The sequence below is a fragment of the Idiotropiscis lumnitzeri genome, chromosome 4 (genome assembly GCF_059441095.1).
Source record: "Idiotropiscis lumnitzeri isolate Australia: NSW breed Sydney's pygmy pipehorse chromosome 4, RoL_Ilum_1.0, whole genome shotgun sequence".
NCBI classification, from domain to species: domain Eukaryota; kingdom Metazoa; phylum Chordata; class Actinopteri; order Syngnathiformes; family Syngnathidae; genus Idiotropiscis; species Idiotropiscis lumnitzeri.
Genome location: NC_142394.1, coordinates 28875405 through 29083618, shown reverse-complemented (window position 1 = coordinate 29083618; position 208214 = coordinate 28875405). Strand labels below are relative to the sequence as shown.

General features: G+C 44.4%; 8 protein-coding genes and 1 long non-coding RNA gene across 14 annotated transcripts; 5 read left to right on the top strand and 4 right to left on the bottom strand.

The window, feature by feature from the left end:
* Positions 1-2528: 2528 nt before the first annotated feature.
* LOC148339076 (pyruvate carboxylase, mitochondrial-like) lies at positions 2529-146362 on the bottom strand. The gene is made up of 27 exons (XM_088294800.1): positions 145963-146362; positions 139948-140084; positions 138045-138138; positions 137633-137723; positions 136206-136371; positions 135981-136126; positions 132360-132477; positions 130789-130856; positions 129757-129840; positions 118300-118418; positions 103456-103618; positions 74450-74632; positions 28394-28538; positions 28220-28309; positions 24831-25052; positions 21490-21646; positions 16957-17197; positions 16060-16227; positions 15622-15703; positions 12598-12755; positions 11322-11408; positions 9158-9337; positions 7753-7927; positions 6845-6918; positions 3837-3977; positions 3581-3682; positions 2529-2707 (listed from the first exon to the last, which is right to left on the bottom strand). The coding sequence occupies exons 2-27, from the start codon at positions 140081-140083 to the stop codon at positions 2558-2560; spliced, it is 3540 nt and encodes a 1179-aa protein (XP_088150926.1). The 5' UTR covers position 140084; positions 145963-146362; the 3' UTR covers positions 2529-2557.
* Positions 38093-64629, top strand: LOC148339077 (leucine-rich repeat and fibronectin type-III domain-containing protein 4). Its single transcript, XM_088293804.1, has 8 exons — positions 38093-38638; positions 39380-40066; positions 51187-51765; positions 51844-52006; positions 52224-52394; positions 52963-53124; positions 54401-55108; positions 63225-64629. The coding sequence occupies exons 3-8, from the start codon at positions 51213-51215 to the stop codon at positions 64534-64536; spliced, it is 3069 nt and encodes a 1022-aa protein (XP_088149930.1). The 5' UTR covers positions 38093-38638; positions 39380-40066; positions 51187-51212; the 3' UTR covers positions 64537-64629.
* A 1431-nt stretch (positions 146363-147793) lies between the features above and the next one.
* Positions 147794-155478, bottom strand: LOC148339075 (uncharacterized). 4 transcript variants are annotated; one of them, XM_088293984.1, is made up of 13 exons: positions 155338-155478; positions 153671-153777; positions 152430-153244; positions 152045-152142; positions 151788-151960; positions 150626-150765; positions 150442-150545; positions 150311-150371; positions 150002-150090; positions 149716-149847; positions 148884-148984; positions 148760-148806; positions 147794-148690 (listed from the first exon to the last, which is right to left on the bottom strand). In XM_088293984.1, exons 3-13 carry the CDS (start codon positions 153235-153237, stop codon positions 148464-148466), a joined length of 1980 nt encoding a protein of 659 aa, XP_088150110.1. In that variant the 5' UTR covers positions 153238-153244; positions 153671-153777; positions 155338-155478; the 3' UTR covers positions 147794-148463. The 4 variants fall into 4 exon arrangements, with proteins under 4 accessions (XP_088150110.1, XP_088150109.1, XP_088150111.1 ...); XM_088293983.1 differs by lacking the exon at positions 155338-155478 and adding an exon at positions 154755-154779; XM_088293985.1 differs by lacking the exon at positions 155338-155478 and adding an exon at positions 153893-154008.
* Positions 155479-155762: 284 nt separating this feature from the next.
* slc3a2a (solute carrier family 3 member 2a) lies at positions 155763-163639 on the bottom strand. Its single transcript, XM_088294277.1, has 11 exons — positions 163324-163639; positions 162199-162404; positions 161595-161779; positions 160843-161016; positions 159886-159980; positions 159652-159794; positions 158955-159064; positions 158681-158880; positions 157815-157895; positions 157516-157735; positions 155763-156352 (listed from the first exon to the last, which is right to left on the bottom strand). The coding sequence occupies exons 1-11, from the start codon at positions 163558-163560 to the stop codon at positions 156213-156215; spliced, it is 1791 nt and encodes a 596-aa protein (XP_088150403.1). The 5' UTR covers positions 163561-163639; the 3' UTR covers positions 155763-156212.
* Positions 163640-166251: 2612 nt separating this feature from the next.
* snx15 (sorting nexin 15) lies at positions 166252-170521 on the top strand. Its single transcript, XM_088294055.1, has 7 exons — positions 166252-166445; positions 166794-166956; positions 167141-167256; positions 167819-168080; positions 168314-168475; positions 168568-168762; positions 170159-170521. The coding sequence occupies exons 1-7, from the start codon at positions 166350-166352 to the stop codon at positions 170272-170274; spliced, it is 1110 nt and encodes a 369-aa protein (XP_088150181.1). The 5' UTR covers positions 166252-166349; the 3' UTR covers positions 170275-170521.
* Positions 170522-173678: 3157 nt separating this feature from the next.
* prox3 (prospero homeobox 3) lies at positions 173679-180473 on the top strand. Its single transcript, XM_088294755.1, has 6 exons — positions 173679-174440; positions 176288-177781; positions 178492-178598; positions 178909-179021; positions 179154-179259; positions 179363-180473. Coding segments are annotated over exons 1-6 (1995 nt in total). The 5' UTR covers positions 173679-174439; the 3' UTR covers positions 179537-180473.
* A 442-nt stretch (positions 180474-180915) lies between these two features.
* On the top strand, positions 180916-183820 carry tmem179ba (transmembrane protein 179Ba). Of its 3 annotated transcripts, none has more exons than XM_088294758.1 (6): positions 180916-181022; positions 181800-181926; positions 182959-183155; positions 183232-183369; positions 183441-183519; positions 183597-183820. In XM_088294758.1, exons 1-6 carry the CDS (start codon positions 180931-180933, stop codon positions 183786-183788), a joined length of 825 nt encoding a protein of 274 aa, XP_088150884.1. In that variant the 5' UTR covers positions 180916-180930; the 3' UTR covers positions 183789-183820. The 3 variants fall into 3 exon arrangements, with proteins under 3 accessions (XP_088150884.1, XP_088150883.1, XP_088150885.1); XM_088294757.1 differs by having other exon boundaries at positions 180918-181022; positions 181773-181926; XM_088294759.1 differs by having other exon boundaries at positions 180935-181038.
* A 708-nt stretch (positions 183821-184528) lies between these two features.
* LOC148339070 (uncharacterized) lies at positions 184529-185819 on the top strand. The gene is made up of 2 exons (XR_015842918.1): positions 184529-184796; positions 185508-185819. It is a non-coding gene; the product is annotated as an uncharacterized LOC148339070 (long non-coding RNA).
* A 932-nt stretch (positions 185820-186751) lies between these two features.
* On the bottom strand, positions 186752-202834 carry ppp1r14bb (protein phosphatase 1, regulatory (inhibitor) subunit 14Bb). The gene is made up of 4 exons (XM_088295035.1): positions 202178-202834; positions 190033-190116; positions 188787-188819; positions 186752-188709 (listed from the first exon to the last, which is right to left on the bottom strand). The coding sequence occupies exons 1-4, from the start codon at positions 202376-202378 to the stop codon at positions 188641-188643; spliced, it is 387 nt and encodes a 128-aa protein (XP_088151161.1). The 5' UTR covers positions 202379-202834; the 3' UTR covers positions 186752-188640.
* Between the last annotated feature and the right edge of the window lie 5380 nt (positions 202835-208214).

Below are 208214 nucleotides of genomic sequence, written 5' to 3'. Positions count from 1 at the left end.
TGGCGCGACAGGCGTGATTGATTCAGTGCGCTCCGTCGGGTGTTTAAGCAGATACCCTGCGAGGCTGCGGGGGCGCGTCGCGTTGTCATCCATCATGCGGCCGTGCGCGAATGTCCTGTCAGTCACGCGTACGGGGTGGAGCCGAGTCTACTACCCCCAAAAAAATCAGGAAAAAAAAGAACAACAAAAAAAAAACCCAGCAAGACTTGCAACCCGCATGAAAACAAATACACAAATCCTCGCTGAGGTTTGATCTGAGAAGGGTCTATTTCTCACTGGGAGTGGCGGGACGTGAATTTCACACGTCGGCCTTCAATGAAGTTCCGCTTATCATTTATGGCACCGTGGCTGGAGAAAGAATACAGAAAGATACTTACTGACGACTGAGCGAGTGTTGGACGACCGAGCTTCTCTCGAACGGTCCGTCTTGAAAATGGCCTCGCAAGTGCATCTGCAATTAAATCCACACTTTTCCCTCCTTCGGCAATTGTGGTTTAAAAAAGCAAGAATATATTTTAGATTTTCGAACGGTCGCCAGTTACGACTTTCGGGTGTGTTGATTCCGCATCGCGCTGCCCCCTCACGAGTGAGTATCCAATGACAAGACGCGTTCATCACGGCCCGACTGTCATCAACTCGCTATCTGATTGGCTATCGCAAGTGTCGATCAAATCTGAAAGCTCACTGGCTTTGACAGAAGAGACGCCCGCACGATTGTATCTGAAGGCCTCGGACGAAAAGTGCGTTCTACTGGGATTATGAAATCTGCCTGGCAACACGAGCGAGCTGAATTCTGATTGGATAAAAATTCCAACCTAAAAATACGACACTAATATGCAATATGACATCAATGTGAAGAATATGATCATGATTTCTTGATCGTGTAAGGCCAGCAGAGGAGGCCTTGATGAAGGCCTTGACCGCTCACTGGAAAGTTGTCATTAAAAAAAAAAAAAAAAAAAGAAAAAAATCAGAGCGCAAGGAGCAATGTCTGCTTTTTGGTGTCCAGGATCTAATTGACAGAAAACAATAATTTCCAAGTGAAAAATATTTAGTTTCTGCCTGAATATTGCAAATGATGTCATCTGCAATATTGTGTCATAAATGACGTTTTTTTCCCTCGTCTGGCTCCGTGACGGCATCTCAACAAACTCCACAGACACACCAAGAGCAGCCGTCGTTATTTCAACTTTATTTGTAAGTAGAGACAACAATTACAATTAGAGCGCTTGATATGTCATCACTTCCCCTTTTTTTTTTTTTTTTGTAGTGTTTTTCTTTTTCTTTTTGTGCTTCTTATCCGGAACAGGCTACACATCAGCACCTCAAGCAGCCAAATGTAAACTAACATTATTGCCAGTCAATTTGCCAAGGAGAGCGTAAACAAACATTTTGGTTGCTTGTCGATATACATTTCGATATGGGAAGATAAAAAAAACAAACAAACAAAACAAGACATATGACAGTAACTAACCAGTAGATGGCGTAACGTTAGAAGCAAACAATCTCTTTTGATGACCTGACGTGACGAGCGGAGGCTGGCGAGGATGAGCCGCGGCGGCGGTGAGAGCCAATCGTACGCCAGGACGACGACGAGGGGAGATTATGGCGGGGCAGAAAGAGGGCGGGGCCATTTGTGTTTTAATTGACCTTTGGCGCAGAGTTAATTCCTCGTTAGAAGTGGACAGATTTTTGCCTTTAGTGACGCAACAAAAGAATGCCTCCGTGTTTGTGAATATGTCATCTCGTTTAGGAGCCGTTTTTTTTATTTTTTATAATTTTGTTTTTAACCTCTGGAGGTGCAAGCTTGGCGGGAGCCGCTTGGAAATTTGCTGGCACACACAATTAGGCTAATGTATGCAAGGGCACACGTCGAAGAATCGGGAGACGCGCCGCCGCCGCCGCTGCCGCTGCCGCCGCTGCCGGGGGTCTCCCGAGTCTCTTATTAGTCCGGCTAATTTCACATCACTTGACGGAGTATTCATGAAGAAATGAATGAGCGGCGCTTCATGGGATCAAGAACACAGCGGGCCGGCCTGCCTCACGTCGGCGCGTCATCTCGTTTCCATTGCCGAGTAACGACCGCTCGCTGAGATTACTGATACAGTAACACGACTTTGGCCGCGATGACGAGCTGAAAGAAAGATCCAAACAACGAGTCCCGACTTCCCAACTGGATCACACATTCCCAGAATGCACTTGACATGAAAGACTAATGATGAGCGTCGTTTCCAGAGGACGCAAACGGATGACGTGAAGCGGCGGGTTATCTGAGCACATCATCGCTACGCTAAGAATTTTTCATTGCAAGGTCGTGTTGCATTTTTTTTTTTTTTTTTAAGACTAGTGATGGAATGTAGCTCAGGCAAAACTAGTCCTCATCCTGGAGAATGACTAACTAATCACTACTTCACATTGTCATATATTATTGTGCGTGTCTACTTGCTATCTGTAGATGCCCCCCCCCCCCAGAAAAAAAAAAAAAAGCCCCCACCTCGCTTGCGACAAACAATCCAGAAGCCCCAAGCCCCACCCACCGACCCGCCGCCCTCTCATTCTACTCCTCGATCTCCAAGATCAGGTCGTCGCCCTCCAGGGTGGCATCGGCCACGGCGTGCACCGCCTTGACGGTGCCGGACAGCGGCGAGTTGACCACCATCTCCATTTTCATGGCGGACAAGACGCACAGAGGCTGACCCTTTTGCACCTGCGGACGGACAAACGTGTCAGGCAGTGCTCACACTCTGTACTTAAATCAAATTACAGATGCTTGAGTCCCAAAAAAAAAAAAAAAAAAAAAAAAAACGACAAGCAAAAGTCCTGACTTTGCGTCTTGACATCATTATAAGTAAGAAATGTAATTATATAAAACTAAAAATACATTTTTACTCTCAATACCAGTTTTGACAACTTGTGTCGTTCTCAAAACAACAAGTGACACGCTGCCATTCCCTTGCTTTTCAATCTTTGTGCTAAAATAAATTCAACATGTGGTTACCGTGGTAACAGTGAAATAGTTTTATATCGTCTTAATATTTGTCCATCGTTGATGTTTGTACGGTTGCGACGATACAAGTGAGACGGACAAAGTCACGTTTTATCGTTTACTGGCGCCAAAATTTAGAACCGGACAAGAGGGAACATTTGTCAAGGAAACGATGGAAGTTATGGCTTTTGCAAAGTTCAGTAATGATGGAAAATGGAGGAAATCATGTTGTTTTGGCAAACACATCTTAATATTGTTGATGCTAATTATTATTTAAAAAAAGATTTCCTGCTTGCATAAATATTAAATAAATAAATAAACAAAAATAAAATAAAATAAAATAAAAATAAAATAAATACAACCAATTTTAATTTTTTCTTTAAAAAAAAAATAAAATAAATTAAAACTTCAGATTTGTGTCATGCCGTGTGTGGAAACTAAACGAGTCACGGTTAGCATTAGCAACATTAGCATGATCGTAAAAAAAAACGTTCATAAATTCTCAAGCATAGCACACATCCTGAAAAACAGACAGTAAGAAAATACTTTGTCCACTAAAAAAAAAAGAAAAAGGGGAGCGTGACGAAATCTGACCTTGTCGCCCACTTGCACTTTGACCTCCAGCACTTTTCCGGGCATGGGCGCGCCCACCTGACCCTTGATGGACTTCTGCGCCTTGGGATGGAACTTCATCTCCTGGCGGGCGCAAATTTCAGGCATCCATCATCGGAACAAATGTTGAAACAGGTGTGACGAGGAATAAACTGTCATCGCGCCGCTCGCTTGCCATTAATACACGTCTTCATTGTTTACGCGGAGCGATTCATCGTGCGTTCATCATTCATTGTACCTTCATGGCCACCGTGTCTTTCACCAGCACGGATCTCAGCTGCCCGTTCAGCTCAAAGAAGACTTCCCTCTGGCCGGCCTTGTTCAGGTCCCCCAGCGCCAGGGCCTTGATGTGCAGGATCTTGCCCCTCTCCAGCTCCACCTGCAGGACGAGGACGGAACATCAGATCGCTTCCATTTCGTGCCATGAATTCGTCCCGTCGTTGCCTCGAGCGTTCGCCTGCCAGGCTCATCAAGCCGACAGAGCAATTAAAGCGCGACATGTCACTGGCGTCAAGCGTCACGTTGGCGTGAGGGGCTTCGGCTTCGGTTTCAGTCGCCCCCTCCCCCCCTTCATTGTTATTCCACATTCGTGAGGCTCATTTGATTGCTTTTCTTTTCGACACAGTCAAGTGCAAACGAGCAAAAACCACCAGCTCGTAATTTCCCTTTCTTGCTTAAACAGTCAAGTAGCGTGGAATATTGCTCGTAAGATTCTTTTAATGCGTAACGCCGTGAGCAAAAGGCTCCTTTACCGCAGGAGCGTCCTCCAACGTCACGTGACGCTCTCATGGCGGTCGCTGACTCCAAAAACGGCTTTCACACTCGACTTCACGCCACCTTATTAATAACCTGCCTCGCAATGAGATCATGTGTGTGCGCTGGCGGCCGCAAATATGTCAAGTGACAGCACGTGCAACGTTGCAGTCCGTGTTTGAACTTCGCGTTTGTGTCAAGCACAATTAAAATGAGACTGAATCATCCGCACAAGGCCGGCCAAGGCGAGGTTTTTGTTAGCCGCACGTGTGGGTGAGTGACAGCAGCGTGCGTGCGTGCGTGCGTGCGTGCGCCCGAGACGCCGCCTTGAACACTTTTTGACGAGATTTGCAAGGGACTGAAAATGAAGTGTGAGACGACGCCAGAGGCTCCTCGGCTGTCTGCTTTCCCGACATGTCAACAAGTTGAGGATTTGTAAACTCGAACTGAGCGGATGCGCTCCATCGTTCAGACGTGCGCTCCGATTCAATTCATCCAAACTATTTGAAGTGCGTTCAGACATTTGGCAGCCAGCATGAAGATGGCGGGGCCGGCGCGGGCGTTTTAGAGCGCCTTGTTGTTTGCAGCGAGTGCACACAAGTCACTGCGAGAGAGGCGGAAGCACCGAAGGGGTGGAAGGAACGTAAAAATAAATAAATAAATACAAAAATAAAGACTGTCTGGTCACAGTGCACAGGTGTGGCGGCATTAGAGCGCCTCATTGTCATGCCAGTGAGATGCACTTCCATCCAGTAATACATTTTATATTTTAAAACGCTATGACTAGTGATAGACCGATTATCGGCCGGGCCAATTATCGGCGCCGATATTTGGCATTTTGCCGATTATCGGCATCAGCCTGTTTTTAACTTTCAAGGCCGATAAATTAAAAGCTGGTTTATTTTGGCTCGCTGCAGCACATTTCGCTCGCTCTCTCTCTCTCTCTGGTGTGCTGGTGGTCCTGCTTGCAGAAGCAGATTGGCCCGCCCACAGTGCCATCTGATTGGTTCCTCAAGTCATAAGTTGTCTATTTTCTAAGATCGAAAAAACGTTAACGTGTTGTAAATTGCTAAAGCTGTTTAATAAAAATGTGCTTAAAGGCAATTAAATTCAATAAATTTTGTAGTTGCTGTTTTTCAAAATATTGACACAATTTTCCCTCTTTTTTCAAGAAATGAACATCGCTACAAATATCGTTTATCTGCCTCTGTGACCACCAATAATCTGTATCGGCCCTGGGGAAAAAAAAAAAAAGCTTATCGGTCTATCACTAGTTCGACTAAAGTGTCAATTAAAAGTGATGATATCATTATTTACTTTTATTTACTTTGGTTATTTATTTATTTGTGTATTTATTTATTTATTTATTCATTCATTCATTTAATTTATTTATTTCTACAGGCTTTGTAGTGAATCCGTTTGGACGTCCCCCAAATAGCAACAAAGTCACAAAAGATGACACATGAGCTCATGCTGCGTTTTTGTAGGGCGTCGAAGTTGCAGAAAGACCATGAAAAGTGTTTGATTTGCTCTCCGGTAGCAGGACGATGAGCGCCTTTTCTTTCTTTTTTTTTTTTTCTTTCTTCGCAGCGCCATTCGTCTCCCCGGCCTCCTTTCACAGGCCATAAAGCAACGCTTGTGGAAAAAGCAAAAAGTTGTCACTTTTTGACACGCTCGCAGTCCGTCTCTCGCTCCTCGCTGCCGCTAATAGGGACGCGATCCGATGGGAATGCGCATCGTCATGACAACAAAAGGGGCTTGTTGCTTTCCCGCTGGCGATGAATGACTGATGGGGGGGGCGCAAAGACGCTCAAAAAGAAAAAACGGGGGAAAAAAAAACCCCCAAAAATCCTCGCGGATGTTTGAGTGGCATGTTAGCGGTTAGCGGTTTAGGTCAATAACAGATCTGAGCGATCGATGCGACTGTTGAATCTTTGATAACGCGGCAGCGGCGAAGTGCTGCTCCTCGGGTCCCGAGCAATAACAAAAAAAAATAATAAAATAAAAAATCAATTAACACCAACCCGGAGACCTTCTGCTGCCGTCAAGTGAAACGTGCTCGCCCTTGGCCGCGCACAATAGCTTGGCGTGCGCGCGCGCAACCCGTAATGAGAATATTGATATTGTCGAAAAAGCAGAAATTATTCATCAAGGCGGACGCCAACGCGTTCATTTCACATAAGACGACTAAATATTGCAGCAGGTGCAAAAAGGTAATGAAAGATGGATGACTGCCCGACTGCAATGAAGACATGAACTACTTTGGCAACATGAGCGGCGGCGGCGGCGGCGGCTGGGGGGGGGCGATGCCCTTTCCTCTTCGCCGCTAGCTCGTTGATGAAAAGCACTTGAGCGGCTCGACACATGAAAAGTATGCGCGGCGTCCTGCGGCTCGCCATTTATCGGCACACTCACACGTCGTCAAAGGACGTTTTGGTTACAAATAAATAACGAGCAATCCCGCTCGCTTCCGGTCGGCGTCTTGTGCGTTACCTCAAACTCCTCGGCGATCTTTGGTCCATCCAGGAAGAGCCTCGTGCTCAGACAGTCCACCGGGCCAAAGTTAGCTGCGACGGAGGAGGGATAACAGGAAATATGATGCGTGTGTTTGTGCGATCATGCGTGTCGGTGTGCAGGATGTGGACAGGGACATATGAGCGTAGTTCGTACCAAGGACTTGGATCGGGAAAAAAAAAAATTAGGATATAAATGTAGGGCTGAAGCTAAGAAATATTAAAAAAAAAAAATAATAGTGGTGTCAAGCGATTACATTTTTTTTAACTAATTAATCGCAAAAAAAAAAATTCCGTAATGAATTGCGATTAATCGCATATTTTCTACAACTATTTTTGTGAAGCCTTTAACAGTCATTTAGTTGAATAATATCTTGTAATAAATGAAAAATCACTAAACATGAAGTGACTGTTCTAATCGCCTTTTTCATCCTTGAATACGATCGAAATGGAATTTTTCTTTCTCCAAAATGATGCGGTGCATTTTATTATAAGCGATGTTGCCTTTCAAGGCCCAGTGGAAACTGGAAACCCAGAACGTGTTTTGTTCTGAGATGATATGCGGACAGAGGCCGGAGATTGATTTTAGTCCGGCCCGCGAATCGGTCCTCGTGCGTGTGATGAACCGACGGGGAACGGGGAACGAATTTTTTTTTTTAAATAAGGCCGGCGGGACGAGGCCGGAACGGTACCGAGATCGCAACCGGAGGGCAAAAAAGGGTCAGGTGCCCAGCTCTGACACTGTACGACACAAAATTCTTGGGTAAGTGTCGTTATCATTCTTGCAATTATCGTACAAATAATGAGAATTCCCGATCATTTGCCTTTTTATGAAGCTGTTCTTTAAAGACTTCAAGAATTTGTCAACGACGCGTCAGGCGAACCCACCGGTGAATTCTTTGAATTCCTGAAACACTTTGGGGTACATGGCCGCCGACATGACGTCTTCGGGCGTGATGTCTTCGCCGTACGCCGCCTGCAGCCCCTCCTCCAGGACCTTGAAGTCCATCGGCGGCAGCGAGGCGCCGGGGCGGCCGTCCACGCGAGGGAGCGACTTGAGGACCTGGACAAAAGCGGAAAGTCGGTCAAGTCGTCTTCGATGAAGGTTGAAAGAAGGGTGAGACGTGTTACACTCGCGGGGCTCGTGAGACTTTGACAAGTGTCAAGAGCTGCTAAAGTTCACAGCGTGCTTCTCGCCTTTCCCATAAAAGCTTTAACCTGCGTTTGACTTCGGGAGAGAGTCAAATTTCCCAAATTGAAACAAAGTCATCCGAGCCGTTTCTGGTTCCGTGTTGCTAAAAATAGACTCGGCGCACTGATGGCCGAGGCTTGAGGTGCGGCGCCAAGCAATTCGTCACGGCGCTTGGACCTCGCCACTTCAAAGATGGCCGCCCCGTTGAAGCCCCCCGCTCACTATTGACGCCGCGTCGTCGGGAGGTCGCCTCAACAAATGAAGACAAACGGCGTTCGCTCGCTCGCTTACGAATATGAAACAGCTCGTTGTCAACGACTTTTGTTCTCGCCGCTGGTCTGAAAAACGCCGCCGGCCGCTTTGCTCCTCTTGGGGGATGAATTTGCATGGAAAAAATAAATAAAATGAGGCCGTGTGATGTCATCGGCGAATGACCGCTCGCTAACTATTTCAGGCGTCGTTAAAGAAACATGACGTGTTCCGTGCTTGGCGTGCACAAACGGCCCACAGCTTGAGCGCGCGCGCTCGATGATATCAGCCTGGTGTGTGCGCCTCAGCGGTCCAAAGTTGTTTACGAACAAAACGAATCGTTTACAGGAGGGCCCGGACGAACATTGGATAATAGCTTTTAAAAACTTTTAAAATGGGCTTGAACACATTGCAACATAAAGAGAAAGATACTGCTCGATTAATCGGAATTTATTCTGCTAAATATCGGAATCTGCCGAAAAAGATAAATCAATAAATTAAAAAAAAAAAAAAAAAGGAGAATATAAATAAAAATAAATAAGCGCGCACACACACACACACCCACACACGCACAAACACTCACGAGCACGCACACTGACCTCCCCAACAGGTCCCGTAAGGACATAAAAACTAAAATCTGTGCTGTATTTCTTATACTTACATTTTAAGTGTTCAAATACATTTTCATATTTAAAAATTTTAATACATTTAAGGCATGTGGGAAGTGTAAAAAAAAAATGTTTTTCATCCATTTCATGATTTTTTTTTTTGGACATATTAGGGTCGGGCTGAAACATAAAAGGATTCGCTCAAGTGCGAGTGTACGCAAATTTACGGAAGAGCTGCGCTAACCTTGGTTCGAAAGGGCTCCGGGAATCCTCCGTGCGGTATCCCAACGTAGCCTTGCAGGAACTCCACCACCGACAGCGGGAAGGACAGCTCGTCGGCCCGCTCCTCCACCTCGGCGCGGGTCAGGTTGTTCTGCACCATGAACTGGGCCAGGTCGCCCACGATCTTGGAGGACGGCGTCACCTGAAGGACGCGGCGAGAGTTGAGCGTCATACGGCGGCGAGCTCTCGCTAAGCAAAACATTCATGAAAATCAAATGTGCGCCTTGATTATTTATGACGGCGGATCATGACGCTAAATGAGGCGCTCATTTGCATAATGGCCATGAGCGGAGTTGATGTGGACAACCCGAGAGACCGCCGCACGTTGCCGATGACGTGCTTCTTCACCCGCAGCCGCTTCGTGGGCCACCGAAGACGAGCAGTTGACGCAGCAACAAGAATAACATTTGCTTCGCGCGTCGGCGGAGAAACGAGAGGAAGACGGAAGATGTTTACTCGACGGAGGCAAGCGAAGGCTCGGGCTGACTTATTAAAACTCATTGATTGCTTTTTTTTTTTGTGAATAGAAATAAGGGAATCACTTCTGTTTTCTGTTTTGAACAGAACACCCGTTTACGGGGAGGCTCAAAGGATGTGGAGCGTCGGCTGAAATCTTCAGAGTGGCCATTACACGAGTCCCGGAAGTAAAAAAAAAATAAATAAAATTCAACACAACTAAAAGCCGACTGGAGCGTGACTGCTCGTCGTGGCAAGTCTGACTTCCTCCAATGTTATCAGCGTTTCCTCAGGCCAATCTTTGCTTGTTTATTGCAAAGTAAAAGGCCCATTGCCTTTTTGTTTTCTCATGCATCTTCAAGAATCATGACTTTCTCTCGCTCGGCTTACTAGCGGCATTTGTCATCACACTAAAACTTTCTTTTTGCATAGAGACCTATTCCTTCCAATATCGCAATCTTTTACTGGAATAATTCACATCTAAAATCATATACACACATTATATATATTATATTATATAGATATATAAATTATATATATAATATATATATATATATATATATATAAAGAGAGAGAGAGAGAGAGAGCGCGAGCGAGCGATGTGCCCCCCACCTTCAGGTCGACGTACATGAACTCCCTCATACCCGCTGATGTTCTCACACTTTTACGTCCACCTCTGCTAGGTGTTTCTGTTACGCTTCCTCTTCCTCCTCCTAAAACCCGTCTTGAGGATTGTGTCTTTCTCACTCCTTTGTGTGTGTGTGTGTGTGTGTGTGTGAGCGAGCACATAAACAACTCCCTCGCTTTTACAGTGTCAGGGGAGCCGGGCAGGCAAGCGGCAGCGGTGAAGAATGGTACCTGTCACCAAAGGAGGAGACAGCAGACAGAAGCGATAACGAGACACTGGGAGAGCGAGGCGAAGGGGGGGGGCGAGGGGGACGCCGGCAAGATTAGAGATACGAGCACAGACTCTAATCAAAATGAGGGAGAGACAGACATGTGAGTCGAGACCAAATGGAGGCGGCGCGCGAGCGCCAGAGGATGATGGAGTGAAGGAACGGGGGGGGGGGGGTGAATAAGAAAAAGGGGAACGGCAAAGATCGACAGCGACCGCGCACGTGCCGTCCTGAAGCCGCTACCAGAGTGCGCAACCTGAACACCATCTGTGTGTGGGCGGGGCCTCAAATTACACAAGCAACTCTTTCGTAAGGCGCTTCACCGAGTGAGCAGAAAGAAACGGAATTGAAAAAATGTTTGGCAATTGAAACTGGAGGCAATTTAAAGACTAAAAAAAAATGTTTTTGGCACCGTGACCAAGCTCGTGAGAAAATTCACTCGTACAAAAATGCCACTCAACACCGCATAACGCGACTAATGCTATTCGTTAGCCCGTCTATGGCATTTCGCATGTGTTAGCATCAATCGAGAGGATTTAAAGGCAAAATTGCGTTTGTTTTGAATTACTCAACGTCGGGACGCACAACTGCTGACATTTGATCTCATCTTCATGAACGTGCAGACAAACGTTCGCTGGATGAAGAAAAAGGAGGAAGGACACTCATGTCACATCCGCTCGGCAATTTTTTTTTTTTCTCGGCGGCTTGCAAGAAGGAAGGCGACGCGTAATTGAGCCTCGGCGATGTTGGCGGCGTTTCATCTCCTCGACTCACCTTAATGAGGTCTCCAAGTAGCTTGTTGGCTTCAGTGTAGGCCTTCTTCACCTCCTTGAACTTATTCCCCAGGCCCATGCTGTGCGCCTGCAGTCACACAACAACAACATCAACCGGCGGAGCGTGAGCAAGATGATTACTTGGAAATTCTGGGTCAACTTCTAAACGCTTCGCAGCCACTTACAAGGACGAGCCACAATATTAGGAACACCCACACTTCGGGTTTTTTTTCAATGGATATTTAGAGAACGCAGGCAAAACACAATTTTGTGGATCTGGACCGCAACACCGTGGACGGCTTGAAGCGGATTTCAAGTCATTAGGCGGTGGCGCTGTCCAGAGTGCTGAAATTGTTTTCTTAAGGTTGGAGTAGTCTTAAAAAATGTGATGAGGTTTCAAAAATATTTTTTACAATAAATCGTATTATGCGCAGTTAAAAAAAAAAAAAAAAAAGGAAAAAGAAAAAAAAACGTGAAAAATATTAAATAAAAACTGTAGAAAAATGAACGTTCAAAACCACATCGAGTTCCGTATTTTTCTGAACCATCACACGCGTCTCGTTGAAACATTTTTATACTTCTGACGCACGACTTTCTTTGGTGAAGTATTTTACGTGAAATAGTTTATTCTAATTGTAGCGTATGTTTATTTGATGGATTGACAAGATCAGACCAATCACGACAATTCGAGTTGAGACGTGCGTCTTTGCTCGCTTTTGTTGCCGTCAAACGACATCGAGCGTCGCTTCAAGCAAAAAAAAAGCAGGCCTCGAAAAAAAATGGAGGCAGGAACGAGTTGTGATGTCATGAAAACGCGGATGCCTGCTCGCGATTCTGATGCGCCTGAGAATGAGAACGCAAAAATTAATAGGAAGGAATTTGAATTCGACCACCAACTGAAAAGCCGTCATCCGATTTACGAGGTGCATTTTCAATTTTTGAGAAAATTCCAAGGATTGAAAAACGTGAAACGCAAATGAACTGCACCACTAGAGGGAGCCGGTGATGCAAGTTATTTCCTCTCGGATCTCATTCGATTGTGTAGGCGTGGTGAGAAGAAAAAAAAAAACGCTTTCTGTTGTTTGTGTGACACGTCAGCATGACTTCTGTTGGTCGAGCAAACTCGATTATTAGACGGTCGTAGCTCGACCTGCAGGACAGCCTGCGGTGCGGCCGGTGTTGACATCAGCTCCATTTCACAGGTCAGCTGTGAGACTAAAACGCCATTTCGCTTCATTGAGCTTGGGGGGGGGGGAAAGAGAATAGCCGCAAGGCACCTGGAAGTGAAGGTTGGTGTACTGTCCTCCGGGTATCTCGTTCTCGTACACGTCGGCGTTGCCGGACTTCATGGTGGCCGTGCAGTCGAACGGAGCGTAGAGGCCTCGAGCCACTTCCCAGTACTCGCTGTAGTCAAACACCTTCTCCAGAGCGATACCTGCCAGCGCGCGGCACAAGTTTCAAGTCAGCTTCAAACGGCCTCGCATTCGCATGATTCCCAAGACGGACGCAAGGCCGACTTTTCTCGCCTCGCGTCTAAAAGCTTAATGGCGCATTAAATGTTCAACGACGGAGCCGGAGGTGGAAGTCGGCGCCGCTTGTTGATTTGCGGCCGCTTGGTTCAACTCCTCGCCGCATCCGTCACGACGCCGACGCGCCGCCTTTCACGCGCACATCAGTCACAGTCGATCGAAGCGTTATTGGCGGCGCGGAGGACAACGCAAAACAAGGCACGTGTGCGCACAGCTTAAAAAAAAAAAAAAAAACCCTTCAGGTTATGTAAACAGAAGTATTTTTAATAATCTTTTGTGCCAATAACCACATCAAAAATCTCATTTAGGAAATTTCAGAGGGTGCATTGTGGATGCATATATTCTTTATCCTCGACGGATGTATTAACGTATGACTTTTATACTGCCCCCAGGTGGTCACACTGCACACAACAGAAAGAGCAGGACAAAGTCCATCGAATAGAAGCGAAAAAAAAAAATAATGTGGCCAAAAATGTGCAATTCTGTACAGTCCATTTCATGTCATTTTTTTTTTATACGAGTGCTATAAAGATTTTCATTTTATGGGAGGGAGCTCGAATAGATTAATGCTAATGCTATAGGAATCAAGTATTTTTAGTGTGTGGAGATTTATATTTTTCAAAGATAACGTTATAATATTTAAGTCCAAGTTTTACAAGCTACAAATTCATTCTCATAATATAACTGCTTTTATTCCGGAGAGGATGCCTTAAATCGTTGAAAAATATTCTCAAATAATAGATATGTAATTACACGCTCAGTGATTGAAGGCCTCTGAAGTGAAGATGTGTTCACCATAAAATTGTTTAGATTGAAAATTGCAGCCACGCCTCACCAAACAGTCAATTAAAAGCCATCTCAGTCCCCAGACCTCAACCCCACCGTGCAAATCTTGGATTTATTTATTTTTAAAATTGTAGTCATGTATTATTTACACCAGGTGTGGGCAAACTACGGCCCGGGGGCCACATGCGGCCCGTTAAACGTCTTAATCCGGCCCGCCGAACTTGGAAAAAAAATGAAATGAATAAACCTTTTTAATGTTTTATTTTCTAAATACTGTGGTTTTTCAAAGACATAGATATTGTTGGAATGTTTTTGTTCACTTTCATTTCAAATGAAATGTATTTTTTTTTTTTTTTTTTTTCACTCCGAAAAGGTGAGGTTCCCAAAACACTTTGTCCATCTGCTCCTTGTTCGGGCCCCTCTGTCACATTTTAGAACCCGCCAAGGTGGCCCGCCAATCAAAAAGTTTGCCCACCCCTGATTTAGACAAAAACGGAATGCATTAAAATGGAATGAACATCTTAACCAGGGATGCCAATAATTATGGAGGGCAGTACAAGTCTCATATTTCCGTGGCGATGTCGCAAGCTTTTCATTTGCTTAAATCTGAAGTAGGCTTGCCAATTGGTTAACATGTGTATGGATCCATCTTTTTTCTTTTTTTTTATGAAATGATCATGTTATTGCATTCCAACTTTTTCTCAATGTGTCACTGAGCTATTTGCACAAAACAGCCATACGAGATCTGGCAAGCGTACGCTTGACGCCGCATCATCAAATGGCAGCGGCCATTAATGAAATCATCTTCACGGTTAAGTAAGGAAGAGCAACAAATGGACACTTTGCCAAATAAATATGGCATCCCCAAAGTGTGCCAGCGTTTGAATGAGGAGACAAATGGATTAACGCTCACTTTTCACCACAAACACAAACACAAACAGTGACGGCGCGCTTGCCAAAAGGCTGCAGAGTGAAATGTGCATGGAAAGTGCTGTTGCTACGCCACTGAGGACGAGGAGGAGGAGGAGGACGAGACAACGTGAAAGCGGAAGCACAGCAGGCAGCAAAAGACTTATTAATGCGTGGGAGCCCAGATGGGGAAAATAACCCCAAAAAAAAAAGAAAAAAGAGGGGTGAGGAGGGTGATTTGAACAGTCTAAGGTCAGAAAGAGTGCGGAACATTTTTGAAGCAACCAAGGCTGCACTGTTTGGTAAGAATGAAAAGACGAGAGGCGGCAGGCCTTCAAAAGAAGAACGGAGAACCCAAAGTGATGCGCTTGAATGTGATAAAAGAAACGAGCTTCGGGAGAATAATCGCTCAAAAGTACGCAAAACAGACCGAAGACTAAGTAGATATTTATATATAAACATATATTATTCCTTTACAGAAAATTAAAAACATTTTAAATATAATTTTTTTTTTTTGTAAATAAGACATCGGGGTCATGTGTTCGATTCCGCCCCACGAGCTATGAAAACAATTTTCCAGTTCGTATCTCCGCAGTTTTCAATCTCAACATATTCCGCAATTATCTTCAAGCATTTGGAAACCAATCTCCCAATTCACGTCGCACGCTCTTCAACTCTACCGTGCGACGACAATCCAACTTTATTCAACGGCATCCGAGCACAACTTCAAATCCTTTCATTAATGAAGCCAGCCAACGTCTTTCTTATTGATTATTCTTTGGCTCCAGCTCCAGCTCACTCTTCCCTCGTTTCCTTCCCCTTCCTAATTGGCCGAATATCAGCGAGTCCAGCGCGCCGTCGCGTCGCGTCGCCGACTTCAATAACCAACATGCTGTCGTTTATCGATTGTACGTGAGGGGAAGGACGCTCTCAAAACGCAAATCACTTCTGGCCCCAACATGTTCCAGACCATTAAGAACAACCCTCAAAGATTTACATCTTCCACAACACAGCCGGCTTTTATTTATCCTTGAGGTACGCCCGCGCTTCCCTTTCGGGGGACAGAAACAAGCTCACCGGTGTCCAACTTGGTTCCTTTGGCGCAGGCCACGATCGCGCCCATGCTGGGTTGGGACGTCATGCCGGCCATCGAGTCAACCTGAGGGTGACGCGGACACAAAAAAAAAAAATGATTTCAACCCGAAAAACCATCAGTGGCAGCCAGACAATGCAAATAATCCACTTTACTTTCTGCCACTGAGGGAAAGTCGTATGGAAATATTCGGAGGCCCAAATTGCAAATAGCAGCGTCTCGGTTGAATGAATGCTTTGGAGAATCTTTTCTGATGTCATTTTGCAAACATGAGAAAAATGAGATTTGTTCAACGTTAATGGAATTATGCGCGGGCGCCTTTGCATCAAGATGGAAAGTGCACAAAAAGGCGACACGGGCTGCGTTTGGACTCTTTCGCTCATTCTCTTCGCTCTTACAAGGTCAACGCATGTCGTACTCACCGCCACGTCCACGATGTCCGCGCCGGCCTCCGCACACGCCAGCATGGCGGCCACGCCCGCGCCGGCCGTGTCGTGCGTGTGCACGTGAATGGGCACGTGTGGGAAGCGGTCCCTCAGAGCGCCGATGAGGAGCTTGCTGGACTCGGGCTTGAGCAGGCCGGCCATATCCTGCGATCCAAAGACAGCGAAATGAAATTGATTATTCACTTTTGGTAATTTACCATATACCAATAAACTCTGAAAAAAAAAAACATGCTGCCCAAAGCACACCACTCCCGACGTCTCTCTAACCAGCCATCTGATTGGCTGAGGCTGAAAGACTCCCAGAATGCATTGCAGCACTCTTTTTGGGTTATTTTTATTTCTTTATGGGAGATGATGCAGAGATATTTTGTGTTAATTGCATTTCTTTGTTTCATTGTTTGCTGTTGTGCTGTTCAGTGACCGTTTTGGTTTAGATTTAGAACGGTGACTCTGAGGAGTGTGGTGACGAGGGACATCCGTCCGCTGACGTTGTTGATTTGCTATGTTGTCACGAAAGCTCCCACAGCACCTGTGGGACTCCCGTTGATAAAGCTGCCGGTCTCTAAATGAGAGCTAGCATGCGCGAGCTAGCATGCGCGAGGTGCAATTGCGAGCTAGCATGCGCGAGCTAGCATGCGCGAGCTAGCATGCGCGAGCTAGCATGCGCGAGCTAGCATGCGCGAGCTAGCATGCGCGAAATAGCATGCGCGAGCTAGCATGCGCGAGCTAGCATGCGCGAGTTAGCATGCGTGAGCTAGCATGCGCGAGCTAGCATGCGCGAGCTAGTGCCCACAACTGCCGCTGTCCTTTTTAATACGCCGCATCTTTTGGCCGTGAAAATACGGAACTTCAATCCCAATCCCATTTCCAAACCTTGATGCAAAGGATGTGCGTCCCGGCTTTGACGAGCTCCTCGGCCAGTTCCAGATAGTAGCTGAGCGAGTACTTTTGTCTCATGGGGTCCGACACGTCGCCCGTGTACGAGATGGCGGCCTCCACGACGCCCCCCGCTGATCCGGCGGCTTCCATGCCCAGCAGCATGTTGGGCAGGTAGTTGAGGGAATCGAAAACGCGGAAGACGTCCATGCCGTTCTCTTTTGCCACCTCGCAGAACCTGGAAAGACGACGTTTGAATCAGGAGACAACGAAAAGGCTTTGCATTGTGTGATCAAATGAGAAAAGTGTCCTCCGTCCCGGCCGGTACGCCGAAACACATGATGACCGTAACAGGAACAACAAGCGCCTGAGAATAAGCGGTTAAGGGAGATAAGCCGGCCAGTGTCCGGCAACATCAACATCCAGCAGACCAGAGTCCAAAAACAGAGAACAGGCCGACAATAATTTCGGTCAGCTTGGAGTCTTTCACGGGAACTCTCCATGGGCATCAATTCTTCGAGCCGAGCCGTCAACTTCTCCACGTTTGGATTCCAATTCGCAAAATGTCTCAGAAATCACATTCAACTTGTGATTGGGTTCACTCGTCACCCGATTCTGAGTGTTGACCACACAAAACAGCCCATCAAACATGACCGGCATCTGCCTATTTCCGGTAAAACTGCCTATGTCTTCTGAACTTTGTGATGAATCAGGAAAGTGACAGCGGCAATCCACAAAATACCAGTTATCAGAATTCCAATAATGTATGCGTCTTTCACATCCTCCAAGGAAAGAATCAGGAGGCATACCATTTTCAACCTTGCCTGCAAGGTGAATTCTCACCGTATTTGTGAGGTGACAAAACTCAGAGACTCCAGCTGGACAAAAACGTTTCTGGGTTGACAATCGGCTTGATTTTAAATTAATGTCGTATTATTTAAGACTCACTTTTCATTGCAAAAACGACAATTATCACTTGACGCCATCTGTGCTAATCATTGATGAAACGGGACTCGGCGGGTCAAAACAAGGCACATGCCGGTCACGAACTTTTTATGCATTGCCATTATTATTTAAAAAAAAAAAAAAAGTTTGGTAGGCGCGCCCAAGTTGCCGCATCGCCCGATCTGCGCCAAGTATTGTACTTAATGTCCCGCCTTTGCCGAGCAGATCGCATTGGAGCAGTCCCGGATTGACAAGTCATTTGAGGGATTCACGGATCAATCTGGCTCTTGCCAGGTCATACCATCGTCCCCTTGGTCAAGGAATCCGAAAAAATAAATACATTCAAAATAAATAAATAAATAATAATAAATAAAAAAAATTAAAAAATGACAAATAAAATAAAATAAAATAAAAAAAAAATAAATAAAAATAAAACATAATAAAACATGATCAAATAAAATAAAACAAAACATAATAAAACCCGATAAATAAAATAAAATAACATAAAAATAAAATAAAGAGAGAGAGAGAGAGAGATTTAGTTTAAGGACCAGCTGAAACTATCAAGGTTCACAGCGAAGGCGTCAAATTCAAGATCAGATCTGGCTCACCACTTCTGGTCAAAAATTAGCATCCTGGCCCTTTGAGAAACAAGTTTAATTTGGTCCGAAACACAAGTCATTCATCTCAAGTCATTTCTCACCATTAAAATGAATGGAAATGCAATTAATCGGTTCCAGCCACCCTCCAAATGTGATTTTTTTGATTGTTTTTTTTCTCACTAGAAAACTACACAGTATTGTATGAAAAACAAAACACAGTAATAACATTTGTAAAATGTTCAACTGTAGGTCGGCTAACCATCTGAACGGGACATTGCGTCCATTAATTTCCACGGTCCTCCTACTGCGAGGAAGCCAACATGAACTAATCGTGGCCGGATGTGGTGACGTTTGCTGACGCCAAAGAAAGACAAACTATTCACGTTGCACTAGCCCAAAAAGATTTGAAGCAAACGTTTTCATTTGAAATGCCAATAAATTGGTTCCAATTTCGACAAAACACAAAGCAGCTGTCCTCAACGTGAACCCGAGCACGGCCTTCACATCGCCACTTTTTCCCGACTGGGCCGTTCGGAGCTACTTTCCATTGATGCCATTTCACAACCCGTCCCTTGAGCACACCGATAACTTTGATGTGGCCTGCAATGAAAACAAGTTTGACAGCCTTGATTTAGAGTTACCCAACACAGATTTGTCACCCGCATCCACGCGGCGAACAAGTGCCGGTGAATAGGCGTTGTTGTCACAGATAACAAGAGCGCACATGCGAGTCGGGATAAGCTGTTCAAATCCAGCCGTAAAAAGCCAGAGTGGGGAATCCGCGCCTTTATTGCGCTACCTGGAAATCCTAATCAGGTTTGTCAGCGCCTGACTGCAGCTGCTTTAACACAACATTTGCACAACCACCGCCATTGTCTCGCTCAACAAACACGCACGCACTTAGCAGCGGGCCACAAGGGGATTATTATCAGGCGCCGTGTCCAGTGTTTGCACAAGCGGCTGCTGCTGCTTGGCATCACAACACAAACACGCCGGCGTCCTAAATTTGCTTGTTATTATTCTTGCCTGCATCAAAAAGCCACTCAACTCCCCCCTCACCCCCCGCCCCCTCCTTCCCGAAGCGGCAGGAAGATCCTCATTAGCATCGGAGAACTTCGACCATGACCCAATGAAACGCACTTGAAATCAATTAGACGCCGCGGAATTACACTTTTATTCCATCGTGTCGATAGCGCCGCTTTGGGCCATTTCACTCGCAGCCTGCAGCAAAAAAAAAAAAAAAAAAAAGGAGAGAGAGAGAGACAGCGTGAAAACGAGGATGGGGGCAAATGGATCAAAGACATTCATCGTAATGGTCCCCATTTCCAATGGCAGCATAAAGAGAGCGATGAGAGACCAATGGAAGCATAAAAAAGGAGCTCAAAGAGCAGCGCTTAAGAAATCAGATTGCAAAGGGACGGACGGCCACAAAAGCATCCGAGAGGACAGGACGGCGTGTGTTTGGGCCTGCGATATTAGTCATAATGCCCCGACTAATTCCTGTGCGCCCAGCGTGTGTGCGTGGAGGGGGTCTTACACTTTGGAGTGTGTGTGCATGTGCAGGCATGAGTCACCCACGGCAAGGAGGTGACTAATCAATCTATTTGGGAAAGGGCTCCAGGCACAAACGCCGTTTATTATTTATGGCCACTCAAAAGCGTTACACGGGTGTCATTGTGTGGCAAGTGCGTGTGTGTGTGTGTGTGCAATGAATTTGAGCAAACTAATGCACGTATGATGGAGTGAAGACTGATGACTTCTTTTCAGGAACAATCGACTGCATTACATCGGTGACGATAAAATGAGGAGAAATGTCATCTCTTGATGAGACTGACATTTTTCACTCCATTCAAAACAAACTGTTCAGCTTCAGGATTTAAAGTCAGACAAGATAGGGATAGATTTCTTTTATTATCGCACAAAATGACGGATAACTTCCAGGTACGTCCAGCCAAAAGTCGGTATTATACTGCCCCCTGGTGGTCAGTGCCCACAAAGGAGGAGCGGTGCAATGTTTATTGAATTGAAGCAAAAAAAAAATGTGGCTTTAAAAAAAAAATAAATAAAAAAAATCTATGCAGATGCTAAGTGCGGCAAAATGGGTGGCGGCTGGGGGGGGGCACAATGACCTTGAGTATAATTACGTCAAGTTTCTATTAATCCTGAAATGGAAGAAATAGTCGGCCTTTTGATTTAAATGCAAAGCATTTCCCAATTATGAAAATTAGCCGCGACAACGATGCAATTGACCCCCCCCCATTCCAACAACTTCCCTCTGGCGCCCTCTTTTGGCGGATTGGTATCTCTGACAGACTTGACAGTGACGGCTAATCAATGAATCAATCAACATTTTTATTTGTATGTCGCTAGTCCGCAAAAGCATCTTAAATATTTGGTGGAGTTTCACCGTTTGTCGAATTTGGATCGGCCTCATGTATGATTTTATTCATGGTGAGAGCATTTTCATCTGACAGGAAAACTTTTTTTCAGCTATTAATAGTGTTAATTTCCCATTTCACTTTATATGTTAGGATTTTAATCCTAGTTGGATGTTGTTTTAGTTCAAATCGCCGAAGGGATCTTAACTCATTTGTTACCAGCCAAATTTAAAAAATTTGGATATTGGACGTCTTTAGCCGTCAATGGCAGTTAATGAGTTAATTAGTTGAAACTTTGCATCATCACTATTAGTAGGAAATTGCTCATTTTTTTTACACCATCTTTTTTGGGTGGAGTTTTGCAAACACGTTACAAAAACTTCCTCAAAATTCTCAAGGCACGATCGTAGTTGACAGTTATACAAGCGTGTCGCAAATAAAAACTAGTCTCCAATAAATGGCGACGGTTCTAAAAGCAGATTAACCATTCGGAATAATCCTGGCGCTCGTTAAAAGGCGCTGATGTACTTAATGGAGTAGCAATTCAGAACACACACACACCCACACACCCCCACACCCCCCCCCCCCCGCGCGGTGTGACTCACTTGAAGACGGCGTTGTCGGGGTAATTGGTGTAGCCCACGGCGTTGGCGCCCCTCAGCAGCATCTGGAAGGGGACATTTGGGATCAAAGCCCTCAACTCTTGGAGTCGCTTCCACGGGCACTCGGACAGGAAGCGCATGGCCACGTCGAAGGTGGCACCTGCGAGTACACACACGCAGATATCAAAGCAGTGCTTCTTAAATAGTGAGGCGGGCCCCCCTGGAGGGGGCGCGTGTGAACCTGGAGAACATGCTTTTTTTTCGCATGAAGTGTAATTGCACCTCCACTCCACTAGTTGGCAGTGGCGCTCTCCTTGTCAATTGTGCGCAGCGAGTATTAACTCGACACTGTAGGTTTGTTTTGCAACAAAAATGCGATTATTTAGAGTTGGGGCGGAGAGTGGATGGTGGTCGGAGGGCGCAAATTGTTTTCTTCTTGCTAGGGGGGGCGTAACAGAAAATAATTGAGAAGCATCGTATTAAAGGGATATTTGATTCAGTTCAACATGGGCATTTTTTTTAGTAGGTATGCATGTAAAAATGACAGAAGCACTAAAATTGGCGGTCTTTTTGAACTTTCTGTGTCGCGGAGTGACGTGCTTTTAGCCGGGGCCGCTTCATGAGCGTCAATGTCGAAAAGCGAGCTTCGCGACGACCCGGTTGTCGTACCTTGGTGAAAGGTTGGACTTTGAAAATATCCAGCGCCACCCAAGTGAGGATATGCAGTGCAGAAAATGGACGGAGAGACTTTGAAAAAATTTGAGCACCAAAGCTCCAACGAGGAGCCGAGAGTCGCCATACCGGACGCGTCATTTTCGGATGAGTGGTGTCGGCGTAGCCCCGGAGAGGCTTTGGTGGGAAAAAAAAAAGCTCGTGGATAAAATTGGAATATAAAACGATCTACGAACATCTCGGAATGCATTTGCGTATCTTGGAAAACAAGACATGTCAGAAATTGCACGTTCGATGCACATTTCCTCATTCCCTTTTAAGTCAAACCAAGGAAAGGCGTGGAAGGAGGAAAGTGGGCGTGGCCATATCCCTTATTTTTAGGGGGCGGTTTTCAAATGATTATTTAGTCACTGAAAAAAAAAAAATCTAATTGATAAAACAGAACAAAAGCGCGAATATATTTTATTCTGATAAAAGAAGACACAAATTGAATTTGTTATTGAAAAATGGACCGTCCCGGTTGGCTGATCTCTTCAAGTGTGACATTGCTAACATCTGACGAACAAGTAATAAGTAAAGATATGAACACATTCCATTTTCGTTTTGTCAACTTAAGGCCGCGAGTGTGAAATGTTCTCCGTGGAAGCGGGGGCGGCGGGACGAAGGGACAGAAAAAAAAAAAAAAAATGACGGCAATCTCCTCATTTCCCGTCGTGGATTAGACATTTATCATATACGCCAGAAATATTGAAGCCGTCGGTGGTTTTGTGCTGATCCAACACTGTCACCATTAAATCTCATTTGCAGCGTGCGTTTGGAAAATGGAGCGAGTCCACGGCGCTGCGGGAAGACCAGGAAAGCCCCGCAAGCTGCCTCCTCCGCTTTATCAATTGTTCACCGCGCCGCCCAAGTTGGATTTCAGCCGACGTCAGCTCGCTGGACTTTGAGAGGGACCGGTGCTGAGCCAAGGAGTTCATCCCAAACACGCTTAACTAGACGACGGCAACGAGGACGAGCGCACGATGGTGCAGCGAAACAGGAAATCATGTTTAAATGCGGCCCAACGATAACTCCAGCCGCGCCCGCATGCGCGAAGATCCATTGGAGCTGATAAAGGTTCAAATGGTTTTGCGGCGTGGGATAAGTGTCGCCATACGTTGTGTGACCCAAATCAAATGTCGTGTATCCTCCACGGTGTTGGGAGGAAAGCTATATCAGGAAGGGACTAATCCTCAAAGGGTTTTTGCAGCTTAATCTGCCCAATGATTCATTGTGCCTGCGAGCGGCTGGAACACGTGACGCCCCACAAAAAAAAAAAAAAAAAAAAAATGATGTGAGAGCACGCCGCCGAGACAATATGTCAAGATAACAAAGCGTCACCTCGCCAATGATTGACACCTCCGCGCCCCGGATGTGTTGAAAACGTAGTTGACTCACCAGCTGCTTCAACTGTTTCCCATTTTGCACTTTTAAGACGGACATTTTCAAATAAGAGAACGTTTAAAACATTCTGACTTTTATTACAAGGCCTGCAGGTGATTGGGTTTTAGAATTATGTCAACACAGAAATGACCAAATACAATAAGATATCATTTTTTTTTATATGAAAGAATAGAAGCGCTTTTTTCATCACAAAATCATTTCATTTCGATCTAATAAAAAAATAATAATGAAAAAAAAAATAAAAAAATCAGTAAATCAAATAATCAATAATTTTTCCATTTAACATACTGTGCACACTATTTAATAGTAGTAGTCGTATTTAGCGTGCATCTGTGAGTATGTACATAGATTATGTCATCACTACCTAATTAAAAAAAATATTAAAAAGTAATCACCAGTGTAATACGTTTTATATTTGATAAATTTTACAAACTATTTGCACACTATTCAATAGTAGTGGTAGTATTTAGTAGTGTGTGTGTAATCTGTGTGTACATTGATAGATAACATTATGGCTTTTACATTGAAATCATCTTGGTCATCTTTTGTGATCTGCTTTCTAGTAGATTTGCAGTGACAAACAATTTGATCGTAAGCAATTTGTAACGGCCCTAAAAATCCGTCATGTTCACGGGTTTCGGAATTCCAATGAGACACAATGGTCTTGTCCAAAAAAATGACCCAATTCTGCCATCTGCCGGCCATATTTTTATTTATTTGTTTTATTTTTAAACTTTCTAAAATTAATAATCAAACCAGAGCTGTCTGAGACTTTTCTTCACAAATTCCCTCTAAAATAAATAAATAAATAAATACATTTATCATTTGGCTTTTTCACGACAAAGGGTGCTGAAAGAATTTGCAATTAATTACGTTGGCATTGGACATAATAATTAGTATGCAAAGGATTTTTTTAATGCAGAATACAATTTGGGTAACCAATTAATCGACTGATTTAAAAAAAAAACAAAAAAAAAAACAATCATTTTATCCGAAATGCAATAACCAATTAAGATATGAATATAGCCAGAACATTTGGCTGTTTTAAAATACCTTGCCCGATATTTCTTACGACAGAGATTTTTTTTCTACCAACTATTATGAGTCGGAGAATGTTTGAACGTAATTATCTTTGTCTTATGTCATAATGTGTTAAAAAAAAATAAAAAAATTGCTGGTTTAAAAACAGCTCAATCGCCCTGATAATAATGAATAATTCATATACTTACCTCCCCAGTTCTCCAGGCTGAAAAGATTGTTGAAGTTATGACTGACAAACGGCGAGATTCTCTTCAAGTCGTGGGTGCGCACCCTGGTGGCCAGCAGGGACTGGTGCGCATCTCTGAAGGTGGTGTCCATCAGCAAAAGGCCCTGGTGGGCACGCACGGCCTTGGCGAAGCCCTCCGGACCGTCACGCAGCAGGACGTCGCGGAATCCCACCGGAGGATCTCCTACAGGTGCAAATAGAAGATGAAGGATGATTAACAACAGCGTTTATAAATGCTATAAGGTTAATTTTAATTTCTGGAAGCTCGTCTATGGCGTTTTGCACCGAATGTTAGCATTGGGCTAACAAACCAAAAATGAAAGATGAACTGAAACATTTGCGTGAATGTTGGTGTGGCTGAAATTATTTTGTGCTTTATATTATTTTTATCAATGCTAATTTTTGGAAGCCCGTCTATGGCGTTTCCCATTGTATGTTAGCATCAAGCTAACCGGCTTTTGAAAGATGAAATAAAATATTTGCTTGAATGTTGGTGTGTGCGCAATAGTCTCCCGTCTCTCTTGGTCTCTGCTGGAAAGCATCAATAAACAAGAGTTCACGGAAAAACAACAACCAAGCGTCTCGTCATAACCTCGTCACACTGAGGTACACGTCTGCCATCAAAGCGCAAACAACACATTTTGCTCCCGTGCTGATCCCACCAAGCCTCTGCCCGCCAATTAAACAGGAGCGCAACCAGAGGCTTACAAATATCGGTAACCCGAGTGAGATCAATCTGAGCTGGGGAGTGGACGCTCATCAATCAATTAGTCCAGTTAATGAGCTAGCGTCGATCCGCCTGCGCGCTCGCAGGCCCTCTCCTACTTCTCTTTTGGCTTTCTTTCCACTTGACCTTTTTCTCGGCGCAAAGCATATGAACTCCCGTGTAGCGGGACAAGCCAGTAATGAGCCGCGCGGGCTGGCCCAAACTTATCCAAAACAAATCAGGCAAATGATTTATGTGCATCGTCGCTGCATTTTTTTTCCAACGCCACGCAGCAAGCATTATGGCGCGGGCTTCGGCGTAAATAAAACAACAAGCAATAGAAGGTTACTTAGAGCGCGGCAACGCACATTATAAATCCATTTGTGTTGCGCGCCTACTGTGTGCATTACGATTACAGTAATCACACACCCGATGTATCCGACATGCACGGGGATGCGGTTAATTGTCCGTTTTATGACTTTCCATCAGGGGGAACTTTAGGACTGGAAGTTTACATTTTCTTGTCGACGACGTGGCGCTCTTTAAAATGTGCGTAGACAGTCTAGTTGCCGGGTCAGTTATTGCGTCTCATGTTTGCACCTGGCCGATGATTGCCTCTGTAGGCGGGCAGGATTATAGCCTACACCGGCCCAAAGCCGCTCTTGTCCTCTTTTTATAACCCCGCTCTCCTTCCACGTCCCTCGCCCTCCGCGGAGTGTGATAATACTGGACTAATCCTTTCTCCTCTCTCCCTCAATCCCTCCGTTGAATGAAAGAAAACGCACATTACAAATCTCATTACTCCGTTTTTTTTTGGGTGCATGCATGCCCACTGTCCTGCATACGTGCTCCCTGCAGGCCACGCCCCCTCCCCCCTCCCTCACACACATTTATTTCAAATATGAGAGCCCGCCACAATATTTGATGAGGACGCTCCTCGTACTGTACGTCATTTTTGTAGCAGCTTTTCAAAAATGCAGAGTCTCGCGTCCAGATGTTGGAAACTGGCGTGTCATTGTTTTGAATTTTAATCATGTTAAAATGATTATATCATACTTAAATTTTTTCATTTTGACTTTTTTGTGTTTTTAAATTCGATCAAGTTTTTATTGATTTTTTTTTGTTTTTGGAAAAATGCTTTATTTCATGGGTTTATTAATTATTTATGTATTAATTTATATTTTATTTTATTTATTATTTATTTGTTATAATTTTTTGTTATTTTATTTATTATTTATTTTTATAATTTTTTTATTATTCTATTTATTTGTATAGGTTTTATTAGTTTTAGTATTAGTTTTATATATTTTTTAAATATATGGAGTGCTTGTTTAGTGGAAGTAAAAAAAAAAAAAAAATGGACACTCAGGCTACGTTCACTGCAGGTCTTAATGCTCAAGCCGGATTTTAAGCTGTAATCGTTCACGTTCGATATTAATTGTGACCTCTGACCGTCAGATGTGTGCACCAAATGCGCCCTCAAAGTGACCCGCTGAAGAACAGATGACGTCATTCACGACGTCACAAACATCACGGAAGTAAACGGGGGCTCATCTTTTGATCATCTCACATCTGCAGAAGAGCGATGAGGGAGGAGGTAGAAATATTTTGGAGATCTCAGGCGAGGCTTTTCCATCTCATTTATTTCTACGAAAGAGGACGTGCACTTTGTGTTTCATTTTTCAAGTGGGATTAAATTCAAGTCAAGAGTGTTACTCAAAACAACTTTTGGAGTGCAGATGATTATCGGTAATCTCCCAGGCAGCCTCCCTCACCCGCATAAAGGAAATATTTTGCTTTTGTTGATGTTTTTCGGGAGCACACGTGCGACCTGACTGAAGTCACATCGCAAAACATCTCGGCGCACGTATGAAAGTGGCCCAGGTCGGATTTGAAATTTTTTAAAAAACGCAAGCCATTAATTAATCTGCACGACAATAAACAAAATAAACGAAAATAAAAGCAAATCAAGCATGAATTAATATGAAATAGTTTATTTATGTTTTGTGAACTTACAAACGTCTTTGACTTGCTGTCGAGACGTATTTTGACAAACCGAAATAAAATTCGGATGAACGCCGTTGTTCTAATTTGTGGTCGGCTCGACCCGGGCGCTTGTTTCCGTTCAATGAGCCGATCTCGTCTCGGGGTCATTTCTTTTTTTTCTCTCATAAAACTTCAAAGGCTTGTCTTTGAACTCATCGGCCGAGTAAATAAAATAGATCTTTGACGTCTTTAGCCGTCAATGGCAGTAAATGAGTTCATGGCAAGCGGTGCCGTCAGATTGGGTGAGTTATGCCTTGCGATGATTCATATTTTTTCCATCATTTGGCGGCGATGCTCATTTCTCACTCGCAAAAAAGCATTGAAAAAAAAAAAAAGAAAAAAAAAAGCCCACCGAGACCGAACGGGCAACGCGGGGCACTGATTCATCGATCCAAAGTCCACAGTGCACCGTGTTAAGAGCGTTTAGGGCAAATTCATAAACGAGCGAGGAGGCCAAAGAGTCCGACTCCCGGGATGGCGCGTGGCCGAATGCGCTTTGTGTTCGCGCGGCTCGCTCGTTAAGTCCGTCCTGCAGCACTTGAGGGATGCCAACAACTTTGGGCTCACAGTGTGAGATCTGGAAAAAGGCCCATACGTACCCATGGTGACGGGTGGAACGACCGGGTCAATAGAGGACGGTTTGGCCTTCACCGGGATGGGCGTGGTCGGTCCGTTCACCATCACGTGACCTTAAAATGCAGCAGACAGTTGGAAGGCGGCAGCAAATTAGACGGCCGAACAATTATGTGCGCGTTCTTTGCCCATCGCCTGACCCAGATAGTGCAGCAGCTTCTGCGCTCGGTTCTGCGTGGGCTTCAGGTTGAACAGTTCCTGGTTCTCGTCGATGAACTGCGTGTCCACGGTGGAGTGGAGGAATTGGTGGTTTGAGAACACATTTTGGAGGAACGGGATGTTGGTCTAGGATGGGGACAAACAAAGAGCAGTGAAACTGATGCCTTCAAAAATGTGCTGGCTAAAATATGGAGCTGAGGCAGAAAACTTTTTATGTCCAAATATGGTCAATTTGACATTTTTTTCCCCACAAATTGATATTATTGGCCTGATCTCATGTCATCTGTTATTTCTTCACATTATCAACTCATTTGATCGCAGCCATTTTCACTCGAGGAAACCCCTCATTCCCCGCGTTTTTCGGAATTTGGACTCATTCACACATCAACAGAATATTCTGTTCTAATGCTATAAAAACACGAAGCTATGACGCCAAAAAAAAAAAGGCGTAGACCCCGCCTCCCAAAGACGTATTTATACGTCTTTGGGAGGCGGGGTCTACGTTTTTGTATGTCTTATGGATTGGATGAGTTTAACTAAAGCGTGTAGAAAAAAGCTGCTCTTTGGGAGGTGTTCTGTGGGAGTTGAGCGGCATTATGTTGCCTCGAGATGTATTCATTTTATTTTTTTTTTTTGACAGTGTAAGCTTGTTATTTTTAATTAATTATTTTTCAAAGATAGCCATAATGCTTTGGTGCAGAAGAAACTGGTCAGCCACGAGGGTAATTTAACAAATGCAAACTCATCGTTTAATTTATTGATCCCTGGCAGCTTTTTTTTTGTCTGCTGGCCGACAACGCTTCCCCGTCAACTTTGTGTCTTTGAACGCAACCCACTGTGCGGTCTTGAAAAATAAGCCTCTGCTACTCTTGCAGGGAAACAAGCTTGGCTTTTATTGAGCACGCTCACAGAACTTGGTCCTCAACCAAGACCCCCTGAGGATTGGGTAAAAAGCCCCCCCTTTCACCGCCCCCCCCCTCTCCTCTCTTAGCCCACGCATGTGCCTCGGTGTCTTCCGCAGGCAGTCTATAGATAGATCGGGCTCACACACAACGCGGATACACGGACACATTGTGACAAAGCATGAATCGCGGCGGCCATTTAGCTCGCATTTTGAAACACCTGCAATGACTCGAGATAATTGCCTCGGCAGTCACTCAGGAATCCAATAATAAGCAGGTGCGGTAAACGTGACGCACGCACAACAAACGCAACTCATTAGCCGTCCCAAGAGAGCGCCACAGAGCAAAGAGATCAATCTGCTGAGGCATGTAAACGTACAAGACATCCCCCCCCCCCCCCATGCAGCCCAAATGAGACAGACGCAACACGCCGTTATATTCGGCGGCGAGGAAAAAAAAAAGGAACATAAGAAAGATTTCAGATCCGCGACACTTTATAGGAGCTCGCGAAAAGACCTCGTCGTTAAGAAAGTGAGACGAAACAAGTGGGCAAAAATGTGGATTTAGGGTGTATTCTTAGACGCGTGCTGCAGGACAGCCGAGGGATTCACGAGGCGGTGCGGCATGTCCAGCCTTGGGCGAGTGCAAGCTGTGGCGAAGGCGAAAAAAAAAGAAAGAATTGATGAACGCTTGGGCTGCAATATGACTCTCCTTCTCTTTTATAGGATAGCCGATAGTCGCGCTATTAGAATGGATGCCGCCCATGCAGATAGTCGTCTCCAAGGACAAACAGGCAACCTATGAAATATTGATTTGATCCACTTTTATTGCCTCACAAGTCCAGCCGCTTGCCACACACCAGCAAACTTTCCCGGACAAATGGGGAAAAGAGTTTTGCCAAATCATGAGCCAGGACTTTGATGGCCCAAAACGACTCGAGAGATAAACCCACAACATTAGGTACTAGTGGTAGACCCATATGTTTTTGTTTTTTTTCAGGGCCGATACCGATACCGATAACCGATATTTAACGCCGATATTCATTTGTTGAAAAAAGGGGCAAAATGGCGTCAAAATTAAAAAAAATTGCATCCCCAAAACTTGACTTAGTTTAATTACTATTAAGTACATGTTTATTACAAGATGTTAAAGCTTTTTTTTAGATCTTGGAAAATAGACAACTTAGTTTTAAAAGTGGAACAAAAAGTGCATGGAGCTCCCAGGCTCAGTTGCATTTCTTATAATTCAATGAAAACAAACATCTCTTTAAAGTTTACGACGACAAATTATTTTCTTTTAGTTGTGAGTTGTAGTAGACTGACATTTATTCAAATTTCCGCAAAGTCTGTTGCCTCGCGTAGTGCTTGTCACTCGAGGTGAAAAAGCAAACAGGCAGCTTACTGCTGATTGGCTGCTCCCCACTGCACAAGGAACCAATCAGAAGATGCTGTGGGCGGGCCAATCTGCTGCTGCAGGCAGGGTCACTAGCACAGCAGAGAGAGAGAGAGAGCGAGCGAAATGTGCTGCAGCGAGCCAAAATAAACCAGATTTGAATTTATCTGCCTTGAAAGTTAAAAAAAAAAAAAAAGGTGCCAATCAAATATCGGCCCTGATAATCGGCCCGGCCGATAATCACCATTCTATCACTATTAGGTACACCTACATGAAACAGAGGAGCTCAAACGTATTCAATATGTACAATAACGGTATTTAAAAAAAAAAAAAAAAAACTTTAATTAAGCACAAAGCTTGAGGCGGCTCCTGTGTTGGCTTTAATGAGATGGGGCGCAGATGTAGCTAATGTTGTGAAATATGAATGGAGACAAATAACACAAGCTGCTGCTATTAACGAGTAAAATGAATACACGGAGCCGTGTCCTTTTGCACTCTGCTGTATCAGATCAATGTGTTCATTAGCTGGCTGCTTGGCATGCCTGGCGGTACAATGCGCGCACGCACACGCACTTGCTCCCGCTCCCTCCTATTTTACACAACATCACACACACACTCACCTCCCCTCCACACACACACACACGCGCCCTCGTCCGTGATTTGGAGGCGCTGTTACATTCGTTTGGATACGGCTCTCAGAGTTATGCCGACTGCATGCAAATGACACACACACGCACGCACGCACGCAAACACACACACACACCCAGGCTAGCAAACGTCTTTTAGTCACTCAATCCCAGAAGACGACATGTACTTGTGAGTGGCCTCGTGTTTGCTTTGTGTCATCAAAGAAGGTTGCCGCATTGCCTCTCGCTGCTCGGCGCTCCCGTCGCCGTCGGCTTTTGCGTCGACGAGGGCGGCGGCGCAAAGTTCAACTCCTTGTATTGATACACAAATTGGTAAAAAAACAACCAGTAAGAGACAAAAGGTGTCGTTGACAAAGGGCCAATCTTTTGCTCCCTGGGGGGGGTTTCAGGAGCATTGCTGAAACTACAGCGGAATATCAAGCTCCGGAATTCGTAACATTTCGACACAACGGATGCCGCTTTTTGATTTTCAATTGATTGTACAACTTGAAACTGATAAGCTCTAATTTTGTAGACGTTGGCGCAAATGCAGGCGGATCCTGATTTGGCGCCAATTTGGCAGACCGCCAGAAAGTTGATTTCAACCTTAGCCTGCAGCAAAACACAATTGATTTCATTCATAAATATGTGAGCAGTGGGCAACAAGCCATCCAAATCATTGGAACCTTTTTTTTTTTTTTTTTCCACCATTCTACTCACGGAGCGGCACAGCTCAGGCACACGGACGATTGGGCCCTCGGGGGGGCGGTCTCCAAGAAATCCAAGAAGCGAGTCCAGTACACGGCATTTAAAGCGAATGGAAGGAGCAACTTTGATTGGCTAAGATTGAAGTCGGCTGTGAGCCACAGCGGCGCACACGTCCCTCTTGCAGATCCGTCGTCCCAATATTGAGTGATATATGCGCAGCTCAGGAATGATGCGTAACACTCCATAACAATGAAGTGATGCGAACGTACATTTGCTTTACAGTGCTAATGCTAATTTAGCATTGCTAACGCTGCTATTTCCTTGCATTTTCTATAACCACACATGTTAGTGAGGAGCATGTTCTTGGGAACATTTTGCAGGATTAGCTTCATCTATAAAAATAAATTAATAATGTTTTAGAGGGCTTCTTAAAAAAAAATAAATAAATTAGCGCTACAAATGAACGTAATGACATAATCCTAAATCCCTAGCCACAAACGATGGCACGATCTAAAAACGCTGAGTAGCAGCACGCCTGTCATTGTTCGTTTTCGACTCCAACATGCGGCGATCCTCTTAAAAGCGAATCCGCAATTCCTCGCCTTTCCAAACACGAGAAGGTACAAGAGGCGATTTGTGGCGCGTGACGCGAGGCGCCGGGGATCACAGTCGCACCACCTCCCCGCTCTGTGCTCCCTTCCCTGATTAGGAGCTGAATAGAGGCACCGTCGGGTCATTCACGCTTTCTCCTCCGTCTCCACTCGCTCGGCCATCTGTCACGCCTTAACCGCCAGCTCTGACACACAAACAGACGACATTCCGCACTGCTTGGTCCCAGCCGGCTGCTAACAACTATATCATAATAGCTGGCCGCCACATGGTCAGCAGGGGTCACTTAAAGTTGTGGAATGGAAGCGTTTTAGAATCTGTTCATAGCCGAGCTTATTTCCTCAATAGTGAACCATTTGTCGGACTCTTTGGGTTAATTCGATACGTCTGGGAGTAAAGAGATTTATTTCAGGTTTTCGCTAAATCGGAATGAGTGATTTTTCGGAAAAGGCACTTGTGTGTGTGTGTGTGTGTGTTGTAGAATAAAAATGTTTCTTAAAGCGAACTCTAAAGGGAAGAGAAGCCAAAATTGGGCTTCCATGCTCCCTCTTCCGAGCTCCAGTTAAAAGGCGAACGGCAGCACTTTGGAGCAACTGGAGATGCTTGATGGAGGACTGGCTGACTCCAAAGTAAAGTGCATTACAGAAATCTAGCCAAGCCTATCGGAACTGCAACTGCAAAACCTAAACAACGCAGGATAGAACAACTTTTGGAGTCAATCGGCAGACCAAAAGAGCATGCATTTCATCTCCGGTAGAGGAGATTGAAGGACGGAATTCCCAGAAACAAGCAAGAACTAAAAGATGAAGAATGCAACAATGTGTGTGTGTGCGTGAGATACTGTTTGAGTGAGTCTGGAATGCACCCCTCACAATAAACGGGGGTTTCGCTGCACTTGCTCTGTCACATTTGGCCACATCACGCTGCCGAGTTGTCCGTGGTGCTGAAAACGTCTGCCGAGTGCGGCCGGCCCAAAAGAGACAAAGCACGTCATTGGGCTGTTACAATAAACGTGCGCGTGTAAATGACACCTCCAGCACCGAGCACCGAGGCGGCCAAATGTTCCAAAGAGGAAAATAACCCCCCCCCCCCTCGACACCCACGCACACCCTCCCTCCCTCCCTCTCTTAAAGCGACTGCTGCGGCCTCAGCAAAGTGAGACATCGTACAATCTGTTCTGAAGAGCGGCGACACAAATTATTGCCTGGCGTTTCCAGCGTCAGACATTTCACACCTCAGGTGCGCTTCAGCATCCAATTTAACGCGCGCTCCCAAAGGCAAACGCGAGCAGGCGTAGCGATATTAAAGAAATATTCACTCACAATTATCCATAATTAAACGTCAAAACTCTGGTCGGGTTGTCGCCGGGGCAACCGCAGATTGCCGGCACTCCATTGTGAAGCCTGCGAGTTTTTCTCGAGTCATCTTAAGGAGTCCTAAATGCAATCTTTAGGACGCGTGTGACGGTAACAAGCTAATTAAGGATGCCAAAGATGTCAGCTGGCGCGACACCGCAGCGTCGTCTTGTGAGCGCTCTCGGGCCTAGAAATAAACTTGACGTGTCATGTGGCCAGCCTCTCCGCCGTCCTGTGCGGAGCAGCCGCCGAACGTCATCGGCTGTTGAGGCGAAACAGAAAGTCGCTTTGCTTTGTTTGATCTGCGCCAAGCGCTTTCACGAGAGAACCGGACAAGAAAAATGCAAAGCGCCGAACATCATCGGAGGCACGAAAGAGCAGAAGGTAAAGTCCAGTCGCCATCAATCCCGCCAGCGCGTTATGTATGGCAAGTGACTCTTGGAAACATTTGGCTGCCATCTTTGATTTCCCAACGCGGGCCAGCATCTCCCTCAAGTCATTTCTTCGGTAAGATCCGAGCGTATGAGTCAAGCTTTTCAGCAGGCCGAGCAACGCCGACAAACGAGAGGCGCCGCCACTATTTCTTGTACTCCATTGACCGCTTCCCAGCGGCGGCAGTAAGCGGGTAATCATTACGCTACGAGAGCGTATGAGGAACGCGCGACGCATAAATAAAGCACAATGACATGCAAACAGAGCAGAGGACAAAATTAGAAGGAGGAACTTGGGGCTCGTGTGTGTGTGTGTGTGTGTGTGTCCTTGTGTTTCATCAGCTTTAGATTATGACCTATCGGGGGGGGATGGGGGGGGGGGGTCAGGGGGCACCCACAATCACGTGTAATCAACCTCTGGCCAAGTGTAATTAAAAGTCGTTGTGAAAATGGAAAGAAAATGATTTGCAAATTTGACGCATCAGACAGAAGATTGTTGTAAACAACTTTGCCATATTTGAATAATTACAAAAAAAAAAAAAAAATGGTGTAGGTGTGTCCACTGGATGCACTGAAGCCACGCCCCCTTCAGCTGTCAATCAAATACCAAGACGACAAATGGGTTCTATTTTGTTGAGCGTATTTCTTATTTTGACAAGATAATCTCGCCTAAAGCATCGGGAGGCTGGAATAAAGCGGTGTGGGGATTCAGATGACAACGAGGCGCTCTAAAGTGGACAGGCGAGCCCGAAGTCACGCTCCAGATGCTGGCGGTCAAATCTGAGTTTGGTTGGTTTCCCCCCCCCCTTACTAGTTTGCCTTACTCACCATGACGGACAAGCACTCATGGCAGACAACGAGGCGCTCCGAATGTCACATGATGAATTTCAGTAAATGTAACCTCCTTGTGCTGCAAATGCAACGTTTCAGTTCTTTACAAACCGATACAAAGTCTTGAAAGTCTCTCGAGTCGTAATTTGTTGAATTTTCTGAATTTTTTATTAATTTATTTTTTTCATATTTCTATAAAAATCTACTTAAAAAAATTATTTTCTGGCAGGTCTTGACTTGAAAATGATAACATTTGCATCGACTACACGGCTCAACAGCAAATTTGAATTGATTTATTCTTTTTTTAATTTATTTTTAATTTGACCTATAAAAGCTTGCACAAGTATTTTTCCATTATTGTAATTTAGAGCTATGATGGTTCAGGAAAAAAAATAAAATCAGCTGCTGCTGAACCTCACCCTTCATTTATAAATATTAATAACTATATTACAAAAATATTAGTGTTTTAATATTATTATTATTATTATTATTACGGAAACTTGAAAAATGAGGGCAAAGTTGGAATCAGCACAAAAAAAAAATAAAAAAATCCAGGAAAGTTTACTTTTATCTCTGATGAAAGAATGTAGCAAAAAAAAAAGCGAAATATATCTCTGAATTTAATTTACCGGGATTATAGTGAAATGGAGTGTTAAAGACGCAGAAACACAACACTCCGACGAGTGAGGTCACAGAACACCACGGTTCCTCATAACATTTCGCCGGCGGGCGCATTAATTGCGAGCCAATGAGCCGTGAAGCAGAACACCGTTAACTGGATATGATTGGACCGGATGAGGTATCAAAACCGCTCGCGCCGAGGGAGGTCCAAAAATATCTGACCGCAGGCCAAATAATTACCGTCGGGGGAACGGGCGAGAGGGAGCGCGGCCGCCGCACGTGAGAAGACGGCGAGAAAAGGATGAAATGAAGCCGCGGCCAAAGCGAGCGCCGCACCGCAACGAGGTTTTCGACTTGATCATTCTGACGCCTCAGATTCCATTTAACGTCCAGTCGCCGCCATCGCCGCCTTTGAAGGGATCCGCGCTACACGTGTCGGCCTCAAAATGCGTCCACTTGCCGGCTTATCTGGCTCAGCCTTGCTCTTCTCTTCTTCACCACACTGTCCTCGTTCTGGCGTCCTCCTCCACCTCTTCCTCTCGCTGGCCTCAACGGAGCTGCAGGCGCTAAGAGCTCGCCTTTGCTTTCACCTCTCGCTCTTCTTCCATCGGGCCTTCATGCAGGTTCTCCCAAAACTAAAAATCAAGTGTATCTGCAATCAAATCCACAATTTTCCCTCCTTCGGCCAGTGTGGGTTAAAAAAATGAAGAATATTTTTTAGATTTTCGAACAGTCGCCGAACGAGATTGGCTGGTGTGGATCGGTTGATTCTGCGTAGCGCTGCTAACCTTTCATCAGTGAGGACGCGTTCGCACGTTCAACGTGAGGCCTGCGAGAAGGCCTTCCTGTCACTAACTCGTGATCTGATTGGCTGTCACAACTGTATAAGAACCCGTTCACTCCTCACACAGCAGTGACGCCCGCATTGTGCATTCTGAATGTCTCGGATCAATAGTATGTGTCACTGCTACTATGAAATCTGCCCGGCAACACAAGTTAGCTGAATTCTCATTGGTTAAAAAATTCTCACCTAAAACTACAACACTGGGATATAATATGTGAAGAATAATTACAGTATCTTTTTTTGTGACAGATTGAAAGTATCTTCAAGTACTCGAGACCAAAAATAAAAAAAGTATGTTTTTAACATATTTGGCGAGTTTGCAACGATAAGAATGAACTTCTTAACGTGAGTGGCAAAGCCAAGCCTTGAAATATGCGGTTTGCCATCGCAGTATGCGAATCAAAATTTGCATTACACAACTCAGTAAAACTGAGAACAAACCACCGAGAAAAGTTTCGCTGAACAGAACCACTAACGTCACCCACCGTGGGTTGTCGGACGTTGAGGCACAATGCGATGCCGCTTACGCCGCACCGGCTAGCTCGCGTCAGGCTTCACCTGGCTGCGGTGGCGGATAAACACGTTGCCGAGAGAGTCATCAGCGTCAATAATAAATATTTCTGACCAAGAGAGAAAGCATGCTAATTGCTAAACCAACATGAGCTAGTGCATTTAACTCATTCCCTCCCATTGACGGATAAAGACGCTAAAAAGTACATTTATTTTACTTTACTGTCGAGTATCCTTTTCACAGACGTCTCAGCTGGAACTGCGTTCAATTGGACAGCAGAGCAATTAATAATCTGGAGAATTGAGAAAATGGACTTGCACAACAGAACCGGAACCGGAAATGAGGAGGCGTGGCCTATTAGGTTAAGAGTGTATTAATATCGTTTAAAATATTCAAAATGTGTTTGTTTTCACAACAGAGTGCTGTGTTTTGATCTCGACCGTTTTGTTTCTAGACATGAAAATACAGTTTATTGTTTCAGTGTGATTTTATGATACAAAAACTTACAATAAATATATATAAAAAAAAAAAAAAAGTATTTTGAGCCAATTTTTTTATTGTTTAATAAGACCCTCACTTTGAGTAACTGGAATTGACCATCAAAAAATAAAATAAATAAATACATAAAATTAAATTTAAAATTAAAAGTTGCGCCTTGTTGTACTCGAGCCTTGCACGACCGATCAACAGCAAATCCAACATTTGCTCTGCTTGATCATCTTGTGTATTGTTCCTACGCACCATTTTCCATCTCCGTCCTCCCGCATTCCCGCTCCCTCCCCTCATGTCTGCACTCTCCCACTTCATCACTCCGACTCCACATCTCTATCTCTCTCTCTCTCTCTCGCTCGCTCGCTCGCTCGCTCGCTCTGTCACAAATCGGCGCCAGCGTAGAAGGACCACAGTCCCGTCTCCTGTTCCTTCTCAGGCGCCACAAAAACATAAGGAAGAGTCAAAACAAGTCAATCGAGAGGCAGAAGAACGCCGAAGAAGAAGAGGACATTCAGAGGAATACAAGCGGCATTTTCATCCGCGCCGGCCGACTCGTTCCCTCTCATCTCCCCCCCCCCTCCTTCTACATTCACTACCTGCGCTCTGGGATTAGCACGACTTAAATTTCAATCAGCTTCCAGCCAGAGCGAAGAGCGACAGAGGCGGCAGACAGAGCGCCGCAGCTGTCCAGGGCGAGCCAGCCAGGGGGCGGCCGACGGGAGGGGAGGACGAGAGAGAGAGAGAGAGAGAGAGAGAGTGACGGCGAAGAGGAGTGAGAGAGACGAAGGGAGGGAGAGAGCGATGGGTGTTGTTCCGCCGCCGAGTTGAAGGAGCGAGAGCGTGTCGCCAAAGATGGAGATGTGACGGCTTCGGTGGTCGCAGGTGGAATGGTCGGGAAAACAAGGTTAGTAATTGCGCCTCGGACGGCGGGAGGGTTCGGGTTGGTGCGTGAAAGCGGCGGCGAGGGAGGGAAAAGAGCTCGATTGTGCTTTTGGAGTGGCAAAGAAGCACCTTGGTGGGGAGAAGGAAAGGGGAGGGGGGGCGCGAGGGGGGGGAAAAAAACCGGACCAAATCCGCATGTTCAACGCAGGGTGAGAACGCCGCATATGGAAAGCGGGATGCAAATGGTTTTGAGGCACAAAGGCAAAGAGTGAGTGTGTGGCGTAAGCGCAAAAATGATCACGAAATCGACTTGTTCGAGCTGTCAAAGATGATTGACAGGCCGCACTGGAGCAGGCGCACTTTTCAACTGTCTGACATTCACCGTGGAGATCAATAGGCCGGTTGTTTCATTAGCCCGCCCGTGTGTGCGTGCGTGCGCCAGTGTCCGTGCGTGTGTGTGTGTGCTTGAATGCGCTACTTTGTGCGCTCGCGTTTCGACGTGCAGAGAGAAACCAGGGCAGCCTGCAGAGAGACGTTAAGGGGGTCCCAGGACTATCGATCGTCTCTTGACAGACAGGTACTGGAAGACGAGCTGCCAAGGAGCCAGGGAGAATTTACCACCGCCGTCAGGAAGGAACAGATGATGGATAGGCGGCCGTTCGGAAGAAAGAGGGGGGGGGGGGGGCATGTGTGTGTGGGGGGGGGCATGTCGAGCGTGGTGTCACAACAACAGGATACACTTCTTCTTCCTCTTCTCTCGTAGGTCTCTCACCATCACGCCCTCTCGCCAAGGTCACCGAGCCGCCGGCCCACAAATGCGGCGGGGGGGGACGCCGAGCGCAAAGGAGAAACGCCGCCGTTGACGCTCCCCGGAAGTCGCTCCAGGAACCAAGTGGCGCGGGAAAAGAGCAAGTCCAAGCGTGAGGGACGGAGCCGCGACAATGCGATGAAGAAATAAATAAGCAAGGCGACGGCCGGCATGCGTGAGGATGCGCACGTCGCTGCCGTCTGGATTCCGGTCGCTGCACAAGTGAAGCTTTTAAGAAATAAGGAAGTCGTATCGAAAAGGCCTTAAAGAGGATTTCAAGCAAAGTGGATTCTTGGATTCCGACACCACCCTCCGCCCCCTTTCTTCAAAACGGAGGTCTTCATTTCGGAATAACGGGCCAGGATTGGGCGGATAATTGGGAATTTTCCAGGTTCTCTCGCTCACTCCCACTGGCGGAGCTTAAGAGGATATTGTGGAATTTCTCACACCTGGCTGGCTTTCTCGCCGTGGTCTTTTCGATGCGTGCGGCGAGGAGGGCGGGTTTCAACTCAAACGCGCGAAGCTTCGTGAACCCCCAAGCAGCGCAAACGCACCCGGGGGGGGGGAATGTGCTCAACGCACACGCCGACGTCTTGGCCGACATGTGCAGCTGATTCCAGTTGTTAAGCACAGACACAAAAGGTAAGATCCACGTTGAATGGAGGAAAAATTGTGACACAGCAACTCAACAGCGCCACCGGCCCACCGGGAATTTTCACGGCGCTCCAAATGGGCCACTCCGGGTGGCATCCGACAAAAAGGCCAATCGACGTACGCACATTTAGCTCGCTTGTGCCGAATCATTGAGCACATCAATGCACTGACGAAGGGCGGAAGTGGAACACACAAACGCACACCGGGCCGTCCTCTAAATAATAAACAGATGTGTCTTGGTAGCAACATAAGACGGAAATGTCAGCGTGCGCACACACAGGCGGGTTATTTTTACATCTTCCTTTCAATTTCCATCCATTAACACCTCTAATTATTATGATTTTGTTTCATGTTTTATTCCCATGAGAACATCTCTCACCCCTCGTGTGCAAGCGTGCGTGCGAATGTGTGTGCGCCAGATGCTGTATCGCTTCCTCGCAAGCTTCAACGTAATCTGGCATGGCGTGTCGTTTGGGTGTCGCCACGCAGGGATTTGGGGCTCCGGGCGGCAACCTCCGAGGGGGTTTTACATAAGCGCGCTCACACTTGCACTTATTTGGCCCGCTGACACAGGACACCGACTGAGTGGATGTATGGGAGGATGAGAGGGCCGCGAGACACGGAGAGAGAGAGAGAGAGAGAGAGAGGAAAGATAAAGTGAGAAGAGGAGATAATGCAGAGAGAATGAAAAGGGAGAAGGTTGGCGCAACATGATGAGGACTAAGAGGTCAGCAAAAAAAAAAAAAGAAGGGATGAGGGATTCATTGATGGGAGTGTAATAACGGTGATTCATTTACAGACATTTTGATGAGTGACATTATCGAAAGATGAATGAGGAGAGCAGGCAAAGACATGAAAGATGGCCGTCATTATCCACGGGAGCTCCTGATGAGGGATTCAAATTTTGGGAAAAATAGTCTAATTGCGATTTTTTCTTCTTCTTTCCCCCACTTCAATATTGCAATTGCGATCTATGACACAATTCTTTTTTTTCAAAGTTCTCCTTCTCTGGTGAAATTTGTTGTCTTACATCAAACCACATTAAATGTGTTATATGGAAATGTTTTGGTCTCATAAATTAAGATGGTGCTGAAATAAAAGCAAATGAACCATAAATGATTTTGAAAGAGAATTCATTTTAAAAAAATGACTTGTAGTCCATCAAGCATTCGCGATGAGTGTATATATACATATATATATGTATATATATATATATATATATATATATATAAATATATATAGTGCTGTCAAGGGATTACATTTTCTTTACCAAATTAATTGCAAAAATATACAGAATTGATCGCGATATTCATGTTTTTCCATTACATTTTTTCTTTACAAAGCTTGTAACTGATATTTACTCGAGTAAAACCTTGAAATTAATGTGGAAAAAATATGAAAGTATATTTCTACTCAGACTGTTCTAATAGCTTTCTATGCTTTTTGAATACGATTCTTTGCCTGTGAAATATAGGCAAAACGAACGATACACCGAAGACGTACAACTAATATGAAATTTGAATTTGGCTTCGCAAATTATTTGGCATTTCTCTTTTGAGCCGTCCAGCAAATGTTTTGAAGTCAAATGATCTAAAAGCCCGTCCTTGCGACAGTAACTCTCCTCTAAGGTTGACTGCACAGCGAGCAGAGGTCAGCTGCCACAGGAAGTAAATACAACTGAGCTAACTGAGCCTTATAATATGCAAATTAATCTCCATAGTTAATGCTTTAACCTTGACATCCCTAAAACAACTCAAGACTCGACTGCGCCAACTTCTACATTTCTCAAGATATTTGGGTTGCTTTGACGAGCAAGTGCACTTGAGATGCGAGCATTGCACGGTTGCAGCCCAACTTACGTAACAATATCGCCACTCCCATTTGAAAGTCGACTGTCAGCCTAAACCAGGCGTGGTAAAACTATGGCCCGGGGGCCACATGCGGCCCATTAAATCCTTTAATCCGGCCCGCCGAACTTGAAAAAAATGAAATGAATAAACCTTGTTAATGTTTTATTTTCTAAATACTGCGGTTCTTCAAAGACATATAGATCGTTGTAATGCTTTTGTTCACTTTCATTGAAAATTAAATGTTTTTTTTTTTTCTCCGATGAGGTGAGCTCTTGGTCCGGCCCCTCTGTCAAATTTTATAATTTTAATATTAATAATAGTATTATTACTATTAACAATAATATCATTTAATAATTTATTAAGCATTAATTATTAATATTAATATTAATATTACTTAATATTATTATAATAAAAGCAGTTGCGTCCAGTCATTCAACAATTTCATGGGCTGAGCCATTCGGGTATATCGCTCCCGCCATTCGTAGGGCCCTCGGTCTGCATGTCTTTATGACACTTGTAAGTCAAGGTATGTTATGACATCTTGTTCTTTGAGTAAGATATGAACGTATAAGACAACACTGACAGCTTTCAGGACGTAGGAGGCAGCTATTTATGTAGGTGCAGCATTCTGCGTGAAATGCAATTGTTGGCCTTGGCTCAGCTGCATGCTCGACTTGCTCTCGTTGCTGTTTCGCTTTCCAACGTGGGAGACAAGAAAGCACGCGGCACCTTTGCGTAAATGCGCGGCAAACGTGAATTGGCGTTGCTTTCCCGCTGCCGATACATTCGGCGAGCGTCATATGGCTGGAGCGGCGGAAGCATTTGTCATTCCCTCAATTATCCCGTCACTGTTGGCGAGGGCGTCTGCCATCGCGACACGCCAGCAGATGGGGACGCTTGCTGTCAAAATGAGCAGACTGGCGAGTGAATGGAGGAGGAGAAGCGCAAGAGGGGAGCAAATGGCAGCCGGGTTTTGCGGACGGGAGCGACTTTTTATTCCAAAGCGAAAGGGGAGCGTAGCTAACGCGGAGGTTCGGGTTTGTTTTACTGCGGCGAGGTCGAGAGGATGAGTAATTAAAAATGTTAACGGTCTGTTTAGGCACAACAGGCGCCCGATGTGCGGAAGAAAGCGTAACCACGGCAACCGTGGGTGACAGACGGAGGGCTGCTTCGGGAGAGAGCGATGAAAGAAAGCGGGCGAGAGTGGAGGCTCGGGGGTTGGGTGGGCGGTGAGTGACGTGGGTGCAAAATTAAAGACGGCAATTGAGGAACTCAACTGGTGCATTGTGACATTATATGACGGAATCCAGAACAGCTTTATTTATTTTTTTTTTTACTTTAGAGCCATCAATTAAATAAAGAATAGAATAAAATTTCAAAATGCTGTACAACAAAGCGGATAATGGACAGATGGACTAACGCGAGAACCACAGTCGCCGAAGCACGCATTCAACTCACAAATACGAATTCGATTCTCTTTTACTGTCTTCTGGATGAGTAATTTTACGGGATTATCGTCCTTTATCAGAGAAATGGCGGTGACTTGAGATACAAGTTGAATTTGTTCCGTGAACCATCGAAACATTCATATTTCAAATCATCTCCGCCCCCCCCCCAAAAAAAGGGGGCATGACATTGCACTGCATAGAAACAAAGATAATTCTTGAAAAAAAAAAAAAAACGTCAAAGAATAAAACAGTTTTGGTCACACTATCATTGGAATGGCCTTCCTCCTCTCATCTCATCAGTACGGCACTAATATTCGTCGTTCTTGACGGAGGATAAAGAACACGATTGTGAGTCGTGACGTATTGCTTATGCAGAGGTGTTACTGCAACTTTTGGGTTCAAAGGTTTATTGCCCCGCAACATAGGCGCTATTTAGCATTAGCATTACGCTAGAGGACTGAAATATGCTTGTTTTAACGAGACGAGGTCTACTACTCTTTGTTTTTGGGAAAGTTTGACTGCCAAAGTGTTGCGTAATGTAACGTGAGTCGAGTTGAAATCTTATCTTATGTAATCCTTCTTGCCATGGGAAGAACATGGAAGTGGGGTTTACTCTGCATGTGTGTGTGCGCGTGTGTGTGTGTGTAGCATTATTCAATACATCCATCACTGCGATCAACGGCCCTGGTTGACATGTCATCGACTGACCGCGGTAGAAGCTGACTGATGATTGGATAATCATTCCCTTTCTTAAGACCCCCCCCCCACGCCCCCATGCCGAGAATGCCCAATCTTTATACATAAACACACTCATATTTACTTTTGTCAAGCTGCAAACAAGTTGCGCAGTCAGCAAATCAAGGTCCTGAAAAGTGGCCCTGCATGGGGGGGGGGGGGGGGGGGGGCGGTGTTCCGATCACAATTTGCGCAGGATTAGCGCGATTATCGGGCTCTCTGCGCAGCGCCCAAAATGGCATTTCACAGAAAAAGAAAGTCAAGCTGTCGAAAATTGACGAGCTATGCGGCAGCGTAGCGGAAACAAGGTTGCATACTTGAGGAAGACGGGGCCGGGAAACAAAAAAAAAAACAAAAAAAAAGAACAAGGAAGCACATAATGTGCAGCCACAGTTGGCCGGTCAGTTCCTTTGCCGCCACGTGATCACTCATTTCACGGAGGAAGTCTTTCATGTGTAAGTAGGCCAATATGGTATGCACATCAAAAAAAAAAAAATCAAAAAAATCTTTTAATTACAGTTTTATTAGCCCCCAACCGAAACAATGCAGTCGGAGTCGGCCGCTCTCTCACCACGCGCAATAAAAGCGAAAAACAATATCGAGTCGGCTCCGTGGCAGCCGTGACAAGCTCACGACCGGTGAAAAATGACGCGCGGGCCGAGTGAACGTTCCTGCACTCGAGTAATTCGGCGCAACTCAAGCGCCGGGGCTCGACTGTGCCCATCGCTTTGCCGCTTAGCTGCCTTCCAGCCTTACAGATGTTTACACGGGGGCTTTGCTGACAGATAACACTGACATGCTACTTTGCAGTCACTCAGTGACAGTGACGCATTACAAAGGGAAGAAAAAAAAAAAAAAAACGGTGCAAGAGCTAACCTGTGCAAACACGCACACACATGCGCGTGCACGGTGAGCCTGATACTCAAAGCGGCTGCATGGAGGCCATACGAGAAACGGGAGCTTTTCATTCCAGATCATGTTAAAGTTGTGTGAGAGCCAACAGAGTGCCAAAGAAAATCACGGTCACCTCTGTTGTTTGCCACTTCAGTTTATCGTCAGCGCACAAAGCGGAATCCCCCGCGAGCCGCGCACACTTTCCAAGAGGAAGGAACCGGCGACAAAGACGGGGAGGGGGGGAATATTTCACCATTCCACAAAATTTCTGGTCGGGAGAAGCCAAATCCATATTTCCTTGTAAGGGACTCACAAATTGCTGCTCATGCGACCTATTTAAGTGAATTGAGAGATTTATTTCCAAATACGAAGATTCGCGTCGGTGTGCCCTATTTAGAGCGCCTTGTCGTTGCCCGCCACAAGTGCACGCGTGGCGCGGATGAGACGGCAGGGCATGTCCGAGCATTCGGCCAGCAGGTGGAGCTGGGCTTCGGGTTTCGTCGGCTGCGGTAGAGTGCCTCGTTGTTGGCCGCAAGTGCACGCCAGGATTTGGAGGCCTCATTTCATAAGCTTGCCAGTTTTTTTTAACAAGGCTCATGAGCAGCATGTCCACAAGTCCCGCAGCCCAGTCTCGACTATCACGAGGACCCGTCCCAGAGCAACATTTCCACCCATCGGACAGAGAAGATAGAACGCCATGTAGCATTAGTTTCCGCACTTATCTCGGCAATGAAAAAAAAAAAGACAAAAAAGACGACCTGCGCTTAAAAAGGCAGCACTTCAAAGCACTTTTATGCTCGTAGACGCGCCACAGCAGTGCCTTGCTATCCCTGACATCAAAGAGCCGTTAAACACCCAAAACAAAATGCTCTTTATTCCGCACGGTGGCCATTTTCGAACAGCGTTGGCAAATTGGCAACGACATGATGCAAGGTTCTCACAATAAAACAGCGCTTAATTGCTTTTTCCACCAAACAAACAAAGACGGGCCAGCGCAAGGGTGGCGAGGCTTTTGTCTCTTGTTGCATCATTTCCAGTAAGCGCGCTCATTATCTCGGGTCCATGCTGCCGGGAGACAACCGCCACGGATCCGGGGTGTGCCCCGCCGCTGTAATCAGACGTTCACCTGCGGCGATGCCGTCGCTGGGCTCCTCCCACAAAACTCATTTCTGGCACCGCTCGCCATCTCGTTAATCAAATCGCCCCTGCGCTTCCTTCCTCCTCTCGCTGCGACGTTGATGGATGGCGGCCTTCACCAGTTTATCGTCTTGACATATTTCTCGGCCCACCTGTTTAATGACACGCATTCATACCGGGTCGCTTCCCCTCTCGATACCGATTATTGGCAGTCATGGAGGCCGATAACCGATATTTTAAGCCGATATTCATTGGTTGAAAAAAAGGGGGTAAATGGTGGTGGTGGTGGGGGGGGGGGTCGTAACAGAAAATAATTGAGAAGCACTGACTTAGTCTAACAAAAAGTTGCACGGAGCTCCCAGGCTCTGCTGCATGTCCTATAGTTCAATAAAAACAAACTCATCTTTAAAGTTTACTATGGCAAATATTTTGGGATTATTTGTGAGGTGTAGTAGACTGACATTTAGCAAAATTTCGGCAAAGTCTGTTGCCTCCCGTACTGCGTGTATCTCGAGGTGAAAAAACAAACGGGCAGTTTACTGCTGATTGGCTGCTCCCCACTGCACAAGGAACCAATCAGAAGATGCTGTGGGCGGGCCAATCTGCTTCTGCAGGCAGGGCCACGAGCACAGCAGAGAGCGAGAGAGAAGGAAGTGTGCTGCAGCGAGCCGAAATAAACCAGATTTGAATTAATCGGCCTCGAAAGTTGAAAATCGGCAAAATGCCAAATATCGATCCCGATAATCGGCTTGGCGATAATCGGTCTATCACTACCCCATACCCGTCTTTCTTCGTGCCTCACCCGCAGTAGATGGCCCTCATTTGTGACCCGTTTTCCAAATTGCTGTTCCTCTCGCTGTGCTATCTATAAATTGCGGAAGGAGTCTGCGATTTGACAGGGGAGTGACAAAGAAGTGATAGTATCAAAAGGATGAGTGGGCTTCCATGCACACGACTGCCACAACAAGAGGCTACGTGGGCGCTGTGTTCTTCCTCGCCCGGAGAAAGAGCGAAAGAGCGAGACAGAGAGCGAGATAGAAAGAGAGGGGGGGGGGGAGTGAGAGAATCTGTCGTCCTCACTATAATTACGACTGTGTGGGAGACTGTTGTGGTGCATGCAAACGCACAATTAATATCGAGGGCATTGTGTGATTGAAATAATTCCTGGCTCTGACTCCACTTTATCGCTGCCTTTTTGCGTGTTTGCGCACGTGAACATGTCACTTCTTTATCAGGCGCTTTTTTTTTTTTTTTTTTTTAAATCGCCAGTGCGCCCATCAGATTGGAGGATCACGATAAGTGGCTCGTGGGCGCTAATACCAGGCCTTCACGTTTCTCAATACCGCAGCGCTCGCCATTTGGATTCCATTAGGGACTGGTGGCATTTAGGAACGCAACAGTGGCTGCTCCAAAGGACAACTTGATGAGAGACTACACATGCAAATATAAACACGCGCACACACGTACGCAATGTGTTTTAAGGTTCTAAATTGTAGTTGGCATTTAATGAGGGCTTGACATTTATAGACCTCAGTGGGGGATTACGGACTCAGGCCAAAAGAAAATGAAGTCCTAAAGTGCAATAGGTCTGCTTTGAGGAAACAACAGACACTTTCGACTTTGAACTAGAAGCCTCGAGTGCTTTTTAATTGCAAAGGTTGAAATTTTTAATGACTTTACTCAAGCCTAATTTGACCTCTTAAATTGACGGGGGAGATGCGGGGGCTGGAAAAGGAACTTTTGGGGAAGTCGGGAGTTCAGTCAGGGGCAGTTTCAGCCTCACAGCTGTGACTCATGCGCCAACATGGATGTTCCAAAGACTTCTTTGCGATTACGCTGCGGGTTCATGCGGGGTAGCGCAAGCGAGACATAGCCCGAAATAGACGGAAGGCAGAAAAACAAAAACAGAAAAAAAAAAATCGAATAGAACACTGTGGACACTAATACGGCGCATATCCACATGACCAAAATTGTGCCCTGCCGTTTAAGAAAATAAAACCCACCATTTTCAAGTTCAACTAATCAATCGGCTTCTCAACATTTCCACAGATGCTCAATGGGGTTTAGATCAGGGTTCGATGAAGGCCACTTCAGAAGAGTGCATCGTTTTGCTGTTTACCACTTTGGCCTTGCGTCAGCGTTAGAAACCGCATGACCTGCGACATCACATAACCGAGCCCGCTGTTGGCTTCACAGCGGGTACGGTGTCCGGTTCTTTGCACACACGGCGCAGGCAAAATTGTTCTTGCCATTTTCTTCAAGACAGCCAAAGAAGAAGGAAATTGGGACACAAGCATTGTGGCTGGTCAATTTGCAGTGGTGGGCGGTCAAGGCCTGCTCTGCTTCATCTTCACTTTATAATTTTATAGAGAGAGAAAGAGAGAGAGTTAAAGAGTTGGATTAGGTCGTGTATGGCCCAGGTACCAAATGCAGGAAGCGCCACCGGCCACCACCCATCAGAAAATCAATTAGTGAAGTGATGAGCCTGCGTTGCTAGGAGGACGACACAGAAGTGGAGGCGGCAAACGACAGCGGTGAAAATGAACGGGACAAAGAGCCAAGCGAATCTCAGAGGGCTCACATCGATCAGCTTGCGTCCTGGGGCGCTGTGGTCCCGCACGGCTACAGACACAAAGGCTGCCGCCAAAATCCAAGGGTCACGCAGCGGATGACGGCGGAGCTGGGTTGAATACGGCAGGTGCAAAGGTGCACGCGGACCGAGCTTGAAAGGCAAGCGAGGAGGCGCGGCGTACAAAAGATCGGCGAGAGACGAAAAGACGTGGCGAGGCAGAGCGGTGACTGATAACGCTGCCATCCTCGGGTTGCCTCAAGGGCAGACGAGACAGTGGGGAACAGATTGCGGGAATAAGACAAGGAAATTGTCGAAAGTTACAGCACCGCTAGAGGCACAACGGGTTCGAGACGGAGCCAAGTGAACAAGATGGAAAACACGAGGCGCGGCGCTTCTGCAAGAGATACGCGCTCGACAATTGATGACAACGAGTGATGGGACGCCGCAGGAAAGACGGAGTCAATTTCAGTCCTCGAAGGTACAATCAAATTATCGGAAGTACTTTGGACGGAGGCAAAAATGTACAATTCAGTTCCCGAGTCGGAAGAGGATGTGAAAGTGGAACGATTTGATCTGAGGGAGGAGGGCAGCAGGAGTCAATGAGTGGCAGGTCAACTTGGAGTAGATTTCCATTACTTCGTGGTGGGCGGTCAAGGCCTTCCAACGCAATCAAGAAGTCATGATCATATTCTTCACGTTGATGTCATATTCTATCCTAGTGTTGAATTTGTAGGTGAGTTTTTATCCAATCAGAACTCAGCGGGCTCGTGTTGCCAGGCAGATTTTACAATACCAGTAGCACGCGCTATTTGTCCGAGACCTTCAGATACAATCGTGCGGGCGTCTGTCTCAAAGTGGCTTTTACATTTGATAGACGGTTGCGATAGCCAATCAGATCACGAGTTGATGACGTGGGATTTATTCAAGTCGGACTAAGTAGGACTTCACTGAAGGCCTACGTGTGAAATGCACGGCCCGCCTCCACAATTACTAATATGAAACGCTCATCCTTGAGGCCATTCTGCTTTTTTACCTTTTGTGTTTATCGGAACAAAATGAGCGATTTCTTGTCCAGATTGCACATTCTATTAAAATGGGCAACCGATCAAAGAAAAAGTGCCGTGCTTGACAAAAATTGGTTCCATGTTCAGCCCCGTTTGTAATTAACGCCACTGAGGCGTCTTTAATCTCGTGTTTCTTGCTCGCTGCTTTCGTGGCGCCGTTCTTATTTACTTATTTTTTTTGCAGATGGGAAAACGTTAAACTTTTAACACAAACGAAAGATTCCTAAATTGGACACGCTTGAGTCACATTTTTGAAAGAGTGACAAATCAAAGCGTGATGATAAAGATGATAAACAGTCTTCTGGTTCCACGCGGAATGAGCAAAATTGACGGTAGCGGCGGCATTAAGTGCTCGGTTCCGGACACGACTTCGCTGACGACGTGACGGCCGTCGCCTAAAGTCTAAACATGGCGTCTGAAGGCAGGGCTTCTGCCACACTCGCTGACCCCCTCCGGATCCACGTTGCTAAGGCAACCCATACGCATGACAATCAGCTTGAGTGACTCATCTCTACACCTTGTCACGCCATCCGCCGTGACATCAAGTGTAAACATTGCCTCGCTGTTTTCACACGAGAGTCGCCGCACAATTGCGGCAGTTAAGGCCGGTGACCCGATTCAATTCCTTGACCTGCAGCCTTGAGAAACTGTCCCGAGATAAAACACATGCCTAATCCTCTCTTACCGGTTTCTAGGTAACCGTTACCATGGGGACTGGCTGTGTTCAGCCTCGTGGGGTGGTTGGGGTGGTTTTTCAAGGCAGGAGTGACTGAAAAGTGAAAGGGCTTGCTTGAAAGTCCATACAAGATCGTACACGTAGTCAGAAGGCGGCTGATTTCGAAGGCTACTGGCCGAGCAGCAGTACAACTGCTATTCAACGGAACTAGTGACATTTATCGGCATCTGCCTTTTTAATAACTTTCAAGGCCGATAAATTAAAATCTAGTTCATTTTGGCTCGCTGCAGCACAGATCTCTCTCTGCTGTGCTCGTGGCCCTGCTTGCAGAAGCAGATTGGCCCGCCCACAGTTCAATCTGATCGGTTCCTTGGATCAGCCAATCAGCACTAAGCTGCCTGTTTGCTTTTTCACCTCGAGTCACACGCACGACGGGAAAGGTCCCGCGAGCATATGAAGGAAAGGAAACAGACTTTGCAGAAATTTTAACAAATGTCTACTACAACTCAAAACTTAAAGAAAATGATTTGCTGTAGTAAAGTTTAAAGAGATGTTTGTTTTCATTCAAGACATGCAGCTGAGCCTGGAAGCTCTTTTTTTCAACAAAAGAATATCGGCTTCAAATATCGGTTACCGGTCTCCATGACTACTAATAATCGGTACCGGCCGCGAAAACAAAAAAGCATATCGGTCTATCACTAAACTTAACATCTTTTTCTTCTTTTTCTTTAGGTCTGTGGATAGCCTGGCTTTCTACCATGCCTGCCCCCCCAACCCTAAACCCCAGCAGACAGAAGCACCTGCCTCACACACATCCCCGCCCCGATCGCCGGCTAAAACATTCCACCTTGGCCGCATCCACCCTCTCGCTCCCACATCTCGTCTCATCATCATCCCACGTTATCCCCTGCGCCTGCTTGCGAGCCTCAAAAAGAACCCTTCCGAGCGGCGTCCAGTTTCCCGCCTTCTACTGGCTGACCCTGGTCACATGCTGCCTGCTGCCCTCTCTGATCGGCGCCGGGGAGACGTGGGGCGTGGTGTCGGCGTGTCCTTTCCACTGTGTGTGTAGGAACCTTTCCGAATCACTCAGCACGCTGTGCGCCGACAAGGGTCTCCTCTTTGTGCCCCCGCACGTTGACCGGCGCACCGTCGAGCTGCGGCTGGCCGACAACTTCATCACGGAGGTTGGAGGAACGGACTTTGTCAACATGACCGGACTGGTTGATTTGACTCTGTCCCGAAATACCATACACCTGATTCGACCGATGGCCTTTGCCGATCTGGAGAGTCTACGCTCTTTGCATCTGGACGGTGAATAGAATTACCGACCTCGAATCGGCGATACCCACCCACTGTAACCGTCACCTCATGTTCCTCTTGTCTTTGCAGGTAATCGTTTAACAATAGTGGGCCCCAGAGACCTGGCAGGGTTGGTGAATCTTCAACATCTGATTGTCAATAACAATCAGTTGGTCAAAGTGTCCGTGCAGGCGTTTGACGACTTCTTACTCACGTTAGAGGATCTCGACATGTCCTACAACAACCTTGGAAAGTAAGTTCCAAAGGTTCAAGGGTGCCTTGACACACGTGGTTAATTTTTTTTTGCTTTAGGTTGGAAGCCAAAATTTAGAGTTACGATTGAGCCTCGGATATGTCGCCGGTCCCCACAAGTCACAATGTCGCCCGTCCTCACTAGTCACTCCGTCAGAGAGTACACAAGAGTACCAATTCTCAGTGGTGCTCAACAATCGTCTGTTTGATTTCAACAGGGTACCGTGGGAGTCCATTCAGAACATGGCCAGTCTGCACACACTGAACCTGGACCACAACCTCATAGACCACATTGCGGAGGGAGTCTTTGGAGAGCTGTATAAACTGGCCAGGCTGGATATGACCTCCAACCGGCTCAGGACCTTGCCACCTGATCCCCTCTTTGCAAGGTAGAGCGCAACGTTATTCCTTCCAAAATATTGCGCTCCAAACTGTTAATTGTCAGATTATTCACTCTTGTTGCGCCACAGAGATACACAGACAAGACATGTGAGCCAGCTGTTCAAGGGAGGGATTAGCAACATCTGCTGTCCTCATTCCATTTCGCATACATGACTGAGGCATCAGCTTGTACTCGATTGTATGTTGCAGAGGCGTAAGTGGCTTCAGGGTGACTGATAGAGGCCCTGACAAGTCGAGAGATCGCGTTTATAGACAGGCGACTTGAGAATATCGACAGCAAGTAAAACAACTACGGAGCTCCAACTGTCAAGCAAACAGCAGCTGTGACAGACTCAATGAACTCAGCGTGACTGAGATTTTTTTTTTTTTTTTGAAGCAATTTGAGAAGGATTGCATTCTTTCTGGCAGACAAGTTGGTGATGAGTAAGTGCAAAGCAAGGACTGGTACGGAATGATTAAAAAAAAATATATATATATCCAAATGATTTTTTTCTGTGTGTGCGGATTATATTTTTGGCGATTAACGACTCTGACCTGTTTTCATAACATTCTCAGATCGCAGACAGGTGCAATAAGCCCCACCCCTTACAACGCCGTCATTAGTCTGAATTTCGGGGGAAATCCGCTACACTGCAACTGCGAACTGCTGTGGCTTCGGCGGCTTATTCGCAGTGACGACATGGAGACCTGCGCCACGCCAATCCACCTTGCTGCAAGGTACGTCTCCGCAGCCTTCCCTTTTATTTAAAGTCCATTCCTCCAGTCAAATCCAGACTCGGTGTTTCGTATCTCTCACGATAGCAAACCAGCAGTCCTTTTAGTTTGGAAAGCAGACCGGGTTTGAGTATCCGGGCAAATGCACAGCTGCAATTCTTATGGCTCCGTAAGTGGACAATTAGAAGTGAAGCACAAACTTGTAGGTCTTCACAACTGAACTGAATTGAGGGATAATGCGCGGCTAATAGTGATACAGTGACTGCACCGTAATTCATGGATATGGAACACCGTAAAAGTCATTACGCCGCTACTTGGCGTCATCCCCGCATTTATCTTCCATCCTTTTCCAAACTAAGTGTGTCATTAAAATGACGCTGTGCCAGCAAAGTATTGAGGAGGAAAATGAGCAACAGCTGGCATTATCTTTTACTGTACGCTAGTAACTGATAACTACTCTTGTGAAAAATTACAGGTCATGCAAATATGGATACCGATGTGATCCATCTCCTCTTCTCCCCTCCTCATCTCAATGGTCTCCTCGCCTCTCCTCTCCTAATCTTGACGGTCTCCTCTCCTCTCCACTCCTCTCTTCTTCTCTCCTCCCCTAGCCTCCCCTCCCCTCCTCTCCTCTCCCATCTCCTCTCCTCTCCACTCCACTCGACTCCTCTCCTCTACTCATCTCAAAAGTCTCCTCTCCTCCCCTCCCCTCTCCTGTCCTCATCTCAACGGTCTTCTCTCCTCGCCTCTCCTCATCTCCAAGGTCTCCTCTCCGTTCCTCTCCTCTTTTCTCCTCCCCTACCCTCCACTCCCCTCCCCTCTCCTCTCCTTTCCTCTCCTCATCTTGACAGTCTCTTCTCTGCCCTCCGTTGGGCTCTTCTCCTCTTCTCATCTCAATGGTCTCCTCGCCTCTCCTCTCCTAATCTTGACGGTCTCCTCTCCTCTCCTCTCCTCCCCTAGCCTCCCCTCCCCTCCTCTCCTCTCCCGTCTCCTCGCCTCTCCACTCGACTCCTCTCCTCTACTCATCTCAAAAGTCTCCTCTCCTCCCCTCCCCTCTCCTCTCCTGTCCTCATCTCAACGGTCTTCTCTCCTCGCCTCTCCTCATCTCAATGGTCTCCTCTCCGCTCCTCTCCTCTTTTCTCCTCCCCTACCCTCCACTCCCCTCCCCTCTCCTTTCCTCTCATCTTGACAGTCTCTTCTCTGCCCTCCTCGTTCTCCTCATCTCGACAGTCTCCTCTCCTCTCCTCATCTTGACAGTCTCCTCTCATTCTCCTCTTAGGTACTTCTGGTCGATTCCTGAGGAGGAGTTTACATGTGAGCCGCCCCTCATCACCCGCCACACTCACAAGCTGTGGGTTCTGGAAGGCCAGAGGGCCACCCTCAAGTGCCGCGCCATCGGAGACCCGGAGCCGGTGGTGCACTGGGTGTCACCGGACGATCGCATCATTGCAAACTCATCGCGGACCAGCTCCTTCAACAACGGCACTTTGGATATCTTAGTGACGGTGGCCCGGGATGACGGGGCCTACACATGCATCGCAATAAACGCAGCGGGCGAAGCCACTGCTACTGTAGACTTGAAAATAATCCCCCTTCCTCACCGAGGGGGGTCAGGTGGAAACACAGGGAATAACAATGTGAACAACAGGAATGTAACCAACGGGATTTTACGAACTGATCCGGGATCCTCGGATATCAGCACGGGGAAAAACAACGGTGCGGGGCGAGGAGCCGACGTGGAGGATGAGAAAAAACGTGGCGGCGAAGATGACGAGGGCGACAGCGGCGGGGCTCCCGAAGGAGAGCGGGCCGACGAAGACGAGGATGAGGACGGGGACGAAGAAGACAGGAGGACGGTTGGCGTGCAAGGAATAACCTCCACCTCAGCTCAGGTCCGGTGGGATTTGGGACGTTTGTCTGGAGCGTACGTTGTGTGGATGTATCAGATACAATACAACTGTACAGCCGATGAGACGCTCATCTACAGGTCAGTTCAACTTTTGTCAACATAATCATTCATTTACATTTTGCATTAACCAATAGATTGGTCAGAATTCGACCGATTCGGTTGGTTATGAGACTACCAATTTTATTGGCAAGCGAAACAACCAATGAAATTGATTACAGCGAGTAGACTTCCCTAGCCCAATTGTTTTGCAATATTCATGAGCAGTGCGTGGTATCGACATATTGAGGACATCGATATTAATTTACAATTAATTTAATGAATTTTAGGATAAGCGGCTTGGATGGATAGATTATTATTATTACTATTATTTTTTTATAATTCAAGTTTTTTTACAAATTTGAACCCTTAACCCGGACTAACGGAGGAGAAACTTCACACTTTGTTTTATTAGAGTTTATATTTATATATATATAGTTTGTATTGTATTGTTGCTAGAGATGAAGCAACAAGGTGGACGACTGCTAGACAGTGCAGAGGTTGTCGGTTTGAATCCAGGCTCTGACTTTCCAGTGTGGGTTTTCTGCGTTTACTCCGGTTTCCTCTCACATTTTATAAACATTAGTGGTAGATTAATTGAACACTCAAAATTGCCCCCAGGTGTGGATGGTTGTTCATTTATGTGCACCCTGTGATTGTTTTTATTTTTGTTTGTTTTTTGGGCAAACTAAAAAAATAATTATCTTGGTTAATTTGTGTCAGTTGGCCAGCTCACTAATCTAGATTGGTTGGAAACATGACAATTCGAGACAATTGGTCGGATACATAACAACCAACTATAGTGGTCAAATATCAGCAAATTTGAATTACATTGAACCAATCCGATTTTCGGCTGTGGTCAAACTCATTCAATCCATAAAACATATTTATACACGTTTTCAAAAATGTAGTCCCCGCCTCCCAAAGACGTATTTATACGTCTTAGCCTTTTTTCTTTTTTTTTTTTTGCGTCCTAGCGCCATCTTTGTATAGCATTAGAACACATTATTCTGTTGGCATCGCAAAATCAGTCAAAATCCAGAAAAACGCTGGAATTGAGGGGTAGCCTCTAGTGAAAATTTCGGGGATTAAATGAGTTATGGCTGTCGCTCAAGATACAAGATATACAGAAACGGCATCCCTCAGGTATTGATGAGACAAGTCGAAATATGACTTCCAAGAGCTCATGCATTCACAAAAAATGAATGAGGAGAAGATGCTCGTAGTTTGAATATATTGTCATGACAGAGGCAGGTTTTAGCACCGGCGATGAGGCTTGAGAGGACAGTGCGGAGGAATTTGGAACTAAGAGCAAGATCTGAGATTGACTCTAAACAAATCCCCATGGGAAAGATTAGAGTGAAAGGGAGGACGGTTGAAAGGGAAGAAAGCGGGTGAGGCTGAGGCTAAGAGAGAGATGGGTGGGCTGAATGGTCCTTTAGGAAAATGCAGCAGGAGGGGAAGTAAATCCATCAGCGAAATAGAGTTAGATGGAAAAATACATCTGGGATGAAAGCAGCGGCTCGGTGGAAGATGTAATGAAAGATAGAAAGGCAGGAGAGCATCTGCTTGGCAAAATCGCGGGGTGGCGAAGAGGTGAGGGGAGGCGTGGAAACGGGAATAAGAATCAAGGACGCTCAAGAGAAACAGAAACAAACACAGAGTGTTCTTTTTTCCCATCAGCACACGCGCAGCAATTAAGCAGGGAGAACTAATTAAATAAATGATTGAACTGAATGAGATCTGAGCTCCCTTGCTGATCAGCTCCTCTAATTTCTCCGTGGCAAATATTGTAATAATAGAAAAAAAAGAACGGGGCTCGCGACATAAAAGGATATGCTTTTTCTGCAGAAATGCAAACTCAAGGCAAAGTCTTAACTCATTCACTGCCATTGACGGATATAGACGCTAAAAAGTACATTCATTTTACCTGGGCTGATATGAGTGATAGACCGCTATGCTTTTTTCAGGGCCGATACCAATACCGATAATTGGTAGTCACGTAAGCCGATAACCGATATTTCTGGCTGATATTCGTTTGTTGAAAAAAGGGGGGAAATGATGTCAAAATTTAAAAGAATAAAAACTACAACATTTTTAATGCGTTGAAGCACATATTTATGAAACAACTTTGGTGATTTACAACTTGCTAAAGCTTTTTTAGATCTAGTAGACGGACGTTTATTCAAATTTCGGTAAAGTCTGTTGTAGTGAATGTGACTCGAGGTGAAAAAACAAACAGGCAGCTTACTGCAGATTGGTTGCTACCCACTGCACAAGGAACCAATCAGATGGTGCTGTGGGCGGGCCAATCTGCTTCTGCAGGCATGGCCACCAGCACACCAGAGAGAGAAAGAAAACTGTGCTGCAGCTAACCAAAATAAACCAGCTTTGAATTGATCGGCCTTGAAAGTTATTAAAAAGGCCGATGCTGATTATCGGCAAAATGCCAAATATCGGCCGCGATAATCGACCCGGACGATAATCGGTTCATCGCTAGCTGGTGTTAAAGACAAAAGGTTGACATGCCAATCGTACAAAGCGAAAAGTAGAGCATAAGTTGAGGTGTGTGGTGTGTGCTTTGTTAGAAAGAAAACAAGTCAGCAACATAATGACGCTGTTGTAGAGCTCGCTTGCTAAAAAGGTGAAAGAGAGAGAGAGAGAGAGAGATTGAAAGAAAATGACTGATAGAGAAGGCAAGACGTCAGAAGGCTTTAAGAGGCAAAGCTGGCAAATCAGTTCTCTGAGGAGCGATAAAGAGAGAAATGAGGGAAGCGTATGAAAGAAGACACACCACAATGGAGCCGCTATAGATTTCTATCACGCTATTAACGTGCCCGTGCTCACCGCAATATCGCACCAGCGAGCGGCCGCAAAAGCACAGCATCACCTTTTTTTTTTTTAGATTGTTGTTTCGCCCGCCATTGGAATAACAAAAACAAAACCACGAGAGCAGAGCCCACCCCAGCTCGGTTCGGTACGATATACATTTTGAGGGTAGCGAAGAAAAAAAAGAGCTGAATGAGATGGCTTCAAAGTGGCCGCAGTTGCGACTTTCTGTGTCTGCCAGATTGAATCATTTCTTCAAAAGGTCAGCGGCACCGGAGACACTGCCTGTCTAATTTGGACGGCGTGGTGTGACAGGGCCAGGTGGGATGGCGAGCGTGTGGCATCTGTTTGGAACCGCTCAAGCTGTCACGGCCTGAAATGATCATACGAGCCCGCATCCTGGAGCTTGGCCGGCGCGGTACACGACCACGCCGTGGGGGGGGGGATTGCAAAAAAAAAAAACAAAAAAAAAAACGTCACAGTGGGTTCCGTTTAGGTGCACCCCCCACCCCCCCCTGAAGGAAACACAACGGGGCGGGGGTGATGTCCTTCCATGTTAATGAGGCACCACTTAAATGCACCCACGTGGTGGCCAACGGGTCTCATATCTAGACCAAAACACAATTATTCCAGCATCGTGTTTGTGGGCCGGGGAGTTTGGACTTCAGATTTCAGTTTTGCTGGAAATGAAACCCAATGTTATCCATCCAGACATTATCTGAGCCGCTTGTCACGCTCACAAACGCACCTGGGGACAATTTTGCGTGTCCAATAAACATACCATTAACGTTTTTGGAACCTGGGAGGAAGCCGGAGCACCCGGAAAAAACCCACACAGGCACGGGGAGAACATGCAAACGTCACATAGCAAGCTCAGAGCCGCGATCGAACCCACGACATCAACTAGTTGCCCAACGTGCCGTCCAACCAAAGTTATGACCCCTAAAATAGAGATAGACTGATGTGCTTTCTTCAGGGCCGATAACGATTATTAGTAATCAGGGAGGCCAATAACCGATATTTGAAATCGATATTCATTTGTTGAAAAAAGGGGGAAATGGTCAAGTCGTATAGTTCAATAAAAACAAACATCTCTTAAAAGTTTACTCCGGCAAATAGTTTTCGAGTTGCAGTAGACTGACATTTATTCAAATTTCGGCAAAGTCTGTTATAGTGCGGGTGACTCGAGGTGAAAAAGCAAACAGGCATCTTACTACTGATTGGTTGCTGCCCACTGCACAGGGAACCAAGCAGATGTTGCTGTGGGCGGACCAATCTGCTTCTGCCGGCAGGGCCACCAGCATACAAGAGAGAGAGAGAGAAGGAAGTGTGCTGCAGCAAGCCAAAATAAACCAGATTTTAATTTATCGGCCTTGAAAGTTATGAAAAAAAAGCTGATGCCGAATATTGGCCCTGATAATTAGCCCGGCCCACCACTACGCTAATATATACAAGAATGGATTCCATGATACACTTTGAAGGCGTTTGACTCCTATTTTTCTAGCCCAAATTTTCTTGCCCCCAAAAAAAAAAGCGGGGGCAGCAACGTCCTCGCCATTAAAGTGCAGCCACCAACAGGAGCAACCTTCCCGCTGTGCGATCCAACTTTGAAAGCACCACAAGTGAGCAGGAAACGCCGCAGCGTCGAGGAAATAACGAGAATGAAAGTGGATCACAGTCACAAAAGAGAGCCTGACATACATCGGAGAGGAAACGCGCTGCGAAGCCGACACACGGCGACAAGGCGCCAATCGCAAAAGCCGAGCGGCAAGAATTTAAGGGGACGTTCGTTATGCTTCGGCCGCACTCTATCCGTCTTGTTTAATACTGCTTAGAGAAACTCTGGCAACGCCCTTTGCAAGTCGTGTCGCGAATCCAAACACGGGGACGAAAGGACACACACACACGACAAGAATACGATCGGTTTGAAACGAGCAACAAACCCAGAACGAGGTGAGCGGGTTTCAAGCAGTCTTTCATTTGACAATTGATGAAAATGTTTACGACGGTGAATAACACAAGGCGATTAGGAAGGAGTCTTGAATGAGAAGGACGGACCAAGGCGAGTGAATGATGATCCTGAAGAGGGGGGGGGGGCTGCTGGTTGGTGGCGGCTAGATAGGCAGCAAGCCTGATAAAGGAGAGCAGAAGAAGCGCTCAGACACAATTGCGGCAGACAGCCGACAAGCGAGCAAACACGGACGAAAAGGGTAAACAAACTTGATATGTAAAAGGAGGAAATGAGGGCAGCCGAGAGGAGATAATCGTTCCGTTGTCCCGCCTCCTCCTTCTCCTCCTCGCTCGGCCGTCTTGCTTGCTGCAGCAAACAAGTCGCAAGATCGAGAATAACGCAGCATCTTTTCCCCGCTCTCATGGGCACTAATAATAACTTGTTTCTATGCCACCAGTTACGACTAAGCCCCTCCCCCACGCCAAGACGAGTTGACGTTCTCCCGGCATCGATGTTTGCGCGCGTCAGAGCGAACGGCAATTAAAAGCGCCGAGACGAGCGCGCACCTGGCATGCGATGTTTACCGGGGTGTCTCCAAATAACACAGTGCCCAGACGACTCATCGATTTCATTTTGGGTCACCTCCATCACGGTGGTTTGGGGGGGGGGGGGGGGGGGGGGGGGGGGTGCAATTTGCGAATCGGTTAAAACGCCTCCTCTTGGCAATACATCGCAAACCGGGGTGGTTCGCACATTTCCGTGAATTGTGTCTGTACATTTGGCGTGGAAAAAGCCATTCAAGAGATTCACGGCCTCATAAAAAAAAAAGGGGGGGGGGAGTGGGGAAAGAGGAAATATAAGATGGAGGTAAAGGGAGCAGCAAGGGGGGGGGGGGATAAAGAAGGAATGATCGGTGGGGAGGAGAGAGCGAGAAGACGTGACCTTGGTTGTTAAATAACGCTCCGCACAGATATCGCAACGGCTAATGGAGATGTAGCGCAATGTCTGAGGGGGGAAAAAAAAAAATAAATAAAAAGGCGGAAGGCAGGAGGCGCGAGGTCAGGAAGCGTCCGGGCCAGGAATGCCAAAAGAATTTGTGGCTCACGGAAGAAACAGCTTGGAGGTGAGAGGCGGGGCAAAGAGATAAAGGTTGGAATAAAAAAATAAAAAAAAATTAAAAAAAAGCGAAGAACCAGGAAGAGGAAAACGAGTACGATCAAAAAAACGATGAGAGGGTTTGGTAAATGGCAGGATGAGAAAAGTTCTCTCAAGGTGTTTGCGTGTGTCCCACTTTTGCATGCATAGCATTCGAGGGGGGGGGGGGTGTGCTTATTTTAATCCACACAGCAAACACATTTGCAAAGTACGACGGCGTCGTGCAGAATACAAATCAAACGCCCCTTGGAAAGACTTTCAACGGCAGAGTCCTCCACGTTTTATTTTTATAATTTTTGGGACATGTAAGCCACTTGGCGGGCGCTTTCTCGCCTCGTGTTCACTCCGCGGCGGCGCCGTTTTCACGACGGTGTTAATCATGTGACCTATGCCAGCTGATGCCGCGTGAGGCAATTCTTTCCACTTCGAGTGCGCCGCTATTGGGCCAAGTAATGAACCTTTGCCATGGCAACGCGCACGTGCCCCCCCCTTCCCGGGCGGGAGGAGGAGTTCATAAGTGGATTTCTGTCGGCATTAAATGTCAATCTATGGCGACTTAATGACATCTGGACATGGCCGCTTTAACGAAGGAAGGCCCCGGACGGGCGTTCAGATTAGTCGCCGACTGGCGTGGCTTTACTTCATTTCGCTTCACCGTAAATTTCGTGCGAGGTCTTTTCAGGCTGATTAGTCGTGTGATTGATTTGGTCGAAAAACAAAGAAGAGGTAACAGCTCGCTCGCTCGTTCTGGCCACCGACACATGAAAGCGAAACAGAAAAAGATTTTCGGCAACAACACAAACACGATTGCCCACACGGGAGGGTGAGAGCGGAGGCCAAAGTCGCTCCCGCCAGCACTTGAGGTGCGCTACATTCTCCTACACGTACAAAACACAAAACATGCTCATGCTGTTAGCTGACAAATGCGTCATTAGCTTTGGTGGCTTTGGTGCTTTTCAGACAAATGATCCAAAATAATAAAACTTAATTGATATAAATGCAGCTGGAGGTGCCGAGGACTAAGCGCAGCCTCGGGGACGGGGGGGGGTCGTGCCTTTTCTGTTGCCGGTCCTTCCCGATGGAATGACCTCACATTTACCCGTTCACCACCAGAACGCACTTTTTGACTTCTATACTCGTCAATGGCAGTGAATGAGTTCAATGGTAGGCAAGCCCCGCCCCCTCTTGGTCCACTTTTAAAACTCGTTTGAAGACGCATTTCTATTTTTTAGTTTTGAAATCAACATGAGGCTGTCGCTGTTCTGCTGTTCTTCTGTGCGTTGATGTGTTTTAGTTTGTGTTCGAATTTCTTGAGATTTGAAAATGATTAGAATTATCTGAAAGTGAACTCTAAAGCGAAGTTAGTGAAGAGAGGCCAAGATTGGGCTCATGGGATCCGTCTTTGGAGCTCCAGTTAAAAGAAGACCAGCAGCATTATGGAGCAACTGGAGAAACTAGATGGAGGACTGGCTGACTCCAAAATGAAGTGTACCACAATAATCTAGCCTCAATGTAACGGTTTCTAAATGCTGCTGGGAAAGAAAGGGCTTCACTTTCTAATTTCAAATTTCAAATTCAACTTCGAGACTGTTGGCTTTAGATGAGATGCCAGTGGGCCGAGGTCAACGGGGTTGAAACTAGAAAGGCCACTGGGACCGACCACCATGACTTCTGTCTTCTTCTCATTAAAATTCAACAAATTAAGAGACATCCAGATTTTTTTCTTTTTTTACACCACTTTTTCTTCCGAGTCCAAACAAGCGCTTGCCGATGCCACGTTTACAGTAAGCAAGCGCGCTCGCTCGCTGCCTTGTGGCAATATATCGGCACATTACACTTTGTCAAAAAGCCCTAAAATGCCTCCGCATTACTGTAATCTTGCTTGCACCTAAAATGGCCTCTTATGAAGTGCGGAGGCCCACAAAATGGCCTGACATTTGCTTGCTCGGGCAATTCAAGTGCAAACGGCGCGTGCACACTCTCGCTCGCACGCACACACACACAGTTCTCTTTTCATGCTCCCCGGGGCAACGCTTCATCAATAGCCTCATTTTGCCTTCGTGCGGTAGTCACTCGTGGGCTGTTTTGCTCTCCTTGCCGCGGTTTCTCGCAATACTTAACAATTTCTCATCACAACGTGGCGGGCCTTCGCGAGATTGCGGCGCTTTCATATTCCGCCAGTTATGAACAAGCATAACCTTGTTTTTCTTTCGCCCTCTCCAGGATCCTCCCTTCCACCAGTGACCGCTTCCTGTTGAAGAACTTGGTCTCCGGAGTGGATTACAACTTGTGCGTGCTGGCCATTTTTGACGACTCCATCACGGCGCTGGCCGCGACCAAAGTGCTGGGCTGCACCGCATTCTCCACCAAGGACGTTTATCCGGCGTGTAGCTCGCTGCAGGCTCACTTCCTGGGAGGGACGCTGACCATCTTAGTGGGCGGCGTGGTGGTGGTCACCCTCCTCGTGTTCACCGTTGCGTTGATGGTTCGCCACCGGGTGTGCGATCACTCCGACCACATGCTGTGTCACAACGGCAACGCAGAAGCGGGAGTCGGGGGGTGCGGTCAGGGCGGCGCCGTGGCGGCTCGCGATAAAGGAGGAGACGGCAGCGGGTGCTACCAGTCCAACGGCGCCGGGGACGTGATGATGGTGGTGCTACCGAATGGTCTGCCGGCCAAGAGGACCGGGGAGGGCGAAAAGGACAAGGAACCTGCCGAGTCGGCGGCTTCTCTGCCGCCAAAACTGCCCCCGAAGCCGAGGTTCAAGCCGAAGGTCAACCTGGAGCAGTTTCTTTCGGCCGGGGGCGTGGTCTCCACCATGGCGGGGGCAGGGGGGGAGATGGCCTTGGTGGTGCGGCAGAGGAAGTTGGACAAAGCGCCGCCGTACACGGCGGAAAGTGACAGAACTCTGCTCGACTACTCCCCCGCCATCTCATCAACGCTGCCCCGCCAGTCACGCTTCAGGGAAGGCCCCAAACCCCGTCTGGAGCGAGAGCTGACCAACCGTGCCAGCTTCTCCTTGGCAGCCCCCCTGAGAGACTCCGATATGCTGGCCTGGAGGATTACGTCTCCCGGCAGGGACAAATGGAACTCGTCTCAGGCTTATCAGAGCCCTTTATCCCCCCTCCACCCCGCCTGCGGGGCGGTCAGCAAACGCCGCCACTCGTTGGACATGGGCTCCTCCGTCGCCCTAGCAACCGACGCCGCCGCAACGGTGGCCAAGCGCTACGGCGCCATCAGCTACGCCAAGCGTCTGAGCGTGATCTGGACCAGGCGCAGCCAGTCGCTCCACGGAATGCTGGTGCAGTGCGCCTCCACCGCCAGCACCGGCTCGTCCACCACCAGCGACGAGGGCGAAAGCGCCGGCCCGTTCGGAGCGCGATGCCAGTTCCAACGGGGGTACATCCACGCTTACAACACAACCAACTCCAACTCCAACACGGGGGTCGCCATCGGGAGAGCCGGAAGAGATTGGGTGAAGGAGAAAGGGAAGGATGGGAGGAGCGCTGAGGAGCTGGAGGAAAGTGTCGTGTAGAATGTTGGCGGACGGCAAATGACGGAAGGAAGATCGGATCTGAACAAAACGACGGAGGGACGGAAACTGATTTCACTAAACGCAAATCTAGATGGCCTTGGAAGGAAACAGCTTTGGGGTGTTGAAGTCAACAGAGTCCTTGACACCAAAGTTCTTCGATGATAAACAATGGAATAGGCGGCGGAACGGTTAAGAGCTCAGCATGGATCCAAGAAAAGCCTCAACACGAATAGAACCGGCCGCATCCCACACAACAACACAAAAGGCTTGTAGTGGATCAAGTACCAACGCAGAACTGGATCAACACTGCAGGGGATTGGGGGAGGCAGAAAAAAAAAACTAAAACAAAAGACTGAGATGGGGGGGGGGGGCTCAGCTAAACAAAGAATGTGACTTCTACGCGTCCTCTGCGGCTGAACTTTGGCCGGCCATGCCTTCGGATTCTACGAGCGTAAATACAGAGTGCCGTGATCGATCGATGCGGAGCGCGGACATTATTAAACGTCAGCGGGCTTACAATGCAGTCGATATGGATTACAAAATGGCGGTGGCGGCGGCGGATGATGGAACTTTTCCCGGCGCCACGGACCTGCTCTGCTGCTTCTGGTGTGCATGCAAAGAAGGATCACGGACGGGAGGGCGTGTCCACGTGCCTGTGTGTGTAAATGTGCGCATATGTGAGGAGTTTTAGAGTCCAGCACTTTTGTTCCTGTTCCGTGTTGGGGAGGGGGCGGGGTTTTGTTTAGTTTTTTTGGCAGCACACCAGGAGACCGTCATTGAAAAAGCGACACCGCTGCAACGAATCAATCATTATTTTTGCAGCTCGGACTGAAAGTGATGTCCAATGTGTGATATATATGATGTTTGTTTTTTTTTGTTTCTTCATTTGTGCCACACGGAATCGAACCATCTAAGCGGTGAATGTTTGAAAGCATGACGAGAGAGACGCAGGGAAAAGACAATGGCAGCCACAAAGCGCTTGACCTTGTTTGGACGTGAAACGACCGAAGTGGGGACATCAACGAGAAAAATCTTCCGACGTCACGTCAAAAAGAGTACATATATATGGTATATGAATATACTGTATATATCTACGCATCAAAATAATTGTCTTTGTTGCACTAAGTGTTTCTCTTTGTTGGAGTTTTTCCGGGAATGATGTTTGGCAAAACAACAACAACAACCAAAAAAAACAATAGCGAAAATGGGAACGAGTGTGATGACAAGATCAAGATCAAAAACCCGAAAACAAAAAAAAAAAAAACAAAGAGATTCCTTTGGAAAAGTAACTTACACAAATTTTAACTATTGTTCCCTTGCTTTGTTTTTTTTTTCCTTTTGCCAAAGTCAATATTGTTCTCTTGACATGATACGAATAAAAATTCTATGTATGGAACGTTGACCGTCTCATGAAGCCACGTTTGACGAGCGAGAGCGAGCGAGAGCGAGCGAGGCGCCGCCTCCCAAAAAAAAAAAGAAAAAGATGGCCGCAACTCACGTGTGAGCTCAGCGCGACCACTTCTGCTGCGTTTTCAGCTGGAGGCAAAACCACGGCCTCCATTTGACTAATCCAAATTGCTGAGTAACAAGCACGCTCACGCAGACACGTGACGTAAGCCCAAACATCCAAACGCTCCAGTGGCTGGTTGTAAAATGCCCCCCCCCTCCCCCCTCCCCAAACGAACCTCGCCAGTGTGACATTTGCAGTCATCACGACGGAGACATGATGTCCCGGCCTCAAGTGCGCCGCATGAGCAACTGCCCACTCAGGATGCATCAGCACGTTTCGGCACGAGGACCAGGCGGCCCCGTCCCAAAAGTGGAGCGGCATTGCTCATTGGGCATCGTCGACACATCATGAAGATCGGATGTTGTTTTTGACAAGCGTTTTAGATTTTGCTTTAGTCATTTGGACGAAAATGCTTATTAGTTTTTATCATATTAAGGCATTCCCGTTCGTGATAGTTTTAGGCGGCAAAAACTCAAAAAGGGTTTGGTCTAGTTTTCATCGACAAAAAAACGCTATTTTTTTTGTCCAGTATTTTGTGAATTCATTCGACGAAAACGCAAAAAGGTTTTAGTCTAGTTTAAGTGACGGAAACGCAAAAAAAAAAAGTTTTAATCTAGTTTTAGTCTAGTTTTGGTCGACGAAAACGCAAAAAAAAAGTTTTAGTCTAGTTTTCGGAAATGTATTCGATGAAAACATAAAAAGGTTTTAGTCTAGGTTTAGTTGATGGAAACGCAAAAAAAAAGTTTTAGTCTAGTTTTCGGAAATGTATTCGATGAAAACATAAAAAGGTTTTAGTATAGGTTTAGTTGATGGAAACGCAAAAAAAAAAGTTTTTGTCTAGTTTTAGTCGACAGAAACGCCCCCAAAAAAGTTTTAGTCTTGGTTTCGTAAATTTATTGAAAAAAAAAAACGCAAAAAGGTTTTAGTCGAGGTTTAGTCGACGAAAACTCAAAAAGATTTTAGACTAGTTTTAGTCGACGAAAACGCCCAAAAATATAATAATTTTTTGTCTATTTTGGAAATGTATTTGACGAAAATGCTTTGAGTTTAGTTTTAATCAACGGAAACCCCCAAATAAATTTGGTCCAGTTTTCGTAAATTTCGCCGAAAACGCAGAAAGGTTTGAGTCTAGTTTTAGTCGACGGAAACGCAAAAAAAAAAAAAAAATTGGTCCAGTTTGTGTAAATTCATTCGACGAAAACTCAAAAACGATGTCTGTTTTCGTTCAAAATCGTCATCCAAGGTTTCCACCCAATAACAATGACTTTTTGATCGCCTACTTTTTTACTGCTACCAGCTTGCTGATATCAGAACCAGGTAGCCTTGCGGGTGTCACGAGACGAATGACCGCAGACGTGTTTGTGTTTTGTTGTGCCGGTATGTGCAACGGTGCGTGCTGTCCCGTTGATCGGCGTGCCCAAACGACGATCGATTACGCCAGCATTGCGATTACTGAAAAACCGATGACATGTACAATAGAAAGGGATGTCCGAAATTTCGAACATTTGACGAACATCGTCTCGTTATCGTCATGAAAAAAATAAATCGTCATCGTTAACGAAAATAACACTGATAAGTCGTCAGTCATTTGGCAGCGGAGGAGAAAAGTCTGAGGACAAAAAAAGACGATCGAAGGAAAACGTGAAGCAGGAGCTGGATGCAGTTGGCGTGCAAGGACGCCGGCGCGGGATTCTGTCGTGCCGGCGAACAGGACGAGTTGAGAGCATCCCAAAGCAAGCTGTCCTGTGATGTCGCTCGGAGGTACTTTATTACGACTTAAGTTCGGATCGCAGACGCAAGTGGAAGAGACAAAAGAAGAAAAATGGTGCCGGTGCCGGTGTTGGACCTCGAGTGATTGAGTAGCCTTAATGCAGCGTTTACTTTTCGCCCTTCAGCTTCGCGAGCTTTTTTTTTTTTTTTTTCCGTCAACACGACGGAGCCGTTTTTAGTCACATTTCAAAACGGGCAAGACGACCAGAAACTATTTGTCCCTCGTCGAGGTCACTTTAACGAGCGGCTCATTGTCTTTCTTCCGCGTGACCTTTTCTCACCCGCCCGGCTGGCTTTGTTTCCTCCCGCCATCAGACGAACCGTGGGCATTTTTAATATCGTTTTTTTTTTTTTTAAAGTTCACTCGCTGGCCTTCACCCCCATCGCGGCTTCTTTTGTGCTTGACCGTTGGAAAAATGTTCTTGACTTTCTCATGTGCGACTCTTTTGACGAAAGAAAATGCATACAACGTGAGGCAATGTTTGCAAAAGTTGCGATCGAGCAACAAGGTGAAGATTTCCTCGTAAGGCCAGCGGATATCCTTAGATCGCTTGCTCAAGAAGAAAAAAAAGAAAAGCGAGAAATGAACAAAAAAAAGGGGCGCTTGCAAAAGATGCTGACACTTTGATCGAGGTAGAGACCTTCGTTATCTTTGGGAGCACAACAACGTTTGGACAATATTTACAGAGTGCTCACAGATTTAAAGAGGGAGACTCCCGGGGGACCGTCGTGCCTCGCGCCTTCGATTAAAGCGCCTCGACACGGACGATAAAACGGGGGAAGGAACAATCACGGGGTTTTTTTTTTTTTTTATCTCGACGCCCAAGGTCACTGTGATACTGATCCAAGTTGCTTTAGGTTAAATAAACCTCAGCGCTGCAAAATATTCCAGCCCGTTGTCGCCAATTGAGGCGTAACAGCGTCAGCCATTGTGCTGGGATGCTCATCGTAGCCTTCACTCATTCAACTGCCATGGACGTTTATATCCGTCAAATGGAATTTAACCGCTTAGCGTCATTGACATATTTGTTCCTTTTTTTTTTTTTTTTTGTATGCTAAATTCTGATTTGTACATTTTTGTTGTAACTAACTGATCATGGCAGACTGGAATAAAAATAGAAAAAACATTTTTTTTTTCATATTCCGTGGCTTGAAAGATCAGTCAAGACCAGAGGTGTGCAAACTTTTTGATTGGCCACCCGCAATGGGTTCTAAAATTTGACAGAGGGGAGCAGATGGATGGAGAAAAAAAAATACATTTCATTTGTAATGAAAGTGAACAAAAGCATTACAACTTTTTTGAAAAACCAGAGTATTTAGAAAATAAAACATTCACAAGGTTTATTAATTTAATTTTTTCCCCAAGTTCGGCGGGCCGGATTTAAACGTTTAACGGGCCGCATGTGGCCCCCGAGTCGTAGTTTGCGCACGCCTGGTCAAGATGCTCTAAGATGGCCAGCAAGACGGGAGCCCTGCTATGAAACAAGTTCAAAGCCACGAGAGACACAAGCCACTTGTCCACAAACACGCAAGAATAATAAAAAAAAACACTTCAGCGTTTGACTGAGCTCAAAGTGTGTGCTTCCTTCGGCTGAGGCGCGGCGCCGGCGCTTGATATTTCTTTGAATTGACAATTAATGAACACAGGCGCCATCTAATGCAAGCACACGAGCCATAATTAACTCATTCAATCCTTAAGACATAAATAGCTTTTTAAAAAACGTAGTCCCCACCTCCCAAAGACGTATTTATACGTCTTTGCCTTTTTTGGCGTTATAGCTCCGCATTTTTATAGCATTAGAACGCAATATTCAGTTGGCCTCGCAAAATGAGTCAAAATCCAGAAAAACGCTGGAGTTTCCTTGAGTGAAAATTTATGGGATTAAATGAGTTAAACCCATTAGAGTGACAATTGAGACTTTTGTTGCCAGCCAGTGACCGGAGCGACAGCTCTTTCCTTCAAACCGCCAAACAATTGAATGCCACTCGTATAGCTCCTCGTGTAGCCATTGCCGAGTCCGTCTGAAGTCATTGTTCAAAGTACGACTCATCTCAAACGAAGGCTCCGTGATAGAATGAGATCATAAACACCGGTTTACATCCTAATTCGCGTCGGGTACTTAAGGTACCGCCGGAGAGCCGGAGACTACAAAACGGCGGCGCTTTTTTGATCTACGAGCAGTTTTCGTCTCGTCAACAAGCCTTTTGGCAATCGCGCGCATTTGGCTCGTCAATGTTGAACCTCATCATTGTTTTCCTCCTTAGCCGTGCGGACATGTTTATCTGCAGTAGCGCTTTAATGCTCCAATGGGCCATAATTGCACCGAAGTGCGCCCACACACAAATGCGTCGGGATGTACACATCGTAATTGGTTGAGGGCTAATTGTACTGCGGCACACAACTTGGCACTTGTGCAGGAGGACATGGGGATAAGCCGCTTGCTCAATGCTCAGATGAACGGTATGCAGAATGGTTTTCTTGTTTGTTTGTTTTTTTAATGGCTGTATGGGTTGGTGAAAAGGTAGTGGGAGGAGTCTTTCTTTGCGCTTCAGGGTGATCATTTAAAAGAAACTAAAAGTTTTGTTTTAATGAGAACAACTGGCAGCTCCGATGATTCCAGAGATGCCTTAAGCAGGTGCACTTCGAGTACAAAAAAAAAAAAAAACACGATAGTTTGTGATCGGTCGTGTGCTTCTAATTGAATTCAAAGGCAGCGTGACAACGGCGGACAAAAGCAAAGCACTTGGCTCTCTCCCGCTTTTATCTGTTGTTTCGACGGACTGAATCATCCTCTGCCTACTTTCAAAGCAAGCCAATTTGTTTGTCTTTTATTCTCACTGCCCACGCAGGCTCCCTGCCGTCGCTCCGAGTTATTGTACGAGTCATCTACAGCAGCGCGTCCTTTGCGCTACCTGAGAGTGAACCGAGCCTGACCCATGCTGCGAGACAGATAGTCTCTCTGCCACCGGGCCGCCCTCCTCTTGCAACGAATCATATTTCATATCTTCGGCAAGGTCGTCACCTTCTACTTCACCCCCACTTCGCTTCCCGATAGCTTCTGGTTCCTCTGATGCCGAATTACCATTCAGAGACGTTCCGGATGCTGTGCTGGGAGACGGCAGAGTGTCAAAGTTTTGCTGTCTGTGTTCTGATTGCGTCCCAGCCCATGCACCGTCCAGAAGCCTGCTGAGGCGGTGCAGCTAGTCCAAAGTTCCCCAAGCAGTCGACGCGTGTTCTGAGAACTTGGCGTTAGAACATGTCTGCCAGGGAGTCTTGTGAAGAGGACTCCAGGACGATGGGGGTACGAACACCCCGTCATCCTTAAACGGGCTATGGAAGGATCTGGTCCACATTGCTGGCGGTAATTCGGATCCGTTTCCAGTGAGGACAGGATTCCGGCAAGGTTACTCTTTGTCACCGACTGCGTTCAAGATTTTATGGGCAGATTTTCTCGGTGCAGGATCCAGTTTCACGGCCTCGCTATTGCGTCTCTGCTTTTTGAGCTTCCGTTGGCGTCATCACACACTCACCTTCACTTCCGACCGAAAGGACACGATCACAGATACAAATGAGGTTCCCCCGTACGGTACCTCGGGTCTTCCGTATTGGAAGGAGCCAGATGGGCTAGCGGCGGTAATTCTGATCTGTTTCCAGTGAGGACTGGATTCCACCAAGGCTACTTTTTGTCACCGATTCTGTTCAAGATTTTATGGCCAGATTTTTTGAAAGGATCCAGTTTCACGGCCTCACTATATCGTCTCTGCTTTTTGCAGATGATGTGCTTCTGTTGGCTTCATCTTCACCTCCGACCCAAAGGACAAGATCACAGATACAAATGAGTTTCCTCCGTACGGTACCTCGGGTCTTCCCTATTGGAAGGAGCCAGATAGGGTAGCTCAGCCTTCTGTTAAGGAGGTGACGATGTCTCTGCTGGTCTAGGAACATGTTGGGACTACCCTGGAAGAGCTGGACGAATTATCTGGGGAGAGGGAAGTCTGGGATTCTCCGGTTGGGTCGCTGTCTCTGCGACCCAACCCCAGACTGAAGATGGATGGATGGATGGATAAGTCTGGCTCCTTTGCTTTATACTTTGTACTGCACCCTGCTGAAGAGTATGACGATTTTGAACTCAGCACTCACTACAACAGAAACACCTCCTCCTCCACCTCCGTCTATTTTGTTATTCGGTATCTCTAAAGTGTCCGTTTCCCATTTCCACCCCCCCTTCTGTTGTCACCGATGATTTCCAAGCGTTAAATCCCGTTTATCCCCGTAGACCGTGCAGCCGCTGAACGAGCACTTTGTGTTTTTGATTCTGGCGACAGTACAAATCGAAGCATCTATCTTGTGAAAAGTTATTTGACAAGGGAGCATTGATGTCAACGTGACATTTAAGTGACGGAGCTGAACTTCTGTCTTAAAGAGGAAAAGCAGACTTTTCCTGGAATACAAGTCGTAGAATATTTGGATGCTTCGCTCGAATGGGAAGGTTTTTTATGACTGAAATGCGACTTGGTGCCACAATTCAGGCGTCACTCCCCTCCTTGTCATTTCGTTGCAGTCTTAGCATCCAAGAAAGCTTTACGCAGCGCCGAAAATAATTGCACCCCGTCGTGAGGGGGAGAAAACGAGCAGCTCCATGTTTGGAAACGCTGACGCTTGTTGTTTTGTTTTGGTTTCTTTTACCCTTCCTCTTGACTCGCCGACATGTCAACGAGAGCAGCTTTAATACGCTTTCTCTTCGATTGGTTGACAGCAATCTAAATCCGTAATATTCCTTTCACTCGTCAGCTGTACCGCACGAGAATAAACATGGCAAACGGAAAAACTGAAAATAGAAAAATCGGTCTATCAACTCATTCACTGCCATTGACGGCTATAGATGTCAAAGATCCATTTTTTTTTTTTTAACTTATTCTGATTCAAGATTCACCGCACCAAATCTATCCAAGCAAGCCTTAATGCCTCGTGCTTTTGGCCTTCTCTAAAACTCTCCACACAAATAATTGTGTTAATGACGTGCTGGCCATGATCGCAATGCAATATGCTTGCATCCAGCTTGAGGAAATATATCCCAATTACGGGAAGAGGCGCTAACATCCGTTCGCGCCACAATAAGCAAGCCAGATTTTCCCGGACCTGCAACCCATCTGGTGTTCTTGTGGAGATTTAATCAGTGACAAATGGGAGCAAGGACGCCAGGTGGAGGATGAACTCAACTCAGACGCGACACCTGGTCTCGATATACGCCTCCATAATGACTGGAAAAAAAAAAAAAACTGGTTGCCATTTTCGTTCAGTGTGGGTGAGCTTTGCGAAAAGTTGTTGAAATGACACACTGCCAAGTGTTTAATTGACATTTTCTTTCGACTTTAAAAATCTCGAGTCCATTTTTTTTTTTACCTTAAAACCCAGAATGACAAAAATGTGTGTCTTCCGATCACCTGCCTCATTTCTTTTACTTTGAAAACAAACGCTTTCATTTCTTCACTAATTAAATGTGTGCAGACGCAGACAAAGGTTTATCTTGAGGCACAGCGATTAAATATCTCAACACAATATTTCAAATATTGTTTCTTAAGCATTGTATGATGCACACAGTCAAACCTCGGCTCACAAATGTTCCGCAAATCTGGTGCCAAGACGTTTTAGCGACATAAGACGCAAAAAAACGCGTTTGGGCTTCTATTTTCAGTAGGCTTGATCAGCGATCCCCAACTTGTTTTCATTCAAGTCCATCATTTTTGCGGTGGGGTGGTTGGGTGCTCGCCGATTATTGTACAGAGCTTTGTCCGTCGTCTTTTATGTCACTAATTTTGCCAGCTTGTGGGTTTAATATTAGCATGATGCGACCGAGAAAATTAGCATATTGGCGTGCGTCAAGAATCCGATATAAGCTGGTCAATTTTCTAAATAAAATATTTTTCAGCCTCGTATAATAAATAAAACAGAAGTACTGCAAGATTTTTCGTCTGTATGGCCGGTACCAGGCCGCAAGCCTGTGCTTGGGGACCACTGGGATAGAGATGACTGTGATGGTGTCTTTCAAGGTCTTAAAAAAAAAAAAAATTCGGCAGCTGCAGCTGATCCAAAATGCCGCCGCCAGAGTCCTTACAAATGCCAGGAAACGGAACCACATCATATCGGTCCTCAAATCACGAAGCTGGCTTCCAGTGAGCAAAAGAATCGATTTTAAAATCTTGCTGCTGGTCTATCGATCTCGAAATACTTTTGGACTAAAATACATGCAAGATGTACTCGTACCCCGTGAAGCATCCAGACCCCTCAGGTGGTCTGGGACAGGTCTCGAGTGTTTTCGATTCAAAATTCCAAAATTTATCCAATTCGATACGCAAGGCCCCGATTCGATTCAATTTTCGATTCACTTCGATTAGTTTTCGATTCAATCAAGGATTTCACTTGGTACAAATTTTCCAGCCCTAGTTTCCATAAGCGGAAGCAAACAAGGTGAAGCACCGTTTAGTTACGATGCTGCCAGAGTAGATGAGATCTGCTCAAAGTGTCAGTTCATTTCAGAAGACTAATCGTGAGTCAAAGAAATATTTGCTTCCCAACAATACTTGAACAGTCTTGACTGCGCCGTAAGTGAGGCTTCGGCTCCGTTGACCTACCTTGACCCCCCTCACTCTGAATTCGGCCAGGGCTCGGCTCATCTTGGAGGCGGCGGTGGGCAGGTCCTTGCCGCTGGCGATGACTTTGACAAGCAGGGAGTCGTAGTGCGGCGAGATGACAGCGCCCTGAAAGGCCGAGGCGCTGTCCAGACGGATGCCCATGCCTTCGCCGCTTCGGAACACCTGGAGGGGAACAAATCGAAAAAGGTGACCAACCAAACGCGGTCAACTGCGGAACCCAACTGGCAAAAGGTGCACGTTTGCAAGACATGCAAACTAGTGATAGATATGCTTTTTTTCAGGGCCGATACCGATAACGATTATTGGTCGTCATGGATGCCGATAACCGATATTTGTAGCCGATATTTATGAGTAGAAAAAAGGTCGAAATGGTGTCAAAATGTTTGAAAATAAAAACTCCAAAACTTGACTTAGTTTAAATGCCTTTAAGAATATGTTTATTAAACAACTTTAGTGATTTAGAACATTTCAAATCTTTTTTTGACATTACAAAATAGACAACTTAATTTCAAAAGTTTAACAAGCTCCCAGGCTCAGTTGCATGTCTGAAAGTTCAATGAAAACAAACCTCTTTTTAAAGTTTACTCCAGAAAATAGTTTTCCATGAGTTGCGGTAGATTTACATTTATGACATTTTCACCTCACTATGGGACCTCTCCCGTAGTGAGGTGAAAAAGCAAACAGGCAGCTTTCTGCTGATTGGCTGCTACAAGGACCACATTTGATGCTGGGCCAATCGGCTTCTGCAGGCAGGGCCACGAGCACAGCAGAGAGAGAAAGAAGTGTGCTGCAGCGAGCCAAATTAATTAAATTTATCCGCCTCTGAAGTTAAAATAAGACAGATGACGATTATCGGCAAAATGTCAAAAATTGATAATAATCGGTCAATCCCTAATACAAAAAAAAAAGGAATAATTTAAAACGTCAAAACGATCTGCACAAAGCAGATCCGACCGACGCAAAGCAGCGGCGTACGATGTGGCCCTTAAATAATACTGTGGATTTTACAACGGCTGATTTTGGATACATGCATGCACAATTTGTCAGAAAGATTTAGTGTTTTCATTAGCGCGCCACTGGTGCTCGGCCGACGAACGCCGGCAGTGTTGTTAAGAACCCCTTTTTTTTCCGCTAAAAGTGTCAGTTACGCTCTCGTTCACCACAATGCGTTTATTTGACGTCCTCAAATTGCCTCTTCCGCTCATCGGAGACGAATTTGGCCAAAAACTGCAACGGAATGGCGGGAAGACGTTCGCTCTGCGCCTCGAAACGAAAGCGTTGGCATCAGACGCACGCGGACGACAACGCGGCAGAGGTGGGCTGGGGTGGGTGTGTCTGTGGGGGGGGGGAGGGGGTGGATGTAAAGGGAGCATGGGAAGAGTGAGAAATGGAATCGGGCGGAGCGCTCCAAAACACTTGGCAGGAGAGCAGAGGGAGGCGAGGGAGGAAATGCGAGGAAGGGAAGCGAGGGCCGGGGCCAAGTCGGCAGCATATGGAGCCCCTCGAGGGCTGCGAGCGAGAGATGAGTCGCAATTGTAATTAGAACAATGTTGTGCCACTCTGGTGATTTGCCAGCAAACGTCCGCAGCCGCCCAGGACTGCAAAGAGAATTGACGACAATAAAACATTTCCACAGACATCGTGCACTTCAGAACAACAGCTTGATCCAAAAAGATGACAAACCAGCAAAACGCGATTCGTGATCGATTCGATTCAATGCGACTGTGCGATTATTTTTTTTTTTTTTAAGGTGCTCTTCCTGAGTATTTTTTAACAAGTCTAATGGAAGAAAATATAAAGTAGAAAGCATTCATCAGGCGTGCCCATTTCGTCGATGGCGATCGACAAGGCGGGGTCGTTCGATCGCGTTGACTCACAAGGACGCGAACGAGCAAAAGTCGCCGTTTCCATTTGGCTCCATCTAGAATAATATAGAAACCTGCCATGCACGTTTCTTTGGAATGTGGGAGGAAACCGGAGTACCCGGAGAAAATCCACGCAGGCACGGGGAGGAACATGCAAACTCCACACAGGAAGGCCGGAGCCGGAATCGAAACCACGACCTCCGACCTGCGAGGCCATCGTGCAAACCGGTCCTCCACGAGAATCATTCGGTAAATTCATTTTGAAGAATGTTAATTTTATGATGAGCACGGAGACAATTTACTCTCCTAAAATCCTACTTATCACGCTTTTGAAAAAAAAAAAAAACTGCTTGAAGATATTTGAATCTCAATTAAGGACTTGTTTTTAGAGTCACGCCTTCAATCGCACCTCCGATTGGCTCACGCGACTTTATTTCTGCGGCCGCCGCCGGAAGCTTCTTCGGCTTTCCATCTGGGGCCGAGCGAGTTATTTTCGGCAACCCCCGCCGGCAACCGCACACTTTACGCTCCCGCTTTTATCCATAACAATTTCCAATGATGAAAGGCGAGAGGCCAGAGATCGGCGGCGATCGCTCAAAGCCGCTGTTCTGTTGCATTTGCTCCAAATAGAACACGAAGCCGGGCGGCGGGAACGCCACAGTCATTACGTGTCCTTTTGCGTCCAACAGCAGGTGTGGAGCGACGACTGTTGCGATGCGGCGAAAAGAAAAAAAAAATTGGCCTTCGGAGGTGAAAATGGAGCGAACGCATCTTAACACATTGTAGCCGTAAAAAGCCCAGCGCCTCCCTCAAGACGCTCGCGACAAATCAAAATGGCAGGAGCGTCGCGGGCCGAGCCAAAAGAGCCGAATAAACGGCGCTGCAGAACGCATCCATGCATTTCTTAAATAGGCGGCAGCGATGCGCACGCTTTGGCCAAACATTGCTTTGGATTGAAATGGCGAGGCGGAGAATCTTGTCCCGTCAGGACATTAAATCAAACGCGCGGCAAAGACAGATGTTTGCTGTTTCACGGCCGTTGTAATCAGACGGCGCCGCGGTTATCGGAAGCACTCGGCACGCTTGTGCGGACGCGCAGCAGGAAGTGCCCCCCGTGGCCTTTTAACGGCGGCTTGAAGATCACAGCCGATGCACAAAAGCGCAGCAATTAACTCTCGGGAAAAAACTAAACAAATGCTACATGTGGTCTCGCGCTTTCTTAAAGCGTGCAAAGAATATTTACGGAGGCCTGCGCACATGCGAAAGGAGGATGCCGCGATTTTGCGATTTCGAAGGATAGTAAAACTTTGGCATACGAGTCAGCCGAGAGTTTTTCAAGATCTAAGATTTTCCCGCTTGAGTGAACATTTTTTGATTTAAAATGCACTTCATATTTGGTGTTTTTATAATCATTATTTTTAATTAATTCTTTTTTATTATTACTCAAGTAAATACCTGTTCAAAGCTTCACAGAAAATAGCATTAGAAAATATGCGATTAATCGCAATTAATTACGGATTTTTTTGGCGATTAATTAGTTAAAAAATTTAATTGCTTGACAGCACTAATATATATATATATATATATGCAGCAGCTGGCTTTAGGGCGACGTCATAAGGGGCGTGGCCGCCACCTGGCCATCGGCAGGATTTTAGTCAACCAGGTGTTAGAAAAATATCCACCAAAATAACTCACATTTCATCAGAAATTAGATCGCCATAGCGCCAAAGGTAATATATAATCCTATATGCGACTGTGAAGTTAACTGTGGAAATCTTAGAGTAGCATGATACAGGCCCGTTAAAAAAAAAAAAAAAAAAAAAGGGTTGTAACAGATTAATGACATCTCTAAAGGCACCACTAGATATACATTTTGGCCTCGGGGCACAGAGATGGAGAAGATGAGTGCCGGCACAGCGATAAGATGGCGCTCCTTGATCTCACGCACAAAAAAAAGCCAAAGCACGACGTCAAGGTATCAGTGCGGCGGGGGGGGGGGGGTAAATCCACAGATGTATTCTCCATGTCGCATCCCTCCGTGGTTGCTCGCCAAGAGCGGAAAGCGCCGCAACGTGTCACGAGTGCATTCGGGTTTTCCCCCAAATGCACCTTTCAACGCTCGTTAAGTTGGAGGGACCGCGCGTTTTAATCGGATTTGCCGCCGCCGCCGCGCCCTGACGGAAAAAAAAGATTGCACGGCAAATGCAAGTTTTGTCACAGCACATTGCAAAGGACGCCACAGATAAATATCTGGGCGCGCATGCTGAATTATACATGAAGAGATGATTGCCTAGCAGCGAAAAACAAGAACATTTTCAAACCTTATTGTGCAATTCTTGTTTTCCAGCAATAAAATGGATGGACCTCGTTTCTTTGTCAAACTCCGCTTTTATGGTTTCATATTTCACCGATGAAAAAAACGCTCTCACTCACTCAATTTTTGTTCCATTTTCAATTCAGTTCAGGTTCAGTTAAACAACTGTTTACCTGCGACTGCAAACAAATATTGCGTACGGGGAAGCGAGCGGGCGGCGGCGGCGCGCAATCTGCAATTGATCGAGTAGTAATTAGAAGCGAGCGCCGACGGAAAGCATCCCAATCACTCGAAAATGGTCGTTCCAAATCGGCCCATCAGGAGCCCCTCGTGTTTGTGTCATTTCGTTTTTTCCTTATTACCAGGCGAGGCCATAAAAACGGAAGCTGGTAAAAATTTGGAAAAGCGCGGTGAGTTCGCAAAAAAGGTTGACGTGGGAGGAAATGGTCTCTCGCGTTGGTTGGAACGTCATCCGAGGGTCAAAGTCAATTCATGGCTAATTTTTTTGATTCTGAATATCGTCTTCAAATCGGTCAATTCATAGAAGAGAAAGTTTGATTTGGTCGTCTGCGGTCGTTGCCGGACTGCGAAAAAAATCAAACAAAGAGAAAGTTGTGACACGGCGGAGCAGGGCTGAGCAAGGGCCAAGTGAGATGGAAATTTTGGATACAGATGCCGAATTCTGAGGAAAAAAAAACAAAAAAAAAAAGAAAATGACAGATTAATCAGCCGATTAACTTAAACAAAATTCAAACTTATTCTCCCCAAAATTATTTTAATGGACGTCAATTCGATGCAAACTTTTAATATTTGTGGGTTGCCCTTGTTCGGACTACCTGTGAATAGTAGGATATGTTTAAAAAAATCTAATTAAAACAAAATAAAAAAATATATATATATATATATATATATTATTTTTATTAAAATTGTAAGTCAATGGCAATTTTCTATGAACTTTTTTCCATTTGTTCATAGAAGAAATAATTTGTATAGAATAAACACAATAAAACAAATTTAACTCAAAAAAGAAAAAAAATAAATCATTTAATCCTTCTCATATTTCACGTTTTAACAGTAATTGAAAGCGTGTCATATTTCACACATTTATGTTGCACTATATTTTTATTTACAACAATGATACAACAGCCGCAAAATGTTAGCGTACCGCTACACGAAGTTAAAAAAACCATCTGGATTTCAGCCGATGTTCGAAGACTCGTAATCGATCGATTAATCGGCTAACCTATCAGGGAGTGCAAAAATCATCTGATTGTGGATGAGAATAGCGGCTAGCTTCGTTATCTTTGCGCTAATCTGACAGCGGCTAGTCGTACAATCTTCAGAGCAGAAGGCCCACGAGACTGCCAAGACGCCCTTTCCCTGACCTCACTTCGACTTGACATTCATCGCATTATAGTCGACGACAAGAAAAAAAAAAAAAAATTCAATCGGCGCCGGTCAACTGCTTCAATGGAAAACCTCCCCACGAATCACACGGGGAGGTCAACCTTGTGATGCTTTTCTGTCCGCTAGCAACGCCCCCCCCCAGCCCTCCGTTGAGCGACTTCACTATCGAGCAGCACCGACATGGCCAAACGATGCACGTGCTGGATCACTAGCACACACACACACGCACGCACACACACACACACACACGCGCCTTTAAATGGACTCATTGTGGAACCCGGGAATTGATCACGTTGCCGTGAGGCCTTAATGGGATTTTCTTCCCGAGCTTTCCGCTCTTGAGCAGCTCGTTGCACCCCCCCCCCATCCCCCCTCTTCGTCGCTTTAATTAAAAGTCATTCCGCCAACGTTGTTCTCGCTAACGATCAACTCACTCTAAACTCGTTAAACGCTTAACGAGCGTGCCTATGGATCGGATTCAATATTGCTATCGAGTGACTAATACCGACATCGTTCACTTATTGCGAAGACGGCTCGGCGGCGACCACACCGAACCTCGTCTTGCTTACGGAATCCGAAGACGCCCGGCGTCATCCATCGCCTTCATTTCCCGTCCGCGCGCCCGCGATAATTTCGATCTCGTCCCGATGGAATCGTTCGTCCATTCGGTCTTTTCCTCCTTTTTCAACGCACCACTGGACTCGCTCATTTGTTCTCCTTCCTCCTCTTTTGTGGCTTTTCAAGAGGGCGACGGCGGAGCAATTACAGGCCAGCGCTACAAACACAAAGTCCGTTCCGTTCCGAGGCGAGCCGGCGCGACGAGCATGCGCTAACCGCTTTGGCACAAACAACCAACGCACTCAGTCCTGGAGTTGCCGCTCATCAAAAGACTCGTTTTTTTTTTTTTTTCCGTTTTTTTTTTAAATTGGCTTCGCCTTTCAATGTCTTCGGCGGCTCCAGACGGAGGTATAATGACCTTAATGAGCAGCCGAGAAGCCGCGCCGCTTTCCTCGCCGTCTGAATGTTCTATCAATTAAGGCCCATTCTGCTTTGCCTCCTCACAAGTCGCTCTCATCCCGCCGCACCTTCTCCTCCGTCGCCTTTTCACCAGCAACCCGACGTCGTCCTTTCATTACGCCTAATTTCCAACTTGCACATCTTCGCCACTTTGCTCCCCCCGTCGCAATTGTTGCAGGAAAAGGGGCCAATGCTCGTAATTGCCTCGCTGCGAGAAAGGTTGGCATAAAATGTTCATGTTTTGCACGTTAATGCGGCGCCATACAAAAAGGCCCGACTCGCATCCGCACGGGCACTTTGACAAAAGCTCATCTGTTACGTAACTTGCACATTTGCACACCGACAGATTCGGCGGAACGTATCGACAGAGCAAAACAAACCTCCCCTCGATAGAGTTCCATGTTCATGAGCAGTCCGATATTGTTCTTAAAAAAAAAAAAAAAAAAGGCCTGTGTTTGTTAGGAATCAAATTATTTGAAACGTCAGCGTTAAGGAGGCATATTTTGATTATCAGTTATCAAACAAGATGAGGAGGCTTATCGCAACAAAATGTTCACAACAATTTTCCCAACCCAAAAAAAAAGTGCCGTGGATGTAGGTTGTCTGAGAGCGCTGATGCAATGTGACTCATGTGCGCACAGTGCTCATTAATAATGAATGGTGAACTTTTAAAAAAAAGGGGACACATGAGGTAACTGCTCAAACTTCATCTTTATCATCGTTGATGCTTAGAAAAAGCAAAAAAGGAGCATTATATATATCTACATACACATATATATATATATATATATATATACAGTGAACCCCCGCTACTTCGCGGTTCACCTTTCGCGGGTTCAGTGCTTCGCGGGTCTAAAAAATATTCGGGAGCAATGTAGTTTCGGCGAGCGGCACAAGGGGGCGCTGAAGCGGTTAGACGGCGGGCATGCGCCGAAGAGGAGAGTGGACGAAGAAGAACAGGTTCCCCCGGACACGATCGGGGGCGACATTTTGCTTCGTTCGGGACCGTGCGTGAGCTCCGAAGGAGACCGGCCGGCGTGTGTGGCTGTCAAGCCGAAGAGAAACAACTTCCGCCCGGGCACCGGCGGAGCGCGAGGCTGTCAGTTATGAATGAATAAATGAATAAATAAATAAATGAAGAATGCCACCTTTCATTTCACTGTCATGATCCGTGCCTGTCATGCCGCGTGTGTTTTTGTTTTTTCAGCTGTGTGGGCGTTCCTCCAGCGATAGTCTCGTCAGCTGCTGCGAGACGCGCTGATTACGCTGACTATATTGTGATTATAATAAATATCTTTGTATCACCACCTTTTTTCCCGTGTCTGCGTTTGGAGAGTCCTGTTCAATCCTCCAGCTCTGCTGGAGGATCATAACATTCACAGGGCCCACCGGACGGCGTACCAGCAGGTAAAAGTCGAAGTAATTAAATAAATACAAAAAGAAGTAATTGAATAAATACAAAAATAATGGCTGGGGAATAAAAAAATAATAAGTTTTAATAATAATTTGTTTTTTTGTTATAACATGAATTTCACTCTCTCTCTCTCTCTACCAGTACACATATATATATATATATATATTTTTTTTTTTTTTAAGCATTTTTGAAGGTGTGCCGCTACTTTGCACCTATATATATTTATATATATATATATATATATAGGTGCGAAGTATATATACACACGGTGTTTTTTTTTTTTTTTTTTTGAAGGTGCGACGCTACTTCGCGGATTTTCAGTTTTCGCGGGTGGTCTCGGTCCCCATTAACCGCGATAACCGGGGGTTCACTGTATATATATATATATATATATATATATATATACACACACAAACACGCACACACATTTTTTTATGATTATCATTCGATCCATTAAAGCTCCACAGACAGCAGCCGGTCGATCCAACATGGCCGCCTGCCACTCATCCATTTCCTCTGCAGCTTTTTTGGATGCATTTGCCTGCCATTATAGCTTCTCTTCCCCACTCTGCAGCGCGGCCATGATGATGGCCAGACAACAACTCGCAGGCCAACGTTGGCTGGCTGCCTGACATGAATACTAAAGCTGAAATGGAATCTGGCCCGCGCAATAAATTGTCCAATGCACTCACAGGTTGCTTCATTAACCCTCCCGCCACCACCCGGTGTGATCCAAATCAGTACAGAACGGCCATTTCCCTTTTTTCTTTGTTTTTAATTTCCTTTCGTGTTTACGAGGTGAGATGCGTCATTGCCCCGCCGGGCCTTTGCAAAAGTGACGTGTGTTCATTTTCACGTGTCGAGCGCATCACAATATTGGGAGTCAATGATTGCGATTTCCACGCACGGTCAAATGGCAAATAAGCAGCAAAGCGCTCGAGTTGGAACATTGCGGCCAATCAACCCAAAGCGAATATTAATTAAAGGTCAGCAGAGGACAAAAAAGAGAGGCGCAAAGTCTTCATGGCGAGTCATCCAGGAAAGAGGGAAGTGGACTCAAAGCGAACGACGGTGCGAGCTGTTTGCGTATTCATCCAACTTCCTCTTATCTCGCCGTCTAGCGGCACCTCGGATACGACGTTATCCGTCGTAATCCTCTCTCATCCCCACGTAACGTCTCTCATCCGCCACCTTGGCTGGCCTCGCTTTTGACGTCGCCTTCGCCTTCATTATGCCGCTCACGTGAAGGCGAGGACATCCCGAATCTCGCCTCGCCTCGACGCGCGTGTGCGTGCGTGCGTGTGCGTGTGCGTGTGAGTGGCACACTTGATGGACTCCCTCACACGCTCACACACACTGAAATTAATTTTCAATGCGTCCAATTTTGCTGGTGACCCCTCCCGCTTGTGAATTAACGAGTGGCATTCCTCATCAGCCAGGACTAATGAATTAGCCAGCGACGCATTTATGAAGCTGGACGAAAACGGCGAGATGGAATACGAGCTTGTTGTCGGGGGCGCATAAGCGCAATTCTCTTTTAATGAGAAATGTAAAACAGTCTGCGAAGGTTTTCCGACGTCCTTCTCGTATTTTTATAACAACTTTGATCAGTTCTCGTGCGCCTTGATCTACTTACAAGATTTGTCAGGAGTAATCATCATAATGCAACTTTTATGAGCACAAAGTGAAACGAGGGTGTCATCAAAAAAACAACTCAAGTGTTTGTGTTGGGTTTCTATTATTTCACAGCTTCAAAGGACTTTGGAAATATTATAAATAAGCGTGGCAATTTCCACGGTTCCCGACAGACTTTTACAGGATTTTTTTGTTTTTAATCTGTTACAGAGCAAGTCAAGTTATCACAACACACACAAAAAAAAAAATCCACGCCAAGCATTGGAAAAGTGAGATTTTCTACAATTGGACATTTAATCAAATTGCTTCAAGGTTATCAATCGACAAACTAAATGAGCTAAAAAAATAATCAAATCAATCAAATGAAATACTAAGAGCTCTCTCATCTCATTGCAGTTCTCAACTGTTCACCCGTGCAGAAGAACGACACGCTCACAAATGTCACAAAATGAATAGATGATCTCATTTGCACGGTGACATGGAAACGACTTTCATTGCTCAATAAATCAAGATGCAGCCGATTGACTCTGCTGAAATGTTAACGGGTCGGAGAGGGGATAAAGCCGATGCGAGCACCCGCGGCGACGCCAAGGGCGGAACCAGCGAAAAAGCTTTTTATTTATTTATTTATTATTTATTTATTTTTTTTTAAAAAGCTCTACGCTCAGGAAGCAGTTCACGCTAACCAGTGTGACTGCAAATTGTGAAGAAAATCACAAATTCAATAAAAATTTGAAAAAAAATTGCAATTCAATATTTTCCTGAAATCGTTCAGCCTGACCTCACACACTTGTTTGCAGAAAATAAAGCTTTACTTGGGTGTAAAAAAAATAAAAAAAATAAATCAGTTATCTCAGTCACATGGAAACACCGGGCAACAGAAACGTGCAATTTGATTGGCTGTTCGCGTCACGTGTGACTCGTTGCCGACTCGAAGCCGGAAAACGCTGCCGCTCTCCGTTGCCGAGTGACGACAAACGTCTGCGTTCACCCACGAGTCGGGAGTGAAAAAGTCATCTTCCAGGAAAACTCAAGCTTTTCTAGGACATTCGACTTTTTTTTTTCGGCTCATTTCCCATGACTGTCAAATTGCTCCATCATTTTTCCCCGTGCACGCGCTCCCTGTCGATGTCATTTTGATCATTTTTCATGTGGACCTGCGCTGGCTGCGAGTGTGAGGATTAGTGCGATTAAACTTGAAAATCATCGACGCTTTGAAATCAGAGCCTCATTAGTCCGCCCTCCCTGCTCACCATCTATTATTTATTTCTCTCCGCACCCCTCGCGTGTCTTCCTGCATCCTCTCGCAATGATTACAGCGCTTGTTGGGGGACGCAGGACGCTTTCAAATTTCTCACTGCATTGTTTTTTGTTTTTTGGTTTTTGGTTTTGTTTTTTGTGCCCGACGCCGGCGGACATCGGGCTCCTTTTTTTTTTTCGCCAGGTCGTGCGAGTGCAAACAAGCAGACGAGGGGCTTCCTCCAGGATGAAAGTGAACAAACACAATGAGATGCTTCGCATATTTTTCCATACTGATTAATAGCGCTTGTCTGTCACTATCGGATTGTTGTGTGTTTTTTTTTTTTTTTTTTTTTTGAAGCCGGACCACACATTCACACCCGAGAGGCTGAGGAATTTCAAATGGATTCCTCTCGTATTGGGAGCCAAAGTGAGCAGGCTCAAACACCCCGAGGCTGAAGCTCTTTAAAACATATTAGTGCTATTATCTGGGGCAGCGGCATAAATAGGGCCCGGGATCCGTTTTTTTTTGTGGAAATGTCTCGCAGCCTCCGTCCCGCCAGGGCTGCTTGTTGACTGGCGAATTAGCCTGACATTAGGATAAACTCGCACTTCCTCCCCCAAAAGCTGCAGCTCATCCTCATTAGCGCCGTCTCAGCATTTCTCTCTGATCGCTGCCAAGCCAGCCAGCGACGCCGGTGTCACTTTTCTGGCGGGCGACGACTCAGTGCCGCCATCTCTCATCGCGCAGTCAACATTACTTTTGCGCAATCGGCACCTCTCGCTCGTGCAGCTTTGCTAGCCTGTTAAAGCTTAGCGTTTGGAAGTGATCTGCGCGTAATTTATTGGAACTTTGTGGGGAATTAGTCTTTGTATTTACAGCAATAAAGCAATTACAAACATTTAATTCATCGTGCCGCAGATCCAATCTGCACAGGTACTAGCAGGAGAATGCTAGGAGCTAAGCTAAGTTGCTATGCACCATACGGTCGACTGCTGGCTAGCTAGCACGGCTAAAGACTCCGTCCCAGTCAGAAAGTACAATTTTGAAGAGAATTGTGCCCACTAAATTGGAAAAGGAGTCACAACATGCGACACAGTGAGTGGCGAGCGATTACAAGAGAGGCTAGAGATTACTAGTCACGCTAACCGCTAAACTAACGTGAAATGTGAAACAGTGGAATAATATGTGTTTAGCTCGTCCAGTACACTTTTAAGACAAATCCTGCTGGAACCACATAACAGTAATCAACTATAAATAGCTAAGTAGAAGGTAAACTATGAAGTGTCGAGAGAACGCATCACAACAGCAAACACAGACGCCCAAAAATCATACGTCCGCCATTATGGCGAGCAGATTATTTAATAATACCAGCTATGCTATTTTCCGTTCCTCGTGTAATTTAGTGTTGACTTTGCCAGTGATTTAGGTGGGCTGGTACCGAGTCGGTACCGAGTCGGGCACTTCTCAGTTCTAGCCTCTGGCATACGAGGACTTTTCACGGCGTACTGAGACTTCACGTGAGCCCCGCAAGTCATTTAGACATGTCGAGGAAGCTGCCAAAAAAAAAATACTCAGAACATAAAACAGCGCCAACAAAAAGGCTAACTACAAAATAATAGCTTACCAAATGATACATTGACTCCGACGGAATTGAAGTAGGCCCTCATGGCGCTTGGTCACATGATGGCTAGCTTGCTAGCCTTCCCAACATTTCATCTTACATTATTCCGTTTTTTGTTTTTTTTTTAATTTCCATCACAAAGTTGCTATCAACAGCACAAGGCCATCCTGGAATCATATTCACTCGCTAATTAAGGACGCTAAAAAAGAGCTAATTGCTTTCGCCGTCACTGTCAGATTGTTAGCGTTAGAAGCTAGCTAGCAGTAAGCGAGAGACAGAGAGAAAGAGAAATAAATAAAAGTGTGTGCACCCACCGCCTAATTTACCTGGCAACACACAAATTAGGCGCATTTTTCCTTCCACTTAAATCACTGCACGTTGCCTCTCGTTTTTATTAGCCAGCAGAGAGAATGCTGAGGCCCGTGTGACCATAACGAGCATTTTTCTGACATTTTCCTTCATTTCTCATTGAATAATGCATGAAGCTTAATGAGAAAGCCATGCATATTCAGGAGATCTATGAAGGAAATTGGTGCTGATCCAAATTGGTTTTGTTTTTTTAGCCTTGGCGGAGGTCTTCCACTCCGCAGCACACTCGGATTCACAGGCGCACCTCTTCTCCCAAAGAAGCCCCGTCGATGACCCTCATTCACACCGGGAAATCGCCCCCCCCCCCCCATCTCATTAACCAGTGAGACCGATTGAGAATGGCGGCGTGCATTCTTTCACCGCCATTTGCCGACGCCACGATCGGCTCATTTGAAGTCAGACACGTTGGTGTGTCGAAAGAATCGCTCACGTGCCGCGTGCATCATTTGTCTTTCTCGAACCCGACCATCGGGGGACGTGTTGCTAATTAACACCATCAACAACCGCCGCTGACCGGCGGGACTGGTCATAACCACCCCGGCGGCATCGTAGTAAATAGAATGCTTAATAAATGCCAACACACAGTTGAACACATGGCTGGCGAGGCAGCGCTGACGAGACGAAACATGCAAATGCTTGGCTGGAGAAGGGAAAGACACACACGCGCACACACACAGAGGCTTTGAGTGTCACCGCATCGGCTCGCCACGTCTGGGGAAGCGGGATGATTAATCGCACTGTGCGCAGATGGCCGCGCGACGGACGGCCAGGGAGAGAACTCGAGTTCTCCCACTCACACGCCGCTTTATTGCCTTTGCTCCCTGGTGGGCTGGCCGCCTCCTCTTCCACGCCGCTAGATCGAGGAATGATGTTCACACCGCTACATTCTCAACATGGACGCCTGATAGCTGGCGACGACCACTGTGACGCTTTGGTCGCGAATGAGCCAAAGATGTTCCCGCCGGCGTTGATGAGCACCGGAGTCGCAATTTGCGCGTGCATCAAAGCGATTTTGGGTGAAATTGTTTGGGAACGTGAGGGTGGAATAAGTCCGATGTCTCCATTTAGAGGTGCAACGGTTGATCGACAGCTACGGTAATCAATTATCAAATTAATCGGCAATTATTTCTGGTAATCAATTGCTTTGTTTATAGAGGACTGAAATGCCCACATTAAATAAATAAATTTAAAAAAACGATAATATAAAATTGTCATTAATTCAATAATTAAATAAATAAATGCGCAATGAATTAAATGATCAACGATTATATGTAAAAATAAAATCAATATAATTATTAATTAATTATTCATATATTTAATAAATCATTTAAGTATTTAATTATTTCATGGTCCCGCAGTGTTTCACAAATTAATTTCATCTGCCAAACTGTCAAATTTGATCTGTCCTCCGTACTTAACGTGATTATCTTTGCGCTGAATCCAAATCAAACTTTTGGAAAGCAATGAATGAGGAACATTTTCTGACCATTAACTGAATCATAATCAATTTATGCTTGTGCATTTTCTGCACTATCAATTTGAAATGAGGCCCAAAACATGTTTGAATCAAATTTTTTTTTAATTAAATTTATGGATTAATCGGAAAAAATAAACGATTATACAATTATGCAGCCGGAATAGGTCGCAAATGGAATAAGTTGTCGAAAGAAGTGAAGTCAGCGCTGAATATGAATGCCAAAACAAAATCCCCGCCCCCCACATTTCTTTGATTTCTTTTAAACATTTTTTAAATTAATTTCACGAGCCGACCTTTTAGCAATTTCAAAAAGCTACTTTCTTTACTTTTAAATGCCTTGAAATCTTTTGTTTGTAAATGTTGTCAATGTACGCTCTTTTAGTCATTCTAATAAGCTACTTTTGTTCTCCGGCTTTGAAGGTCTTGTGAAGCACACACAAGTTGCCTCGAGGATGAAATATAAATACATTTGCCTCGTCATGCACTATAAACATATACATATATATTAGGGGTGTGCATCTCTCCGATAAGAAACATTTGGAGACACTTCATGTTCAAGTGGAACGATTAGACTTGGTTCCTTCAAAACCGATTTCTCGATTCAAATCGGTTTTCATTCACCCCCCGCCCCCCTCTCTCCCGGGAAGCCATCCAATCCTGGCCTCCAAATGATTCACGCCCGCTCGGATTGGACGGCCACCCACGATGAACTGATTATGCGCGTGGCACGCAGACGAAGCGTACCTCACGCAACTTCACACTTTGCCAACAAGGACAAGCTCGCTTCGCTCTCTTTTTTTTTGCACCGGCATCCAATCGTGAGCAAAAAGCGTGTTAACTCTGAGTCACCCTCGCACGCACGGCGTCTGTTTTCTTGTGACATGAACAACGGGTGAAGGTGTCTTCATCATCGTCATTGGAGAAATGTTGGAGAATGACAAGGCTGTGGTCTCATCAAAAAAAAAAAAAAATTTGGTTGATCTGCTTAATTTATTCGCAGCAGTTTTCCCAACGGAGCATTTACTGTAAATTAATTACCACGGTACTCGCGGCCTCTTTAGGCTTGCTTGCTTGATACTGAGCAGCTCACAGTATGACTTGCTTTCAAACAAGGTGTAACATTGTCAAATCCCGTTTATAATACACATTTAAAAAAAAAAAAAATAGGCAATCCCAATTCGGGGTGCAGTATAATTTCAAAACTTCAAAACGTACCCAACCAAATGATATGGACATCAAAGCCTAAGTGCGCTTTTATTTTGAAGTCTGGGAGATGAAATCACTGATTAAGGGCGCTAAAAAAATGACTTAATTACGCTGACACTATAATCTAAGGCACCCGTTGTCAGCATTCAGCGGCGGCCACGCTAGCTAGCAAGCTAGCTTGTAGCATTGGGAAAAACTGTCAGCTTACTTTTTAAAAGCAGTTTTTGAGACGTACTCTGAAGCACAGTTGGCGTTCCGACTGATCACTTTTTAACAAACAGGCTTTCTCAAAATGCGCTGTTTTAGCCAATGAGGTCGCTCCTGTGGTTGTGACATCATGCTAGTTTAACACGGTTCAGTCATGCGCAACTGATACAATACAACTTTATTTATAAAGCGCATTTCACAACAAAGCACTTTACATGTGGCGTCATATAAATTAGCGGCAAATTAGAACACCAATTACAGAAGAACAGCGACAGGCTCATGTCGAGTCGAAAGCTAAAGAATAAACACGAGTTTGAAATGTGGATAGAGAGGGGGCGGGGCTTGCCTAACATTTAAATGGAAGGTCATTTCAGGGTGAAGGACCGGCAAGGGAAAAAGCGCAATCCCCTCTGAGGCTCCGACTGTGTTACGGGAGCATTAAAAATATCCGCAAATGCGACCAGATGATAATAATGAAGAACGGCAAATCAGGCTGGCGGATTATAAACGGGCAACGAAAGAAAAAAAAGGCAGATTATAGACAGGAGTGTATTAGTGATAGACCGATATGCTTTTTTCAGGGCCGATATCGATAACGATTATTAGTAGTCATGGAGACCGATAACCGATATTTGAAACGTGTTGAAAAAAAAGGTAAAATGGTGTGAAAAATTTGGAAAAATAAAAACTTGATTTAGTTTAATTACCTTTTTAGCACGTTTATGAAACAACTTTAGTGATTTACAACATGTGAAGGCTCTTTTTTTTTTTTTAGATCTTACAAAATAGACAACTTGGTTTTAAAAGTCTGACAAAAGGTGAAAGGAGTAGTTTTCTTTTAGTTGTGAGTTGCAGTAGACTAAAATCTGTTGCCTTCTGCTGTGCATGTGACTCGAGGTGAAAAAGCAAACAGGCAGCTTACTGCTGATTGGCTGCTCCAAAGAAAGTGGTGTGGGCGGGACAATCTGCTTCTGCAAGCAGGGCCACGAGCACAGGGGAGAGGGAGGGGGAGGGGGAGAGAGCTGCAGGTAGCCAAAACAAATCAACAAATTATCGGCCTTGAAAGTTAAAACAAAGGCAGTTGCCGATAATCGGCAAAATGCCAAATATCGGTCCCGATAATCGGCCCGGCCGATAATCGGTTCAGCCCATGTGTGTATTATACATGTGATTTCACAAAATCAAATAAAATATGTGCAGACCAACTGCAAAACAGAAAAATGTCGGCAGGAATAATGTTGACGGGCTTATCTTTTGTTTACGCAAGGAATACATCTGCCAAGTATTAACAAGTGCTTTTTGAACAGCCGCATCTACGAAGGGTGTTTTCCCGCCCGTACTAAATGGACGTCAGATGTCGAGCTTATTAGCAGGACTGATGCGTTTGGCGCGGCAAGCAGCTGTTTAACAACATGATTACGACAACGTTGTTACGAGACAACAAGAGGCTGTCAGTGCGGCGACCTCCTGCCGGGCGGTGTCGACCACGTTATGCGGCCATGTGGCCGCGCTGTTATTAGATATTGAATCTTGCTTGGAAACGCGCCCGTGCACAGGCGGTTTTCGCTTGGGCTCCCATCTCAGCCCTCGCCTCAATCGCCCCGAAATACTCCAAGAGTGTGCTCAGGGGGAGACAACAGCAGCTTTCCGGGAATCCTCGGCAGCGTTGCTCTCGGATCACAGTGTTCGTAACGCCTCGCACGTCAAAGCTGTCAGGGAAGGGACACCTGGCGGCAGCGTGCGTGATGAGGGACGGATACTTAAGCGAGTTGCCAGGCTACGGCAAATGCATGAGATGTTGCACAGGACGGAGAACAGGAGCTAATGGAGACACAAAAGGGAAGCCTGCTACACCTGACTGTTTAAAGCACTTGCGTTGAATTTGTTCCACGGATTTGCATGCATTCATCTCACTCTCACTCTCTCACTCTCTCACTCTCTCACTCTCTCACTCTCTCACTCTCTCACTCTCTCACTCTCTCACTCTCTCACTCTCTCTCACTCTCTCTCTCTCTCTCTCTCTCTCTCTCTCTCTCTCTCTCTCTCTCTCTCTCTCTCTCTCTCTCTCTCTCTCTCTCTCTCTCTCTCTCTCTCTCTCTCTCTCTCTCTCTCTCTCTCTCACACTCTCTCTCTCTCCGTCCCTCCCTCTCTCTCCCTCAATTTTTTTATTGAATTTTATTTAACAATTTTAGGTCGGCCTGCGAATAGTGAAATTCCTCGTATAATTGAAGCCCAATGAAAGGGATTTTTTTTTACTTATTTTAAATTTTTTTTAATTAATTAATTTTTGTCATTATATTTTGATCTATTTATTAAACCATGATAACAGCTAAATGTGTTAATTGTAACTCAAGCAGAGCATGCTGGGAAACGCACCCTCCTTTTGATTCCCTAACACGCCGCCAAATTTGTTTTTTCTTTCCCCCAAAAGGTGCGACGTGAGATGCTGACGACACGCAAAACACAACACTTCAGACCAGAATAATATTCCATGCCGTCTGTTTCAATTCCTCTTTCCAAAGCTACAACGTGATCGTATCAAAAGACACGAAAGACGCCGCCTGCCAGCGCGTTCACCAAACAAGTTCTCAATGTGCTCTCGCTGTTGCGCCGTGACGGCTGGCCGCCGACGCCTGTCTGTCTGCGTCGGGTGAATTGAATTATCAGCGTGACATTTAAAAAGGCCCGCTTCTGCCTGAGCCTCGAAACGTGTGGGAAGCTGAAGAAGGATGCGCCGCGTAAACAAAAAAAAAACCAGGTGTTTCTCAGAGCGCCAAAGCACATTCACAAGCGGAGAGAAGCGCGCCTGCTGCAGCTTGTTGAAATCATTTGTCACGTCAACATCATTCTTCTTAGTCATTTGAATGCCCGAGTTCCAATCTACAGAATATAAATTCCAACCGCTGGATGGTTTGTGTCACTCAGTGGCGGGCCGTGCATTTCACACGTCGGCCTTCAAGTCAAGTCATTTGCATCATTTATGACACAACGGCTCGAGAAATAATATACAGACGCACGATTACACACAACTGAGTGTGAGTATGCAATCACAATACCATCAAGGTGAGGCCTGCAAGAAGGTCTTTCACCAACTCGTGATCTGATTGGCTATCGCAACTGTCAATCAACTCGAAGAGCCCGGTCACTCACACAGCATAGAAGCCTGCACGGTTGATTTTGAAGGCCTTGGACGAATAGTGCCTGATGAAATCTGCCTGGCAACACAACCTAGCTGAGTTCTGATTGGATAAAAATTCTAAACTAAAAATACAACACTGGGAAATATATATTCCGATGACACACCGCCGCAGTCTTCTCCGTCCACTCGGTCGCGACACCCGCCCTCCCCTCTCGCACCTCTTGCGTCAACCGCTGTCTTCCCTCTTCAGAGGGTTCCTCGCTGCACTGGAAGGATGGATGGAGGAGGCGCGGGATGTCTGCGCAGGCTGATAACGGCAGACTGAAACAGACACAAGTGCGCGGCGATCGTACAAAAGGAGGCCCCCGCGTTCGCGTTGGACACGGAATCTATTAGGCCTCGCTCGTATGTGACGAGCCGCGAAGAAAGGAGAGAGAAGATGAAAGCGGATGCTTTTTTTTTTTTTTTTTACAGTTCAAAATTAACAAGATGACAGCTGGAATAAAGATGAGGAGGGAAATGGTGGAGGAACAGCCCAGGGTTGGAAAAAAAAAACTCTCTAAAGAGCAGTTTGTGAGGAGGAAGGGATGGCGGTGCGCATGTCAACATGCAGAAATGTGTTCAAACTCACGGCGGGGCCACGAGCGGCTTACTCGACAACTCCAGGAAGTGCGATTCGGAATGTGAAAATACTCGCGATAGACCGATATTTTTTTTTTTTCAGGGCCGATACCGATAACCGATATTTGAAGCCAATATTCATTTTTTGAAAAAAAAAAAAGGGGTAAAATAGTGTCAAAATAAAAACTCCAAAACTTGACTTAGTTTTATTACCTTTAAGTACATGTTTATTACAACATTTGAAAGCTTTTTTCGATCTTAGTTTTTAAATGTCTAGCAAAAGGTGCACGGAGCATGTCTTATAGTTCAATGAAAACAAACTTCTCTTTAAAGTGGACTGGGGCAAATAGTTTTCTTTTAGTTTCGAGTTAGTAGACTGACATTTATTAAAATTTGGGCAAAGTCTGTTGCCCCCCGTGGTGTGTGGGACTCGATGTGAAAAAACAAACAGGCAGCTCACTGCTGATTGGCTGCTACCCACTGCACAAGGAACCAATCAGATGCTGCTACGGGCGGACCAATCTGCTTCTGCGGGCAGGGTCACCAGCACATCCGAGAGAGAGAGAGAGAGAGAAGAGCGCTGCAGCGAGCCAAAACAATCCAGCTTTTAATGTATTGGCCTTGAAAGGTTAAAAAAAAAAAAAGACCAATGCGGCTCATCAGTCTATCACAAGTTGAAACTCGCCGCAGGGGCCAAGAGCGGGTTACTCGGCAACTCCCGGAAGTGCGATTTGCAATGTGCAAATACCGCTTGATATGCTCAAATGTAATCAATCTTTTAATCGTGCGTAATTTGAAGAGCAAGCGGGCGCTGAAATTGCGCACAATTTGACAGCAAGCCACTTTAAAAGTTGATCAAGTGCAACGGCGGCTCCTCAGCTCGCATTGACTAATCGCCGCCGACCATCGCTTATCTCAAGGTTAGCCCCGTCGCAGGTTTTCAGATTCATTTCTTCGCACTCCCCAGACGGCTTTTGTGAATAAGCCAGCGTCTTTATATTCTTGCAAAAAATATCCTCAATAGGGAAAGTCAATCCATGAGTCCATGGACGTGTCACGCATCGGCAATAAATAATGGAATTGCGACAAGGTCATCTCGCCATGAATCTGTTTTTCTTTTTTTTTTTTTCTTTTACAAACACAAGCAACAAATAAATCTGTATTACGACAATATGAGATCGCTCGTATTCATTGTAGAGTTGACGTCGAAATGAAGCAAGTCCTTTTTGTGTTGGACAACGTTGGGGGGGGGGGGGGGGTTGTGAAATAAATAAAACAGCCAAGAGCGATTAAAAGCGACACACGCTGTGCACGGCCACGCAAAGTCCAATCGGACGCAAGAAAAGGTATTTATAGCGCGGTCGGGAGACGAGTGAATGACGCCGGCGCGCCGAGAAGGAAATGATTGCAAACGAGCCGGATTGCGCGAGGATGAAGAAATGAGGACAGTGCAGACAAATGGAAAACAAATCCCGAAGACAAACAAATGAAAAATGGCCGCGGAAGAAAGGAGATTTTTATTGAGGAAAGCGGAGACAAGGTGAATATTGAGGGGCCGGGGAGAATGGGATTTCAAAGTGAATTAGGAAAGGGGGGAGGAGAAGGGGGGGGGGGGACACACACAAAAATGAGCAAATAAGGAGATTTCCATAAAGACGGAAGGGAGAGAATGGCGTGCAAATATTGGATGGGGAGGCGGCGTGAAGGGAAACCCACTCAAATAAATCACAAAGACGAGAGAAAGACGAGGCCTGGCAAGGAAAAGATGCAAAAAATAGAGAAAGGAGAAAGAAAGGACGGATGGGATGCACGACAGCGTGCGAGCGAAAGATGAGGACGGACTACAACAAAAAAAAAGAGGAAAGGCGCCAATTTGTGGCGGAGGAAAAAAAAATAAATATCTGAGGCACGTTCAACGACACACATCTTACGAAGAGCAGAGTAACAACTTAAGATGATCAGAATGGGCAACCTTCTGGAAAATAATTTTCAGATTGGAATCGGGTTGGAATTGGCGCTTTCCGCGGTTGTGACGTCAAGCGCGTTCTCGTCGTCGTCTCACCGGAAATTTCAGCACTAGAGATCGGACTTGGGCCTTGAAAAGTGCCGTGCAAATTATTTTTTTTTTTTTTCTCCAAAGGTAAGAAGTTGTGATATTGTCACTTAAAATATGCATTTGCATGAGAAGAAAGGAGGCTGCAATTTCATTTTTCAGCCACAGGTGGCAGTAGCGATGGAGCTTTAAGCAAAAATCTTTTTGTTTTTTTTAAGTGAAAATGTCCATCCAGTCAGCAAACTCATCATATATTCCGGTTTGCATTTGGAAATTAATTTTTGTATTTTATTTGATTTTTTTTAAATGGCCAAAATGAATTCCTACCAACATTAAGATCTTACTTAATACAAAGAGTTGTAATGGAAAATTTCACTCCTTTTTTGGTGAAATTGGAAGGTGCTGTTGACTCTAGCTAGCTAAAAAAAAAAAAACTCACTAAAAAAAAAACTAAAAAAAAACATGGACAAGTCAATCCAGATGTACAAACAAAAGACAAAAGTCGATCACAAGAGCAATTTCCGCGAATGAATTAGTGCCTTGGCCGCTCACTTTGCAAAGAAACAGGTAATCATTACTAATCGTATTGCCCACGCGAGGCGGAACATCCAAAAGGCTTGCTTGCTTCCTGTCCTCACGCCGTACATCATTTCAGAACAAGCCACCCAGGCTTTGGGAGCGCTGGACTTTGGCTAAATATTACATTAAGCTGTGCGGTTAGCAGACCCACAAATAGTCTTGACGGAGCTCGGGCGACGTGGTGAACATTTCTCATCCATTTGAACGCTGAGATCTTTGCAATTAAAATGTCTGGCGGCCGATGCAGCAATCATTTCTCTTTGGCTAAATCTGGCCTGATGAAATGGCAAAAGATGACGCGCTAGAAGAGGAAGCAGCGGGGACAAAAGCAGACAATCCAGTGCTTAAACACTGTGGGAATTTGTTCCAGTAATTATCTTGGCCTTGACTGGCAGAAACACACACACCAACACGTCCACATTTTCTCTCTACTCGTCTCCACCTGCCCTGCAAGTCTAGTCACGTAGATGGTGTCTGAAGGCGTGACCTTCTCAAGGTCAAATGGGGGTTTTCTTTGAAAACAAGATCTTGTAAGGCTGTGCACTTGGAACACGCCTTATATTCTCTCTCTGATCTTTGAGCTCACAGGTATACCAACATCTTGCAGAAGATCCACTCCATCGCCACCTCGCTTATGGTTACATTTAGTAACAGGCCTTACAATAGTTGTTCCGTTACAATCGATTTTATTTTATTTTATTGTATTTTATTTCAATGACTTTTCACACCAGGTTTATTTTTTATGGGGATTTTGTTGATTTATTTTAGCATTAGTTTTATTTTTTTAAGATGTGTACAGTCTAATTTATTTTATTTGTAGTTTTAATTACTTTACATAGCCGGTTTATTATTTTTATAGTTTCTTAATGCTTTGCTTTAGCATTAGTTTTAGTTTTTTTAAGATGTGTATATTTTGTCTGAGCACAATTATTAAAAAAAAAAAAAAAAAAAAAAAAAAAAACAGTTTAAAAACAACCAGCCACCAATCAAATCCACGTAGCAAAAACACGTGTGCAGACTTGGAATTAGAATAAGTGCAGTGCATAACAATGCTTCAATTGTTTGATGCATCACAATCGTAAGAGCTAAAACAAGGCCAGGATGGTCTTGCTTTCCATCCCATGTTTGCCAAGTTGCCAACTTGTAAAGTGGATTCGTGGCTTGGATTCGTGTTGAGAAGTATTTTTATTTTTTTTTTTTATGTGAATTGAAAAAGGAGATCACTTGTTACCAAGCATCACATTTCTTGCCTGAGTTAAATGACTCAAGCAAGGATGGCTTTGCAGGCAAGCACTTCTTTTTTTTTTAAATTGCATGATGCAAGATGACATCTTTTTAGTTATTTTGTTGGTTTACGTTTCAAATGATTTTTTTACCAATGAAATGAATGCAAATGAGGATAAAGAAGATGTGCACGTGCACATTAACTGCCAACAACCATCGACGGCTAACGGTTAGCTTGCCTGTTTTGCATTGTTAGCATCAAGCTAAGCTAACTTCCCAAAGGCATACCGTTGTTCATTTTTTTAATAAACATCGTGCAATTCATCCACCTTGAGCATAATCGTAAATTCCAACAGCGAGTAACAACAACAATATTAATTCATATTAATGTAATGCATCGGCATCAATAAATCATGCAGCGCTGTCACATTGATCGATGATACAAACGCGCTCGGAACGATTAAAAATAAATAAATAAAAGATGCACGTCAACACTGATGACAGGATATTGGGATGCCGAAAAAATGATGTATGGCCTAAATTATGACGATTTTTTTTTTTGTATTCTCATTCCGACTGCAAGGCCAGAAGACTCGCGCTCGCTCTCTCACTCTCACTCTCACTCTCTCACTCTCTCACTCTCTCACTCTCTCACTCTCTCACTCTCTCACTCTCTCACTCTCTCACTCTCTCTCTCTCTCTCTCTCTCTCTCTCTCTCTCTCTCTCTCTCTCTCTCTCTCTCTCTCTCTCTCTCTCACTCTCACTCTCACTCTCACTCTCACTCTCACTCTCTCACTCTCACTCTCTCTCTCTCTCTCTCTCTCTCTCTGTCTCTCTCTCTGTCTCTCTCTCTGTCTCTCTCTCTCTCTCTCTCTCTGTCTCTCTCTCTGTCTCTCTCTCTCTCTGTCTCTCTCTCTCTCTCTCTCTCTCTGTCTCTCTCTGTCTCTCTCTGTCTCGGCAGGCAATGACTGCAAGATTAAGGGTTGTGCTTTTCTCCGGCGCTACATGCTTTACTTTCGGGTAAAACAAGCGCACTGAATAGCACATGACAGCGGGACGGGAGCGGGAGGAAAGGAAATAAGGTGGCGGGTGTCAGGAGGAGGCGGATAATAGAAAGACAGAAAGGGAGCGGAAGAGCCGGAATTGGCCTTATTAGGAGGAGGAGGAAGACGAGAGAACGCCAGAGATGGAGTTGAGCAAGCGAGGACGCGGAAATATGAACCTCATCGCTGTTGACGAATGAAATGCGCCGTGAGATTGATGACGAGACAAAAAGGAGCGACGGCTTTCTTTCGCCGGCCGTAGTTTGTTGACTCGACGGGAATCGAAAAGATCACGCCCCGCCTCTCCATTTCCTCTCCATTTCCCGCCAGCGTGCAGTCCAACCTTCGCCGCTATTCCGTCTCGGTCAATACGACTGAGCCCTTTTTCACGCGATGACATCCATCAGTGCTTGTCCTCTGCGCTGTTTACTCTTATTACCGCCAGACTCAGCCCTGGATTTTTGTCGTGGCGTCACTCTTTCGGGGAAAAAAAAAATATGACATTGAAGTTGCTGCTTGAGGTGGAACGTTTCGACAGATTCGGAATCGTCACAGAGCCATCTTGCTTGAGGTTATGCACGTATCAAAAAATAGAAGAAAAAAAAAGAGAGTATTTGAATTTATAAGTAGAAGTGATGACGTCATGAACGCGTCTGCGCACTTGCACGCACACACACGACTGAATACTACTACGAGGGTTTTTAAAGTTTGTCAAATGTCAAATTGGTGCACTGGTGATTTTTGTAAATGGATAAATTTGCCATCAAAAGTACATTTTCAATGTTTCTTTGGTGGCATTTTAGAAAAGAAAAGGAATTGAGGCGGTACGAAGGTAAAAATTGTGCAGAAATCATCTTTTCGCAAAAAGCTCTTTTTCTCCATGTTGGGTTTTTTTTTGCAATTTTTTAATTGGGGTGAAACCAATTCATGTTTTATTGCTGGTTAATTAAAAAAAATGTTTGATGAAAGAAGTGTTTTTTGAAGAAAAAAAAATTCAGTGAGAGCGATGTAAATTGGCAAACACTCAAATGGGTTCACTTTTTTGCAAAAATCTGCACACCCTCACCTTCGTCGTTGACCAGTTCCTTCAGCGATCCATTTTCAACAAAAGTGGCTCGCTCAAATGTATGGAATGTAGCTCGGCTATTATCACTCGCTTTCAGAGTTTGAGATTTGTAACTCAAATTAACCATTTCATTGATCCTTCTAGATTTTTTTTTTTTTTTGCAGACCTTCAGCGACTAGAGAAGATAAACAGGGATTGACTGGATTTAATAACGAAGCCCACGGTGCATAATCCACAATTCTCTGATTGACACATTCAGAGAGGTCTGAACACAAAGTTTATAATTATGGCGCAGTCAAAATGATTTGAAAATGGAGGGAGCTTAAAAAAAAAAAAAAAAAACCCTCAAAAGGCTCGTCCATCAAGAGAAATGTTCAAAGTATTCCAAAAAAGACGTCGTCTCAGACTTTGGAAGCATCCACCCGACGCACGGTGCAAGCTAAATATTTGGAAGCTTCTCACGAGTTTGGCTTGAAAAATTAATTCATAAGCTTGTTTTTCATGATGATAATGTTTGAAGACACTTTTTGCTATTTTCTAGCAAGTTTAAAAAAGCAGAACGAAGCAACACATTGTCGAAGCCGATAAGACGCCACCTCGATTAATCATTGATTCGTTTTTTTTTTTTTTTCTTAGGCGTTTTTGTCATGATGGCGTTTGGCTCATTCATAATACACGGCGACCGGGGACGTTTTCACCATGTCAACACGTTTCAGAACTCAACGGCACGGCAAAGCGGTCGGTGCAAGGGAGCGCGAGGAGGAAGAAGCGATGTGAGTCCAGATAGCGGCATGAGAGATTTGAAAATAGGCGAGTGCAGGGTGGGATTTGGGCGGCGGCAGTCAGAGGGGGGGGTCAAGATGAGAGATGAGGAGGATATAAAGGAAGAGGACAAATATACGCGGCGTTTTAAGGCTTGTACCGGTTGGGAGGGAAAGGAGAGGGAAGACGCATGAAAAGGCAGAAAAGTCACCCAAGTAGAAAGGTTGCAAGCTATTTCACGGCAATGATGCTGCTTTTTTTTTTTTTTTTTTTCAGAATACTTCTGGAGTGTGATTATCGTCCGGGCCGATTATCGGGGCTGATATTTGGCATTTTGACGATTATCGGCAGCTCCCTTTTTTTTTAATTTATTTTTTTATTTTTTTTTTTCAAGGCCTATAAAGTAAAATCTGATTTACTTTGGCTGGCTGCAGCCCACCTCTCTCTCTCGCTCTCTCTCGCTCTCTCTTAGTTTCTCTCTCTCGCTCTCTCTCTCTCTCTCTCGCTCTCTCTTAGTCTCTCTCTCTCGCTCTCTCTCTCTCTCTCTCGCTCTCTCTTAGTCTCTCTCTCTCGCTCTCTCTCTCTCTCTCGCTCTCTCGCTGTGCTGTGCTGGTGGCCCTGCCTGCAGAAGCAGTTTGGCATTTAAATGAAGTCAAGTTTTGGAGTGTTTATTTTTCTACATTTTGACACCATTTGAACCCTTTTTTCAACAAATGTATATCGGCTTCAAATATCGGTTATCGGTCTCCATGGCTACTAATAATCGGTATAAGGTATCGGCCCGGTAAAAAGCATATCGGTCTATCACGAGTGTAAACTCATGCTGGGAGTAACATCACATGAACGTGAGAATGTCAACGGTCTCGAAGCTGCGCTTATTTCTGGATTCTACTCCAATTCGCGAGTTAATGTTGATGGGCTGTCGCTAATTGAAGCACATAACCAAACAAATGCGAGGCGATAAATGAAAGCCTTGATTGAAATGAAGCTTTGCGCACATAAAACTCAAACGCCCCCTCCACCAATCCCCATCGCACCCTCCAAGAGAGTGATGATTTGTTTTATCGGAAAGTCAACAGCGCGACGCAAATGAAATCATATTTAAAAAGGAGACAAAAAGAAGCGGCTGCGTTTCGTTTACCGCACGATCGCCGACGGCACGGATTAGACACAAGTCAGAAACGACAACTTGTGCGACATTCACCAGCGGTCACGTCCTTGCGTAAATGCAAACAGCGAGAACATTTCAGTCGTGGCTTTTCTTGCCGCTGAGTTTGCCGTCATCCCCTAATAAAAAAATACGCACTTGTGCTTTTATTGACTCTTCCTGGCCCTCATTACCACTGAATTGCTTGCAAGGCCCTTGAGATAAACAAACATGCGGAGGATGAGTGATAAAACGCCAGCCGACGGTGAGAGAAATGCACTTGTTGAAAAGACGGGATACGTGTCGTGTTGGCAATAAATGCCGCTGATCAACGATAATAAATGGACTCCGACACTCCAGCGGCGGGTCGCGCGTTTGAGGCCAGGGGCCGTCAAATGTTTCTATAGTTGAGTATTCAATGGTTGAATATTCAATTAATCGGATGCAGTAATGGCGACCTTGAATGTGTATGGCTTTGAAATGTGGTGAGTGACGTGGGTGTCAGCGAATGAGAATGTACCGTTGCCACGCTGCGTTTAGTTACGATCGGTAGCTTGACAATGAGTGCGCTTGTGAAATTCATGGTTATTTTCGACATGTATTTGAATTTAGGCGAGTGGTGTCCAAACTACGGCCTGGGGGCCATTTGCAGCCCGACATTTTTTTTTAGCGGCCTGCGGCATGTAATACTGTGGAAAAAACATTTGCAATGACCCGCAATTGGCCAGCGGCAAAAGTGCAGCAGTCATAAAAGTGGCGTGATGTGAGCAACAGGGACTTCAACTACTATTAATGATGAACTTTTTTCCATATGCAAAGACACAAATTTGAGGTGTACATCGCTCCACAAAAGAAAACTTGATAGAGTTTTTGATATTTAGAGTGCGAAAAGATTCGATGCGAAAGCGGAACGATTCGATTCGGCTCAGTTGGATTCCGATTCAAAGTTGCCAGTAAGAAATATCGTACCTCAAAAAGACGTTTGGTTGTATAAAGGATTTGATTCAGTATGGTTTGATGAAATTGGGTCTTTTACGTTTGAAAAAAATAAATAAATAAAATAAAAAGGATTTTCTGGTTCAAAATAATTTTTGTTCTACCACTGAAAGAAAAACATTTTACAGCTAAAATAGTCACATAATTTCTCTGAATACCACGGGTGATTGATTAATTCCGTTTCGGAAAGCCAAATGTTTTTCTCCAACTTCTGCATTGCGATTTGTGCACATATCACGTTAATCGTCCTCACGTATGGTCCGCTTAGTGCAGATTTCTCTTGTTTTGGTTCTGGATGCGGAAATGCGATTCAGCTCCTGTTAGAGGGCCGTATCTACTCAAGTAGGATTAAGGGCAGCCGGCCACCCCAAAAACTACAAAAATAAATAAATAAAAATCCCAAACCTTTGGCCGTATCACCTTTAATAGAAATACCTTTTTTTCTTTTTTAATTAATTAATTAATTTAATTGCCTGATTGTAAGTTTAAAAAAAGTTTACTTTTTGTGGCCCTCGGAGGAAAACGTTTGGCCAGCACAGGCGTCTCAGCACGTTTTCGCGCAACTGCTCGGAGTCCTACCTCGATCCTGCCGGTGTCAGGCTGGAAGCCCCTGGCCGGGTCCTCGGTGGTCACCCTGCACTGGATGGCGCAGCCGTTGACCCGGATCTTGTCCTGTCTGAGGCCCAGTTCCGGCAGGCTGCGGCCGGCGCACACGTGCAGCTGGGCGTGCACCAGGTCCACGCTGAAGAAGACACCGACAATCTACCGTTAATGGCTTCTCGTCTTTCCACCCGAGCCAGCGAGTGCGGAGATTTGCCGTGGATGGCTGACTTTGTAAAGCACATCCCATTTGAGCAAATGAATCCGCCACGCGTGAAAGGAAAAAAAACCCTCATGAATACGCCGTCAAATAAGAAAACAAATTTGATTAAAATACAAAAGGTGTAATGCGATCATGTAAGTGTGTCTCCCGAGGAAAGCCTGGCGACACTCCAAAAGCAAATCATTAATTCAAGTCTATTCTCGTGTCATTAGAGTGGCATAAAGGACGTCAGGTGGGAGATTATGATTGAATGCAAAAAAAAAATGGCCAATAAATACGAAAAACTTGTGTGTTCGCCGATAAAATGAAGAATTTGGCTAAAAAGATTTTTTACATTTTCGTGCATTCTCCGATGGCTCGGTAGAAGATTTGCACGCATTAATGCATTTGCTTTTCACGATTTTTTTTTTTTTTAATTCATCATGTTTTTGCCATGTTCTCGGGCAAATACGGATTAGGAACTTCTCCGGTTATTATTTTTAAAAAAAAGATGTTAAATTAAACAATTAATTTAACTGCATTGGCTTCAATTCTTAATGTAAATATGAATAATTTTTTTTAATATTTAATATTTTTAGTATGAATCGAGCTACAGCAAGTCGTTGGTCCGAATTGCAGCATTGGTTCTTCTGAGAATATCAAAGTCAAATTGCGTGAAATCCTTCGATTGAATCAAAAATCGATCAAAGTGAATCGAAAGCCCAATCGAATCCCACCCCTTCGAGTTGCAAGCTACTTTATGCACTCTAAGTGGGAGGTTCTATTTTTTTTTCCACTTCAGACAGCAACTTGACTCTGATGTCAAGTCAAAGACAAAAAAAAAATAAATAATAAATCTGTGTTCAGATAATTGACCTTTCAGAATAAAATAAACCACGGTAGACTCAACAAGCAGAAGCTCGCCGTCTTCGCCCGCTCGTCTCAATTAGCACTCGCCAAGCGGGACGACAATCAAGCTGCGGCCTGCTAACGATACGTCGCTGGACAAAATCCAATCGCTCACCTTGTTGTCCCGACGGGCAACCTGAAACGATCAAATTTTGCCATAATTCAAACGAGCACGGAGGCCCCGGGAAATTTATTGTTTGCTAAATACGACTGGGCGAAATGAAGGAGCCGGCAGCTGCATCTGTCGTTACGGTTCCACAAGAACGGCCTTTTGCACTTCCAACGAATAATGAAGGCCGTTACAAAACGCACAGGGAAGGACGCTAACAGGAGCTGGCCAAGACAAGAAATTGAGTTTAAACCAAGGAGAAATTTACAATTAAACACGTCGTCACGTGAAATCGTAAAAATAAGAAACACCCAATTTAATTGCCGTTTTCCGCAAATTTTCAACCGATCATGGACTTTCTTCCAAGAAGCGCATTTCGCAGAGTTCCGACGGCGTTGCCTTACGTGATGTTCTCAAGTGTCAATCTATTTATTTCCCGCCATGCCGAGATGTCAAGCCCGATGCCGTACATCTATTTTTCTCACAGCTGAGCACTTGAGCGTTCATTTTCTCTCCGGCCCTCCAATGGCTGCCAACTTCCTATTTTATCGCTGACAGTCAAAGAGGTAAAAATGCCTCGAGGAGTATCGCTCTGCCACCTTACACATCGCGCTGCGCGGCGGATTTTAAAAAGCTCCCGATTGGCTATCGGATGAGGAAGTGGCAGCACCTGAAATGCTTTTCATGACGACACTTTGAACGTTCTTGACGGGCTCGAACTTTCCAGTAGTTGGGGCTTGAACTCGAGAGTGGTTTACATCGGAATTGTCCGGCAGGACATTTTGTGTTTGCCTTGGTTACTCTAAGACCAACTGTGCCTCAGTGTCGAGTGGTGTTCCACAGGGTTCAACTTTAGGCCCCCTGCTGTTTTCATTGCTTTTCATGCCAGCCAGTCAGAGTTGTATTTTTTCGATCTAAATCCTGCTAAGCAAAATGGACACTTTCTTTTTGTCCTGCCTGAAGAAATTCAAAGTCTGGATGGCACTGAACTTTTTGTACCACACAGGAGTTACGTTGTTTGGTCTCAGTGGCACTTGTCCACTCGGTCTGATATTTAGCAGTCAGCTTGGGCCTTTTTTGGCACAAATAATTCGATAGGCGACTTGAGCAAGGCCCTTGCGTCGCCGTGACCTATTTTCCTGGCTCTGCATCGTCTTATCTACGACACCCTTGGCACACATATCTCGTTAGAAGCGACCGTGGAGTGTGGAAATTGAAGAATAAAATATAAATATTTTGAACAAATGACAAAAGTAACTTCTTTTGTGGTCCCTAAACAGAGCAATAAAAATAGGAACTCCATTTCACACTACTTTGTCCAACACGGAGAAAAAAAATGGAAACTAAACAATAGAACAACAATAAATACCGTTTTTCAAGTGACTCCTTAAAAGCATCGTGCCATTGGACAGGAGCATGTATAAACGCCAATCCAATTTTTTACCATTTTAAAAGAGTTGGCTGATCCCAGGGGTCAAAGGTTGCGATGACACTTTTAGTTCAATTAGAAGACATGATTCAGTCGACGGGTGTGTCAAACTGTCAAAGATCCCTCGCCCCAGTATCACTAAAAAAATAAAACCCGCTTATATCATAAACAATACTCATTTAGGGCCTTTATTTAAAAAAAAAAAAACTCACTCCATTCTAACAGTCCATTAGCCTTATGAACACAGTCAGCGATCACCAAAAAGTCATTGCGCTAATCGTGGTGCAGGACCCGGAGCTAAAAAAAAAGGGGGCACAGAGAAGAAGAAATGATGATGGAGAGGAAGAAGTAGGCAGGTAAAGCAGAACGGCGTTGCGCTTCAATGCACGCTGACAAAGAAGAGCAAACAAACAAGATGAAAGCTCGACTGAAGGCGCGGAGTGGAGAGAGATGAGGCAGTGGGAGTGTGGAAGAGGATAAACAGCTGCTTTCAAAGGGGTTGGATTTGGTCCCGCTCAAAAAGGGAAGACGGCGAGTGAAAAGGGAAGGAAGTGGTGGGTGGAAAGGAGGAGGAGAAGGAGATGCTAATGGGTGTGCGATTGATTCGAGGGATGTGCAACGTGCGGCGGAATTGGCGCTAAATGCTAACGCTAAAGAGGACACTCAGCGGCCGCAATGCACAGTCAACAATTTAGTTACACGTGCGGGTCAAACGATTAGAGAGCATTCGCAAAACGGCACAAAAGCATCCGCTGGAGAAAAGTGGCCCGTGAGGTGGATAAAAACGGAAAGCGAGGATAGAGAGGATGGCGTTTGTATGAATAATCACACACGCAAAAAAAAAAAGGTGGCGAGGAAGGCGTCGAGGCTCTCGCATGAATTTCATGAGACGGTTTTTCGACGGCAAACAAAAGGAAAGAGAAGAGATGGAGGTGAGGACGGAATTGGAATCACTGTGGCATGAGGATGGCATTTTGACATCAATTTCGGAAGGAAGACGAAACGATAGCCGATGCAAACAAAAAGCCGCCTCGGCAAAAGACGCACGCAAACTATCTGATGTGATTGCGGCTCCTTTTCAGCTCGCCCGGCTATCAGCACCCTAATTAATTCTTGCTTCCCTTGTTATGAACCAGATGGGAGAGTGAGGAGGGGGAAACAAAATAAGCCTGGCGTCCAGAAGGCAGCAGCGGATGAGACGAGAAGAGAAGCGAAGAGGAGGAAAGACGCCGATTTCCATTAAAGTCAACTAAACACGCGTACGCTTTACGCCAATATATGGATAGCTTCAGCACATAAAAGCATCATTTTAAGGACCGAATGAATCATTAATGCAGCCCGCCGTGTTATATTTACGCACCAATGAGTCGCCGCCAAATCGGATGAAATACAGAGTCGATTAGCTTACGCGCGACAACAAACGCATCGCGACGAGTTCTTCTTATACGAAGCGAAGCAGCGCAAATAAAATGAAAAAAATGAAAACAAAAACGGTCCTTTTTGGAATATAAAGCAAAACAAGTCAGCAAATGGGAGTTTTAATCATTAGCATCGATGCTAATTTCTGTTAGCTAGTCACCGGCATTATTCGTTAGCATTAAGCTAGCAGACTTTCGGTGGACGAAATGTGTTTTTTTCGACGTTTTATTTTGTTGTCCAAGCAAATAAAACGTTTGAAATAATAAAGACAAGAAAAGATGCTAAGGAATACATTGGAACCTCAAGTTAGGAACTGAATTGGTTCCATGAACCCGTTTGAAACTTGAAACGATGTTAATGCAAATTTTTTTTTTTTTAACCAGTCTGTGATTAGAAATAAATATAATGCAATATATAATGAAGTGCAAATACACGATGAATAAGAAATAATTTTATTGCTCACTAACTTAAGAGGGGGGAAAAAGTCTTTTTCCAGAATTACACAAGCAATTTTTTTTTTGTCTGTTTCATTCCTAATTGATTTGGCTGACTTTGGCACACCAGCACAGAGAAATTTGTCTTTTTCTGTTTTCAAAAAAGTATATATAAATAAATAAATCATCACGTGGGATGTCACGTTCTCATTTAAAAGATTAATTCGCTACAAATTTGTTTTGATCATTTTTTCCTGTTTCTTCAGTTTATTTACTTATTTTGACAAAATGTCTTGTCAATATGCATTCCTAAATAAAACGTGGCGGCTTTTTGTACGTGGAACCGAGGCCAATTTTGATTTTTTTATTTTAGCATATAAAAATATTTAATTATTTGTTGTCTCAATCAAAGGAACCGTAAAGACAGAAAATAGCGTGTAAATAGCGGTGATCGTTTTTACGGGAAATTTGAACGCAACGTGAGTTGTTCGGAAAACGAGACGTTCTTAACTCAACCTTCTACTGGATTTTTAAAAAAAAAAGTTTTTTTACTTCACAACCAACAAGACCCAAAAAAAAAAAAAATCATGTTGCGCTAGCAGGTGTCTACGCTGCCCGCTTATTACATGAACTCGCACATGTACCGTGATATGGGAGGGAAGGTTAATCCATGTATCAACACAGTCAGGACTTAACACCCTGACTCCGTGCTTAACAACGTTTTAAAAGCGCCATTTGACATTTGGTCCATGTGCAACTCCACTCTGGCGATGTGTTTAAATGCAAGCGCCGGACGTCTCCAGCACGCACTCGCGACGGGAATATTCATGAGCGCTCGGCTTCACTTTCAACAGGAAACACCTTGCACATTACCTACCCCCCCCCCCCCCCCCAAAAAAAAAGGAATTCATTTCGCTTCATTTCATTTGTGTTTCGTGCTCAAAGCTTTGGCGGATTGTCGACGCTCGGAAAAGTCACACGACAACACCGACTGATTGGGTGTGCTTAATTGTCGACTTCATATCAGCGTGGCTTTGTGTCCTTGATTAATAGGAGCGCATTAAATAAAACTCAGCATCACGCCGCATTAGCTCTCTCCACTGACTTTTCTTTCAAACGCGAGACAACACAAATTGCAAAGGAGCCCGCTGTCTCCCTCGCTAACGACGTTGATGAGAGACATTACATGCAAGGACATGACTATGCCGTTAAGATTTATGCCACAATGACGAAAACATGTTTTGGGCGAACAAAAAAGGTCTTTCACATGTACAACACCCACGACGTGTACGCACAAAATAGGATTTACGCTTACGGCTTCTCTTTCCTCAACATCAGTGCTTCTCAATTATTTTCTGTCCCCCCCAGCAAGAAGAAAACAATTCGCAGCCCCAAGCATTTTTGTTGCAAAACAAACCTGCACCGTCGAGTTAATACCCGCTGCGAACAACGGGCAACGAGAGTGCCACTGCCAACTACTGGAGTGGAGGTGCAATTACACTTTGTTGTAGTACGGCCGGGGGAAAAAGCATGTTCCCCAGGGTCACACGTGCCCCGCCTCAGCATTGCACCGCGCCCCCCGGAGCCCCCCTCCCCCAATCTATTTGAGAAGCACTACTCTACGCAATGCAGGCGCGACAATTGTGCCACAATTCTTAACCAATCAGGAGTCGGACAGTAGGGCTGATTCTGATTCGCCGTTTACTGTCCAATTGTAACTCAAAGGTGGGGTGGGAAAAAAATTGATTACAAAACAACTAGCATGGCGACGTCTAATTATAAAGACGCAAATGTGTTTGATTATTTAATCATTCACAACCAGTCCAGTAAAAAAAAAAAATGGATTTTGACGTATTTATCCGTCCATGGTATTGAATGAGGTAAAAAAAAATCTAAATAAAACAAGCCAAAAAACATTTATAGAAGCACATTGTAGTGATGGGTAAATGAAGCTTCATGAACCAGTTGTAGTATTTTTGGACTCCTCTAGATGGCACTCTCTGTTCAACATTGGGCTGAAAGCACAATGACTTGCCATTTTTGAAACCCTTTATTTAAAGCAACAGTGCCATCTACAGGACTCAAAAATACAACAACTGCTTCATGAAGCAAATTTGAAGCTTCATTTTCTCATCACTATACATGGAACTAAAGAATAAGAACATGCAGAAGAACCCTTCTATCGACTGTTCGTGTTTGAGTCTTCCCGTACTGCCGTAAAATGCGATTGGACAGCAAACAGCCAATCAGAATCAGCCCTCGTGTCCGACTCCTGATTGGTTAAAAAATTGCGGCACAATTATCACACCAGCATCACGAGCGTAAATCAGCATTTTGTACGCATAGAGAAGAGAGAAACGTAAAACCTATTTTTTTGCGTAAACGCAGAGGCGCGAAACCTATTTCTGTGTCAACTCAGGATCGTGACGGAGGAAAAAGGTAAAAGCCGTCGGGTGGCGGGAAAAGCCCGGAGGGAGTCAATCTGTCATTTCATGCCACTGCATCACCCTCGCACGATTCCAACGGACTCTTGCCATGTGTGTGTGCGCGCGCGTGTGTGGCATCGGCTAAACATGAGTGCGGCGTTCGTATCGCTCCGAGCCAATCACTGTTGAGCAAAGCCAGCCGTGCTTTAAGAATGGAAGATTCCCGCTCAGGAAAAGAAGGACTTCTTTATTATTGATGGTCCCGGAATGGCAGCAGATATTGGAATACGGAGAGGCAAAGGGAATGTTGAATTCCAAACAGTGTGTGTGTGTGTGTGTGTGTGTTCGTTTATGTGTGCATGTCAGGACCTTTCCATCCTCGCCATGCTCAATCCCCATGTTGGTGTCTAACCTTTGATCGCGCTCGGCTCACAATCCCGAGAGGGCGGAAAAGGCTTAGGAGGACTCCAAATGGGGATTAGCGGATAGAATGTATGGAAATTACAGTCTAATTTATCATTTAGGTCATGGTAATTTATGTAAATGAGGCTTTTTATTAATGCCAGCCTTGGGTTATAAAAGCATGTATGCTGCTGCATGACTTGACGCTTGTTGTGAATCTTGTTATCCATTCCATTTGTATTGTTTTTGTTTTTTTTTTGATCAATTACACAACTTTGATATTGTAACCCAGCCCCCGTCGGGTTCAAGTCTGTGAGAGGGGAAAAAAAAAAAGGGCAGGTTTAAGGAAGGGCGTCTGAAAACTGGGCCAAGCTAATCATATGGAGGAACTGGCTGGAAATTTACTCGGGGTATTTGTATAGCCCAATTGCTAAATAGCATCTAGTTTGCATGTTACAAAGTGACGACAAACAGTGCAGCAACACATGTAGAAAGACAAAATGAGTACTCGGAGAACGACGATCACGAGTGCCATACCGATAAGCTGAAATGAGTCGAGACGCGCCATTGAAGTGTCGGTCTGATACCGCCTCCGTGTGGCCAAGGTGGGCACGACAGGAAAAGAAGCACGCACTGCACGTTGTTATGCGATAGCGACCAATGCTTGCGAGTGTTTACGCCCATAGCCGAGGTTTTTTTTTCTTTTTTTTTGTGAGGGTTTGTTAAAGGTCACAAAGATGTTTGCCAGGCGTTCACAAACAGTTTATCGTGTTCAACGTGCCTTGTCGTCAAATAAACCGTTTGCAAACGACCTTTAACAAAATACAATATGAAGGAGTGCTTTTTTTTTTCCCTCATTAAATGACACGCAATATTTTTTCTTGATTGTTTTAGGGAAGGCTGCCACACATTGATTGTGTTTCTATGGAAAGCACGTCTAATTATGACGCGCTACCGCAGTGGCGGGCCGTGCATTTCGCACGTAGGCCTTCAGTGAAGTCCGACTTAGTCCGACTTGAAGAAATAAAATGATCATTTATGACGCCGCGGCCGGACAAATAATTGACAGAAAGACACTTACACTCTACTGAGTGAGTGTTGGGCGACCTCGCTTCTCTTTTAAAGTCCGTTTTGAAAATGGCGTCGCAATTAAATTCCCTCCTTCGGCCATTGTGGTTTAAAAAAAAAAAAAAAAATCAAGAATATATTTTCGATTTTCGAACGGTCGCCAGTTACGACTTTCGCGTGTGTTGATTCCGCATAGCGCTGCCCTCGTGTCCAATCACAAAACGCGTTCATCACGGCCTGACTGTCATCAACTCGCGATCTGATTGGCTATCGCAACCGTCTATCAACGGTAAAAAAGCCCCCTTGAGACACAGAACGGACGCCCGCACGATTGTATCTGAAGGCCTCGGACCAATAGCACATGCTGCTGGTATTGTGAAATCTGCCCGGCAACACGAGCTAGCTGACTTCTGATTGGATAAAAACTCTCACCTAGGATATAATATAACATCAATGTGAAGAATATGATCATGATTTCTTGATTATGTTAGGCCAGCAGAGAAGGCCTTGCAGGCCTTGACCGCCCACCACTGCGGTACCGTGAACAAGCTTTAAAAAAATAATAATAATAAAAAAAAACTGCCATATGGCAGCGGCGGGTACGATGAACTGCGACGGCAGGGTAACACTGCGTAATTATTGGTTCAATCGTAATCACCCCGAATCAACTGTTGTACTTTATTGGTGTGCACATTACAGATACGGCATGGTAGCCAAGCAGCAAAGGCGGCAAATAACAAATTAAAAAGGCATAAATGTGCAGCGGCGCGTTTAAAAAAACAAAACAAAAACATCGCAACCAAGACTCATCGTGACAAGCATCTGTCATTATCACAAATAACACACAAGCGCGCCGCTCGAGCCTTTCCCATCATTCATCAGCGGGCGCCTTAATCACTCGCTGGCCGCGTCGCCGCACAATTACAATCACCTGAAAATGATTTCACGGCTCGCTCGAGAAAAGGCGCAAAAAGCTCGCCGCGCTGCTTCGCTTACCCGAAGACCAATCCTGATTTGGACGCCCACGATTTGCCACAGGAGCGACTCGACAATCATCGTAATCGATACCGAGCTCGACGATGGCGGACATGCGTCAACAAAAACACGCAAGCGAGCGTCGAGAGCGGAGCCGCGCTGGAAATTCGACTCGAAGAAGGCCGGGAAGGGTCAAGATGAGGCCAAGGCGGCCGTGGGAGAACATTTTCAATTATCCATGAGCGACATAAATAAGTCAGATTGGACGGAAACGGAGCGGCTGAAGGAGGGTGAAGACGCGGGGGTCAAACTCTGGCCCGCGGGCCAAATTTGGCCCGCAGTGTGATTAGATTTGGCCTGTGAGGCCCATTTTACATTTTATATGAAAATAGTCACATTCAAAATGATAATAGTCATTTGAAAAACTAAAGATTGTATTGCATATAAAAAAAATAAGAATAAATATTTAAAAAAAAAAAGGAAGAAAAATCAGCATTTATATTGTTTTTAAAAAATTAAAAGCTGGCCCGCGGCTTTGTTCAAGTTTTTTTTCTTTTTTTTTCGGTTTGACACCCCTGGGTGAAGAGGTAAGGAGAAAGACGAGGCAGGAAAAGGCGTCGCCGCAAAAAGCAGCTCATGGCGGCTGCTGCATTTCGAGACGGAACACGCAAAGGCGCTGAAATGCGGGCAAAAAGGAGACAAAAAAGGCAAAAGAGGGAGAGCAGATTCCACGTCGGACAAATGGCGCGACTCGACATCCGCGGAAACGTATCGAAGCGACGCAGGCCTAAACCTTTGGCCGGCTTATTCATGACGCTCTTCCCAATTCGCCTTCCTCTCCGAGCTGCGTGCCCACCTGACCCATTTCTCCGGGCCTTTTTTTATTTGATTTTTTTCTCCGGCAATCCTACGTATCTCTCCATTTTCCTGACGCCCCGTCGCCATTTGTGGCTCTGATGAAGATGGACTGCGGTCGTTTGAGACAAATTAGCCGGCGTCCGCACGCGCGTGTCGTGCCGCAATGACCGCTGCAATGCATGTGCATGCACGCTCTGGCGTCCACCGTTGACAGGTGAGGGAAGGGTGAGTCCGCGTGGATGCGCACGTGCTGGGAGCGTTGAAAGCCCGCAACGATGCTTCTTAAATTGCACGGGGTCGTAGAGAAAGGTTCCGTGCTAGAAATTCAACCACAGTAGGCCTCCGAGTGTTGTTGAGTGCTTTGCTTGCTTGTGCGGTGCTGGCGGTGAAGCTGTTCAGCGGTTTATAATGACACTAAAGTCTACGTGAACTTCCCCTTGGCCCGGAGCATCTCAAATCGTGAGGTGGGTTCCCCCTGGGGATGGGCGCAACGATGCTGAGGAGGGGGCGTGTGAACCTGGGGAATATGTTTTGTTTTTTTTCGCCATAATACAATAAAGTGTAATTGCAAATCCACGCCAGTAGTTGGCAGCGGCGCTCTCCTTGCCCATTGCGCGCAGCAATATAATATTTACAAATTTACAAAAATTGATCCCGATTAATCTTGGTTTTCAATGACAATTTCTTACGAAACTTGGAACCGATATTTACTCGAGTAAAACCTTGGATTTAATGTGGACAAAATATATATATCCATTTCGGCTCAGACTGTTCCAACAGCTTATTTTGATTTTTGATTTACGATCCTTTTCCTGTAAAATACAGGAAAAACAGTTGAACGATACAACAAACACGTACAAATTATTTTGCATTTCTCCAATGAGCCATCGAGCAAATTTTTTAAGTATTACTACCTGTCTTTGCAACAGTAACGAGCTGCTACGGGACGTAAATACAACGGAGTTAATTTTGTGTTCATTTTTAGTGCATTATAAAATGTCAATCATATATTCTATATATCACATATTATGTATATAATAATAATGTACAGAATATAAAATAAATAATATTGATAATATATACATAATTTTATTTATTTATTTTTTTTAAATCCCACATTTTTACCTCTTGCAGGCGAGCGCGGAAACGATAAAGGGGCTTCACTGCACGACTTGTCACGAAGACGGATGGATGCGAGCTAACTCGATGTGAAAGCCATCAATAAAGCGCGTCAATACAAAGCACTTCAAGCCGATTCAAAGTTGACATTTAATCACTTTTAACCGGCGCACGCACGCACGAACAGCATGATGACGATGACGATCATCCGCCGCAACACAATTCACTTAAGTGGCCTACATACAAATTAGGCCGCGACAGCGTTATGGTTTATTCATCGACTATCGAGCCACTGGCACGCCGGGATCATCTCGGTGAATTAATCGCAATTTTTCATGAAGATTTTCTCACTCTTCCTTACGCGCTGTCACGCTGATCAACATGTTCATTTGCTTCTGGTTTGGCGACTTGCTGGCGGTCTCTTAAAATGCAGCAGAGCGAGCTGTCCCGGCCGCCGATAGTTAATGAGAAGAAAATGCAACGGCGACCGTCGACCCCCACCGAGGGCTCGTTGTGTGTTGCCAGGAGAAAGATATTTCCTGGCAACACACAATGAAAATGCAGACGGGGCTCCAGACGTTTTCATGCAATGCACCGACACACTTTTTTTGCGCACGCGGGCGAGCCCGAGTAGGATCTAGCCGAGGATCTGAAGGTCTCGCCGTGCTAAGCGCTGTCCGCTCACGCACTCTTAACACGAGAGCAAAGCAAAGATTACTCACAGCTAAATTCAGGACTAAATGGGAGAGGGAGGGTAAAAAAAAATGCTGCACGCACGATAAATTGAATGCCTGCAGGATTAGATATCACGCCTTTCCTATTTTTTTTATTTTTTTTTGTCTCTCATGCACACACACACTTTGCATTGGCGAAGGAAAACCGTGAAATGCGAGGATTCCTCGGCCGTCGCTCTCGCGCCATCTCTCCGTTGACATGCAAGCACTCATGGCCGACAACAAGCGCTCTAAAGCGGCCATGCCGGTGCACTATCCCAAGGGAAGATCGGAGGGTAGCCATAGCTCGCTTCTCGCAATCGTGCCGGATAATTGATAATCTGATCAACGGCAAATTTGCATTTTTAAATTCGAGAAAATTCGGCTTGTGATTTATTCTCATCATCCTCATCAATTATCGCTGTGAAATTCGTAGTTCTTATTTTACGTGCAACATCCTCAGAATCTAACCGGTGATAAAATTTCAGAATAAATTGTAATAACTGATTTTGAGAAAAGTTTAAAACGGCCCGCAAAATCAAAATCAAGACAACTGGGGCGACTCGGTAAATCGCACAAATCCAATAAACACACACGCGACCGGAAATATCAAAGCTTTCATTGGCTTCCCTTGGTCAACACCTCCGCCGTGCCTCTATTATGGCGCACCTGCAAAATGGGATGTGGTGGCGCCTTGAAAGCTGCAAAACCTGCCCCGTGCAGGAGGACCGTCATTTTCCTCCCTGGCATTTCCACAGCTCACCTCCAAATCCAGACGGTGCTCCCCTTGAGGCCTCTACACAGCAATTCGACGTCGGCCATCTTGGCCAACTGCCGTGCCGGCCGAGAAGTCGGCACGTCGGACTGGAGAATGACGGAAGCACGCACACCGCAAAATTCGACGGAGACGCCAATGAGTCCGGACTTTCTGCGCATGCGTGAGATGTAGTACCCCTCCGTGCCATCGGAGGCGATAGTCACTGCGTAGAGTAGACAAGCTGACGGCGTGTAGCTCAGTCTTTTAGAGTTGTTTTTTTGTTGTTTTTTTTCACCTCCGCCTCCCTGAATGTTTTTCTATTCATTTATAAAAACGGACCACCAGACGAACCGCCCCCCCCGCTTTTTTTTTCCAACTCTGTCTGTTGGACGGGCTGTGCCTGTTCCATTACGTTGCATCCCGTGGCACAGTGACAATGAAGCTATTCTGATTCTGATTTGCAGCCCAAATTCAAAAATTGCACAGGTTCGAGAGGGGACGGCTGCAAAAAGGGGGGAGACGGAGCAATATGAATCACGACGCGGGAAAAAATGAGGCAAAAAGGGGGGGGGGGGTGAGCTCCAGAACGATGCGATCAGGAGGAGAGATGAACGAGCGGGCCAATGAGAGCATGCGGGGCCATCAAACGTGACAGCGGTGATAACAGCGAGATGAATGGATGGGTGGGCGGGGCCAGGGTGAACTACCACCGATGAGACAAGCACACCCGCGCTAAATCGAGCCCCGAGAAAGAAATCGACGAGACGCAGCGGCAGAGCTCGGCAAGGGCACCCGTGCGCCAGGCCTGCTGTGAGGATGCCAGGAAAACTGGCAGATGTAATCTCCAGCAAATACAGCGGGGCTTTGTTGATCAAACACTGACTGAAGGGGCTTTCAAGAAGGACTTTAGGGGCTCAACAAGCCCACCTGCAGTCCGGGGAGGGGACTGGGTTTTTTTTTTTAATCTCTGCCAGTTTGGAGACGAGCGAGTAGAAATGAGGAATGGGATGGAGAGAAAGAGTGTGAAGTGGCATCCAAGAATATAGGCCAAGAGGGAGGCTTTCACTTTTTAGCATGAAAGGGGTGTGAAGTTTCGTGGTACCACACAGAGTTTGATCGTGTCGCCTTGGGAAACGCCGGCGGACTAATGGGCTTGGAGTGCAAATTTAACAAACATACTTTTTCCCAATTTCATGCGGGCGTAATCTGCGGCCGGCCACCCGGGGGGGGGCTGGACGCCTGCCTGTGCAAAGGCGGCCTGTGCAAACGAGATGACGGCCGCCACGTGCCACTTCATGCGGGACAGCGCTCCGATCGGGCCAATTCAAATGAGCCTCGAGCTGAAAATAAATGCGCCAATTCTTCAACGGCGGCTTTCGGTGCTTTTTTTTCCTGTTTTTGCCATTTTATTAAAATTTTAATTTAACGGGAAAAAGATGTTAGAATAAATATCGATATATGGTTTTATAAATCGATATTGGGCTATGAAAAGGAAAATCGATTCAAATCGATATATCGATTTTTTTAAACTCAGCCCGAGTTGTCCCATCCCAGAAACAGCTTCAAAGAATCGGCGACTGTTGCCAAGGGCTGCCAAGAATAATCGACGTATCAAGACGATGTTGACGATAAATATCGACGATGAATTTTATCAGTCGATACATCAATTATTTATTTTTTAAATTATTCGACACACTCATCCTCGTTTCATCGTATAATCGTATAAGTAGTTGCTGTCGTGAATTGTCTGCCTGTTCTCTGCTCCAAGAGGTAAATTAGTGAAAAAAAAAAGAATAAATGAGAAACCGATCTTGCAAAATTAATCATATAGGAAATTGCGATTGCAGTTCAGAGGAAAAAAATTGCAATTTTTCAAATTCGTTCATCCCTTCTCCCAGTGAAGTGGAATTACGCAGACGGCAAGTCTACGAAATCCGATTATATGCGAATGAATCCGACACGATGGACTTGAAAGGCAACTTTGTCCATCGCGCTATACTCACTCCGTGATCTCCTCCGTCACCGTGTGCTCCACCTGAAGCCGCGAGTTGACCTCAATGAAGTAGTGTTTGCCGTGTTTGTCCACCAAGAACTCCACCGTCCCCGCGTTCTCGTAGCCCACCTGTAGAAGAAAAAAAAAATTATTTGACTCCGTGTCACCCGTTTGTTCATATCAGACTTTGCTTTGATTTCCTCTGCTGTTTCTAGTTGGAATTAAAAAAAAAAAAAAAACAACAACAAAACAATTGAAGCGACGAAAGAAGAAATTCCCGCTGCAGGAAGTAGACCTATTTACATTGTAACGATAGATTCAAAACATAAAAAGAAACTTCAATAAATGCAACAAACTCAAAAATATCAAATCCGGGACAGGGCTTCACACAAGTTGCACTTTTTATTTGGGACTCATTAAAAAATAAAGCGAAAATGACAGATTTTGTATCAGTGAGTGCCTTGGTTTTTTTGGGGGTTATTAATTATTTTTTTTTTGGGGGGGGGGCGGCATCGTGGGGAGATTGCCCAAACTGCTTTGTACAAGATGCCAAAATTAGAGACTCAGTTTCACGCCGACAAAGTCCCCAATGAATCATCCTCACGTTTGAGGATGATCGCATAAACCGATGTGCCCTCCAAACAAAAAGGAGCACTTTCACCAGCACCTCTTACACTAATGATGATGGATACGTAACGCTCAAGGCCTTGTCGACGAAGCTAAAATATCAGCTTTCACACGCAAGGCCGTCTCTCACACACACACACACACACTCGCCACGTCTAAGTGAATCAGCAAGCAGTGTAACAGACTGATTTGTCACTGCTTGATAAGTGACGACAGGCAAGTCGACGGGCGACACCACCGCGGTGCCTTGACATACAAGTATAATTTGGGCCGTGACCTCAAAATTAAGGCCCGGCCAGTTTAAACGGCAGATTTAAGATAGTTTAAAATTGGCAAATATTGGCTGATTTTTTTTTTTTTTTTTTGGGGGGGGTTATTAAATCAGATGAATAATCATTTATCTGAATTTTATTCTGCCAAATATTTGAATCGGGTAAATCCTCATCAGTCGGGCCCTACTCAACACAAATAATTTGTGCCCATTCAATTCAATGGAAATTCCATGAATCCGTTCCAGCCTCCCCAAATAAAAAAAAATAATTAAAAATTTTTAAAAAAGAATGATTTCTGGACTCTTTCTTAATAAGGAAAAAGCATGATATAATGCAGTATGGTAGTTTATAAAAAAATACCCCTGGCCACCTGGGGGCAGTATAATACATTCAAAGACAGGCATGAAGAGGAGTTTCACAGTAAGATTTAGTAATATTAGTCTTGGACTAAAATTATAATGTGTGAGTATTTTTGTATTGTCTGTCTATATTTGTTGCAGCACTGTTTGTGTTCCAATATTTATTGCTTAGAGTCACAGCATTGCGTCTCCAATGCTATTTGTTAGCCCGTCTATGGCATATATGCGTTGTTTGTTAGCCAAGTCAAAATCGCTGTTTTCAATTATTTTAATGTCATTTTTTTTGTTTTGTTTGCTTTGTTTTAGTTTGACGGAAAACTTTAGCACAACTGCTCATATATTAAATTTTTGCTCGCACGTCAAAGCAAAACATTTTTGGTTTTTTGAACGGAACAGCGGGTCATTTATCTCAAGTCACCACTGTTGATTGGTAGAAGGGGAGTACATTGTGGTGTAACTCCAGTTTTGGTCATACCGATAGTGTTGATCTCAGCATTGCATGCAAATGGTCGTCAAAGTATGATTCTATAAATAAATACAGCAGCGATAGCTTAGCACTGTCAGATATGAAAAAATATGCAAATATTGTGTATATGCACATAAATTTACCTGAGGGAAAAAAAAACTGTATTGCAGGGGAGGAAAGCATCGCGCGAAAATAAACAGCATATGAAATGCAGCCGAATAATAAATCGATAGCGGTGGAATTGAAGCAACGGCTGGGATGGAATCTTCAAAGTTTGGTAAAGTAGTTTTCGCAAACTCCTTCTAACAAACAAACAAGCAGCGATGACAGAAGCCCCGCCCCCTTCCGACTGGTCACATGCAAGTGTGAAGTGTGACGAGGAGGCCACTCATCAGCCTCTCCGGCGCTCGCTCTCCGCACGCCCTTCAACATCAAAAACCATTTGCAGCATGTGGAGAGGACGGCAACATTTTTCATTCAAGGAGTGCTCTCCACGTTTTTTTTTTTTTCTTTTTCTTTTTTTACCAGTCCAAAACGTCACATCTCATCCATCGTGGTGAAACGTTGAGAGGACTCATTTAGCGTCAAGAGGCAGGGAAGAACAAGTGGCATAAAAGCACTCTTTTCCTCCCCCTCCCATAACAAGCATGTTTGACCACATCACAAAAAGACTCAAATGACACTCTAAAAATACAGCCTAAAGTCGAATATTTGTTTCATGAAGTTGCAATTATTTATTTATTTGCTTAATTTTTGCACGTTTCTATTGGCCGCACTGTTGTGTGGAGTTTTAGGGTTTTGTTTTTCTGGTCCACGTAATATCAACTATATTAGCAAAGGCATAAGTAATGTAATATATCACAATTTCCAATTTCTCCTCATGGGGCCAGAGATTTTCTCTGCTCTGATTGGTTGGTCAAAAGAAAACCGTTCGACGAGCCAAACGTCTGCGGCGACCTGTGTAATTTTTATTTTTCATTTTTATTTGTTTACATGTTTTCGCAACATAAGACACAAAATGGGGCTGAGCGATATGGAGAAAAAAAACAACTCATATCATCGAATCTCGATCTGAACTAAAGGAACGAGAGAAACGTATGAAGTACAGTAAATTTAATACAAAATAAAACTGTTAAAAATTTACTCAGCATTACAATAAATGCAAAAAAAATGAGACAAGAAAGTGGAAAAACGGTGTAAATTGTAATCGCAATATTGTGGAACACAGGGTGCAATGTCTCAACGCGACCAGCAGAGGGCGGCGTTTGCTGCCTTACGAGAGACTCGAAAGAAGAGGCTCGCATTCTTAAAAGCGAAGAAGAGCCACGCATCTGGCGGCCGACATTAAAAACAAATGGCGATCGGCCTGAAATTGATCACGATGACATCACCGTCCCGGCCTACACCAAAGTATCGATCAAAACGGTACGAGAAGCCATTTTAACTTCCCGTGTGTGCAGCGATCACATGGTCCAAAAAAAAAAAAAAAGACATTCGTTTGCTCATCGAGCTGAGTGCTTGTTTACTGCCGCCTAATGCTGAATATTCAGACTGGCACTTTTGAGAGACGCTCACAGCATTATTTTTCCCTGAGCGCGGTCGCCATTTTCTGCCGCCGCTGCACATTGTCCCATTCCCAGCACAGGCTTGAATCTTGTGAGCGCAGCACTATCACCACCTGCATTTTTTTTTTTTACCTCGCATAGCACAGAGACTTGCAATTAGGCTACGTGCGTGTGCCTCGTGCTTGTGAGCAAGTTCTCTCCGTATTCCCCGCAAGGACGAAAAGGCGAGGAATCCAAACAGAAGAGAGGTGTCGGCAAGCATAACAATCCCTCCAGTCTTTGAACTCCAAGGACAGAGACAATCGCAAACCCAGTTTAGTAGTCGAGAGGGAACGCCACATGAAACGGGTTGGATTTTTTTTTTTTTGTTTTTCACATTTTAATCCAAACGCAGGCACGAAATAGGAATGGAAAACTTTTTGCGTGAAAGTTGAGGTGTCGCAAAAAAGTACAACGAGAGCTGATCAATTAATCCAATTCAAAATTGACAATGCAATTTGATTTGTAAAAATAAATCAATAGAAAAACAAGCCAAAAAACTCCTGCCTCTGTTTTGGTCTGTCGGTAGACTTTTTTTTTTTATATATACATATTATATATGTTAAGTCGAATTTATTTATATAGCTCAAGCACAAGAAAGTCTCGGAGGGCTTCACATTACCACGGTCATCATCCCGTCCTGATTTTATCCCCAAGGAGGGCAAGGAAAAACTCTGGGGGAAAATGAGAAACCTTGAGAAGGGACCACAGATGGGGGAATCCCGCTTTCGGGTGGACGACATTGAACACATATATAGGTCTATTTTATTGACGTATTTTTACAGTGTCGAGATGTTTGCCTATCATTGCAACATGACAAGTTGGAAGAGATTACCAGAATTCTCGGTGATAAATACGCAATTGTTTTAGAAAAAAAAAAAAAAAGTACTGGTTTCCTGACAAAAACAAAGTAGACGTTCTCTGCTCCTATCCTGGAGTTAAACCAGTGCTTCTCAAATATTTCATGTTACGCCCCCAGAGCAAGAAGAAAACAATTTGCGCCCCCCAACCCACCACCCACTCGACGCCACAACGATAAATAATAGCATTTTCGTTACAAAACAAACCTACACCATCATTTTAATACACGCTGCGCACAATGAGCAAGGAGAGCGCCACTGCCAACTACTGGAGTGGAAGTGCAATTACACTTTATGGTAGTACAACGGGGGGAAAAAAGCATGTTCCCCAGGGTAAAAAAAAAACAAAAAACAAACATTCAGCCTCAACAAATAGTCTTACATGTAAGAATTAAGTATACAAAGAATGATATGATTTTCAAACAGCATGAGAAGCAACAATGTGGCACTTCCTGCAATATTTGGTGGCCAAAACGCGCCATGTAGCATGGAAATGACATTTTCAAAGCAGTATTAGTTGAACAGCAAGCACACATCGAGACCGTAGCCCAAAAAGCGTTCTTCTGATGTCTGACTCCATAACAGGCTGGTTTGTAACCGTTTGCACCTCATGTCCTCCATTTTATGCATTTGTCTTTGCATATTTTGGAGTTTAATCATTCAGGGTAGTCAATTCTCTAAAGGCGCGTTCGACTCTCACATTTTATTTTTAGTGCTCTTGTTTTGCAAGGTTACAATGAATATTTAAAATGCGTCGGATGAGGCTGCGCATCATCTGGTCCAAGCAAAAGAATGCTTCTCATAACGCCGTCCCGCTCGGTCGGAAATGGGGACTGCATTTTGAAAGATTCTTTGCAAATCCCCGGGAAGAGCATCCAACAAGAATCGTCACTCCTTTTCCAGACATAATCAAGCAAAGTCAAGTGGCGATGCGCTGCGAGGCCACAAAGCCTTTTTCCTTGTCGCTCATGCCTTTCATTTGCCGCCGCTGAGCGAGAAATGGCGTGAACCGGAAAATTGCCACGGCGTCGCTTCCTTTTCATTTCCAATTCTGGGGTGAGACACGAGAGCGTTTTAAAAAGTGAAAGGCGACGCGAGTTTGTAAAACTGTCTCTCTCTTCTCAGGGAAGGAGAACTGGCTGTCCAGATGGCACCAGGATTCTCCCGAATCTTAGCTAATTCCCACTCGGACTCTTGAAGAACAATTCTCATCCATTTTCCGCGAACGCTCATCCATACTTTTATGACGACAAGTCCATGACGGTAGGTTCAAAAAAATAATGGTAACGGTCTCCTCGCTGCCAACTCTCTGTGAAATCTAATTAAAAAGAGCCGCAAATTTGGCCGAGAGGTTAAAAGGTCGCACGTGGGCAGATGGCAAAGGAGCAATGCAAGGGCACGGTTAAAAGAAGACAATTTGAGTCGCAAAGGAGAAGCGGTGGGGCGTCACATGAAGGTGCCTTGACGTCATGAAAACAAAATGAATGTACATTTTGACGTCTTTATCCGTCAATGGCAGCGAATGAGTTCATGAGTCAAACAGCACTCGAAAGAATTTGCGGCACAGTTTAGAAATGCATTTGTTGGTTCTATTTATCACATCCATGCTAATTTCATTAGCTCGTCTATGCTGTTTTGCACTCTGTGTTAGCATTAAGCTAGTGGAATTTTATGAAAATCATCTTGTGGCGGTTTTGGTCTCGCAAAAGTCGGTTCGGTAAGCGGAGGTACCATCGTACGCGTATTATTTAGCAAGAGAAGGATGTAAAAGACGGATGCTTTCCCAAGAAGGCTGCAATGAAGTCGTAAAGTGAATTCTGAGACTCGAAGGAGAAAGATGAAAACCATCTTCTGTGGTTGCAGTCGCTGAAATTCCGTCCATATTTATATGAAATATGTGCAACATTGTGGGCTCATAAAAGTCGGATGTTAACTATCAATTAAGGCGGGGGGGGGGAAAATGCACCCAAGTAGAGTCGTAACTTTCACTTGGTCGTACTGAGAGGAGAAGAAGAGCGCTGACCCGATTTATTTAATAGCATTGTAAAATTAAAAGGTTACCATGTAAAAGTCTGCCTGGCCTTTTTTTTTTTTTTTTTTTTTATCCTTGGCCTCTATTGTTTCATAACCTTCACCCGCCCTACATCCTCACTCCCAGTTTTTGATTTCACTGCATGTCGGAAAGGACAAATTCTGTCAGTTCAATTAGCTTCAGATTAAAAAAAAATATATAATATATATTATATATATATATAAATATATATATATTTACATACTGATGTCATTTTTACATGCAAACCAATTCTATAAGTGCCAACGTTAAGCTCATCCAAGTGTCCCTTTAACTCAGTCACTACCAGCTGAGCAAAAAAAAATAAAAAATCTTTGACGTGTTTAGCCGTCAATGGCAGTAAATGAGTTAATTTAATATATGGTCACTCATTCATCTCAGGACGAAAGTCCGAATAGTGAGCATCAAGATTCATGCGTCATTCTAATTCAAATTTGCGTACACCGAGGTCCACCGCGAGGCCTTTATACAATTGACGATGACTTTGAACGTGTGTGGCTTTTAAAGACGGCGCCTGCCCTCTTGAGAGATGTGGAAGTCAACAAATGAGAGAGCAGAGATGCTTATTGATGCTCGGGATTGCAGCTAGCTGTTAACTGGCTAACGGTGAGCCACCCTGCGAGTTAAGCGGGTGTCAGCTGTAGCCGTGCAGCTAGCTTAAAAAGTGTTGTTACAAATCAGGTTCTTGGTGGGGGAAAAAAAAAAAAAATCGCCCTCTCTTCCATGCTCGTCTCAGTCCCACAGCTCTCTCGCTGGCCCAGATCCCCCCTCTGCGCCGTCAGCACTTTAATGGAAGCATAATGAGCCGCTTGTCTGTGAAATGATGAAAAAGTGGAGGGAATAAAGCCACCTTGTGATCACAGAGCGCCGCATGAGCACGCACGGCCACGTGCGCCAATACAATCTATTCTCGGCGCCCGTATGAGAGACATCAAATTTGAAAAAAATAAATGCAGCATGCATGGAGAGTGTGTGAGGAGGGGGGGGGGGTGGATGTGTGTGTGTGTGTGTCCTGATTATGTATATGTGATGTGTGTATTATACATACAAAACACAATCCACTCGACATTCCATTTGCGGCAACCGGCGTGTGCTCGTTTGCATGCGTTTTGCATCCAACGGCTGCTTATGAGATTTGTGTTAGTTTATCACTTGGAATCCAAAGTCTTTTTTTTTTTTTTCCCAGCCATGTAAAGAGCGGCTTACTTTTCAGTGAACCTCCAAAAAAGGTATACAAACAAACAAGCGCTTATTACGATTAAAGTCATTCCTGTGTGGTGGCGCGAGCTCTCGCTGACATAAAAGTAACCTACGAGAATCCACACATGCGTAACACGGAACTAATTAGACAGATCGTTTTTTTTTTTTTTTGTTGTTGTTTTTTTTGCCCGCAGACATCTGCGAAGAGGCTCCTTGCATGCAAAACGCAGTCGCCGTCAATGAAGTTAACCGAAAAGTTCAAAACCTCTTTTTCTTTTTTTTTTTTTTTCCCATGTTTAAAGAAGCTTGATCTTCTTGGACGACAGACGGCAAAAAAAATCTAAGGGCTGCCAAATCGCCATTACGATCGGCACTTGAAGGCAACCGCGGACACTTGCGGCCAAAACTGGGAAAGATGAAAAATGCTGATGAAAATAAAAGGAAAAAGCTTTACAGAAAAAAAAAAAAAAAAGAGTAAAGCACACCACACATGGAGTGATGCGGACAAACTAGTGATGGGCAAGTAGCAAGAACAGGTATCGTATCGAGTCGATATTACTTTAAGGTATTGGATACTCGTGGAGGCTGCAAATACAAGCCAGCGATACTTATGACACAAAAAAAAAAAAAGATGCGCAGTCCTCCTTGGCAGTAGTTGGCGCTAGACTGCAGCATTTTGACACGTCGCTGAACTAGGGCTAGGTATCGATTTTTTTTCATGTATTTTTTTTAATAAAATATTATTAATACATTTAAATAAATTAAATATTAATATATTTCAATATTTTTTATATTCAAATTTCCCAATTCGATTCGATACACAAGGGCCATTTTGATTCAATTTTTGATTCACGATTCATTTTGATTGATTTTCGATTCAATCAAGGATTTCACGCAGTATCAATTTGACTTCCGTACGGAAGCAATCCTGCAATGAGTACAACCCGCTTGCTGTAATGAGTGCATTCGTAAAAATGTTCATATTTCCGTTAAGAATTGAAGAGCACGCAGTTCCGTAAATCATGTCCGTTTTATTGACCATGACCAGATCAAAACAATAAATACTGCATCCGCCATTTTGTTTTGCGACACTACTTTTGCGTAGTGACAAGATCGTGCGTGATGCGTGAAGTGGTGTGAATTTATGGGTAAAAAGACGTTATTAAAAATGATATGAATCGATATCGGGCTGTGAAAAGGAAAATCAATTCAAATCAATGTCTCGATTGTTTTTAAACCCAGCCCTAATTTGGAGTCACTTTCAGGTAGACGACACTCGATCCATCCACAATGCCAAGCCGACCAAATAGCGACGAGAAGATCATCATCAAAACGTTTCACGGGAGAAGCAAAAAGTGACTAATGAGTTGTCAAAAGCCAGTCAGCACAAAATCTACTCGGCTTTCTTCGCATCTCCAGACGCGGGGTGTAAATGTTTGCGCGTAATAATGCTTTTGTCAGCGCCGATCTGCACTGTCTGGAACTAGGCGGCCATGAAATTACTTCACACTGGTTTTTTTTGTTTCGGTTTTTTTTTCTGCGAGAGAATTTGCCAACATTTGCATGCAAAAAGGCGCTTTGGCTCCCTCACAGACAACAGCGAGCGCAACGTACAAATTGCAAGCGTGCATGTGTGCCAGTGATAAGGAACGAGAAATGAGATGGAAAATTGTGATCAGAGGTGGTCAGTACTCACACTCCCAAACGTAAAAGCACGCATTTAACTCTTGCACTGAAGTAAAGGTACAAAAGAACCGAGTTGGAAATGGACTGAGGTTCAATTATGATGTTTTGATAACTTGAAAAATGTTCCTATGACTTTGCTAATATTGTGAATCGAGAAACAAAAAAAAGCCAAATTAGCTCACGATAGCTAAAAGAAAATAAATTCAAATGTGCATTACTTGGTTTTTTTTTTATTTATCTATTTTTTTCATAGTAGATGGAGAATTTTTCAATGCGAGAAACTGGTTTGAGCGCTGCCAAAGGACAACAAAATCTCTTTAAGGGTGTTGGAAATGTTGGCTTAAAAAAGAAATCTAACCGATTATCGCAGACGATATTTGGCATGTTGCCGATTATTCTCTCTCTCTCTCTCTCTCTCTCTCGCTCTCACTCAATTTTATGCATAAATTTAATTTCTTTTGGAACATGTCAAATATCGCAATCATATGAATATTGCGATGGTCAAGGCATATGTTTCCAATGCGTTATCATGCATGTCATTTATTGCCGGGTCGCATCTCTTTAATTAAGACAACAAATGGTTCATGTCGACGACTTCATTAACATCCACCCATCGATGCATCTCATAATCGCATCTGTGATGGGTTTACAAGACCTTATCAAGATTTTGAAGGAACAAAAACCCTTCAAGCAAGTGAAATGCTCTTACGCAAAAAAACTGTCGGACAAAGAACAAGCGTACTTTGCTTTTGTTTCATCTCGTTTGCAGCTTTGCTTTGGCAGCGACACTTTATTAGATTGAATGGTTCATTAAATTTGTGATTTTATGAGGCTATTACAGAAGGCATCCCAAATGTGTTCAGAGTCAACACAGCAGGAAGGGGCGCGGGGGGGCAGGAGGGGGCGGGGCTATATGGGAAAGAGTCCAGTTGTACTGCGAAAATCACAAAGCATCCCAAACAATAATCATCTTTGGCCAGTTTGCATTCAGCTCTTCTCTTACATAAGATATTCTCTCTCCGGATCACCATAGTTTTTTCTTTGGCAAAACCCTTTGCCCTTGTCTTCATCTGCTATCAGCATGAAATCTCCTCTTTAAGCCCCCCCCCGCTCCCCCGCCCCTTGCTCGCCGCCCCCTTCAGATGATGCTGTCACAGCTACTTTAGGCCAAAGTCAGGCAGGCCTGCCTTTTATTAAGAGTTGATTCCAAATGCACTCAACAAATTTTATTTCCACATATTTCAAGTCCGCTCACACGCGCACGCTTGTTTGTCCCAATGTTGGGACTTCAATGGCGATAACCATGGAGAAAGTTAGAAATAAGACCGGATTTTTTTTTTTTTTTTAATTCATATACTTGCGCCCCATCCACATACATTAAACTGATGTAAAGTGATGAAGAAAAAAAAAAATGTGCAGGTATATATGAGCACAAACCCCAAAAATTTTAATAAATTCACATATGGCATAAAATGCAGAAAGGACAATCGGGGAAGTTACTGGAAGGCTGAACGATTTATCGTTTGGGGACCAAAATCGCGATCTCAGACAAAGCGATTTTGAGATTGTCAAAGTTAAATTTTTTTTTTTTTTTAAGTGGTCTTGTGTCCCAAGCTCACAAAGCAGATCAAACTAACCAGGGGCAAACAGATTAAAAAAATAATCCTCGCACTGTCGCCCATAGGCACGCAAGTATTTGATTTTGCCGCTGCTTCAATGCAAGGAGACAAAAAAATCTCGCGCTGAAGCAGTTCCGACATGGTTTGAAAATCCGTGCACAACAGCTGCAACGAGCTGCTGAGTTTTGAGCGCTACACAATAATAAAATGACATATTTTAAGCAATTTAGCTTCGCTAAGGGACAATGATTTTATTGACATATAATCCGACCTCTGTACAAGAACAGAACGTGGACATTAGTACGAAATGTAAAACATTTTGGGATTTAAAAAATCTATATATTTTAAGATACACAATGACACAAATCCCAAATTATACTTGACGGCAAATTGTATTTTTTTAAACTTGAGAAAGAACTGCCCCTCCCACTCACAAAACCTCTTTAAGTGTCCTTGCATTATTACAGTAATAGCTTTGGTTGTTTTTAAGCTGATGTTTATGAATGTCACTGTACAAAACAATTCTTTCCTAAAATGGTTTATCCCTACCGTAAGTATTGCAGTGTGTGTTCAACTCATTCAAAAAGAAAAGCATCATAAGCGACGATGACTCAGCACATATGAGAATTAACTAACTTTGACTGCGATGACCCAAAAAAAGAAAAAAAAAAAAAAACAGCGACGACCACAGGGGAGCACTCACCAATTTGGCGAGGTTGACAGCGTCCGAATGAAGCCGGTTCCTCAACTGAGGGTCCAACTGGAAACCCGGTGCGATCTCCACCACCTGGAGAGCAAGCGCACAGTTAGCAACAAGCTAGGTCACGGAGAGAAATAAATCCTGATTTGGTCACTTTCTTGAACTTTATCCAAGAGCAAATATTCAACTTTTTTTTTTTTTTAAGCAGGAGGTTGACAAAGCAAGCCGAAACGTATTTGTGCAAATGCAACAATTGGCCCGGGGGCTGTGAGCCGAGCTAATCGACCCAGGGAAATTCAAACGTGTTAAAAAAAAAAAAAAAAGTTAAATAAAACACAGTAGGAAGTCAATTAGCCTTCTTATCTCATTTCTTTCCTCCTCCTCCCCACCGAGTCTGAATTTCACTTCTAAGACAGAAGGACTAAAAATATCCCATCAGTACTCCGGCATTCCAAATCTATTCCAACAGGCGACTCTTCATGTGAGCGAGGAAGAGGAAAAAGATCTTAGATTTAGGGCAAATGCAGATCAAGTCACGTCAACTCAAAGAGCAGCCGTCGTGGCTCCCTTACCCAAAAAAAAAAAAAAAGCGTCCGCACGGATATGCTCGTTGATTAAACGTGAGCGTGACGCCTTCCGTGTAGATGGCGAGCGACTCGCGTGTTTGTTCCTTTAATAAGGTGACGATTAATTGGGTGAGAATCAAAGAGCAGCGCGCTTGCCTAATGGGCTCGAGTTAATTCCCAGATCATTCCGAGAGCGCCGTTGACGTGGCAACGAGGGTTCTTTAGGCGCCGCGGACGCCGATAACAGCATTAGGACATTTTCATTGGCGTATTATCCTCTCGCCACCTACGACACACGCACGCGGTAATCTCCGTGATCGTAATCACCTCAAGTATGAATGCGTTGGCTAATGAGAACGCTCGGCGGAGGGCAAAAGCCTATTAGGATGTTTGATCATCATGGGCGCGCGGGAAGGTGAGATTTTTCTGCCGAGCGCGACCACCGGACGGTGTGTGTGAGGAAAGTCACCTTTTGGTGGCGCCGCTGAATGGAGCAGTCTCTCTCGTACAGGTGGATGACGTTGCCGTATTTATCACCTGTGGAGGCAGACAAGCCACGGCGGGATGAGAAAAAAATATTTCCCCCCTCCGACTCCCAAAATGAAAGACATTTATAAACACATGACTCAGATGGTAGTCACAAGAAATTATTTCCAGAAAAAGCCCGGGGGTAAATTTCAGATTTTTTTTATTTTTTTTTTTCATAAATCGATATTTTTGTTCTGTGCCCGCATCATCTGTTGTTGTTTTTTTTTACGCAATATTAACCAATTTATGATGTTGAAAATAGCTTCAAGTGTTGTAATACTGGACCTTCTTCCACACTCTGCGGGAGCCGTGCATCATTATGTAGTCTCGTGTTTGTTACACAAGAACGAGTGAAAAGATATTTGAGGAAGCAAAAAAAAATGAAAAGAAAAAAAGAAAGGAACCACTGGAATGCTTTGGTGCTTAACTCATGGACTCCCATTGACGGATAAACACGTCAAAGATCCTTTTTTTTTTTTTTTTTTACTCGGCTGGTTTTGAATGAGTTAAAAGGAACTGGTCAGTCGCGAAGGTCAGATTCAGTTAAATCTGCTCAAACGACCTGCGTGTCATCCCTGCTTGAAGTGAAGCATTCTGGGACTTCGCAATTCTTGTCTGCCGGAGTGACGTCACGTTTCGAACGCTTGTGAAAGAACAATGGAGGAAGTAGAGAGATTTGTGTTTTCAAACCAGTCGCTGTTTGTGTCAACTCAAGAAAATAATAAAGCACCTCACACACGCTATGCTGTTAACAAAGTGTTATCTAGCTTCAAAAATGATACACGTTTGTTTTTTTTTTAATTAAAAATACAAAAAAAAACTAATGACATGGATGGCAGCAACATTCAAGCTAAAATAGGAAGACCCACAATATATTTCTAAACAATGTACAGAAATTAACAGCTTTTCTTAAAACGCATTTATGTTAAATGAGGTTTTTTTTTTCCCCAACTAAAAATCATATTTATGTTAAAGGGAAGTCAACCCCCCCAAAATGTCTCAGAACATGGCATTCTGATTACTATTGCGTTTGTGAAACACGAGTTAAGCAGCCGTTTTTCGCCATCTGACTTCTGTCCACTGAAAATGACATCACAGTTGCTCAGAGCTCAAGTAACGACCAATCATGGCCCAGCTTCCGAAAACAGATGAGCCGTGATTGGTCGTGATCTGTGAAAAGTAACAAAATGGCCGCCCCCTGAGGTGAGATTTTTTTTTTCGTTTTTTTCTTGCCCTCCTCGGTGTTAAGATCAGGGGACCGTTTGAAACTTTCTTGTGATTAAGGGCTATAAAAATAAATTTGATTAAAAATAAAAAGTTATCACCCTAATGGAAAAGAAACTTTATTCTTCAATGCCACTGTTAAAGGATTGAAAAAAAAAAAGTGGCTGTCAATTTTATTTTAAGCAGGCATCTGTTAAATGTAACAAAGTAATCTTAGTTACTTTTAAAATCAAGTAATCAGTAAGGCAGCAGCTACTTTTCGGTCCGCTGGTGGTGGAGTGCACTTACCAAGGATCTGCACTTCGATGTGTCTCGGTTTTTCAATAAACTTCTCGACAAACAGAGCGCCATTGCCGAAAGCCGTCAGCGCTTCCGAGTAGGCCCGCTGGTAATTCTCCTCAAGTTCCTGACAAATAGAGAAAGAAAATCCATAAACATCAGTCAAGAGAACAAAAAAATAAAAAAAAAGCCAGCCACATCATTTGAACACAGTTTAGTTCTTTGCCATGAAGAATGAAAACTTCAACTTGTGCAACTGGGAAGCCGGTCGTTACATTTTTTTTGTAGTTGAAAAACCTCGCTGATATCTTCGCCAATTTGTCTTCCGCAGCGTGCAGTTTGTCATGTCCCCTTTTTGTCTTTTCTGCCGTCAGCTCCGAATTTGTTGCGAGCAAGCCACGGGGAGACGATGCCACGCAGAGGAAGCAGGCCAAGTCAAGGGCATGACTCAATCTGTGTTGTTGGTCTGCGACATCTTGCCGGCCCGACCGGCCCGTCTTTTTGCCCTCCGCTTCGGGGAAAGGGGGCGCGACTCACCAAGGCCTCGGGGCCTCAAAAGGGAGGACGCTCTAGACGGCATCTCAAAGGGAAGTCAAATCAAGCCGGAGCTCGGGCCGCGTCGTGCGTCATCGGTGCCGGACCAAACTTTTAGATAATAAACAAGAGCACTTGGTTTGTTATTTGGACAGGCGGCGAGAAGGCGAATTTGCATTCGAACGTGGCCAACGTTTAGCGGCGTCGTACGCGGGCTCGATGCAGAGAGTGGTAAAAAATGGATGAATGCCACAAAAGAAAAAAATAAATCACTGGCCATGTAGCTATAACCAAGATCAGCTCAGTTTATCGTGTAAATATGGAAGTGTATTGCTGCCACACCAGAAAAAAATAAAGAAATCATCATGTAAAAACGTGAAAACTGTCATGTAAATAAGTGAAAATTAATGCGTAGAAAAGGTGAAAAATATGTAAAATCGTATGTAAGAACATGAAAACTGTCATATAAATATGGGAAAAATATCATGTAAAAATGTTACAATTATGTAAAAATGTGAAACTTATATAAGAACGCAAAAAAACGACATAAATACATGAGAAATTCAATATGTTAAAATTTTAAAAATATGTAGATGTAAAAATTATGTAAGGATGTGAAAACTGTCACGTAAATACGGAAAAATGATCACGTAAAAAAAGGAGAAATTTCTCATGTAAAAAATGTGAAAATGATCAAGTAAAACCACGAAACTCAACAATAAAAAAAAAACATGAGATTGATTGTGCAAAAACATGACAAATATGTAAAAACGTTACGTAAAAACATGAAACCTGTAAGAATGTGAAAACTGTCACATCAATGTGAAAATTAGCGCGAACGATAGCATGTAAAAAAATGGTAGCGTATGAAAAATGGTAAAAACTTAAAACTTAAGTCAGAACATAAAAATGATCACATAAAAAACGTCAAACGAGTCACCTTGAAAAAACTCCGAATGGATAACGCGTCTCATAAAATAACTCGATTAAGTTGGATTTCGTGCGAAATTTTAAAAGTTATTCAACGTGTGTGGATCTCGAACGGTGTTGTCACGCATGCATACTCTCAGACGGGATTTTTCACATTCTAGCTAAAATGTTCACGTTTTTAGACGATCGGCTTCGTGTTGCTTATTTTTCCTAGCGTGGCAGCAATGCACTTTCGATGAGTTGCTTCTTCTCCTCGCAGCACTTTAATGCAGCTCGTGTATCAGCAAGAAGACACCCGTAATGGACTCAAACTGCATTTTGTTAGATTATTTTTTTCTTCTATTTTTTTTTTTTTGGTCGTCGCTTTTGAAAATGTGCAGTCTTCACATGATAGGTGCCTCCACCACTCGAGCTCCTGAGACTCAACAGTCACAAATGTCAACAGCTCATTTGTGAAGCACTGAAAAGGTTAGAAAACATCACATGGAGCGAAAAGTGGAAAATAATGTCCTTTTTGCAATTCCACTGAGAAGCAAAGTTTTCGGTAAGAACCGTTCATATTGTACGCGTGTACGTCGGGAGGAATCTTCATACCTTGAAAACCATCTCTTTTCAGGACACCCCAAAAAGGTCACATTTGTTCAAGCATCAACGTGGTATCGTCAAAAAGAACAGGTCATTTTCAAGACTTTAGATTGAGCAATCATTTGTGTGGATTGACCGATAGGATAGATTTGGGAAAAAATGTGGGCACAAATTGTGACATAGGTGGTTTCGGCTTAACGGCAGCGATACACAACGCAAATTAAAACCGTACCCGAGATAGATGGATAGAGAGAGAGAGAGAGAGACAGAGACGGAGAGAGATAGAGATAGAGAGACAGAGAGAGATAGAGAGAGAGAGGGGAGAGGGAGAGAGAGAGTGAGAGAGAGAGAGAGAGAGAGGAGATAGAGAGAGAGAGGGTGAGAGAGGGAGAAAAAGAGAGGGAGAAAGAGAGTGAGAGAGAGGGGAGATAGGGAGAGGGAGAGAGAGAGAGAAGAAAAGAGAGACAAAGAGAGAGAGACAGAGACAGAGAGAGAGGGGAGAGGGAGAGAGAGAGCGAGGGAGAGAGAGAGGGGAGAGAGAGTGAGAGGGGAGAGAGGGGGAGAGGGAGAGAAGAAAAGAGAGAGACAGAGAGAGAGGGGAGAGAGCGAGATAGAGAGAGAAAGAGAGGGTGAGAGAGATGGAGAAAAAGAGAGAGAGAAAGAGTGAGAGAGAGAGAGAGAGAGAGAGATAGATAGATCGTTACTTCAATAACCTGCAGAAACAGTCGTCATTCTTTGTATCCAATAAAGAATACATGGCTGCGTGAGTGTTTTATTATCTGTCTCAAATTTTTGCTGGACTGGACTGTAAAGTGATCTCTTGATTGGACAAAAAAACCTGGACATGGCCAAATTTGAGAAACAGGAAGCAAAAAACATCAGTCACTTTCGAAGCTGGTGGCAGGCTCTGAGAGAAATCGTGTCCAGCGACAGCACGCTGGCGTGGATGCGCCTGCGGGAGGTCATTTGAACATTTGAGTTGCACATTTCAGAGACAGCCGCGCGCCACAAGCTCGGTTGAGGAAAGAAGCCACATCAGTCCCACCTGCAGCCGAGGGGAAAACAATGCGTCACTCCGCGTTGACTTTGTTAGGCCAAAATGTGCCTTGCGCCATCAACGAAAACTCAATTAGTGTTCATAAGATGCAAAAACAAACGGCTGCGAGTTGAGGAGAAAGAAAAAAAAAAAGCAAAGAGGACGAACGGCTGCGGGAAGGCAAGGCGTCAATCATTGCTGCTCGATTTACATTTGGAGATTTCCACGCTTGTTTTTGCGGCAAACATCACTTATGTGGGAAATATGAGGCAAACATTCCGCGCATGGGATAAACGTTATGATACATTCGGGTAATTGGACCCCGGGCACGAAGAAAATTGATCTCAATGTTTTAGCTGCCATGCACGCTTGAGGAACCACGCGAGGCAATTTCAGAAGGCAGACCGGCGAGTAAAAGGTGAGTGGCAGCCGCGGATAAAAACCACCAGGTCATAATATCCAAGCCATTCCACACAAAACAGAAATGTCATGAATATAAAACACAAATACGTCCGCGGGAGGGGAGGGGTCGAAAGGGCTCTCACCTCATACTCTCGGACCACCCTCATGCCTCGGCCGCCGCCTCCGTAGGCCGCTTTGAAAATGATGGGGAAGCCGTAGCTTTGGGCGAAGGCGTGAGCTTCCTGCTGACTGCTGATGGGGGAGTCGGTTCCCGGGACCACCGGTACACCTTGACGAGCACAAGCCACCACGCGTGACATAGAAACAACGACACATCATCCATTTCCTCGCTCGCTTCGTCTTCGTACCGGCGCTGATGGCGAGGGCACGAGCCTCCACTTTGTCTCCCATCTTGCGGACCGTTTCCGGAGTCGGCCCGACAAACATCACATCGGCATCGGCGCAGGCCTGGGCAAAGTCCGAGCGCTCCGACAGGAATCCGTAGCCCGGGTGGATGGCGTCCACGTCGTTGTCCTGCGGAAAGAAAAACAAAAACCTTTTTTAACCGGTACCAAAAGGCGTCCCTCAGGGGTCAATTGTGGGCCCGGTGCTTTTACGAATGTCGTGGCTCCAGAAAGTCATTTATCATCGTCATGCTGATGACACAATTTTGAAAATGATGTCGCTGGCGCTGTTCCACAAGCCTGCAACTTTCTTTTAATCATTTGTCAAAAAGCATTTGGTTATCTCCAGCTTGGCCTTACTGCAAGCAAAATGAAAAAAAAAAACCTATGTCGTCTTCCAAGGCTAAATCCCGGAACGTTGATACTCGTTTTTTTTTTTTTTTAATCTCTGCTTCTAATGGTTCCAGCATAAAAAGAGTGCTTGGTGTACGGCTTGATGACTAATTTACTTTTCGATACCTCGTCGCCAATTTGTGTCCAAAAAATGTCGACTAACAGAGAAACGGTGCTTTTATCTGTTCTGGACTTCAAGGATGTAGTCCACAAACATGCCTCTGTTCGATCCGTTGGACTGTTTACCATTCAGCTCGGCTGCTCGCTACACGACTCATCATTGCTCTCTCGCTCAGTTGCTCGCTCGGCCCTCCCTTTCCATTCCACGCGAGCGGCGCCGGTTATTATTTATCGGCGGCGAACAGACGTCTCATAGAAGCAATTTTGCTTTGATTGGAATTCCGTGCAAAGATCTGGGAAATTGTCTTCCCTCCTCTCTCTCGCTTCCATTTTTAACATCTGCTCTTTATATTTGGACATTGTTCTCGTCATTTTTTTTTTTGCTTTGTGTCTTTTGTTGAATGAGGGCGACATGAGTGGCACACGAGATTGAGAAAGGCGTCGGGATTGAAAACGGTAAACTAGATGTATGACACTCACGTCGCGCAAGAGAGCATTCCAGTAACGTGTGGAAATGGCAAATATGCGGCATTACTTGAGATTTTTGTGCGAAAGATAAAGATAAGAAAAGGACCAAAAGAGCAAAAGTGACAAGATAATCGGAAGAAAACGGCGGCAACGTGACATGAACTCAACACATATTAAATGTCACGTTTATGGAAACGTTCGGAAAAGGCTGATATTTTTACGCCTCGACGACAATGAGAGGACGTGTCGGATTGATAGACAACCGAGACAAACTCTCGGCAGTTTCGTCGGCTAATGGTTGAAATGCCCGCCCCCCTCAAATGCTCGTGCGCTTTCGAGTCCACTTTTAAAATTTGTTTTGTTTTCAAAGTGCTCCATCAATAAAGTTGAGCAAAGTATTGCCAGTTGACCTTCGCAACTTTGATGATGTCGGGGATGTCCAAGTAGGCAGCGACGGGCGGCAGGCCTTTCCCAATGAGGTAGGCCTCGTCTGCTTTTTGCCTGCAGAGAAAAAAAAAACAAAAAAAACGTGCCTGTTTAAAATTATTCAGTCAGATTAGCTCCAATTTACAGAAAACAAGGCAGAGATGCTTTGAATGAGGACGTTCGGGCAAACACGCTGGGTTGAATGTTTGTCGATAGAATCGCGCCTCCGTCTTGCTCGCGAGGCATCGCCGAGACTCACTGAAAGGCTTCCTCTAATTGTGAGCGCTGATCAATAATCTGCTCGCTCGCCAGTCGGGCTGCCGGCCTGGTTACTTCCAGCGCCGCAAGAAGCGGCGCGTGCCGCAGCGTGACATTTCATCACATGGGCGAGCCTACCTGTGCATCTGTCCGGTGTCCTGCTCGGAGTAGACGGCCACCGTTCGAATCCCGAGCTCGGTGCAGGCTCTGAACACGCGGATGGCGATCTCACCTGGAGGGAGACGTTTATTCTCGTAAGTTGAAAACCAAAATGGAATCGGGCCTTCCCCCCCCCCCAACACTGACCCGTGAGGAGAGTCATTATTTTCTTCCCTTCACAGCACATTTCACGGCTTACAATATTGCAGACGTGCTGATAAACAACTGGACTGAAATTGATGTTGCCGTTTGTGTGCGAATGTATTTGGAGTGGTGAAAAACAAGAACAGTGCAACACAATATCGTTTTAGAGTCCCACGCTGTCGAAAATTTTGACATCATATTTTGGACGACGTCAATATTATTTTTAGTGTTTTGTTTAATCAAGCGTCGGAATGGATTCATGGATTTGAGCAATTCATTCGGGATAATTGCGCGCACTATTTATCTTGCATGTCAGAGAGAGAGAGAAACAGAAAGAGAGAGAGAGAGAGAGAGAGAGAGAGAACGAAAGAGAGAGAGAAACAGAAAGAGAGAGAGTGAAAGAGAAAGTGAGAGGGAGAGCAAGAAAGAGAGAGAGAGACAAAATGAGAGAGAGACAGAAAGAGTGAGAGAGAGAGAGAAAGTGCAAGAGAGAGCAAGAAAGAGAGAGAGAAACAGAAAGAGAGAGAGAGAGAGAGAGAACAAAAGAGAGAGAGAGAGAGAGAGAAACAGAAAGAGAGAGAGAGTGAAAGAGAAAGTGAGAGGGAGAGCAAGAAAGAGAGAGAGAGACAAAATGAGAGAGAGACAGAGAGAGTGAGAGAAAGTGCAAGAGAGAGAGCAAGAAAGAGAGAGAGAGAGAGAAAGTGCAAGAGAGAGAGCAAGAAAGAGAGAGAGAGACAGAGAGTGAGAGAGAGAGAGAAAGAGAATGAGAGAGCGAGAGAGAGAGAGAGAGAGAATGAGAGAGCGAGAGAGAGAGCAAGATTGAGGTATATGTGTATACCACAACATTCCACCACCTGTTGCGCACAAAAGGCTGAGTAAACTATCTTTATTTATTCAGAGCACACTGCAGGGAGGTTTGATTTCAAGCATATATCACTTGGACTTGCTTTTGAACGAGTTTATTTTCGGGCTATCGTGTCACCCTCCTGGACAGCACTTTCTGAGGACCAGCCATATGTGACCTTCTTCAGGGTTACGACTGTACGCGTTGTGACTCGCAACACAAGGACACCCCCCCCCACCCCCTTCCTCCCTCCCCCCAAAAAAGGTGAACCTTGAAAATCTCTCTCTCCGCCTCTCACACGCACACACAGCGGCCCATCTCAGTCTAGTGCACTGCAGTGTGATGAATGTGATCTAATGTGGTGTAGATATCGTGTCACGCCAAAGTGAAGGACAGACACAGACGGAACGCCCGACGGTGTGTGTGTGTGTGTGTGTGTGTGCGTGTCACCATCTGAATCACAATGATGGGTTAAAGCAGTTTAATAGAGCTTTGAAGGGAAGGAAGGCTGACATGAATCCTTCAATGCGCACGCCGTCTCAAGGGGGTCTCCATGCTCGGCGTGAAGTACGAAATAAGTCGCGATATTTAGCAGCTCGTACGAGTCCCAATTTGGATCGGTGGTCTTCGTTTGGTATTTTTCACCCCGAGAATTAAATTGCAAAGAGCCCCATGGTAATTAAATAGCATAACTGATTGGCGGTCATAAGCAAATCTCCTTCAGGACATTATTTCCCCCGGAAGCGCTGAGGTGAATAACACTAATATGCGTTAAATGTAACCTGACTTTCAGACGAGACGTTTTGAAGTGTTGAGAGCGAATCAGTGAGACAGAAGATGAGGTGGCGCGCGCCGAAACACGGATGAGTCGAAAGCAAACATTGTCATCCTTGCCTCTGTTTGCCACCATCACTTTCTTGATCGGCCGATGGCGGCTGGGCGAGGACGAGTGAGCCAAGCGGTAGAGCAGACAGGCCCTCCTCACGGCCAGCAGGCTCAGGCCGCCTTGCACCGCAGCGTAGCGCAACATCCTGCGTGAGACACAAAAATGGATTTCATTTTCAGGAAATTCCACATGAGAAGCGTTTTTACATGCAGGACAGGTATTTTTCATGGCTATGCACTGCCAACCACCTAAAAATAATAAATAAATAAATAAATAAACTTCATTTGTCGACACTTCCATTGAAATAATCATTCGGCATGCAGGAAGTGTGCCAGCCAATCAGCAAGTCCTCAGCCTCGTACGGCCCAATTAGCTCCAGGTGTTTTCTAAGCAAAACCCAGCGTTCTCTATATTCGCCTCCAAATCACAACAACACTTTCAATCTATTACAAGAATCACTAAATTAGAATAGTGCCACTTTATATCCGTACTCAGCCAAATGTGGGGGCAATAATGACGAATCAGCCCACTAGACATTACCTACAAGTTAGAAATGCTATGGGCGTACGATGAATGTATTCCCTCAATAAAAAAATAAATTATACTGATCATGGCGCATAAAAAATGACTAAATATACATACTGCGCGTCTTCTAGTTGTCGATTTGAGCTAAAGAAGGCACAGAAATGCTAAGTGTGCTTTTTCAAAGCATCTTGGCATGTCACTGCCACCGCGTGGCCAATTGGTAGTATTACTCACAAGATGGGAAAGGTAATATTTTGCTTGATTATGTAATAAATGCTGTACAGCACTGGGAAAAAAAGAGAAAAAGGAAGAAAAAAAACAGAAGACCATTTTTAATTTTCTCAAAAGAAATGCAGTGCAATGTTGTCAGCAGTTATAATTATGGAAAACAAATACAAGCTATGTTGTATTCAAACCTTCAGCCTTCACACAATTTAAGTCCTATTTTTTTATTCCTCACACTTTTTCCTCTCCTTCCACATAATTCATCTGGATTCTAAATGTTTGCAGTACCCACAAAAGAAATTCCCAGTGACACTTTCAGCAAAACAGATTGACATCGTTCCAAATAAGTTCTACATTTTCAACTCATTCAATTCAGCTTGGAAAGGATTTTCAACATTCTAGAATTTCCGCACCCCACAAAAAAATACAAAAATAAATAATAAAAACATTCATGATATCAATATCATTCTATATCTTTCCCTATTTGTCAAAAATCCTTCCAAGTTTCAATAATTTTCTTTCATTCAGCATTTCAGCTTTCACACGCCATTGAGCCAGAAATTCCCAATTTTGTGGTCTCTTAATTTTTTTTTCCACACATTTGTACACAGCAGAGGTGGGCAAGAGTTAAATATTACACAATGCTACTTCCAAAACACTGCTGCCTACTCTCACTAGCTTTTTATTTATTCATGTACCGATGCCACATACAGTGCAGCTGCCTGCTGTTGTAAACATCCACAGGACGTATATGGGCACTTCCTTGGACGTGCAGAATATTCCCATTGTGGGACAAATGCAGCCATATTCTGATCTATCCTGTCGTCCCGGACTTAGTAAGAAATGAAAGGAGGCATTTTGAGAAGGTTGCAATCCATGACTGGAATTTAAACATATGAAAGGCTTGCACGGTGGGAGCTAGCCTGCCCGCCGCAGATGTTAAGTGAAGCTGCAGCCGTGTATCAAAAATGCTCTTTGATCACTGCTAAAGCTGGAAATGCAGCAGGCAGCGCAGCCCCGCAGCAGAGAACATCTTCTTAACCTGCAGTGGCACACACAGCCATGATGCTCGAGATGAAATCTCCACAAAGCTCCAAATACATTTTGGGGCTTTTGTGTCTTGCAGCTTGAGCATCGGCCGTGGCATGGGAGGGATGTCAGATGGTGGGGACTGTTTTCAACAGTTCCACTCTGTCACGTCGTCTCCTTTGTGGGGTGAAAGTCACATAAGATGGATGCAAATAACATAAGGGTGTTAGAAACGTGTCATTTGTGGTCAACACGACGAGGAAAAAGAGCGGCAGGGCGACTTGGTGGAACAAACGAGTCGATGGCGCCCTCTTGTGGTTTAACGGGGAAACGCATGAAGAAAGAAATCGCTTGAAAAGTGAGATGAGACTCGCGAAATGTTTGCCGACTCTCAGTGATGCCGATTACGCAACATGGAAGCCAAACACTAAAAAAAAAAAAAAAAAACGCAATTTAAAAATCTGCCAACTCCCATTTTCATCTTCAGGGCTATGCACACAGTACAGTCTAGATAGTTTTTTTTCTACATGTAGAAAAATCGAAATATTTTGGAGGTGGAGCGTGTTTGAAGGTCAATGTCTTTGTTTTATGTTGTAATTTGTTCAAATGTAAAATAAAATATTTTTTTAATGTTCTAATACCGGTCAACTAAATCAGACAGACGATTAATTGGTCGGGCCCCAGAGTTAAACTGTGTATATTGTTACAGTTACCAGGGCTGCACAATATATTGAAAAAAAAAATTATATCGCGATAATGGCCTGTGCAATATCCGAAATCGCAAAGACATGAAAATATTTTCTTCTGGAATTGGATGATTTTCAGTCAGATGCAAATTTAAAACGCGCATCGCCACCGAATAGTTGGCTATTATCTAAGGCACTGGTGTCAAACTCAAGGCCTGGGGGCCAGATCTGGCCCGCAATCTCATTTTAGGTGGCCCGTGAAGGACAAATCATGTGTGGCACCTTCTTGTTTATTGCACATTTTCTTCACTTTTAACAACATTGAGGTATGAGAAATTGTCATTTACTTGTTGCCAATTCCCCTCTTTTAAAATTAATTGAAAAATTGTTGAACTAACAAAAATGTCTTTCCATCAATTTGTTATGTGTATGTGATAACATAAGGTGATCACACACTTTTTGGAGTCATGGCTGGCATACCACGAATCAAAACGGCCCTCTGAGGGAAACCAGAACTACGATGAGGCCCGTCCACAAAAATGACTTTGTCGTGTTCCTCATTTAGCCAAGCAGTCATGTGAAAAATGTTGCTCCGCAGCCAACTCTAGAAACTGTACAAGACATCAAAATTACAACAAGCGAGTCAAAGTGGAATGCAGCTTAAAATGCCAAGTGACCCTCCTTGACCTGCACGCCCCAACACGAGAGAGACTTCATGAATGGCTCGCACCGCGCGTGTCTCGTTTGCCAAGAGCAGAGTTCGTTTGCGGTTGACATATTAACCCCTCGGGGAGCAAGGTTCCGTTTTGACGCACGAGTGTACATTTGGGTTGCGTCAGACGTGTTCGACAACAAGCGTCATTTTTGGAGACTTCAAAAATATAAAAGGTCAAACCGGGTGGCCCCCCCCCCGTGCCACAAGATGTTGATTTCTATTTTCGACTAGTGCTGTCTGGCATCATGTTTCCACTACAGTTCCCAGCAGGCAACGGCGCTGTCCCAGCGTTTGGCAGGGAGGGGGGGGACAAAATAATGTGCACGCACGCACACAATCGGGTGTTTTGGCAGCCGGGACACTCAGCTGCTTTTCATAAAATTAGGTAGGGGGGGGGGCAGAAAAAAGTCCCAACGCGGCACCTTAACCACATCCAGTGATTGTTTATTTACTGAAAAAAAATAATTTGCATATCTTGCAAAGCCAAATTCAAATTCTGTAGCATATTAGCTGTGCATCTTTAGCGCATCATCTCAGAACAAAACACCCTGCTCAAGTTACCACTGGGCCTTGCAAACCAACACTGCTCGAGGGTAGTGCTTAAAACTAAATACCATATACGTTTTGAGAATTGTTTCGAAGAAATGTAAAGAGTACTCCGTTTATTTGTATTCAAGGATCAAAGAAAACAGAACAAACAAACAGAAGAATCTTTGATTTAAAAAATAATTCATATTTGGTGGTGGTGGATTTTGCATTAATTACTTATTCGAGTAAATACCTGTTAAAAAATTCACCAAAAAAATAGTAGAAAAAACGTGATTCATCACAATTAATTACGGATTTTTTTGCGATTAATTAGTTAAAAAATATCTGAATATATATCTGAAATAAACAAACCTGAGCTGTGCCATAAGTGCACACACCTCCCTTCTCTTTGTATTCAAGAACGCTCCACTGACCCATTAGTCGGTCGGACTATTTGAACGGGCTCACGTCCAAAATTGCTCTGTGACAACGTGTGGAGAATATCAGCTCACACACAGCAACAAACTTAATCAACTCCATATGCTTCCTCTCAAGACTTGTAAAAGAATCCTCGATAAACAAGAACAACGTCAGAAAAAAAAAAAAAAAGCAGTCTGCCTGAAAAGAAATCACATGAATTGTTGTACCTGTCGCTCAATCAAGACCACAGCAAGCGTCGCACAGCTCAGGGATGACGCGCGAGTGGAGTAAAGGTTGTTCACACAAAAGAAGCGGCAGATGCGCACGAGCCGGTTCAAAGGTTAAAACGAGACACCGGAGTGAGGCCGTGCGCGACGTGTGGCCGGCTGGCAAGCAAACAAGCACTCTGTGCACTCGCGCAGGTTTTAACATGTAAACAAGGTTCGCTTTGCTCCCCGGGGCTCGCTTTTGCAACGTCTACACAACGCTGACGCGTAGCCAACAAACAACTAAACACACAAAACGACTCTGGCAGCGGACAAGTGAAAGACGGATGGGTAACGTTTAATTCAACCAGACATTTTCGAAAGCCGTTAAGCTCATTCGGGTTTGGTATATAGAACCTGGTAGAACGTGATAACGTTTCACGTTATAACGTGAAATGCAGGTTCAAATAAAATGGCAACGTTATCATGTTGTAATGTGAGAATGAACCCATCACGTTACAAAAACTGAAACCACGTTATAACCAGAGCTGGATATCTCTTTATCTCTTTGCTGTGCTGGTGGCCCTGCCTGCAGAAGCAGATTGGCCCGCCCACAGTATCTTGTGATTGGTTCCTTGTCCAGTGGGTAGCAGCCTGTCAGCAGTAAGCTGCCTGTTTTCTATTCACCTCGAGTCGCACGCACGACAGGCAACAGACTCTGCGGAAATTTTAATAATGTCAGTGCACTAAAACTCACAACTAAAAGAAAACTATTCGCCGTCGTAAACTTTAAAGAGTTGTTTGCTTTCATTGAACTATAAGGAATGCAGCAGAGCCTGGGAGCTTTGTGCACTTTTTGTTAGACTTTTAAAACCAAGTTGTGTATTTTCTAGGATTTTAAAAGCTTAAACATAAATTACTCAACTTTTTTAATAAACGTGCAATTAAACTAAATCAAGTTTTGGAGTTGCTGGTTTTCCAAATTTTGACACCATTTTACCCGTTTTTTTTTAACAAATGAATATCGGCTTGAAATATTTGACTACTAATAATCAACACCAGTATCAGTAATTCTAACATACTGAACCTATGATGAAAAATAATGACGTGGAAGAATTAAATTTGGCGAACTCAATGCGGCGTTTTTTGCCACAAGGTTGCCAGATCACTTGATATGCAGGATGGATGTTCACCAGCAGCCATGCCTGGCAACAACAACTCGATTGTCACCACCCGTCACTGACTCTACTCGTCAACTTTCATTCGAAGCGACTATTTTTTTTTTTTTTTGCAAGCATTTTTTTAAAACCCTTTGTCCAGTGAAAACATTGTCTGCGCCTCGTCACAAAAGTTGCTGAAAAAAACTTCCTACTACTTGAGCAACTACATCGCAGGCTACAGCGTTTTTTAAAAGCCAGCAAGCTTCAAAACTAGCTGCTGCGAAGCTAGCTAAAGTCAACTCGCTTCTGTCACGCGTCCATTTTCGGTTATTTATTTAATTTTTTTTTTGGGGGGGGGCTCTCAAACAGATGTGACAGCGTGCCACAAGCGCGCGTGCACGGCGAAACAAATGGCAAAGCCAACAGCCTGGAAGCCCAATCGCGCGCGCACACACACACACACGCACACACACACACACACACAGTGAAGACACGCAAAGCTAGCACGCTGTCGTGCATCAGTACTCACGTGTAGTGCGTCCGATGACAGGTAACAGGACACCGAATGTAAACAGTCGACTAGTCGGCTTGTTTGTTTGGGTTTTGCCCACGTAGCTCAACACACGCGCGGTCACGCTTGGAGGAGGAAGAAGAGGGCGTGTGGGAGGGAGAAGGGAGGTCTACTGATACTTGGGATCAATTGGCTCCATATGCGCACTCAAGGAAATGGCGTGGAGGGACGGGACGGGGCTGGGCTGGGTTGGCTGGCGGGCGGAGTGGCCGTGGGAAGACTTGAGGACGGACGGAGGCGAGCTGTCAAACACGCCGAAGTGGACGAGCGGCTAATGCTAAGTGAAGTGCTAGCAGCTCGGTGCAGCTCGGTTAAATCTCTTCCCTTCTCGCACAAACTCTGATCCCCTCTCGCTCTGGCGGTGCCGTCACGCGACGCCCTCTCGGCTCTCGGCCAATCAGAGGAGAGGGCGTGGCGTGACGAGCCAGCGCAAGTTTCGAATCTCATCGATGTCGTATTTGGGGTATTTAGGTGCATTTATAATATGTATCGTGGAATTGATTGAATTAATATATTATTGAATGTATTTAAAATTATCTATGATTTTTTTTTAAATATGTAATTTTTTGTTTTGTTTTGGGTTTTTTTTTTTCATTTTATTTTGGGGGATTGAAAATACAAAAAAAAAACACCGTGCAAAGTATGCATGTCACACATCTATTCCAACAGGAAAAAATAGCTACTTTCCATTTACCAACATTTGTTAGTTTCAACATTCACTGAACATAAATGAGATGCATTTGTTTAGTTTACAAGCCACAAAGTTTTTTTTTAATGACAATCATCTTTTTCATCACAGTGGAACATTACATAAAATGTGTAAACAGTATTTTATTCATTCCGTTAAATTCAACAAAAGTGAGCATTATTGACTTGGTGTGGGCCTAATTTTGTGCCCAGCGGTTTCCCAACCTTGACATATATTTCACATCCATACGCTTTGCGACAATTCCCACATAAAATGTGAACAAAATTCCAAACTAAAAGTTTTTGAGCGCAAAAACGGCGAGGGACTGTGACATAACACAAACTCATGACTGCCATACTCGTGTTTGCTGTTTTACCGGCTCTGGATTAACGAGTCGATGCACACGTGACAAAACAATGAAACTTCGTGATTACTTCAAATGCCGTCTAACATTCATTGACCCACTTTTCCGTCGCATGCGCACGCACTGAACTTTGCTTGCTTTTCTCTCTCTGTGCTGGTGCTGCCTCAAAGCTTGTAATTAAAGCCGACCTCCCCACTCTGTTGGGATGCGGTTGTGTAATAGTTGGCACACCCATCGCATTGTTGTTGACACTAGTTTCACTCCTTTTCACACATGAGGATTTGAGATATATTTACATTGCAAAAAAAAAAATCCTCACAGAAATTGTGATTGCAGATTAAGTCTATTGATAAAACAAAATCATTTATCTTTGCACAGTGTGGCCTCGCGACTGCTGACGTGACCCCCTGGCACATGGCTGGCACGCTGTGGCTATTGTGAATTTGTCATCAATGACAATTTTCGGAAGCCCACAGCAGGTGGGAGAAACCTGGCAGCAGACGGGGAAAAAAAAGTTGGGCTTTAATCGTGGTGTGTAAATTGGGGCAAAAGCCGCCGTCTGGATTGATTTTACGACGAGGTCACACACAGATCAGACATACTGAACATGCACCGACGTAATAATCAGGAGCCATTTAGAGAAGGGATCAAATCAATCCAGGCATGCTGTAAACTGGTAGTAAAGCCGTAATAAAAGTGATATTATGCGTGCATAATAAACATTGAACACTAGCTACTTTCGGAACACCTGCAGTTTAATGGGCAACAATACAACAATATAAATTCAAACAGGACTTGTGTGGTCGCAGAATAATAAAAAATAAAAAAAAAACACTTTTTAAACAAAGTACTCTGCAAGTCCAGTTACAATTTGACTGAAACTGCCATCAGGATTTTTCATGATAATTATTTTTTGTATTTTTATTTGCTTTGTTTAAATTCAATTACTTGTGATTACATTTTAGAGCGAGTTTGTTAGTTTTCATTTTTTTCTAAAATGTGTCACTTTAGTTTTTTTTATTAGATTTAGTATGAGTTTTAGTTTTATTTTTTAAATAGAGTATGGGCAGAAGTACTTGAAAAGGACGCCGGACCGACAAAATGGAGTCAAATGCTCATCTCTGGTAAGCTGTATTTTCAGATAGTTTTAGTTTTTTTTAAATCAATTTTGTCTTGAGTTTTAAAAAATGCTTTTTCAATTTTCATTAACTTTAATGAGCTTGCTTCGGGCTCGCATTGCAAACATCGCAAGACCTAACCCAGAAAACATGTGAGATGTAATGTTCGCAATTGTGGCAGTTGGACGCTAATTTCAGTTTTATGTAGAACAGATTATTGTAAAAACAAAACAAACAAACAAATGTGATGCAGGTAATTACCCAATTTCAAACGTTAGGAAATTCAGATTTAAGGTACGTACGCCTCCATTTCAAACTCTTCCAAGGAGTGCCATGATTGGTTAAAAAGCGACGCATATGTGGCGTCTCTATGTACTGAGCCGTTAGCGTCAACAAAGGCGCTTACGTCAAGGTTCGGACTGCCGGTGTACGTTGATGCGACCGGCAAGCTGGCATCGGCGCAGGCAAAATGAGCAGGAATGACGCTGTGACCGCTTGGATGGAAGAAGTTGTTGCCTGAGGAGTCAATGACGGGAGTCAAATGTTGAAACAGGAGCCTGTGGCGCTAGGCCTTTGGAAACTTACGATGGATTTTCATGTGAGCGTTGCGAGATTTGACCTTGTTGAACATTCTGGAGCAAACAGAGAAATTATTACTAGATAACACCAAGGTGGCAGCAAAAAAAAAAAAGAGACAAGGTCGACTCACTTGCCGCACTTTGTGCAAGGAAAGGAGCCTGCCAATGGGGGCGCAGGCCACGCCTCCTCCGGTCCAGACTGCTTTTCCGCAGGTGGAGAGGCGGGCATTTCCTACAGAAGAACCAATGTTATTACAGTACATAGAAAAAAGCATTTTTGTTCAACAAAATAAAATAACAAAAATTAAAAATAATAATAATAATAATTAATAATAATAATAAAATAGTCATTCGAGAATTGTTGTTTATTTTACTTTCTTGGTCAACACTTAGTGACCTCTTTTTAATCTCACGTGCCACAAATACTCCATGCAATCAAAAAGGAAAAAAAAGTAAAATAAAGTAAAACAACTAAACTAAAACAACGCATTTGGCCAAAAATAAAACTAATAAAAATGACGGGACCTGCTCTAATAACTCATTAAAATGAACAGAATTTAAAAGGAAAAATCTATTGCAACATTTGTCCGACTGATTAAACAGCTAACTAAAGATCGTTTGTTTTTACACATTAACACATTGCAACATAAGAAAAAGATAACGACATTCAAATATTCCTCACGGACAAAAACTAAAAAAAGGTCCAATATTTGCATATTTTAGTTAGACAAATACTAAAGAGGAAGTATTGTAAATGTCCTCAAATGTAAAAGACAAAAAAAAAAAAAAAAAGTTAGCTTACTCCTTATATATCGTTTTGAATTAATCGGTTATCGTAATTTTACTCTCCCAAATATTGAAATCGGCATCAGCCTTTCAAAATCCATCTCGGTCAAGCCCTCGTCGGAACACAGCATCAAATTCAAGGCACCGCTGCCCGAATCCCGACACGAAAACACTCACAATTTCGCGTGGCTCCGACTCGCCTCCCTTCTCATCTCGATTCATCATCTTTGCAAACTTGTGCTGCTTCGTTTGGCTTTTATTGATCAGGTAATAAAACTCCACACATTGCGTCACCTTTTTAGTCTTCACCTGCAACACACAAAGCCGTCCGAGTGCGCAAAGTGCAAGAAAACTTCCATTCTTACACATACTTCCTTGATACCGATTACGAGCATGACTGAATCGTAAAGCACGACTAAGCGAGGGTGGGGGCGATGACTACATTTACTGTACATGATGATACCATTCTGTGTATGAGCGAGAAGTTTTTTCCATGCACGTTCAGCGCCTCGTTGAAGGAGTTCTTTTCACTCTGGCTCCAAACGTCGCTACCTGCACAAGGAGATGACAAATGCGCAATTGTAAACGTGAAGCACAACAAGGGGGGAGGGGGGCGGGGCAGGGGTTTGGGGGTGGGGGTGGTGCACAAAGGCCGCCTTTGTATGCAAAGTGGGAAACGGGCTCTCCTTTGCTGAGAAATGACTTGTTTTAAAGCCCGCTGTTCACTTGTTGTGAGGACGGACGACTGCGCGGGTGAGAAGTGAAAGTTTACCGGCATAGTGGTAGTCATGTGTCGGTAACTTCCTGGTTAGCAGGAGCATCTCCAGCGTGGCCTGCACGGGACATGTATGTGCATGTGAGACATGCAACGAGTGACACGGGAAAGACACGGATGACGCCTACCATGATGTCCGCCTGGCAGGCGTGCAGCGAGTGCAGCGCCAGCTCGATGTTGCTGCCCCCTCCTGGTAGGCAACTGGAACGGCTCAGCAACAGCAGCTTTGCCACTGAGCGCACCCCAAAAAGATGCTTTGTGTCATCAAGTCGGGCGAATATTGGCGAACATTCCACTGGGGCTTGTGTTCACCTTGCTCGTGCGTCTTGCGACGGTCTATGACGTCCTCCCAGGACTTCCACAGAGACTGTTCCCGGGTCAATTTGTCCCCGGCGTCACCCAAGCGCATCGGGGGGACCTCCGCCTGGAATTCGCTGCCGATGTTGATCCTTCTGAGGAGGAAGAAGCATTGACGCTCTCCAGGATGAAAAGTTCACGTCAAAATGAAAGCAATGACAAAAACATGAGTCGGAAGAATGAAAAAAGTCCAAATGCGGACGAGACGCATTTACGCGTATCGAGGACTAAAAAAGCTCTGAGGCGATCGAGCCTTTTCCGTTGCTTGACTTCACACTAAACGTCAAGCAAGCCACCTCGCTCACCATCTTTAAAACTTCTTTGGATTTTGAGTCATTACGAGACTTGTTTTTTTTTTGTTTTTTTTTACTTTTTTTGTGCTTTTTACTGCCTTCATCAATAATTTGTTTTCAGGTTTATTTTGTCTCCATGTATAGCACTCTTTGTCTTAAAATGCTCTATAAATACAGTTGAGTTGAATTTAAGATTGTGCTGCTCACTCTGGTGGCCACCTGGGGGCAGTATAAGACAGACAGGCAGCAATATATATTACTGTCGTTCTTTGCGGTGGATAAAGAATATATGCGTGTGAGTCATCACATTTCCACTGTTTAAACGCAAACAAATCAAATCTCGCACATAGATGCTAATTTTTTTTTTAATTTCCATCCCTTTATTCAGATTTTTTGGAATGATTCATTTACAATGTTGATCATTATTTTTCAAAGTGAAAGCCGACGTTTCTAAATGTCTTTCTTTAGTATAACCCAATAAGAATCAGTCTGCTTTCCTAGAGGACAAAAGGAATCCGAGAATTTTTACTGTCGGGACGCTGACATTCCGAAGATTTGGACAAGTTTTAGGTCTTATTATTTGATTAGTTGTTGATTAAAGGGATACTTCACAAATGTCATTTTCAGCAGTAAAAAGTTATTTTGTCTCGCATTTCCCGACTTACTGTTGACTGAAAATGACATCATTGGGAGACACGGGCCAAGTAACGACCAATCACGGCTCAGCTTGCAAACGTCAAATGAGCTGTGATCTGTTTTGTTTTTTAAATCCATTGTGATGACTTTTTTTTATTTTGCCCGTCTTTGTCTAGTCCTACACTTACGCTTCCACAGCAAGCTGATCCTTCTCTCTCGGCTGGATGGACGTGAAAGAGGAGAAAAGGCCTGTCCCTTGGCGAGCCGGGTTGAGGAGAGGTCGAGGTGTGTAGTGAGCTCGCTTTTCCTGTTTGGAGTGAAGGAGACTGGGAAACGGCGTCCCGGTGTAGGTTTGGGTTTTCTATGAGAAGACGCAGTGTGTTCATGTGTTGCTGGGGAAAAGAAAAGGTGAAATTGGAACCCAATTGGGTTGCGACTTGGTTACCCAATAGTGAGCGGCACTTCCTGAAGTCTGATGCGGAGGTGCGTGATGCGGGTGTCTACGTGATTTCAGAGATGACTTTCCAGGTGCGGGCTGCTGTTCTGTAAGCAGATGGAAGACTCGTTATGATCGCAATCAGTTTGCTTGCTACGTATATCACGATGAATAAATTGTCATGCTATGATTACGAAGATTAATCTCTATATCGACATATTTAATCACGATTAAATTTCAATAAACCGTCCAGCCTTTCTTGCTAGCAAAGTGCGATTTACTGGAAAAACAGTTTATGCACAATTCATTCCTGCGTAGTTCTCCGTCCAGTCGGAACAAAACTGTGAATTCACTTGACAGGATCTTTAAATTTGACGTTTTCAACTGATTTTACCGTTGGTTTTGTGCGAAACCCTCGGGTTGCCCTGCGTGGTCCCGTCCGACCCGGCAGGAAACGTCCACATCACGCCAGAGGAATTGAGCGACGGCAGCGGGTTGGAATCAAAAAATTGGAGCGCCCCGTTGTCGTCCCCTCCTTGCGAGTTGGACTGGCTGCATGTCATGGCTGGCGAGTGGGACGGAGGCGGTAAAGGCGTGAGAGGAGGACTCAGCACTGAGGATTCCAGGTGATAGAACGGGAAGGATGAGTTGGGAGGGAAAAATCTCTCTGATCCAAAATGCTCTCCTTTGACCATGCCCGATCCCCAAACGGGCCAGTGAGACTCCGGCATGCTTTTCTTCGGTTGCAGGAGTGAACTTTCAAGAAAGGGGTCTGGATTGTGGATGGTTGACATCTGCGGAGGATTTTGAGGGGCCCCCATTTGGTTCAGTGGAGTCGGCTGGAACCAGGGCGCCTCCGACAACGGGCTGGGGGTCTCGCAGCTAGATCCAAAATCCCAATTTTGGAGCTCTCCGATGCTCTGGCTGTATTTCCTCACAGCTGCGTTAAAATTCGGACCCCAGTTGCCATTGCTGTAAAACGCAGCCTCCGCGTCGTCGCATCTTCTCTCTTGTTCGCCGCTCGCCAACCAATCCAAGGCGTTCCCGCTGCGTCCTGCAGACAAAAAGGACGTGGCTTGGTTTTTCTCTTGATTTCCAAACTGCTCGGGGGAGTCTTGTGGGGAGCCCACCGCAGGGATCAGGTGGAAGGAGGGTCTTTGGGGATGATGGGAAAATTGCTGAGTGCACCAAAAGTCATCCATCGTGGAACTAGGAAAGATGCAGAGAAATGCACAATTATGCTTTTTATAAAAAGCATTTCAGCTGCAATCATGCATGAATCAAAATTTGAATTTTAATAAAATACTGTTGTGTTGAAATCAACATTATGCCTCGAGTGTGACAGATTTAAACCCTTTTTTTTTTTTTACATTCCTTGTCGTTTACTCGATTGAATCATACATTTTATACAGCATTCAACAGAACCGATTGCAAATATCTCATTTAAGTTGAAGATAACAAGAACAATAAACATAGATACTTATTTAGTAGCTTTTAAGAGTGAAATCAGCTTGTTTTAAGCACAGGCATTGACATCACATGTGCACCAGGAGAGGAGAGAAAATGGTGAAGAGTGGAAAAAAAACAAATTGCATTCAATTCAGGTAGCCATTTTCTGGTTGTGTTAGTTTTTACCAGTTTTCGTGGTGCGCTGCTTATCCTCATTCTCTGCTGTGTTGTCTTTGACGGCCCTCTCTCACATCATGTTCAACTGTGCAGCCGTCCGCTTTTTTGTGCGTCACCTGAAAGTTTGCGCACGTCCACAAAGATGAGTACAAACACAATGTCACGCAGATCTAAGACAAAGAGTGCACGCAGGCGCAGCTGCCGTGTACACGGTAAACCGCACGCACACACATTTAACACTTTAAGACAGGTGTCAGAAGAGACCCGTGGTGTCGTGATGTTGCCGCTTTGCCTTTTCGTCGTCGTGGTAACCACATCCTGAGGAAACAAACAGTGACGGATCTCCCTCCTCTCGACTATGTTTAACTCTACATGCCCCCCCCCATTCTTTCCATCTCACTGTCTTGTTTTATCACTTTTTCGCACCAACTTTGGTTCCTTTGCTTAACTCTTTTCACGACCTCATTAAGTGATTGAGTGATGGTTGCTACCCACTTTGTGGTTGCAGGGATTCTGACCTCCGGATAATTTAACAAGCATATTTTTGAAATATGACATTTCCATTTTTTTCAATATTCGATGGCCGTGTGGTGTATAAGCGATATAAAAGATGGATGGATTTTCAAATGCAATTTGAATATGGAAAGAACGAATAATGTCCGTATTGGAAGGCGAGTAACCAGTTTGAATGAAAATTCAACAGGTGAAACAGCACCCTCTGGTGGACAAATGTATATGCCGAGAAACGACTGAAAAATAAATAAACGATGAATAAATAGAAATAAACGACGAATAAAGACATGGATCTTCTTCCTTCTTTTCACCTTAGTTTCTAAATGCACAGTAATTTGGTCACAAATAAGTATGTGGCTGAAACACGGACGGTCACTAGGAGAACACGACAAGCTAATGCTAATGGGCTAGCAGGCGCATGTCGCAAAAACGAATTGTTAATTTCCATCAAACATTACTGTTGTATCCATTTATTAACACTGCCTTTATATACTCAAGGTTTTACAGAAACAAAAAAATCTACATAGAGGACAAGGCTACCGGTAAACCGTGAATTACGAAAATCCGTTAGCTGACGTACCTGTTCGACACGCTGTTGTAGAGGCAGTAATAATGGTATGTTATCTTTTTTTTCCATATCGACTGAATTGTATACAAGTAAAGGCAAGTCTGAGAAAGTAATTCTCCCCCATTTGAATCTGAATCTAATCCAGCCCAGGTACCAAGTTCACCTTAGTTTTATTGTTTCCGATAAAGATTTTTGCACTGATATAGCACTCTAAAATATTGTAATTCATAAAATCAGAGTAACAACATCATTAAGTAGAATTTAAAGATTTAAACCATGTCTGCATCAAGATTTAATACCTCAATTGATTCATTGTGCTGCTCCTTATAATGTCGTCACCAGGATAGGCGTTATCACAACTACTTTCTTTTACCTGCGATAATTCATCCATCAAGTTTCTGAATCACTTATCCTCACATTGCAATGCTTGCCGTTTTTAGCACAGACTAAAGAATATCTAGCATGTTTGTGCTAGCATTAAGGTTGCATGGGTAAAAAAAAGTTGCTTGTTTGGTTCCTGTAGATGTGGAAGTATGTGATGTAAATAAAACGCAGCAAATTCCTTTGCAAGAAAAGTCACACGTATGTTACTTACGAGTATGAGGCTGAAGCCACAAAAAGAACTAGGTGATAATGCATCCGCTTCGTGTGATTGAAAAAAAAAATCATTTGATTCAAATCGTCAGATTAAGGAGCGAGTCAGACTGAGAGTCGGCCTTGGGTGAGCACGGAGGCGGCCAAGGCGACAAGTCGGGTTTGATTCCCAGTATAGTCATCTTCAAAGTTCCCCTATCAACACCACAGCGGCCCTGAATTAACAGTTTCCGCTACACGCTCTGACATTTGAGAAGATGCTGTGAAGTTGAACAGAAACATACGATGGGACTCTTTCACAAATTCTGGTACTTTTCAAAAAGTGTTCTGCCACAAAGTTAAGGGAAGACCCAATGCATAAATACCCCAAAATAAAAAAGGTTCGTTGACCATTTGTCACACACGACAAGGACAAGGAGACGCAAGTTGGTACAGAACTTTCTGTTTATTCATTTCCGGTAACAGACATTTCTTCAAGAACTGTTTAGTGTGAGAACAACACAGACGCCTCTTCGGCGTGAACTTTCAATTTGACATCCAAACAACTATAAAAGCTACCACTTTAAAAAAACAAAACATCCAAACAGCTCACAGAGAAATAGCCAAACAACAATAGCGGAATGTCAAACTTTTTGTAAACAATCTACATATTCATGGAGTGCATGTCTGAAACGCAGCCAGCTTTAAAAAAAAAAAACAATCTAAGATTCGCAAGTGGACTGGCCAATGAGCCGTAAAATGTTTCATTCACCAAATTTAGTTCTGTAAAACATGTCAAGACGAATGCGGTAAATCTTTTGAACAAGCCACCTTATTTTGTTAATTTTTTGATTGAGGTCAATCTATTGGTGACTTTCTTGCGACTTGGCGCCATCCTCAGCCTTTGTAGGGGAAATGCAAGAGGATGCCTTGTCCGGGTTTCAAGGTGATTTTGTCCAGGTCGGCTGAGGAGTTTTCCTCCATTTCTGGATCCGTGGACAACTTGACCGTAGCAGTTTTTGGTAACTCGACTCCTTCTGCAGGAAAAAAACAAAACAAAACATGTTAAAGACCCTGTAAAGTGAATTCAGAGATTTGTAATTTCGCATGAATAATAATGAAAAATATATATATATATAAAAAGGGGGAAAAACAGCAATTCAAAATGCGACTCAATGTCTAAACGTTACATATTTATATAATACAAAATTTATATTATAAAATAAGTTGTCTCGTGTGAGCTTGTTTTCGGTTTCCATTGCAGCAGACCGCTAACAAAGAGCCGAGTTGCCATTTAACTCAACTCATTTATGTTCTTCTCAGAACTGAGTTAATGTCGAAAAGGGAATACGTACGTGATCTGAGCTGGTATCCAACAGTTATAAAAGTCGATGTGGTGATGTGGTGGTGGAATAGTTAGCCACATTAGCCTGCTAGCATTGGCAAGAGCCGTTCGTGGCACTTTTTATGCGAACGAGGACGTGTTGATATTCATTTGGATATTGTAGAATAAGCTAACGTTAGAACAATTTAATTAATTAAAGTTTGTCCTTGCAAAGCAATGTGGGAAGGTGTGGAATTTACAGTATGTCAAATGTCTACGTAGGTTTCTGAGTGTTGTTTTTTTTCCGGCCACTAGATGGTGTCATTATCGTGATTTTTGGGGCAGCAATATACTATCCACTTACACAAAATAATGCAAACCAAGGTAAAGCTTCACATAATTAGAAGTATAACATATAAAAGCAGTCACAAAAAAAAGAGTTAACGACATTGAAAAGGAATGTAAAGAAATAAAAAGTAGCTTTGTAAAATTAATAAAAGAGCGCACAGTACAAGAAGATGTTTGAAAACGTGATTTTAAAAATGCTTTCAACAACGTTAATTGTTGGGATGGGAAAAGTGGCAAAAGCAAAGTTTTTAAGCTAAATTTGAAAACATTTACACTTCACTGGCGTCTTCTGAATCTGTATTCATTCTTACTATTCACTCCGATAATACAAAGGATACCAGAAAATCCAGGGATGATATGAATTTCGGTAGAACTGGATTGTGGCGTTAAATCTTGCTGATTTTTGGCTGTGGCTAAACTGTGGCTCCTAAGCAGCAGAGCGACCCGTTATTGGCCCTGAGTGTGCTCACGTCAAAAACGTAAAGTGGAAACAAATAAATTTGACTTGACAAGCGCGGCGGGACTTGCCTGCCGGCGCAAGCGTAAGCTGGAGTGTCTCCGGCGCTTCGCCCCAGTTGACCGCCGTGACAAATCTTTCGCTTTGGTCCCACAGGCGCAGGAAAGCGAGCGAGGACGCGGAGGACTGGAGAGAATAGTAGTCGCCGTGGAGGAGGGAGCGCTCTTTGCCTCGCAGGTCACTGAGAGATTTGAACCACTTCCGCACGGCGACGTATTCCTCACGCTCGGCCTGCTCGGGGGCAAAAATGGAGCAATGTGAAAAACCAAACGGCCTCATTTTCAAACACTCAGCTTCTTCAAGCGCTGACCTCTGTGGTGTCATTGACGGTGGCACCTTCAGCAGTGACGTCCTTCTCAAGCTCCCAAACCATTTTAGGATAATTTCCACCCTGCGAAGGACACAAATACACAGTTAGACTTGGAGTGTTCCCCAATATGTTGCGGGTAATCCATCATCTGCTGCTACTTTAGATTTTTAATACTACTTGTGAACATCCACCTTATGCATATTTCACTCTATTTTTGTACTTCCACAAGTCGGAATTGAGAATCGTGCACCAAGGATTATACGACCATAAAAATCAATGCTAATTTCCATTAGCCTTTCTATGGTGTTTCCCATGATATGTTAGCTTTAAGCTAACAGTGCCGTGAGACGAAACGAGATGGTTTCGTTCAACATTTTAGTTCAGTTTTAACATAATGAATCATTTTATTTCATCTCATGATTGGGTGTGACAAACAGCCGAGAACTATTTTAAAAACTGTGTTTTAAGAAGTCAAAATGTGTGGCAGGGGTAAAAATATTTCTATACAAAAATTAAATGGTCTCTCTCTTGCAGTGATTGCCAAGCAGAGTACAGTCAGGGGTAAACAGCATTTAATTGATTAAAAATCTTTTGATTTATTCCAGAAGGCAGAACAATGAATTACTAGATGGCAGATTCTGTTCACATAAAAGATGAAATTCAAAACAAAATTTGAGATCATGACTAATTTAGTTTTGGAGACATTTTTTGTTTGTTGGGCTGCTGTTTCTTTGTTTTCCTCATGCAAAATATGTGACAAACAAACACTTCTCTATAGCATGGATAGTTACTCACTCTGGGTAAGTTGGGAGCAAAAGAAAAAAGAAATGAAAACTATCAAAAAGCAAATCTTCAAATGCCCTTACCTGCATCTGAAGCCCAATCTCGTCACCGTAAGTAAAGACCGGCGTTCCGGGCATGGTGAAAAGAAGAAGCTGGTAGAGACGGATCAGCGCCCGAGACGCAGCCCGTTTGGACAACTGATCCCCCTGAGCAGAACCGAGACCCCAGCCCAGACTTCTCTGCTGGGAATGCAGGACGTTCAAAGCGTTGATGCGCTCCGCACCTTTTGGGGATCAATTGGCCGTCAGTTGCGAGGACTGCATGGAAGGAGCGGCGTGCGAGCGGGCCGTTGCCTACCTTGAGCTTTGGCGCCGAGGAGGTCCGACAGCACCAGATCAGCGCCGGAGGTGTTGAGCAGCTGGGAGAGCTCGACGGCCGAAACGCCTTCAGCCACGCCCATCAGCATCCTGGAGAAGCGAGTGCCGGTTCAGTCATGACAAGACGGATTTGAGTCAATACAACAAAGTTAGACTGTAACAAGTTTGGCATTTCGCAATGCTGATTGATCGCAAAGTATGAATCGGTTATCCTGCTCGGGCTGAACAATTTAGTTCAAATAATCCAGCTGTATATATGTATTTTTTTTAAATCAATATACGATTTAAAATGCAATTATTTTTTTAAGTTCCTCTTCCTACGCATTTTTTTTTTAAACAAACAAGAAATAAATTATCAGTTAGTCTTACACTAGAAAATGAAAGCCAATAAACCATGATTGAATATGAAAGAATTTATCCACCGGTACTTCAATTCGGGTTCTTTTAAAGGAGCAAACGTTTTAGTCAACTGTAAAAAAAAAATCAATTCCACAAGGTATCACTTTGAAGCCGCTCGCAGAATCCAGTCTGTCTCTCGCTAACCCTCCCCTGCAGCGCTGGAATGTTTTTCATTCCACGCTGCGCGACAAGCGTCTAAATACCAAACGTAAACATTCCCACAAAGCACCTCAAGTTGCAAAATTCAAACAATTTCCTTAGCGGCAGAGTGCTCTTACTTTTTGTTGGCGGTGTCCTCCTCGGTGTCGTTCCCCTTAATCACGGTCAGCAATCGTGACAAGTCGGCGGTGTTGGAGGCCGTGGCGAGGTCCGAGATCTTGATGCCGTCGACGCCCAGATTGAGCCAGTGCTGCGCCGCCGCCTGCGGGAAAGACGCAAGAGATGTTTAGCTGGCGTCAAACAGCAAGAAGCGCTCCAGCTGTATCGGTTGTATTTCCGTGAGTCCGTGCGACCTGGACGCTGTCCATCACGTCTTTGACGTCGTTGCTGCTGAACCACGGGGAAGCTCCCCGGTAGTTTGGAGTCAAGTCAAGCACCACAGAAATGCCTAAGAACAGAAGGAATGTTCTCAAATTCACGCGCTGTTATAGCGGTGCCGATCGAGGTCGTTATGGTGAAGAAAAACTGACGTCATTTCAAAAATTACATTTTGAAAAAACTAAACCACTAAAACTACTCTCACGTCCATAAAAATAACAATTTATAATCAGAGTGACAAGCGAAAAATCTTCGTCAATATCATAAATGACCATTTTTATCTTTCAATCGACGCAACTCAAACTAATACTAAAACTAATAAAAACTCAATTAAAATCAAGCAAAAAAACGAATTGAAATATACAAACCTGCTCTAGAAATTAATGATACCAAAAAAAAAAAAAGTCAAAACAAAATATAATCTATCATGAAACATTTTGAGCTAGAAGCGGATGGGAAAATGGATATTATAAAATCTGTTCCAGCTCCGATACTATGACAGCCGATACCACTTTACCACCCTGTCATATGCTACACGACTGTGCACAACAGAACCAACACATGCGCCCCCTCAGTAAATGGAGTCGGTTTATTTTCTGTGTACAACAAGTGTTATAATTGAGTAAATTATATTCAGTGGTCCAAAAAGTTTTCAACAATATTTAATTAAAATAGAAGCCACATATTTTGGGGCTTTTTCAAAAAGCGAAACGGCGCTAAAGTCCCGGCCAAATCGGAAATGGGCAATTTGTGTAACGGGAGAAGGTTGACGTGAAGCCATTTTATTTTTATTAAAGTAGGAATGTTGTACGATTAGTTTGAAATCATTTTCAAGTGGTTTGCGATGATAATCACCTTTTCAACTACGTTAGAAGAGCGGTGGCGGTTTAGTGTACTGTTATTCGGCGAGTGAAACGTGGATGAGCACCCACCCTTCTTATGGGCCTTTTCCAGCACGGCGATCAGGTCTTCCTCAGTCCCCTGAGTCGGGTCGATCTCCTTCAAGTTGAGCGTGTTCGGCTGGTCGGCCTGCACGGTGTGAAGCGGGCCCAGAACCAAACCTTTCACCTTCAGCTGGTTGACGTTGTCCAGCTTTTTCTCAATACCTGCACGAGCAGAGATGCGAGGGAAAGTTTGCGGCATGAGAAGGTCGCTTGTGTTTGCACGAGGCAGGAACATGTGAAGAATCCCGCCTCGCCGTCTGGCGGCCATGTGAGTACAAAACGATCCTTCATGAGGGAACAAGTCATGCGCGGTGGTGCTTGGAATCCTGCCAAAGATCTGTCGGAACTCCGAGCCTCCCTCCAGCAGCGTAATAAACGCCCCCCCCCACCTCCGGAAGGTGGACCCAAGTGTGGAAACTAAAGCGCTGAGCCAAGCTAAAGTTGTAAAATAGCAGAAGTCTAACTGAATAGCTGCAAGCTAAACATAAAAACGCCGGAGTTGCTTAACCTTCAGCTGATATCAGAGCACATGATACGAAAGAAATGACTCAGGGATTTTAGAGCACGATAGACCTTTAGACAGTGCATGCGTCAGCAGTTGGCTATGAGGCCAGCTTGGGACAACTTGAGCCTGGTCTCGGGACACGTGAAGTCTTTAGCTATTTTGAGGCGGTTATCAAGGGTCAACGTGGTGCCTCGCACTCTTAATGTTAAAAGTCCCAAAGCAATATATACAGCACCTGCCAATCCATCGGAGAAAGCCTCAGCATCGGAGATCTGGTACAGGGGTCCGTGGTTCCACCACTTCATTTCCGGGATGGGTTTGCAGCGCGGCGCCTGCACGATGATAGCGATGGCGCCGGCCAGCATGCCCAACCAGCCCAGCCAGAATAGGATGAGCAGCACGCAGCGAGTCCTCACCCATCTGAAAAAGAAAAGGCCAAGCATGCAGGGTGAACTGAGGTGACTCGGGAAAAAAAAAATAAAAATCACAAGCAATGGCGGGTGGTGGTATGCATGGTGAGCAATGTCATAATCATGACAGTGTGTAATAAAGTAGAAGTTGTAAACGGTTTATGATTATCAAGGCTAACTGGATTTGTTAGCATTTAGCACACTTCCGTTAGCCGAAAAGATATGGATCTGTCGTTTAAATATGCAATGTCGTTTCTTTCGTTTGACAAGTCGGTTACAGATTAAATTTCAAATGTGAGTTACAAGTAAATAGCTTGAAGCAAGAGCACGACATAATACTTTAATTATGATTATTTTATACAATTTCTCTCTCTGGCGGATTTTCATCTATTGCTGGTGGTTCACTATAAATGGTTTAGCAGCTTTTACCCTGGAGTGCCAGCAACTTTCATGAGTTCTTCTTTGGACAGGCCCGTGAACGCCACTTCTTCCTCAGGAACCTTCACCTTGACGCTGCCGTTTTTCTCACCGCTGACCGCTTGCCCGTCGCCTGTCATGGGCTGCTTCTCCGGGTCCAACTCGTTGAGCTCCACATCCTTCATGTCCACCTCAGAGTTCATCTTTATCGTACAGTGCTGAGGGAAAGCATACCGAAGAGTCGCGGTCAATCGGGCAAATTGAACTTGCTACAACTTCAACACAAATTTATTTCTAGAGCACATTTCGCAACCGCTGCAGCAAAGCACTTTACATAGAGTATGACATAAAACAGCAACAATACAACGTCAAAGACAGTGAAAGCAGTAAATTAAACTAATTAAACCTACATATATACCGTAGACACCAGAAACAGCAGGAAATTGTCAGCTTCATGTTGGGTGGAAAGCCAAAGAATAAAAATGTGTCTTCAAATGAGGTTGAAAAGTGGATGGAAAGGAGGCTTGCATAACATTTAATAAAAGGTCATTCCAAAGGGAAGTACCGCAAAATGAAAAGGCTCCATCCCTTCATTTTAGCCTTACCTTTACAATATTAGCTAGTTATCGAAATGTTTTAAATCCTATGTAATGGCCCTTAGCGCAAATAGGGCGTTTTAATCGTAAAAAATAAAATCCCACTTTAACGACCTTTCGAGCGATTGGAGTTTTTTTAAGACGCTAGCTACTACATTAAGGCTCTATCGGCGATAATAAATCAGTTTTAACGCTTCGCCGTGGACAACAATGACTCATTGTTGTCTGATGTAATTGACAGTGACGATCGCACGAGGCTATGTAGCTAGCTAGCATGCTAACCAGCCAATGATTGAATTAAATCAAATTAAAAATCTAAAAGAACGATAAAATATACGTTCGTAATTACAACATCGAATGGGAAGACGACTGCTCATCCAGAGAGCAATTTTCCGATAAATAACATTTTGTCCCTTTTTTTTTTTTTTAAATGTTATTTAAAAGATGACGCAACCGAACACATCACCGCCAAAGGGCAGATGTTCGTTTATGGTAACGTGTTGGGGGGAGCAAAAGAGCGAAGAAAAGGATTTGCATTTACCTGCTTTGTGTAAATTGTGAATCCGTCCGATCGTTCCCAGCCGGTTTGTAATCTGATTAGAAAAGCAGCTCTGTGGTTTAATGTGGCTGCCCTGGTGAGTTGTGTGCCCTCCTCTCGTGTGGGTGGGTCGTGCGTGACTCTCTTCTTGCTCTTGCTGGAAAAAAACAAGTTCGGAAGACGCCCTAAAAGACTCAGAGTGGGGAACAATAATATCTCTTCAAAAGGGATACGGCGCATCAGTTGTTGTCTTTTACTCGTTTGTTCTGCATTTCATTTGCATCGGTTTGTACAAGCAAATCCAGAGAAACCGGTTTGTTAGAAAGGATTTGCACGAGGAATAAACCTAACACGGTTTAAACGCTAAAAGGTCAACAAACGTGTGATGCAATCAAATGCTTCAATGGAACTTGTGATTAAGTCATTACAAACGCACGTTCAATCATTCACTTCCATTCTCTGTTTGATTGGATCATCGGTTGAAGTTTTAGAAGCGCTGCAGTGTGAGCATTATGCAAGCCATGATACAAAAATAACTGTTTGCAATGACCCGAGTGTAGTTCTGGGAAAAGCTCGTATAGAAAGGAAACGAACGTCATGTACTGCTGTTGTATCCAAAGGCATTCATATTGACTTGCATCTTCTGCCAAGTAGATTAAACTCAATAAACAACATAAAACACTTTTTGAAGCGATCTTACGGCCTTAATTCTAGTCTACACACATATGTATAAATATTAGGGCTAAACTAAAGTGCTAACTCTGGAGATTTATCTCATAAGGTTTAACACAGTTAAACATCTTAACTCAGTTTTATTTCCCTCAAAAATTATTTGCATAACTTTGCAAAGCCAAATTCATATATTGTACCATATTATCTGTGGATCTTTAGCACATCATCTCAGAACAAAACATGCTGCTCAAGTTACTACTGGGTCTTGCAAAACAACACTGGAGGAGTGTAGCGCTTGTGGGATGAACGAAATGTGCTGTAGATGTTTGGAGTTTGTTTAGATTTTGTAGGATCAAACAAAGGTATAAGAGCAGTCATTAAATTGAAATGTGATTTTACATTCATTTCAAGCCATTACTCAATAAATATGTTACAAGTTTCACAAAAAAATTGTAGTTTGAAAATGTGATAATTAATTACGGATATATTTAGCGATATATATATATACTTGTGAGGCGTTGGTTGACCGATTAGTACTTTGCTACGTTGCATTGATGATTAAACGCTATCTATGATGAATAAAGTTCTTGTTACCACATAGTTCTTTGGAACATTTGGACACTTCACACCGCCGGTCCAAAGGTGCCGCCGGTAAGTCAGTGGCGCTCCCCTACAGAGTGGAGATCTTTAAGCTTTATTACACATAAATCAACAGGAACGTGATGTGACTGATGTCGTATCAAAAGTAGCATCAAACGCATGTGACTTGGACATGACCCTGCCAGGCGAAGCCAAACGCACACGCCACCTGTTGCTGTTTTTAACTGTCCACCCAGTTTGCGTGCGCTTGGCTGCGTTTCTGTAACAGAGATGCGTACCTAGCACATGTACGCCGGCCTCGGTGTGCAACTCGCTTTTCAGTCTCATCATCATCTTTGTTGGAAAACAAGATACCCCGAAGAGAAGTATGCACTGAATGAAGGCAAACGTCACATTTCTTTTCAGCAGAAAGAATCATATCAATGACGCAAACAACAAGAATAAACTTTGAAAGGCTATTTCAAGAGTGTGCCTGTGTACTAAGCAAGTACGAAGGGCCAGGCGGATGCACGTGAGCATACACATGCAGGGCCTCACTCGAAATTCCTGTCTGAATCCCTCTGAGGGAGTTTATTTTGCCTGCACAAGTTGGACGTTCTCACACGCCCCCCCCCCCAAAAGCATCACAAACACATAACCGGTTTGGACTGGCCTCCCTTTTGAGGGCTGTGCCGTGTATCCAAGCCAATTGTTACAGATCACTCTGCAGCACAGTTGAACTTTCGTTGCAACGTGGCCTGCATTCCAATTCCAGGAAAGACCATGTACAGACGTTTATGGCATCAAACGGAGAAAGCCAAAGGGTTGTTATGTCATTTTACTGCTTTATGGCCTTTCACTGGGCGATAAACAACCGTTAGTGACTACATGTACGCAAATGCATATATATAGAGACTAACGGTACCGTTCTGTGGTCAGAGCAGAGTGGCGCAGCGGAAGCGTGCTGGGCCCATAACCCAGAGGTCGATGGATCGAAACCATCCTCTGCTAGGGACAATTTATTTTTTTCTTTCGTCGATAATAAATCAAAATCGTTGCGGCGCTTTTTTATATCTGTTTTCTGCTTGATCAATCATTAACGCCCATTCGTGACGGAAACGATGCATTCACAGACGTTGACTTCCCCAGTATGTTTGTTGTTGCTGCCTTTGTTCTGTTGTGTAAGACAGGATGGGGGGGGGGGGGCGGCAAACGGTCTTCTTTTTCGTGTTTTGAAAAAATAAATGCAGCTTTTAATGTATTGTTTGTGCAGAAAGAAACGTGACTAAGTACTTCAGTATTAGTGAATGAGAGTTTGAGAAGCACTTTATATTGTTGCTTTGAGCGCCCCCTGGTATTTTTTTAGCTCTAGTGTAATCAAGTGAGTTTGGTGATTACGATTTTAATATTATATGTATTGTATCTATATGTAACACAAAATCAAATAGATACATTAAGTGCAGTCCAGGGATTACATAAAAGACAACGTCGATGCCATTTTGAGCTAATAAATTGCTACTAATATCATTTTATATGATTATATTTTGTATTTCTTAAATGTAGTTCATATTTGCAAGGGGAATATATATTCAAATTGCAAACATACAATTAAAGAGAACGAGAATAGGACATCGTTCTTCAAGTTGAACGTCATCGTGCACGTCATCACGCACGCTTGTACGGAAGCGAAACCAGGAAGTCAGTTTGGAGGTGGTGGAGGAGCGGGCGCTCTCCGTCCGAACGCGTTGTTATGATTTTATTTTTCACCAAGATCGAACATGTCACGAAAAGACGAAGAGTTTTATCGCTTTTTTAGCGTCACTGACGTACGCACGCACGAGAAAGGACACACGGAGTACAAAGTGATTGGAAGGGTCAGTTACGTTCAGCGTCAAAACTACTTTGTCATGACTCGATCACAATAATGCCATATTATCTGTTTACACAACGATTGTCTTGATCTCATTCTGTCCTGATTTAGTTTGTTGTATTTAATAAGTTATATTGTAATTATTTTTTGATGATTAAATTAAGATTGTTTTGACATGCAAAGAGTCACATGAGTCACGTGAGTGCAAAGAATTCAGACACAATCAAAGGGGCTCATTTGTCCATCGCTTAACAGGCCTGAAGGTGGCCTTGATCTTCCTTGGAAAATCAAACCTTGTGACCCTGCTCAGAAGTGATATGTTCATACTCAACATGGATTTGTTTCCCTTTAGTTTGTGTCCAAGCCTTGCCCGGAGGACGTGAAGGAGGTGGTCGTGTGGACAAGGTACTCAGAACTGAAGAAGCTCCACACCGAGCTGGCCAACACGCACAGGAACATGTTCCGAATAGATGAGGAATTCCCGCCGTTTCCGCCAGCTCAACTCTTTGGCAGAGGTGGGCATGTCAGTCAACTTTGCCGGTTTCTCATTCGTCAGTCGCCGGGCAATGCGTTCCTCATTATTTCAAGTCCAAATCCAAATCTGTCCTCGTCGGTCCGTCATCGTTAATGTCAACCTCGCTACTGTCATCGCTAAATTACAGTTCGTCACCACTATTAAAATTACATTTGTGTTTGTAGGAAGGTTCGATGAGGCTGTGATTGAGGAGAGGAGGAAGGCTGCGGAAGACATGCTCGTCTTCTCGATGAGCATACCTGCATTGTACAACAGTCCACAGCTCATAGACTTCTTCAGGGTAATGAGTTGATGTGGAACATGTGCACACAAAGCCACTCCATACCCCTCCTATGGCAGTGAACTCTACTCACTGCAGAACAAGCTGCAGTTTGGTAAATATGGAACTATTCCTTAAAAAGAGGCTTCCGGCTTTTTAATGTCACTCCCAGTGGAAGCTCTGTCAAATTACACATAAAACAAAATTGCTAACTAATGCTAAATAGCGTCCATGTTGCGGTGCTATAACCGATTAAGCAACAGATTGAACACAGCCAAGCAACACATGTAGACAGACAATACAAGAGCACTGCATCATATATTCTTTATCCTCTGCAAAATACAACCAATATTAGTTCTGTATTGAAGAGCTGAGAGGAGTTGATATGTCTCAATAAAATAAATACACTTTGTTTAAAAGAAAACAATGTTATTACAATTTTAGTATGTCCTAACTATGTGACCGCAATAAGTTAATTACAACGCGCCCGGGTAGTGTTCCAAAAGTAATTTGAATTTGAGGGATTAGAGAGTAGGTGATGAGTGACTGACTGCAAACACAGCCTCTATTTTGTCTTCCTCAGGATGGAGATGTCACAAGGCCACAGGAGCCCTGCCCCGACTCCACCGATCTGCCCCCTCCTCTCATCCCCCTCCCAAAGAGGAGAACCTCGGACTGCGAGTCAGCAGAGGAGGAGGTGGGCAGGGAGGCCCCCATTTTGCCCCAGGACCTGGGCAACAACCTCGGGATTAATTTGGGAAAGCCGGAAGTGGCTACTGAGGCCTCTAGCGAGACGGGTGAAGGGGGAGGAGACGCTTGTGTGGATGCCGAGCTGGATGAGAGAGGTGTGTTTCATCGTTTGTGCTGCCGCTATGTTGCAGACTTCTAAGCGATTGTATTTAATTTTTTTTTTTATGGGTTTCACAGTATACGGTGATGGTGGTATTGTTGTAGGCTTTGTATGTGTTGCTGCGCCGCGTGTGTTCGAGTAGCAGTTGACAGTTTACAATTACTGTAATATCAATGCCCGATTAATGGGTCATGCTGTATTTAATAAACTCTTCTCTACCACCTCTAGCCACGTCTCCAGCCAGAACGCACACATCACAAAGGTCTCAGGAGGAGGCTGAGTCACTTGTGGATGCAGCGGCGGAAATTTGCGCCTCACCACCAAAGGAAGATGTCTGGCCGGTGCTGTCTGACAACGACCTGGCTGTCTTCGATCCGTGTTATCAACAAGGTGAACACACGTCAAGCCGAAAATTGAAATGAGAGAAATCTGGCAGTGACGCCCAAGAGTTTTTTTCTCACTCATTTCTCCATCCGTCACAGACAGATGCAAATCCCGTGGCGACCATTCCGAGTTGTTTTCGTTGCCAATAAGCAATCTGGCAGACGAGGCGACGTATTTGAACCGAGCGGGCGCCGAGCTGACTTGTGCTATTGCGAAGGAGGCGGAGGGAGACATGAGTGCCGCCCTTTCTGGTTACAGGACGGTGGTGGACATACTCATCAGTGGAGTGAAGGGTGAGAGAAAAGTATGAAATGCGGCTAGCATGCTAGCATGTCTGCCTTATAGTTGTGAGATTGGTGGTTCCAATCTCGTCTCTGGCCTTCCTAAGTGCAGTTTCCATGGATCCAAAAACATGCATGTTCGTGTGATTGATAGGTGTGAATGATTGTTTTACAACAGTAGTAAATTAAATAACGTGAAATGCCGTCAATGGGAATCTAACCAAGAGTGCCGTCGATGTCAATTGCTGTTAACTACGTTTATCTTTTGGGACTGGGACAACTCTGGTTTGATCTGTTAGATAGGAAAGTAAAAAACAAAACAAAAAAAACAATGGCCAGCAGATAGCAGCACTGTCTTTTGAATGAGATCACATGTATCAAAACATGGACCTCTGGATATTCGATCAGTGTTTTTTTATTTATTTATTTTTTTTTATTATCAATGACTAATTAAATGTATGCATGAAAACTAGACATAACATTTACTGTTTATTGAACGTGATCAGTATTGAAGCTAATCTAGTTGTGGTCCAGATGATCATGTTATAGTCTCTTAGTACCCTCTACTGTTGAAAATGTTGTACTGCAGCTCAGCTGTGCATTGCATACAAAAAGCGGATCAAATAAAGAATTAGATGGAAGTGCAGTCGTTGATGTTGCGCAGTGCATGTCATATCACAGTAATGTCTGACCATACCTAAATGCGTCTGAAGCCAAGGTTCCACTCTATTTGTTTTCCGCTAAATTGATTTGGTTCTGCAAGAGAACTTCACAGACGAACAGAATGAAGCGTGTAGTCTCATGCTGTGATGGTTTATCTTTGGCGGCTTTTGTGGGAAACCGCATTTGGTTTAGCCCTTTGAAATATGCCGTCATGAACACCCCCCACTTTTTTTGGCTTCAGACTGGCTCCCAGTCTGCTTTAAAATAGATTGGAAAAATCTGCTACTGGTCTACGAATCACACAACAGTTTGGGTCCTGAATACATTAAGGAAGTACTAAGCGAATTTAAACCCACGCGGGCTCTGAAGTCTGCAGACCTCAGGTCAATTAGTGGTGGTCGGAGTTCAAAGTAGACATGGTGAAGCAGCATTTAGTTGTTGCGCCACACACAAATGGACTAAGTTGCAGTGTGATGTCAACCTCAAGTGCACAAAGTTTTTGTTTAACGTCTTTTAGGCATTTAATAAAACACACTGTATGATCTTTTTGTTTGTTTCTTATGGCTTTAAAATGTCTTTAAATTTTTTGTTAGTAAATGCGTTTGAATGTCTGTTAGGTTTCTTGTGAAACACATTGAGTGGTCTTGTGTATGAAATGCGCTATAGAAATTAGTTTAATTTCCTTGCCTTGAGTGGCAAACGTGATTTGGGATTCTCCTCTCAACTGTCAATTCTTTTTTGCCAGACGATCCGAATCCAGCGCAAAAGGAAGCCGTCGTTCGAAGGATTGCTCAATATCTGGAACACGCCGAGAAGCTGCTGGAAGGACACACCTCGCCCGCACATGAACAGGACCCGTAAGGAACATACATTGTTTTGAGAAAAAAAAAATTATATATATATATTGTGTGTGTGTGAGAAAAAAACTATACAATAATAATCGACTAAATTCTCAGGACTGACCTTTTAAAAACACTTTCATGGTGGGCACTGGCTAATTTGGACCAAAATGTTCCCAAATACCACATAAACATTTTGAATGTGCACACTAACTCTCCAGACTCCTTTTGACCGTCTTTTCTTGTTGTATGAAGTAATTTGCACTGTTTTCTTAATAAACACTGTTTGGAATTACATCACAAAGTGTTTCTTTTCAGATTGAGATTTACAAGGTGAAGTTAGCAAGTGGGAAGCCAAAAAAAAAAAAAAGGTTTTGAGAGAGCGTGAGGAAGCAGAGGGAGCATATCAGCGGCATGCAGCCTCCCCGGAGAGGAGCGAGGGATGATGGACGAGTGGAAGGAAAGACAGATGGAGAGCTGACAAAAGCAGAGGAAAGCGCGCTCGTGGGTTGGGGGGGGCTAGCGGGAGGTAACGGAGGGGGGGGGGATACGATTAGAGGATAAGCAGAGATCATCCATTTATTGTTGAAGGGATGGAAAAAAAGTGACCCTCCCTCGTCCTCTGCATTTATCCATCCTTTTTTTTCCCCTCCCTGGCACTTTGTTTTGAGCACTGTGGAGAGGACCGAGGGATGAAAGTGGGAGATAACGCCGCTCTACCCTGCCACACATTTCCCTCTACCTCGCTCGCTCTCCGCTCTGCTCCACCTGTGTGGAGCGAGAACGTGGACAAAGACGGAGGGAGGGATGGATGGATGAAATGGAGGAGGAATAACATTAGCATGCTGAGAGTGTCAGCACGCTTTTTTTTCCTCTCTCTCTCTCTCTCTCTCTTACCATCCCCCTTTCCATCCGTGCCTTTTTCTCCTCACTGGTCACTGCAATTATACCATCAAAACACTCCAGCCTGAGAGCATAATAGCTTCTCGCCGCACACACGTGTGTGTGTGTATGTTATAGGGGGACACGCGTGTGCATAATTTAACAGCATACATGGCGCATTACCTGTGCATATATGACAGGGGGGGCAGCTGTTAGGTGCAACTTTTCAAGCTAAAAATGGCTTGTCCAACCTTTGAGAGCGCGCACACTCGCAGCCACACGGTGAGAGATCCACTTTCCAATGCGCTTTAAATGAGTTGGGTGTTTATTCACACGCCGAGGAGGCATCGTGACCTACATGGCCTAAAAACGCACACCTTCGCCTGCCTGCCACACTTTGCTTTTTTGTTTTTGTTCAACGCCCCCCCCCCCCACCCCTTCTGCTACTTCCTCTTTCCCTTTCCATCACATGCACGAGCGCCCGTGAGCGTATTCACTGTCTGTGGTTGTTGCTTTTCATTCACCTTGCCCTCAGCTATTTCAGTGTACTTTGGCGTGTGTGTGCGTCTCGCACACGCAATCACACTACTGTGGGGTCTTGAGATACGAGTTGAAGCGAATTGTTTGCCTTAAATTGTGAGCAAAAATGAATAAATGTAAGCGTTGTCATGGTGACAGCAAACTGACTGCACAACAAGCAGCAGCTTGGCAGACGGTAAATAATTATTCAAAAAAGATGTTTATTGCGACCACCACTTGTCCAGCCAACAATTAGATGTTCTGCTTTTCGTAACGAGGGTCGCGGGGGTGCTGGAGCCTATCTTTGGGCAGTAGGCGGGGTACACCCTGAACTGGTTGCCAGCCCATCGCAGGGCACACAAAGACGAACAATCCAACCGCGCTCACACCTAGGGGCAATTCAGATTGTCCAATCAACATGCCATGAATGTTTTTGGAATGTGGGAGGAAACCGGAGTACCCGGAGAAAACCCACACGGGCACAGGGAGAACATGCAAACTCCACACAGAAAAGCCGGAGCCGGAATCTAACCCTGCACCTCTGCATTGTGAGACTATCATGCAAACCGCTCATTCACCGTGTCAAAGATAATTGTATGAAAAAAAGCTTCACCATTGATCTGCTAGCTTACTGCTAACACAAATGGGAACCACCATAGGCAGGCTAACACGTTGCAGCTGTGTGAAACAAACAGTGCAGCAACGCTTATAGACAGACAATAGAAGATATCTCACGCGCATATTCTGTAAAGCCAATATTCCTGCGGCTTACTGCATGAAATGAAGCAAAACGTGTGGCAAAAACGTGTTAATTCTTTACATCATATTTAATTCTGCCATTAACTCAGTCAATCCATAAAACATACATATACCTTTCCAAACACGTAGTGCCCGCCTCCCAAAGACGTATTTACACGTCTTTTTTTTTTTAAGACTTAGCGCCGTGTTTTTATAGCATTAGAACACAATATTCTGTTGGCCATGCAAAATCAGTCAAAATCCAGAAAAACGCTGGGATTGAGGGGTTTCCTCTAGTGAAAACAGCTGGCAATAAATGAGTTAATGTATATTTTTATTAATATTGTACAGTGCTATTTGTTTGAAATGATTACAATGAGTTTTGTTTTTGTTTTTTCGTGGGGGACTGGAACAGATGAATGGCATTTGCCGTCTTTTCAAAGGCAAAAGATGACATGAGCATTTTGAGTTAAGAGTGTGGTCATGGAAGAAATTAAACTTGTATCTTGAGGCACCCCAGTCATTTGTATCCGTTTTTTTTCTGCATGACATTGGCCTCTCCTCATGTGGAAGCTTGGACAGAAACGCAAGCAACCGGTCAATAAACTCGACGAGTGGCATTAAGCCACACGGAAATAATGCGAGGTAATGTGAGGGGCTCAGCAGCAGAAACAAGGCGCCGTGTGCGTGCATGTGCGCGTGCACGTGTGGGTCATCCATCATGCATGTGGCACAATGCATATGGCCAAAAGTCCAGGCAGGTTGCAACCACAGAAGCACGCATCGTGGATGACTTTAAATAAACATGAAAAATGAGCTTTTTCCTGTTTTCTTGCCATTTGGTGCCCCCCGCCCCCTCATGTTTCCATCAACCCCATCGCACTCCCCCTGTAAGTAAATCAATGCACATACACTTTATGCCATCTATTGATGCTTTTATGCCCCCCTCCCCCCCTTCACAAATTGTTGTTCTACTGTACCTCTCGCATCCTTTGATGCTGTATTTCTAAAGTGGCTGCATGTGCGCGCGGATGGATGAGAGAGGGATCGTGTTTGAGTCGTTTACATAATCGGAGACCTGAGAGAAATGACGCACAATTTTAAGCTTCAGGCTGCACTTTTCTGTGAACCATATGAGCTTTTTAGGGGACTGTTTTAGCCATCAATTGCATTCTCTCTCTCTCACACACACACGCATGCGGGCATGCGGGCTGACAGTGCACGGTCCTTTGTTATTTAGATCAGATGCAGCCATCATTGACCTTGTTATCTCCTGCCATTCCCCCTCTGCATGTTTTATTTTTTTAAATGATTCCTATTAATATTAATTGACTGCCAGCTTCCATAGCAGCCTCATCCCCATCCTCATCTCTCCACTCCTCCCCACCAAAAGCCGCGTCCATCTTTTGTTCGCCAGCCTTGTGACAACGGAGGGCTTTCGATGAGTTGCCTAACAGAAACAGGAGATGCGAATGTCAAGGGCAATGACGACATGAATCAGTGGAAGAGAGAAAATGAAGTAGGACTGGAAAAAAAAAAAACCTCAAGAACTCCAAACTTGCTATTTTGAGTAACTTCCTGTACTTTTAAGTACGAGAGTTGAATCAGCACCAGATTGTCGTTTGCATGCTTCTACTTGAGCATTGCCATCTCGTATTGTTTTGTGCATAGTTGGTGAGGCCAACATGGGCGGGGCCGAGTCATCAAGTGGACATCATCAGCAGCACAGCAGCATTCGAGCATGATGACACACCGTGCCAGCCGGGTACACATTTGCGTTGCTGTGGGAGGGGAAGAAGTGGATCACTAGTGGGGGCGGTTGAATAATACAAAACAACACGGCCGGAGAGCTGTGGACTCACATGTGCGAGCACCCCCCCCCCCCTCCCCTCCACTCCCCCCTTTTTTTCTACCACCACCACCACCACCATCAGCACCATCATCGCGGGTGCCATCTGAGGACAGTCGACCGAGGAAGAGCGCACGTCAGCGGACACCTGAGTGGAAAGCCTTGGTGAGAGCTCGCCGGAGCTCTGCTGCTGTCAGACAGTAAGCTTTTTTTTATTTTATCATTTGCAAATTGCGCATTCAGAAATAAGCATTGAAAAAAAAAAAAAAAAATTCACAATGCGACATCATCTGTTCCACTGACATTTAGCTGGCACACGCACACGCACACACCCACACACACACACACACACACGTGTAACCCTTGCACAGATGTTGCCAAGTGTTTTTTTTTTTTGTTTGTAGATCACAAATTGTAGTCATGGATGAATGTGAATTTTTACCACACAAACAATGCAAAGTTTGATTTGACGAGATTAGATAAAACAAAGTACAAAAAAAAAAAAATAAAAAAAGGAGTTGTGTGTTTGTTGTCCACATAACCGTGCACTGGATCTTTTTTTCCTTTTTCCTTTCCCATCCATGCATAGTTGAATTATACCCCCCGCTTAAGTCTAATCTAGTGCAACATGGCTTTCATGTCCATTGCTCAGTGTTAATATTTTGGCCAGCTTTGCAGCTGGCTTTAAAAAAGCTAATCTGGCCGGCACATATAAGCGCATTGGCCTGCCTGCCATCTGGGCTGCGTTATAGCGAGGAAAGAGAGGGCATTTGAATAATTGATATTTAGCTATTTATAGGGGGATTATTCTCTTAGCGTTTCACCGGGGGACCCTACATGCTCACTATCAATCCATCCATCCGTCTGTCTGTCCAGCCATCTCTGTGTGCGGTGAGTGTATCCATCTGAAGTGGATTAAGGGTGTTATCAAAGCTAAGTCGGACTAGACTCATCTCACACACACCCGCCCACACGCGTACGCAGTGTTCCGAGTCCATCTCGCTCCCAAAGGGCCATTGACCATTGTTAGCCCTCTCACAAGCCTCTCGTCCTCCACTACCGTGTGAATCATCCTGTCTGTGTGCGGGTGTGTGTGATGGTAAACAGTGCTTAACAAGCTGCCTGAACTGATAAGAGGGAGAGGAGCGGGCCGGTGGGGGTACAGAGGAAGGAAAGAGGCGACATTTGGTGATGATGACAAGAGTGAAATGTCACAATTCAACACACACCTGCCTATTCTCCACATATTGTGGGGAAGTAGTCGACTTTACGCGTGTCATACTTTTTGGTTCCACTTCTATTGTATCCCTTTGTTGCATGAACACACAATGACTAGATATTCTTCAAGCTCTTTTTTTTTTTTTTTTTTTTTTTGCTCAAGTCGACTGACAACAAAACTAAAACTTCCTAAAAACAAAACAAATTCCCCGGCTGTGTATTCAAAACAATCATGTAGCTCGTACTTTAAATCCATTATTTTAATGCTAATGCTAAATAGCATCTGTGTTACGGTGCTATAACACAAGCCAGCATTGCACGGAGACTGCAGTCATATGTTAATTATCCTCTGGCAAGAGAGACCGATATTAGTGCCGCACTGATGAGCTGAGAGGAGCTGAGACATCTCGATTGCATATCCGTCTATGCCTTATACTTCTACTATACTATACAGGTGGCGAAGGTGGGCATGCCAAATAGAGCATTACAGTGGCCATTGATTAATGCAAGCGTGATAAAAAACGTTTTGGAGACGCAACTCTAGAATGACACTGATGCCGCCCCACTCTGAACGATTTCGGGTTCGAGGAGTGAAAGTCAGGAAGTTTCACAGCACGCTCCCGTCATCTTTGTTTTGCATAAGGTGGTCATGTCTGCTGTTTTACGTCAGTCTTGCCCTCGTCGTGGCCTTTATGATGAGATCAAACATGTTTGATATTGTCACAAGCTGTTGCGGACGAACAACCAACAGATGAGCTCAAACAAAAGCCGTGAAGAGGAAACAAAAGCTAAATATTCCTCATTTCAACTCTTCCACTCTTTCCCGCAGTGATGGACTCCCCCTCAGCCCTCTTCGATGAATCCAACGCGCAAGTGCGCCCGTTTCCCCCGCCGCTCCTCTCAGCAGAGGTTCTCGGAGGTCTTCCGGGTGGAGCTCGGCCTCCTCTGACCACCTTCAGACCCCTCGGCTTCCCCTTCGTCCAGCAGCACCTCGCCCAGTCCTGCGGAACTCCTCGCGGCACGCCAAGCGCGCACCCGGCGGAGGAGAGGACCGCGGAGCGAGGAGAGCGAGGAGGCCAGGAGGTCTCGTCGACTGACGACGAGGTGAAGAAGCGTGCGGGCGCCCGGTGGGGTCAGGATCTGGCAAGGGTGAAAAGGATGAAGCTGGATGAGAGCGGCACAAGGCGTGGCGAGGGGGGAGGGAGGGAGCTGAGGAGGAGGAGGAGAGTGGAGTTGAAGGAGCAGCTGGAGGAGGCCAGGGAAAGATTGCAAGCCCTGCAGGAGAAAGTGCTGAGGGCCTTCGGGGAGAGCAATGCGGAAGAAGAGGAGGGCAAAGGGAGTGCAAATGGAGGAGACGTGGAGGATGAGGACATAACTGAGCGGATGTTTGATGACGAGGAGGATCTTGAGGGAGGTGCCCTGGAAATCCAGCCCCTCTCTCTTATCAGCCCTTTTTATCGCTTCAAGCAAAGAGAAGAAAAGCAAAAAGACGGAGCGAGCACGGAGCGAGGGCGGGGCCAAGGTGTGATGGAGGGGGTGGGCCTGTGGTTGGACTGGGACGGGGGGATAAAAGACGAGGACGAGGAGGGGGGGCACAAGTTCGCCCAGGCTTTGAAGCTGGAGCTGGGCAGCGCCGTGGCCAGAGTCATCGACCGCGTCCTTTGTCTGTACGCCGACACGTCCGGTCCCGAAGCCGACGTGGGCGGGAGGGAGACGAGAGTGGACGATGAGTTCAGAGGTCAGGAGGAGAGGCCAGGCGGGAATGATGGAGACAGAGAACGACAGCTTCAAACTGTGAGCGCCTTGCCCCCTCATGGCGCCCACAACACGGATTTGGCCTTGCCATTGGTGGCGCACAAGTCACCTGACCTCCACAAGACACGCCCCCTCCTCGGCCCGCCTCTGCCGAGTCTCCCCGACGTTTCTCTGCATCTCCCTCGACCTCCCCTCCTCTTAGCCCCGGCGCCCCCACCCAAGCACCCCTCCTCTGCCCACCCGCCCTCATCCTCCTCTTCTTCCTCCTCTTCCTCGTCCTTCCCTGCACCTCCTCTGGCCCTCCCGCTGCTCCACTACTCCATGCAGCAGCTCTTCTCCCGCTCGCTCCAGCACCCGCAGATGCCCCATCTCCCCCCGTCGTCCCGCAAGGATTTCCTCAACTCCGACCCCTTCCTGGAGTTCCCCACGCACCCCTCCTTTCCCCCGCTGCCCCTGCTCGGGCACCTGGGACCCTCACTCGTGCGCCACGTCCACGGCGGCAGAGAGAGGGGGGTGAGGGGCGGCGGGATGATGGACGGAGGAGAGCTTTATCTGAGCGCGGGAGGAATATCCTTTTGTAGCGAAAACTCAGCATGATTATCTTTTATCCTAATTATGGGCAATTACCGATAACGGTTGTCATATCAGGCCGATACGGACTTATTTTAAGATATTAGATACTCACGGCGGGTGCTGATACCAGCCATCGAAAAAAATGAAAAATACAAAAAAAAAATACAATTTGACATTAAGTAAGTACTCCACGGCAGTAGTTGGCGCTAGACTGCCGCCGTTTGATGAAATTAAATTTTATAGATCAAAAGTAGTACAGGTCACTACTCGGCATCGGTGAATATTCAAAGAGTGAATACTCATATCGATATAAAAAAAATAGATAAATAAATTTTAAAAACGTATATTTTTACAGGTTATAATTTAATTATCGTCTCTCTTAGGTGGAATAAAAACGCACAATGAGCAAGGAGAGCGCCACTGCCACCTACTGGAGCGGATGTGCAATTACACTTTATTGTAGAACGGCGGGAAAAAAGCATGTTCTCCAGGGTCACACGCGCTCCCCTCAGCATGGCAAAACAGGATTGCTCAAATGTAGCCAAACTAATTTGCGATTTGCACTTATTATAAAAAAATAAATAAATTAGCACGACGGATTCTAAAGGCGTCGGGCAGATGAACAACATAAAGATTGTGAAATGGAATTGGACATGATGTGCCTGAATTGAGCAGCTTTTCTCCTTAATCAGCGTCATGTATACACCCAGGAGGGCTTGTCTCCTTGCCACCTGAAGAAAGCCAAACTCATGTTCTTCTACGCTCGCTATCCCAGCTCCAACACGCTCAAGACGTACTTCCCCGATGTCAAGGTGTGTGCGTGCGCAGCAGTTCATTTTATGTCACAGGTGGCAACAGCACTCACACTCTGAACTTAAGTAGACACACGTTGATTGTGTGGAAGTAAGTCTGACATGAGAGCCAGTGTGCGGACAGGGCTTCAGGCTGGCATGGCTGCTTTAGAGCGCCTCGTTGTGGCAACATGAAAAACCTCCAAACATGCAAATCGTATAAGTAGTATTTCGACTGACAGATGCGTTCAGAGAGTTACAGAAACGTTCGGAACAATAAAGAAGTATTCGTACATGATTACTTCTCACCACCGATGTTTTGTCTGTCCAGTTTAACCGTTGCGTGACCTCCCAGATGATTAAATGGTTCAGCAACTTTCGCGAGTTCTTCTACATCCAGATGGAACGTTTTGCGAGGCAGGCTGTCCGTGAGACTCTCACCCGGTGGGTTTGCTTGTTTATTTCATTTTATTCATTTATGATTAAATGTAAACTGTTAAATCCCAAAGCGGGAAATGTTGTGATGCGACGGACATGCATTTCAATGATTATTTTGGGTCCGTGTCTGCGACCTAGGGACGGTGGACCTCGCCTGGGCAGAGAGAGTCAACTGCGAGTGGGCCGGGATACAGAACTTTACCGCATACTCAACATGCACTACAATAAAAGTAACATCTACCAGGTAAATATTTAACTTAGACACTTTAATGTCTCGGAAGGTTGTTTCTAAATGCGATGGGAGAACAACACGATGACTTAATTCACCTTTTTCTTGCTGTTTCCAGGTCCCGGAGCGGTTTATCGAAGTGTCCGAGGTGGCCCTGAGAGAGTTCTACTCAGCCATTTGGACCGGCAGAGACAGCGACCCCTGCTGGAAGAAAGGAATATACAAAATTATCTGTAAGCTTGACAGCGGCGTGCCAGATGCCTTCAGACTGCCTGGTTGTCCAGTCGGCTAATCATAATAAAAACAATTTTGTGGGTACCTTGAGATAAGAGTGAGCTTAGCTCCGAGTTACTTCAAGATACGAGCCACTTTGCAACAAGCAGCAGTTTGGCAGATAGTGAACAACCTTTCCTTTACAAGGCTCGCAGGCATATTACTCCATCTTACTGAGAAGTTGTGACCGTCTTCGTGTATGTTTGTGTTATACTGCCCCCAGGTGGTCAAGGCACGCACACCAGAGTGAGCTGCACAATCGCAGTAAATTAATCACAATGTACAAACTGTTTCGTTCTTAAAATTCTGTTTGATTATGTTTTTGCTATGTGGTTTATAAAGTACAATATTTTATATATGACAAAATTGTTTTTTTTGGAAAGGCTGGAAATGATGTATGGCATTTTTTTCATTTTTGAAACAAGTTAACGTGTATCTCAAGGCACCACATGAACACACAGGCATGGCATAGATGTTTTCATTTGACATTTAAAACCACACAGGTTTCAGACATGCTGTTTACACATGCTTCAGTCCAGTCTCTGTTTTCAATTTGAAGTCTGTTTTTTTTTTGTACGTATATTGTAATTTGCAAGACATTTAGAAATTACCGGTGGACTGTGAGGGAAATTCATAAGAGTGGATTTATATTCAAAATGTCTGTTCACTGGAACAATACATTTAAAATGGTGTCAAATGAAAAACATGACCTGTAATTGTGTTCGGCCTGCAGCTATTACATCGTGGCTCCTCGGTTTGTTTTTGTGAGACTTGATTTGTGACGTATCTTCAGGTGCATGCGTGCTATATTTGCGTTTTGAATTGTAATCTGTTGCTTTATTTCTATTCCAAATGTACAGTGAGCCTATTCTTGAAATCTGTGCCTCATTCAAACACACTCGTGAAATTTGATGTTTAAAAAAAAAGCAGTGAATTAAAAAAAAATGTCAGGCGGGTTACTGTGTCGGACATTTTTTGGATGCTTTTGGACACGAGCGTGCATAATGCCATCCTACCAAAAAAAACCACACATTTCATACAGTGTCAGCAGATCCATTCAAAGCAACACTAATACCATAAACTTCCTTTCTAAATTTGAACATCAAATATGACGAATTTGTGCATGTGTTTTCTCACTCTGACCCTAAAAATGCATTGGAGCAAATTCCCAGATTGGCACATGACAACGCATGTTTGAAATACTATACATTGACTTAATCTCAATTCTCACTACTGTTTGTCGACTTTATCGCAACACTTGAGAGCAGTATGTGACCCAGAACTAATCTTTGTGCATGACAAATTGTGTTCAAGTGTGTCAAGAAAGTCAGTGTGACCAATTGTTCGCATTTTTACACATTTGCACCGGGGGAGGGACGGAAGAAAGATTCAGAGAGAAGTTTGTCTCACTACATGAGCAACATCCGAGCGGTGTCCAGCCAACATAAATTGGAGGAGGACATTTTCCAATTCAACCGGCCCACCAACCTGAATTTGAGGAAAAGGTCAGTGCATTCTTCTGTAAGCATCCAGTCTTCCCAAGTAGTCGTTTTATTCTCGCTCAAAGTCATCTGGGATATTTTCCAGGAAATTAGCCGTTACCCTAGAGAAGATGATGTGGTGAAAAAACAAATAGATGGATGAAAATATAAATTGCAGCTGTGTTTTTCTACCTGTTTGACAGAGACAATTATCTCGTGTTTCGAGAGAAAAATATGTGAATCACTTTCCAGTGGATTACAAGTATCCACATTTGTTGATATGTCCATATTATAGGGGGGGTTAAGAAAAGTTCGAAATTGATCATCTGTAGGACACAACATACGTCTGTTGTAGTACTGAGACTGACCCGTGTTAGCTTGTCTGGCAAACGCTCGGAATGATTAACCCATTATTTACTTCTGAGTCACTATAAGAATTATATTTTATTTACTTATTTTTTTACAGCGGCTTAGTTACAATTTAGTAAGTTTTTCAACAGTATTAGGGCGCAGTCAATAAACGTCATCGCTGTCGCATAATGACGAAGCACGGGATCAACAGCTACGTAAAAAATTAAACAAATAGTTGTTATTTTGTTTTAAGATGTGTGCGTTTTAGAATCTGTTTATTTGGGGTGGGGGGTACACATTAATTAATATTTATTGATTCAACGCTCCCCTTTCCATAAAACCATAGTAGTAAAGGCCAGACAAGTGAATACTTCCGTCAAGCTTTTATTTTGAAGAGGCTTACCGGATATTTCTCCACCTTAGTAACGCTGCTCTCACCCATCGCAACAGAGGAGGAGAAACTGGCCGCTGGGGGTTGATGATGGCGCTCACTGGACTGTTACTGCTGGAGCTGGTGCTGTATGCCAGCTGCTTCGTTTGCGGGATTATCACCGCCGCGTCCCTCACCATCGTCCAGGTGATTTGACACACCGGCCAACACGCCGTTTACTTTAAATGTGCTTCCTCACATCCCCTTCCGGGTAAAAGTTGCCGTGACAGAAAGTTTTTAGAACGCCCCTAAACCCCCACGGTCCACTGTTTGAGTATTTATTTTTACCTGACATCTGAGCATGTTTACTTTTGAAATAAACGGTTATTTTTCATGCTTTTGCGTCATAACAACAGTCATGGGTTCGGATGCAATCATGTGACCACAGGGTCCTCGTGCCCCATTATGCTGGACCGTGCAACGTCCCGGCAGCAGAAAACATTCACATGCTCCGGTTTCTCTGCATCGAATTCAATCACATGAAGGCGCAAAATATTCCCAGAGGAGCTCATTGTGGCATTAATGAACTTAATTTTATATCGCATATTGTAAACAAGTGCTTTGTTAGACGTCATCATGACGTACGTTGCATGTACGTTATATAAAAAAAAAACCACCTGAGGAGATAAATACATTTCAAAATACATTATGACAAAATAGTGTTATAAAGTAAAAATAAAAACAGTACAAATGAGAAAAAGTCAACCAAATGGGGAAGATGACATCACAATAAAAATAAAGGCATGCAATGGAGTGATGCTAAAAAGTGATGTGATGTCATCCAACTATTTCATTAGGAAACCACTAACCACAATCACATTACAAATGCAAAACAGTACTAAATGGACCTTCACAATAAATGAAAATTGAGATCAGTGGTTCCCAACCCTTTTTTCAGTGATTGTACTCCCTTATAAAAATTCTTTGCAGCCAAATCTAAATGAAATTGAATATCCCACTGACAATAAAATTAATTTCATGAACTTGATATATATTTTCCTGAAAAATATAAGTAATGTAATAATTCTTTTGAAAAGATTTTTGCATTGATGCGACTTTTTCAATATATTTTAAACTCTCACGTTAGCCCCCTTGGGGTGCCTTCACATCTGCCCATTTGAGAACCAGTTTTTGATGAAATGCCACGGTTGCTTAATAGGTGTTGACAATCTCTCCCAGGGTAATTTTGGAGGCCTGTGCATGCTCTACGGACTTGTGAGCTACAACGCGACGGAAAGCGTCCTAGAGGTTCAGGCGTCCAGCTCAGCCTCCCTGTGCTACTTCGTGTCGGCCATATCGGTCATGGTGGCTGTGCTGTGCTTCTCGTTGTCCCTTTACTGGTTGTACGCCGTCTGCATCGACGGTGACGTTCGAAGGTAAGATCCTGCGCGGGAAACTCAAGCTCCCAGGCGGGAAACAAAAGTATTTGCACATTTCTGTCTGTGAGCACAGGGAGCACGTGTGGATGAACATGGTGGTGGCCATGTCCGGCGTTTTCCTCTTCTTCCTGCTCATCTCAGGCTGTGTGCTTAAGATCGGACGAGTCACGCTCTGCAACTCTGTGACGCGCGCCGTTCCCAACATCACCAGGTACTCTGCACACTCACATTTTGCTGAGATCTAACAGTTGAATGACATATTTCCATCGGATGCATATGTAGTTGCGAGGAGGCCCAGACTAAGAAATGGGTCAATCCCATCCAAGGAGACAACTTCTACAACAGCCTACAAAAAGCTGAGGTCAGCATTCCGTTCACTCACTGTTACTGTAATGACATCATGGGTGTCTAAAAATCCACTGTCCACTTCCTCTTAAGACGGCCGTGTGGGTCAACTTCTTCTTCTGGCTCCTCATCGGCGTGCTGGTCATCGTTCAGAGGCGCCAGAGCTCGCGGTCAAAGTTGATCACGGGAGGTCTGGGAGGGCCGACTGGCGGGCTATTCGGTGACGCGGGGGTGACGGCCGCAGAGACAGAGCCCTTTTTCAACCGGCCTGCAAAGCCTCAATGACGCGGCGCTTAACATACATGTTTTGTTTTTTTGTATTTACAGTTTATATGCGCTTAATCCCTTACATATTATCTACATAAGTGTCATAATGTATTTAATTAGTCTCACAATTGATGTTTTATACATAATCACTGTAAAATGTCAAATCTAAATTTTTTGACTTTGTTTTATGATTAAATTCTTTACTCACAATGTATTTGCTTATTTTGACCGAAAAACAAGTTATGGGTCGTTCTCTGTCACGCCAAATGAAAAATATTTGTCTCCACCTGGTGGTCAAACAGAAAAACTGCAGTTTAGGGTAGTGTGATTGCAGTTAATGTACTGTTTTTGCTTTGTTGGTTTGAAATCAATTTGTGTTGACTGCCATTTGAGCAAAACATAATGCTGAGTTGAGACGTCGCTTCTGTCTCCAGTGCTGCATTTTTGTTAATACTGCCCCAGGAGGACAAGGCGTGTACACTAGAATGAGCAGCACAGCGTGCGGTGAATTCAACGAGAACATGTGGAAGGTCAAATAAATAGTTGGCCGTTCACTGCAAGTTAAAGACAACTACAAAATGGACACACATTAAAAAAAAAATGGAGCCATGTTGTCGAATCAGCATTCCAAGTGTCATCATGAAGTGGAGCCCCAGCCACAGATCAATGGAAATAGACTTAATAAGCTTACAGCTGCCATCTCACGGCTCCCTTTCGCTCTCTTAAGTGTCTAATCTCTTGGGATTAACTGAGTGTACTCGAGCGCGGAGGTAAAACATGCTCACTCGACGGTGACAGGAAGACGCTATGGGACGAGACGCCGGCAACTGAATGGGGCTTTTTCCATGGCCTAAAAAAAAAAAGCGGTGCGTTTGAGCCCCACTGATTATTCAAATACAGGCCCAGAATTTTGACAGAGGAGACCAAAGAAAAAGAGGCACTCTGGAGCAGACCGAGGAACATCTGGAAGTTGAGTCTGAAAAGACAAGTACCAGGCTTGTTATAGATCTGACTCTGGAATCCATGGTAAGATTTCCCACACTGGAGCAACCGTGTTAGCACAACAAAGCAAGCAAGTTGTTTTTACTTCTATTAAATTGGGGGTTTGGCGGCAATACAAGGGATGACAGTTTTGTAAACCCTTCGTTGAGAATGACGTGGGAAAGCCATTTTTCATCAAATAACGGTTTGTTGCCTTGAAATTTTGAGCTCACTCAACATTTTTTAGTATATACATTTAATATTCAAGTGTCATGGTTTATTATTTTTAATTACATCTAATAAAAAAATACAATACAAAGTACTAAACAAAAAATTTAGTACATGTGACACTTAAAAAAAAGAAGATATAAGTGCAGTCCGTCAACTGGGCTACACAGCAGCACGTCTACGAGCGCTAAACATCTTTAGCTAGTTTCATACAGATCGCTTGAACATTTTGTAATGCCTCCATAACTTTATTGAACAAACATTAACTAAACAAACGCATCATCCGCACATTTAACGAGCAGGCTGGCTAACCTGAGCGAGTGTCGTCAACACGTCACTCACCAGACTAGGCCCCGCCTTTTAAAGCCAAACACATTCAAAGTCACAGACAGTGTATAATTTAATGATGGCAATTCCGTTTAGACGCTTTTCTGTGAAAACATCAATGGCATTTCCCACAATTCTGCCCTCATGTGGACCGTCACCGTGACATTTGAACTATGACAGCCCCCCCACCTCCTTTGCCAGGAAATGTCTCTAGACCAGTTTGACTCGGTGACGGTGAGCGTGGAGTCGCTGCTGCGCGACGCCAAGCGAATGCAGACGCAGTGCCGCGAACGCAGTGAGCAACTGTCGCTGGCCGCCACGCAGCTGCGCGTGGAGTCGGCGGCGCTGAGGCAGCAGTGCGAGGCCTCGCAGCTGGACATGGCGCGCATACGCCGCCAGCTGGATGAGCTGATGGAGACCAAGTTGGCGTTCGAGGCCCGCGAGAGGCAGGCGCGCAAACTCAGCAAACAGCTTTGAGGAGGGAAATAAAAATAAACTCTTTTCCAAAAGAAACGGTGGACCTGTGTTTGATTTTTGAATCAGTTTGATTCGAAATAAATTGAATGATTATTATTTATGGAGAGCACTTCATAGCAGCTGTGTTTTTGTTTTAAGAAATTATTATTAAAATTAATTAAAGTACCCAAAAATATATAATGAGAGCCGCCCAAATAGCCCTTAACTGAATGTGCGTCAAACAAAATGGCACCATGCAAACAAAAAAAACGAACTTTCTATCCAATCTTTACACAAGTTATCACACCTCGTAAGATAATTACACATTTAAACATACTTTTACAACAGAAGTAAGTGTACTTTTATCGACTGTTCACTGACCTGTATGAGCAAGTAGAAAACAGAAACAAAAAGGACGATACGCACTGTTTTTAACCTAGGTAGCAAATTCCCGCCGCCTCGATCCTGACCCGGAACTTTTCAACCATCTACTTTCGCTTCATATATTTTTTTCATTTATTTTTTTTAAATTACAAATAAATCTTCTTTACCATATTTATGCAGTGATTTTTATTTTGGAATCACCAGACATATAAACTGACGTATACAATAAAGAAAATAAATTGTGATTTTAGTAATTACTCCAAATTACACTTTTTTTTTATCACGCAAATGTAATTACCCTTATCCAGGGATGTCACGTGACTACATTGTCTAGCGTTGCCAATCAGCTTCGATCCCGTCAGTGAGATGAACCCATAGCGAATTCCTCAAACGCGTTTTTTCCGCCCCCATAACCGGAAGTACTCACAAACGTAAGTAACATGTTAATCTTACTTGCATTTTTAAGACTTTTACAGGTCTATATTTTGAAACTAATTCTGCTGAATCATTTCTTCATAATTCTGTATGTGGATGATATTGACCACAAGGTGACGGTAGAGCTCTGCATGTGTCAAGGCATCCCGTGACAAAGTCAAGAGGCAAACTTTCAGTTTTACACATTTTTATTAAAGTTGCATAAAAGTGTAACAAAATTGGACAAAAAAACAAGACCTGTTGTTGATATTGCTACATTTGTTTGTTAGTTTGATTGAATCGTCCAAAAAAAAAACCTCACAAGCTCTTTCCTGCACTGTTAAGTGCAGGTATTTAGCCTCAACAACAGCAATAATCAGTACTGTGCATGGTTTTCTTTTGCAGATTTCTCCAACAGTAAAAAAAACATGAACAGTCTAAAAAGGTATATGCAATCCAAACCTGGATTCTGAAAGAAGAATCCACTCAAACACTCTGACTCTGATTGACCAAGCCTCTTGTAGTACAATCTTAAAGTTTCCTGCAAACAGCGCAAGAACGGCAAACGCAATCACACCCAGAAAAAGCATCTGATTGGATTTTTGTTTGTGTAAATCCAAGGCCTGGCATCAGGACGTTTCATGATTGCATTAAAAACAGACCAGTATTCAAATGGTAAATGTCAAGTACATTATCTAAACAGGATCACCGTATCAAGGCCTAAGTATTAAACACTCACTTCTAAAAATAACAATAAAAAAAGTCCAAACAAAAAAAAATCTCATTTGTTTAAAAAAAAAAAAGAAAAAAAAAATTTCATTAACACACTTTACACCTTAAAAATGTCTTCCATTTATTTGGTTTGTGTAACATAAATAATACCTAAGGCAACATCTGTTTCTTAAAGAAAAGAAAGTGTGGAAAAAGAAGCAAGTGGCTGAAAATGTGAGGAGAGCGAGGACACGAGTGTGACGGCGCACACACACACAATGGCGTTGTCCTGTTGCCGCCACAGGTGCTGCGGATTGGTCACAGGAATCACAGCAAAACGTTTGTGCTTCTCCTATTGGCTGCCGATCACTCTCAGAACCGGACAGGCTTGAGATTTGAGACACATGGCTCATTCTTGGATATAATTGGCAGCTGCAGCTGAGAGACAGCTGTGTTTGTTCATGTGTTTCCGGTTCTCAATTTTGGGGCGTGGGGGGGTAGCATTCAAAATGTTCAAAGCAGAACCTTTCCTAACACTCGTCACCCAATCGGCGACTTGGAGGACACCATGAAATCAGCCCTGGTGACAATTTTCCACCTTCACGCGACCGCAATGCGCTGAGCGCCAAACTGTGAAATGGGCTGACAACGGCCAGAAAAGGAGCAAGAGCAGCAGCAAGAAACGGGATGAAGAGTACAATACAATAGTATACTAATTAGAAAAACAACAAGGCAGCTTAGTTGAGGGACTGTAAAAGCGAGTGACCAAGAAAAAAAAATCATCAATTAAATGAGGAACCAGTCCTTTGCTAAAAAATAATTCTCTCATACAGAACAGCAGGAAACAAACACTCAAAATGAAGAAAACGTGCTATGATTGTAACATTTAGCAACCAGGCCCACTGCACATTAGAGGGCGGGGAAAAAAAAACAAAAAAAAAAACACTGGAATTTAGGAAAAATCTACTTTAGCCACATCTAGCGTACAAACCTTTTTTTTTTAGTTTTGTTTTTGAATGACGCTGGTCTAAAAATTCACCATGTGTTATTATTGGTGGTCAGAGTGCAGATTTTTTCAGCAGTCTTTAAATGCATCTCAGGGCGGTAAAAAGGAGGCATTGGTGGTGTACAGTAAAGATCACCCCGAAACATTGCCAGGACTTCCATCGAAAAAAAGGACCTCCACACAAAACAGATGAAGAACTGGTTGCTTGATTGACTAAACCCCTGACCTGCCGAGTAAAATATGACTAGTCTTCCCTTAAACTCCAGCACTTGATGACTGGAGTGACAAAACGGGTGAGCGAGTGGGTGAGAGGAAGACGAGAGATGGCCGATGATTGACGGACGATGTAGAGGAGGGGTGCCATCATTTCTTCTGAGGCGTGGAAAGCTTCTGCATCCCTCGGATCTTGTCCAGGAGCTCTGAGATGAAGTCCTACGGCACAGACGACACACTTGAGCCAAAACCGGCGGGAAAGAAAAGACTTGGAACAAGTTGGGGAGGGTACTTACCTCAGTGGGTTTAAAGCAGTCTACCAGTAAATCCTGCGAAAAAAAGGAAAGGATCCCTTTTAGCTGCTGGTGCACTTTAAAAAGCGTTTAAGCCCACTAAAGGTTATTTTGGTAAACGGGAACTAACAATATAACCAAAACTAAAATTGAAAAAACACTTTTTTTAACAAAAAAATGGCTCATCAGCTGTTGACATTTAAACACAACACGAGCTAAAAAGTGCTTTTCTTTTTTGTGTCATCCATGTAAAAAAATATATACAGGAAAAAATGGTACACTGTCCATCCAGGTTTAATACAGTAATTCAAGCCACAAATCAACTTTCGAAGTTGGCAACTTGGCAAACAAGGCATCCTATCTTTATTAGATTGAGGGCGCATGCATGCATGCCTGCATCGGACTTTAGAAACGGTAGGCATGGCACTCACTTACTGTGACTCAAAGTCTGCGAATTATTAATACCATAAATTGTACCCTATATTTTTGTTGAATTTTCACTGCACAATACTTACCATGGTTCTTGTTTAAAATCCTAAATACGTGTAAAACACTTAAAAAAACAACTAATGCTAAACCTAAAACTGTTTTGTTGAAGAAAAAAAAACTAAAACTAATAAAAGTAAAAAAAGACAATAAAAAAAACATGGGAAAGGAAATAAAAAAATAAAACTAATTACAACAAATTCAATTAAAAAAAAAACTAAACAAAATCAAAACTAACTATAATTAAAATTAAAATTCCAAAACTACAATAACCCTGATGCCCTCGTCCTCAAGAGCGCCTATCTAGCTCAGTGCTTCTCAAATAGTGGGGCGGGCCCCCCTGTACGGTGTGGCGTGTGAACCATGCTTTTCCCCCCGCCACACTACAATAAAGTGTAATTGCACATCCACTCCAGTAGTTGGCAGTGGCGCTCTCCTTGCCTCTTGTGCGCAGCGAGTATTAAGGTTCGTTTTATAGTTGCGGTGGAGAGTGTGTGGTGGGTGGACGCAAATTATTTTCTTCTTGCTGGGGGGGTGTAACAGAAAATAATTGAGAAGCACTGATCGAGCCTGTTTTAGATGTCTCCCTCCTGCAACACACCAGATTGAAATGATCATCAGAAAGCGTTGCAGAAGCCTAAAAACGATCTCGATGGTTTGACTCAGGTGTGGGAGGAAGGAGACATCTAAAACAAGCTGGAGGGGGGCTCTCGGGAACCGGACTTGAGCGCCCCTGGTCCAAAGCATCCTGATAGTGTCCTACCTTGACCCTGGCGCCCCGCTCCACGTCACTCGGCATATCCAGCAGTTCATCCACATCGATCTCGAGTTCTGGGATGGCCTCCTCCTGTGAAGAAATTGAGCGAGGGAACACGACAATCAAGGCTTTAATAGAAAAGAAAATTTGCACACACCTTTCAAAAGAAATAATTGACATTGATTTAGAGTTCAGAGAACTTTTTTGTTTTTCAACAGTGTCGCACTAAACGCGCGAAATGTCATCTGCCTTTTCTAATTGTCACCTGCTTCATGTGAAGTGTCTTGAATGTTGCTTGTCTGAAAATGCATCCGCTCAGTCATTTGTGGCCTTTCTCCTTAAAAGTGAGCTACCCAATGGGACCTCGAGAGGGAGACATCCTTCCGCAAGTGAAAACGTTGGCAAAACAAAGAATGTTTTTCAGAAGCTCGACAAAAGGTAAAGACAAAGAACACACACAAAGCACTCACACTTTGTCATCGTCTTTCTCTGAACATTGTTTTTGTTTGGTCTGAACAGTTTTGATAAATAGCACAGGTTAAATCATTTTTACTTTCTTTTTTTTAGTCAGAGATGCGACTAAAGTTTGAGGTTTTTTTTTTTGCACTGATTCCAAATCTGTCTTTTTGTCTATTCTATTTAGTCTAATAATAATAATAATAATAATAATAATAATAATAAATAATATTTAATGTCAGGGCTGCTCAATGATGAAAAAAATATTCATCACGTTTATTTGAGTAAGAATTGAAATCACGATTTTTCAAATGATTATTTTTGGGTTGTACAAAACCAAAAAATATCGAAATGGAAACCATATTCAGCCAAATCACATGAAAAGAGGTGCAAAAATATTTATATTGGAGTATGGTTTCCTTAAATTAAAAAAAAAAAACGTTGCACTGGAATTTACTTGCTATACACTCATAAATTGCCATAGAACTGTTGCAACAATTTCAATAGAATGCTCAAATTTTGAATACACAGTATAGTATTAGACGTTGTAAAATCCATCCATCCATTATGTGAGCCGCTTCTCCTGACGAGGGTGGCGGGCGTGCTGGAGCCCATCCCAGCTATCTTTGGGCTGCAGGCGGGGTTCACCCTGAACTGGTTGCCAGGCAATCGCAGTGGGGGGGGGGCACACAAAGACAAACAACCGCTTGCGCTCACAACACACCTTGGGCCAATTTAGAGTTTTCAATCAATCGACCATCCTTGTTTTTGGAATGTGGTAGGAAACCGGAGTACCCAGAGAAAAAGCAGGCACGAGGGGAACGTGCAACCGGCACACAGGAAGGCCGGAGCTCGGATTTGAAGCCCACACCAAATTGCAACCTCTGAATATTTGATTCGATCACATTGCAATGTCGATTTGAATTTGACGGATTGTTGATCACTGCGTTTGGTGCCGCTGTCCTATATTGATGAGCTTCTCCAGGAATCTGTGCGCACCCCAACCTCCCCTCGGCCCGAGTTGCCCACACCAGCTGTCTGTGCACCTCCCCCCTCCCCCTGAACCCAACACTGCTCCTTGTGTGTGTCACATGAATCCAATCGCCGTTCTTTTATTAGTCTATGATAAAGACACATTTTCACTCAAGCACACGCAGGCGGCTTGATATCACTCTGGCTCAAAACGTGGCAACAAAAAAAAGCTTCTGCCTCTTTTTCTTTGAACCCATTTCCAAATCCGCCAAGTGCGCTTGTTTAAAACCAACCAACTTGAAATCGATCGTCGGAGCGTCCGCGCAAAATCGGGGAGCCCGAGGATGTGTGGGTTGGAGGAGTCGGGAAGACGCGCTTCGGCTTTGGAGGAGAGACAAAGAAAAGGAAGATCCACAAGGGAGGATTCCCAAAACGGATTTTTCGTCTGCCTTTCCGCCGGCGCCCTTTGTGCTGCCTTGCAGATGATTGACTCACAGATTGCTGCCAGATATGTGCACTCTTCAGCAGTTTTTTGTCTTTCCAAACAAAAGCGTACATTTTGCTTCCTAAGTGATAAGAAGAACATCTTGCTGAGGCTTATTATTTGGGTTAAGCAAGCCACTCATCCGTTAGGGTTGTGTTTTGGTGTCTTAGGAATGCACAACAGGTCCAAAAGGGCAGCCAAGTTAAAAAAAAAATAATAATTTGCGTGAACGTGAGTAAGCCGTTATGGAGATTAGTTTATATCCTGTTTGTCAACCTTTGCCAAACACGCCCAACAGCTCCGTGAAGATGTTTTGTTTTGTTTTTTTCATTAATAACTGACAGGTATGAGAACAGAAAGAAAACATTTGGACGGAGAAACTTGAATGTACTACTCCATTAATCTCTTCAGTTAATGTGCACCGAGGTGTTCTTCTCGAAACCACAAAACATACAAATTAACGTTTCACTTTGTACAAAGTATCACAAGTGGGGTTTTTTTTGTTACTGTTTTTTAGTTTTATGTGCAATACATTTTTATTCGGATCATTCCATACAGAGGCTAACAAAACTGTTAAAAAGACTTTAAAGCAGGCAACGGTAAACTACCTCATGCGTTAAATGTTTTAATCCGGCCCGCCGAACTTGAAAAAATTAAATGAATAAACTTTGTTAATGTTTTATTTTTCCTGTAATTCTGATGTATCCCCACTAGGAGGCACACTCTAAGACATATTTAGTTGTAATGCTTTTATTCATTTATGTTTTCTCGATATACTAAATCTGCTTTTGGTGCGGCCCCTCTGTCAAATTTTAGAACCCATTGTGGCCCGCCAATCCAAAAGTTTGCCCACCATTGCTTTAAAGGATTAAAACCTCTGTCTTGTTCATTTAGAGGTGGTACGTAACGTAAATGTTAGTACCATTGACCAATTTTATTGGATTTCAAACATATCATTACACAAGTGCTTCTCATTTATTTTCTGTTACGCCCCCCCTAGCAAGAAGAAAACAATTCGCGCCCCCCCACCTCCACCCGCTCCCCGCCGCAACTACAAATAATAGCATTTTTGTAGAGTTAATACTCGCTGCGCACAATGCGCAAGGAGAGCGCCACTGCCAACTACTGGAATGGATGTGCAATTACACTTTATTGTAGTACGGCGGAAAAAAAGCATGTTCCCCAGGTTCACACGCACCCCCCTCAGCACCGCACTGTGGGGGGCCCACCCTACTATTTGAGCAGCACTGCATTACACCAACACGGATGCAGACGCATTGTGTGTGTGTGTATGTGTGAGATGAGTATAAAGGCCCAGATCGGATTTATCTTGGCGTGTAGTCGAAGCAGCTTCACGATCGCACAGCTCAAATGCCAGATTCGGCTGAAAAAGAGCAGAGCCGACACCCGTCATGTTCAACAAGCTGCATTTAGACTTAAGACGCAAAGTGGGTCAGCGCTAACACACTGCAGGCCCATTTTGCCATACGGGTGATGAAGCAAGGCAGGCGTTTTCAGCCAGCACTTTGGTGGCGCTGGAAAATCCTGATCATGAGTCAGCGAGGCTTAGTTTAGCTCCCAATGAGCCTAAATATTGTTAACTTCCAACACTGTTGAAAGTGATTCTTAATGGGAGTCAGAAATCCAAGAAATGGGAGGCAGCAGGACACAATTTTTTTCATTTATTCTCTTGAGAGAGAGAGAGAGACAGAGACAGAGACAGAGAGAGAGAGAGAGAGGAGACATAGAGAGAGAGAGAGAGAGAGAGGAGACAGAGACAGAGAGAGAGGAGACACAGAGAGAGAGAGAGAGAGAGACAGAGAGAGAGGAGACAGAGAGAGAGAGAGAGAGAGAGAGAGGAGCAGAGAGAGAGATAGAAGAGACAGAGAGAGAGAGAGAGAGACAGGAGAGAGAGAGAAAGAGAGAGAGAGAGAAAGAGAGAGAGAGGGCAGAGAGAGAGGGGGCAGAGATAGAGACAGAGAGACAGAGACAGAGAGAGAGGAGACAGAGAGAGAGAGAGAGAGACAGAGAGAGAGAGAAAGAGAGAAAGAGAGAGACAGAGACAGAGAGAGGAGACAGAGAGAGAGAGAGAGAGACAGGAGAGAGAGGGATAGAGAGAGATAGAGAGAAAGAGAGAGAGAGGGCAGAGAGAGAGGGGGCAGAGAGAGAGACAGAGAGACAGAGACAGAGAGAGAGGAGACAGAGAGAGAGAGAGAGACAGAGAGAGAGAGAGAGAGAGAGGAGTCAGAGAGAGAGAGAGAGAGTAGACAGAGAGAGAGAGAGAGTGAGAGAGAAAGAGAGAGAGACAGAGACAGAGAGAGGAGACAGAGAGAGAGAGAGAGAGAGAGAGAGAAAGAGAGAGAGAGGGCAGAGAGAGAGGGGGCAGAGAGAGAGACAGAGAGACAGAGACAGAGAGAGAGGAGACAGAGAGAGAGAGAGAGAGACAGAGAGAGAGAGAGAGAGAGACAGAGAGAGAGGAGACAGAGAGAGAGAGAGAGAGACAGAGAGAGAGAGAGAGAGAGACAGAGAGAGAGGAGACAGAGAGAGAGAGAGAGAGAGAGAAAAATAGACTTCTGGATGCTGGCCTCAGCGTTAGCCTGCTCCACTTCATCAACAACAATGTTTTGGCTAGCTGAGAGCAAAGTGGGGACGAAGGAGGAGTCTGAGGGGTGGTTGAGGACACCCCAGACAGGGAAGTGATGGCAGGAAGCAGGAAGGGGTAGAAAAAGTCGGCCACGTGGCGCTTAAACAATGCCGCACGTCTCACTTCGAGGCAAACTTTTTCTCCTTCTACTCAGCAGCGCCAAAGTCCAAACACAGATGTCCCACGCTACTTCATGGTCGCTCCAAGACACATGTGACCTGTGACTTAAGACCAAACACGGGACCGTCCCATCAACATGTGACACGCAGACCGGAGACGGCTCAGCCAAACAAGAGCCCGCTTTCTTCTTTTGGAAAGTGAACTTCATCCGGAACTTTCGTGTTTGCATTTGAAAATGTTTACAAACAAAATACAGGGTTTTTTTTTTTTTTTTTTTTTTTTTTTTTGCAGTTCGACTTCCATTTTCTCCTATCTGCCTTTTTTTTTTTTTACAGTTGCAGATGTCTATTTTCTTTCCGAGCTTTTTTTTTGCTTTTTGCTTTTGAACGGCTCTCCAGCGTGAGGACTTAAAAGCGGCCAGTTGCTTTGTTGTGCTGCTAACGAATGAAAAAGCCTGGACAAACAATCCACAATCCAAAAATCAATACAATGGATTTGAAATAATTAATCACCTTCAATGCCCTTCCTCCCCAACACTTGTTTTTCTTTTGTTTACTGGCTGATGAAAGCCAACCGCGACGTTCTGCAATCTGACGTGTAAGCGTCCAAAATGCCGTCACAAACCCTTTAAAGTCCGTCCCGATCGTCCCTCCCGCTCTCTCGTTCACACGACTTGGCTCACGTCGTCTAGTGCCTTTATGTAAAAAAAATAAAAATAAAAAAAATCACCTAAAACAACACAAAGCCCGCATTCAATGCAATCTCGGGACAGGATCAAATGCAAACGGGCCTCCCGAATGTTTTGGAAGTGTCCCACGCAGAGCCAAACCACAAAAGCTGCCGGCTCGAAGCATGCCAGGAAACATTTGTCGCCATACTCGTCGGAGAGTGCAGTGAAATGAGTTTTTTTTTTTGTTTGTTTCAACATGACTCACTTTGGAGCACTACAGTTGGCCAAAATCAAAGATGTCTCTCAAAAACATCCACAGTCACACGACCAACCATCAGCATTGTGGGACATTTTATTTTTATTTTGATCAATTTATTGATTTTTTTGGTGTTGTGCCCAGAGATGATTGAATGGAGATAGTGAAACAAGGTCAAGGCCTTCAAGGCTTTCGCTGCTGGCCTAACATAATCAAGAAATCATGATCATATTCATGTCATATTATATCCTAGTGTTGAATTTTTAGGTGAGAGTTTTTATCCAATCAGAATTCAGCTAGCTTGTGTTGCCAGGCAGATTTCACAATACCAGTAGCACGCAATATTTGTCCGAGGCCTTCAGATACAATCGTGCGAGGGGGTTCTATTCTGTGTCTCAAGGGTTTTTTCCCGTCGATAGACAGTTGCGATAGCCAATCAGATCACGAGTTGGTGACAGTAAGGCCTTCTCGCTGGCCTTACGCTGAAGGTGATGAGCGCGTCTTGTGATTGGATATTCACTCGTGAGGGGGCGGCGTTATGCGGAATCAACACACCGAAAGTCGTAACTGCCGACCGTTCGAAAATCCAAAATATATTCTTGCTTTTTTAAAACCACAATGGCCAAAGTGTGGATTTAATTGCAGATACGCTTGCGAGGCCATTTTCAAGTCGGACCTTTCAAGAGAAGCGAGGTCGTCCAACACTCGCTCAGTCGTCAGTAAGTGTTTTTCTGTATATTATTTGTACAGCCGTGATGTCATAAATGTTAATATGAGGGGGATTGATTCAAATTGGACTAAATCGGACTTAACTGAAGGCCTACGTGTGAAGTGCACTGATGTAATCATTGAATGATTCATACATCCGCTTGTTTTGTTTTTTTTGTGTCTTATCATTTTCTAATATTTACTTAACATGACAATGTGCGCGTTTGTGCGTGTTTGACTGAGCATGCCCGCCAAGCAGGCCTCAGGATGACATACATCCCACCAGAGCAGGGAAGGACGCGTTCTGTCGAGCACACCATATTTTCAAGGAAGCTTGCCACATTTTAGCAAAAAAAAAAAATGGCCAATTTGTTGCCAGGGACAACGTCGATGGATGTCGAAAGCATGCGCATATTTTCACTACAACCGTAACGCAGAGATTAAGAGCAGATTGAAATAGAAATGCACACAAACAAGGATTAATGCAGATTACCATTATGTCACCACTGGCGACACGGTATCGGGATTCAAATTCAAACATTTTCACTTGATGGTTGAGTGACTGTTTGCGCGCAGCCTCTGAACGCTTTCCTTGAACCCATCACACTTGGCTGACAGGCCGACCCGTGTGACACGAGACAAAAATGACAAGCTCGTCAAGTTGAGCCAGTACTTGAAACGCAACACTGGAAAGACTGAAGTCACCGGCGCGTGTAGCTCAACACGGCCAACACCGACGTTTGGACAAACAAACCCAGTCCGGGTCGTGAGAAGAAAATCGGGCAAAGCATTTTGGGATCCATGTATAGAACCCAACACATTTCACAAAAAGCAGATCTTTGGCAGATGGTCAACAAAATATTGTTTTGTTTTGTTTTTTTTCAGCAAAACCAAATGTCTGGAATGAAGGAACAAAACGCTCCGCCGCAACTATTAAGAAAAAAACAAAACAAACACAAACAAATGTACACCGTAGCGTTATTAGTCAGCTACGCGCAATGAGCAAGGAGAGCGCCACTGCCAACTACTGGAGTGGAGGCGCAATTACACTTTGTTGTAGTATGGCGGGAAAGAAAGCATGTTCCCTAGAGTCACACGCACCCCCCCAGCATCACACCACGCCCCCGCAGGGGGGCCCGCCCCACTATTTGGCTTAGCCCCGGCGTCGATCCCCATTCAAGGTTAGGCAACACAACTTTGCCATTGTGTAGAATTTTCTTCCGCAGTGTACAAATTTGACGTAGCTATGTCCGCATGCCCCCAAATACCGAAAAAGTGACATCATGTAGATCGATATAAATGTTGCAGCTATATAGTTTGGCACTTTTTTGGCGGTCAAAGATGAGTTATCCCAGCATGTGTGCAATAAACAGAGGAGATTCCACTGTAGGTAATAACTAAAAATAACAGGCAGCTTACAGCTGATTGGCTGCTAAACTGCACAAGGAACCAATCAGAATGTGCTGTGGGCAGGCCAATCTGCTTCTGCAGGCAGGGCCACCAGCATACGAGAGAGAGAGAGAGAAGTGTGCTGCAGCGAGCCTAAATAAACCAGATTTTAATTTATCGGCCTTGAAAGTTAAAAAAAAAGGCAGATAATGGGCAAAATGCAGACGTCATCGTGACTAGTCGACTCATCTTGGCAGCTCTACCCATGAGTCATAGGGAGAGCGTGGTGGGTTGTTTATACTTGTAGTAGGTAGTTGCAACTTTATGGCCAAATGGCTCAACATTCCACTTAATGACTCACATCCCTTGTTTTCAGTCTTTCCCGCTATTCCTCAATTTCTTCCCTCCCACTGCATTTGTTGCGCTGCCTCACAACCTTACTCAAGGAATCCGCACACTTAGTCACCTGCACTCCACCGTTTCAAAACGCGCAAAACTACACGCTGATTCACCCCACGCCATTGTCCCGACTGCAACTGTGCGCTCTGCACGGGGCCACGTGTCAGCTCCTAAAACACACACGTGTGTGTCCGCGCCCGTCGTGAGGACGGTTCGCTTCCAAAGACACACTGGGGTCTTTGACTTCCCGCTGTGTAACAACCACTTTTTGTTGTCACCCTTTTTTTTTTCCCCTGCCCGCTGAGTCAATCACGGTTTATATTTAGAAGCTTAAGTTTAAAGTTTAAGACAACGCCGCATGTTGTGTATAATGTGCATTTTTTATTTGAGGAACGTTTTAGTCTTCCTAGACACCGAGTCTATATTGGAGACTCATCATCATTAAGACGTTTAAGATCCAAATCAACGAGCTTCTTGTGATCTAAGCGGCGCTAATTACCGCCGCTAGGGAAAAGAAAACAAAATGTGATTATTGCAGTAATCGCGTACACTTGCAAAAAAGGTTGAGTAATGCAGTCATTTCTTTTATGTTCAATTTGTTTTCAATTAATTCACACAATGTCACTCCTGTCTAAAGAAATTGCCACAAGTTGTGTTAGCTAATGTTAACAAGCTAGCTTAGCGTTGAATGACTCCATTGGCAACATTCCACGAGTTTTACTTCCACATTGGAACGTCTGAATAATTATGACCGTACGACATTTAAGATCTGAATGCCCCAATTTATGGATTTAATTCATTTCAGTGAGGAGAATTGATGATACACATCATTTTAGTGACTAGCTTGCTAAAGCTAGAAGCTACAATCAGACTCTTGCCGTTTTTTTTTTTTTTTTTAAGGGAGGGGTGACTTAAAGGGTAGAACATGAACCCATTTGGTTGCCATGGTGCCAGTCTCCTTTCTGTTCACGCTGATTGAGCAGGTGGCTGGATGAACATCCGACATTGCTGGCAGGCAGGAATGCCAGCGCAATTGGCGACCGGTGGCGTTCTTTCAAAGAATTATGCGAATGAGGAAAATTACCAAACCCTTTTGGATTCAACTCCAAGCCTTTTTTTCTTTTTTTTTAAAGTCAATCGTAGAAATAGCCAGTGTCAAACCCTAATAAAGACGCACGTGGCTAACAAAAGGAGAGGAAGACGAACGTGCCAGGGTTCTCCTCATATCCGCTTGCGAGCTCAAGCGGCCTCACAGCACGTGCAGGCGGCTTCTTTCACACCATAAATGTTGAACAACTCCGTGAGGACAAAGCATTTTCTCCTGGACTCATTTTGCGCGGGCTGGGATCCTAAATTTCCCCCAATGTCCTTCCGCAAAACTACAAAGTGGCTCCTACAGGAACCAAAACTCCAAACTAAACCATTTGCCTTAATTTGCATGTCACTCACTGAATCTTCCTGTTGTCTGAACAAAGTTTCTGCCGCATTCCGAGTCATGTCACTGAACGAGACGGACAAATTGAATCGTTCTTAGTCAGATCACCCACTTGGTCGGATCACCATGTTTGCAGCCTGCTTCATTCAACTTGCATCCTCGTTGATTATTTTCTTTTCTGTTCCAGCCTATAAAGTCCTCTTCACAGGTATTGGAACAATGAGGTCAATTCCTTTTTTTATTTTTTTTGTGTGTGTCGTGAAGACATTTGGGTTTCTGATGAAAAGCTGATTATCTCACAAAACCTGAGAATTACAGCTTTTATTTCTTGGTCTTTGCATCTTGATTTGTTAACAACTCAAGAAAGAGCACTTTTTGTTTGATGCCACCCACTTTTCAAGGAAGCAAAGTATTGGAATGGACGTTATTAAATGTGACCAAAAGTGAATAGCAGTGAATAGTTGGCCGCATAACCTTTAACCTGCGATAACTGCATCAAGCCTGCAAGCCGCTGATGTCACCAGACTGGCGCATTGTTCTTTTGAAATGTTTTTTCGGGTCTTTACTTCAGCATGTTTCAGTTCTGGTTTGTTTGTGGAGGTTTCTCCCTTTAGTTTCATCTTCAGGAGGTAAAATGCATGCTTTGGGCAAACTGCGACCCGGGGGCCATATGCGGCCCGTTAAACGTTTTAATTCGGCCCGCCAAACTTGAAAAAAATTAAATGAAAATTATTTTCTAAATAATGAGGTGTGTCAAAGACATATTTTGTTGTAATGCTTTTGTTCACTTTCACTTAAAATTATATATATATTTCTTTCTCCGATGATGTGAGGTGACCAAAACACTCCATCCATCTGTTCCTGGTCCGGCCTCTTTAGAACCCATTGTGGCCCACCAATCAAAATGTTTGCCCACCCCTGCTCTATTGGGTTAAGGTCTGGCGATTGACTTCCACTTTTTTTTCATTGTCTTGTGGCACGATAAAGTTTCTTTCTATGATCTTGGATGCAGTATTCTCAGTCACTTGGCAGACAAAATGTTTGGTTTTTTTATTTAGACTATGAAATTCTTTCTGCTTTGACCATTCGGAGTGACATCATCAATGAAGACATTGAAAGAAGAAGTATACATGCCATACTCCAAGAGGCAAAAAGATTTTTTTTTTTTTTTTGTCAAGAAGTACGGAGATGAGTGACAAAGGTTTGGCAACAAAGTTTTCCTCAAACATTTCAAATAAAGAAAGCAACAGTCTGTTGAAGTGACTCGCAGGCGTGATGCAGTTGTAAGAGTTAGCAAACAAAAAGTCTTCTGTTCGGAGTTGTTGAACACATCTCGTTTGTAAATGCCATGAAATAAAAGCTGCGATTCTGAACTTTTTCATCGGAAACACAAACGTCTTCAGTAGACAACAAAAACAAAGAAACTGCCCTTGCCGTTCCCGTAGTTTAGGAACAAGGTCGAGTAAGGCGGCGTTTCCCAACCTTATCTAACCAAGTCATGGGAATGACTTCATTAAGACGTGTCTTTGCGTCTTTTGGACGAACAACATCAATGACCTCTGACCTCACACATTCTCCGAAAGTCAGAAAACACACTTCAATCTATCGTAGTCTTCCCAGAAGGGTGCAAGGCCAACTTTTGTAGCTGCCACCAACAACAGATTTTCCTCAACCAATACTTATTGGCCATCTACTTTTTATTCTTCCCGGTCCGAGTCTCAGACGCGCATATTAAATCCATTATTGGCCGACAGTCAAAGCACATTGATCCCCAAATCCCCCGCGGGTCACTTAATCACCTTAAGTGGTGTTTAGAGTTTCCCCCGACACTTTCTGACTGGAGGGTACTCCACACAACAACGGAATGTATCCTCCATGCTCACCAGGTGTGCCCCCCCACCCCTTCACTGTCGCTCTTGAAGGAAAACTCCCCAACCTGCTAAGCATTCTTCACGCTAGGAATAGCATGTGGGTCATTGCCAGCTCAGTCGAGTTGACGTGAGCTTCCGAGCTTACCGGCGACTGAGCGTTACGACACCGGCGTGGCTTTGATGGGCCTTGCACATACATCATCAGTGCAGCTTTTACAGAGGGGAGGGGGCGCTCACAGGAAGGACCCCCCCCCCCCCCCACACACACACACACACCCAGTGTCCATGCATATTTCCTGTTCTGCTGGCTACGCTTGTTTGTTTGAAGGTGTTGCTTGGCTTGAGTTCTTAAAGTGGAATATTGTGGATGCATTAGAGGAAAAAATATATTTTTCGAAAGGAGCATTTTGCAGCGCAGGATGGATATTGCACAGGTGTGCTTTAAAGATCTTTCAACCAATGAGATTGCAGAGCAGCCTCCCCTTCTCGGGGCTTGCCTATAAAGGCGACATGAGCTATGAATAGCCAACCTGTAGTCGCAAACGCCGATACGTGCGTTAACTGCGTTTCATTCATTCCGCTTGGTTAGTCGTTGCTACAATCCTCTCATGCGCAAGACAAGAGGTCACGTGATGAGTGACCATTAAAAAAAATAAGGAACAAAATGCCTACTGTGTGTTACTTAGCAGGACTGACTGATCGATTGCTTCGATCGGCGTCTGTTTTACAATGCCAATGTTACTGTACCTCGCAGTCGTAGAGCTCCGTTAGCTGGTCGATGATCCACTCCTCCAGGTTGAGTCTTTTCCTCAGTTCCTTGCGGTCGTATTTGACGGTGACGCGTCCCTGCTTGCGAACGGGGGTCTCGGGCTCCTCCGTTGCGCCGGCCGGCGTCTGGAAATACACGCGGGGCTGAGGGCTCGTCTCCGGGCTCGTGACGGCCGCCATGCTCGCTCGGTTCGGGGTTGACGAGAGAGAGAGAGAAAGACGGAGATCCGATCCAACCCCCCGGGCCGGCTGTGCTAAACGAGGGGGTGGCGGGGAGCGGGTGGGGTGGGGGGCAAACACGAGGCGATCGACGCTCGATTATTGTCCTTCTAAAAAGGAAAAAAAAAATCCAGCCAAAATGAGGAGTTGTCTTTGTTGAGCGGGCTGCAGAAAAAAAAACACTCCCACGTACAAAGAGTAACCGGCTTATTGGCCTATTTACAGCATGCAACTCAGCTTACATAAAAAGGAAGGCAGTCAACTCTTCTTTATCCAGTACAAAGAGAAAGCCGACGTCCCTCTTGCTCTGTTTCTCCCTCTCTCTCCTTCTCTCTCTCTCTTTTTCCTTTCCACGCGTCCCCCGGAGATGTGCGTGTGCGTGTCTTCGTTCTCTGGATGGACAAGAGAACAACTGACGTAGCCCTGAGAGAAAAAGAAATAGACTATAAATGTGGACTTTTTTTGTCTCCTCCTTAAAAGTCAGTCCACACCCACTTGTATGCATAGCCGACCCCTTTTTATCCACACCCTGACTCAAATCAGCATTCACGTGACATCCACCCCCCCCGCGCCAAAAAAAAAATGCTTACTTTAAATTTCCTAATCTCTGACAGTTTACAGTCTTTCAAAAGCGTCCACAGTTACTTATCACGAGTGTGAATCGTTTTTTTTTTTTTTTACAAGTCCCGTTTACCCACAATGCACAGCGCACGTGCCCCAAGGGTTTCACTGCCACACAAGCGCTTCCTTGTGATGCCGAAAAACCGAGTTCTGTTGTCAGTGCATGTGTCAAAACTGTACGTCTGCAGAATTTAACGACACACAATACATGAAAAAAGTCGCTCCCATTTTTTTCTTTTTTACCAGTGCAGACTCTCGGGTCATCCAGGTCATGCTCATCTAGAAAAGTTGAATTAAGGTAACTGGAAACTTTCTGGTTATTGAAGACGTTTCACACCTCAAATTTAGAAATGAAAAAAATCTTTTGGATCAAACGCGAAAAAAAAACAACAAAACCATCTTCAAGGTAAAATTGTTTTGATACAGCTCCTGGACTTGGATCTTATAAGTGTACCTAATGGTGTGACGTGTGCGTTCTAGTATATTAACGCCTAAACTTGTCTTGTAAAAAAAAAAAAAAAAAATAAGTGCAACTCCATGTTTACAAGTCGGTGAAGCTAGTCGGTAGCAAGACAGAAAGAAGTCAATTATTCATTGAGTATGTCTGAAATTTACGGTTGGCTGAGCACAAACGTGTACTTAAATTGGGGGGGGGGCACAAGCTTGCTATTTTTAACCAAAGCAGCAATCATCTAAGTTGTCATATTACAATTGTCCTTATGCACATTTATAAATAGCCAAAGAATAATCTTGCATTGTTTCCACTTAGCCATGGTGTTCGGAGTCATCCATCCACAGGAGGGCGCTTTTTCTTTTTTCTTCTTTTTTTTTCTTTTTGTTCGGTGAAGAGGTCATTAAAATGTGCCTAGTGATCCTTAGTTCATCCGCTTCCACTTTAATAATGCATTATTGCCACACAGTTTACATTATTTCAAGTATTACTTTGCAGCATTGATGACAGACAAGTTTTTATGTTGGAACTCAAGGCAAAAAGCACAACTGCAACGTGGCACCACCCCTTGAGATACGCGTGATCCGACTTAAGAGTTTTTCGGGATACAACCGCCGTTCATTATTATTTTTTTTGGTTTAATTTTTTAACCCAAACTTGAGAAATGCGCGCAACTCAATTACATCGCGAACCTCATCAACGCGAAAGGGCAGCGAGCTCAACCAGTGTGGCGCGGAAAATTATTCAATGTACATTATTTTGCAAAAATTAAAAAAATATATATAGATATATATTATATATATTGTTGGTGTTAATTTATGAATGCAACCACGTATAGTAACAGGAAAAACAATAAAACTCTCTTCCACTTGATGACTGATGGTACATAATTAAGCTGTATATCCACTTTTTGTGGCTCGTTTTGCTAAGTGGTGTGCTGTGAATGTTTTCGATGTGAAATACAGTTTGTCTTAGCTCATTAACGCATACGAAACAATGCAACGAGATATGCGTGCTGGGTGCATTGTTGGTCATGTCCGCTAGATGGCAGTGTAATCTCAATATTATTGGCAGTTTTTAAACAGATTGAAAGTGTTTTTCCTGCGTGTGCGTGAGTGGGGAGTACAAGGACTGAATATGTCTGTGTCTCCACACAATGTGTCTTTGTGGCTCCTCCTTGGCTCCGTTGGGAGGACTCCAAGGCATAAATAGAGAGAAGTGGGTGAAGGTCTCTCGAGCTCCATCCAGCCTGTCATGGTTCATTTTTACCATAACACAACTCGCCTTTTGTCTTTTCATCAAACACTTCACCAATAGGCCATTCTATCTTGTGAGTGACTTTCGAATGGTGAAAGCTAGGCTGCTTTTGTCATTTATCAGAGCAGAAATGACTCATTATTCACTTTGTACGTATGTTATCAATTTATTTGATACTGTATTTACACTAGTAGCCACACTTTGTGTCCCACTTTTGAGCTGATACCTTGTGTGTGTGTGTAGGGGTGTGTGTATGTGCTTCATTAGCAGCGAAATGATGGAGGAGGGCAAGAGAGGTCAAAAGAGAAAGAAACGCAGAAGAAACAGAGTGGGCTGGACCAGTCTATTGAGAGCACAGGTGCATGCACTTCAACAAAAAAATCATTCTGTGCGTGTGTGTGTGTGTGTGCCACAGCAACACCATAATCCCTGCTTATGCATGTGGCGCTTTGCCATCGAGAAGATGCAAATGTTGCTGATTTTGGCTGCTTCATTACCAACGCCATGTTCCGTATGTTTGTGACACGTCCAGTCTTCCTCATCGGGTCAAAGAAAACGCTCAGTAAGTCAGCAGGCTGTCGCATAGCAGACATTCCTGCCGAGTGTAGTTGGGGAGTCGCAGAAGGGACGATGGTGGCCAAGAAAAATCTGGTCTGGGAGTGTTTTTACGTGAGGACCATGTTGTCATGTTGCCCGGCAGCAGGATCTGGACACGACTGGATTGCATGTGTGGAAGTGTTGTTTGTGTCCCAAGAGCATTGAGTAGGGCTGGGCGATATGACCTAAAATAAATATCGCGATAAATTAGGCAGTTTTACCTCGATAACGATAAATGCACGATAAATTCCCCCTGAGGACCAAAATCAAAATAAATGCAGGAAATGCATATTAACTGCTTTTTGTATTGACCAACTGGTACGCATTACTTTCAATGAAAAATAGAAGTACAAAAATCATTTGAATAAACATTCAAACTAGCTTGCTTTGCATGACTTGAACAATGTCACAAAGAACAGGAGAAAAAGGGTACCTCTCACAAAATCTTTTTATGTAAATATATTGTGCAGAGATGCTGTAATTCCATTTGCAAAGGCCGAGATTTGTGTAAAGGTATCGTGTAAACAATCTAAATAATGCCATGTGCAAAGGCGCTAGTCGCCTGTAAACAAAATGCTAAATAAAATGGAAAAAAATGTCAATGGAATGCCAGTGCCAAATAAACAAGTGTGCTTCATCAGGAAAATGTGCCGTCTCGAGTAATCTGGTGCGCAGTCGCCACTTGTCGTGTATGTCATGCACAGTCAGGCTCAAACAGGGATCCATGTTGCGACTCGACCACAAGTCGGATGTGGATGCAAAATGCTTGACATGTCTCCGCTCCCGTCCCGATGTTGTCCATATCGGAAGTCCTGTTTGCGGCAAATATTTTCGTACCTCTCGTCGGCTACTTTCATGAGGCGTTTAAATCCTGTCCGCTCTATTGTAACTAGAGGAGCTCTCTATCTTTAGCTATGTGCTAGGCTATCGCGTCCACCTCTGAGACGTTCTCTCGTATGGTGTCGCCTCCGTTATGAGCTGTTGTCACTTGTCCAAACTTGCTCCTCACTTTGAACTTTTAGCACAAGCTCCAAGTCAACAGCATGGTTGTGTTGTGGGTGGTGAAAAAGAAAAGGTTGGACGCGCTGTTTCAGGTGCTTACGATGCACTTTGTAGTTCATGTTTTTTTGCTTAAACATCGTCTTTATGGAACCCAAAACATTTCCAAACGACAGATGTCCACTTTATTTTCGGGACAAGCGCGACAGGAACAATTTCAACTAACGTTACTTCGTCCGCAGCCGTGTCAGCCGCTTCAGGATTTGAATCGCCAGCTACGAACTCGTCTTGTTTACATTCTTGTTCAGAAGGGAGGAGTCACGTGACTACACGCGCTGGAGCCGTCTTAAAGGGGCATGAGCATCGCCGCAGACATAAAAGACTTCTTTTTCTTTTTTTTTTTTTAGACACCGAATTTACCGATATGGGCAAAATGATGTCGGTCATTCTAATAAATTTCGGTAACGGTAAATTTTCGGTTTATCGCCCAGCCCTAGCATTGAGGGAGCAAATGTTCCTGCTTGACCCACAGTTAATTGTTTACATACCACCTACAGCATTTGAAGTCCCTGTAAAGTGAAAATAAATGTCTTCTAAAGTTGACATACCACAGGAGAGAAATGGAAGCACACCAAATGAGGTTCTCTCCACTCTCTGTGACAAGCGTGTACTCACAGCAGACAATGAGGCACTCTAAAGCTCAATGGTAACCCGAAGCCACATTCTGGCTGAGGAGTCTGAGTTTAAAAGTACACAAAAATAATAATCTCCCCTCCTCACTCTCTCCACGTGGCATGCGTGCACTCTTGAGTGACAACGAGGCACCTTTCACTATCAAGGGCAGTTGCAGTCAATCGCCTCCAGGTTGAAGCAGTGAGAAATAATTGACAAGACTTAAATAAACAGCACATACTTTCCAGCTGTGGTGCCACACCGGATTCCTAACACGCAGGCATTTACGGCGAGGCATTGTGGGAGTCTTGAACTTCATATTCCTGTCTGAGGGGGTGACATCACAAATGCATCGTGTCACGTTTTCAGCGCGTTGACGTCTCATCACGTGTCCATGCCATATTACATAAGCACAGCGAGATTGTGGTTTTAAAGCTGCTGTCAACATATTGAGTTTTTGTCAACTAAAAACTCAAATATTTAGGTTTGTTATACAATCTGCGCTGTCAACCGAATGTTATTTAGCTTCAATAAAGTATGAAGGAAAAAGTCCCTCCAGATTGTTTGGCTGGAGGAGGTATACAAATTTAATTGTTATATTTATTTACAGCCATTACTGCTTAAAATATGTAAATGAGGAAGGACTGCCGTTATTTCGCATTTTATTTTAAAAAAGATTTCCACGTCAAGTAGTCAATGATGTTCTTTTTATATTTTTTTACATAAAAAAAAAAACAGATGGCCAATTTATGTTTCATGAAATCCAGAAGAATAACGTGAAAGTCTGTCTTTTTTTTAATTAAATATATATTTTTTTATGGAAAGCCAAAAAGTTATTTATTTTTCTTAAAAACAAAAATTCAAATTAAGTAAAGTCAAAGACGTTCTTTTTATATTTTTTAAATAAATAATTTTAAAAACAACAACAGATGGCCAATTTATGTTTCATGAACTCCAGAAGAATAACGTGAAAGTCAGTCTTTTTTTTTTAAATACATTTTTTTATGGTGAGCCAAAAACGTATTTTTCATAAAAACCAAAACGTCAAATTATGTGTAAAAAAAGTGTCATTTTTATGTTAAGCAAGTTTGTCCTGCTGTATGTAACTAGTACTAAAATAACTAGCAATCTAACTTTGTTACTTTTAAAATCAAATAATCAGTAAAGTTACTTCTTTAAAGCTGTGATCTAAGTTGCTTG

Coding starts and splice junctions, on each gene's coding strand:
- LOC148339077 (XM_088293804.1), top strand. CDS start 51,213: ATGCCTGCCCCCCCAACCCTAAACCCCAGCAGACAGAAGCACCTGCCT. Junction 51,766..51,843: donor ACGCTCTTTGCATCTGGACG/GTGAATAGAATT, acceptor TTGTCTTTGCAG/GTAATCGTTTAACAATAGTG. Junction 53,125..54,400: donor CCAATCCACCTTGCTGCAAG/GTACGTCTCCGC, acceptor TTCTCCTCTTAG/GTACTTCTGGTCGATTCCTG.
- LOC148339076 (XM_088294800.1), bottom strand. CDS start 140,083: ATGTTGCGCTACGCTGCGGTGCAAGGCGGCCTGAGCCTGCTGGCCGTG. Junction 130,857..132,359: donor CATCGAAGTGCAGATCCTTG/GTAAGTGCACTC, acceptor CTGCCTCCACAG/GTGATAAATACGGCAACGTC. Junction 118,419..129,756: donor CTGTCAACCTCGCCAAATTG/GTGAGTGCTCCC, acceptor TTTCTTCTACAG/GTGGGCTACGAGAACGCGGG.
- LOC148339075 (XM_088293984.1), bottom strand. CDS start 153,237: ATGGATGACTTTTGGTGCACTCAGCAATTTTCCCATCATCCCCAAAGA. Junction 150,766..151,787: donor GATCAGCTTGCTGTGGAAGC/GTAAGTGTAGGA, acceptor CTTCCTCCTCAG/AAGGATCAACATCGGCAGCG. Junction 148,985..149,715: donor AGTCGGAGCCACGCGAAATT/GTGAGTGTTTTC, acceptor GTTCTTCTGTAG/GAAATGCCCGCCTCTCCACC.
- slc3a2a (XM_088294277.1), bottom strand. CDS start 163,560: ATGCGCCGTATCCCTTTTGAAGAGATATTATTGTTCCCCACTCTGAGT. Junction 162,405..163,323: donor TCACAATTTACACAAAGCAG/GTAAATGCAAAT, acceptor GCTTTCCCTCAG/CACTGTACGATAAAGATGAA. Junction 159,065..159,651: donor GAGGACACCGCCAACAAAAA/GTAAGAGCACTC, acceptor TCGCTTCTCCAG/GATGCTGATGGGCGTGGCTG.
- snx15 (XM_088294055.1), top strand. CDS start 166,350: ATGTCACGAAAAGACGAAGAGTTTTATCGCTTTTTTAGCGTCACTGAC. Junction 167,257..167,818: donor AGCTCATAGACTTCTTCAGG/GTAATGAGTTGA, acceptor TGTCTTCCTCAG/GATGGAGATGTCACAAGGCC. Junction 168,476..168,567: donor CGATCCGTGTTATCAACAAG/GTGAACACACGT, acceptor CATCCGTCACAG/ACAGATGCAAATCCCGTGGC.
- prox3 (XM_088294755.1), top strand. Junction 178,599..178,908: donor CGTACTTCCCCGATGTCAAG/GTGTGTGCGTGC, acceptor TTGTCTGTCCAG/TTTAACCGTTGCGTGACCTC. Junction 179,260..179,362: donor ATAAAAGTAACATCTACCAG/GTAAATATTTAA, acceptor TGCTGTTTCCAG/GTCCCGGAGCGGTTTATCGA.
- tmem179ba (XM_088294757.1), top strand. CDS start 180,931: ATGAGCAACATCCGAGCGGTGTCCAGCCAACATAAATTGGAGGAGGAC. Junction 181,023..181,772: donor AACCTGAATTTGAGGAAAAG/GTCAGTGCATTC, acceptor TCTCCACCTTAG/TAACGCTGCTCTCACCCATC. Junction 181,927..182,958: donor CGTCCCTCACCATCGTCCAG/GTGATTTGACAC, acceptor AATCTCTCCCAG/GGTAATTTTGGAGGCCTGTG.
- ppp1r14bb (XM_088295035.1), bottom strand. CDS start 202,378: ATGGCGGCCGTCACGAGCCCGGAGACGAGCCCTCAGCCCCGCGTGTAT. Junction 190,117..202,177: donor CGGAGCTCTACGACTGCGAG/GTACAGTAACAT, acceptor ATTTCTTCACAG/GAGGAGGCCATCCCAGAACT. Junction 188,710..188,786: donor ACTGCTTTAAACCCACTGAG/GTAAGTACCCTC, acceptor TCTGTGCCGTAG/GACTTCATCTCAGAGCTCCT.